Below are 259,483 nucleotides of genomic sequence, written 5' to 3' on the forward strand. Positions count from 1 at the left end.
TTAAAGCTCAACATTCAGAAAACGAAGATCATGGCATCTGGTCCCATCACTTCATGGCAAATAGATGGGGAAACAGTGGAAACAGTGTCAGACTTTATTTTGGGGGGCTCCAAAATCACTGCAGATGGTGATTGTAGCCATGGAATTAAAAGATGCTTACTCCTTGGAAGGAAAGTTATGACCAACCTAGATAGCATATTGAAAAGCAGAGACATTACTTTGCCAACAAAGGTCCATCTGGTCAAGGCTATGGTTTTTCCTGTGGTCATGTATGGATGTGAGAGTTGGACTGTGAAGAAAGCTGAGCACCGAAGAATTGATGCTTTTGAACTGTGGTGTTGGAGAAGACTCTTGAGAGTCCCTTGGACTGCAAGAAGATCCAACCAATCCATTCTAAACGAGATCAGTCCTGGGTGTTCTTTGGAAGGACTGATGCTAAAGCTGAAGCTCCAGTACTTTGGCCACCTCATGCAAAGAGTTGACTCATTGGAAAAGACTCTGATGCTGGGAGGGATTGGGGGCAGGAAGAGAAGGGGACGACAGAGGATGAGATGTCTGGATGGTATCACCGACTTGATGGACATGAGTTTGGGTGAACTCTGGGAGTTGGTGATGGACAGGGAGGCCTGGCGTGCTGCAATTCATGGGGTTGCAAAGCGTCGGACATGTCTGAGTGACTGAATTGAACTGAACTGAACTGAATCCTTAGCCAACGTTAACGACAGAGTTTTAATCTGTTGCACCTGTTACTTCCAGAGCACGTCCCTCTTCTTTGTTTATTTTGGCTTCCTCTTTTGCAAGTCTCTTCAGTGTCTAATTTCTGCCCTGACACAAGGGGGCAAAGGTGGTCACTTATTTAGGCTCACTTGTTCAGTTGTTTTGTGGGGAGGGAGAACAATGAAAACAAATATCCCTGGTATGTGTGGGGAGTGCTCACAGAGTATAGACCACACTGGGTTTTCTCCAGCTCACAACATGTGCTTTCCTGGTCTACACCACTCAGGCTCCAGGGTGCTCTGCAGGGGTTCCATCCAAACCAGGCCCTGCATTTCATGTATTTCCCCAGATCTAAGCTTCTCAGTTTCAGGTTCTTGGGTAGTCCACAAGGGCATAGACTAGGTTGGGAGTGTATTTTGTGTCCTTCCCAGGTCTGAGCAGCTCAAGCGACCAGATGCTTGGCAAGTGCACTGTCCCAGGTGTGCTGTGTGTCTCCTCTGGGGAGCTGATCTCAGGCGGTGACCTTCCTGGCACATGTCAACCATCCAGGATCCCAGGAAGATGTGGTTAGTGACTGGGAGCCTGCTCAAAGTTTGATGGAGGATGCCAGGCTCTGGGGCCAAGATTTCCCCTTGCCTTCTGGCTTTGGCTGTTGCATGCCGGCCTCTCTATGCAGCCAGCTAGCTCTCCTTTGATATTTGCTCAGTCCTTTGTTCTATGAGCAGGCCAGGCCTTTCATGGGAAAGTTCTTTCTTTTTTTTCCCTCTTTCTCTCAATCCCACAGTATGGGTTGCTATCTCACATTAACTCCTTCAGATTGTCCTCAGGGCATTTGGGCCTGGTACTTTACCCTAAGCACCAATAATGCAGCCCACTCCTCCCTGTTCAGGCCCTGCTCTCGGTGGCAGACTTAAGCATCTGGGCTACTTCTCTGCTGGCACTTGCTGTTAGGTGCATATTCTGTGGGTTTTTTTTTTTTTTTTCTCCTCCCAGTTACATTGCCCTCTGAGATTCCCAACTCCCCACAGACCCGTCTGTGAGAGGGTTTCTTACTGTTTGGAAATTTCTCCTTCATGACTCCCTTCCCAGGATGGGTCCGTCCCTCACTCTTTTGTCTCTCTTTTTGTTGTTATATTTTGTCCTACCTCCTTTCAAAGAGAATGGGCTGCCTTTCTGGGTGCCTGGTGTCCTCCGCCAGCATACAGATATTGTTTTGTGGAAGTTGTTCAGTATTCAAATGATCTTTTGATGAATTTGTGAGGGAGAAAGTGGTCTCCCAGTCCTATTCCTCTGCCATCTTGGGACCACCCCCAGACTCCACTTCTCAGAATAGATGGAAAACAGATTTCCAACTCAGGATTGATTTAAATTTAATAATCATGAATGCCTTAAGAAATGTACCTAACTTTCGTAGGTAATAATGACCTATAAAAAGCTGTCAACAGGGAAACAGTATGACTCCATTTGTGCTTAAAGCAAAATAAATGAATGATAAATGAAAGAAAGAATGAATGAAACTGTATCATCTCATTTGTGATCTGAAGAATCATTTGAAGAAAGAGTAAGACAGAGATAGGAATGTTAAGAAATATAAACAAAATTGCAATGGAAAAGTGGAACTGTTTAGGGTTCTGTCAGAGAGGTTGAATGAATGTTTTTAAGAATTGTATTTTTCCTACTACTAGGAAATTTGATTAAAGATTGATTGAAGAGTGAAAGTCAATTCAGATTTTGCATATTAATAAACCTAAATTTTAAATCCTGTATTTTAGTTTAGGAAACTGAGAAAAAGAGAAGTTAAATCAGTTTTGTTTGTTTGTTTGTTTTTCCTGATAACATCTAACAAACAAAGCAAAAACTGGACTCAGAAAATCTGGCTTCAGCTTCTTAGAATGTAAATACTGTATTTTAGTGAATTTCAAGCAGTGACATAATTTAATTCCCAAATAATAAATAATTCTGTTTCAGTTATGCTAGCACGAGAAAACTGAACAATCTAGGCGAAAATATTCAGTTAGCACTTAAAAAACACTTAAGAACAGCTAAGATTTCAAATTTGATGTCAAATACATGAAAATAAATGTTACATGTATATGTATGTGACAAAGAGAGAGAAAGAATGGCTAAACATACATGAAAAAACAATTGTCATGAAATAGGTAGATAATAAAGATCAAATGAAAGGGAATGACTAAGATTAAAATGAAAATTAGAAGAATCAAAAAGAACAAAAGCCACTGCACAAGTTGACAGGACAGAAATTCAATAAAGATGATATCAAACTTTTTGAACAAAATGGTTTTCAAGAAAGAGAACATTAAATCTGGAAATAAAAAGGACTTTGATAACATCAGTGAATAGAGATTCAGCAAATTCAAGGATGTATGCAGTAGGCAGGAGTCTAATTGGCCCCCCCAACTTAATGACTCTTATTATCAGGTTATATTATACAATAGAGATAATTTTTTTAAAATAGAGGTTATCTGAGTGGCCCTAACCTAATCCTCTGAGCCCTTTCAAAAGAAGATTGTTTTCTCCAATTGGTTGCAGAGGGAAAGTCAAAATGTTTCAAAACACAAAAATGATTTAGTTCTCTGTTATGTTGTTATTGGTTTTGAAGATGGAGAGTATGCTAGTCACTTATAAGAAATGAGATTAGCCCCTGGTTTATGGGGGCTTCAGTCCTGTAGCCATGAAAAAATGTATCCTTCCAATGATATGAATAGGCTGGAATGAGACCCTTCCTTAGTCAAACATGGAGATGAGAACACAACTGGCCAACACCCTGATTTCAGCCATATTAAGATCCTGAGCAGAGAACACAACAGAATTGTGACCAAATAAGTGGGTGTTTTTAAAGCCACTAAATTTGTAGTAATTTGTTGTAGAACAATTTAAAAGCAAATACAATGTAGAAACTAGAATACATTGGAAAAGAAGTAACACAAAGCTTAGTGAAATATAGATAGTCATGTTTTTATTCTCATGTGTCTGTGTGTATTCAGTCATTCAGTCATGTCTGACTCCTTGAGACCCTGTTGACTCTAGCCCATATGCATGCATGCATGCCAAGTTGCTTCCTGTGTGTGCTAAATCACTTCAGTTTTGTCCAACTTTGTGTAAACCCATGGACTGTAACCTGCCAGGCTCCTTTGTCCATGGGATTCTCTAGGCAGGAATATTGGAGTGGATCACCATGTCCTTCTCCAGGGGATCTTCCCAACTCAAGGATCAAACTCATGTCTCTTACATGTTCTACATTGGGAGGCAGGTTCTTTACCACTAGTGCCATCTGGGAAGCCCATAACCCATATACCTGTTTCTGAAATATTTTAGTTTCCTGCGGTAAGCTTGAATCTCTATAAACTTCCATCTTAAAACTGTTTTTGTTGTCTCCCAAAGAAAATTCTAAAATAAACAATCTAACCTTTCACATAAAGTAACTAGAGAAAGAACAAACAAAACCCAAAGTTAGTAGAAAGAAAGAAATCATAATGATCACAAAAGAAATAAATGAGAGACTAAAAAAAATTAGAAAAGATCAGTGAAACTAAAACCTGGTTACATAAAAAGATAAACAAAATTGATAAATCTTTAATTAGGGTCATCAAAAATAATAGGAGGGACCAAATCAATAAAATCAGAAATCAAAATGGAGAAATTACAACTGACACCATAGATACACAACCATAAGATGCTACTATGAAAACCTATATGCCAATAAAATGGACAACCTAGAAGAAGTAGACAAATTCTTAGAGGTACAATCTCCCAAAACTGAACCAGAAAGAAACAAAACAGTAATGAAATTAAATCAGTAATAAAAATCTCCCAACAAAGAGAACTCTAGACCAGATGGCGTCACAGGTGAATTCTACTAAACCAAACACTTACAGAGCTGTTAACAGCTGTCCTTCTTCAGTTCAGTTCAGTTCAGTCCAGTTGCTCAGTCATGTCTGACTTTTTGCGACCCCATTAATTGCAGGCTGCCAGGCCTCCCTATCCATCACCAACTCCCGGAGTCCACCCGAAATCAAGTTCATTGAGTCAGTGATGCCATCCAACCATCTCATCCTATGTCGTCCCCTTCTTCTCCTGCCCTCAATCTTTTCCAGCATCAGGGTCTTTTCCAATGAGTCAGCTCTTGGCATCAGATGGCCAAAGTATTGGAGTTTCAACTTCAACATCAGTCCTTCCAATGAACACCCAGGACTGATCTCCTTCAGAATGGACTGGTTGGATCTCCTTGCAGTCCAAGGGACTCTCAAGAGTCTTCTCCAACACCACAGTTCAAAAGCATCAATTCTTCGGCGTTTAGCTTTCTTCACAGTCCAACTCTCACATCCATACATGACCACTGGAAAAAACATAGCCTTGACTAGATGGACCTTTGTTGACAAAGTGATGTCTCAGCTTTTGAATATGCTGTCTAGGTTGGTCATAACTTTCCTTCCAAGGAGTAAGCGTCTTTTTATTTCATGGCTGCAATCACCATCTGCAGTGATTTTGGAGCCCAGAAAAGTACAGTCAGCCACAGTTTCCAATTTCCCCATCTATTTGCCATGAAGTGATGGGACCGGATGCCATGATCTTCGTTTTCTGAATGTTAAGCTTTAAGCTGATTTTTTCACTCTCCTTTTTCACTTTCATCAAGAGGCCCTTTAGTTCTTCTTCACTTTCTGCCATAAGGCTGGTGTCATCTGCATATCTGAGGTTATTTATATTTTTTCCAGCAAACTTGATTCCAGCTTGTGCTTCTTCCAGACCAGCGTTTCTTATGATGTGGTCTGCATACGAGTTAAATAAGCAGGGTGACAATATACAGCCTTGAGGTACTCCTTTTCCTATTTGGAACCAGTCTGTTGTTCTATGTCCAGTTCTAAGTGTTGCTTCCAGACCTGCATACAGGTTTCTCAAGAGGCAGGTCTGGTGGTCTGACATTCCCATCTCTTTCAGAATTTTCCACAGTTTATTGTGATCTACACAGTCAAAGGCTTTGGAATAGTCAATAGAGCAGAAATAGATGTTTTTTTTTTTTTTTTTTTCTGAAACTCTCTTGCTTTTTCAATGATCCAGCAGATGTTGGCAATTTGATATCTGGTTCCTCTGCTTTTTCTAAAACCAGCTTGAACATCTGGAAGTTCACAGTTCATGTATTGCTGAAGCCTGGCTTGGAGAATTTTGAGCATTACTTTACTATTGTGCAAAATGAGTACAATTGTGAAGGAGTTTGAGCATTCTTTGGCATTGCCTTTCTTTGGGATTGGAATGAAAACTGATCTTTTCCAGTCCTGTGGCCACTGTTGCATTTTCCCAAATTTGCTGACATTGAGTGCAGCACTTTCACAGCATCATCTTTCAGGATTTGAAATAGCTCAACTGGAATTTCATCCCCTCCACTAGCTTTGTTCACAGTGATGCTTCCTAAGGCCCACTTCATATTCCAGGATGTCTGGCTTCAGGTGAGTGATATCACCATTGTGATTATCTTGGTCATGAAGATCTTTTTTGTACAGTTTTTCTGTGTATTCTTGTCACCTCTTCTTAATATCTTCTGCTTCTGTTGCTGCTGCTAAGTCACTTCAGTCGTTTCCGATGCTATGTGACCCCATATACGGCAGCCCACCAGGCTCCCCCATCCCTGGGATTCTCCAGGCACTTGGAGTGGGTTGCCACTGCCTTCTCCAATGCATGAAAGTGAAAAGTGAAAGTGAAGTCGCTGACTCTTAGCAACCCCATGGACTGCAGCCTACCAGGCTCCTCCATCCATGGGATTTTCCAGGCAAGAGTACTGGAGTGGGGTGCCACTGCCTCCTCCAATCTGCTTCTGTTAGGTCCCTACAATTTCTGTCTTTTATTGAGCCCATCTTTGCATGAAATGTTCCCTTGTCCTTCTTAAGCTGTCCTGCCAAGAGCCACCCATGAGTCCCGGGAACTGCCATGGGATGTCCCACCCATCACAAAGGTCATGCAGAGAGGATCTGACATGCAAAGGTGAATCAGAACCTGAGAGGCCCCCCTGGACCTGCCTGAACATCTAACCTAAAACCAAAATCTGTCTGTTTTACTATTTCACGACTTTCACCAACTCTTCTGACATTAAGGAGGGGCTATCCCCAACCACCTTTCTCTGTAAGAAAATCAACCTAAAACTCTAGTTAATAGGTCTTCTGGACTTAATAGGAGTGTTTCAATTAAAACCCCTCTGATGACTTTCTAGCTTGCCTGACAGGTTTGTTCAGATTCACAGCCTGCCAACCACGAGAGGCACGGGAAGCTTAAGATATTCTAACAGTGCAGAGCTTTTCAGAGAGTTAAAATTGTTAGAATAGAACTAGTAGAGGATTTCTTTGTTGAGCTAATGCTTGCTGCCAAGTTTCCATATCCCTTACCTACTATGTCCCTGGGAGTGTATTGATTAATATAGTTGGTATATAGAAATGTAAGTAGTAGCTTTAATGTTTGTGACATTGGACCCTTGAGTTGATTCCTTTCTTGTTATAGCCCACCACACTTTTGCCCTATAGGAATGCAACTTTATCTAATGTTTTCAGAGGGTGGCACCTGACTTTAGAATAATCACCTTTGGAGGAAAATAAGTTTTCTGAAGAAAGGGTTATAAGATGTTAACAGGCCTCCTGGCCAGAAGATGATGTAAATCACCTAAAGCTTTTACATATGATAAGTTTGCAGAAAGAAAGCCTGGCTTCGATAAGGATCAAGGACTGCTGACCTTGCATGATTCTACACCCCCCCGCCCCTCCCCCCCATTATCCTCTATGCACAACTTAAAGTATAAAAACTACTTTGGAAAATAAAGTGTGGGTCTTGCTCATCAAGCTTGGTCTCCCCATGTCATTCTTTCTCTTTCCTTTTCCTTTTCAGGCTGATCCCCTGGAGCACAGGGTCCCTCTGCGTTCACTTTCTTGCCTGGGCTTCTAAGACCCACTCGAGAAGGTTCCTAAGGTGAGGCACCTTCTGCAATTCAAGAGGGTGCCTGCGGCTTACGTGAACAGAGCAAGTCCCGTGCTGGGGCTTTATTGGCTTTCTGCATAAGTCAAGGAATATCAGCCTCTTTCTCTCCTCTATTTTCTTAACTGCAAAATTCTTTCCATATCTCTTTCTCTATTTCTATCCTTTTCGCCAACGCCGTCCTCCCGAGGGAATCACTGGATCCAGCCACGGCTGGTTCCCGGTACTATCCCAAATAAATTGCTTCCCCCATGACTCAAGTGGTAAAGAATCTGCCTGCAAAACAGGAGACAACAGGAGATGTAGGTTCAATCCCTGGGTTGGGAAGATCTCCTAAAGGCGGAAGTGGCAACCTGCTCCAGTAATCCTTCCTGGAAAAATCCGATGGACTGAGGAGTCTGGCAGGCTACAATCAATGGGGTCACAAAAAGTTGGACATTGAGCATGTATGCACAGATTCATTTCAAAGAGAAATACTAAATTTCTATTGAGTGTCAATATGCTAAATACAATAACCTTTGCAAATAGAGGCACAGTTTACTCTGGAGCTAATGAAGTTTAAGTTCAGTTTCTTTTATTTGCACATAATTTTGCTAAACCTGCAAAGGTTCTTGACAGTGTGTTTATAAAGCGACAAGGTCTTATTAAATTTTCAAAACCAAGCTATTTGAACTGTAATCAGTTAAGACCTCTGTCGCATTCCAATTTGACTTATCCTCCATCATGTTTCTTCTGTATATGTTTTTAAAGTGGCCTTGGGAATTTTGTGATCCAAAGGAGAAATTGAGTTTGTGATACATTTAGTTTGGGTTTAATGAGAAAACCTTTTTTTTTTTTTAAGTGAAAAAACTTTATACAATTCAAACCCACTTGGTACAGTGGGTTATTGCTGGCTGTTCTAGTGTAAAAATGGCTTCAGTGTATATTCTTACCACTCACAGTGACAGTCCATCATTATCTTCAAGGCCACAGATCGGATTATAATATCAGCATGTCCAACAGCATCCTTGAAATACGTGGATAATGGAGGAAAAACAAGGTTTGAGAAGCGATAGGAGCTAATTTGACAATTCTTCCAGTAATTATATGTATACAATTGCTAGTATTAGATTCATATTAATACCTACTTTAAACAGAAATTCCCTTTTCTCAGAAATATATTTGATAATGTCTTTTCTCAGAAATACTCTTGAAATAGTTGTATGTTATCACTGACTCAATGAACATGATTTTAAGTAAGCTCTGGGAGTTGGTGATGGACAGGGTGGCCTGGTGTGCTGCAGTCCATGGGGTCAAAAAGATTTGGACATGGCTGAGCAACTGAACTGATCCTTGATAATGCATTTTTTGACAATTAGAAATGCATTATACCATCTTTAATTTAATTTTATTTTTTTGGCTTGGGCATTGCACAAACAGATATTTTAGAATTTTAAGAAGCATAGAATAAACCAATACATTACCACAAATAGTAAGCATATATCTTTGTAAAATCACATGCATTATACAATATATTCCAACAAAAATAATAGAAAATAAATTCCAATCAACTACATAAAAAGAGAGACTGGTTGTCATTCTTTTCTCTGTAGAAAGTATGACAAAATCATTGTCATAAAGAATATGGTCAAAAACTATGCTGCCAATAACATTGGAATCAAAAGTATTATAATTGACTATCAGGCAGAAAATAAATAAAAATATGTTTTCTGGATATTTTGATATTTATGTTACTTGTCAGTTTTTAAATGTGTAAGCTATTATTTTTTTATATGGATATTTTTTCATATCTATTTTTGCAGTTATGATTTTGTATTGTTTTTCTTAAAGAGACTTCACAAAATTGTATAAATTGTGTGCCCTGAAAAATGGAATCTAGTTCTATTTGTAAATATTTAAAGAAAAATTATAAATATATATACATGTTTATATATAATATATATACTTGGACAGTCATTTTGGAAAATAATTTTGAAGCATATAGAAGTAAAACTAATTTTAGGAACTGTTGCTATGGTATGATATAAAATGATATGGCATTATATATGATAAACATGCATGTCTGTGAGTGATAACAGTTTCCCAATGCCTCTTTAATTCCCCCAGCAAGCCAGCCTACCATTTCATTATTGATATAGCCTGGGTGGAGGGAAGAACATACCAGTCCACAAAGACTGACAGCCTCAGGTAATGTGCTTGGCATGTCATTGGTTTGGCAGGAGTGACGTCAACATGTGATGGTCTATGTCCTTCCTACCATCTGTATACAGATGAACTGTACCAAGCTCCCTGCTCTACTTCATCAGAAACACTGCCCCTAAAACATAGCTGATGCTTTATAAAAGAAATCTAAAATTGAAGATTGACTATTTTAATCTGATTTTTCATTATTATTATTATTTTAAAGGTAATCAATTGGTATTACCCACAACTATTTTACTCTGTAGCCATCTATGTAAGTTTATAATATGATAAACTAAATAATTTTTATTCAGATTTTACTTTAAAAGAACATTTACAATCATTAAAGTACATATCAGTTAAAATTTAGATGATTAGGGAAATTGTGTAGTTTTAAAAAAGTCAGTAAAATTACAGTAGTTATACTAAGATGAAACAGGCACTTGAAATTAACATGAAATTATCTCATCTTAAACTGCAAATAATATGTGACATAGAGTAGAAAAGGAATTTTTAAGGGAGAAAAGCTGAAAGGTTCACACGTAAATCATAGTGGTAGCCAGGAACTATATAACAGTTAATGGTGTGGAAATGGAAACAAGATACCCACACATCCTGGGCCCCATAAGGGTCACACAATGTAAGGGTTTCTTATGTGAGCCAATAAAAACTTTCTGTCTGCATCACTATGTGATACTTTCATTTAAGGCCAGTTAAGAAACTTTTGAGAGCATTAGGCCTTTGGTCTTTCAACTTCCACCCCTCTTCTTTGCTATGAATTAATTTGGCCTTTAGTGACTGTTTTGCCTACAGATTTTCAATTTTGTAGTTTTCATTTTTGTGTTTTTAAAATTGATATTTATTGTTAATGCTTTTTTTCCAGAGCTTTGGTAGAATGATGCCTGCAGTGTCTGAAATGTGTCTTTAGACAAAGGAATAAACAAACGCTGTTACAAACCCTCACATATTCTAACAAATTCCCCTTCAAAATGGGGAACTTTTTATCCACTAATAAGTGTCTTTAGAACTATTGATTTCTTTATTAGCAATCATACAAAAATATTTTCAAATCATTTCTGACGATGATAACACTGAAATTTCTTCTGCAGTGAATATTAATAGTATTTATTCTGAGCATCAGGCATTAATCCATCAGAAAAAAATACTCTTCTATTTGACACTTTTTGGAACTATTTTTGATAAAGAACTGGAAAGCAGATTTCAATGACAATCCTATACCAACCCTCAGGGCTTGACAAGATGACTTAATAGGTGTTATGAAACCTCTGTTTCTATGATTGATTGATTAATTTTCTTCATGTAAAATGTTATTACTATCCTATTTGCCTTGCTTTATTTGCCTTATCTCTTTTGAGAAATAACAGGTATGTTAGAAAGAAATGAAAGCAATCAAACATCAAAATTATGTTCTTTGTTACCCATCGTGACTAAAGAATTTACAGGGCTCTGAATCTCACAGATATGGCAACACTTGAAGAGATTTAATTATAAGATTTTTCATATCAAATATATGTATGTAGTGAATATATATGTATCAGATTTGAGCCAACTGAATGCATTGTAGTGCTCATGTTGGTATATGAGACCAAAGCTAACAGTTAATCAAGGAAGAAATACAGGATGTTTATAGGAAACTGTATAGAATTTTATCAATTTCTTGCCATATTTTGGTCCATAAGGTTAGCAGTAGGCTATTGGAATTTACTCAGAAATTAGAAAAATTAAATCATTTTTCTACACGTAAAAATTTTATAATATTTGTGAAAATTTAGGCTCTCCATGTTTTAAGCAGATGGCTCTAATATCTGCCTCACTGAAATCAGCCATAAAACTACCAGGTCTTTATTCTGCACCCAGAAGACTCAACTGTGTGGTGGGTTCCACCACTAAGGCCTAGCCAGAATTGCTAAATGGAGAATATGTGACAACGATGAGTAAAACAGGCAACTATGAAGCAGAAAATTTATCCGAAGATGCTTCATTACTCTCTGTTATATTTTGAAAGTAAATATTTTGTACTTCTCATTAAATTATATATCAAACATTCTGACAATGAAATCATGAGTGAACTTGTATGTTACAACAAGCAGATCTTCCTTAAGTTGCTGCTGTTAAGATATTTTCCTCAAAATGGTGTACTTGTTTGTAGAAGTACAGAGTATACACTTTCTGCAAGGGCATCCACTTTTAAGTAATAAGGACAAATTTACACCAGTCATTTTAGTCCATTGCTCTTATTATACATTTATTTGTATTCCTCTATTATTCTTAAGAGAAAAACCACAAATTCCAAACTAGCAATATCTTATTATTGTTTTTCACACTTACAGAATAATATTTTATACAAAAAGATGATCTACTGTTACTAGAAAATACTTATTCAAATTTGGGGTAGTAGCAAGCATCACTCTTTGACCTTCCATTATCATTTCTCTCTGTTTATTGACAATTATTTTTATTTCATTAAAAGTAACAAATATAACACTAAGGTACAAAAATAACACTTCAGAAAAAATAGAAATGATCTTTTTAAAGGAAGTCATTATTTTCCATGTATCATTTGCCAATGTGAGGCACAATTAACATAGTAGCATTAGATATTCTTCAGGGTGAAGAGAGTCCTTGGTGTATTGAACTTTGTACATTCTACTATAATGAACAAAATTCATACTAATGCAGTAGAGATGCCATATATAAATATCTTAGCAGAATTTAAATTATTTCATTGCTTGTGGATCTTCTCTCATGCCAGTAAGATTAAATCTAAAATTATTTTGTTTACCTGGATTTATTTCTGGCAATTTGGACTATGTTGACTTGTATACAGAAAAAAATTTATAACCTTGTTGCTTGCCAATGAAGGATTTAACATATTGTTAATAAAATATATTTTGGGTCTTTATGCTTTACAAATCTTCTAACAGGGAAACGGCAAATTGCTTATTATGAGACTGTAATTGGAGTTCTGAGGAAATGTTCTACATTTTCTCCTTGTTAGCTAAGTGAAATTAATCATATATTTAAGCATGTTAAGCAGTTTCCTTGTTTGTATAATATAAAAAAATACCATGTAAAAGTCCCTGCTGTATTAAAGTTAATTGCATTTTGTATATCTACATATGCACAATTATATATATGCACATACACAATTTCATATACACGTATGTGTACATTACACACATGAAGTATATATTACATACTTAAGTGTATATACTTACACAGGCGCATGTAATTTTACAACAGCCTATCACCCACTACTAAATAATATATTCACTTTCTTTATAAATGCTGTTCATATATTATGCTTTGGGATAATAAGAATAATAAGAAATTCTTATTTAAAATCTAAAGAAAGTTATCTATAACAACATTGGATTGTAACTGTAAGAGTTTGATACATTGGAAGAGTCTACTGAAAACCCTAAGCTTGTTCTGTTGTTTGGAGGAGATGCTAGAGGATCTTAGTGTTTGATCTAAAGGGTTGACTCTTTCTCCTCCTGAATTTCCCTAAAGCAAAAGTAACAGCTTTAACCACCCACTACTTAATTTAGAATACTTGAAAAGGATATGTGTTACTGTTGTTGTTTAGTCGCTCAGTTGTATTCAACTCTTTTGTGACTCCACTGACTATAGCCCACTAGGCTCCTCTGTCCATGGGATTTCCCAGGCAAGAACACTGGAGTGGGTTGCCATTTCCTCCTCCAGGGGATCTTCCTGATCCAGAGATCAAGCCCCCTGTGTCTCCTGCATTCTTTACTGCTGAGCCACCAGGGAAGCCCCAAAGGACATATATTCAACCTAAAACACAATCTTCACAATCCTGTAAGGTGGGCTATGGTCCCAGGAGCTAGAACTCCTGTAGGAAGTGGAGATTTCATCAACAATTCCTCCTTCCTGCCAGCATTGCACACTCCTATTTCAAAAGTGCACCTATGGAAAGGAACCCCATTGGGAAGACCACCTATCCACTATTGTCCCGTACTTTACAATTCTTTGACATAATCTTTTTTTTTTTTTAATTTATGTAAACCAAATATCTTTTTTGAAAGCCTGCTGTGTGCTTGGCAATGTACTCAGGTACAAGGAATTAAGAGAAGAATTCCTACTCTACTGGGTTACAATGTACCAGGAGAGAGAAGAAATCAGTCATTAATAGGTAGATAAGTAAAACTCTATGACAGAAAACAAAGCCTGAGATAGAAAACATTGGAGGAAAGAGGGATGCTGAGACAGAAGTGGGTGAGGGCAATCAGATATTTTTAGATCTTTCATTTCTTTTCTACAGAACTGAAAGCTTTCAACTCAAAAAGGCTTAGTCATTCACTCATTGGTCAATTCAAGTATGAGACAGAATTGTTTTACCATATGCTAATAGGTAGGGAGAGGCGTGTCTCCCCAGCTATTGACTGGGCTTCAGGGGAAGTCTGAGATGTTCTCCTGCTGCAACCTCTTGAACTCATGAGAACAAAGGACAGGACAGGTCACAGGGTGTCTTGATTGTCAGAGATACAAGGGTCAGGAAGTGGTCCTAAATGTTGGCTGCATATTAGAATCACTGACATTTTTTTTTTTTCAAGTACCAGAACATAGTCCAGGAAAATTATACAGGGATCTCTTAGGGCTTCCTTGGTGGCTCAGATGGTAAAGAATCTGCCTGCAATGCAGGAGACCCAGGTTCAATCCCTGGGTCAGGAAAATCCCCTGGAGAAGGGAATGGCTACCACTTCATTATTCTTGCCTAGAGAATTCCATGGAAAGAGGAGCCTGGCATGCTGCAGTCTATGGGGGTCACAAAGAGTCAGACATGACTAGGCAACTAACATTTCATTTCATTTTTCTTGGGGTGGAATCTAGGATTCAGTATTTTCAAAAGCCTCAGTTATTGAGTGAGGAAAAGGCTGAGAACCACAGGATGAAGGAACAAGTTCTTTTTAACAATTACTATTTTTTATTAAGGAATCTACCAAATATTTATTTGAACAGAAAATTGGTGGATTTCCATCCATCCACTACAAAATTCTCTACTTAACTAGATAGAACAGAGGTTGGGCCTCATGCCTTAATAATGTTAAATGACAAATCGTGTATGCTTGTGTGTATATGTGTGCTTGTGTGTGTGTGCCCCTAAAAATTTTTGTGAGATTTGTAATTTAATTAATATATTTGGAATAGTCAGATCAAAGCTCATTTTTTTAATTTTATTTTATTTTTAAACTTTACATAATTGTATTAGTTTTGCCAAATATCAAAATGAATCCATCACAGGTATACATGTGCTCCCCATCCTGAACCCTCCTCCCTCCTCCCTCCCCATACCATCCCTCTGGGTCGTCCACCCAAAGCTCATTTTTGCAGCAAAATATTTCAAGAGGTAGCTGTACTGTAATGATGGTTGTTTATATGCTGCTAAGTCACTTCAGTAGTGTCCAACTCTGTGCGACCCTATAGATGGCAGCCCACCAAGCTCCACTGTCCCTGGGATTCCCCAGGCAAGAACACTGGAGTGGGTTGCCATTTCCTTCTCCAATGCATGAAAGTGAAAAGTGAAAGTGAAGTCGCTCAGTCGTGTCCGACTCTCAGTGACCCCATGGACTGCAGCCTACCAGGCTCCTCCGTCCATGGGATTTTCCAGGCAAGAGTACTGGAGTGGGGTGCCTTTGCCTTCTTCAACTAGACATCTGGTCCTGTGCAAATGCTGGAGACCACGAATCAAACCAACCAGGAAGAGAAGTGGCTGACATCATGGTAGGATGCTCCCTCCCAAGAGGACTAAGAACATTTCTCTCCACTCCTCCTTCCCTCTCTGACACTCCTTTTCCCAACTGCTATCCCAGGAAGGCCTCTCTGGGTCTTCCTACTCACATTCCGTGAACCTTCCTCCAGCCTGAAAAGAGAATGCTATTGTTATCACACAACAGGGTCTGACACGCATCTGAAGATCCTGTAGTTCCGTCAGTCATAAACTCTGCCCTAATGCCCAGAGTGACAGTTTCTCTGGACCAAACTCAGCCTTGTCTCTATCATATCAAGACCCTGGGTCTATTTCTCCACCTCTGGTTGGCAACCTTCAAGCCGAGGGAATACTGCATCTAGGTGCTGGGCAGAGAAAGGGACACCAGCACAAAACCACCCGTGCAGATCCTGGCATTTCCCCTCCTGAGCCTCAGACTAAGCCACAGTTAGCAGAAGGCATTCGTGATTAAAAAATACCTTCCCTTGGCAGCTCTCCACTGCCCTGGCTAGGAGAAGGTGCAAGAGGCTGTGGTCAGGGACCGCTCCTAAACTCTTCAAGACATTGCAGATGCTGCTGCTAAAGCAAGAGCTGCCCAACAAAACCCTGACTGGCCAGAGTTGTTCTCGACTCCAGAAAACTGCACAATTACCTTTAGCTGAGCATTGAGGTGTCCACTCTGGCCAACACTGCTTGCTGCGTCTGGATTAACAGGCCTGGGGAAGTGGAAACTCGGCTCCCTGAGGTCACTGAACAAGGTTTTTATATAAATGATGGTAAATATAAAGGACTTTTATTACTTCCAAAATTTTGGACAAAAAAGAATCTTCTTTGGAGAAGCATTGAAGATGCTTCAATGTTTATTTAACTCCTTCTGAATTATATCCTGAATTGAACACAATATTTTCTATTATGTCTAAAACATATTTGATTGTATTGAATACTATAGTATTTTCAAGAAAATGTATTTGTTGCATCTTCTTGGAATGTAAAGGGCTTATTTCACAAATGTCCAAGCAAAATACTGTCACTGAAGAGGAATGCCCCTCTGATGCCCAAGGAGAAGGAAGAGGTCAGGGCTGATTGCTGTTCATTCTTATTTCCTCTGACACATGCTAGTTTAGTCATTATATTATATGTTATGAATGGCTTCATTTATATTTGTCTGTTACAATTACCCTTTATTGCTTTGGGAAGAGAACAATATCCAATGAATTTGGCAAATGTCAAATTTTTGCTGTTATGACCAGAGCTCCCTTTAAAGTTTATGCTATTCTTTTCAGTTTTTTTATATAGGGCATATGTTCTAAATCAGAGAATTTTAATCCATGATGATTTGAAATATTGTATATAGTTACAAATATCATACTAAGGGCCTACAGTTATTCTGAATACTAATTCAGTAGATTAGATGTCTTTTGAAATGCAGTTGCACAGTTTCAGCTCTTTTTAGAAGACTGTAAGCCCTTATTTTCATACAATATTGCCTGATATGTGAGTGATAATGGTGTCAGACCATCTTTTTTCTGAATATATATGAAATATTTTATACATTTCCTGACAAGAAAAAAAGGGAAATACATTATTGAGGAAGGGAAATCAATGAAACTGAGGTGTCCTGATTCAGGAATAGTCTTCAATGTCAACAAATTTGCTATTTTCTTCAGTAACACCTGGGTTAGGAAGATCCCCTGGAGAAGGGAAAGGCTACCCATTCCAGTATTCTGACCTGGAGAACTCCATGGACTGTAGAGTCCATGGGGTCACGAGAGTGGAACACAACTGAGTGACTTTCACTTTCACTTTTCATTTTCAGTGACAACAACAACAAAAAAAACTCAACTGAAGACCTCTACACAAAGATGAGACTAAGTCAATGAGCATTATATGGTACTTCAGTTTTGAGAAACAACTTAAAGTTCTTGAAAAGCTTTTATAGATATTTGGTCTTTGAATAATACTTTCATGCTCAGTTGCTTCAGTCACATCCAACTCTTTGTGACCCTATGGACTGTAGCCCACCAAGCTCTTCTTTCCATGGAATTCTCCAGGCAAGAATACTGGAGTGGGTTGCTATGCCCTCATCCAGGGGACCTCCCCAACCCAGGGGTTGAACCCATGTCTCTTGCATCCCCTGTATTAGAAGACAGGTTCTTTACCACTAGCGCCACTTAGGAAACCCTTGAATAACATGTGTGTGTGTGTATGTGTGTGTGTGTGTGTGTGTGTCTGTTGCTCAGTTGTGTCCGACTCTTTTCGACCCCAAGGACTATAGCTCACCAGCCTCTTTTGTCCGTGGAATTCTCCAGGCAAGAATACTGGAGTGGGTAGCCGTTCCTGTCTTCAGAGGATCTTCCCAACTCAATGATTGAACCTAGGTCTCCTGCATTGCAGACAGATACTGTCTGAGCCACTAGGGAACTCCCTGAATAATACACGTATGCATGTGTGTGAAGTCACTTCAGTTGTGTCTGACTCTGTAACCCAATGGACTGTAGCTTGCCAGGCTCCTCTGTCCATGAGATTCCCCAGGCAAGAATACTGGAGTGGGTTGCCATGCCCTCCTCCAGGAAATCTTCCCAACCCAGGGAGCAAACTCTTGTCTACAGCATCTACCTGCATTGCCAGGTGGGTTATTTACCACTAGTGCCACCTGATAAACCACTGAATAACACATGCTTCAGTCTAAATTCATACTCAGCACTAATGAGATGTATAAACTTTGACAAGTATTTGAGTTCTCAGTCTTTGTTTCCTCATTTGGACAATGGATCAACCTTTCAGTCTTATTTTGAGACTCTGATAGAGACCTGACATATAGGTAGGACAAAGTGAACACTAGTTCCCTTCCCCACTTGCTTTTTCAGTCCTCTGACTCTTGGTAAGAAAATAACTGGAGGATTTTGCAGTGGCTTCCTCACTCTGCATTGCTGCTGTCAGTGAGGCAAAGCTGTGTAAATCTCTGGTCATTAGCATCTATTTCTGGTTCTCTGAATCCACAGACTATCTTAGAATTGCTTTAACCACCTGCCTGATGTACCGTATCCCCATATCCCTTCTGTTCACTTTCTTTTCTCTGCCTCCTTAGCCTTATACAGTAAGAGAAATGAGGAGAACAGAAAAGCAAGATTTCTAGTTTATAAAGAGGGGTCCATTCTTCTCAAGTGATGCTCAGATTCACCATCCTCCAGCCTCATAGGGACTGAGAGATTCAGACTCTATTCAGTTTTGTCTTTGGAAAAATTTAGAGGACAGACATTCTCTAATGAATAAAGCCGAGCTGTGTACTAAAAAGATAGCAAATCATTCTTCTCCAGAGGTAGTTAACATTTGAAAACAATTTATTTGGCAACATTACTGTATATAATCATAAACCAAGTCAAACAAGATGAGCATATGCACGTTGTTGAACTGACTCAGGGAATGGCTTTTCTAGCAGTAACACACCTGTGTCACAACATAATTTTCAGGTAAATAGCTCTTTTACTGCTAATTAAAATTGAGTTTGAGATACTGTTCTGAAGCTCCAGTCAAGAAACCCAGCTAGTTGTACACCCATGACTGAAGAGTCATGTTCCTAGAGCTGAGAGGGTCATTTTATCATGTTTTGTTGATCTCACTCTTGCTGAAGATGAGGACAGGCCCTGAAACTATTGCCTTGATCTTCAGCAGATATGGGGTATTGGATATCACAGTGAGAGTCTCAGCATGCACTCAGTCCCTTTACCCAACTTTTCCATAACGAGAAATCCATTCCTTAGCATGCCAACTGTAGACAGTGAAAAATTTGCTCCACTCTGCTTTCTATTACATACAATTCTTGGGATTTTTTTTTTTGGGTGTGTGTGCCGAGAAGAAAGCAGTTATTAAGGTTTCATTTTACCTTTGATCTAAAGTCCTGATTGCTCTGTCCTTTAAGGATTTGAGTAAGACGTTTAAGAAGCAGTGCAAAAAATAAATAAATAAGATAAACCAACAGACTTTTAAACACTACTGGTTTGAAATCAGTTGGCACTTAAATCTGCTCCACAGAGAAACATTATCCTTATCAAAGCAATGCTAGAATAGAGCTGAATCAAGTGTAGCATTAATTAACTCCTGCCCTTTGTGATTTTCTTCATGGACAAAAAGGACATATCAATGTTACAGGAAAGAAAGGGGAAAAAATCAAGGAAACATCCCCAAGTATAGATATTCCAGCTCTTTGTTTTGCAGATAAATGATCTGAGTTAATCAGTAAGAATACATTGGCTTCCATAAGTTATACTGCTTGGTTAATAAGTAATAGACCTGGGATTAGAATTCATGACTCCTATTTTATTTGCAATCAAGTTTCATACACTGACCTGTCCTAATTTAGAAATAACAGAGGGATACAAATTTTCTTTTGGTTTAGATTTTGGTGATATTTTCAGGCATGCACTTGAGTATAATAAAAATCAAAACAAATTACGTAGTAAATTAATTGAAAAATAAAAGAAAATGTGTAAGTTTCTCCTAAAGAGAAAAGAGGATAATTTACTCAAACACATAGAATCCACGCCATGTATACTTTGAGAGTCTCTGCTTTTCCTTCACAAATTCTACAAATACAGGATTCTTCAAAAAATAGTTGCACTTGGAAAAGTGTTACTTGGTTAGACAGGAGACCCATGCTACTAAAATTGGATGTTATGGTTACTAATGTACCATGGTTGATCCCCATGTATTTCCTTTTATCTATATTATTATATAACAAAACAGCTTTAAATACTTGTGGTCTTAAAAATTGTAGGTCATAAATTGTAACTTCAGTCCTCACAATCTCTAAAGTTTGTATTTTAATAGGGTCATGCTGTTATAAGGAAAACAAAAACATTGAATTTTTTCTGGGGGAAGGCTACCCTCTTGTGGCTTAAAATGGTACTACACCTGCCTACCTTGTTTTCAGATCTGGATTTCTACAAAGGGGATTGGAATAGACTTCAGAGCTAAATATTACCTTAAAATATTCTTTAAATTCTGTTAATCTAAAAAAGTAGCATTATTTTAAAGGTTCAAACAAGAGTCTTGGGTATTAGATAACATTTTATTACTAATATTTTGAGATTTTAGGCTTAAGAATGGAAACATTAATTATTTGATATTTAAAGATATCAAACATGTTCACAAGCATATTAGTAATTGATTTTTAATTTTAAAGCAATAACTTATTTTTCATGAAACTTTAAAATTTATGCCTCACACTAGCAGCCTCACAACAACCAAGAATACCTAATGATAACAATTACTTATTCAACTACTAAGTGCTCAAAACGTCACAAATTAAACCACAGATTTTATGTTGTGTGAAAATATCACATAAAGCCACGTATTTCTCCGTTCAATTCCTGTGAAATTTGTCAAACTTGAGTTACTTTATTACATATAAATGGAGGATAAGTAGTTAGGAAACTTCTCAGTACCAGCTTAAAACTTATTAAAATTTGAAATTTGGAGGTTATTTACTTAGTTCATTTAGTTCAGCCTCTCAGTAGTGTCTGACTCTCTGTGATCCCATAGACTGCAGCACGCCAGGATTCCATGTCCATCAGCAACTCCCAAAGCTTATTCAAATTCATGTCCATCGAGTCGGTGATATCATCCAACCATCTCATCCTCTGTTATCCAGTCTTCAATCTTTCCCACCATCATGGTCTCTTCAATGAGTCAATTCTTCACATCAGGTGGCCGAAGTATTGGAGTTTCAGCTTCAGCATCGGTCCTTCCAATGAACAATCAGGACTGATTTCCTTTAGGAAGGACTGGTTGGATCTCCTTGCAGTCCAAGAGACTCTCAGTCTTCTCCAACACCACAGTTCAAAAGCTTCAATACTTCAGTGCTCATCTTTCTTTATAGTCCAGCTCTCACATCCATACATGACTATTGAAAAAAAAAACAAAACAAAAAAACAAAAGCATAGCTTTGACTAGATGGGCCTTTGTTGGCAAAGTAATGCCTCTGCTTTTTAGTATGCTGTCTAGATTGGTCATGACTTTTCTTCCAAGGAGCAAGTGCTTTTAATTTCATGGTTGCAGTCACTATCTGCAGTGATTTTGGAGTCCCCTAAAATAAAGTCTCACTATTTCCATTGTTTTCTCATCTATTTGCCATGAAGGGATGGAACCGGATGCCATGATCTTAGTTTTCTGAATGTTGAGCTTTAAGTCAACTTTTTCACTCTCGTCTTTCACTTTCATAAAAAATCTCTTTAGTTCTACTTCATTTTCTGCCATAAGGGTAATGTCATCTGCATATCTGAGGTTATTGATATTTCTCCCAGCAATCTTGATTCCAGCTTGTGCTTCAAGCCGACCTGGCATTTCACATGATGTACTCTGCATATGAGTTAAATAAGCAGGGTGAAAATATACAACCTTGACATACTGCTTTCCCAATTTGGAACCAGTCCATTGTTCCATGTCCAATTCTAACTGTTGCTTCCTGACCTGCATACAGATTTCTCAAGAGGCAAGTCAGGTGATCTGGTATGCCCATCTCTTTCAGAGTTTTCCACAGTTTGTTGTGATCCACACAGTCAAAGGCTTTGGCATAGTCAATAAAGAACAAGTAGATGTTTTTCTGGAACTCTCTTGCTTTTTTAATGATCCAACAGATGTGGCCAAATTGATCTTTGGTTCTTCTGCCTTTTCTAAATTCAGCTTGAACATCTAGAAGTTCATGTACTGTTGAAGCCTGGCTTGGAGAATTTTGAGCATTAATTTACTAGTGTGTGAGATGAGTGCAATTGTGCGGTAGTTTGAACATTCTTTGGCATTGCCTTTCTTTGGAATTGGAATAAAAAACTGTGGCCACTGCTGAGTTTTCCAAATTTATTGGCATATTGAGTTCAGCACTTACATAGCATCATCTTTTAGGATTTAAAATAGCTTAACTGGAATTCCATCACCTCCACTAGTTTCATTTGTAGTGATGCTTCCTGAGGACCATTTGACTTCACATTCCAGTATGTCTGGTTTTAGGTGATGATCACACCATCAAGGTTACCTGGGTCATGAACATCTTTTTTGTATAGTTCTTCTGTGTATTCTTGCTACTTCTTCTTAATATCTTCTGCCTCTGTTAGGTCCATATCATTTCTGTCCTTTATTGTGCCCATTGTTGCATGAAATATTCCCTTGATATCTCTAGTTTTCTTGAAGTGCTTTCTAGTTATTCCCATTCTTTTTTTTTTACTGTATTTCTTTGCATTGATCACTGAGGACAGCTTTCTTATCTCTCCTTGCTATTCTTTGGAATTCTGTATTTAAATGGGTATATCTTTCCTTTGCTCCTTTGCCTTTTCACCTTTTCTTTTCTCAGCTATTTTTAAAGCCTCCTCAGACAATCATTTTCCTTTTTTGCATTCTTTTTCTTGGGGATGGTCTTGATCACTGACTTTTGTACAATATCATGAACCTTCGCCCATAGTTTTTCAGGCACTCTGTCTATCAGATATAACCCTTTTGATCTATTTCTCACTTTCACTGTATAATTGTAAGGGATTTGATTTAGGTCATATCTGAAGGGTCTAGTGATTTTCCCTACTTTCTTCAATATATGTCTAAATTTGGCAAAAAGGAGTTCCTGATCTAAGCCACAGTCATCTCCCAGTCTTGTTTTTGCTGACTGTATACAGCTTCTCCATCTTTGGCTGCAAAGAATATCATCAGTCTGATTTCTGTATTGACCATCTGGTGATGTCCATGTGTAGAGTCTTCTCTTTTGTTGTTGGAAGAGCTGTTTGCTATGACCAGTGTGTTCTCTTGGCAAAACTCTGTAAGCCTTTCACCTGCTTCGTTGTGTAATCCAAGGCCAAATTTGCCTGTTACTCCAGGTGTTTCTTGACTTCTTACTTTTGCATTCCAGTCCCCTACAATGAAAAGGACATCTTTTTTGGATGTCAGTTCTAGAAGGTCTTGTAGGTCTTCATAAAACCATTCAATGTCGGTTTCCTCAGCATTACTGGTCAGGGCATAGACTTGAATTACTGTGATATGGAATGGTTTTTCTTTGAAACAAACAGAGATCATTCTGTCATTTTTGAGATTGCATCCAAGTACTGCATTTAGAACTCTTTTGTTGAGCTTGATGGCTACTCCATTTCTTCTAAGGGATTCTTGCCCGCAGTAGTAGATATAATGGTCATCTGAGTTAAATTCAACCATTCTAGTCCGTTTTAATTCTCTGATTCCTAAAATGTTGATGTTCAGTCTTGCCGTTTCCTGTTTGACCACTTCCAGTTTGCCTTGATTCATGGACCTAATGTTCTAAATTCCTATGCAATATTATTCTTTATAGCATCAGATTTTACTTCCATCACCAGTCGCATCCACAACTAGGTGTTGTTTTTGCTTTGCCTCCATCTCTTCATTCTTTCTAGTTATTTCTCCACTAATCTCCAGTAGCACATTGGGCACCTACTGACCTGGGGAGTTCATCTTTCAGTGTCCTATCTTTTTGCCTTTTCATACTGTTCATGGGGTTCTCAAGGCAAGAATACTGAAGTGGTCTGCCATTCCTGTCTCCAGTGGACCACATTTTGTCAGAAATCTCCACTATGACCTGTCCATCTTCGTTTACCCTACATGGCATGGCTCATAGTTTCACTGAGTTAGACAAAGCTGTGGTCCATGTGATCAGATTGATTAGTTTTCTGTGAATCTGGTTTTCATTATCTCTGCCCTCTGATGGAGAAAGATAAAAGGCTTCTGAAAGCTTCCTGATGGGAAAGACTGACTGAGGGGGAAACTGGGTCTTGTTCTGATGGGCGGGGCCATACTCAGCAAAACTTTAATCCAATTTTCTGTTGATGGGTGGAAAATTTCTGTGTTCCTTCCCTGTTTGACCTGAGGCTAAACTATGGTAGAGGTAATGAAGATAATGGAGACCTTCTTCAAAAGGTCCCATGTGTGCCCTGCTGCACTCAGTGCCCCCAACCCTGAAGCAGGCCACCGCTGACCCTCACCTCCCCCAGAGATTCCTGGACTGTCACGGGCAAGTGTGTGTCGGTCTCTTGTGGGGTCACTGCTACCTTCTCCTGGGTCCTGGTGCACACAAGGTTTTATTTGTGCCCTCCAAGAGTCTGTTTCCCCAGTCCTGTGTAAGTTCTGGTGGCTCTATGGTGGGGTTTTTGGCGACCTCCTCCAAGAGAGCTTATGCCATACCCAGGTCTACTGCACCCAAAGCCCCTGCCCCTGCACCAGTCCATTGCTGACCTGTACCTCTGCAGGAGACACTCAAACACAGTTCTGGCTCAGTCTCTGTGGGTTCTCAGGGTCCTGATGTGCAGAAGTTTGTTTGAGCCCTCCAAGCATCTCTGGATGGTATGGGTTGAAATGCTAATTGGCTGAAGTCAATTATCTCAAAGATGAAAAAAATACTATGATCTTGCAGTCTGTTCAGGACTGTGAACATGGGACAGCCCTGTGTACCTACCCACTAGCCATAACGGTGCCATGGCTTCCTGTGGTTTACCTGCTTCTCATGAGGACATTCCCTCCATGCATTTACACTGTGTAGAAAATTAACATTGAAGTAGTATAATCAGAATGGAAAGTACATAGGAATGCCTTTGAATGCTAAAAGATGCTCTAAAATTTTATCATTATTCTTACCTGGTAGCTTATTGTTTGGAAATAGTCACACCATTTGCTCACATCCATGTGAGGGGTGTATTTACTTGATCATAGACATTAAGCTTAAAATTGTGAGTGACATTGGGCAACTGGATGCCACCCCCACGAGACTGGACATGAGCTTGAAATGTGCTTGTGAGTGTTTGCTCACTTGCTCCTCTCTCATGATAGTCATATAACCTATGTAGCCTCACCTGCTTCTCCCAGGGAGATGAGAGGCATGTGGAGCAAAGCCTGTCTCTTCTGAACAAGCCCAACCCAGATCCTTTGACTCCCAACTGCCACAGATTTCTGGTTTAGGAAAAAACTTACTATTGCACGCTGCTGAGATTTTGTTGCTTTTCTGTTGCATTGCATGCTGTTGTCAAGTTTAATAGACACAACTTCATTTTTCTATATAGAAATATCTGATTTATAGTCATATAGAGGCTGTAGCCTGCCAGACTCCTCTGTTGATCGAATTCTCCAGGCAGAAATACTGGAGTGGTAGCTGTTCCCTTCTCCAGGGGATCTTCCTAACCCAGGGATCAAACCCAGGTCCCCTGCATTGCAGGCGGATTCTTTACATCTGAGCTACCAGGGAAGCCCCATATAGAGGCAGTGCCTACATAATTGTTCCACCATTTTATTCTTTGACATCTTTATGAAACCCACTCTTTCAATCCTTGTGTGAATGTACAGATATTTAATCCTTGAAATCAAGTAAATGTCACCTCAGAGGGCAGTTTCTGACTACCCTGTCTATAGAATATCTCTAATCAAATATCACTTTGTTTAATCAACTTGTTTATTTTCTTCATAACCATATGATTTTAAATTTCAGTTTTCTTATTCATTAATTTATTTGTTAAGCTCCAAATATAAATTTTATGAAGGTAAAATCCTATCTTTTTTATTCCTGCTGTCTCCAGTTTCTACATCATATAATTCTCTCCTTAAATACTTTTGAATGAACAAATGGATGATTCATTCAGCCTATTAGTATATCAATCAGTTTCATTACCTGATCTGGTTGACTCCCACTTTAAACATCACTTAAAAAATAAGTCCTCATTAGCTTTAATTACCTCCATAACTGTTCTTTCATTTCACCTGTGTGTCAGCTGTCAAGGAGCCCGTAGTTGAGTTGATAATAAATTATTCTCATGCTCTGAATCAGGCATATATACTCATATATAATAAAATAGATATTCACATGTATCTGGTTTCTCCTTCTTATTATATTAAGCAAATAAGGTGAGAACTTTCCTTAAGATTTATGTCAAGTCTACATCCTGAAAATCAGATGTCCAAAACTATCCGCTTCCATTTCCTGGGTATAAGTTGGATCACATGTAGCAATCATATAAAATGTTTTTAGGTAAACAATTTTCAAATCTGTAAGTAATGTTTATGAACCCAGGAACTGAAAATATTTAATGAAGTAAAATGCAGGACAGCAGCCCAACCCAGCAAGACCCAGTACATCCCCCTACATGAAGTAGAAATGGAAAAGGAAGGACAGGAGAAAGGAGTAAAGGGATGAGATAAAAATAGAGGAAGAGAAAAGGGAAGAGAGGGGAAGGAGGAAGCAATGTGCCATGAATTTTGGTAAATCATTTCTGTTACATTTTAGATTTCAACCCATATCTTGCTCAGATGACAATATAACATGAGTCAGGCCTTGAAATACAGGTAGAATATTGATAAGTGTATATGAGTGAGAAGATGCATGTGTGAATAAACAGAAGGTGTATTTGGGAATTGATTGATGTGTTACCTTGAATGGAAAGGCAGGACCACATCTCATCTTATCAGATACCCAAATGTAATCCACAGAAGCCTTTGAAATATGTATTTGTGTTAGTTACTGGCTGAAGAGAATACTCCCCACAGTTCATGTGCTGAAGTCCTAACCTCCAGTACCTAAGAATGGAACTATATTTTGAGATAGGACCTTTCAAGAAGTAACTGAGTAAAATGAGGTCATTTGGGTGCTCTCCAGTCCAGTATGAGTTAAAGAAGAGGCAGAGGGAAAGCATCTGAAGATAGCAGGGAAAGATGACCAACTAAAGTCAAGGAGAGAGGCCTCAGAAGAAACCAATCTGCCAATACCCTCATGTTAGACTCTGGAATTGTGAGAAAATATATTTCTTTTTTTTAAGCCACTCAGTTTTATTTTCCTACTCTGCATTCATCATTCAGAAGCAAGGGTTTTGCTGTTGTTTTTGTTGTTGTTTCTGAATCAAAGAAAAGATCACATCACCCTGTGTTTGTCTGGTGGTTCTCATGGCAAACAACGAAATCCAAACATCTTATCTTGAGTGCTAAGGCACTACTGAAGTGGCTGTTAGGATTTCTCCTTACTTCATCCACTTTCTATTCCTTCCAACACATTCTGGACACACTGAATAATTTCCCCTTGTTTTTCAAATACTACATGTCTTTTCTTTTTCCTTAAGTGCAGTGCACTAAATTTGTATTTGGTTGGGCCTTTTCTCCCCAGGCTTTTATAGGCACTTTTTCATTATTAAATTCTCATTGTATTAGCCACATTGTGAATTCTTGTTTAAGCTAAAAAAACAATCTGTCTCTATCTTCTGGTTACTATCCACCATGCTGTCCTATTTTAGTTTCTTCATGTTTATTTTTTTTTCCTGGGATATCCTCTTTGAAGACAAGGATTGTTATCTGTTCCATTTTCTGATTTATCATCAGTGTTTAAAGCTATGCTGTCCCAAACTATAACTGCTTTTGAGGCCCTAAAAAAGAGGTTAATATTTATTAGGATGTGTTGTTAGTGTACAATACACACCAAATTTTGAATATTTTGTGCGAAAGCATGTCAAATGTCAATAACTTTATACTAAATCAGATATTATAATGAAATATTATGGGAATATTTATTTAAATAAAATATACTAATATACTTATTTTTACCTGCTTCATTTTACTTGACCATGGCTAATAAAAAGTTAAAATTATTTATGTTGCTTATAATTGTGGCTCAGATATTTACTTTTTAAAATAAAAGTATTGATTGACATACAAAAAGCTGTACAAAATTAATGTATATAATTTAATGAGTGTAGAGATGTGTGCATCCATGAAATGATCACCAAAATCTATGCTATGAATATAAGCAATATCTCCAAAAGTTTGCTTCCACTCTCTTTGGTTATTATTATTATGTGTGTGTGATAAGAATACTTAATATAATATTTACCCTCTTAGCAAATGTTTATACAATACAGCATTATTAACTATAGGCACTAATCTGTACAGTAGATCCCTGGGATTTATTCATAGATATATCTATACTACATTTTCTTTATCCATTCATCCAAAGATAGACATTTTAGTCACTTTCATCTCTTGGCTATTGTGGATAATGCTGCACTGAACAGGAGATTGCAGGTATCTCTTTGAAGTCTTGATTTAATTTCTTATGACCATATACCTGGAAGGAAGATTGCTGGATTATATGGCTGCTGTATTTTTAATTTTCAGAAGAACTTCTACAATGTTTTCCATTGTGGCTATACCAAAGTACATTCCCACTCATAGTGTACAGTGTTTTTTTCTTTTTATCTTCACATCCTCATCGACACTTTTCTTTTGTTCTTTTAGTAATAGCCACCCTAACTGGTGTGAGATGCATTTCTCTGATGATTAGTGATGCTGAGTTTGTTGGTATTCTGTATGTCTTCTTTGGAGAAATGTCTATTCAGTTCCTTTGTCCATTTTTTACTGGGTTTATTGTTATTATTTTTTGCTATTGTGTGGTAGCAGTTATATATATATATATATATATATATATATATATATATACATGCTGCTGCTGCTGCTAAGTGGCTTCAGTCGTGTCCAACTCTGTGCGACCCCATAGACAGTAGCCCACCAGGCTCCCCTGTCCCTGGGATTCTCCAGAGAAGAATACTGGAGTGGGTTGCCATTTCCTTCTCCAATGCATGAAAGTGAAAAGTGAAAGTGAAGTCGCTCAGTCGTGTCCGGCTCTTCGCGACCCCATGGACTGCAGCCAGGCTTCTCCATCCATGGGATTTTCCAGGCAAGAGTACTGGAGTGGGGTGCCATTGCCTTCTCTCTATACATATATATATATATATATATATATATATATATATATATATATATATTAACTTTTCCTTAGATATGGTTTATAAATATTTTCTCCAGTTCAATAGGTTGCCTATTTAGTTTTTTTTTTTTTTTTTTTTTCGTTGATGGTTTCCATTGTGATAAAAGCTTTTTAGTTCAATGTAGTCCCACTTAACCAATTTTGGCTTTTGTTCCCTGTGCTTTTGGTATCAAAGAAATGATTGCTGCTGCTAAGTCGCTTCAGTGGTGTCCGACTCTGCGACCCCAGAGATGGCAGCCCACCAGGCTCCCCTGTCCCTGGGATTCTCCAAGCAAGAACACTGCAGTGGGTTGCCATTTCCTTCTCCAATGCATGAAAGTGAAAAGTGAAAGTGAAGTCGCTCAGTCGTGTCTGACTCCTAGCGACCCCATGGACTGCAGCCTACTAGGCTCCTCTGTCCATGGGATTTTCCAGACAAGAGTACTGGAGTGGGGTGCCATTGCCTTCTCTCTATACATACCTACATACCTACATATATATAATTTTAACTGTTCCTTAGATATGGTTTATAAATATTTTCTCCAGTTCACCAACCAGCTTTAAAATCAGGACAAAATAGGTTGCCTATTTAGTTATTTTGAGTTGATGGTTTCCATTGTGATAAAAGCTTTTTAGTTCAATGTAGTCCCACTTAACCAATTTTGGCTTTTGTTCCCTGTGCTTTTGGTATCATATCTAAGAAATGATTAGAAAGATACATTTTAAGAAGCTATTTCTCTGTTCCACTCTAAGAGTTTTATGATTTCAGGGCTTATGTTTAAATTTTTATTGAATTGGAGGTTTTATTTTTTGTCCAATAAAGGTCCAATTTCATTCTTTTGCATGTGCCCATCTGGTTTTCTCAGCTACTTTTATGAAAAAGACTATCTTTTCCCCATTGTGTATTTTTGGGGAATTTTCAAAGATCAGTTGACCATATATGCATAGATTTATACCTAGGCTATTTCTTTCATTGTTCTATAAATCTATTTTCATTCTAGTACCATACTGCTTTGGTTACTGAGGCATTGTAATGTATTATGAAAACAGGAAGTGTGATACCTCCAGTATTGTTCTTTCTCCAGAGTGCTTTGGCTATTTGGGGTTTTGGGGGTTTCATGTGAATTTTAGGATTTTTTTTTATATTTTGTAAAAAAAAATTCTAGTGAAATTTTGATTAGATTGCATTGAATTTGGTGATCATTTTTGTAGTGTGGGTATTTTAACAATACTAATTCTTTCAATCCATGAACATGGCATGCCTTCTCATTTATTTGTTTATAATTTAATTTCTTTTATCAGCATGATTTTCAGTGTAGAAGTCTTTTATATATTTAGTTAATTTTATTTTATTTTTTAATTTAAATTTATTTATTTTAATTGGAGGCTAATTACTTTACAATATTGTATTGGTTTTGCCATACATCAACATGAATCTGCCATGGGTGTACACGTGTTCCCCATCTTGAACCCTCCTCCCACTTCCCTCCCCATACCACCCCTCTGGGTCATCCCAGTGCACCAGCCCCAAGAATCCTGTATCCTGGGTCGTCTTTCTGATGCTGTTATAAAAGAGACAGTATTCTTAAATTCCTGTTCAAATAATTCATAGTTGGTATATAGAAATGCAACTATATTTTGATTTTGTATCTTGCAACTATACTTAAGTAATGTTTTAGTACTAACAGGTGTTTTTGTTTGTTTTGTTTGTAAAACCTTTAGAGTTTTCTCTAAATAAGATTATTTTAGCCATAAACAGAGATAATTTTACTTCTTCTCCAATTGGTATACATTCTATCAATTTTTCTTGCCTAATTTCTCTGGCTCAGACTTCCAGTACTTAGTTGAATAGAAGTGACAAGAATGGGCATCTATGACTTACAGATCCAAAAGTTTTCAGTTTTTTTTCCAGTGACTATGATGTGAGATATAGGCTTTCCATATATGGCCTTTACTCTGTTGAGGTAATCTCCTTTTATAACTAATTTGTTGAACTTGTATCATAAAAGGGTGTTGAATATTGTCAAACATTGTTTTGACATTTTTTGAGATGACAATGTTATATTTTTCTTTCAATATGATAACATGGTGTGTCAGTTTTTGGTTTGCACATGTTAAAACTTTAGAATTCCAGAGGTAACTTCCACTTGGTCATGGTGTATGATACTTTTCAGTTCAGTTGCTCATTCATGTCCAACTCCTTGCAACACCATGGATTGCAGACACAAGGCTTCCCGGTCCATCACCAATTCCCAGGGCTTTCTCAAACTCATGTCCATCTAGTTAGTGATGCCATCCAACCATCTCATCCTCTGTTATTCCCTTCTCCTCCTGCATTAAATTTTTCCCAGCATCAGGGTCTTTTCACATCTGGTGGCCAAAATATTGGAGTTTCAGCTTCAACATCAGTCCTTCCAATGAATATTCAGCACTGATTTCCTTTAGGATTGACTGGTTGGATCTCCTTGCACTCCAAGGGACTCTCAAGAGTCTTCTTCAACACCACAGTTCAATACTTCAGTGCTCAGATTTCTTTATATTCCAACTCTCACATCCATACATGATCACTGGAAAAACCATAGTTTTGACTAGATGGAACTTTGTTGGCAAAGTCATGTCTCTGCTTTTTAATATGGTGTCTAGTTTGATCATAGGTTTTATTCCAAGGAGCAAATGTCTTTTAATTTCATGGCTTCAGTCACTGTCTGCAGTGATTTGGGAAACCAAAATAACAAAGTCTTTCACTGCTTCCATTGCTTCCCCTTCTATTTGCTGTGAAGTGATGGAACCAGATGTCATGATTTTAGTTTTCCGAATGTTGAGCTTTAAGCCAACATTTTCACTCTCCTCTTTCACTTTCATCAAAAATCTCTTTAGCTCTACTTCACTTTCTGCTATAAGGGTGGTGTCATCTGCATAACTGAAGTTATTGATATTTCTCCCAGCAATCTTGATTCTAGCTTGTGCTTCAAGCTGACCTGGCATTTCACATAATGTGCTCTGCATATAAGTTAACTAAGCAGGGTGACAATATACAGAATTGACATATTCTTTTCCCTGTTTGGAAGTGTCCCAAGTCCAGTTCTAAGTGCTACTCCTTGACCTGCATACAGATTTCTCAGGAAGCAGGTCAGGTGGCATGGTATTCCCATCTCTTTCAGAATTTTCCATAGTTTGCTGTGATCCACACAGTCAAAAGCTTTGGCATAGTCAATAAAGAACAAGTAGATGTTTTTCTGGAACTCTCTTGCTTTATTGAAGATCCAACAGATGTGGGAAATATGATCTCTAGTTCCTCTGCTTTTTCGAAATCCAGCTTGAACATCTGGAATTCATGGTTCATGTACTGTTGAAACCTGGCTTGGAAAATTTTGAGCATTACTTTGCTAGCATGTGAGATGAGTGTAATTGTGAGGTAGTTTGAACATTTTATAGTGTTGCCTTTATTTTAGATTAGAATGAAAACTGACCTTTTCCAGTCCTGTGGCCACTGCTGAACTTTCCAAATTTGCTGATATATTGAGTGCAGCACTTTCACAGCATCATCTTTTAGGATTTGAAATAGCTCAACTGGAACTCCATCACCTCCACTAGCTTCATTTGTAGTGATGCTTCCTAAGGACTATTTGACTTCACATTGCAGGATGTCCCAGTGAATGATCACATCATCAAGGTTATCTGGGTCATAAGATCTTTTTTGTATAGTTCTTCTGTGTATTCTTGTCAACTCTTCTTAATATCTTTTACTTCTGTTAGGTTCATATCATTTTTGTCCTTTATTGTGCCCATCTTTGCATAAAATATTCCCTTGATATCTCATTTTATTGAAGAGATATCTATTGTTTCCTTTTCTATTGTTTTCCTCTATTTCTTTGCATTGATCACTGAAGAAAGCTTTCTTATCTTTCCTTGCTATTCTTTGGAACTCTGGATTCAAATGGGTATATCTTTCCATTTCTCCTTTACCTTTTGCATCTTTTCTTTTCTCAGCTATTTGTAAGGCCTCCCCAGACAACCATTTTCCTTTTTTGCATTCCTTTTTTGGGGAATGGTTTTCATCACTACCTCTTTTACAATGTCATGAACCTTCATCCATAGTTTTTCAGGCACTCTGTCTATCAGATCTAGTCCCTTTAATCTATTTCTCACTTCCATTGTATAATCACAAGGGATTTGATTTAGGTCATAACTGAATGGTCTAGTGATTTTCCCTACTTTATTCAATTTATGTCTGAATTTGGCAAGAAGGAGTTCATGATCTGAGCCACAGTCAGCTCTTGGTCTTGTTTTTGCTGACTGTATAGAGCTTCTTCTTCTTCTTTGGTTGCGAAGAATATAATCAATCTGATGTTAGTATTGACCATCTGGTGATGTCCATGTGTAGAGTTTTCTCTTGTGTTGTTGAAAGAGGGTGTTTGCTATTTCCAGTGCATTCTCTTGGCAAAACTCTGCAAGTCTTTGACCTGCTTTATTTTGTACTCCAAGGCCAAATTTTCCTGTTAATCCAGGTATTTCTTGACTTCCTACTTTTTCATTCCAGTCCCCTATAATTAAAAGGACATCTTTTTTTGGGTCTTAGTTCTTGAAGGTCTTGTAGGTCTTCATAGAACCGTTCAGGCTCAGCTTCTTCAGTATTACTCATTGGGGTATAGACCTGGATTACTCTGATATGGAATGTTTTTTTTCTTAGAAACGAACAGAGATCTTTCTGTCATTTTTGAGATTAAATCCAAGTACAGCATTTTGGACTCTTTTATTATAATGGCTACTCCATTTCTTCTAAAGGATTCTTGCCCACAGTAGTAGCTATAATGGTCATCTGATAAATCTGAGTTAAATTCACATATTCCAGTTCATTTTAGTTCACTGATCCTTTTAATGTACTTTTAAATATTGTTTGCTAATATTTCATTAAGAATTTGCATCTATACTCATCATAAATAGTGACCTGTAGTTTTCTTTCCTGTAAGTGTCTACTTTAGGGTTTTTTATTAGGATGATGCCAGCTATCTTCACAAGTTTTTCATGAAGGCATTTTTTAACTCTACAGATGAGGAAACAGAAGAAATCAGATTATTTATGTGGAGTTGAAATAATTGCTTAATTGAAAAAAATGAAAATAATAGCTGGTGAGATAAGGAACACATTTTAATACTGATAATATCTAGGTAAGCAGGTCAAAATTAGTTATTTTTAAAATGTATACTTCTGGCATTTTTCGATGTTTTCTGCAAAGAGCATATACTTATTAATGATATGTATGTGTTTATATACATGAAACAAAGTGATAACTAAATAAGTAATATTAGGAGCAGGAATACAACAGCTTAAGAAGAAAACAATGCCTATAAAATTGTGGGATATTCTCCAAACTAGTCTCCTTTATTCTAGCTTCAATATTGTTAATCAATACAAATAATGATAATTAGTATTTATCTTATCTTTATTATACACATATTAAAATTTTCACTCTTATCTGAAACCAATATTCTTCCTTGTTGCTTGTTATCCTGTTACAGTTCTCATACACTTATCTTATGTTACTTCCTTAGAGTTAACACTGTTTAGGATTTTGTTCTCTCACTTTAAATGAGAACAGCTAAGACCAAAAAAAAAAAAAAAAAAGAAAGAAAGAAAGAAAAAAAGAAACACCCCTGGCATCTGCAATTACATGGAGCAGCTTTAATTTCCTTTCTTTTCTCTCTCATTTTTAAAGTAAGTATGTGTGGTTTGTTCCCTAAGACATTCTATGCTGCTGCTGCTAAGTCGCTTCAGTCGTGTCCGACTCTGTGCGACCCCACAGACTGCAGCCCACCAGGCTTCCCTGTCCCTGGGATTCTCCAGGCAAGAACGCTGGAGTGGGTTGCCATTTCCTTCTCTAATGCATGAAAGTGAAAAGTGAAAGTGAAGTCATTCAGTCGTGTCCGGCTCTTAGCGACCCCATGGACTACAGCCTACCAGGCTCCTCCGTCCATGGGATTTTCCAGGCAAGAATACTGGAGTGGGGTGCCATTGCCTTCTCCGAAGACATTCTATAGCTTGATAGAATTAGTCCTGTTTTGAAAGAAAGGAACCTCTTAGCAATAAATGGAATGATTATTATCAGATAAAGGACATCAGGTGGCATACCAGAAAATGCATTTAACAACTCTTTTGCCATATGCTGAAATTATGCTTTAAAAGTTTCTTCTTATATTGGACTTTCATCAATGCTGAGATTATATCAATCTCAATTAAAAATAATTATTTGTTTGAATTACCTTGATTTTTCATCTTTTCAAAATCAGTTCAAACAGAGTTCTCTCTGCTGCTTCCCTTAAATGTACACATACTTATGGGTGTGTAAATTAGGGCTTCTTTTGCATTTTCATTCATCTGTGAAGTAAAATACCTATATTAAATAAAAAATAACAGATTATCAATAACTGGCTTTGAGATCCCATTCATTCCTCCTTCCTTAGTTTCTTCATTCCTATTAATAAATACACAAGTATTTATTTCCATATATATACTTTAATATATACAAACATTGTATTTATATATATATATATGTGTAGAGAACTTTTCTTGAGGTAAAACTTTCATGCTGCCACTGAGTCGCTTCAGTCGTGTCTGACTCTGTGAGACCCCAGAGACGGCAGCCCACCAGGCTCCCCTGTCCCTGGGATTCTCCAGGCAAGAACACTGGAGTGGGTTGCCATTTCCTTCTCCAATGCATGAAAGTGAAAAGTGAAAGTGAAGTCGCTCAGTTGTGTCTGACTCCTAGCGACCCCATGGACTGCAGCCTACTAGGCTCCTCTGTCCATGGGATTTTCCAGGCAAGAGTACTGGAGTGGGATGCCATTGCCTTCTCTGAAAACTTTCATAAGTGGTGTTATTTAAAAAGTAAATATAATCTTAATCAAGCAAGTTGATTCTACCTATATCAAATATCTTCTCAGTATTAGTCACCATTTTCTTCCTTTACTGAGTAAAAGAATGACCTGCTGCAGCTTGCAACACATCAGTTTCCTCTCATGGAACTTATTAGAATGAATCTTCCCATTTCCTTATGTCCAATCAGTCTGTTCATTGTCTGAGAGCTCACCTGATGACTAAAGATGTCAGTTGTTTCTCCCCAGGTTTTTCCAATAGCTTTGTGCTTTATTCCAGCTGCTGGTTTGCATTTGAAAACTAAATCAGCCTCAATATTTTTCATATTCTTTTTCATTTTGAGTTTTATGATAATGAGACTTTGGCTAAAGAAACCTCCATTCAGAGCATTCAAACAGATTTTAGCACCTGTTAGCAGGTATATATATATATATATAAAGTGCATCATTTAACTTTTACCATTCTTTTGAATTTGCTTATCTAAATGAAAGCCATTTTCTCCATCAAAAGTGCTCGAGAAAAAGAAGGCAATTCTTGTACATTTTATTTCTATTTTATTGTTGGATCTTCCATGAATTTTTAGTTTCTTTTCTGTAAATCTCAGTCTTTCCATCTATAAAATGGGGAGGGAGGATAGGAGAGCAGTGTTTTGTTGAGTTATATAATAGACATTTCCAGAATAGCAAAAAGAAAAACTCACAAATCTGTTCATTTTCAGAGTTGCAAATAACAAAAAATTTGGATTCTAAGGAACAATGTGCAAGCCCAGTTTAGAACTTAGTTACTAGGGGGCACAGGACATTGCATTTTTCAGATTCTTGGATTTGTTTTTAACTTTTTGCTGGGAGGGGTTTACTTGTTTTACAATGTTTCAGTTATTTCAGTTCAGTCCCTCAGTCACGTCCAGCTGTTTGCAATCCCATGGACTCCAGCATGCCAGGACTCCCTGTCCATCAACAACTCCCGGAGTTTAGTCAAATTCATGTATACCTAGTCGGTGATGCCATCCAACCATCTCATCCCTTGTCATCCCCTTCTCCTTCTGCCTTAAATCTTTCCCAGCATCAGGGTCTTTTCAAATGAGTCAATTCTTTACATCAGGTGGACAAAGTATTAGATTCAACTTCAGCATCAGTCCTTCCAATGAATATTCAGGATTGATTTCCTTTAGCTTGGACTGGTTGGATCTCCTTACAGTCTAGGGGACTCTCAAGAGTCTTCTCCAACATCACAGTTCAAAAGCATCAATTCTTCATGCTCAGCTTTCTTTATAGTCCACATCTCAAATCCACATTTGACTACTGGAAAAACCATAGTTTTGACTAGACAGACATTTGTTGACAAAGTAATGTTTCTGCTTTTTAATATGCTGTCTAGGTTGGTCATGATTTTTCTTCCAAGGAGCAAGTTTCTTTTAATTTCATGGCTGCAGTCACCAGTTCAGTTCAGCCGCTCAGTCATGCCTGACACTTTGCGACCCCATGAAATGCAGCACGCCAGGCCTCCCTGTCCATTACCAACTCCCGGAGTTCACCCAAACTCATGTCCATCACGTCAGTGATGCCATCCAGCCATCTCATCGTCTGTTGTCCCCTTCTCCTCCTGCTCCTAATCCCTCCCAGCATCAGAGTCTTTTCCAATGAGTCAACTCTTTGCATGAGGTGGCCAAAATATTTGAGTTTCAGCTTTAGCATCAGTCCTTCCAAAGAACACCCAGGACTTATCTCCTTTAGAGTGGAGTGATGTGATCTCCTTGCAGCCAAGGGACTCTCAGGAGTCTTCTCCAACACCACAGTTCAAAAGCATCAATTCTTCGGAGCTCAGCTTTCTTCACAGTCCAACTCTCACATCCATACATGACCACTGGAAAAACCATAGCCTTGACTAGATGGACCTTTGTTGGCAAAGTAATGTCTCTGCTTTTCAATATGCTATCTAGGTTGGTCATAACTTTCCTTTCAAGGAGAAAGCCTTTAATTTCATGGCTGCAGACACCATCTTCAGTGATTGTGGAGCCCAAAAAATAAAGTCTGACACTGTTTCTACTGTTTCCCCATCTATTTCCCATGAAGTGATGGGACCAGATGCCATGATCTTCGTTTTCTGAATGTTGAGCTTTAAGCCAACTTTTTCACTCTCCACTTTCACTTTCATCAAGAGGCTTTTTAGTTCCTCTTCACTTTCTGCCATAAGGGTGGTGTCATCTGCATATCTGAGGTTATTGACATTTCTCCCAGCAATCTTGATTCCAGCTTGTGCTTATTCCAGCCCAGTGTTTCTCATGATGTACTCTGCATGCAAGTTAAATAAACAGGGTGACAATATACAGCCTTGGGGTACCTCTTTTCCTATTTGGAACCAGTCTGTTGTTCCATGTCCAGTTCTAACTGTTGCTTCCTGACCTGCATATAGGTTTCTCAAGGGGCAGGTCAGGTGATCTGGTATTCCCATCTCTTTCAGAATTTTCCACAGTCTGTTGTGATCCACACAGTCAAAGGCTTTGCCATAGTCAATAAAGCATAAGTAGATGTTTTTCTGGAACTCTCTTGCTTTATTGAAGATCCAACAGATGTGGGAAATATGATCTTTGGTTCCTCTGGCTTTTCTAAATCCAGTTTGAACATCTGGAAGTTCATGGTTCATGTACTGTTGAAGCCTGGCTTTGAGAATTTTGAACAATACTTTGCTAGCATGTGAGATGAGTGCAATTGTGAGGTAGTTTGAGGCTTCTTTGGCATTGTCTTTCTTTGAGATTGGAATGAAAACTGACCTTTTCCAGTCCTGTGGCCACTGTTGAGTTTTCCAAATTTCCTGGCATATTACAATATTTAGTTTCTGCTATACAACATCATTAATCAGCCATAAGTATACATATGTCCCCTCCCTCTTGAGCCTCCCTCCCTATCTTCTCCATCCCACCCATCCAGGTCCCCACAGAACACTGAACTGAATTCCCTGTTCTATACAGCTTCTTTCAACTAGCTCTCTATTTCACACATGGTAGTGCATATGTCAGTGCTGCTCTTTCCGTTCTTCCCACCCTCTCCATCCCCCTTTGTGTTCACAAGGTCATTCTCTACGTTGGCATCTCTAATCTTGCTCTGCAAATAGGTTCATCAGTATCGTTTTTCTAGATTTTGTACATATGTGTTAATATCCAATATTTTTTGCTCTCTTTCTGACTTCAGTCAGTTTATCCACATCACTACAAATGACTCAGGGTTGTTTCTTTTTATGGCTGAGTAATATTGCATTGTATATACATACCACATTTATAGCTAAGGTTCTATATGTCTATGTGAGTAACTTGTTTTTAAAAGCTATTCATTTAGAAAAATCCATGGCATATTATTGTTATTAATCCTAAAAGAACCCCCAAATAAAATTTTAATAATGTTACTATGTCAGTCTTGTCTGGCTCTTTGAGACCCCTGGGCTGTAGCCCACCAGGTCCCTCTGTCCATAGAATTTTCCAGGCAAGAACACTGGAGTAGGCTTCCATTTCCTTTTCTAGGCGATTTTTCCAACCTAGAGATGACCTCCCATCTTGTGCCTCTCCTGCACTGGCAGGTGGATTCTTTACCACTAGTGCCACCAGGGAAACTCCTATTCCCCAATATACTGACCGTAAATTATATAATTTTTTCTATCCAATTGGATAGTAGAGGAGAAATTAACTGATATTTAATGTTTTATGGGAAGAGGAGAGTCTATAGAGCATATGCTAGTGGGCTGATTTTGTCCTCACAGATCACAATTTAGTCTTTGAAGACAAGTAATAGAAAGATATGGTGTAGAAGAGGTATTAGTGGCATAAATGTAAAGTCTTTCCAACATAGAGAATATATGATTACAGGCCAAAAGATTTCATTTCTCATTATTAAAAGTCCAATAGAAGACACTTCTTATACTTTTTCCATTAGGCTTTTTAAAATGATTATTCAAAGGCTAGACTTTGTGTTTGGCATGTTAATAATGAAAGAAAAGTGAAATACAGACTTTGCCTTCCAGGAATTTATCAAGCACTTTGGTAGGGGGTAAGATGAATAAAAGCTTTTAATGCAAAAAAAACCCTGTTTTACCCCTTCAGATATATTTAAATCCAATATAAATGATGAAAAGTGTTTTTTTGTATGTACTCTTCAACAGAAACACACATACAAATTCTAGCTGCAGTTGTGTGTGTATAGCAATGTGTGTGTGTCTGTGTGTGTGTAGGATCATAATGAATATAGAGTTAAAATCTTAATATAAAATTGTGTTGGGTTAGGCTTGTACAGTATTTACTAAATCTATAGGTTTACTTCATTTTAGTTTATAAAAAGTCTCTGTCCCTAGTGAAAATTCAGATGACAGTTAAACTCTAGTAATCTGGCTTGCTCTGAGAGTTATATTTTATTTTTCTGCAAACTTACAATTAGGGTATGTATTATGAACCTGTAAGAAGGCACAAAATGTTTATGAGTGTGAACAGAGGAATATATGAACAACAGAATTAAAAAAAATATGTGTAATGAATTCCATGGTGTCTCGTGCTTTAATAGGTGGATTCCTTACTACTGTGCCACCTGGGAAGCCTAAGTTGTGTGTATTTTACCACAATAAAAAGTCTAGGTCTGAGATTTTTAGTAACGTCATTGCATTGATACCATTTCAAGATCCGGGCTACTTGCAGGTTTACTCAGAGTTCCTCCAACAAAGGGTAATCCATGGAGCCTGAAAAAGAACTACATGGTAAAATAATAATGTGGGCCACAAATATTCCATTTAGTTATCTCTAAAGGGTCATCTGTCAGGTATCTCATAGGTTACTGTACACTACTTCTAATCTAAAACTAATGCTGGTGCTTTGAATCCAAACTACCTTTGCAATATTTTATACTATTCATGGGGTTTTCATGGCAAGAACGCTGGAGTGGTTTGCCATTCCCTCCTCCAGTGAACCATTTGTTAGAACTCTCTACTCTGACCCATCTGTCTTGGGTGACCCTGCATAGCATGGCTCATAGCTTCACTGAATTACACAAGCCCCTTCACCATGACAAGGCAGTGATCCATGAAGGGGCCATGTATCACGAATTCATTGGACATGAACTTGGGCAAACTCTGGGAGATGGTGAGAGACATGGAGGCCTGTCATGTTCCAGTCCATGGGATCACAAAGAGTTGGATACTACTTAGCAACTGAACAATAACCATTGCAATCCACTTACTGGTCAAAATGGATACTCACTGAATTTAGGTGATGAGTGGATTTTTTTCCCAAGACTGTAGTACAGTGGAACTAGTGGTCCACAGACCTATCCTGTTTCCATTTTCCCAGTTTCTTCATATGTAGTTAGAACAATTATACTCAGCAAATGAGGAATATCTACTTTGTGGCCTGTTATTTGAAGTAAGGGTTGTATAGTAGGAATAAATATTGAAAAGCTTTGGAGTTCACTTGTTAATAAAAGTAGTCAGCCAAATGCAAAATTGCATCCCTTGTGATTTTTCAGTGATGACTGCCATCCTCAAAAGTTTGAAAATGCAAGGGTGAGGATTCTCATTACACTCTCATTTAAATTACCTTTTCAGTAAGACACATGGATCTTGGAAGAAGATAGTAGATTGGTGTACATTATACCAGGAGATATCTCCCACTGTAGCTGTTGCTCCAGATGCGATCAGTACAGCTCCTGTTATAGCTCCCGTACAGGTACCTGTTATTCAGCTATTGTAATTGTTGATAAATTTTGTGTGATAGATCATTATAATAATGGCCCCTAATAAATCACCCTTCTCTTATCCATTACCTTGTTTAATCCTTTCATTTGTTAACTCTGGTCTTTACCATTGTGACTTGCTTAGGGCAATGAGATAGTAACAAAAATGACTCAAGAGCTTGACAAATGCTTGTGTGTTAGGGTTTACCCTCTCTTGCTTGTTGCTTTTGGAAATTAGTCACAATGCAAAGATGCTTTAGTTAGCTTACTGGAGACATGTAGCCCAGACAAAGGCCAGAATCAATTTTCATACACAGGTATAAACTTAACAAAGCTATATGAAATAATGATTTTCAGAAATTGAAAAAAAAAAAAGGTAATGCAGTACTGTGATCATAGATAGAATCAAGCTAGGTGAACCCCTATGATCTCATAAATTTCCAGTTTCTCACAAGACAAAGACACCTTCTCACACTGCAAAGCAGGGTCAGAGTTTTCAAAGCAAGGTTGGTTTTGTGTTTCTCTTCAGTGGTAAGACAGAGACTGAAACTCCTGTAGAATTCTAGTAGGGTAGAGTGCTATACAGGATATGACTATCAGGAGAAGAGTTCAAGACAGTTTTATAAGTTTCTCTGATTTGATTTTTAATAAATTTTAGTCTAAGAAAGTGGAGTATACAATTTCATGAAGTCAGAAACAGAATAATTTTCAAGGAAAAAACAGGAAGCCATATGCTGAAACATGTGACCTAACACAAGGCTCAGGAAAGTAGTAGATAGAATAATTATTAAAGCTCTCACAGGGCTGGGGATAAATGGCAACCCACTCCAGTGTTCTTGCCTGGAGAATCCCAGGGACAGGGGAGACTGGTGGGCTGCTGTCTATGGGGTCACACAGAGTCGGACACGACTGAAGTGACTTAGCAGCAGTAGTAAGATTTACTTACCTCTTGATAAGATCTACTTTGGGCCTGTTATAACAAACTAGAAAAATAATCTTAGAAATGAATAAACTAAATACAGGAAATTTATCTGAACAAAAGAGCAAAACCACACATGATTTAAAGGACTCTATCAAAATTGAACGTGACAGTTCAAAATCTGAAGAGTATAACCTAAAATAAAGAAAATAAAGAGACAACAAACAAGCGAGTATCAGGGAAATCCATAAGAACAACAACAACAAAAATTCCATTTAAATCAACACAGATGAGAAGAGAGGATGAAAATAAAGGGATATTATATGCTTAAAATGTTTAAGAAGTCAGAGGAAATACATGACTAATGAAGATAAAAATGGAAGATATATAAAACACAAAACAGAATTTATAGAGATTAAAAATATGATATCTTTAAATTACAAGCATGTTAGAATTATAGAGACTATAGAATAAAAGACTATAGAAATAAAAAAAATGAAAATATAGAGACAAATACAGAAAACAAGCAGCTGCAAACTGTGAAACAATATTATTCAGACTAGCAATCAAAATTTCCAAAGAAGAGGAAAGTGTAGGAGATAAAATATATATTTGATGAAATTATAGCCAAATAATTTCAGAACTTTATAAAAAATTTAAACCTACATATCCAACAAGGTCAATAAAACCATTCAGAATAAATATAAAGAAAACTACATCAAAGTACATAGAAATAAAATCTTAATAATACACAAGATAAGGAGAAAATCTTAAAAACAGGAAAAGTCACTAAGCATTAAGTACTTAAGATTAAAGGTAAGAATGACTGCACAATTTATATCAGAATTCTATAAGTCAGAGGACAAAAGAAAGATATATTTTTAACTTATGGAAGTAAAATATTTAATCTAGGATTTTTTTAACCAGCAAAAATCATTTTCAATATTGAATGTGAAATAAGGACTTTTTCAGACAAATGCCAGCTGAAAGAATTAATCACCTGCAAAGTGAAACTGCAAGACATATGAAAGGAAGTACTTCAGGCAGAGAAAAATGACACCACATATTAATTTAAATCTATGTGAGTGAATAATGAGTGCTGATAATGGGAAATATGTGGATATATTTTTTCTAATTTTTTACACTTAAAATAATAAATGACCAAATATAAAAGCAATGTATCATGAGGTTTATAATATATATGGATATGATATATAAGACAAAAATAGTGCAAAGGATGGAAGGGAATATAAAAATGTCCCACTGTATGATTCTTTTACTATATATGAATTAATATAATATATTTTAAAAGTAGACTTTAATAAGTTAAATATATTATAAAACCTAGAAATACCTTTAAATTTTTTAAAAAGTATATAAATAATACACAAATAGTGAAGATGAAATCATTCCAAAAATTCAACAGAAGTCCAGAAAAGAGGGGGAAAAAATCCACAAACAAAGATGGGAATGATAGAAACCAAATAACAAGATAGATTTAAAACCATAAATCTATGGACTATTACATTAAATAATACTTTTCTAAACTTTACAGTTAAAGGGACAGATTGTGAGATATGATATAAATCAAGACACAACTATAAACTGTTGACAGAAAAGAAACTTAGAAATATAAAAATACACATTAAAAATAAATGTGAGTTTCAGCTTCTAGTGAAAATGGAGTTACAGAAAATGGATCTACCCTTCCTCATAAAACAGGTCAAAAAACAATATGGAACAAATGAAATAACGGAACTCAAGAAACTGGACAGCAGGAGAATGTCCCTAAATGATGAGAAAGAATGAATAAGCTGTATGATTGCTATTTACCTCCTGGGGAATGCTTCTAATTCATGATCCAGAATGGAGGAAACAATGCAGACTGTCTTTTTGACTTGAGTGGGGTTGGACTGGAATTCTGTGGAAGACAGAATGGCAAGAGTATTTTACTGCTGGGCTGTGGTGAAAGTCCTGCCTTTTCCCATTAAACCTGCTCTGACACCTCCTCAGTGCAGGGAGGAGCACCTTGTTACTACTGGGTGGAAGAGGAATTGCAGGCAAACTATATATTTTTTACTGACCCTGGGAGAAAGGAATGCCTTGTCACTTGCCAGTGGGGATAAATATTTCCTCTCTTTACCTTGTTTCTTTTACATCACCATAAGTGCTCAGTCACTTAGTCGTATCTGACTCTTTGCGACCCCATGGACTCTAGCCTGCCAGGCTCCTCTGTCCTTGGGATTTTTTCCAGGCAAGAATACGGAGTGGGTTGCCATTTCCTACTCCAGGGCAGGGCCTCCTATTTAGCGCTTTAAATGTCTTTAACAGAAGACACCACTGCAGGTGTCATTATGCCTCTATGGGTCCTTGAGTCCCTGGAGTGGGTGAGGACAGACCCACAGCCCAGGGGTTCCATGATTTATGTCATTGGACCTGAGACTCAGATCCCCTCATAGAGACCAGGCCAGAGCCACTAACTGAGCCCAAAGAAGGGATGGGGTCCTGATGAGAATCTGGGTTGGCCAGTGGTCATGGTGCATGGACAGAGAAAGTGGGGGTGATGAAGATGGAGGAGAAAAGCCCTTGGACCCAGAAAACACCAGCAACACCTGATGAACCTTAACCAGTGGCAGAACTCTATGAGGAGGCTGGAGAGCAGAGGGCTCCCAGGCTGGATTGAGACCACCTAAGCTCAGGGAAGGCAGGCCTGGGTGGCATCAGGACTTGGCAGAATGGAAGGTTATAGAGGGTCACGAAGAAGGGCTCCCCTAGGAACAGAGCTGTGTCTCAAAGCCAAGGAAACACAAAGCTTGAAAAGTTGTGTTCCCAACACAGGGAACTTGTCATTTTCACAGGCGGTAGAGTCCGCCATATTCTTTTAGGCATTTCCTGGGACTCTGCTATTCATTCTCCATCCGCGCACAAGCCCGTGGGCAGAACGGAGACCTCCATCATCTCCCTGGGGTGGTCTATTCTCCCTCGCTGCCTGGGGGAGGGGCAGGCAGGATTCAGAGAACGCCTGGATCTTCAGGGTCTGTCCCAAGCAGCCTTAAGCTACAAATTGCTTCTTCTCTTTAGCATCTTCTTGGAATTTTCGCCATCACCAACTTCACTTTCTTGTTGGCTCAGCGTTTTGCTGCTGAGCGATCCTGATGGGGCCCCCTGAGGTAGAGTCATTGTCCTTCGGACCCCCAGTGTCCCCTCTGTCTCTGGGTGCTGGCTTTTTCGTTTTGGTCCTCAGGGGCTTCTCTGACAGCCCATGATTATTGGAAAATAGTTTGCTTTCGGCAAGGGGCACCTGGGCCAATGCTGCCAGCTCTGAGGTGAAGTTCTATTCAGCTTCCTGTAGCTGGGTCTCAAGCTGGCCTTCTGCTTCTGTGTCCTAGCGGGTCTGCTGGTCGTGTCCAACTCTCTGTGACACCATGGACTGTAGCCTACCAGGCTCCTCTGCCCATGGGATAGTCTAGGCAAGAGTACTGGAGTGGGTTGCTGTTTGCTTCTTGAGGGGATCTTCCCAATCCTGGGATGGAACCCAGGTCTCCTGCATTGCAGGCAGAAACTTTACAGTCTTGAGCCACCAGAGAAGTCCTTACATCACCATAACAGGTTCTTATGAGGCTGTAAGAATGTCTCCCACTTGACCTTAGCTGGAGTAAGTAGCGATGGGACCAGTTTTGACTGAAATTGTGTGGGTACATTCTAGAAGACTTACATCTATTAGGCTGATTATGGATCTTTACCAGAGAGCACTATCTTTTTTGTTCTTTGTTGTTATAGTTTTTTTTTTTTTTGCATGCACAACCTTGTCTAACTCAATGAAACTAATCTATGCCACGTGGGGCCAACAAAAATGGGTGGGTCATGGTGGAAGGTCTGACAGAATGTGGTCCACTGGAGAAGGGAATGGCAAACCACTTCAGTATTCTTGCTGTGAGAACTCCATGAACAGTATGAAAAGGAAAAATGATAGGATACTGAAAGAGGAACTCCCCAGGTCGGTAGGTGCCCAATATGCTACTGGAGATCAGTGGAGAAATAACTCCAGGAAGAATGAAGGGATGGAGCCAAAGCAAAAACAATACCCAGTTGTGGATGTGACTGGTGATAGAGGCAAGATCTGATGTGGTAAAGAGCAATACTGCATAGGAACCAGGAATGTTAGGCCCATGAATCAAGGCAAATTGGAAGTGGTCAAATAGGAGATGGCAAGACTAAATGTTGACATTTTAGGAATCAGGGACTGGAATGGGTGAACTTAACTCAGTTCAGTGCAGTTCAGTTCAGTCACTCAGTCATGTCCGACTCTTTGCAACCCCATGAATAGCAGCACGCCTGGCCTCCCTGCCATCACCATCTCCTGGCATTCACTCAAACTCACGTCCATTGTGTTGGTGATGCCCTCCAGCCATCTCATCCTCTGTCGTCCCCTTTTCCTCCTGTCCCTAATCCCTCCCAGCATCAGAGTCTTTTCCAGTGAGTTAACTCTTCGCATGAGGTGGCCAAAGTTCTGGATTTTCAGGTTTAGCATCATTCCTTCCAAAGAAATCCCAGGGCTGATCTCCTTTAGCATGGACTGGTTGGATCTCCTCGCAGTCCAAGGGACTCTCAAGAGTCTTCTCCAACACCACAATTCAAAAGCATCAATTCTTGGGCGCTCAGCTTTCTTCACAGTCCAACTCTCAGATCCATACATGACCACTAGAAAAACCATAGCCTTGACTAGACGGACCTTTGTTGGCAAAGTAATGTCTTTGCTTTTTAATATGCTATCTAGGTTGGTCATAACTTTCCTTGCAAGGAGTAAGCGTCTTTTAATTTCATGGCTGCAATCACCATCTGCAGTGATTTTGGAGCCCCAAAAATTAAAGTCTGATACTATTTCCACTGGTTCTCCATCTATTTCCCATGAAGTGATGGGACCAGATGCCATGATCTTCGTTTTCTGAATATTGAGCTTTAAGCCAACTCTCCACTTTCACTTTCATTAAGAGGCTTTCTAGTTCCTCTTCACTTTCTGCCATAAGGGTGGTGTCATCTGCATATCTGAGGCTATTGATATTTTCCCAGAAATCAGATGATCATTATATCTACTACTGTGGGCAGGAATCCCTTACAAGAAATGGAGGAGCTATCATGGTCAATAAAAGTGTCCAAATTGGAGTACTTGGATGCAATCTCAAAAACGACAGAATGATCTCTGTTAGTTTCCAAGGAAAACCATTCAATATCACAGAAATTCAAGCCTATGCCCCAACCAGTAACACTGAAGAAGCTGAAGTTGAATTGTTCTATGAAGACCTACAAGACCTTTTAGAACTAACACTCCAAAAATATGTCCTTTTCATTATAGAGGAATGGAATACAAAACTAGGAAGTCAAGAAACATCTGGGGTAACATGCAAATTTGGCCTTGGAATATGGAATGAAGCAGGGCAAAGGCTAATAGAGTTTTTCCAAGAGAACACACTGGTTATAGTAAACACCCTCTTCCATCAACACAAGAGCAGACTCTACACATGGACATCACCAGATGGTCAATGCCGAAATAAGATTGATTATATTCTTTGTAGCCAAAGATGAAGAAGCCCTATTCAGTCAGGAAAAACAAGACCAGGAGCTGACTGTGGCTCAGATCATGAACTCCTTATTACCAAATTCAGACTTAAATTGAAGAAAGCAGGGAAAACCACTAGACCATTCAGGTATGACCTAAATCAAATACCTTATGATTATACAGTGGAAGTGAGAAATAGATTTAAGGGCCTAGATCTGAGAGATAGAGTGCCTGATGAACTATGGATGGAGGTTCATGACATTGTACAGGAGACAGAGATCAAGAGCATCCCCATGGAAAAGAAATGAAAACAAAGCAAAATGGCTGTCTGGGGTGGCCTTACAAATAGCTGTGAAATGAAGAGAAGTGAAAAGCAAAGAGGAAAAGGAAAGATATAAGCATCTGAATGCAGAGTTCCAAAGAATAGCAAGGAGAGATAAAAAGCCTTCCTCAGTGATCAGTGCAAACATATAGAGGAAAACAACAGACTGGGAAAGACTAGAGATCTCTTCAAGAAAATTAGATACCAAGGGAATATTTCATGCAAAGGTGGGCTCGATAAAGGACAGAAATGGTATGGACCTAAGAGAAGCAGAAGATATTAAGAAGAGATGGCAAGAATACACAGAAGGACTGTACAAAAAAGAGCTTCACAATCCAGATAATCACGATGGTGTGATCACTGACCTAGAGCCAGACATCCTGGAATGTGAAGCCAAGTGGGCCTTAGGAAGCATCACTACGAACAAAGCTAGTGGAGGTGATGGAATTCCAGTGGAGCTATTTCAAATCCTGAAAGATGATGCTGTGAAAATGCTGCACTCAATGGGCCAGCAATTTGGAAAACTCAGCAGTGGCCACAGGACTGGAAAAGGTCAGTTTTCCTTCCAATCCCAAAGAAAGGCAATTTCAAAGAATGTTCAAACTACTGCACAATTGCAGTCATCTCACATGCTAGCAAAGTAATGCTCAAAATTCTGCAAGTCAGGCTTGAGCAGTACGTGAACCATGAACTTCCAGATATTCAAGCTGGTTTTAGAAAAGGCAGAGGAACCAGAGATCAAGTTGGCAACATCTGCTGGATCATGGAAAAAGCAAGAGAGTTCCAGAAAAAACATCTATTTCTGCTTTATTGACTATGCCAAAGTCTTTGTGTGGATCACAATAAACTGTTGAAAATTTTGAAAGAGACTGGAATACCAGACCACCTGACCTGCCTCTTGAGAAACCTATATTCAGGTCAGGAAGCAACAGATAGAACTGGACATAGAACACCAGACTGGTTCCAAATAGGAAAAGGAGTACCTCAAGGCTGTATATTGTCATCCTGCTTACTTAACTTGTATGCAGAGTACATCATGAGAAACGGTGGGCTGGAAGAAGCACACATTGGAATCAAGATTGCCAGGAGAAATCTCAATAACCTCAGATATGCAGATGACACCACTCTTATGGCAGAAAGTGAAGAGGAACTAAAAAGCCTCTTGATGAAAATGAAAGAGGAGAGTGAAAAAGTTGGCTTAAGGCTCAACATTCAGAAAAAGAAGATCCTGGCATGGTCCCATCACTTCATGGCAAATAGATGGGGAAACAGTGGAAACAGTGGCAGACTTTAATTTTTTGGTCTCCAAGATCACTGCAAATGGTGACTGCAGCCATGAAATTAAAAGATGCTTACTCCTTGGAAGGAAAGTTATAACCAACCTAGATAGCATATTGAAAAGCAGAGACATTACTTTGCCAGCAAGGGTCCATCTAGTCAAGGCTATGGTTTTTTCCAGTGGTCATGTATGGATGTGAGAGTTGGACTGTGAAGAAAGCTGAGCGCTGAAGAATTGATGCTTTTGAACTGTGGTGTTGGAGAAGACTCTTGAGAGTCCCTTGGACTGCAAGAAGATCCAACCAGTCCATTCTAAAGGAGATTAGTCCTGGGTGTTCTTTGGAAGGAAAAACTCCAGTGCTTTGGCCACCACCTGTGGAGACTTGACTCATTGGAAAAGACCCTGATGCTGGGAGGGATTGGGGGAGGAGGAGAAAGGGACTACAGAGGATGAGATGATCGGATGGCATCACCAACTCGATGGACATGAGTTTGGGTAAACTCTGGGAATTGGTGATGGACAGGGAAGCCTGGTGTGCTACAATTCATGGGGTGGCAAAGAGTCAGACACTACTAAGTGACTTAACTGAACTGAACTGATCTGAACTGCACCTATTACATTTCTTGATATCCAGCTTCTTCAGTTCCAAATCTAAGACATGAGAAGAAATACTCCATCTTGCATAGTCTTCTATTTGTTTTATATGTAATATTCATGGTTTTTAGTTGTGTTTACTGGAAGCAATAAGGGAAAGTCAACTACTCTGTCTTCCCAGAACAGCAGTCTATTTTATAATAGTGTGATAATAAAATAATATGAGTGAGCCTACACAAACATTTGACCACATGTCCTCCTCAGAAATTTTTCCTATTCCACAATAAGTTTTAGAAGAGCTGTTTTGTAATATTTTAAACTCAAATCTGGTGAATTATGCCTGTTGGGTGATTTAAAGCTGTGCATATAACAAGGGATAGATATAGAATTCCCTCTAAGAATTCAGTGATATTTGCAATAAAGCTATGACTTGTGGCATTAAATCTGCTTGATCTATATGTTTTTAAAGTTTTAGATTTAATAATTAAAAAAGATGACTTAGAAATAGTTTTGAATCTGAAAGTATTGTGGGAGAAAGGAGTAGATTAAGTACACTTTGTTTGAGTTTCAGTACTGTCTCCATTTTTCTTAGCTCTGTGAAAAGTGAAAATGAAAGTCTTTCAATCATAGTCTGAACTGAACAACTCTGAAAGAGTTGTGGGATACCACAACTCTTTGGTATCCCATGGACTATAAAATTCATGGAATTCCCCAGGCCAGAATACTGGAGTGGGTAGTCTTTCCCTTCTCCATGGGATTTTCCCAACCCAGGGATCAAACCCAGATCTCCAGCATTGCAGGCAGATTCTTTACCAGATGAGCCACAAGGGAAACCCAGTTCTGTGAAGTGAAAACAATTATTAAACCTTTCAATTCCATTTCTACATCTCTAAAAGAACAATTATGTTTTCCATTGTTACCTCACAGGTATTATTTTATCCCTAATTTAAAATTTTATAAAAACCATTACTCATCAACAAAATAATTCGAATATTTCCTATTAAAACCACATATTTCTGAGATAATATTGGTCTAAGTTGGGTCATTTACATTTTTCAGAAAGAAAAAATATGATGCACATGCAAGCTACCTGATCAATAAGATTTAAATCTTAAGACACCAAATAAACCTAATGATAATAATAACATAAATTTAGATATTCACAGTTCTTGAGGTTCTCATGGCAAGTATACTGGGGTGTACCAGTATACACCCCAGAATGGGAATGTTGCCATTCCCTCCTCCAGTGGATCATGTTTTGTCAGAACTCTCCACTATGACCTGTCTATCTTGGGTGGCCCTACATGGCATGGCTCACAGCTTTATTGAGTTATGCAAGCCCCTTTGCCATGACAGGGAAGTGATCCATGAAGGGATTAGATTCAAGGGATTAGAACTTGTAAACAGTGTGCCTGAGGAACTATGGACAGAGGTCCATAAAATTGTCCAGGAAGCAGAGAACAAAACCAACCCCCAAAAAAAGAAAAGTGAGAAGGCAAAGTTGTTATCTGAGGAGGACTTACAAATACCTAAATAGAGAAGAGAAGGAAAAAGCAAAGGAGAAAGGGGAAGATATATCCTGCTATATGCAGGTTTCCAAAGAACAGCACAGAGATACAAGAAGGCCTTCTTCAACAAACAGTGTATAAAACTAGAAGAAAACAACAGAAGGGGAAAGACTAGAGATCTCTTCAGGAAAATTGAAGACATCAAGGGAACATTCTGCCCAAGAGGGAGGGAAAGTTGCTCAATTGATCATGTCCAACACTTGGTGATCCCATGAACTATACAGTTCATGGAATTCTCCAGGCCAGAATACTGGAGTGAGTAGCCGTTTCCTTCTCCAGGGGATGTTCCCAACCCAGAGATTGGACTCAGGTCTCCCACATTGCAGGCGGATTCTTTACCAGCTAGGCCACAAGGGAGGCCCATTCTGCCCAAAGATGGGAACAATAAAGGCAATAAACAGTAGAGACCTAGTAGTTGTTGAAGTGATCAAGAAAAGCTGAAAAGAATACATGGAAGAATTGTACCAAAAAAGATCCAAATGAACCATATCTCTACCATGGTGTGGTCAGCCACCCAGAGCCAGACATTCTGGAAAGTGTAGTAAAGTGGACCTTAGGAAGCACTGCTGTTAATAAAGCTAGTGGATGTAACAGAATTCTAGTAGATATACTCAAAACCCTAAAGGATGATGCCTTCAAAGTGTTGCATTCAATATTTCAGCAAATTTGGAAGACTCAGCAGCAGCCAAAGGATTGGAAAAGGTCAGTCTTCATCCCAATTCCCAAGAAGGTTAGTACTAAAGAATGTGCTAATCATCAGACAGTTGCATTCATCTCCCAAGCCTCTAAGGTCATGCTTAAAAATCTTGCATGCTAAGCTTCAGCATTATGTGAACCAAGAACTTCCAGATATCTGAGCTGGGTTTAGAAAAGGAAGAGGAACCAGATATCATATTGTCAACATCCGCTGGATCATGGAGAAACCTAGGGTATTCCAGAAAAACATTTACCTCTGTTTCATCAACTATGCCGAAGCCTTTGACTGTGTGGTTCATAATAAACTTTGGAAAGCTCTGAAAGAAAGGGGAATACGAGACCATCTTACCTGTCTCCTGAGAAACCTGTATGTGGGTCAAGAAGCAACAGTTAGAGCCCTGTATGGAACAACTGATTGGTTCAAGATTAAGAAAGGAGTACAACAGGGCTGTTAGCTGTTACTCTGCTTATTTAAACTATGCGCTAAGCACATTATGAGAAATGCCAGACTGGATGAGTTACAAGCTGGAATCAAGATAGGTGGGAGAAACATCAACCACCTCAGATATGCAGATAATACCACTCTTAATAGCAGAAAGCAAAGAGGAACTAAAGAACATCTTGATGAGAGTAAAGGAGAAGAGTGAAAGAGCTGGCTTAAAACTAAATATTAAAAAATTATATTACAAATATTAAAAAACTAAGATCATGGCATCTGACTCCATTACTTTGTGGCAAATAAAGGGGGAAAAGGTGGAAATAGTGACAGATTTCCTCTTCTTGGTTTCTAAAATCACTGGATGGTGACTGCAGCCATTAATCTTAAGACATCTGCTGCTTGGCAGGAAAGCTATGACAAACCTAGACAGTGTGTTGAAAAGAAGAGATATTACTCTGCTGACAAATATCCATATAGTCAAGGTTATGGTCATCCCAGTGGTCACTTATGGTTGTGAGAGTTGGACTGTAAATAAGGCAGAGCACTGGAGACCTGATGCCTTCAAACTGTGGTGCTGGAGAAGACTCTTAGGAGTCCCTTGGACAGTAAAGAGAACAAACCAGACAATGTTAAGGGAAATCAACCCTGAATAGCCAATGGAAGGAATGATGCTGAAGCTCCAGTGTTTTGGTCATCTGAATGGAACAACTGACTCATTGGAAAAGTCCCTGATGATGGGGAAGATTGCGGGCAGAAGGAGAAGAGGACATCAGAGGATGAGATGACTGGATGGCATCACTGATGCAATGGACATGAACCTGGACAAACTTCAGGAGATGGTGAGGGACAGGGAGGCCTGGCATGCTGTAGTCATGAGGTCTCAAAGAGTTGGACATGACTGGGTGACTGAACAACAGTAACAGAGATTCATAAAGTTCGGTGAAGAACAATCAGGATAAAAGCAAGGAAAGCAAAACCTGCAAACTTTCTAAAGAAATAGCTACAATGTGATTTTAGGAGTTATGTATAAATGTAGCTCAGTTGGTAAAAAATGTGCCTGCAATGCAGAAGAGCTGGATTCGATTCCTGGGTTGGAAAGATCCCCTGGAGAAGGAAAGGGCAACCAACTCCAATATTCTTGTCTAGAGAATCCCCTGGATGGAGGAACCTGGAGGGCTATAGTCCATGGGGTCACAAGAGTTGGACATGACTTAGTGACTAAATTACCACTACATATGTATATATAATATAAACTCTGAATGTCTTGGCTCTCCTGCAGAAATCAATTTAAAATTCTGTAGAAATACCTTACAAAACAACAACAACAACAACAGCAAAGTATCTACTCAAATGCTCTGGAGCATAAACAAGGCCATGTAGATTTTTAAGATCAGCTCCCAAATAGAAGAGAAGACAATCAACATGATTTGTTGTTGTTCTTCAGTTGCCAGTTCCTGTCTCTTTGTGACCCCATGGACCGCAGTGCACCAAGCTTCCCTATCCTTTACTATCTCCCGGAGTTTGCTCAAACTCATGTTCAGTGAGTCAATGATGCCATCCAACCATCTCGTCCTCCGTCTTCCCCTTCATTTCCTGCTTTCAGTTTTTCTCAACATTAGGGTCTTTTCTAATGAGTTGATGCTGTGCATCAGTTGGCCAATGTACTGGAGCTTCAGCTTCAGCATCAATCCTTCCAATGAATATTTAGGGTTGATTTCCTTTACGATTGACTGGTTTGATCTCCTTGATGTCCAAGGGACTTTGAAGAGTCTTTTCCAGTGCCACAGTTCAAAAGCATCAATTCTTTATTACTCAGCCTTCTTTGTGGTCTAACTCTTACATCCGTGCATGACTACTGGAAAAACCATAGCTTTGACCAGAGGGACCTTTGTTGGCAAAGTGATGTCTCTGCTTTTTAATATGCTGTCTAGGTTTGTCATAGCTTTCCTTCCAAGGAGCAAGGGTCTTTTAATTTCATGGCTGAAGTCACTGTCTGCACTGATTTTTGAGACCAAGCCAGCCTCCTCTGTCCATGGAATTTTCCAGGCAAGAATACTGGAGTGGCTTGCCATTTCCGGCTCCAGAGGGTCTTCATGACCCAGGGATCCAACCTGTGTTTCTTCTTGCATCTCCTGCATTGCCAAGTGTATTCTTTACCATTTCACCACCTGGGAAGCCCTAGATAGGTTTGCAAGGATGTATTGTACAGCACAGGGAATATAAACAATATTTTTTTAATAACTATAAATGTAGTATAAGCTTGTAAAATTGTATAAAAGAGAATAAAGTGAATTAAAGACATTTTCAGACAAAACTTAATGCCACCAGAATGTAATACAAGAAATTATTTTTAAAAATGTAGTATTTTAGGTTGAAAGGAAATTACACTAGAGGGTTTTCAGGAAGAAATGAAGAGCGCCAGAAATGCTAACATTTTCATTAATGTAAAAGATTGTGTTTTCTTATTGTCTTTAAAGTACACATGTGGTTTAAAGCAACATTATAACATTATCTTACAAAGAATATTATACATTTTGAGATTATGTTATTAAGGCTGGGAAATGTTCCAACATGGTTCAATGTTTCTACATTTTACATATAGCAGTACAATATTGAAACATAAGTTTAATACTGTGAGAACATGTATAATTACAGTAATAATTGTTATTTGTCTTGAGTTAGATAATTAAATTTATGTGATCAAAAAGAATGAGATTGGAACAAATTATGTGATACATCTGCATATGTCAGTGGTAGAAATGGCAAAACTGAGAAAGGTTTGAGAGGGTAACAGGCAGGAAGGCCAGGGGTCTCCAAATGGAGGAAATACCCTGCAAGTGTCAGACATTTTTTATCTCTCTTAAGCGGCAGGAGGAAACAAACTAGCAATATTTTTTCCTTCTCTATACAAATTTAAAGGGAGGTTTCTCTTAAAATACTGTGTTGCCATAATGACACCTGGTTTCCCCTGAAGTTAGCTATTCTTGAGCCTAGAGATAACCAATGCCTTTTTCTTATGGAAATGTTCGTCTTAAGCTATGCTAATGTACTATGCCTTTACCCCAAACTCTGTCTCCAAGTTGGTTCTGCCTCTTGGCCCAGAACCTACTTGACAAACCAGTATGGATATTGTTCCCCTAATCTATGTAAATGAAACTATTTGTATGCTGGTCTGCCCTTCTTCAAGATTCAAGTTAATCGTTTTATGGCCCAGGATAAGCCATTTGGTGCCAAGATTATCCCAAAATGCATCTGATGGGTGAGGGGCCTGGTGCCATTCTGAATTTTAAGACATTCCTTTCTTTCATTAACAGACTGCTAGTGACTATATAACATCCAGCTGAAGACTAGCAGGGGGGTACTCTTTCTGTCCCCTTCTGATGCCTATATCAGAAGCTTTCTCTATCTCCTTTATACTTTAATAAAACTTTATTACACAAAAGCTCTGAGCGATCAAGCCTCGTCTCTGGCCCCGGATTGAATTCTTCTCCTCCGGGGGCCAAGAATCCCGGTGTATTCCGTGATACAACAACAACCTTTCAGGTTTTCAAGAGAATACCCACAAAATGAAATCCCTTTATAGGCAGAATTGCCAAATAACAGACCATATAAGATTATGTTGAAAAGCTGTGTAAAATTCCTGGACTCCAGTATACCAGATGCTTTAGTACTGTCTGAGGCTTTGTGACCCCATGGACTGTAATCCACCAGGCCCCTCTGTCCATAGGATTATCCAGGCAAGAACACTGGGGTAGGTTGCCATGCTCTTCTCAGGGTATCTCAGGGGTTGACCCCCATCTCCTGCATTGCAGGTAGATTCTTTATACTGAGCCACCTGGGAGGCCTAAAAATATATCAGGGCATCTCATCAAATAAATAAACCAATAAGAAAGCCTACTTAAATAGCATCACACTAAATCCATAGAAACCTAGTTCATGCACATTCTTTTGTGCATTAAGATCCATGTAAATTAAATTGCCTGAAACATTTTATGATCTACCTACTTTCTCTACATTTGCTTACAGAGGATCATATCAATTATAACTCTGTGATGAATATATGAAATATATCAGATCAGATCAGATCAGTTGCTCAGTCGTGTCTGACTCTTTGCGACCCCATGAATACCAGCACGCCAGGCCTCCCTGTCCATCACAAACTCCCGGAGTTCACTCAGACTCACGTCCATCGAGTCAGTAATGCCATCCAGCCATCTCATCCTCTGTCGTCCCCTTCTCCTCTTGCCCCCAATCCCTCCCAGCATCAGAATCTTTTCCAATGAGTCAACTCTTCACATGAGGAATTAGATATAAGTCTTTGTGATAAACAAAGCTATGCAAAAGATATATGGACACTTCTAATAATCACAGAATATTGTAGAAAATATAAATATATATAGAATAAACACATATGTGTGTGGATACATATAGTTGGGTGTTAGTTCTAAAGGCCTTGTAGGCCTTCATAGAACCATTCAACTTCAGCTCCTTCAGCATTACTGGTTGGGGCATAGGCTTGGATTACCATGATATTGAATGGTTTGCCTTGGAAACTAACAGAGATCATTCTGTCGTTTTTGAGATTGCATCCACATACTGCATTTCGGACTCTTTTGTTGATCATGATGGCTACTCCATTTCTTCTAAGGGATTCCTGCCCACAGTAGTAGATATAATGGTCATCGGAGTTAAATTTACCCATTCTGGTTCATTTTAGTTCGCTGATCCCTAGAATGTCGACGTTCACTCTTGATCTCTTGTTCATCTCTTGCCATCACTTCCAATTTGCCTTGATTCATGGACGTGACATTCCAGGTTCCTATGCAATATTGCCCTTTACAGCAGCAGACCTTGCTTCTATCACCAGTCACATCCACAACTGGGTATTGTTTTTGCTTTGGCTCCATCCCTTCATTCTTTCTGGAGTTATTTCTCCACTGATCTCCAGTAGCATATTGAACACCTACCAACCTGGGGAGTTCCCCTTCCAGTATCCAATCATTTTGCCTTTTCATACTGTTCCTGGGGTTCTCAAAGCAAGAAAACTGAAGTGGTCTGCCATTCCCTTCTACAGTGGACCACATTCTATCAGACCTCTCCACCATGACACTCCTGTCTTAGGTGGCTCCACATGGCATGGCTTAGTTTCATTGAGTTAGACAAGATCCGTGTGATCAGATTGGCTAGTTTTCTGTGATTATGGTTTCAGTGTGTCTGCTCTCTGATGCCCTCTCATAACACGTACTGTCTTACTTGGGTTTCTTTTACTTTGATCATTACAGGGGACTGGAATGCAAAAGTAGGAAGTCAAGGAACACCTGGAGCAACAGGCAAATTTGGCCTTGGAGTACGGAATGAAGCAGGGCAAAGGCCAATAGAGTTTTGCCAAGGCAACACACTGGTCATAGCAAATACCCTCTTCCAACAACACAAGACTGTACACATGGACATCAGCAGATGGTCAACACAGAAATCAGATTGATTATATTCTTTGCAGCCAAAGATGGAGAAGCTCTATACAGTCAGCAAAATGAAGACGAGGAGCTGACTATGGCTCAGATCATTAACTCCTTATTGCCAAATTCAGACTTAAATTGAAGAAAGTGGGGAAAACCACTAGACCATTCAGGTATGACCTAAATCAAATCCCTCATGATTATACAAAGTAAGTGAGAAATAGATTTAAGGGACTAGATATGATAGACAGAGTGCCTGATGAACGATGGACGGAGGTTCATGACATTGTAGGGGAGACAGGAATCAAGACCATCCCCATGGAAAAGAAATGCAAAAAAAGCAAAATGGCTGTCTGGAGAGGCCTTACAAATAGCTTTGAAAAGAACAGAAGTGAAAAGCAAAGGAGAAAAGGAAAATATAGGCATCTGAATGCAGAGTTCCAAAGAATAACAAGGACAGATAAGAAAGCCTTCTGCAGCGATCAATGCAAAGAAATAGAGGAAAAATAACAGAATAGGAAAGACTAGAGATCTCTCCAAGAAAATTAGAGATACCAAGGGAATATTTCATGCAAGGATGGGCTCAATAAAGGACAAAAATGGTATGGACCTAACAGAAGCAGAAGACATTAAGAAGAGATGGCAAGAATACACAGAAGAACTGTACAAAAAAGATCTTCACTACCCAGATAATCACGATGGTGTGATCACTGACTTAGAGCCAGACATCCTGGAATGTGAAGTCAAGTGGGCCTTAGAAAGCATCACTACGAACAAAGCTAGTGGAGGTGATGGAATTCCAGTTGAGCTATTTCAAATCCTGAAAGATGATGCTGTGAAAGTGCTGCACTCAACAGGCCAGCAAATTTGCAAAACTCAGCAGTGGCCACAGGACTGGAAAAGGTCAGTTTTCATTCCAATCCAAAAGAAAGGCAATGCCAAAGAATCCTCAAACTACTGCACCATTACACTCATCTCACATGCCAGTAAAGTAATGCTCAAAGATCTCCAAGGCAGGCTTCAACAATACATGAACCATGAACTTCCAGATGTTCAAGCTGGTTTTAGAAAAAGCAGAGGAACCCGAGATAAAATTTCCAACATCTGCTGCATCATGGAAAAAGCAAGAGAGTTCCAGAAAAACCTCTATTTCAGGTTTATTGACTGTGCTAAAGCCTTGATTGTGTGGATCACAATAAACTGTTGAAAATTGTGAAAGAGACTGGAATACCAGACCACCTGAGCTGCATCTTGAGAAATTTTTATGCAGATCAGGAAGCAACAGTTAGGACTGGACATGGAACAACAGACTGGTTCCAAATAGGAAAAGGAGTACCTCAAGGCTGTGTATTGTCACCCTGCTTATTTAACTCATATGCAGAGTACATCATGTGAAATGCCAGGTCGGCTTGAACACAAGCTGGAATCAAGATTGCTGGGAGAAATATCAATAACCTCAGATATGCAGATGACACCACCCTTATGGCAGAAAGTGAAGAGGAACTAAAAAGCCTCTTGATGAAAGTGAAAGAGGAGAGTGAAAAAGTTGGCTTAAAGCTCAATATTCAGAAAACTAAGGTTATGGCATCTGGTCCCATCACTTCATGGCAGATAGATGGGGAAACAGTAGAAGCAATGTCAGACTTTATTTTTTTGGGCTTCAAAATCACTGCATATGGTGACTGCAGCCATGAAATTAAAAGATGTTTACTCCTTGAAAGGAAAGTTATGACCAACCTAGATAGCATATTCAAAAGCAGAGACATTACTTTGGCAACAAAGGTCCATCTAGTCAAGGCTATGTTTTCTCCAGTGGTTGTGTATGGATGTGAGAGTTGGACTGTGAAGAAAGCTGAGTGCCAAAGAATTGATGCTTTTGAACTGTGGTGTTGGAGAAGATTCTTGAGAGTCCCTTGGACTGCAAGGAGATCCAACCAGTCTATCCTAAAGGAGATCCATCCTGGGTTTTCATTAGAAAGACTGATGCTAAAGCTGAAACTCAAATACTTTGGCCACATCATGCGAGGAGTTGACTCATTGGAAAAGACCCTGATGCTGGGAGGGATTGGGAGCAGGAGGAGAAGGGGACGACAGAGGATGAGGTGGCTGGATGGCATCACTGACTCTTTGGACATGAGTTTGGGTGAACTCCAGGATTGGTGATGGACAGGGAGGCCTGGCCTGCTGCGGTTCATGGGGTTGCAAAGAGTTGGACACAACTGAGCAACTGAACTGGACTGAACTGAACTGATACATATAGTTACACATAGTTAACATGTATATGAAAATATATTAGACTATGTAAAACAGTTAACACAAATAGATATTTTATTATAATATATACATATTATAAGAAATATCAGTCAGTCAGTTCAGTCCCTCAGTTGTGTCAGATTCTTTGCAACCCCATGAATCGAAGCATGCCAGGCCTCCCTGTCCATTACCAACTCCCAGAGTTCGCTCAGACTCACGTCCATCGAGTCAGTGATGACATCCAGCCATCTCATCCCCTGCCATCCCCTCTCCTCTTTCCCCTAATCCCTCCCAGCATCAGAGTCTTTTCCAATGAGTCAACACTTCGCATGAGGTGGCCAAAGTACTGAAACTTCAGCTTTAGCATCATTCCTTCCAAAGAAATCCCAGGGCTGATCTCCTTCAGAATAGACTGGTTCAATCTCCTTGCAGTCCAAGGGACTCTCAAGAATCTTCTCCAACACCACAGTTCAAAAGCATCAATTCTTTGGTTCTCAGATTTCTTCACAGTCCAACTCTCACATCCATACATGACCACTGGAAAAACCATAGCCTTGACTGGACGTACCTTTGTTGGCAAAGTAATGTCTCTGGTTTTCAATATGCTGTCTAGGTTGGTCATAACTTTCCTTCCAAGGAGTAAGCATCTTTTAATTTCATGGCTGCAATCACCATCTGCAGTGATTCAGATCAAATCAGTCGCTCAGTCGTGTCCGACTCTTTGCAACCCCATGAACCGCAGCACACCAGGTGTCCCTGTCCATCATCAACTCCAGGAGTTCACTCAGACTCACGTCCATCGAGTCAGTGATGCCATATAGCCATCTCATCCTCTGTCGTCCCCTTCTCCTCCAGCCTCTAATCCCTACCAGCATCAGAGTCTTTTCCAATGAGTCAACTGTTTGCATGATGTGACCAAAGTACTGGAGTTTCAGCTTTAGCATCATTCCTTCCAAAGAAATCCCAGGACTGATCTCCTTCAGAATGGACTGGTTGGATCTCCTTGCAGCCCAAGGGAGTCTCAAGAGTCTTCTCCAACACCACAGTTCAAAAGCATCAATTCTTGGGTGCTCAGCCTTCTTCACAGTCCAACTCTCACATCCATACATGGCCACAGGAAAAACCATAGCCTTGACTAGACGAACCTTTGTTGGCAAAGTAATATCTCTGCTTTTGAATATGCTATCTAGGTTGGTCATAACTTTCCTTCCAAGGAGTAAGCGTCTTTTAATTTCCTGGCTGCAGTCACTATCTGTAGTGATTTTGGAGCCCAGAAAAATAAAGTCTGATACAGTTTCCACTGCTTCCCCATCTATTTCCCATGAAGTGATGGGACCAGATGTCATGATCTTCTTTTTCTGAATGTTGAGTTTTAAGCCAACTTTTTCACTCTCCACTTTCACTTTCATCAAGAGGCTGTTTATTTTCTCCTCACTTTCTGCCATAAGGGTGGTGTCATCTGCATATCTGAGGTTATTGATATTATATTAAATGTATATGTATATTTTCTTATATATGTAATTATTATAATATGTACATTATACATAATGTGTGCAAGTATATAAAGTATACTATAGTATGCATATGTATATAAATAGTATGCATATATAGTATGTATATGTATATAAATATATATTGATTTACTATAATATGTATACAAATATATATTTACTATAATATGTACATATTATATATAGTTTATATTTACTATTATATGTACATATTGTAGTAAATGTAAAGTATATGTAATATGTAATACATATATTTAGTGTTTGAGTCTGGTGAGGCAGAGAACATTCACATTCACAACCGCATCCCATTCACATTTAAATAAGGCCGATGTTGCAGATGCTAAGGTTAGGAGGGCACACTAATCAACGCAGCTGCCATGTTTTACTCTAATTTCCACTGCTGTTGCTCTTTTATAAGGAGTCCACATGCGGTAAGAAAGAAATAGATGATTTCAAATCTACTAATTATTATGATGATGTTATTAATTTAGACGAAGATAATAATAAGACGGTGTTTGTGAAGAAAGACTTCATTATGGAATTAATTGCTTTGATTAGGGTCAACACAGGAGAAAGGATTTGCATACCATTTAAGAAACAATTATTTTGATGGCTATTCAGGAGCCAAAGACATGCAAATTTAAAAGAAGCATTTTATAATTTCTCCTTTTACATTCAGATGCTAAGTTCTCTGATAAATCTCACTTGTTCAACAGAAAATTAAAATCACTGAATTGAAGAAGATCCTGTTAATGATGTATTATTGATGTATTCTGTAAATGTTCAAATTATTCTTGGCTTCAATTTTGAATTTATTTCAAGGAAACAAAAAATGGCATTACAAAGTCAATTTTAATCTTAGTGTTGATATTGTGGTTGTTTTCCCCTAATAGATATCCATAGAAGTAAATTATAGTTATCTTTATGAATTTACTGTTACTCTTTTTATTCTCATAGTTCTTGACTTGAAGACACATATGGAACAAGGAATGTCTCTGTGTTTAACACCTGCTTCCAATTCATTGACTAAAAATGCAACTTAATTCTTTTGTTTTGCTGTTACTCAGTATTTTTATTGCATTTTCCCCTTTGTTGAGTATTTCAACTCAATTTGAAAGGAAGCATGTCTCAGATATAATCTCATATAAAAATATATTCTTCATGAGAAATGAAAAATACCAGAAATTTTGGAATGAAAGTGTATGTATGCTGTCACGTCTTGACTCTTTGCAGCCCTATAGACTGCAGTCCACCAGGCTTCTCTGTACCCAGAACTTTTCCAGTCAAGAATCCTGGAGCATTTTGCCATTTCTACTCCAGGGTGTGTGTAAGTAATCTAATTTTGTTTTCCCTTTCCTCATTCTCGTGTATCCTCTTGGTTGCTTTCACTACAGTGGCCCTTTCAAGTAATTGACCAGAACCGAACTGAGTCCCATTTGACCATTAAGCTTTAGAGAGAGTCATGAGGCTACAATAAACATTAAGACATGTTGCTAGGGGAAACACTGACTGAAATTGCCCATCCTGGCCAGGCACCATAATGATCATTTATAAATATTTTATGATGGGAGGGCCCGGTAAGGAACATAGAACTAACAAGCTACCACCAGCCAGAAGAATTCAGGAAAGGTTAAAAGGAGATGAGGATGAAAATTGAGAGTGAGCGGGGGGGAAGTAAGAGAGAATCATTAAGTGGAATTATGAGATACTCCATTTCAACATTTTTTTCTTACATCAGTTACTTCCATGAAGTGTAGAGAAAGCTTCATTTTACACTGTAGTAGTAGTATTATATTCAAAGTTTTTCTTCTTTGTGTCTGCAGGAGGATCATAGCCTTGTCTAATATAAACTCAAATCTAGCTTCTTTTTATCATATCTTAACCTGATATTGTTATTGTACAGTTTATGTGAGGCTTCTAAACTAGGTTGTCAATAGTTTTCCATTTAAGGGATCCCATAATACATGAAGTTCAAATCACGATTCCTCTCACACTAGCCAGAGAGTCTTTGATGTTAGCCATGCTCAATTTGTATCAAATTACATTTGGCCCTTGAACAACAAAGGTTTGAACTTTGTGGATACACTTACACCTGGATTTTTCTCAAGAGTAAATACAGTAGTACATGACCTGTAGTTGATTGAATCTGCAGATGTAGAACCATGGATATTGAAGGGTGTAGTGTGGGACTTGGGTATAGAAGTGTCCTGGAAGTGTGTAATTTCCTCAGTTCTGTCTCGTCACAACAAAAATTTGAACTGACAGACGTTCAAGCCTCTGGCATGTCACAGCTCTCAAACAGACCGAACAGATCGTGTCTCAGCTCTCGGACAGACTGTGTTACAGCTCTTGGAAAGATCAGTGTTACAGCTCTGTGTTACAGCTCAGTTTTATTTAGAAAATAAAGGAATATACATCCTTGAGGCACGAGGGCATGCTGACCCAAAAGACACGAAGAGAGAGTGAGAGAGAGAGTGAGCACACACGAGAGAGATCCCTGGCCCTCTGGGTCCTCTTTTTACACTTACTCTTTTCCTCCCCCTGAGCCTGCCCTACGTAAATTGGGCTAGCCAAGAGTACTGTTTGTTCTACCTGAGATCCTCACTCCAGTCCTCAGACCTTTCTTTGTTCTGTTCTCCAGGGCTTTTCCCTTCCTTTTCTTTTAGCCATTGTCATCCTGTACTCCTTTTTCCTATTCTAACTACCTAACAGAAGGATTTGGGTATATGCAGGGATTTCTGCAACCAATCCCTTGTGGAGATTGAGGGATGACTAAGTTTCACTATTTGGTCTCTGCCTTTCTGGGATGAGATGTAATGTTGTGTGACAAATGCAGATTATTGATTCAGACAATATGGATTTAAATTCTATCTTCATCCCTTAATTGTTGTGACTTCGAGCAAGTTCCTTAATCTCTCTGATTTATTTTCCTTATATATTAAGTTGGAACTGTTTGGAAGGAATTCTGATGTAACAATTAAACCTAAAATTTATTTTTTATATGTGTACTGTGAAATTTGAAAGGTATAGTCTATAAAAAGAGATCAATGTAACATAAATGCTGATAAAAGTTTGATATGCAAATAATATAGAAATATGAGAGGGTTATAGGAACAGAGAACCAACTCATTGGAAAAGAGCCTGATGCTGGGAAAGATTGAGGGCAAGAGGAGATGGAGGTGACAGAAGATGAGATGGTTGGATAGCATCACTGACTCAATGGACATGAGTTTTAGCAAACTCCAGGAGTTAGTGAAGCACAAGTAAACCTGGCATGCTGCAGTGCATGGTATTTCAAAGAGTTGGACATGACTTAATGACTGAACAACAACAACAATTGGAACTGAGGGGCTTCCCAGGTGGCTCAGTGGGTAAATAATCTGTCTGCATTGCAGGAAATGCAGGAGGCGTGGGTTTGATACTTGGGTGGGGGAAATACCCTAGAGGAGGGCATGATGATCCACTTGAGTATTCTTGCCCAGAGAATCCCATGGACAGAGTAACCTGGTGGGCTACAGTCCATGGGATCACATAGAGAAGGACGTGACTGATGTGACTGAGCACTCAGGCACACGTAGAAATGGAGAGTCAGATATAAAAATAAAATAAAAGTATGTGAATGCAAGCTAAAATATGTAAGCTATGTTGAAAGTTTTATATTTAGAGGGAAAAGATACAATGTGTAAAAAGTTAATGGAGTTCAACTATGCAGTTTTTAGAATGTTGAATACTGCAGGGCAATGTCATGTGTGATAATAGAAAATATACACATGAAGGTTTCCGTCTGTCTGCCCTCTGATGCCCTCTCTCAGTGCCTACCATCTTGCTTGGGTTTCTCTTACCTTGGACATGGGGTATCTCTTCATGGCTGTTCCAGCAAAACTTTCCTCCTTGGAAGGAAAGTTATGACCAACCTAGGCAGCTATTGAAAATCAGAGATATTACTTTATCAACAAAGGTCCATCTAGTCAAGGCTATGGTTTTTCCAGTGGTTATGTATGGATGTGAGAGTTGGACTATAAAGAAAGCTGAGCACTGAAGAATTGATGCTTTTTAATTGGGGTGTTGGGGAAGACTCTTGAGAGTCCCTTGGACTGCAAGGAGATCCGGCCAGTCCATCCTAAAGGAGACCAGTCTTGGGTGTTCATTGGAAGGACTGATGTTGAAGCTAAAACTCCAATACTTTGGCCACCTGATGCAAAGAATTGACTCATTTGAAAGGACACTGATGCTGGGAAAGGTTGAAGGCAGGAGGAGAAGGCGATGACAGAGGATGAGATGGTTGGATGGCATCACCAACTCAGTGAACATGAGTTTGGGTGGAATCTGGGAGTTGATGATGGACAGGGAGGCCTGGTATGTTGTGGTTCATGGGGTTGCAAAGAGTTGGACACGACTGAGCGAATGAACTGAACTGAACTAACACATGAAGTTTTGGGCAAACATACTCAGTGGATAAGTAATAGCAAGGGAAGAAGTAATTATCTGGTTTGGTAAGAATTAAAGGAAGCACTAGAGAATCTGCATATGCCAAAAGTTCCTTGGGGAGTTAAAGCCACAATCTCACCCAAAGGAATGTGAGTCTTTTGGACTGGCCATTTTAATCCAGAAGTCTAAAGTCCTAATTGGGCTGAATAAAGAGCTTCATATCAACTACATGGGAAGGTTGAAAGAAGGATGGAGAATATTTATTCATTTTTCAGGTTGCCAAAGTAATGTTTACACTAGGAAAATTAATAATGAAGTGTTTGGAGTACTAGCTTTGGAAGGTTTCACTATATCACTACTAATATGGCTTTTTTTTTTTTTTTTTTTTCTGCCTTATCATACTGGGGATAACAGGGGATGAAATGGTGGATGGCATCACCAACTCGAAGGACATGAATTTGGGCAAGTTTTGGGAGTTGGTGATGGACAGGGAAGCCTGGCCTGCTGCAGTTCATGGGGTCTCAAAGAGTCAAACACGACTAAGTGACTGAACTGACTGAATATTGTATTTGACCTTTGTTGTATTGTTTGACTATATTTTATTGACTGTCTATGTTTGTCTATGTATTGTCTTCAGTGTATTGTGTAATTGCATTGTCCAGAGTCCTATGCCAATCATTGTAAAGATCTTAGTAGGATGAAGTGTTGAATACAAAGAACATTTATCAATAAATTAAAAATCTATGAAAATGAGTATTTTAATGAAAAAAAAATCCTAAAAGGAAAATAAATGGTTAATGAACTCATAATAGCACATTCAAAAGAAATATAATTTGAATAATAATGAGATGCTTATTTCAATCTACCAAATAACAAGTGCCATTTTTACTACTTAGGAAGGGTGGAAATGGTGGGATTTTGAGGCAGAATAGCAAGATAATCTGAATTAATTAATTAATTTTGAATTCAATTATATCCACTAGAAGTGGAGTACCGATTAAACTAATTGGCACTGAAAAATTAATACTTTGAATCCCCTTAAAATCTTAGCTTTAAACAAATACTAAAAAAAGTAAATTTCTTTAAAATGTCACAAACAAAATTATTGGATTTACAAAGGGGTTTTCAAAATCCTAGTCTCTTATGTGTGAGATCCATGAGATTTCAGTTGCTTTCAGCCCCTCCCCTATCCTAAAAAGTACATGCCTTTTAACTCTCAGAATTTAACAGTGTCTGGCACATACAAGTCACCAAGTAAGTATTGCTTGAGGAAATAAATTAGTGATTTTTCAGTTAACTTCCTTTGATTAGAATTTGAACAAAATTAATGCAGATTGTTTACCTTAAAAGTTTCCCTCAGGAATCAGATACAAATATTTATTTGCATTTAACATTTAAGATAAAAATTAATGTTTCATATACAAGGGTACATTAGAAATTAATATTTTATATATAGGAATAAGATTCAATATTAAATTTTAATATTTAATTTTATAAATAATATAAAAGACGATAATATTAAGTAAATAAAGCAAATAACATAAACAATTTTAATATTATGTACAGAAAGATGAAAATAGAAATGTATCTTTTTAAAAACAACAACTGAGTACAAACCCCAAATGTCATCTAGACTATGATGTATACTGTGAAAATATTTGTAACTTAATTTTTGGGATTGCAATAGATAACCTTTTCATTCACTGAATATATATCTGAGAATCTGCTCTCTGCCAAAAAGTCTACTAGGCATTGTATCTCTATTGTGATCCAACAAGTCTTCCCATTCACCCCTTCCCATTCAAAGGCTAAGAGAGTGCTCACAAATAGGTGTTGATATTTTGGGGGGATATATATGGCGATGGCACCCCACTCCAGTACTCTTGCCTGGAAAATCCCATGGATGGAGGAGCCTGGTAGGCTGCAGTCCATGGGGTCGCTAAGAGTCGGACACGACTGAGCGACTTCACTTTCACTTTTCACTTTCCTGCTTTGGAGAAGGAAATGGCAACCCACTCCAGTGTTCTTGCCTGGAGAATCCCAGGGACAGGGGAGCCTGGTGGGCTGCCGTCTATGGGGTTGCACAGAGTCGGACAGGACTGAAGCGACTTAGCAGCAGCAGCAGCAGCAGCAGCAGCAGCAGCAGCATATGGCTCAGATAGGAAAGAATCTGCCTGCAATGTAGAGTCCTGGGTTTGATCCTTGGATTGGGAAGATCTCTTGGAGGAGGGCATGGCAACCCACTCCAGTATTCTTGCCTGGGGAATCCCATGGACAGAGGAGTCTGGCAGGCTACAGTCCATGGGGTTGCACAAAGTTAGACACAACTGAGTGACTAAGTACTTATATCTAGGAGCGGAATTTCTATGTCTGATGATAACTCAATAGTCTTCTGTGGAATTGATAGGCTGTTTTTTGTTTGTTTTTGCAAAGGGGCTATATCACTTTACATTCCCAACAGCAATGTGGAAGGATTCCAATTTTTTAATATCCTAATAGTTATTATGTTACTTTTGATTCTAGCCATCCTAGTGAATATGAAATCTTACCTCCTTGTGGTTTTGATTTACATTTTCTTGGTGGCTGATTACATAGATTATCTTTTTATGTGCTTATTAGTCATTTCTATAACATCCTTGGATAAGAAAGAATATTCAGATGATTTTCCCATCTTAAAAATTAGGATATTTTTCCTTTGATGATTGAGTTGTGTGAGATTTATATATTTAAGATATAAATCTCTTATCATATACATGACTTATAAATATTTTCTCCCATTCTGACGTTGTTTTTTCATTTTTTTAAAAAAAGACTTTGTACTTTTTGACGGTGTCCTTTGAAGCATAAAAATTTTACTTTACATGAAATTTACCTTAGCTGTTTTTTCCTTTTTTGTTCTTTGGTGTCACATTTGAGAATTATTTGCCAAATCTGAGGTTATTAAGATTTACACCTATGGGCTTCTCTGATAGCTCAGTTGGTAAAGAATCCACCTGCAATGCAGGAGACCTGGGTTTGATTCCTGAGTTGGGACGATCCCATGGAGAAGGCATAGGCTACCCTCTGCAGTATTCTTGGGCTTCCCTCGTGGCTAAGCTGGTAAAGAATCCACCTGCAATGTGGGAGACCTGTCCCTGGGTTGGGAAGATCCCCTGGAGAAGGGAAAGGCTACCCACTCCAGTATTCTGGCCTAGAAAATTCCATGGACTGTATAGTCCATGGGGTTTCAAAGAGTCGGACATGACTGAGTGACTTTCATTCACACTTTTTCTAAGAGCTTTATAATTTTAGTTCTTACAGTAAGCTCTTTGATTCATTTTTAGCTAATTTTTGTATGGGACATGAGATAAGGGTCTGAATTCATTCTTTTGCATATGGCTGTTTAGTTACCCTAGCCCCTTTTGTGAGAAAGACTATTCTTTTCCTCGTTGAAAGGTCTTGGAACCCTTGTCAAAAACCAGTTGACTATAGGTGTATGGGTTTTTTTCTGGACTTGCAATTCTATTCCTTTGGTTCATATGCATATCCTGTGCCACAAACTCTTGATTACTATTACTTTATAGTAGTTTTGAAATTGGGAAGCAAGCGTCCTACTCTATCGTTCTTTTTCAGAATTGTTTTGGCTATTCAATGTGCTTTGCAATTTCATATGAAGTTTTCTTTTAAATCTTTTGGCACACCTCATGGCATGCAGGATTCTAACTCCATGACTGGGACCCCTGCATTGATAGTATAGAATTTCACTACTAGACTGCCAGGGGAGGCCTATGATATAAATTTTAGCATAAACTTGTCAATTTCAGTAGAGAAGTCAACTGGGATTCTGACAGGTATTGCTTTGAATCTATAGTTCAGTTTGGGGATTATGGCCATTTTCACAACATAAATTTTCTCTTATTGAAAATGGCATGATTTTCTATTTATTTAGATTTTATTTGATTTTTTCAACAATGTTTTATAGTTTTCACATTATAAGTTTTGCACATTTTTGTTAAATTTATCCCCAAATATTTTATTCTTGTTGATGCTACTGTGATTATATTTGTTTTCTTAATTTCATTTTAAATAATTAATTTCAAGTGTATACAAATATAATTGATTTCTGTCCAGAGATCTTGTAGGCTGCAATCTTGCTGAACTTGCTTACTAGTTCTTATAGTTTTTTAGTTGATTCCATAGTTTGTTTTTTTATATATATATAAAGTTATGTCATTTGCTAATATTGCTTATTTTACTTCATCTTTCCCAATATGAATATCCTTTTTCCTCTGTCAGTCTCTCCCTCCTTTCCTTCCTTTATTCCTTCTTTCCTCTCATCCTTCCTTTTCTCTCCTACTCTCTCTCTCTCTTTAATTCCCCTGCCTAGAACCACTAGAACAAAGTTGATAGAAGTGGTAAGTAGACATCCTTGTCTGATTGCTCATCTTAGGAGAAGGTGTTTACTCTTTCACTATTGAGTGAGATAATAGCTGGGGCGGGCTTACATTGCTGTCCAGTGCTCAGTCATGTCCAACTCTGGGACGCTGTGGACTGCAGCACACCAGGCTTCCCTGTTCTTCACTGTCTTTGGAGTTGGCTCAAACTCATGTCCATTGAGTCAGAGATGCCATCTGACCATCTTGTCCTCTGTTGCTCCCTTTACCTCCTGCCCTCAATCTTTCCAAGCATCAAGGTCTTTTCCAATGAGACAGTTCTTCACATCAGGTGGCCACAGAATTGTAACTTTGGCTTCAACATCAGGCCTTCTAATGATTGTTCAGGGTAGATTACCTTTAGGATTGACTGGTTTGATCTCCTTGCTGTCCAAAAGACTCTCAAGAGCCTTTTCCTGCACCAAAGTTTGAAAGCATCAATTATCTGGGGCTCAGCCTTCTTTATGGCCCAACTCTAATATCCATACGTGCCTATTGGAAAAACAAAACAAAACAAAACAAAACATGGCTTTGACTATACAGATTTTTGTTGGCAAAGTGATGTCTCTTATCAGGTTGAGGATGTTCATTTTTATTCCTAATTTTTTGAGTATTTTCATCATGAAAGTATGTTACAAGCCTTTACTTTTATGATCCTCCAAGGGATATCTCATACTGGTCTTTTGCTGCTGATGTGGCCATCATACTGGCTTCTTTCCAACCAAAAGTTAAGCGTTTACTGAGGCTATGTCATGGTATTGCTGCCTCAGCATTCATTTTGTTTGGTCAAATGGCCTAAAAGAACTTTAAAGTAACAACAAACCCCCTCATGCAAGTGCTTGCCCTAGTCACATCACAGAGTCACAAGCAAATATAAGTTCCTGATATGACTTTCCAACAGCCTTTGTGATTAATAGGCTTTCCTGCCACCCACTGCCTTTTCCTTGTGTGCCTTTTATATAAGACACATTTGGACCTTAACAAAACCATGCTTTTTTTTTTTTTTTGTATGAATTGACCAATTCGACCTTTGCCCAACACTCTGCCCACAGACTTTAATAAAGATGTGTGCCCGAGGTCTTGTCTTTCCCTGTCTGCACTCTGCCTTCAGCTCCCTGTGTGACCCCTAAGCCTACACTTTACAGGTCCTCCAGGACCTGTAAAGGATAAATTTGTCTATTTCAATTTCCTCTGTGGTCAGCTATTGCACCTCAGCTCATTACCTGGTGTCCTGTGTTCCACTAACCAAGTGTTAATCTCACAGTTATAACACCAAGGCTCTTTTGCTCTCTCAGGTAGTTGTAGACATACTGAACCTGCTTGCAGTACCTGCTTAGGTGAGGATTTGGCACTAGTGTGCAGATTCATGCAATCCACTCTATTTACACAAGGCTCAATCTTCACAGTACTGACTGCTTACATTCTGTTGTAAAGTGAGAGGAGATGTGTCTACTCCTTTGGGGCTTATGTTGTTGTAGGAATCCTACAGAACTCAGTGAGAAAACTCCTTTAGTTAGCTGAAATTTTTTCTTTTTCCTCTAAGATATATTCTGCTACTGGGTCAAGCATCGAATACTCTGCTTTCCTTTGATTTTCAGGCTTTTAAATCACCTACACCTTAATATCACCTCATCAGATCATATTGAGATGAATTATTTCTAAAAAGCTGCCTCTCCAAAGCTTCTTTCATTTTGACTTCATAATCCAGTGCCACACTTTTGCTCTCAGCCTTATCATTGCACCATATATTATTGTTTTTCTTTATTTATATTCCCCAATCTAAGTCTCTGAATATAATTAGATGATTGTGATGGTTTAAATCTCTCTGCTTCTTGCAGTCAACATATTACATTACATATTGCAATGCTTACATTATTTTCCTGTTTAAAAACATTTATACCTAATACCCATAAGATAGTATTTGAACTAAGTATATACATTACTAGAATCAGACAGAGTACTTCAAAGCAGAAAACTGACAAAGAAAGCATCTACTGGTAGGCAAAAGTCCAGCCTATGGTTGAGTAAACAATATGAGATGGGAGGGTTCTACATGAACACAATCTTATCAGCTCTCCTCCTGATGTGTTTACTTCCCCACAAGAATGCTGTATGTCATGTCTCCAGCAGGATGACCCATTGCAGATCACCCCTCTTGCCCATAAGGTTGGGAACTGGGTGTTCAGTGCATCTAGTGTGTGCAGGGAGAGAAAGGTAAACAGAGAAGGGTGCAGTGGGTTGGAAATAGAGGATCAGGAGAAGGAAAAGATGAGATTCCAAATAGACTTTCTTCTAAAGGGATTAGATAATCAAAAAAAATGGAATATTGAACTTGTAGATGAAGGATACTTAGCTGAGCTACCATGGGGAACACAGAAATATCAGACTCTCTCAGATAAGCAGAACACCCAAGTCTGATAACCTTTCATTAGTCTCTTAGGAGGAGAGAGCATGTAGGTATCAGGGGAAAAGCACAAATAAAATATTCCTCCACTCCTTTATACATTGGTAACAAAGTTATGACCAACCTAGACAGCATATTAAAAAGCAGAGACATTACTTTGCCAACAAAGGTCCATCTAGCCAAGGCTATGGCTTTTCCAGTAGTCATGTATGGACGTGAGAGTTGGACTATAAAGAAAGCTGAGTGCAGAAGAATTGATGCTTTTTAACTGTGGTGTTGAAGACTCTTGAGAGACCCTTGGGCTGCAAGGTGATCCAACCAGTCCATTCTAAAGGTGATAAGTCCTGGGTGTTCATTGGAAGGACTGATGTTGAAGTTGAAACTCCAATACTTTGGCCACCTGATGTGAAGAGCTGACTCATTAGAAAAGACCCTGATGCTGGGAAAGATTGAGGGCAGGAGGAGAAGGGGACAACGGAGGATAAGATGGTTGTTTGGCATCACCGACTCAGTGGACATGAGTTTGGGTAAACTCTGGGAGTTGCTGATGAACAGGGAGGCCTGGAGAGCTGTGGTTCATGGGGTCACAAAGAATTGGACATGATTGAGCGACTGGACTGAACTGAACTGAACAGAGTATCTAAAGGTGATGTTTTTTAGTAGAATTTATATTTTTGTTAAAGACATTATAATTTTAAGTTCTCTAATAGAGGGCAATTATTATCTAGGAATTAGGTCTTTATTCTATCCATATGAATATCACAATACATTTTTTAAAAGATTAAGTTAATGAAGAAGTTGGCATCTTTCAATTTTATCAGGTTATTCAAGGGATTATATATGTGAAAATAAGTTTTACCTAGGGTCCTGTTGAATTTTACATTTTTTAATTATTGTTCCTGATATAAATATTCAAGTTTCAAATGTTATATTTCTTCTTCCTCTCTGTTAATTCTACAAGGAAGAATTATTTTAAAACACACTGTAACTCCATAGGCCAGAAACATGATACTTATTTCATAGGGTTCTTATTGTTCTCTAATTTTATTTTAAAATGAGTAAAAACAGGTGAACACAGCAAGGGATTTCTTTGCTTGAATGCTACTACAAAGCATCAGATACTTCATCTTTAATTATTCAATTTAGATTTGTATTCTGTTAGTTTGAGGAAGAAAGTCCAGCAGCAGTTCCCATAAAAACCACCATTCCAGGTGGTTATCAGTTATCAGGTACAATTACAGCTTCAGTTAGGTATGTCTCAACTTGCTAAGGAATTGGAAAGCAATACTAAGACCAAACCAAGAGATATTTATCATAAATAAGAGAATTAGTTAGAATAGAAAATTATTGTTATATAGAAGATTATTATTAATATAGATTAAACTTATTCATGTCCACTTAAGACACAGCAAAGGAACCATATTTTAAAGCCATCTGGATAAATGAAGAGGCATACTTGGGAAATTCCACATGGTGGTCAATTAAAATAATATATTCAAAAAATAAAGATTTTTAAATAGTTACTCTCATATCCTGATAGTGGGCACAGTGAGCACTGAACTAACGTTTGTTTGCAACAGATTCTGAGAAGTAGATTAATACGTACAAGTGAGTCTAGCAATTTTTCATTATAATAAAAGAGTTTGGTAGTGTCACTTACCAGATAAACTGAGAAAAAGAAAGTCATTTGCCCTGTTACATGAGGCATTTCCTATATTCTAAGTTGCTTCTTAACTGCATTCAAATATGCAAACAAGACTTTGAAACAGTAAGTTTATCCTCCACTGTTAAAAGCAAAATAAGACAGAGAGAACATATTTTGAAAATTAAAATAAGTGAAGACAAATTTTCTAAGAACTAAGGAAAAATCATGTTTATCATTAATAGTTTTCTTCTTACTAGGTTTAATGTATTTTGTGTTTGTGCACTTTATATTAATACTGGAGAAACTGTTTTCCAGCATATTTTATTTCCTTGGACAGATGTATGAAAATATACTTTTTCACACAATGCATTCAGATCACTATATACCACAAAATTGTGCGTGTGTGCTAAGTCGCTTCAGTCGTGTCTGACTCTTTGTGACCCTATGGACTGTAGCCTGCCAGGCTCATCTGTCCATAGGATTTTCCAGGCAAGTGGGTTACCATGCCCTCCTCCAGGGGATCTTCCTAATCCAGGGATTGAACCTGCATCTCTTATGTCTCCTGCATTGGTAGGCAGGTTCTTTGCCACTAGCGCCACCTGGGAAGCCCCACTACAAAATAGTCCATGGAGCTATAAACTAGCTTTCTCTGATAATCGTTAATACTCTGCTTTGTGAAATCATGCGTTTAAGGAAAATGATAAGCAGCAGTAAGTCTCTTCAATCTTTTACCTTCTGAGCCACCAGGGAAGCCAGGTCTCTTCAGTTCCTGATTGTACAATTTCCAGCATTGCATATAGTTATAATTTGAGTCTGAAAATTACTCAGAGATGAGTGGATACAATACTTCATTTGTTTACACTGTGTATCAGATGATTTAATTGACACATAAAGGTTTGAGTATGCATGAAGTATAAAATCTTGAAAAAATTATCTTAAGACTGTAGAGAAATGTGCATAACAATGGTGACAATAGGTTTTAACTTATATTAAATAAATAGATGGCTTCTTAATGACTGAAGAGAAGTGATAATGAGAAATTTAGTAAAAGAAGCATATTTATTTTTATCAAAACTATTTTTATAATTTTTCATTTAGTAATCTATAGCAAGAAAATATGAATAAATATATAAGCAAAAATTAATATACTTGGATATACTGTGTAGATCATGTTGTATCAAAAATTTAGAACCAACCAAAAGTTTAATGATAGAGCAATTATAAAAAATAAATATAAATTTACATGATATGGTATTAGTAGTCCTTGTTTGATTAATTTTTAACAAATGATACAATGGTTCTGATAATTATAGACAATTGACAAAAATCAATATATACTATCTAACAAGATAGTGTATATTATCTATCAAGAATTTTGTGAGTTATATATACATATGAAAGTAAAATACTACAAAAATATCATCATGATAACATTGTTCTTTAAATAGTGGGATTATTTACTTTTGCTGTACTTTCCAAATCGTCTACAGTGAGATATAGTATGTTTTATAACGAAGCAAGAAGAAAGATAAAAATTTTTCCAAAAATGTTGATATAATGACATCTATGAGAAATATCTAATTTTAATGTGAGAAAATTAGGAAGTAAAACAAAATAAATCCCATTCCACCTTTACCATTGCCTCATGTTATTATATGTGGATAAAACTAATGTGATCAGAAATATATTTATCTTTTACTGAATGTAAAGGACATAAGATTCTAAAATAGTGTAAAATTATTATTGAAATTATTTTATCCTGCAATTTCATAAAACTAATTATCATGTTATATTTACTTTTATTTCTTTGTGTTTGTTTATTTTTAGGAATTGAGATCCCACTAAATTCCTAAGATCATCTTTGCCTTTTTACATTTTGAAAATGTGGTCTCTGGGTGAAGGATAATTTCCCATTATTTCTCTATTTGTCTTTTAAGAGTTTGCTTGCTAAATTCTTAGAGTTTTTACTCAATTTAGGTAGAAATTGGGCTTAAAGACAAGAATCCAGCATTATCTTTAGTGAAAAGATTTAGCAAATATACTTACGCCAGCATGGATTAACAAGTTACCTACATATACATTCCAGAAGAAAAGAAACTCAGCTAATAACTGCAATTACTTCATTGAGATATAATACCACAGATATTTCTGTACAGTATTCAATAGAAATAGACAAGGTTAATCAATTACTTTGATTATAACAATATGTTGAAATAGCAGTCTAATATCAAGATAATAAAAACCAATAAACTGATCAATAGACAAATTTTCTATCAAGATTTTGAAGTACTTCTGTCAGACTTTCTGCTCCAGTAGTCTCTTGATGAACCTAACATGTTTAATGACTGTGAAATTGTATTTCTACTGAGACAATGCACATCTGGAATAACAGCATGCAATTCAGCTGCCTCCTGAGTACCACGCCATTGAGTACAAGACTTCAAATAGAGTCCTCACAGTGAAAATGAAGCTTATTCTTTGACATGCTAATGTCTGTCTTGGCTGGGTCTCATTTTAGACTTGCCAGTATAGCAGATGACTTCAAAGTGTCAAGGGGGTACTTTAAAGTTACTGTAGCATTTACTTATTTTGAGGATTACACACTCTTACTATTAGATGAACAGTTTGGACCTTCTCTGTCTCACTTTCACCTTATCATCTTTAATTAGTGCAAAACCCATGAGTACCAGCCTGTGAGATCAAATGGAAATGCCTGTTTGATGATCCAAATGCCTTAAGAGGCAAACGGAAGAGCAGCTGTTTTGTTTAAAATCAAGGAAAACAGAGGTACCATGGAAGAAAAGTGTATGAAAACTTAATCATCTCCCATTGCTAAATGGCCTTGTCATAGTTATAAGATATGAAGGGTAATAACTGGAAATGTTTTCTACTGAGAGTTCTTGCTCTACAAAGATCCCTCCCCTCTTAGTCCTGGTATTTGGAGCTTAGTTCAGACACGCAAATTATCCCTTGAGCTACTATGTGGCACTGTCAGCCTAAAGAATGTTCTGTGAGTGCAATTTCCCAGTTTGAGCTTGAGTTCTCACCCATGGAGGAAAAACTCTGAAGCCTGGAAGAGTGAAATTATGAGAGTTTGAAAGTTTGAAGTTCTATGACATTAAATGAGAGTTGATTCTCATAAAACTTCTTATGTCTTATACTCAAACTAATTACACTAAAATAAAATAAATCATTGGTATTAGCCTTTCAAAAATGCTAGAAATATATAGCATAAAATGTTCAGTTTGGGGTTGGACTGCATTTCTGGACATAAGGAAACAAAACTTTAATATTTGCTTTGTTTAGTCATAGGATCTATAACTGGTGCTGGAGAGGACTCTTAAGAGTCCTTTGGACAGCAAGGGGATCAAACCAGTCAATCCTAAAGGAAATCAACCCTGAATATTCATCGGAAAGACTGTGCTGAAGCTGAAGCTCCAATACTTTGGCCACATTATGCGAACAGCCGACTCATTTGAAAAGACCCTTATGCTGGGAAAGATTGAGGGTCAGAGGAGAAGTAGGCCTCAGAGGATGGGGTGGTTGGATGGTATCACTGACACAATGGACATGAATTTGAACAAACTCTGGGAGAGAGTGAAGGACAAGGAAGTCTAGCATTCTGCAGCCCATGGAATCACAAAGAATCAGACACAATTTAACCACTGGAACAATAACAACAAGGATCTATAAAATAAGATATTTTATCAAAACCATCATAGCATGACTAGAAATATATATATTAACCAAAGCATTATCAATTAGTAGAGACAGACATAAGGTTTTTAATTTGTTTCATGCATGCTATCTGGAGAACCATATCAAAGTAAGGTAAAACTGAAGGAAATAAGAAATGCATAAAGTTGTTCCAGTGTTTAGTTGTGTAGAGCTCAGGACTTATAAGTATTATTTACACCATATAACACTGATACTTAGTTTATATCATTAGATAACATAATCCTTCATGCCATTGGTATGTTAAATTGAATTGACTCAACAGCTGAGAGAAATGATACTACAGTTAAAAATTTCTCTTCTGGCAGGAGCCTTATCTCTAATATAGTCCTCAATGGTATTATAGGTATTTCTTCCCTCTTTGAGCCCCAGAGAATAGACATATCTAATATTACCTCATACCCTTTTAGAAACAGAATGCCAAGTAATGCACTGTTTCTGAACAGATCTATAGATTTTCATGTGCTTAAAACAAGGGCTATTAGTTTTAGTGCTCTTGAATAAAATGATTAAGCATAACTATTGGCATGCATTTCGTGAGGAAGCAGGTAACAAGCAGTGCGGTAATCTTGATAAGGCACCAGACACATTAGAGAGTGGCTGTTTTCCTCTGAGCTCGATGCAAGGGCAATGCAAGAGCTTCTGCTGAGAATGCAGTCCATTAAAGAGTGATGACCTAATTCACATTCATTCAGTAATTGGGTCAGGATGCAGTAACTTTTTATAAAATCATACCCTTTTTTTATCTAAAAGAGCAAAGATGCCATTATGTACATTCTTCTTATTTTGCTTAAAGCCTAAAATGTCTCTTCTCAACACCCCCCCATTTTAGTTGTGGTAAAACAAAGCTTAGAGAATAAATAGCATGCTTGTGATCATATTTTAGGTTATGGCATTGAAATTACACGTTATATATTCCTGTCCATAGGATTCTCCAGGCAAGAATGGGTTGACATACCCTCCTCCAGGGGATTTTCTTGACCCAGGGATCAAACCTCCCTCTCTTAAGTTTCCTGCATTGGCAGGCGGGTTCTTTACCACTAGAACACCTGGGAAGCCCCAATATGTATTCCTACAGACATGTTTAAACCATTAATGTCACAGCCTCTGGAATTAGATTGTCATGACTCAATTTCTAGATCTCCTAATATCTATATCTGTAATTTTCAAAATGTTAATTAAGGTGTGTGTGTTTGCCTTCATTTTTTCACTTAGGAATTGGAAACAAAAATAGAATATATATTTATTTTATATCTATATATCTCCTCATTTTTCCTGAGGATTAAATGAACTGATGCATATTAACTTGTGTTTTTATGTGTGTGTGTGCGCATTTGTACATATGGGGAATGTTATTGGGTGACATCTTACAGATGTGATATTTCCTTCCATTGTAAACTGTGGTCCATAGGCCAAATCTGGCCCACCAGCTGTATTTGTAAATAACTTTATTGTTTGTGCCTTCTTTCATGTCATAACAGCAGACTTGAATAGTTGTACCTGAGACCTGCAAAATTACAAATATTAACTATCAGGCCATTTCCAGAAAAGACTGAAGACCTCTTGCTCAGAACAAGGGAAAAGTATTATTTTACACAACAACATTAACATCATCATCACAAAGGAATTTAACATTGATATAATATTGACTAGCATTTTCAGATTATTTCATTGTCTGCAATGTATTTTTCTACCTATTTTCCCATGCTCTTTTAAAACCCATTCTTTCAATTCCCAGTAGTCAGTTCTCTGATTCAAAAGGCTTATGACAGTATGTAGTCACTCAGAATGGGCCTTCCTTTGATAAGGAGTGACTTTGTCACATCATTTAGGGATCTGCTACTTTATTTCCACATGACCTCCAATTGATACCCTGCTCCTGGTGGTCCTTACTTTTATGAAACTGAAGTTTGGAATTTCCTCTATTTATGTTATTAGCAAGGGTTTTGCTAATCTGTAATAGTAGATATGGATTTAAGTAGTTGGCATTAACATAGAAAATCCAAAGGCTCCATTTTTCTCTTTATTCTGTTCCTTATCCTTTTGTGTCTTCATATAATTGCCATCGTGATCATCACCTTTATCCTCATCATCTCCAACCAATGCTTTGTAGTGAGTACAACAACTGATACTACAGAGATACTTCTGGAATAGATGAGAATCTACTTGGAGGGGCTGTTTGCAAACAGAATAGTTCAAATAAAATTGGGATGAACTTACATATTTTGATCCTTCTGCCTATTTACCTTATTTTCTTTCCTGGTTTTTTTCCTTGTAATGTGTTTCCCTTATATTCCTAGATAGTGACCATTTTTTCCCTGTTTTTTTTTTTTGTTTGTTTTTTTTTAAACTAGAGAGGAAAATCATTGATTAATTTAGATTTGGAAGAAATCTTAGAGATTTAACCTAAAGATTTATATTTAATGGCTCCCTAAAAGGGAAAATGCTCTGAGCTTCAGTAATAGCTCTTCCTTTCTTAATATACAATTCAATAATACATATTAATGTTCTCATTCAAGTTCCAGAAAGGTTTTATTAAGGAAAATTACCCACAGAATTATGGTTCCTTCATGCAATCTCATATCAGGTTTTTCCTATGCTACACACAAATACAAAACTGAGATTATTGATAGGGCCAGGATATTCTCAGTCCATCTACTTGTGAGAAATTAACTTCTTTATCCAATGCTGATTCATCCCAAGCAGCTTGGAATTCTCAAGTGAATAATCTCACAGTTACTTTACAAATATATCTTCCTAGCTGCAACTGCCTCATACTGTGTTTTTAATTTCCTTCACAGGTTAACTTGGTGATGTTGCCAGTTGCTTTATACTTAAGAATGACATCTATGCTGCTGATGTTAGGCAAAGATATTACTATGTGCTAAAATGTCAGTTTTGCCATCAGTGCCTTCCAATATCAAAATTAAGAGCTTTTGCTGCCTTTAAAATAAATACTATCCAGAAGGCTATAATGGTTTTACTTTTGATTTTTCAACCTTATGATGGTGCAAAAGTGATATACATTCAGTAGAAGTCATATTTGGAATTTTGAATTTTGGTCTTTGCCCAAGCTAAAGACATGCAGTGATGCTGTGTCATGATGCTGGGCAGTGGCGGTGAGCTGCAGGTCCCAGTCAGCCATGCAGTGTGAACAGTGGATACACCTGCAACCATTCTGTACAAACAACTTTTCTGCTTTTCATATACAGTATTTGATAAAGTACATGAGATATTTAATACTTAGTATAAAATTGGCTTTGTATTAGATGATTTTGCTTACTTATAACTTAATGTAAATGTTCTGAGAACATTTATGGTAGACGAAGCTAGGCTATGATGTTTGGTAGGTCAGGTGTATTAAATGGATTTTTGACTTAATGATATTTTCAATTTAGGATGGGTTTATGATCATAATCCCATCATAAAACAAGGAAGATCTGTCATCTTTCTTAGTTTGCTGAAATAGTGATGTAGTTCTTTCAATAGAAATAGCCATATAAGAGGCCTTTTAATTTATCTCATATTTTTCTTCTGCAGTCTCTATGCCCTTGATATTAGATGTCAGTTCATGGATATGTGATTATTCATTTACAAGTATTATTTAGTTAAACATAATATTCTTTCACTATTTATTGATATTTGCAATAGTGAAACCACAGAATAATATAACACAGGCATACCTCAGAGATATTTCAGGTATAGTTTTAGACCTTAATGGTAGAGTGAATAATGCAATAAAGTGAATCACACTGGTGGCTCAGACAGTAAAGAATCCACTTGCACTGTGGGGGACCTGGATTCAATCCCTGGGTTGGAAAGATACCCTGAAGTAGGGCATGGCCACCCACTCCAGTATTCTTGCCTGGAGAATCTCCATGGACAGAGGAGCAAGGGGGCACAGTTCATGGGATCACAAACTCAGACACAACTGAGTGACTCAGAACACCACAGATCAGATCAGATCAGTCGCTTAGTCGTGTCCGACTCTTTGTGACCCCACAGCACAGTGCAAAAAAAGAGTTATGTTTACACCATACTGTAGTTCATTGTCTTATGTCTAAAAAGGCAATCTACATACATTAATTAAGAAATACTTTATTGTTAAAAATCATTAACTATTATATGAGCCTTCAGTAGTCATAATCTTTTCACAATAGTAACATCAAAGATCACTGAACACAGATCCCCATAACAAAATTGATAATAATAAAAAAGTTTGAAATATTGCTGGAATTACCAAAACATGACATAGATACACTAAGTGAGCAATGCTGTTAGAAAAAATTGTGTCAATAGACTTGTTTGATGCAAGGTTGCCACAAACTTTCAATTTGTAAAAAGTGATATGTTCAAAGCGCAAATAAAACAAGATATGCCTATATATATGTGGAAGGCTAAACTCTTGTCGAGGTCATCAAGGTCTTTTGGGGAAATTATATTTAAGAATTTGAGATGTGGAAGAAGGATGAGATTTAGGCAGGTCAAAAGAGTACAGTGAGAAAAGTATGTTTTTCAGAAAGAAGAAACAGCTCTGGTGAGAGCAATTTGAGAAACCAGAAGATATACAGGATTACTCAAGACAGTCCATTTAGGATGGTGTAGAGAAATTGTGTAGAGGCAGAAATGATTGCAGGGGTCAAATTTTGGAAGATCCAATAAGCTGTATTAAGGAATTTATATTTTTCCTCAAATGAAATAAACTGCTAAATGGTTTGGGTTTGTCAATAATGTTATTTGATTTGTGTGTAAAAGAAAATTGCACTGAGAGAGAGAGGATAGAGAGACATAGAGAGAGAAGGCTAAGACTGCCATTTGCAACAACATGGATGGACCCTGAGGGCATTATATTAAATAAGTCAGACAGAGGAGGACAAATACCACATGATACCATTTATACATATAATTAAAAAAAAATCTGAACTTATAAAACAGTGTGGAATGGCAATTACCAAGGGCTAGTGGGTGAGGGAATTTGAAAGATGTTGTTTAAGGGTGTGCTTTACTAAATTGCCTCAGTTGTGTCTGATTCTGTGTGACCCTGGGGACTGTAGCCTGCCAGACTCTTCTGTCCATGGGATTCTCCAAGCAAGAACACTAGAGTGGGTTGCCATGCCCTACACCGGGGGTTCTTCCCTACCCAGGGATCGAACCCATGTCTCTTACATCTCTTGTATTGCCAGGCAGGTTCTTTACAACTGGCACCATCTTGGAAGCCATTGTTTAAGGGCACAAATTTGCAACTAATAAAAAAGTCCTAGAGGTCTAATTCTGCTTCTGCTGCTGCTGCTAAGTCGATTCAGTCATGTCTGACTCTGTGCGACCCCATAGACGGCAGCCCACCAGGCTCCCACGTCCGTGGGATTCTCCAGTCAAGAACACTGGAGTGGGTTGCCATTTCCTTCTCCAATGCTTGAAAATGAAAAGTGAAAATGAAGTCGCTCAGTCATGTCGGACTCTTAGCAACTCCATGGACTGCAGCCTACCAGGCTTCTCTATCCATGGGATTTTCCAGGCAAGAAGGTCTAATGCACCAGTGATTATGGTCAACAGTGCTGTATTATGAACTTTAACATAACACACAAAAATGATAATTATGTGATATAATAAAGATGTTAGCTAATGCTACCATGGTAATTATAATGAAATATATAAATGTGTGAAATCATGTCCCACACCTGAAACTTACAAAATATCATATATTAATTATATCCAATAAGATACAGAATGAAACATAAAAAAATAAAAATAAATAAATAGCTATGGCTTTACAGTAAAGAGTAGACTGTAGAGAAGAACTTCTGACAGCAGGAATACAAATCAGCAGTTGTTTCTGCTTCTATGTCAGAGGTGAACCTGGCCTGAAACAGAGGTATTGTGATGGTCACAGAACTGAATTAAAGAGACATTAAAAATGTTGAACCAGTTATGTTAAATGGTTAAATGTTGTAAAACAAGAAGATATAGGAATAACAAATGATTTTTTTAGTTTTATGTTTGAGAAAGTAGGTTGGACATTGTTTCCATGTGATTTGATGATCCTAGGGGATAAGTCATAGGTTTTGGAGTGAGCTGGAAATCAGCATAACAGGCAGTGATACACAGACAGAGGATGTTTAGAACAGAAAAAAAAAAAAAAAAAAGCCTAGGTTAGAGGTCTTACATTGACAAAAATTAAAGATTCTACAGAGAAGAGAGTTTCATTTTTTTCTTTTTTTTAGTTCTTAATTTTAGTAATTTATTTTTTATTTTTTTGATGACTCTTGCCTCTTACACTCAGGTAAGTATGAGAAGAGAGTTTCAAAACAAAAAGAGAATGAGGACCCAGAGAGATGGGATAAAAATGAGAGAATGACTAGGTTATGAAAACCATCTGCATATAATGATGGGAAAGGTACAAGATATGATGCTTCACATGGGGAACACAATTTAAAATGGAAGAGAATTAAGGAAATGGAAGTGGGTTTCCAAGCAGTGTTCAAGGCCTAGCTGAGATAAATGGAGATTATAAATGTAATGTCGACTCAATCTATATTTGTTTCTCTATAAAACATTTTAGTAAAGTAAAAATCTTAGACTTCCCTGATGCCTCTGTGGTAAAGAATCTGCCTGCCAATTCAAAAGACACAGGTTTGATCCAGGATGATCCCACATGCTGCAGAGCAACTAAGTCCATGCACCACTACTGAACCTAGGTTCTAGAGCCCAGAAGCCACAACTTTTGAGGCCTTGTGCCACAGCTACTGAGTTCCCCCTGTGGCTCAGATGGTAAAGAATCTGCCTGCAATGCAGGAGATGGGGGTTTGATCCCTGGGTCTGGAAAATCCCCTGGAGAAGGTAATGGCAACCCACTCCAGTATTCTTGCCTGGGAAATTCCATGAACAGAGGGTGGGCCACAGTCCATGGGGTCTCAGAGAGTCAGGCATGACTGAGCAACTTGCATACGGATGTATGGCCACACTACTGAAGCCCACACTCATACAGCCCATGCTCCACAACAAGAGAAGCCACCACAAAGAGAAGCCTATACAACAAAACTAGAGAGTAGTCCCCACTGACTGTAACTAGAGAAAAAAAACAGTGAAGCAACAAAGACCCAGCACAACCAAAAACAAGCAATGAAAAAATGTACAAGCAATGAAAAAATGGGCATATAGCAAATGAAAGTGCTTTAAGTATTACAGGCCTGGGTTCAAATTTGAGAACTGCTGCTTATTATTAGGTTGTTTCCTTGGGCAAGTGGCTTAATTTCTCTAAACCTAATTTTCTTATGATTCCTACATCACATTCAATTTCATGAGTATTACATTACATCCTGATTCAGAGTGATGAGCTCTTGGTAACTGCTTGGTGCTTTTATATGTTCAAAATATAAATCTGGGGTCCATGTTATTTAAATCTTGCATGGCCTTACATTTTAAGAACACCATTCAACAAAATAATTTTAAAAGAAGTTTAATACTTTCACCCACCTTAAAAATTACCCTATAAAGCCCACAGTAATACATTTTTAAAGTAATTTTAAAACTTTATTTTCTCATCAATATTATTTCACCTTCAATGTGCTTTGTAACATCTAATATTTTATGCAGAAAGAGCCAGATTATCTCTGACAACTCTGATTAGCAGGGCAGTTCCTTCATAGAAATGCATTACTTGCCTCACTTTCTGTAATAATGCTTTATTTCTCGCTTACTCTATAGCTTTGCTCCATGTGTCTTTCCATTCTAAGGCTCAGGCTGAGGAACAGTCTTACATAGGAGCTCATTTTTTTTTTTGCAAAATTAAAGAGCAAAATCATTGCTGGAAGTGTGTGAATATAGTTAAACTTTCTGCTTAGAACTTATACTCACATGTTATTGACCAAAACAAGGCACATGGCTAAATCTGATAGTTGGGTGAGAAGATACTCTTCCCTTTGGAAAACACAAATTGCATGGCAATGGGTAGACATGCATAATCATCTTACAAGGAAATAAATAATTGAGAACAGTTAAATAATCAACCACAATAGGCAGCAAAATTTATATGTGGTTTAGTCAGCATTCTCATCCGTCTTCAAATAATCAATTTCAGGTAAACAAAGGTAAAATCACCTTATGCTGGAGGGATGTGAAATGGGAAGGGAAGAACTTGGGGACACTCATGTTAATAAATTTTGATCCTGATATATTATTACTAAAATAAGAGCAACTAGTGAGCAATGTAGGAATCTAGGACATTTTTAAATCAGAAAGTTTACATTTGAAATTTTAGAAGTTGTAAACTTTCTAGGTAGTAATAATGTTTAAGGTAAAAGTGTGCAAATATGTGGCTAAAATGGGATGTTGTTATTGTTCAGTCACTAAGTTGTGCCCAACTATTTGCAATCCAATGGACTGAGGCACTCTAGGCTTCCCTGTCCTTCACTATCTCCTAGAGTTTGCTCAAATTCACGTCCATTGAGTCAGTGATGTTATCCAACCATTTCATCCTCTGTTGCCTACTTCTCCACCCTCAATCTTTCCCAGACTCAAGGTTTTTTCCAGTGGGAAAAAAACCTTGGCCACCTTCGCATCAGGTGGCCAAAGTATTGGAGCTTCAGCTTCAGCATAGTCCTTCCAATGAATATTTAGGATTGATTTCCTTTAGGATTGACTATTGTTTTTCTTTGCAGTCCAAGGGACTCTCAGGAGTCTTTCCAGCACCAGAATTTGAAAGGATCAAGATTACTAAGGTTGAGGAGGTGAAGAACTTCCAAGGCTAAATTGTTGAGTGAATTTGTAAAATGCTAGCAGGGTACAGAGTAGATAGGAAGACTATAACCCAGATGTAAAAGTTTTAATTGACTGAAGGGACTGATACATGGCAGTGACAAGGAGAAACGGAACTGGTACATAAGGATCACAGACTTAACTGGTACTGGAGAGAGAAGTATCTGGAAATATTATTGACCAACATTATCATCCATGAGTCTTTAATGTCTTCCAAAAGTTGGATGAGGTGGTTAAAACTAGCAGAAAGTGTGGCTTAACATTTCAGTGAGCAGGCTGCTATAATTTCCTACTATGTTCTGGTCTTGTTGTTTAGTCTCTCAGTCATGTTCCACTCTTTTGAGACCCCCCCCCCCCCATGGGACTTTCTGGGCAATACTACAGGAGCTGGTTGCCATTTCTTCCTCCAGGGGATCTTCCCAATCTAGGATTCTATCCCAAATCTCTGAGTATCTTGCATTGCAGGCAGATTCTTTATCACTGAGCCACCAGGGAAGCCCATATACTCTGGTTTGCTGCTGCTGCTGCTAAGTCGCTTCAGTCGTGTCCAACTCTGTGCGACCCCATAGACGGCAGCCCACCAGGCTTCCCCGTCCCTGGGATTCTCCAGGCAAGAATACTGGAGTGGGTTGCCATTTCCTTCTCCAATGCATGAAAAGTGAAAAGTGGAAGTGAAGTCGCTCAGTCGTGTCCGACTCTAGCGACCCCATGGACTGCAGCCTACCAGGCTCCTCCGGCCGTGGGATTTTCTAGGCAAAAGTACTGGAGTGGGGTGCCATTGCCTTCTCCGATACTCTGGTTTAGGTGCACTCTAAGGGCTTCCCAGTTGGCTCCGTATTAAAGAATCTGCCTGCAAATGCAGTAGATGCAGGTGACGTGACTTCGATCCCAATAGGAGTGAATTTGAAATTAGATCTGAATTTAAGCATTGCTTATCCATGTCATGAAATCTAAGGAACAGATGATTTCTTACTCTTTCCAGGTCTACAATGCCCTTAGCATCAAGCCCTTACTTAATTTTATACTGCTTTGATTAACTTTCTCTGCAAAGTTCTTACATTTTTAAAGAACTTTTGGCTATGGATCTTCAATTGAATGAGATCCTGATATAGTTTCTTATCTATTTATGATGGATGATTTTCAGTTCCACTATCTTCCAAAAGTAAGGAAAAGAAGAGTATTAAGTTTCTGCTGCTCTGTATTTGAAACACCTTACGATTAGCTTGCTGTAGTGGCTTGGAGGATAAAGCGTCTGCCCACAATGTGGGAGACCTGGGTTCGATCCCTGGGTAGGGAAGATCCCCTGAAGAAGGAAATGGCAACCCACTCCAGTACTCTCGCCTGGAAAATCCCATGGACGGAGGAGCCTGATAGGCTATAGTCCATGGGGTCGCAAAGAGTCGGACAGGACTGAGCGACTTCACTTCACCTCACTTCAAGCTTTATGCAGTTCTATTCATCCTTTAGCAATCAAACTTTATTATTTCACCAAATAACAATGATAGAGTTTGAATCTGGACTATGTTGAATTAGAATTCATGAAAATATCTATCATTATAACAAAACAAATTTTTAATACTAGTGTATTAGCATCCAATATGTTCTAGGATTCATTGAACTTTTAAGTCATGAAAACTTTATACCATAAATTAGTAGCAATAAAATCTTTCTTCCTAAGAGGAAAATTTATTGCCATATGTCAGTGAGAAAAAGAGAAAGATATGCTGATAAGAAAAGGTTAAAATGCACTATGAATTAAAGCAAAAAATATTAACAAATTTGAATGACATTGAATTTGATTTCTCTATTCTAATAAAATGCTATGCAGAATAATACAAAGGGAAAAAGTTTTGTCAGATTCAAGTATAATGAAAAAAACTAACAGAAATGAATGTATTATTTAAAATTGATCAACATTTACACGTATACTATGCCATATTGATGTTAAGGAAAAAGTCGAAGGAGTACTTGTTTCTTTTGTGTGATAACAGATGTTAATATCAATGGGAAAAATAAGCACACCTCCTACAGAATCAATACCATAGGGAAATTTTTCTCTTGGAACTTCGTATTTGTGTAATAATTATATAAATGTACAACCTTGAATACACATGCACAAATGGGGACATAGAAACACAGTTACTTTGGAAAATATAACTTCAAGCAATATGCCAAGCCTAATGGAAAACCCGTTTAAGGTAATCATCAGACGTATGTGACTGAAAGTTTTCTTTCCTGATCCAATTCTATATTTTCATGACCTATAACAAAACTGTATGCATTAGAGCACTACTCACAATCAACACTGAAAGTAGATTTTTTTTTTTTATGAAGGTTTTCATATTTTCAGAGTTACCTTTAAAGTTTGTAAATTCATTGCTCGTGTTTGAAAACTATTTTGACAGGCTTGGTCTTTTATTTAATATCATTAAAAAATTAAAGCTCTTCATTGGCATTGAGGTGACCATCAGGGTGCTGTATATTACATAGCTCTATATTAGCTGAAATAACTTTAATTTATAGATTTTTTTTAAAAAGTTGAAACATGATTTTCATGGCAATTTTTGATAGATGTTTTAGACAAGTCCATTTTTTCTTTATTCTTTATTTCCAGTTGTTCAGGCTTCCTTTTACACCACTACACGATGGGAAACTGTTCCTTTGATTTGCAAAGAATACACACTGATGAATACTACTATGCCATACATTATGCAAAGCCAAGCTCCCTGAAATATCCCTGTAATGTGTTATTGTTCTCCTTGACAAAGAAGTAAAACTAATGATGAATGCTTGTTGATTTTCACAATATTTAGCAAGGTCTTGGACTTTTTTTTTTAAACTGTGTCTGATCTTAGATTTTCTTTGTTATCACAAAAGTTGTTTTTTAAATTTCTCCATATTTAATGGAATAACCAAGTAAATAGTTTTAATTTGTACCAAGATTATATTTTACCTACTACTGTCAGTATGGTGGCCAATAGTATGTAATCTTTGAGACTTTGTGGTCTTTTAAGGTCTGTACATTTGCCCTCTGTGTCCTATATATGATATAGTTCTTTAAGATACATGGGCTTAATTTTAAAGTTTAATGGATGCATTTATTTGGTAATTATATGACACTGAATCAGGCAATTCTTATTAATGCTAAAGCAGTTTTTTTTTTTAATATCTGCATTTCTTAAATATACCATGAAAATAAATTCAATGAAATGCCCATATTACCCCAAATACTTCTGGAAAAATCTGGCCAAATAAAGTTAGGTATTATATTTGTTTAAGGGTTTCATTTTTGTTTTTATTGTTCATAAAATATTGCTTGGGACCCTTCAGGATTGTTGTTTTACAAAACATATTCAATGAAGTATTCCTTTATTCTCCTCTTGTTAGCCATAATGCTTGTACTTCTTGTTTCCTTTATAAATGAATATTATTACTGTAACTCATGTTTCAATAGAGATTTCTCAGTGCCTAGTAATAGCAGAGGGAAAAATACACAATAAAATGAATACTAATCTAAGCTATCTTCCATTTAATTTTTTCTCTCAAATGTAATGGGCATATTTGTTAGTTAGTCCGTCCCATACACTAGCTGCATACAGCTAAGCCTATATTTTTTATAGATAAGCTGATTTCAGTACTAGTGATGTCAAAGAAGTTCTAAATATTATTAACAATATTTGAAAGTCAAATGTTTACATTGACTTCACTATGAGGAAAAAAGTATTTAGGTAAATGAATGAATACTATGAAGAAAAAAGAATTTAGGTAAATGAGTGAATACTCTTTTAGAATCAAATTCTCTGTGAAACCAGAGACAAACCAGACTTCTATTTATGCTCTGTTCTCTTGGCAAGTTGTTCTTAATATAAGACAATAATAGAAAAATCATTTGTCTTTGAGTAAATTGGAAAATATGAGATATTTAGAATTAATTGGTAGCTCTTTCTCATTTTGATACCTAACATATTTACAGGTGATTTACTGATTAATTCAACCTGGTTTGAGGTAGTTGTAGTTTTCTATAAACAACCATAAACTAAAGATAAAAGTAGCTCTAGATAAAATTTAGTTAGTGATTTTTACTTTTCTTTTACTTTTTAAAGATTTCCTATAACATTAAGAGAAAAACTAATTATAATTCTATAAATTAGTTGTCAGATTTGCTTCTGGGATGTGATAGGAGTAGTCAAGTGAAGCAAACTTACTAGTAGATTTATCCTAATGATTGCATATTAAACTTTCAATTTTCACATACAACAAAACATAGAGCTGTAATCCATTTGATTCTAGTAGAGTGTATTTTTTTTTTGTATCAGATATATGATCTGTTTAGGTGATAAAATTAAAGTAGACTTGACTCAAAGTATTTGGGAACTCACTCAACATTTTTCTTTTATTTTGATGCTGTGAATAACTTACTAAACAATTCTGGCCAATTTGTAATTCATACAGTGTTCATCTTGGAAAATTCATCAGATCTCATAATCAGTTACTTTCTTTTTGTACAGAAGTGATAGAGAGGCATAGCTAGATGTTTAATGTACAGTATCAGACACCAAACTATGGCTAACACACTAAAGAACAGGATTCCTTAGGAAGGTCAACATGAATGAAACTAATGTTTCTTGACTACTGCCAGGACGTTCATTTATGTTGTCATGCACTAGGTCATTAGGGTCAATTACTGAATCCACTTTTTGAAGGTAGAAAAAGTGATTAAGCTCAGAGAAATCAGACAATTTTCCAAGGCTGATTATTAGTGGTAAGAATTCCAATCTAGGCCTCCCTGATTCCAATCTTCTGCTCATTCTACTACAACAAATGTCTTCACTTATTTCCCTGTCACTATGAGATATTCACTGTTATTACAAAGTAGTTCTATAGTCCCTGAGGCTTGTTCTGACAGCCCTATCATTTTAAACTTCCTAGCTTGAATGTGTTTTAGATCTAAAACTTTTTATTAGCTTCAGAAGATTCCTGACATTTATTTTATAGAAAATTTCTAGCAGGAAAGGCTTCCATCTCTTGCATAATGTAGAATTACAGAAATTTTCTGATCAGACAGGCTACATGACAAAGAACAAGATTATAGATGCATTGAAAATGGCAATCTGTTCAGAAACTCCACACCTGAGTTTAAGACACTAGGCTAGTTGTTCTTCAGAGAAAAGCAGTACTTACATGTGAAAGAACATTTGCATGCCAACTATATTTAGAGACAACACTAGATGCATTTCAAGAATCAATTTCAAAATTTGGAATTGTACAGTATTTTTTATAAAAGAGTTGATTTCCCATAACTTAATAAAAAAGCTAAGCCTATGTAGGGGAAGAAAAAGCTTTTCCTCTAATGCTCCTTGTTTTCCTTCTGGGGACCTGATATTTATACTGACAAAAGACAGATTAACAATTTATTGTTAATTTATTAACAGAATTTGTTAACACACGCAGAGCATGTATATACAGGAGAAACTCAGCGATAACTCAGAGGTGTTTAGAATTTGGATTTATATGGCATCTTAACAAAGAACAATGCAGCCCGTGATAAAGTGAAAAGGCAAAGAAAAAGATTAAGCCTTTAAGGTAGCAATCTGAGGGGGCAAACATATGGGGAAAACTAACGGAAGATAGGAGTTGCTTTAGTAAGATTTGTTATGTATAGTCCTCTCAGTGCAAGTCCTCTTATCCAAACTGATAAGAGTCTCCTGTTTTTAGGCAAATGGAGGAAAGGTAGAGAGCTTTTTAGGGTGTCCTGTTTCTCATTAGTCTTTAGTTCAAAATAACCATTGTGCCTAAGTGGCTTATTTGGGTGAGGTGAAAAAGCAGTCTTAAAACTCAATATTATAAAAACTAAGATCATGGCTTCCAGTCCCTTCATTTCATGGCAGATAGAAGGGGGAAAAGCAAAAACAGTGACAGATTTTATTTTCTTGGGCTCCAAAATCACTGCTGACAGTGACTAAAGCCATGGGATTAAAAGCTGCTTGCTCCTTGAAAGGAAAGCTGTGACTGAGTATTAAACCTAGGCAGAGACATCACTTTGCTGACAAAGGTTCAGATAGTCAAAGCTATGGGTTTTCCAGTAGTTATGTTGGATATGAGACACAGACCAAAAAGAAGGCTAAGTACCAAAGAACGGATGCTTTTGAATTGTGATGGAGAAGACTCTTCAGAGTCCCTTGGACTCCAGGAAGATCAAACCAGTCAATCCTAAAGGAAATCAGTCCTGACTATTCATTGGAAGGACTGATGCTGAAACTGAAGATCCTATACTTTGGCCCCCTGGTATGAAGTGCCAACTCATTGGAAAAGACTCAGATGCTGGAAAGATTGAAAGCAAAAGGACAAGGAACAACAGAGGATGAGATGGTTATATAGCATAACCAACTCAATGGACATGAAGCTGAGCAAACTCCAGGAGATACTGAAGGACAGGGAAGCCTGGTGTGCTGCAATTCATGGGGTTGCAAAGAGTCGGACATGACATGGTGACTGAATGACAATAATATTCTCATGTCCTATACCTACAACTTTAAGTAGGTCACAGGGCTTTGATAATTGTTAGACCATTTGTGTAATTTGTTCCCAAAACAGAACAAAATAAAAATAATTAATGAGTCACTAACAACTCTTTTGATTGAGTTTTCTAGTTTTTTTTTTTTTTTTCAAAAGAAATGCCATGGCATATGGTGCTTCCTCAGTGGCTCAAATGGCAAAGAATCCACCTGCAATGCAGGAGACACAAGACATACAGGATCAATCTGTGTGTCAGGATGATACCCTGGAGGAGGAAATGACAACCCTCTCCAGTGTACTTTCTTGGAAAATCCCATGAACAGAGGAACCTGGCAGGCTACAGTCCATAGGGTTGCAAAGAGTCAGACACAACTAATGCAACTTAGCATGCACACACAACAAATGGTTTATAGTTGCAAATATCTTTATTCTCAGTATAGGATATACACATTTCATTATCATTTACTTCTGTATATTGGCAGTCTTGGAAAAGAAATGAGTAAAATATTAATATTTTAACAATAAAGACACAAAATAAACACTATATAATGATGGAAATAGCATGTAAAATTAATCATCTTGGCTAGTTTTATTTAACCACATACTAGCAGACTACCAGCACAAACATGGGTCAACTAATTTGCTGCTAGGAATATAGTAATACATAATAGTAATACAGTAATACTACTATTAATAGAGTGACAGACTTTATTTTTTTTGGCGGGGAAGGTTGGCGGGGGGGGCTCCAAAATCACTGCAGATGGTGACTGCAGCCATGAAATTAAAAGACGCTTACTCCTTGGAAGAAAAGTTATGACCAACCTAGCAAGCATATTAAAAAGCAGAGACATTACTATGCCAGCAAAGTTTTGTCTAGTCAAGGCTATGGTTTTTCCAGTAGTCATGTATGGATGTGAGAGTTGGACTATAAAGAAAGCTGAGTGCCAAAGAATTGATGTTTCTGAACTGTGGTGTTGGAGAAGACTCTTGAGAGTCCTTGGACTGCAAGGAGATTGAATCAGTCCATCCTAAAGGAAATCAGTCCTGAATATTCACTGGAAGGACTGATTCTGAAGCTGAAACTCCAATACTTTGGTCACCTAATGCAAAAAGGTGACTCATTTGAAATGTCCCTGATGTTGAGAAAGATTAAAGGTGGGAGGAGAAGGGGATGACAGAGGCTGAGATGGTTGGATGGCATCACCCACTCAATGGACATGAGTTTGAGTAAATTCCGGAAGTTGGTGATATGCAGGGATGCCCGGCGTGCTGCAGTCCATGAGGCTGCAAACAGTTGGACAAGACTCAGCGACTGAACTGAATATAAATCTATTTCAAAAAATGTAAAATCTATTTCAAAACTTTCACTCAAAAGACAAAAGAATCAAAGTACAAACAGTGTTTTTCTATGGCTTCATAAGTATGTCTCATTTAGAGGCAGAACTAAGCCTGGAAACTAGGCTCCTGATTTTTGCTCTGAGGTTCTTTCCACTAATCAACAAGTGGTTATTATCCTTACAACAAACACTAAACACAGTGTTTAAACCTTTTTAGACAGTTTTCTAAATGCTTCAGATCTATTAACTCATTTAAGTCTCACAATAACCCTGTAAAGTAGGTATGCATAAATTAATTATTTCTCTTTTTACACATGAAGATTACAAGGACAAATAATTAAAGAGTAGAGAGATTAAACTTCCCGAGATTACTTGGCTGGTACTTGTCTGATCTGTTATTTAAATCTAAACTGTCTCCAGAGTATTTTCTCTTAAATTTTCTCTTATTCTTCACTGTTTTCATCATTTTCATAGCATGTTCTAATCTGATTTTTTTACTGTCATACAAAATGTTAGATAATAAGTCATTCAAAATACCACTGAGTACATCATAAGTAGATAATTTAACCAAAAATTATGACCATTATTTAGTGTATTTCATGAAACACTTTTTACTAGACTTTTTTTAAACAGGTAACTATTGTTCAAGACTATAACAGAGGTGTTAATCCTCAAAATGGTAATTTAAAATATTTTAGTATTCACTTGACTAAATTTAAAATGTTAGTATTCATACATTATCACATATTTTAATTACATTTTATCTGATATTCTATTCTATTTGATATTTATGCATCTCCAGGCCAGGGGAATTATGATTTCAGACATGTGGCTGCATTAAAAGTTGTTCTTAAGAATATGAATGTATAAGGTAAATGATGAAAAATTCTTTCTGTATTTACTGAATTATTAGTAAAATTGCTTAGGCCAACAAAATCTTTGTTTAATCACAGGGCATAACCCATTGTCAATAAAAAGTGAGTAGTTTAATGACAGAACTAGTAAAGAAATGGGATATCAAGAGCAGAAAGTTACCCTAGGAAGATGATTTTATAAAATATCCCGCCTAAAGAAATTATTACATATTGATATTTATGAATGTTTTCAAATTTTATATGTGACAAATGAGGGAGTGAATATTCGATAGTCTCATTTAGCGGATAAGAAATTTTGCAGTAAATGTACCTTTACTATGTTAAAGGAGACTGATTTCAGATTATTTTAGTAGTGTATATTTGAGTGTATCCTATCACCAGGTAACAGAAAACAGTAGAGAGTTCAGAGTTTTGACATGTAAATTCAAATTGAGAAAATGGATATTTTATAATGGATATTTTAAGCATACAGGTAAATGTAGTTCATAAACTGGAGGTATCATTAACTGCTGTATTGATATCTTTTTAACTTAAGGATAATCATGGCAATGACTATTTTTAAAATTATGTCTTGTATATCCTAGAATGCCATATCTGTATAAATAAAGAAACAGATAGATAAATACATAGATATTTCCTATAAATAAAGCATTAAACTATATATATATATTTGAATAAAAGCTGTTTTATTATTTTTACAGAAAAGTTAATAACATAATTTTGCAATTTTGTTTCTATTTGTTAGTGATGTTTAATTGCAAGGTTTTTAAGGTTTTAATGACTCTTTTGGGGACTTAAACTACTGTCCCCTTTTCCTGGGTCATGGTAATTATCCTCTGGGAAAATAAACTGAAAAAAATGCTGACCAAATGCCAGTTCTAATTGTTGGGGTGTGCATCTACCATGCAATTTTTCTAATTTATCATGAAGATGCAAATGGACTTCAGAATTGATTTTATTTTTGATTAAACCCTTTATGCAAATTATTATGCAAATTAATGCCCTTGAGTTCAAGACAATTTGTCAATACAGTACCACTGAAACAGGCAAAAGAGGCATAGCATATTGAAGGCAATCTACAGAGGTATTATGAATATGGCCACTGGCAGCTATCTGTTAGATTTATCTTATGCATAGAGCCAATCAGAAATTTAAAGGCTAAAAATAATAGTAAAATAGAGACTAAGATTATTATCCAGGAAATCTCAGCTGAGTAAAAACACAATTATTTTTGGAAATGTATTTTTAGTCTTTCTTTTCTAAATTGACTTGCTTGATGATTTGATTGATTAAACATACTAGATAACTGGTTCATCTGTATTAACTTGAAGAATATATATATTAGATATATGAAGAATATATATCAGAGTAACTTAATAGGAATCAGTTTACCATTTTTAAGTTAGCATCTCAAAATAATTCAAAATTATGAACAGACAAGTTAGTAGTTCCTTTAAATCTTCATAATTCTTCAAATGAGATTATCTGATAGGATAAGGGTAGAATTGCAAATAAGGAAAATAGAAAGAGTTGGGACAATTACCTGAAATAATTTAGGTTAAAATACTTTGTAAACTTATAGCAATAAAACTCTTAGTTTTGACAGATTGTCTTATTTTTAAGTCTCACTGAGCTGCCTTATTCTGGTGTACCAATAAAAAAAGAAAGCAATTTAGAAACACACATTTGACTTTTAATAAATTTCTTTAACTTGTGTATTTGTTAATCTGAATTGATATTCTCTGCTCTCTCTTCTAATATTAAAAGATACATATCAGGTAAGCCAATCAATATTTTAACAATATCCTCTGTGCTAGTTACACCATGGTAGTAGTCTAATATCCTATATAACACAATTAATTTGAATTCATTAATCTTTAATAGCAACTATGAAAGAAATATTTAATGTCACAAACTCAATTAATGTAGAAAGGCTTTGCAGCTTTAAAATATATGAGACTCAACGGGGTTTATTTTGATCCTACTCTAAACTTAAGCTATGAATAAGCTCTCACAAAATTGCTGTTCTTAAACATATAACAGTGAATACCCCAAGTTTAAAATCATTGTTCTTTTCTTCAAGGTTTTGTATATTAAAGATACACTTTACTTAAACATACTCTCAAAACACTGGAGTAGGAAATGGCAACCCACTCCAGCATTCTTGCCTGGAAAATTCCCTGAGCAGAGGGGCCTGAAGGACTATAGTCCATAAAACCACAAAGATTCAGACATGACTGAACTACTGAGTGTGCATTCTCAAAGCATATATTTAGCAAAACATTCATGTTCAAAACATTCCATATAGAAACTTAAAATATAATTTTTTCTCTTTATGCTATCCAACTCATTCCCAAAGAGCTTTTACTCCCTGGTTTATGTAATATGTTCAAGTTCATAAAATCAAAACATACTGATACTCAGTAAACTCTCAATGAATCTATAAGTTTATTCAGTTTTTATTGTTTATGAATAAAATTTGATATGAATTATTTTGCTCTAATGTATTGATTAGATTCCAAAGTATGAAAGGTTAAAAAATATGTAAATGAAATAGATGTATAGGCTGAAACTACACTTCTCTCCAACTATGCTTAAAATATAAATTTAACATTAAAACGTGATGGAAAAGTAAGTTTTAGTTTCATATCATCACAGAATTCTTGCTATTGAATTTTTAAGACTTTTAGGGTTTTAACTTAGTTTTTGAAACCACCTTCTGACCAAAATTGGGCAAGAACATCAGCAACAATTTCCTATCATTTCTACACAGTTATTTAAATAAGTAGATTAATTTCATAAATTAAGCAAAGTTGAAATATATTTATCATGTTCCTTCTAAAATATTGTTACTTTGTCACCCTTTGTCAAACCTGAAAATGTATATTTAGGTTATTTCCATCCTTGTGATCATGCTTATGTTATTTTGGGGATTTGATTTTTTGGCTTTGATGTATGTTATTTTGGAGATTTGCTTTATTTGCTTTATTTTTTGGGATTTCCCTGGTGGCTCAGACTGTAAAGAATCTTCCTACAATGCAGGAGACGGAGGTTCAATCCCAGGGCTGGGAAGATCCCCTGAAAAAGGTAGTGGCAACCCACTCTAGTATTCTTGTCTGGAAAACCCCATGGACAAAGGAACCTGGTGGGTTACAGTCCAAGGAGTTGCAAAGAGTCAGACACGACTGAACGACTAACACTTAGAGCATTTCTGGTTTCAGTAAAATAGTTGGAATGGAAACCAGACTGTGTTCTGCTAAAGGAAAATGCAAACTGAAGAAGTGGAGTCAACTTTGAAGCCTATTTTCAATCAGTGTGCCATTTGAGATTTTGCATATTCACTGTGTTCATCACTGAAGTCATCATCTTTCTCTTAAAACTCACACCTCTTGTGTTCTCTGTATTATATTCACCTAGGCCAAAGAAACGAGTTCATTCTACACTGTAGCCTCTCTCTGTCTTCTCATATTTGGCCAATCCAAAAAAAAAATAATAACTTCATAAATATATCTGAATTTCAATAAAATTTCCATAAAAAAATATTCCAGTTTTCTGAGGTAACCTTGGATAGCTAACTTTTGTCATCCCGGCTACCCCAGTATTAGTGACCCTCTTCACTTCCTTTCCAATCCACTGGTCACAAACACACACACACACACACATACAAAATGATATAAAACATACTTACACAAAATGATACACTATGTACATACACTGTTTAATTTCTTGAATGATTTAGGTTTTCTCAAGCCTCCATGCTTAAATGATCTCTCCAAATTCTGGCAAATTCTGGAAGATTTGAAGCTTTCATCAAGTGCTATGTTCCTGTGGAAGGTTTTATAATCAACTTAGGCCAAATTTTGAGCCCATCTCTTCTTTGGAGACAGCAGAGAATAATGCTAATATAGATGACACAACTAAGAGTTGAACAGGAACATTTACAGTAATCCAGTCTGGTAAATTTTTTGTTATTTCCTTCCTTGTTTTTTGTACAGTTCTTCTGTGTATTCTTGCCATCTCTTCTTAATATCTTCTGCTTCTGTTAGGTCCATACCATTTCTGTCCTTTATCGAGCCCATCTTTGCATGAAATGTTCCTTTGGTATCTCTGATTTTCTTGAAGAGATCCCTAGTCTTTCCCATTCTGTTGTTTTCCTCTATTTCTTTGCATTGATCGCTGAAGAAGCATTGATTCTTATCTCTTCTTGCTATTCTTTGGAACTCTGCATTCAGATGCTTATATCTTTCCTTTTTTCCTTTGCTTTTCGCTTCTCTTCTTTTCACAACTATTTGTAAGTCCTCCCCAGACAGCCATTTTGCTTTTTTGCATTTCTTTTCCATGGGGATGGTCTTGATTCCTGTCTCCTGTACAATGTCACGAACCTCATTCCATAGTTCATCAGGCACTCTATCGATCAGATCTAGGCTCTTAAATCACTTCTACTGTATAAGCATAAGGGATTTGATATAGGTCATACCTGAATGGTCTAGTGGTTTTCCCTACTTTCTTCAATTTAAGTCTGAATTTGGCAATAAGGAGTTCATGGTGTGAGTCACAGTCAGCTCCTGGTCTTGATTTTGCTAACTGTATAGAGCTTCTCCATCTTTGGTTGCAAAGAATATAATCAATCTGATTTCGGTGTTGACCATCTGGTGATGTCCATGTATAGCGTCTTCTCTTGTGTTGTTGGAAGAGGGTGTTTTTTATGACCAGTTCATTTTTTTGGCAAAACTCTATTAGTCTTTGCCCTGCTTCATTCCATATTCCAAGGCCAAATTTGCCTGTTACTCCAGGTGTTTCTTGATGGTGTGATTACTGACCTGGAGCCAGACATCCTGGAATATGAAGTCAAGTGGGCCTTAGAAAGCATCACTATGAACAAAGCTAGTGGAGGTGATGGAATTCCAGTTGAGCTATTCCAAATCCTGAAAAATGATGCTGTGAAAGTGCTGCACTCAATATGTCAGCCAATTTGGAAAACTCAGCAGTGGCCACAGGACTGTAAAAGGTCAGTTTTCATTCCAATCCCAAAGAAAGGCAATGCCAAAGAATGCTCAAACTACCGCACAATTGCACTCATCTCACACACTAGTAAAGTAATGCTTAAAATTCTCCAGGCAGCCTTCAGCAATATATGAACCATGAACTTGCTGATGTTCAAGCTGGTTTTAGAAAAGGCAGAGGAACCAGAGATCAAATTGCCATCATCCACTGGATCATGGAAAAAGCAAGAGAGTTCCAGAAAAACATCTATTTCTGCTTTATTGACTATTACAAAGCCTTTGACTGTGTGGATCACAATAAACTGTGGAAAATTCTGAAAGAGATGGGAATACCAGACCACCTGATCTGCCTCTTGAGAAATTTGTATGCAGGTCAGAAAGCAACAGTTAGAACTGGATATGGAACAACAGACTGGTTCCAAATAGGTAAAGGAATACGCCAAGGCTGCACATTGTCACCCTGCTTATTTAACTTATATGCAGAGTCCATCATGAGAAAGGCTGGACTGGGAGAAACACAAGCTGGAATCAAGATTGCCGGGAGAAATATCAATAACCTCAGATATGCAGATGACACCACCCTTACGGCAGAAAGTGAAGAGGAACTAAAAAGCCTCTTGATGAAGGTGAAAGTGGAGAGTGAAAATGTTGGCTTAAAGCTCAGCATTCAGAAAACGAAATTCATAGCATCCGGTCCCATCACTTCATGGGAAATAGATGGGGAAACAGTGGAAACAGTGTCAGACTTTATTTTTCTGGGCTCCAAAATCACTGCAGATGGTGACTGCAGCCATGAAATTAAAAGACGCTTACTCCTTGGAAGGAAAGTTATGACCAACCTAGATAGCATATTCAAAAGCAGAGACATTACTTTGCCAACAAAGGTTCATCTAGTCAAGGCTATGGTTTTTCCTGTGGTCATGTATGGATGTCAGAGTTGGACTGTGAAGAAGGCTGAGCGCCAAAGAATTGATTCTTTTGAACGGTGGTGTTGGAGAAGACTCTTGAGAGTCACTTGGACTGCAAGGAGATTCAACCAGTCCATTCTAAAGGAGATCAGCCCTGGGATTTCTTTGGAAGGAATGATGCCAAAGCTCAAACTCCAGTACTTTGGCCACCTCATGCGAAGAGTTGACTCATTGGAAAAGACTCTGATGCTGGGAGGGATTGGGGGCAAGAGGAGAAGGGGACGACAGAGGATGAGATGGCTGGATGGCATCACTGTCTCGATGGACATGAGTCTGAGTGAACTCCGGGAGTTGGTGATGGACAGGGAGGCCTTGCGTGCTGTGATTCATGGGGTTGCGAAGAGTCGGACACGACTGAGCGACTGATCTGATCTTATCTGATCCTTGTTTTTAACTACGTAACCAAGTTAGTCTGGAAATATGAAAAAGCGAGAATGAAATTCAGGCTTTAGGTGAGGGGGGCTATTTTAGAATAGGAACAATGGAAATTACATAACAGAGTTGAGTTGAATGGAGTTAAGTGAGATGATTTTTGAGTAACAGTGTTGCTCAGTGGTAAAGAATCCATTTGCTAATGCAGGAGGCACAAGAGATGCAGGTTTGATCCCTAAGTTGGGAAGATCTCCTGGAGAAGGAAATGGCAACCCACTTCAGTATTCTTGCCTGGAAAATCCCATGGACAGAGTAGCCTGGCAGTCTATAGTCCATGGGGTCACAAAGAGTCGGACATACCATGCCACTGAGTGCTTAATAATGGTTGGAAATAAAAATGGTGTGTCTGTCTTCAGAAGTGAGTTTAGTACCTTCACCTGTCAGTCTGAGGGTGGTGAAAAGGGAAACAAATTAAGAATTAATCCAGAGGTAAGATTAGTCAAAGTTCAGTGAGAATTTAAGAATGATTTAAATAGTATCATAAAAATGAATCAAGAGAATCTAAACTGAGTTAGGTGGCAAAGATAATATGTAAAAATAAACTGTAAAAAGCTCAAGGCTTGGCAATTTCAAGAAGCAGCAGAAACAACTGAATATAAATTCTAGTGGCAAAGTAAATTTTTTCAGAATTTCTAACAAGTGTGTCACATATATATTTGGTAGTATAATAACCCTTATTAACATTTTGGGACAAGCATAATAGATGCATTCTTAAACGTCTATACTTTTTGCCTCTGCAACCAGCAAAATACTGATCAATTTACATTGTTCTTACAAAGTTACAGAGATTAGGATAATATATAATTGAAAGGATTTGTTAAGCCTTCATCTAGTACTATAAATGCTGCAACATTCTGAGTTTCTTTTAAATAAAATATTTATTTTTAAATACAGAATTCTACACATTTTTAAAACATATATTTGATGCCTAAATTAGCATTACACTGTGGTTCCATAATCATGGAGTTTAAATGATAATTTATGTAATAAATTAATATTTCATTAAGAATAAAATTCAAAACAAGGTAAATAAAATTATTTAATATAGAGTAGCAAATTGGTGTCTTTTGCTAGTATAATTTAACAAGTTAAGAACTTTGGAGAATGCCTCCTGCATTTTTAATTAATACAATTTAGGAAAATTAAAAGAAAGATTTTGAAATTCTAGGATTATCCCTCTAGGAAAACCTGTCATTTTGAAAAATTATCAGATGCAAAATGAAATGATTTAAATTCAATGGACTGATGTATTTCTAATCTAGCTTTTTAAAATGCAAATGAGCTTAAACTAGCATTGGCCTTTCAAAAATGCATTAAAAATCTTGTAAGTTTAAGACATATTTTTTTCTTCTAATTTTGGACTTTTCCCTTGAGACGACATTGACTTTGGTACTTACAAGAGTTCTTTCTGTTATATTGACAATAAAAATTCAAAGCAGCAAACATTTATAGAAGTCATGATGAGGATATTTGAGCTACATGAAAGTACCTCTGACTTCACTAATAAATTTACAGGAGCACTATGAAGTAAATTTCTAAAAGAAATAAAGTTTCTTTAGAATATAGGGTACAGTTGTTCAAATTTTTTTTTTCTACATGAGTGAAATAAATTATTTGAAGTTTAATTTATAAAATAGATCCTCTGGGTTACTTAAGAAACCTCAACTCTCTTAGTAGATTGTTGTCTCAATAGCCCTGAAACTAATTGAATATTTTCATTTATTTCCTGTCTTTGTTCTAGTGGTTTTAGAATTTGTATCTCTTAGTAACTACCTTTCCACATTTATTTGTGTTAATGACTGTATTATTTTTTTCAAATGAATTCTTCATATAGACTAAAGGTCATAAATTATATTTTGTTTACCAAAATATGTTTTAGAAAACTTTCTTTTTCAGTAGAAATTTCAGATTCACAGCAAAATTGAGAGGAAATTGCAAAGATTTCAAATTTACTCTTTGTCCTCACACATGCATGGCCTTTTGCATTATCAACATCTCTTACTAGAATGGTACTTTTTTTTTTTTTTTTTTACCAAAGATGAGTCTACATTGATATATCATAATTACACAAAGTCCATAATTTACCTTAGGGTTCATTCTTGGTGTTATATAGTCTATAGATTGGGACAAATGAATAATGACATACTGTAATTAAAATATCATGCAGAGTATCTTTGCTTCCTTAAAATCCTGCATGCTTTACCTATTTATCTCTTTCTTCACCTACATGCTTAGCAGGGATGGATCTTTTCATTGTCTCCATAGCTGTACATTTTCCAGAATGTTATACAGTTCAAATCACATAGTTTTTAGCCTTTAAAATTGTCACTTAGTAATATGCACTTGATTCTTGGATGTCTTTTCATGGATCGATAGCTCATTTCTTTTTAGTGATATATAATATTGTCTTGATATACCACAGTTTATCAGTTCATGTATTGGAAGACATTTTGGTTGCTTCCAAGTTTTGGCAATTATGAAAAAAGCTACTATAAACTTCCATGTGCAAGTTTCTGAGTAGACCTAAGTTTTCAACTTCTCTGGGTAAATACCGAGTGCCAAAATTGCTGAATCACGTGGTAAGAATTTGTTTAGTTGAAGAAATTGCCAAACTGTCTTTCAAAGTGGCCATACCATTTTGTATACCCACCAGTGATGGATGGGAAATCTTGTTTGTCCATATCCTTGCCAGCATTGAGAGTTGGTGGTTTCATACATGCAGTACCAAAGTGACATTGTATAGAATGCATATTTAGGTAGCTGAAGAAAGTTATTACCAAAAAGTAATGATTATCTCTATCAGGTAGAGCAAGTTTTGAGATCTGTCAGGGACAGAGGAAAAAAACATGGAATTCTGATAATATTTTATATTGTAACCTGAAAAGTTGTCACATGAGTATTTGCTTTAACATAATTTAACCTGCATATTCGTGTTTTATTTCCTTTTTTGTATGTCTGTTCATTGAAACAACTAAGTGTTAAAAAAACCAAAGAAATAGAGTCACAAAGAATTTGGGAATGTACAATTCCCATAAAAATAACATAGACATGTGGTGGAATCAAAACAACTTTCACTGATCATAACCAGTTCAGTAATTTTGTTAGAGTGTCAACTCTGGATATCAAATCATTAGGTAAGACAATATTGCTTTTAGTTATTTTACAGCCTATTTTTGTTTGATCAAAGACTTTTGAATGTCAAAGAACTTATGGATGGCAATTTAATTTAATTAGATTAGAATCATAAAAGTACAGTTGGCATTTAAGTGATACATCTTATTAAACTTTATTAAACAAACTTCTTAAAATGGAAATTTAAAATATGCAAATTAAATAGTTCAAATTACTCTAATTTTTAACCATCTGTTTTTCTGTTTGCCAAATAAAAGAAAGGAAAAAGTAAATAATAAATGATGACATATTACCAAGGAAAAATGATTGCATTGTAAAATATTTATTAACTTTATTTTTCACTTGGTTAAAGAATAAGATACTAAACTTAATTTGACCTAGAAACTAAACATGTAAACATATAATAGTCCCAGCAGCCCTAATTAGTTGGAGACACTTAACTTTTACCATCTAACCTTCAAATCATCTCTTTGAATTTACTCTTTGCTTCTAAATCTCACTGTTTTCCCAAGAGTTTCATGTGTCTCATTTCATACTGCTAATGAAACAACTCAATCAACAAGCCAGGTTTGTACGTGAGCAGATTTAGGCTTAGGTGGAATTAAAAAACAAGCACTCCTATATACATTTTTATTTTCTTTTTTAAAACTACAAAACATTTTATCATCTTTTAGTAATCTATCAAAATTTGCCTTTTAACATGATATTTTCTTTACAGGTATTTTTCCTTTGAAAAAATAAATCTTCAGGAAAACAATGTTAATCTGATACATTAACTTTTCTTGTTTTATAATATAAAAAGTATTATAACATTATGTATAGCTATAATAGACTTTTGTAACTGTCATTGTCTTTCTTTTCTCTTATCATGTTTCATTACATATCTCTATTCAGATTTACTCACTATATTAAGATACACATGTACACATGCATAGACTTCCCTTGTGGCTCAGAAGGTAGAGAATCCACATTCAATACAGAAGACCTGGGTTCTATCCCTGGGTTGGGAAGATCCCCTAGAGAAGGATACCCCAATAAGCCACACAATTCAAAATAAAATAATACTAAACTGAAATAAAGTGTGAGGAAGTCAAATATTGCTATAGAACATATGAATGTTTTCTAGAGGTATCACATAGGAAATACTTTTCAATAGAAATTCTGTTTCCTAACATAGAGAACAGACTTGTGAAAACAGTAGGGGAAGGCAAGGGTGGGACAAATTGAGAAAGTAACATTGGAAACTATACATTATCATCAGTAAAAGAGATAACCAGAGAGAATTTGCTATATAATTCAGGGACCTAAAATCCAGTGATCTGTGACAACCTGGAGGAATGGGATGGGGTAGCAGGCAGGAGGGAAGATCAAGAAGGAGGTCTGTGCTTAGTCACTCAGTCCTGTCTGACTCTTTGTGACCCCATGGACTGTAGCCTGCCAGGCTCCTCTGTCCATGGGATTCTCAAGGCAAGAATACTGGAGTGGGTTGTAATTCTCTTCTCCAGAGGATCTTCCTGACCCAAGGATCGGACCCTGGTCTCCTGCATTGTGAGCAGATTCTTTACCTTATGAGCTACAGGGAAGTCATATACCTGTGGCTGAATGTTGATATATGGCAGAAACCAACACAACGTTGTAAAGCAGTCAGCTTCCAATTAAAATAAGTAAATTTAAAAGCAAGAAATGCTTCTTCACCTGCTTTGATAGAGAAAGAATAAGAAAGGAAACTAAAATAATCTCAATAAGCTCAACATTTCAATGCCCAAACAACCTTGCTATTGAAATACTACCTCAATCACCCTCACAACCACCAGTGAGATTAACTCTGAAAAAAATATTCACATTTCATATTACTTGGGAAGCCTCAAACATCATGAATTTTAATAGTATGACCAAAATAAATCATCTGAAATTTACCCCTCAAAGTATTCATATGCCTTCACAGGGCAGGACCTACGAGCTTCTGTGTCATTCAACAAAGACCATCATGAATTATAGTGCTATGAGACAGCTTATTGGACTAGAATCTGGTCCAAAGGAGAACAGAGTGCAACAGTTTGACAGGAAATAATTAATGGCAGAACAGATGGGTTTATAACTACAACTTAAGGTACCTCTGGGGTTTGCAACAAATATTCTTTGTATGGTGACTCATGTACAGATGAATACATATTTTTTGGAGGACAAGATTTGGTTGTAAGAAAAAAATGGGAAAACAAAATTAGGAAAGTGATACTAATGAAATCTTGTTTTCCCTAAAGGCTTGTAAGGTCTTTTGATGCCCAGGTTATATATTAAATAGTTTAAAATAGTGAATCAAGATAATGCAAATCACATGATAAATTATTTCTGAAGTGAGTAAATCCTGTTTGTGTCCTAGAATTCATAGCTATATATAATATTTTGAAATTTAATAGTGCAAAGAGTTACTACCCTAATCACACATGTATGCAAATAAAACACAAATGTTCCCTTTAACCCTGTCTCTGAAGTTGCGGAATACATTTTATAACATGAGCCAACATAGAACTATAAAGGTAAGTAATAATTTTAAGTAAACTCAGAGTTTATTTTATTATTGCAATTTATATTATTGTGACAAAGAGTTCAAACATGATCTATTAATTGCTATATATGCAACAAATATTAGGTATCTCTAACCTTAAATGAGAATCAAGGAGAAAGTGTGATTTGTGACTTGTTAAGCAATATGAGCCAGATGGTGGGACTAAACATTTCCTCTTGGGTGTTCAATGTGATATCAAGGAATAGAAAAGCAAAGTCTGTGTCTCACAAAGAAAAAGCAAGGTTGAGTATATCCACAGAAGAGTAGATTCAGCCTACTTAAGAGACCTCTGATTACGCATTTGTACTGAATGATACATTAAAACATTCACAATTAAATCAGTCTTCAGGCTGGAGAAATACACACACACACAGACAAACACACACACACACATTGGCACAATAAATTTGAAAACAGAAATAGAAACAGTGCAGGTAACAGGGAGTAAATTTCTCTCAAGTGGTTTAGCTCAGCCCTTTGAAGTGACAAACTGAAATTTTTTCTAACTCACCACTAAAGACATTTTTTACTTCAAACTAGATGGTGATTGCAGCCATAAATTAAAAGATGCTTACTCCTTGGAAGGAAAGTTATGACCAACCTATCCAGCATTTTGAAAAGCAGAGACATTACTATGTCAACAAAGGTCTGTCTAGTAAAGGCTATGGTTTTTCCAGTAGTCATGTATAGATGTGAGGGTTGGACTATAAAGAAAGCTGAGTGCCAAAGAATTGATGCTTTTGAACTGTGGTGTTGGAGAAGACTCTTGAGAGTCCCTTGGACTGCAAGGAGATCCAACCAGTCCATCCTAAAGGAGATCAGTCCTGGGTGTTTATTGGAAGGACTGATGTTGAAGCTGAAACTCCAATCCTTTGGCTACCGGATGCAAAGAGCTGACTCATTTGAAAAGATCCTGATACTGGAGAAAATTGAGGGCAGGAAGAGAAGGGGATGACAGAGGATGAGATGTTTGGGTGGCATCATCGACTCAATGGACATGAGTTCGGGTAAACTCTGGGAGTTGGTGATGGACAGAGAGGCCTGGCGTGCTGCGGTTCATGGGGTCACAAAGAGTCAGACACGACTGAGTGACTGAACTGACGATGTTTGTAGGGTATTTAAAAGAGAAGCTACTGCCTAAATTTGAGTCTTGATATTTTTGGACCCATTTTTGTCTGGTATTTTCTGAAAGGCAATCATTTGGCAATCCTTTAGTTTACTGCTTTCACTTAGAAATGCTGAATATGCATACTGTCTGAACAGGCTTGGTACTGGGAGTCATTATCTAGTTCAGTATATAATTTTCCTCAACAATTTTCTTTGCTAAAAACTAATTTGGGATTTCTTATCCTATATTTTAATGATACAAAAGTAGATGTATATTTAGGCATTCAGGAAAAAAATTTCCACAGAAATGAGCTTCTGTTATCTCATTATTTTGCCTTTGTCACTCATACAAAAGTCACTGACTCCTACATTGCTGAGTCATAGCTATCCCAGAAACCATCTTAAATAGCCAGATTCCTTTCCCCCAATGAGATGCAAAGAAAGAGTACAGGTTGAAGATTCATTCTTTATCTTTCCAAGTTAGCTTGTTATGTACATACAAAGGAATAAACTGTGCTTAGAGTTTTTGAATGAATGAAAATTTAGTCTATGAAAAATTTTCTGTTTGTAGGGGAAAAATATAATGTATTAGTTATAATCTATACCACCCCACTCCAAAGGTTGTTATTAGATAAAAGATGTTTTATCTAAGATCATAAAAGCCATTTCTCACTTAATGTGAGTCATGAGAACTGAAGTGGTGAAACACAAAAGAGGATTTTTTTTTCCCCTTGTGGACTTGATAGAGAAGCAAATAAACCCACATTTCAAATATCTGAAAGGAGTAAGACTGGAGCTAGGTAGTGGGCTTATGCATGTGGGGAGGAATTCATTTAGTAGATGCTGCAGTGTGCCTCCAGAGAAGGCGATGGCACTCCACTCCAATACTCTTGCCTGGAAAATCCCATGGATAGAGGAGCCTGGTAGGCTGCAGTCCATGGGGTCTCGAAGACTGGGACACGACTGAGTGACTTCACTTTCACTTTTCACTTTCATGCATTGGAGAAGGAAATGGCAACCCATTCCAGTGTTCTCGCCTGGAGAATCCCAGGGACAGGGGAGCCTGGTGGGCTGCTATCTATGGGGTCGCACAGAGTCTGACAGGACTGAATCGACTTAGCAGCAGCAGCAGCAGCAGCAGCAGTGTGCCTCAGATCACTGCTTTAGGCACTGTTTTCCTCCACTGCCATGGGGTTTGACTGTTGAATTTTTCCTGGGTTACTTCTTCCAGCTTAAAAGAGTGCCTCCACTTAAGGTCGTGCTATTCTTTAACAATGACCTGACTAGATGTACAAAATCTTTTTCTCTTTGCTTCAGTTCAGGACAACTGTACAGTGACATCCCTGTTCAAGAATTAATTTTGGATCAGCTGAGACCTTTATTGGGGCTGAATTGCAGTTCAATTCTGTTTTTTGCTCAGTTTCTTCTCTTATTTGGAAAGTACTCCCTAGTATATTCCCTGCAAAATAGTCTCCATCTCTGAGTCAGTTTCCTAGGAACTCTAACATAGAGCTCAGGATGATGAACAAGAAAAGTCCATTCCAGGGTAGCCAAAGGAAAAGTTTGGTTTAAAAAGATTTTTCAGTTTGAGTCTTGACCTAAATTGATTTGGCTACAAACCCATCCCCGCTTACCAAACAAAACCTTTAATAAAATAACATCTTTGAAATAAATTTCTTTACATTGTAAAATGCTTATAATTGCTGATTCCAGTATTGTCTGGAGAGAAACTTGATTTCCAAAAAAAAGATAGTCATATAGGGTTCTATAATTTTCACAAACCAGTCTATTGCCAATACTAGCATTATAATTAGCCCATGGTCTGGATGAAGCATGTAGTTAAATCATCTCTTAAACACATTTGATAAAGATATTCAATCATCCATTTATTAATATGATTGAGTGACTACTAGGAAAAAAGAAGTGGGAAGTACTTGGCCTATGACAGTTGATAATTTAGTAAGATAGAGAATATTTTTGCACAAATACTATAAGACAGATATTGACAAATGTTCTGAAACATGCAAATAAACAATAATGGAGTCAAAGAAAGAATCACTTCCTTCCAGCTTGGAATCTAAGGGGATCTTATGGTTTCATAAAAGTGATATTAAAGAAGATTGGAGGGAGAAGGATGTCTAATTGTCTGAATGTTTTGATAAAAGTTTCCTTATTAATTTGAAATTAATTAACAAAAATATGAGAGAATGAAGAGCTGGTATGGAAGGAAAGATGATTGTTATTAAATTTGTCATAGGAACTGACATTAAAGATGACAGTTAGAGTTGGAACAGCATAGAATGCACTATTTTCCTGGCATGGGGAAACCCAATAAGGCAACTGCTAGAAACCCAAAGAAAATAGTTGCTATTGTTCCTCAGGGAAGATGGCATGGTATTCCCATCTCTTTATGAGTTTGCCACAATTTGTTGTGATCCACACAAAGGCTTTAGTGTAAACAATGATACAAAGGTAGATATTTTTCTGGGGTTCTTTGCTTTCTCTGTGATCCAGAGCATGTTGGCAATTCAATCTCTGGTTCCTCTGCCGTTTCTAAATCCAGCTTGAACATCTGAAAGTTCTCGGTTCACATAATGCTGAAGCCAAGCTTGAAGGATTTTGAGCATAACCTTACTAGTAAGGGAGATTAGTGCAATTGCCTGGTAGTCTGAACACCTTTTAGTTTCCTTTTTGGGAATTGGGATGAAGATTGACCTTTTCCAGTCCTGTGACCACTGCTGGGTTTTCCAAATTTGCTGAAATATTGAGTGCAGCACTTTAATTGCATCATCTTTTAGGATTTTAAATAGTTCTGCTGGAATTCCAACTCCTCCACTAGCTTTATTGGCAGCAGCACTTCTGGCCCACTTCACACTCCAGAATGTCTGTCTCTGGGTGAGTGATCACACTATCGTGGTTATCTGGGTCATTAAGATCTTTCTTGTACAATTCTGTGTATTCCTGTCATCTCTCCTTGATCGATTCTGCTTGTATTGGTTCTTTACCCTTTCTGTCCTTTATTGTGCCCGTCTCTGAATGAAATGTTCCTTGATATCTCCAATTCAACTGAAGAAGCATTTCTAGTCTTTCCCCTTCTGATGTTTTCTTCTATTTCTTTGCATTGTCCATTGAAGACGACCTTCTAATCTCTCCTTGCTATTCTTTGGAACTCTGTATTCAGTTGAGTATACCTTTCCCTTTCTCCCTTGCTTTTCACTTCTCTTCTTTCCTCAGTTATTTGTAAAGCTTTCTCAGACAATCCCTTTGTCTACTTTCATTTTTTGCCCCCTTTGGGATGGTTTTGTTTGCTGCATCCCATACAATATTATGAATCTCTGTCCATAGTTCTTTAGGCACCCTGTTTACTAGACCTGATCCCTTGAATCTATTTGTCACATCCACTGTATAATCATAGAGGATTTGATTTAGGTCATACCTAACTGACCTAGCGGTTTCCCCCACTTTCTTTAGTTTAAACCTGAATTTTGATATAAGAGCTGATGCTTTGAGCCAGTCAGATCCAGGTCTAGTTTTTGCTGACTGTATACAGTGTCTTCATCTGCTACAAAGAATGCAATCAATCTTATTTTGATATTGACTATTCGGTGATGTTCATGTGTAAAATCATCTTCTGTGTTTGCTGCAAAAGGGTGTTTCCTAAATAGTATCTTCTCCTTAATTTCTTTTTCTTTTTAATTTAAATTGGTTTATTTTAATTGGTGGCTAATTACTTTACAATATTGTATTGGTTTTGCCATACGTCAACATGAATCCGTCACAGAGTATAGGTCTTCCCAATCCTGAACCCCCCTCCCACCTCCCTCCCTGTACCATCCCTCTGGGTTGTCCCAGTGCATCAGCCCCAGGCATCCTTTATCCTGCATTGAACCTGGACTGGCGATTTGTTTCCTATATGATATTATACATGTTTCAATGCCATTGTCCCAAATCATCCCACCCTCTCCCTCTCCCACAGAGTCCAAAAGACTGTTCTATACATCTGTCTCTTTTGCTGTCTCGCATACAGGGTTACCGTTACCATCTTTCTAAATTCCATACATATGCGTTAGTATACTGTATTTGTGTTTTTCTTTCTGGCTTACTTCACTCTGTATAATAGGCTCCAGTTTCATCCACCTCATTAGAACTGATTGAAATATATTCTTTTTAATGGCTGAGTAATACTTCATTGTGTATATGTACAACAGCTTTCTTATCCATTCATCTGCTGATGGAGATCTAGGTTACTTCCATGTCCTGGCTATTATAAACAGTGCTGCAATGAACATTGGGGTACATGTGTCTCTTTCAATTCTGGTTTCCTCGGTGTTTATGCCCAGCAGTCGGATTGCTGGGTCATAAGGCAGTTCTATTTCCAGTTTTTTAATGAATCTGCACACTGTTCTCCATAGTGGCTATACTAGTTTGTCTTCCCACCAATAGTGTAAGAGGGTTCCCTTTTCTCCACACCCTCTCCAGAATTTATTGCTTGTAGACTTTTGCATCACAGCCATTCTGACTGGCATGAAATGGTACCTCATAAAGGTTTTGATTTGCATTTCTCTGATAATGGGTGATGTTGAGAATCTTTTCATGTGTTTGTTAGCCATCTGTATGTCTTCTTTGGAGAAATGTCTATTTAGTTCTTTGGCCCATTTTTTGATTGGGTCATTTATTTTTCTGGAGTTGAGCTGTAGGAGTTGCTTGTATATTTTTGAGATTAGTTGTTTGTCAGTTGCTTAATTTGCTCCCATTCTGAAGGCTGTCTTTTCACTTTGCTTGTAGTTTCCTTTGTTGTGCAGGAGCTTTTAATTTTAATTAGGCCCCATTTGTTTATTTTTGCTTTTATTTCCAATATTCTGGGAGGTGGGTCATAGAGGATCCTGCTGTGATGTATGTCGCAGAGTGTTTTGCCTATGTTCTCTTCTAGGAGTTTTATAGTTTCTGGTCTTATGTTTAGATCTTTAATCCATTTTGAGTTTATTTTTGTGTATGGTGTTAGTAAGTGTTCTAGTTTCATCTTTTACAAGTGGTTGACCAGTTTTCCCAGCACCACTTGTTAAAGAGATTGTCTTTAATCCATTGTATATTCTTTCCTCCTTTGTCAAAGATAAGGTGTCCATAGGTGCGTGGATTTATCTCTGGGCTTTCTATTTTGTTCCATTGATCTATATTTCTGTCTTTGTGCCAGTACCATACTTTCTTGATGACTGTGGCTTTGTAGTAGAGCCTGAAGTCAGGCAGGTTGATTCCTCCAGTTCCATTCTTCTTTCTCAAGATTGCTTTGGCTTTTCGAGGTTTTTCTGTATTTCCATAGAAATTTTGAAATTATTTGTTCTAGCTCTGTGAACAATATCATTGGTAGCTTGATAGGGATTGCATTGAATCTATAGATCTTTGGATAGTATACATATTTTCACTATATTGATTCTTCCGATCCATGAACATGGTATATTTCTCCATCTATTAGTGTCCTCTTTTATTTCTTTCAGCAGTTTTACAGTTTTCTATATATAAGTCTTTAGTTTCGTTAGGTAGATATATTCCTAAGTATTTTATTCTTTATTCATTGCAATGGTGAATGGGATTGTTTCCTTAATTTCTCTTTCTATTTTCTCATTATTAGTGTATAGGAATGCAAGGGATTTCTGTATGTTGATTTTATATCCTGCAACTTTACTATATTAATTGATTAGCTCTAGTAATTTTCTGGTGGAGTCTTTAGGGTTTTCTATGTAGAGAATCATGTCATCTGCAAACAGTGAGAGTTTTACTTCTTCTTTTCCAACTTGGATTCCTTTTCTTTTTCTGCTCTGATTGATGTGGCCAAAACTTCCAAAACCAAGTTGAATAGTAGTGGTGAAATGGGCACCCTTGTCTTGTTCCTGACTTTAAGGGAAATGCTTTCAATTTTTCAGTATTGAGGATAATGTTTGCTGTGGGTTTGTCATATATAGCTTTTATTATGTTGAGGTATGTTCCTTCTATTCCTGCTTTCTGGAGAGTTTTTATCATAAATGGATGTTGAAATTTGTCAAAGGCTTTCTCTGCATCTATTATAATGAGATAATTATATGGCTTTTATTTTTCAATTTGTTAATGTGGTGTATCACATTGATTGATTTGTGGATATTGAAGAATCCTTGCATCCCTGGGATAAAGCCCACTTGGTCATGGTGTATGATCTTTTTAATGTGTTGTTGGATTCTGATTGCTAGAATTTTGTTAAGGATTTTTGCTCTATGTTCATCAGTGATATTGGCCTGTAGTTTTCTTTTTCTGTGGGATCTTTGTCTGGTTTTGCTATTAGGGTGATGGTGGCCTCATAGAATGAGTTTGGAAGTATACCTTCCTCTGCAATTTTCTGGAAGAGTTTGAGCAGGATAGGTGTTAGCTCTTCTCTAAATTTTTGGTAGAATTCAGCTGTGAAGCCGTCTGGACCTGGGCTTTTGTTTGCTGGAAGATTTCTGATTACAGTTTCAATTACCATGCTTGTGATGGGTCTGTTAAGTTTTTCTATTTCTTCCTGGTCAAGTTTTGGAAAGTTGTACTTTTCTAAGAATTTGTTCATTTCTTCCACGTTGTCCATTTTATTGGCATATAATTGCTGATAGTATTCTCTTATGATCCTTTGTATTTCTGTGTTGTCTGTTGTGATCTCTCTATTTTCATTTCTAATTTTATTGATTTGATTTTTCTCCCTTTGTTTCTTGATGAGTCTGGCTAATGGTTTGTCAATTTTATTTATCCTTTCAAAGAACCAGATTTTGGCTTTGTTGACTTTTGCTATGGTCTCTTTTTTTTCTTTTGCATTTATTTCTGCCCTAATTTTTAAGATTTCTTTCCTTCTACTAACCCTGATGTTCTTCATTTCTTCCTTTTCTAGTTGCTTTAGGTGTAGAGTTAGGTTATTTATTTGACTTTTTTATTGTTTCTTGAGATATGCCTGTATTGCTATGAACTTTCCCCTTAGCACTGCTTTTACAGTGTCCCACAGGTTTTGGGTTGTTGTGTTTTCATTTTCTTTCATTTCTATGCATATTTTGATTTCTGTTTTGATTTCTTCTGTGATTTGTTGGTTATTCAGCAGTGTGTTGTTCAGCCTCTATATGTTGGAATTTTTAATAGTTTTTCTCCTGTAATTGAGATCTAATCTTACTGCATTGTGGTCAGAAAAGATGCTTGGAATGATTTCAATTTTTTTGAATTTGCCAAGGCTAGATTTATGGCCCAGGATGTGACCTATCCTGGAGAAGGTTCCGTGTGCACTTGAGAAAAAGGTGAAGTTCACTGTTTTGGGGTGAAATGTCCTATAGATATCAATTAGGTCTAACTGGTCTATTGTATCATTTAAAGTTTGTGTTTTCTTGTTCATTTTCTGTTTAGTTGATTTATCTATAGGTGTGAGTGGGGTATTAAAGTCTCCCACTATTATTGTATTATTGTTAATTTCCCCTTTCATACTTATTAGCATTTGTCTTACATATTGTGGTGCTCCTATGTTGGGTGCATATATATTTATAATTGTTATATCTTCTTCTTGGATTGATCCTTTGATCATTATGTAGTGTCCTTCTTTGTCTCTTTTCACAGCCTTTGTTTTAAAGTCTTTTTTATCTGATATGAGTATTGCTACTCCTGCTTTCTTTTGGTCTCTATTTGCATGGAAAATCTTTTTCCAGCCTTTCACTTTCAGTCTATATGTGTCCCTTGTTTTGAGGTGGGTTTCTTGAAGACAATATATATATAGGGGTCTTGTTTTTGTATCCATTCAGGCAGTCTTTGTCTTTTGTTTGGGGCATTCAACCCATTTACATTTAAGATAATTATTGATAAGCATGATCCTGTTGCCATTTATTTTATTGTTTTGGGTTCGAGTTTATACACCCTTTCTGTGTTTCCTGTCTAGAGAAGATCCTTTAGCATTTGTTGGAGAGCTGGTTTGGTAGTGCTGAATTCTTTCAGCTTTTGCTTGTCTGTAAAGCTTTTGATTTCTCCTTCATATTTGAATGAGATCCTTGCTGGGTACAGTAATCTGGGCTGTAGGTTATTTTCTTTCATTGCTTTAAGTATGTCCTGCCATTCCCTCCTGGCCTGAAGAGTTTCTATTGAAAGATCAGCTGTTATCCTTATGGCAATCCCCTTGTGTGTCATTTGTTGTTTTTCCCTTGCTGCTTTTAATATTTGTTCTTTGTGTTTGATCTTTGTTAATTTGATTAATGTGTGTCTTGGGAAGTTTTGCCTTGGGTTTGTCCTGTTTGGAACTCTCTGGGTTTCTTGGACTTGGGTGATTATTTCCTTCCTCATTTTAGGGAAGTTTTCAACTATTATCTCCCTGAGTATTTTCTCATGCCCTTTCTTTTTGTCTTCTTCTTCTGGGACTTCTATGATTCAAATGTTGGGGCATTTAACATTGTCCCAGAGGTCTCTAACATTGTTCTCATTTCTTTTAATTTTTTTTTCTTTTTTCCTCTGTTTCATTTATTTCTACCATTCTATCTACTACCTCACTAATCCTATCTTCTGCCTCCATTATTCTACTTTTTGTTGCCTCCAGAGTGCTTTTGATCTCATTTATTGCATTATTCATTATATATTGACTCTATTTTTATTTCTTCTAAGTCATTGTTAAACTTTTCTTGCATCTTCTCAATCCTTGTCTCCAGGCTATTTATCTATGATTCCATTTTGATTTCAAGATTTTGGATCATTTTCACTATCATTATTCAGAATTCTTTATCAGTTAGATTCGCTATCTCTTCCTCTTTTTTTTGGTTTGGTGGGCATTTATCCTGTTCCCTTACCTGCTGGGTATTCCTCTGTCTCTTCGTCTTGTTTATATTGCTGTTTGGGTGGCCTTTTTGTATTCTGGCAGTTTCTGGAGTTCTCTTTATTGTGGCATTTCCTCGCCGTGGGTGGGGTTGTACCGGTGGCTTGTCAAAGTTTCTTGTTTAAGGAAGCTTGTGTCAGTGCTCTGGTAGGAGGAGCTGGATTTCTTCTCTCTGGACTGCAATGAAGTGTCCAGTAATGAGTTGCTGCTAAGTCATTTCAGTCGTGTCTGACTCTGTGCGACCCCATTGATGGCAGCCCACCAGGCTCCCCTGTCCCTGGGATTCTCCAGGCAAGAATACTGGAGTGGGATGCCATTTCCTTCTCCAATGCATGAAAGTGAAAAGTGAAAGTGAAGTCGCTCAGTCATGTCCAACTCCTAGTGACCCCACGGACTGCAGCCTACCAGGCTCGTCCGTCATGGGATTTTCCAGGCAAGAGTACTGGAGTAGGTTGCCATTGCCTTCTCTAGTAGTGAGTTATGAGATGTCAGTGGGTTTGGAGTAACTTTGGGCAGCCTGTATATTGAAGCCCAGGGCTGTGTTCCTGTGTTGCTGGATAATTTGCATGGTATGTCTTGCTCTGGAACTTGTTGGCCCTTGGCTGCTGCTTGGTTTCAGTGTAGGTATGGAGGCATTTGATGAACTCCTATCAACTAATGTTCCCTGGAGTCAGGAGTTCTCTGATGTTCTCAGGATTTGAACTTAAACCTCCTGCTTATTGTTTTCAGTCTTATTTTTACAGTAGTCTCACGACTTCTCCTTCTATACAGCACCATTGATAAAACATCTAAAGATGTTAAAGATGAAAAGTTTCTCCACAGTAAGGGACACCCAGAGAGGTTCACAGAATTACATGGAGAAGAGAAGAGGGAGGAGGGAGTTAGAGGTGACCCGAATGAGATGAGGTGGAAGCAAAACAGGAGAGTGCAAGCTAGCCAGTAATCACTTACTTATGTGTGCTCCACAGTCTGGACCACTCAGAGATGTTCACGAAGTTATACAAAGAAGAGAAGAGGGAGGAAGGAGACAGAAGTGGCCAGGAGGATAAAAGGGGGGAATCAAAAGGAGAGAGACAGATTCAGCTAGTAGTCAGTTCCCTAAGTGTTCTCCACCATCTGGAACACACAGAGATTCACAGAGTTGGGTAGAGAAGAGAAGGGGTAGGGAGGAGACAGGGGCCACCTGGTGGAGAAAAAGGAGAGTCCAAAGGGGGAGAGAGCAGTCAATCCAGTAATCTCGCTCCCAAGTAAAAATGGGTACTGAAGATTGGGTTCTTAAAGATACAAAATTGATAACAAATACCAAAAAGCAAAGATTAAAAATCTAGAGTAGAGGTTGGATTTTAAAAAATACAATATTAAAGAAAAGAAGAAGAAGAAAAAAAATATAGTCACAAAAATTATAAATAAATAAATATATATATATATGAAGTTTGCTTTAAAAAATAGGGTCTTTTTTTTTTAAAGTAATAGTAGGGTATAAAAGTGAAAAATAAAGGAGTAATAGAGGACTTAAAATTTAAAAAAAATAAAAAAAAGAATGATCATAAAAATAGTAAAAATACATCTAGGACTTTCTCTGGTGTTATTGTGGGCAGTGTGGGGTCAGTTCATTTTCAGATAGTTCCTTGGTCTGGCTTATATTTCTCAAGATCTATAGGCCTCTTTCTATATCAGATCAGATCAGATCAGATCAGTCACGGTACTAACTACAGGGTTTTAATCTATTGCACCTGTCACTTCCAAGGTGGTTCCCTCTGTTTTAGCTTCTTGTGTTTGCTGGTCTCTTCAGTGTCTGATTTCCACCCTGACACAAGGGGGGCGGTGGTGGACACTTTTTTTTAGGTTCACTTGTTCAGTCACTCTGAGTAGGGAGGGACGCTGCAAACAATAACACGTGCTCACAGTGTCTCAGCCACACTCGGCCTGCCCCCACTCATGGCGCATGTGCCCTCCCTGCCCACACTGCTCAGGCTCTAGGTTGCTCCGCCAGGAACCGTCTGAGGCCGGCCCTGGGCTGCATGCACTTCCCAGGTCTAATCCGCTCAGGTTCAGGCACTCGGGTAGTCCTTAGAGGTGCAGACTCCTTTAGGCCTACATTTTGTGCCCTTCCCAGGTCCGAGCAGCTCAGGTGATGAGGTGTTTGGTGAGTGCAGTTGCTGCGATTTATCGCCTCCCCCATCCCTGCCACTCAGTTTTCTGGGTGTACAACTGGCGCATCTTCTCAGGCGGATGTTGACTATCCAGAACCCCAAGAAGTCTTAGTTAGCAAAGAAGCCTGCTTGCATTTTGGTAGATAATTTCTCTCTGGGGCTGCAATTGCCCGCTTCCGGCTCTGGCTGCCTGTCACCAGAGGGGGATGGTCTGCAGCAGGCTAGTTCTGTTCAGTCCTTTGTACTGTGCACGGTCCTGGCAATGTCTTAGGTTAGAGATTTTCCTATGGTAGGTATCCTACAGTCTGGTTTGCTAGCCCAAGTTAGTTTGCTCTGATTGCCATAGGGGCATTCAGGCCCAGTCCTTCCTCTACGCAATGCAGCTGGCGCCTCCCTGCCCAGTACCCCTTTGCTAGTGGCAGAAGCAGCCCTCTGCACTGCTTCTCCGCTGGGGGAGTTAACGTTGGGCTGGTAATCTGTGGGTTTTAATTATTTATTTATTTTTCCTCCCTGTTATGTTGCCCTCTGTGCTTCCAAGGCTCGCCATAGACTCAGCAGTGAGAGTGTTTCCTGGTGTTTGGAAACTTCTTTCTTTTAAGACTCCCTTCCTGGGATGGAGCTCCTTCCCTTCCTCTTTTGTCTCTTCTTTTGTCTTTTATATTTTTTCCTACCTCCTTTCGAAGATAATGGGCTGCTTTTCTGGGTGCCTGATGCCCTCTGCCGGCATTCAGAAGTTGTTCTGTGGAATTTACTCAGCGTTTAAATGTTCTTTTGATGAATTTGTGGGGGAGAAAGTGGTCTCCCCTTCCTATTCCTCCGCTATCTTAGGACTGCCCCCCTTCGCCTTAATTTCTGCTGTTGTCATCCCCCCCATCTTTTTTTCTTTATTTTTTTAAACTGTATTTGTGAAAACCTGTGTCCCAGGCATCAACTATTAATAAATAATGCATAGTCATAGTCATAAGGGAAGCAATTGCTGGCACTCCTCTCTGGTATGGCTGGAAGCTTTGGTGAAGGAGGCAGAATATCAGTTTGTCATTAAGACTTCCAAAATTTAGGTACTCCCTGCTCCTATTATCCCACACACTAGATCCTAAAGGGGTGAAGACCATTTGTGTACATCAGCATGGATTAAGGACTCTTGGAGAAGGCAATGGCAACCCACTCGAGTACTCTTGCCTGGAAAATCCCATGGATGGAGGAGCCTGGTAGGCTGCAGTCCATGGGGTCATGAAGAGTCGGACACGGACACGACTGAGTGACTTCACTTTCACTTTTCACTTTCATGCATTGGAGAAGAAAATGGCAACCCACTCCAGTGTTCTTGCCTGGAGAATCCCAGGGACGGGGGAGCCTGGTGGGCTGCTGTCTATGGGGTCGCACAGAGTCGGACACGACTGAAGTGACTTAGCAGCAAGCATGATATTAGAACCAATTGTTTCTGCACATTTCATTTTTTCTCTTCTATACCTGACTCCCCAAATACTTTGTTTCTAATTTTTATGTAAAAGTCAAATCATTTACATGAAATGTATCCTATTTATGCTTAATTACAATTGCCTTGTAATAAATATAACCTGTGTCAGATTATCATTGTTCTACATCCTGCTTATTTTCAATATTACCATGTATTAATGAACTTTCATTTTTATATAATTCCTTGCTTATTTATCAAAGTAATTTGCCAATACACATATACCATACACTTATAATCTAAATTAATAGAAAATACAGAAACTTAATTTACAGTTGCATGAGTATAAAAATGTGATCATTGATAAAACATTTCAAGAATTAGTACACATCATAATTCATGCATTTAAAATATCAGGACTGAATTAGAACATACATATTCTATTCTCCTTAATGGTTTATAAGACCCTGATACAGAAATCCATTCAAAGTAAGAATGAAAGCAGCCATTATGAAACTAAGAACAGTAGTAGTTTAATAGCTCACAATAATGTCTCTTTGGAACAAGGCAATTAACTGTTGCATCCAATGAAAACAGCCATGGGAATTTAGGTAGGTGAAGTGTAATTAACTAAATTAGAAGTAATGAAAATGCTACACTTTAACTGTAGCAAGATTGTATAGAGACTTGATATACTATAGTGGTTTGTGGTCCATTTGAACTCCTATGTACAATTAAAAGACATTTCCTCTAAAAAAAGACCAAGGGATTTTTACCAGGGAAAATTGCCACTGCTTGCCAGCTCTTTCCTAATGAACTTTAAAACGCCTATATTGTACATGTGCCAATTGGCCCCGTTTTGTCTGCAGGCAGGTGGTTGATGCCATGCTCTTCTCACTGCTATCTGGGTGATAATAGTTTTGCTATGGAAAATCTCTGTGGCCTTCCAATCAAGTCTCAGACACAAACTCTTGCAGTTAGTAAGTATCTAATAAGTACAAAGGAAATGACATTAAAGGTCAGTGATAGATATGATATTAAATTATAGTCATAGGATTTAGTAAAATAAACTTTTATTGTCTATTGATAATAAGACAAAATTATCACTTAGATTATGGCCTTTAAATTTATTTTAAAAGGAAATCCATGATAAATATGCATCTATTTATGCAAATGGTATTTTATAAAGGGTGGACTCAAAAATTTTCATATATTTATTGGGTTTTTATTGAGAATAATTTTCCTTTAGTTTTTATCCATCACTTTTTCAAAAATACACATCATGAAATCAATATAGGCAGGAGTGTTTCAGCCATCCGATCATCCTCCACCCAAAACATTAAAAACATGTATTAGAAACTAAATTTGAATGAATTAATATCACCCAAATTTTGAGCTGTCTTCTCAAATCTCTACTGTGCATTGCAATCATATGACTATATCCAGCCAGAGTGTATTCTTACAGAGGCTGTTTGTAGATAAATTGAACAAAAGGCCATGAGATCATAATTAAAGGAATTATATTAGTTCTGTTTCTTTCTTAACTAAAATAATAGATTTTTTTTGCTCAAAACATATAAAGCATAAGAAGAAATAAAACAAAAAAAACACTGGGCTTTCCTAGTGGCTCAACAGGAAAGAATTTGCCTTCCAGTGCAGGGGACACAGGTTGGATCTCTGATCCAGAACAATCCCACATGCCATGGGACAACTTAGTCCATGCACTTCAACTACTGAGCCTGTGCTCTGGGGCTCTGGAACCACAACTACTAAGCCTGCAGCTGCTGAAGCTCACATGCCCTAGAGCCTGTGTAAGAGAAGCCACCACAATGAGAAGCCCATGCACTGCAACCAGAGAAAAGCCCACACAGCAATGAGGACCCAGCACAGACAAAAATAAATTTTTAAAAGAATATATTATTTTTTCCATAAATATATATTTTTATTTTCATTTAAAGGATATTATATATATATAATATATTAATGCATTGTATTTATTCATTTAGCAAATCTTCAATATACTTTAATTGTGTCAGAAATTATAATTTCAAAATACAGCTATGCCTATGTATGGAAAAACTACTTTTCAAGAAAAAGATTGACTGCTCCCAGCTGTTTAGCTGAAAAATATTTTTGCTCGTGGTGTTTTTGTTAAAGTGGTCATCATTTATCTCCTCCCATTTGAGTATTAAATTCTGAGATAAGAAATGTTTTATGTTTTGCCTCAGTGTTTTAATAGTGTTTGAAAAGTGACATTTGGCATTCAATAAAAAAGAAAAAAGAATGCTCACCTTATAATTCAAAATTATATTCTAAATTGCTAAAAATTATGTGACCAATTCATATTTCATTTCCTAACTACATTTGAATGTTTTATTTCTCTTAATATTGTAATCATTATAAAATCTTGATTTTTTTTTACATCAGTAGAAACATTAATTGGAGCCTTCGTACAATTAGTCACGTTATATATTTTGCTATAAGATTACTAACAAAAATGAGAAAATATTAATCAAACTTTTAAATTTGAAATAAAATCAGATTCAAAGATTGCTTTCAAGTAATTATTTTAAAGACCTTATTTTTAATAAAAATAATATTTAAAATCATAGATCTGTAAGAATTTGTGTGAGTTAGATACAAACTTTCAGAGAAAGATGACTCATTTGTTCATAAAAGGACAAATAGATGTTAATAGAGTTCTCACCTTCAGTATCAAAAGGTAAAAAAGAATACACAAATATTTATAAAATATGAGGAAAACCAACTGTAGCCTTAGATTTTTTTATCTGGTTAAATTTATGAGAGAAAACAACATTTTGCATCAAGCAAAGTTTTCAGAAAATGTCACCCATAATGTTTTCTCTAAACGATAAATATATTTACTTATTGAAGTACCAAACGCAAAAAAAAAAAAAAAAGTTTTAGTTCTAAATAAATGTTAATTTATGTGCACACATAAAGCTATGCATATATATTCTCTGAATACAAAAGGCACTGCATCAATGTAATACCAAAATGACTGAGAAGTATTGTCAGTCTCTTTGAGCCTATTAAATCCTATGAAATTCGTAAGCAGCAGAACCCCAAGGATTACAGAATCAACATTCACTCTTTCCCTCCAAAAACTATACTCTGGCACATAAATTCCAGCTGCTATGGTCTAAACTACATAAGGTGTTGAGAAGCACATTGGTGCTTCCCAAAGTACATCTGCCTTCATTGTGCTTTTAGAACCTGAAAACGTGCACCTGGAAAATTAAAGACAAGAGAGTCTTTCAAATTTACTTGGACTTATCTCTACAAACTCAAACATATTCCACGCATTCTAAATTCTAGAATTTAATGTTATTATTTAGTCTCTCAGTCATGTCCGATTCTTTGCAACTCCATGAACTGCAGCATGCCAGGCTTCTCTGTCCTTGACGATCTCCCAGTGTTTGCTCAAACTCATATCCATTGAGTCAGTGATGCCATTCAACCATCTATTCCTCTGTCGTCCCCCTCTCCTGCCTTCAATCTTTCCCAGTATCAGGGTCTTTTCTAATGAGTTGCCTCTTCGAATCCAGTGGCCAAAGTATTGGAGCTTCAGCATCAGTCATTCCAATGAATATTCAGGGTTGATTTCCTTTAGGATTGACTGATTTGATCTCCTGGCTGTCCAAGGGACTCTCAAGAGTCTTCTTCAGCACCACAGTTTCAAAGCATCAGTTCTTCAAAATTCAGCCTTCTTTACGGCCCCACTGTCACATCAGTATAATTCAACAGAAAGTTCTAATTTGAATTTGGTCTGTTCTACTTAATTCCCTTGTTATTCTGTAAATTCAAGGAGATTTTTTTCATAAATGATCATGCATATGATGCAGTTTTATTTATTCACTATTCTACATCTGTCTCACACCTTCTGCCCCTTTTTACATAGTGAAAAAGCAAGAAAAAATTAAGTTTCTATCAAAATAAGTTTATGCTGCAATTATAATTAATTATTCATGATGCTCAATATATAAGTTATTGCCTCAAGTAATGTTTTGTTTTTGAAATGACTGAGTAAAAAATGAGAATATTTGAGAGTTTTTATGAGTCAAACTCTACCAGAAGCTTGGAAAATTTAATATAATCAAATAGTCAAGTACCTAACAGTTTAAAACATAATCAAGAAAATATAATCTAAATCCTAAAATAGAGACTTAATCATTTATATTGACAATAAATAAACTGTTTTAAGACATAAATATAAAATGCACATAAACCCCTTATAAAATTAAACAAAAAGAGTACGTGGTTAAAATAAATATTTTGGAAAATATTCATCTTTTTAAAAATCACTAAAATAATGAATTCTGTTTCCAATAACATTTACTGAAAAAATTTAGAAGTGTAGATCTGGACATAAAGGTTTCAGTTTTAAGTAATTTCAGGAAGGATATTATACTAATGCATTAGATCTTGAAAACACATTGCCAACTCTAATCTTTTATAGCATGTTATCCTGCACATGAAGTTCTAAATAAGTATTTGTTAATATTTACTTTAAAAATGGGAGGGTATTAATTAAAATTTGCAAATATGAAAAGGATTCTAGGGTTTTCTACACCATCACTTTGTTTGGGTGATATAATGAGAAATTAGAATGGTTTATTCTTGCAAATTAAAACTATGAGCATGAAAAAAATGTAAATATAATGTGCATAATGCAAGTATATATATTTACCTCTAAAATCCCCATCACTTGGAAATGTATCACTTAAATTATTCATATCTATAAAAATTCAGAACATGGAGCCATGGTACATGATTAAGAGAATAAATGACTCTTCTTTGATATTTTTAACATAACTTTAAGATTAAAATATTTTATGTGTTGAAATAAATAGTTCTCATTGCATACATTATTAACATACATTTTAAAGATAAAAAAATCACCATGTTTTTTGGAATAAAATAATCAGATATTATTTGTTCTTGTATTCTAAAAGTAATAGAGTTACTGCAGAAAGTGGGTTTTATAAAGTTTGTAGATTATTAAAATCCTGCTCAGTTGATCACTCTGAAAGTGATCATGAAGCAATCATCTTAAATGTAAATCCAGCAGGGGTTATGGTAATTTCTAAGGATGACACATTAATAAAAACTTGATGCAGTTTGCATTATAAACTAATGTAAAATGTTGTATATTTGTGTTTTGTTACTTTACTGCTGTGCATATTTTAAATATCTATTATATAAAACTAAAACTTTTCTGAGTGTTTTATACAAGATTATACAATATTTAATATCACCTGGGCTTCCCAGGTGGTACAGTGGTAAAGAATCTGCCTGCAATGTAGGAGAACCAGGTTCAATCCCTGGGTTAGAAAATTCCCTGGAGGAGAAAATGTCAACCCAGTCCAGTATTCTTGCCTGGGAAATCCCATGGACAGAAGAGCCTGGTGGGCTATAGTTCATGGGGTCACAAAGAGTTGGACACAACGGAGCATGAGCATGCTTTTATTTTTTGACTTCCCTGGTGGCTCAGATGGTAAAGCATCTGCCTACAATGCAGGAGACCCAGGTTTGATCCCTAGGTCAGCAAGATCCCCTGGAGAAGGAAATGGCAACCCACTCCAGTACTCTTACCTGGAGAATCCCATGGACACAGTCCACAGGGTTGCAAAGAGTCGGACACCACCGAGAGACTTCACTTTCACTTTTATACAATATCTAAAAAGTCAAAGCTGAAGAAGGAACAATAAAAGTGTGAGATTTGAGATTTTATGAAAAGAATTAAAATTACAAAAGTGATATTTAGCTGTGCAGCTTTCACAGAGTGGGTTTGGAGAAGTGATTGATTCAATAAAATATGATATTTGGAGGGTGAGCAGATATGGGAGTTATCAGAAAGAACTGACATGGAAAGAATACCTATTGATATGGAATGAAGAATCAACAGGGCTTTGGGTAACTCAAAAATGAGAAATAAACTTGAGATGATCTCTAAGGTTTTATATGACAGATGGTAATGTGTCTGTGATAATGATGCAAATTATAGACAGGGTAATTGATAACAGGATTTCAGTTAAATGGGGGAAATGGTTTTTGTTTTAGACATTAATCAGCTATTCAAGTTTGAGCTTAAATATTTTACATAGACATAAACACTTTGGATACTCTTGCTGTTTTAGTATATAGTATAAAAAATTCATTTTGGAGTTCTAAAAATGAGATATGGAAAAAACATATAGAAATTGTAGAATACTAAGTCATAAAGACTTGGATTTTTTAAGTGACTGTAGAAAGTATTTACTTAGGTCTTTCATTTAACAGAAAGATGGAGGATCAATGAGTTTAAGTAATGTTTCTTAAATCTATACAGAGAGAAATTTTGAGAACTGGTATTGCAATAAAAACCGAGCGTACTTTAAATTCAGAGCTGTTGCTTTACTATCATGCTGGCTTCCAATCAGTGTGAATGCAGTGTCCTGGCTGAATTGGATTCAGTCTTATGTAATTTAGATTTCAGAAAGAACATGGCAATAATTATAGGTATTTTATATAATACAGGTGTCTTGTGATTTATCATAAAGCACTAAATTAGACATTTGGTACAGCTTAAAAAATTGGCATTTTTAAGCTCAAGTTATCAAGTTTGAGGGCAATGAATAAATAAATTTCTAACCATATAAGCATACCCATTTTAATAATTTGAGATAAAATCAATTTGATTTAGAAAATATGTTTTTTAGTTACAAATTGTTCTAATAGCCCATTTTCCACTATTCAGCCAGTCATTTTTGTAACTTGAGGGTGAGGCCAGAACTATCAGCTTTTAGTAAAATTATGAACTAGAGTATTTCATTTATAGCATTATATACATACCATGGTAGGAAAACAAAATTATAGTTCAAGTAGAAAATATTTTATTTATCAGGATGATTAGTATACATCTATTAAAATCTATTCCTAATTAAGCTATTACTTCTAGAAACCATAAGCATATGGAAAAATATACAACAGAAATGGTTTACTACCAAGATAAATAAGACTTGCCCATAACATGTTCAATACTCCATCCAGTATGGTACAGAAAAGTAATAGTAAAGTAACTGCCAATTTCCAATAGGCTATATTATCATTTGGTTAAAGTGTACAGAGCTTCAGTTATAGAAGGTAAATAAATCCTGGAAATCTATACAGCACAGTGCTTATAGCGAACAAAACTGTGTTGTAGAATCACAGCTCCGGGCATTGGGGGAGCCCGAGCCGGCTGAGCCGGGGGAATCCGTGCGGGCGCCTTTCCTCCCGGTCCCATCCTCGCCGCGCTCCCGTACCCCTGAAGTTCTGCAGCGCCTGGAAAGGAGGCGAGGGAGAAGGGAGCGTGAGAGGGGAGGGAGCAAAAAGCTTTAAAAAAAAAAAAAACAAAAAAAACTGTGTTGTATACTTAAAGTTTGCTAAGAAGGTGGATCTTAGTATGTTAAGTGCTTACCATATACATGTAATAATAATAATAAAGCATATGGGAAACAACTATAAGAGGTGACAAAATATTTATAGATTTGATGATGGTGATGTTCTTATAGTGTATATTTATCTGCAAACTCATCAAGTTGTAAAGATAAGCGCAGATTTTTCCGTTTATTTGAAATTCTAACACAGGCAAATAGATAATCTCTTGTGGGAGACGCAGGACTTGGAATTATTGGGGGCTTCCCTGGCAGCTCAGCTGGTAAAGAATCGCCCTGCAATGTGGGAGACCTGGTTTGATTTCTGGGTGGGCAAGATCCCCTGGAGAAGGGATAGGCTACCCTATTCATGAGCTTCCCTGGTGGCTGAGATAGTAAAGAATCTATGCCTGCAATGCGGGACCTGAGTTTGACCCTGGGTTGGGAAGATTCCTTGGAGGGGCCATGGGAACCCACTCCAGTATTCTTGCCTGTAGAATCCCCATGGACAGAGGAGTCTGGCAGGATACAGTCTATGAGGTTGCAAAGAGTTGGAAATGGCTGAGCGACTAAGCACAGCATGAGGAAACGTTCGGCAGTGACTCTGCTCTTCTATATCTTTATGTAATTTTGACTTAACAGTTCTTGCATCGGGCAAAACTTAACTATTTATAAACAAGATTTTTAAATTTTAGTTACTTTTATATTCTCTTTCTCAATAAATAAATAAATAACAAAAACTTAAGTAACAAACAATTTTTTGGATAGGCATGCCAAAATATTTAGAGGTTGTATGTCAAGGTCTGTAACTTTTCTTGAATCACAATAAAATTTTAAGATTGGTTGATTGATGGTTATAGGGACTAATTGATGGATAAATATGATTTGAAGCAAATACTGTAAAATACTAATTTTAGAACCTTTGAGGTGACCATATGTGTGTTACCTGTAGTTTTTCCCAATTTTCTAAATGTTTGAAATATTTTATTTTATAAATTTCTAAAAAAAACGGATACTGAGATGAGACTATAGTCACTGGGATGTCTAAAATTAAAAATATGGGCAATCTATGGGGCAATTTGCATTCTTGGAGACTACTTATGAGTACATAAGTTGATATTACAACAGTGGAAGACTCTTATAGTTGGTAACAAAATTAAATATATGTGATATGTTATGGACATAACAATTTCACTCTTAGGTGAACACAAGAAATTCTCAAAAGTAATTAAAATATTGTTTATAGCAAGATTATTCATATAGCTCCAAATGTGAAGCAATCTAAATTTCTGTGTGTATACACACACAAACACACACACATATATATATTAGTCTCTTCATTTAAAACACTGTTAAGCATCAATGGGATAGAATGGACTATAACTATACAAAAAAACTTGACAAATCACTAATGTTAACATAATGTTTACTAAAAAGAGCCAGATATGAAAACTTAAGCAATTGTATGGTTCCATTCATTTGAAGTTCAAAACGAGTGAGAACAAGTCTATCACTTTAGAAATCAGTTGTTACTACTTTTAGAGAGGAGTGAGGGTATAATCTTAGAGGAGGTAATGGCAACCCACTCCAGTATGCTGCAACTGCTGCGAAGTCACTTCAGTCATGTCCGACTCTGTGTGACCCCCATAGACGGTGGCCCACCGGGCTCCCCCATCCCTGGGATTCTCCAGGCAAGAACACTGGAGTGGGTTGCCATTTCCTTCTCCAATGCATGAAAGTGAAAAGTGAAAGTGAAGTCTCTCAGTCGTGTCCGACTCTAGCGACCCCATGGACTGCAGCCTACCAGGCTCCTCCGTCCATTGGATTTTCTAGGCAAAAGTACTGGAGTGGGGCCGCTCCAGTATACTTACCTGGAAAATCCCACGGACGGAGGAGCCTGGCAGGCTACAGTCCAAGGCATTGTAAAGACACGGATACAACTGAGTGAGCATGCATGAGGGTATAAGTGGATAAAGCATGAAACATACTTGTGAGCTACTTTTTTATTTCTTGATATTCACAGAAGTTATACAATACAGGTATGTTTATTTTACGGTAATTCCTCAAGATGAATTACTTTTACATATATGACTTTGTATATATTATATTTCAATGAGTGATATTTGATATTTTATCCAGCAACCTAATAGAAAATTATACTTCTAAGCTCCACATTATACAAGTACTTTAGATATTTTACATGAGTATGTCTAATAGAACAAGAGTACACAAAATTCTTTCCTGAATATTTAGCAACCATTTGGACACATATGTGAATTAAGAGAATTTGGTAACAAAATGGGGGCTTTTTTTTTTTTCTCAAAAATTTTAAAATTGACTGAATATAATAGAAAAGGAGAAAGGTATTCAGCAATGTTACTTGGAGTAAAAAACAGTCAACAGGAATGAAAAGTGCAGATAAACAGTAAAGAACTGATTGAGGCAATCTGAGAAGGCTCTGTAATAACAACACACTAGAATCTATCAATACATGACTAGACCAATAACTCAGATAGAATACAGGAATAAATTGGAAAAATGGTAATCACACAAACAGTGGGATTGTTCCAGAGAAACAGTGCAGTAAATTTTGCCACAAAAGGGTAGAGAAATACAACCATCTTTGCTGAAAAGACTTGAAGCTGATAGAAAATATATCAATTTGAGTGTGTTCTGGAAGCTAGCATTGAGAGTCATGGCTATGTTAAGACAATAATAATAGCTGTGTGTCAGTTGTTTCTCAAGATTGTCCTTAAAGTTCAGTCCTGTTAATTCCATATCACAGATGTGGAGACTGAAGCCTAGATAACTGAAGCCTTAGTTGTACCCCTAAAGTGAGCATGCCACTCTTTCACCATGGGTCTCTCACCAACTGTGCTGTATAGTTTCACTTATTCCTATATTCTATTAAACTTTGAAAACAGAGTATGTTTTTATGTTTTTGTTTCACAGAGAGTTACGCTGTGGCTGCCCAAATTGTAAAGCTAAATCAGGAAATTGCTCTTTTCCACAAGCTTGTAAGAAAGAAGAAAGGATAAGGAGCAGCCCTTTTTATATTACCTCCTCATGACAAAAATTTAAAAAAATCAGCAACAAATAAATTGGTACAAGAAAGAATCATCACATTTAAGCTGCCTGAAGCTTAATATATTACATTTATGTCAAATTCATCTACTTTTCTGATCATTTTTTATTCAGACCTGATTCCCATGGTTAATTTTTAAAGGTATTTTCTCTCTTTGGAGACTCAAAGTTTGTTTTCTTTTACAAATAACAGACATTGTTATAATATTAATGTTACACTACTGCCATCTTGTGAGTCCTCAGGGTTTCTGCTATTTCTTGGAAAAGGCTTTTGCCAAATTGCCAAAAGCAGACTGACTCTAGAGATCGACAAATTACTTTTGATGATATATTACAAGTTGCAATTGAATAGTACTTTGCAACCAAAAGTATGCTTAATTAGAAGGGGCTTAAATAATTTCTATATGAATTTCACATGAAATCACTCTTAGCTACTTGCCTTAGTTTACATAATTTATTTGTATATATAAATACATAAATTAGCCTAAATTAATATACATTAGATAAGACTTATTTATGGATAATCCCAATTTTGAAGAGTAAACCTTAAAAAGGAAATTAAATAATAGTTGTTTCTTTCTTTCTTTTTTTTTTTTTAGTGGCCTTATAAATTTATAAATGGTTGGCTACAATGAAGAGTTTTGATAACTGGTGATGTATTGATGGATAGTGTCAGCATTTTAGGTACCTTGAAGAGTGTGACTCTTTGCTATTCCATTTTGGAAATCTGTTTTATTTACAGATAATTTTTAAAGTTTTCAAGTCATAGTTATTAAGAAACGATAATCTAGTATTGTACCCTTGCCTACATCTGCCTTTTGCATCTTACATTTAGATTGTATTTTTATATAATATTCTCATTATATATTAAGATAAAATAAACTAGAAAAATTATTAACTCAAAAATTTATTAAACTTTTTAAATTAATAAATTTAAATAAACTATTTAAATACATATTTAAATTAATAAATTTATTAAACAAAATTTAAGAAAATAAGCTAGATCTAAAATACATTTGTCTCATAAAGAAAATTTTTTTTTTTTCAGAAGAACATCTAGAGGAATCAAATCAGAGTGAAAAACATGTTTCCAGGGCAGATTACTATAAATCCAGTATTGAATCAAATCACTTTAGAGTGAAAAGCAAAGCCAAATCGATTGTTGGCTATTTTAACTAAGTGATTTAGAACAAGAGAGAATGTAAGACTTAACTGCTACTACCACTGGAGAAACTGAGAAAACTAAATGCTATTAATATAGTTTCTTCTGTAAAAGAGTACACCAATTGACCTCACTATCAAAGAGTGATTATCAATGTTATGCCTAAGTGCAAAATTATTACAATGCATCTTTCTTTTCTATATGTAGGTTCTTGTATTCAGTTAGCTAAAATTTCTTTCACTTTCTTTTTCATTAGATAATAAATAATGATGAGTGTAGATTTCTGACTCATTGAAATATCTTACAATGCAGAGCTCCTGGCAAGAAGTTAATACATAAATTTAAAGACAGTTTCTTTTTTTCTATATCTCACAGAAATGTATAAAACTGGTTAATTTGTAATTGGTAATACAAAAACTAACATGAAAAGACTAGAGTTTCACCTTGAAACACCAAATAAACAAACGCTTAAAAAAAAGTATCACCACATATGACTAGTGCTAAATAAAATGTACATGCTAATTAAGGTAGGAAAAATCCACTTTCTACATGTAGATTACAGATGGATGTTTTTGATTCTATACATCATATCATTTTCATTATATTTCAAATAAATCCCTTTTCAGTTAACTACAGCTCAAACTGAATTCTGTCATTTTTAACTGTAGCCTAACTGATCATAAAATACTTTTACTTATAAACATTCTTGTTTCTTACATGTTTTTCTAATATCTGCTATCATTAACAGACTATTTATAAGATAGCCACATAATCAAATAGCTTTTTTGATAGACTCAACCTAACCTAATCACTATTCCTCAGGTTGCTACTGGTTTATTTTCTCTAATTTAAACAATCTCCAAGGAATCCCATTTACCTATGCAAATAACTTCAAGTAAATAGACACTTCTCTAGCCATTGGATCCATTTCTCACTATGTGGAAACCTCCCAATTGGTGATTTGACCTCTAAAATTATACTGAGGGATCAGAAAAATACATGGAAGGGATAGCTTATAGAAGATGGTATTACTCTCATTAGAGCCTTTGAAGCTATCTGAAAACATCTGAATTGGGCAAAAATACTTCTTATAGTAAATTGCAGAACCTATTACTTTCCTATGATTGAGCAGGCCAATAAGTTTAAACTATGCTCCACTGCTTGCTACCTTCTTCGAATAAAATTTTATCTTATTTTTGTGAGGGGCTTGAAATTAATTCCAGTAATATGTGAGGCTCATCAGTTTCTATTTACAACTCTCCAATATTTAAGTCTGTGATGGACATCAATGTACTGAATATCCTACAGAGATTCACAATCTCATTTACATGTTGATTCAACCTGGACTGACATTTGTGATAATGACCTGAAGACCTTTATACTCTTTACAAAACTCCCCAATAAAAGACTGGCAGTTGTTTGTTTCGAAGGCTGTACTTTACTGTGTTTTAACTATTGCTGTACATTATTGCTTTCTAAATCACTTGAGGGAATATATGTTGGACATGCCATGGTTCTTTATCAAAAGCTGAAAGAAAAAAATGTTCATTAAAATTATCTTAAACATTGTAAAGATGGATCTGTAATATCATTTACTACCATCACTATTGTAATATTCTTAAAAATTATTTACAGGCTCTGTAACTACTTAAATCTCTTTGAAAAGAGGTAATTCCTTTGTCACCTTTTAATTTGGTATACTGTGGGGAAGTACCACAATGGTCATGAAGCTAATTGCTTAAAATAGCCATACATAAAAACAGTTCTTTATACCTAATGTACTCTGACTTTTGAAAGATTTTCTATAATGTGATTTTAGTACTAATTACATAGGTCAATAAAGATGCTGGGCTTGCATTTTTGGATACAATTAGTGCAGCAGTGCTAAAAAGCTAGGGAAAATAGCAAAATTCTGTTTCTAACATAGGCAATTTAAGTGATTAAAAATAAGCCTTAATTAGAGCATCAATATAGTGTTACTGCTCAGGTCTTAGCAGAGAAATAGGAAACAGAGACATAGAATTGTTGAACCATCTAGATCGTATTACTAAAATTTTTTGCCTATAGCTCTTCATTTGAATTTATATCTTCAGGGAGTAAAATCCTCAATTAAAGATAAAATAGAATATGCTAGCAGCAATAACATATAAAGCATAAATAGAAAATTTAGACACTCTGTTAAACTCAAAGTTAAGAATTCACTGCAAAGGATTTTGGAGACATCAAATGCTATCAGAACACTCTACACTGAAAGTCAATACCAACTTGCATAAGGGTGTCATTGGTACTGCAAGACATGTCCTTTTGAAGTTGTACTGGCATTTTATACTACAACTTAAGAATATCAAACAGTATTATAACCAGAACATGTGTTATCAAAAAGTTCACATTCTGTTTCTGCCTGAGCACTGAATGTTCCTAGCTAAATGCTGCAACCCTTGAATGCACCACTTCCTTGGGAATTGACAGTTATTAAAAGCCTATTCTTTGGTTCTATTGAATTTTTGACCAATTGGAACATCCTCTATTATTATATCCTCCCATTTCCTCAACAACCATTTTTGTTTATTGTTAATACAGCTACTCGAGGTTTCTCTTGATTGGTGTTTGCATAGAACAATTTTTCATCTTTTTACTTTTAATTTATCTGGGTCTTTATATTGAACCTGGATCTCTAATGTCACAAAGGACACTAGCTTAGCAAAACAGACATTGGTCTTAGTCCTAGAGTAGGGTCCTACTGTTGAAACAACTCCTATGAAAGACAAACAAGATGGGGAAACAGGGACTTTAACTTTCAGAGTTTTCTACTGCTACTCTGTCAGGGAGGAGAAAGCAAGAGAGGAAAAATTCCTTTATTTCTCTTCTTAAAAAAGATTTGAGTTTCTAGCATCTTAATGTAGGAATCTGTATGTGTTTTTTGATGGAACCATTATTAGACTCATAAACTGATTTTTCTACATAAAATTCTATAACCTTATCTTTTAATAAAAAAAATTTAACTCATCAGTTTCTGATTTCAATTGGAGTTTTTTACTCTATTTACCCTTACAATATTAAGGCAATCAGAGAAGGCAATGGCACCCCACTCCAGTACTCTTGCCTGAAAAATCCCATGGACGGAGGAGCCTGGTAGGCTGCAGTCCATGGGGTCGCTGAGGGTCGGACACGACTGAGTGACTTCACTTTCACTTTTCACTTTCATGCATTGGAGAAGGAAATGGCAACCCACTCCAGTGTTCTTGCCTGGAGAATCCCAGGGATGAGGGAGCCTGGTGGGCTGCCGTCTATGGGGTCGCACAGAGTCGGACACGACTGAAGTGACAGCGGCAGCATATTAAGGCAATAATGTTTGCCTAGCATTTTGTTATATATATTTTTTATTCCATATGTTTTTGTTCCTTTTTTCCCTTTGAACCAGTCATGTATTATCTAATATTCCATTTTTCTTCTTTTACATTAAATGTATTTAATGTTTTAGATATTTATATTCACTTTATTTGTACATATTTGTTTATTGATCACATCATAGATTAGAATTTTATCCTGAATTTGTCACAGTCTACCTTGGCTTGACATTATTATACTTCTTCAACTATAATATAATATAAACATTTAAAAAAAATACTCTTCCATTTTATGCTATTCTTTTTCTTTGTTCTTGTCATCTACTTCTTCATATTTTATATTATTTGTTATCATTTTTCTTCTATAGAGTCAATTTCTTTTTAAAGAAATATTTAAAATGAAATTTATATTTAATCACATATTTCCCATTTACAGTGATTTTTTTTCCTTTATGTAGTTCCAAGTGTCTGTTTATATTCTTAAATTCCCTTCAGCTTAAAAACTTTTCATTAACATTTTTGATAGTGTAAATCTGCCATTGATTAATTTTATTCACCTTTTTATAGTTAAAATGTCTTTATTTTATCATTTTTTAAAGAGACTTACTGCATTCAAAAATCAGATTGAAAGTTATTTTTTTCCTTTCTTCATCATTTCTGAGATGCAAAGAAGTTCAGTATCCACTACTCTATCATATCTACATTTTTGATACAGATTTCAAGAATTATCTCCTAAGTGACCTCTCTGAATGTTCTCTGTGACATTTCAGGACATACTAATCCTTATGAGAATTGGAATATTTCAAAATGCAGATTAAAAGATGTCATTCTCATATTTAGGCTCATTCAGTAGCATACTATGACCTTCAATATAAAATTCAAATACTTTATTATTCCACTTTTCTCATGTTTTCACAAAGCATATATTCAAATGACATTAGTCAATCAAAAAACAAAACTTGCTAGTCCAATTAAGGGGTATAAAGCAATAAAACAAAGGATTGAGGAGCCATTTCTACACTTTCTCAGGAGAACCTAAGGTAGATAGAATGATCAGCCCAGGTATTCCTTATGAGATGAGTCTTTGCTGAAAATAAATAAGTAAATAGCCAGGAGAGATACAGGAAAAGAGCACACCAGAAGGGCTCAAAAGGACACAGTTGGAAAAGAGAATTTCAAAATGGGGGGCGGGGGGGAATTATACACTAAACTTAAGTAATGGAAAGGCAAATTGAGAGGAAGGCATTGATCTTAAAACTGTCTTGTTCCTGACTTCCTGGTGGTGCAGTGGATAAGAATCCACTGCCAATGCAAGAGACATGAGTTTGATCCTTGGTCTGGGAAGAGTCCACATGCCATGGATCAGCTGAGCCAAGGTGCTGCCTGAAACCCACTTGCCTAAAGCATGGGCTTGCAACAAGAGAACTACAAGCCACTACAGTGAGAAGCCTGAACACCACAATGAAGGGTAGCCCCGGCTCACTGCGACTTGAGAAAGTTCTCAAAAAAAAAAAAAAAAAAAAATGAAAACACAGTGCAGCTGAAAATAAATAAATAAGAACAAAAATTTTAAACTATCTGGCTTTGTAATTGGTTAGACTTTTGAGCTGTTAAGGCCATAAATAAATCTAGAGAGTTCCTGTAGCATGGTTAAGTAGGTAAACAGTAGAGCCAATCAAAAATGAGAAAACAATAAAATGGCATTTTTAGAAGTTTAATAAGATTAACTTTTATTATGTTTTCCAAGTCTTGAGGGGACTGTCATACAGCATTTGAAAAATCTAAGAGAAATATATATATATATATATATATATATATAATATATGTAACAAAGATTTGAGCAACAGATACAATTTAGACAGTGCACAAGCATGTAGAGATGCAGATTTTTCAAAGTTGAATACATTAAGAAGAGAAAGGGTCTAAGAGCTGAATCATGAAAAATTTACACCATTATTTACTTGGATGTTGGAGTACAAAGAGTCAGGCTCCTCTGTCCGTGGATTCTCTGGGCAAGTGTACTGAAATGTGTACCCCTTCCCTTCTCCAGGGGATTTCCCCAACCCAGGGATCGAACCCAGGTTTCCTGCATTGCAGGCAAATTCTTTGCCATCTGAGCCACCAGAGAAGCCCCCACAGAGAAGGACTCACAATTGAATAACTGCTATAGGCTAAATGTGTTCTCTGAAAATACATGCTAAATCTTAATGCCTAATGTGTTTGGAATTTGGTTCTTTGAGAGGTGATTAGATTATGAGGGTGGAGCCCTCAGGAATGGGATTAATACTCTTATAAAAACCTACAAGGACCTATTGTATAGCACAGAAAACTCTGCTCAATATTATGTAACAACCTAACTTGGAAAATAATTTGAAAAAGAATCAGTTCAGTTCAGTTCAGTCACTCAGTTGTGTACGTGGCTTCCCTGACTCGGCTCTTTTCTCCTTTCCTAGTCACTGAAACCTACCCCATGCAAGATTAGGATACTGTCACTGACTTGATCCTGAGGAAGTGCTGGTCCCTAGAATATCAAAAAGGAAAAAATCAGAGGAGGAGAAACTTCTTTTTCTTTATCAGTATCAATGACTTTCTCACATCTCAATGTGAGATTCTGTATCACAGTAGAAGTAACATTAGGAATCGAACCTATACCCCATACTAACTGAGGAAACCAGAATTGAAAGAGACACGTATACCTCAATGTTCATCGCAGCACTGTTTATAATAGCCAGGACACGGAAGCAACCTAGATGTCCATCAGCAGATGAATGGATAAGAAAGCTGTGGTACATATACACAATGGAGTATTACTCAGCCATTAAAAAGAATACATTTGAATCAGTTGTAATGAGATGGATGAAACTGGAGCCTATTATATAGAGTGAAGTAAGCCAGAAAGAAAAACACCAATACAGTATACTAACACATATGTATGGAATTTAGAAAGATTGTAACAATAACCCTGTATGCAAGACAGCAAAAGAGACACTGATGTATAGAACAATCTTTTGGACTCTGTGGGAGAGGGAGAGGTTGGGGTGATTTGGGAGAATGTCATTGAAACATGTATAATATCATATATGAAACGAGTCGCCAGCCCAGGTTCGATGTACGATACTGGATGCATGGGGCTGGTGCACTGGGATGACCCAGAGGGATGGTACAGGGAGCAAGGAGGGAGGAGGGTTCAGGATGGGGAACACGTGTATACCTGTGGCAGATTCATGTTGATATATGGCAAAACCAATATAATATTGTAAAGTTAAAAAAAAAAAAAAAAGAAACAGAGTGGTTGCCAGGGGTAGTGGGTGGAGCATAATAAGGATCCTGAGAGGTCATAGAATTGAATGTAAAATATGGTGACTGTATGGCATAATAGAAAATTTCTAAGAGAATGGAAGTTAAATGTTCTCCCAAAAAAATAAATAAATAAGTAAATATGTAAGGTAATAGGATTTGAAAATTAAGCAGATGGGGAAAATGCCTTCACTATGTAAACATATTTCAAATCACTGCAATGTATACATTAAATGCCTTACAATTTAAAATATCAATTATACCTCAATAAAGCTGAAGAAAAAAGAAAAAAAATTCAAATATCAGCACAATACACAATAGAGATAATTATTTTTACATGTTCAAAAGCCATAAGATATTCTCACTGTACTAATATTTTAAAGATGGGTTTTTATGTGTGTATGGTGGTTTCAGTTCAGTTCAGTTGCTCATGAAATACAGCATGCCTTTTTGACACCATGAACTGTAGCACGCTAGGCCTCCCTGTCCATCACCAACTGCCAGAGTCTTCCCAAGCTCATGTCCATTGAGTCGGTGATGCCATCCAACCATCTCATCCTCTCTCATCCCCTTCTCCTCCTGCCCTCAATCTTTCCAAGCATCAGGGTCTTTTCAAATGAGTCAGCTCTTCACATCAGGTGGCCAAAGTACTGAAGTTTCAGCTTCAAGATCAGTCCTTCCAATGAACACCCAGGATTGATCTCCTTTAGGATGGACTGGTTGGATATCCTTGCAGTCCAAGGGACTCCCAAGAGTCTTCTCCAACACCACAGTTCAAAAGCATCAATTCTTTGGTGCTTAGCTTTCTTTATAGTCCAACTCTCACATCCATAAATGACTACTGGAAAGACGATAGCCTAGACTAGACGGACCTTTGTTGACAAAGTAATGTCTCTGCTTTTTAATATGCTGTTTAGGTTTGTCATAACTTTCCTTCCAAGGAGCAAGTGTCTTAATTTCATGGCTACAATCACCATCTGCAGTGATTTTGGAGCCCCCCAAAATAAAGTCAGCCACTGATTCCACAATTTCCCCATCTATTTGCCATGAAGTAATGGGACTGGATGCCATGGTCTCAGTTTTCTGAATGTTGAGCTTTAAGCCAACTTTTTCACTCTCCTCTTTCACTTTCATCAAGGGGCTCTTTAGCTCTTCTTCACTTTCTGCCATAAGGGTAGTGTCATCTGCATAGCTGTGGTTATAGATATTTCTCCCAGCAGTCTTGATTCCAGCTTATGCTTCTTCCAGCCCAGTGTTTCTCATGATGTACTTTGCATATAAGTTAAATAAGTAGGGTGACAATATTCAGCCTTGACGTACTCCTTTTCCTTTTTGGAAACAGTCTGTTGTTCCATGTCCCGTTCTAACTGTTTCTTCCTGACCTGCATACAGGTTTCTCAAGAAGCAGGTCAGGTGGTCTGGTATTCCCATCTCTTTCAGGATTTTCCACAGTTTATTGTGATCCACACAGTCAAAGGCTTTGGAATAGTCAATAAAGCAGAAGTGGATATTTTTTGGAGTTCTGTTGCTGTTTTGATGATCCAGTGGATGTTGACAATTTGATCTCTGTTTTCCCTTCCTGTTGTAAATCTAGCTTGAACATCCGGAAGCTCATGGTTTACGTATTGCTGAAGCCTGGCTTGGAGAATTTTGAGCATTGATTTACTAGCGTGTGAGATGAGTGCAATTGTGTGGTAGTTGGAGTGTTCTTGCTCATTGCCTTTCTTTGGGATTGGAATGAAAACTGACCTTTTCCAGTCCTGTGGCCACTGCTGAGTTTTGCAAATTTGCTGGCCTGTTGAGTGCAGCACTTTCACAGCATCATCTTTCAGGATTTGAAATAGCTCAACTGGAATTCCATCACCTCCACTAGCTTTGTTCATAGTGTTACTTCCTAAGGCCCACTTGACTTCACATTCCAGGATGTCTGGCTCTAGGTGACTGTGAGTGACCACACCATCATGATTATCTGAGTCGTAAAGATCTTTTTTGTACAGTCCTTCTATGTATTCTTGCCACCTCTTCTTAATATCTTCTGCTTCTGTTAGGTCCCTACTATTTCTGTCCTTTATTGAGCCCATCTTTGCATGGAATGTTCTCTTGATATCTCTAAGTTTCTTGAAGTGATCTCCAGTCATTCCCATTCTATTGTTTTCATCTATTTCTTTGCATTGCTCGCTGAGGAAGGCTTTCTTATCTCTCGTTGCTATTCTTTGGAACTCTGCATTCAAATGGATTTATCTTTCTTTTTCTCCTTTGCTTTTCACTTCTTCTTTTTTCACAGCTATTTTTAAGGCCTCCTCAGACAACCATTTTGCTTTTTTGCATTTCTTTTTCTTGAGGATGGTCTTGATTCCTGTCTGCTGTACAGTGTCATGAACCTCCATCCATAGTTCATCAGGCACTCTATCTATCAGATCTAGGCCCTTAAATCTATTTCTCACTTCCACTATATAGTCATAAGGGATTTGATTTAGGTCATACCTGAATAGTCTAGTGGTTTTCCCCACTTTCTTCAATTTAAGTCTGAGTATGGTGGTTTAGTTCCTAAGTTGTGTCCGACTCTTGCAACCCCATGGACTGCAGCCCACCAGGCTTTTCTGTCCATGGGATTTCCCAGGCAAGAATACTGGAGTGGGTTGCCACTTACTTCTCCAGGGGATCTTCCTGACCCAGGGATCAAACCCATGTCTCCTGCATTGCAGGCAGATTCTTTACCAACTGAGCCATTGAGGAAGCTGTGTATAATAACATATAAATTTATATTCCCTGATTCATTTACATATACATAAATATACACACTACATAAATTATTTACTATTGTATATAAGTATATACACACATGCAAATGTCTGTATATACATGTATAAAATATAAACAATTTCATATACATTTACACATATGCATATATACTTGGCTTATCTATTATTTATTATCTTACAGTTGTAGAGGTCAGTAGTCTAAAATGAGTAAGCAGTGTGATATCCTTTCTAGACCCACTGGAGAGACTCTATTATATTTATTTCCTTTTCTAGCTTCTCAAGGCTACATGTATTCCTTTGCTTGTGGCCTCACATCATTCTGACTTCTAGTTTCTTCATCACATCTCTGATTCTCATGTTTACTTCCTATAAGGACACTTGTGAATATATTAGCCTCAGCCAGATAATTCAGAATAACCTTCTCATCTCATGATCATTAATGTAATAACATTTTCAAAGTATCTTTTGCTACATATCATACACTTAGGTTTCAGGTGTTAGGATGTGGAATTTTTGATGGAGGTGCATTTTGTTTTGGCTTACCACCCAGATTCAGTAGTAAATAATATTAAAAGTTGTATACTTGTGTATATATTTTCAGCACTTTTTAGTTATTTTTGTCTAATCCATTTGAGTTATTATATTAGTCATCAAGCCAGACCCTTACATATATCTGAAGATATTAAGAAATGCCATATAAAAGCAATCTTCAAATACATTTTATTGTTTAAAAAGCCCATTTTTTCTTTTTCTCTATGACTATTTGATTGTTTATTTTCAAAATTCATTATGTTAATATTGATAAAGCCCTTCGAATGTACTATTTCATTATCTGAATAGACTCATTTTCTTCTAGGTGGTGTGTAAAGCCTCATTGCACAGTAATAGGAATTTAAGCAGAACTCCTCAATTAAACCTCCAGGATCCCAGGAATGTTCTTATCTTAACTTTCAGATGTTATTATCTGCATATGTGCTGATTGGCTCAAGATTATTTTAAAGGTGAAAAGATATTCATTATGAAACCACAGGTTAAGAGGACAGCCATCAGCATGCTACTAAAATAATTTGAAGTGATTTTTACATCTATGTGAATCACCTTTAATGATATAATATACCAAAGTAGCTTGGTCTTCAGGCCTTTATTAGAAACTTTCTTTTCCCTGAAATTATTTTTTTTTTTTTACTTTCTATGACTTTGTCCTTTATATTTTGCAAAGGTTAGGCCACTCTTTGGCTCAATAATGCAATTTCACATATTTAGCACCACAGTACCTTCTTCCGAGTATTTGTTTTTGACTGACTAAGTCTGATATATGAACATAATTCCATACTAAGCTGAAAGTCAAATTCTGGGCATCTTAGTTAACCAGTTCAAACCTGGAAATATGGACAAAAAAGCACAATAAAAGGCAAGGATTAAATATCTTTTAGAAAGAAGAAATAAAATGTCAGAGATGATACAATGTTTCATCAGAAAGAAAGAAAAAAAAAAAAAAACATTTATAGGATCAATTTTTTCCCAAATGCAATGTTTTGCTTTTTCTTTTACCAGAAGTATATAAGCATTAAGTTCATGTTCAAATATTAACAGGTGTTTGAAAAGAAGACAATAATATTCTAAGATGTTATGAATCCTACTTATTATGATTCATAAAGAAAATATGTAGTAAACATGCTCAAATGATATGTCATTAGAATTTAGAATATCTGTCTGTGATGTGTGTGTGTGCTCAGTCTCTTAGGCCTGTCTGACTAATTGTGACCCCATGAACTGTAGCCTGCCAGGCTCCTCTGTTCATGGAATTTTCCAGATGTGAGTACTGGAGTGGGTTGCCATTTCCTACTCTAGGGGATCTTACCAACATAGGGATAGAACCCAGGTTCTCTGGCATCTCCTGCATTGGCAGGTGGATTCTTTCCTACTGTACCACCTGGGAAGCCTGATGATAACTTTCCAGCCTCTGTTACGCCACAGACTACTGTTTGACTATACAAATGGCAGTGAATTATCCTTCTACCAGACTGTGAAGTTTTTGAAGGGAGGAACCTTTTGAAGGGAGGTATAACTTTTTTTTATCTACAGTGTATAACAAATATCTAGTATAAATTTGATAACTTAAAATATTAAATGAATAAATAAAAGTTATGAACTATTGATATTATACCAAGAAAAGAGAGATACATATAATACATTTTAGAAAATAATATAGTAATTATTTTTTCTAGTTCTGATGGTTAAAGAAATTTTGTCTTCTAAAAATATATACATTTATCTTCTATTACTGGAAAGGGTAATTAAGGCCATGGTTTCTCTCCATTTTAGATATAAACATTTATCTGGAATATGTGTTTCCAAACCTGGATTTTCACAAGGGATGCTTACTGCAGAGATTCAAATACAGCAGGTATGTGACTGATCCACACATACCAATTGTTTTAATTTTCACAGGTGATTCTGGTGAGGCTGTTTCAGACTTAAGTTACATTTGTTTCTATACAGTTTTTTCTATAAACTGAAAATGAATCATTTTTACCAGATCCACGTTATTTGTAAGAGGTGTTTACAACCTGTATTAAGGAGCCACATCCATAACTGAGTAGTCTTTACATTAAAGTATCTTTATATGAATAATTGGGGAAATTCTATTTCTTGCTTACATCTTTTTTAGTGAAATTATCCTTGAAATTCAAACTATTGACAAGCTGTTATTTTGTGTTAACCATGATACCAATAGAAAATTGTACCAGGTTAAAGAATAATGGATGAAGTCTGCCAGAATCCATAATTTCTCATCACTTTCACAAACATTATTTATATTGAATACTTAATTCAATATATTGAATATTTAATTTGAAGCAAGTGTTATATTCTTCCCTCAGTTCAGTTGCTCAGTCGTATCCGACTCCGTGACCCCATGAACCGCAGCACACCAGGCCTCCCTGTCCATCACAAACTCCCAGAGTTCACTGAGACTCACGTCCATCGAGTCAGTGATGCCATCCAGCTATCTCATCCTCTGTCGTCCCCTTCTCCTCCTGCCCCCAGTCCCTCCCAGCATCAGAGTCTTTTCCAATGAGTCAGCTCTTCGCATGAGGTGGCCAAAATACTGGAGTTTCAGCTTCAGCATCATTCCTTCCAAAGAAATCCCAGGGCTGATCTCCTTCAGAATGGACTGGTTGGATCTCCTTGCAGTCCAAGGGACTCTCAATAGTCTTCTCCAACACCACAGTTCAAAAGCATCAATTCTTCTGCACTCAGCTTTCTTCTCAGTCCAACTCTCACATCCATACATGACCACTGGAAAAACTATAGCCTTGACTAGCCAGACCTTTGTTGGCAAAGTAATGTCTCTGCTTTTCAATATGCTATCTAGGTTGGTCATAACTTTTCTTCCAAGGAGTAAGTGTCTTTTAATTTCCCTAGTATCACACTAAAGAAAATTATTCATACACAGAATTTCACATACAAATAGTGTAGTGACAATAGGTTTGTTTATTCTACACACTCTTAGAGTATACTTAATGTTAGTGAATTCCTGTAAAGTAGAAGAATGAATAGATTATTAAGAAAGTGGGCAACAGAGGATGAAATTGTTGGATAGCATCATCAACTCAATGGACATGAGTTTGAGCAACCACCAGGAGATAGTGAAGGACAGGAAAGCTTAGTGTGCTGCAGTCCATGTGGTCACAAAGAGTCAGACACAACTGAATGACTAAACAGCAAATTTCAGTTGATACAGAAAAAGCATTTAATAAAATTGAACACAAGTGTAATTCCACTGCAGATTTTGCTTGTAAAAGTCCTCTCTGGAATATTTTTATGTTATTCACAAAAGAATCAATGTCATGGTCATTTCTTAAATCCCTAAAATTAAGCAGGAGTTTATAAAAGCTGACACTTTATTTTTCTTCTCTTTACCTATCATTTCAGTACCAAACTCAACTATTTTTTCTTTGATATGATTTTTGTCTCTATTTCTTTTTCTTAGCTTGCAGTCACCATACATTTCAGTGTTTATTGCTTTACAATTTTATTACTGTAACAAATTTCTAAATGTTCCTAAGTTGGTCCTCTCTACATCACACTCTACACTTCTTTTGTCTCTTAGTTCTTCTATAAACATTGTGCCTATTTAATCACATTCTTCATTGCTTAAACATTTAACATTTATTATTGTGTGCCTAGGACTATGTACAGAGAACTTGACATGCCCAGTGCCTTCATTCAAGGAGCCTATACCCGAGTAAGATGGTAGGTGTTGCAAGAGGGCATCAGAGGGCAAACACACTGAAACCATACTCACAGAAAACTAGTCAATCTAATCACACTAGGACCACAGACTTGTCTAACTCAGTGAAACTAAGCCATGCCCGTGGGGCAACCCAAGATGGGCGGGTCATGGTGGAGAGATCTGACAGAATGTGGTCCACTGGAGAAGGGAAAGGCAAACCACTTCAGTATTCTTGCCTTGAGAACCCCATGAACAGTAGGAAAAGGCAAAATGATAGGATACTGAAAGAGAAACTCCCCACGTCAGTAGGTGCCCAATATGCTACTGGAGATCAGTGGAGAAATAACTCCAGAAAGAATGAAGGGATGGCGACAAAGCAAAAATAATACCCAGCTGTGGATGTGACTGGTGATAGAAGCAAGGTCTGATGCTGTAAAGAGCAATATTGCATGGGAACCTGGAATGTCAGGTCCATGAATCAAGGCAAATTGGAAGTGGTCAAATAAGAGATGGCAAGAGTGAATGTCGACATTCTAGGAATCAGCAAACTGAAATTGACTGGAATGGGTGAATTTAACTCAGATGACCATTATATCTAATACTGCGGGCAGGAATCCCTCAGAAGAAATGGAGTAGCCATCATGGTCAACAAAAGAGTCTGAAATGCAGTACTTGGATGTAATCTCAAAAACGACAGAATGATCTCTGTTCGTTTCCAAGGCAAACCATTCAATATCACAGTAATCCAAGTCTATGCCCCAACCAGTAATGCTGAAGAAGCTGAAGTTGAATGGTTCTATGAAGACCTACAAGACCTTTTAGAACTAACGCCCGAAAAGATGTTCTTTTCATTATAGAGGAATGGAATACAAAACTAGGAAGTCAAGAAACACCTGCAGTAACAGGCAAATTTGGCCTTGGAATACGGAATGAAGCAGGGCAAAGACCAGTTGCCAAGAGAAACACTGGTCATAACAAACACCTTCTTCCAACAACACAAGAGAAGACGCTATACATGGACATCACCGGATGGTCAACACTGAAATCAGATTGATTATATTCTTTGCAGCCAAAGATAGAGAAGCTCTATACAGTCAGCAAAAACAAGACCAGGGGCTGACTGTGGCTCAGACCATGAACTCCTTATTGCCAAATTCAGATTTAAATTGAAGAAAGTAGGGAAAACCACTAGACCATTCAGGTATGACCTAAATCAAATCCCTTATGATTATACAGTGGAAGTGAGAAATAGATATAAGGGCCTAGATCTGATAGATAGAGTGCCTGATGAACTATGGAATGAGGTTCATGACATTGTACAGAAGACAAGGATCAAGACCATTCCCATGGAAAAGAAATGCAAAGTGGCTGTCTGGGGGAGGCCTTACAAATAGCTGTGAAAAGAAGAGAAGTGAAAAGCAAAAGGGAAAAGGAAAGATATAAACATCTGAATGCAGAGTTCCAAAGAATAGCAAGAAGAGAAAAGAAAGCCTTCTTCAGCAATCAATGCAAAGAAATAGAAGAAAACAACAGAATGGGAAAGACTAGGGATCTCTTCAAGAAAATCAGAGATACCAAAGGAACATTTCATGCAAAGATGGGCTTGATAAAGGACAAAAATGGTATGAACCTAACAGAAGCAGAAAATATTAAGAAGAGATGGCAAGAATACGCAGAACTGTACAAAAAAGATCTTCATGACCCAGATAATCACGATGGTGTATCACTCACCTAGGGTCAGACATCCTGGAATGTGAAGTCAAGTGGGCCTTAGAAAGCGTCACTATGAACAAAGCTAGTGGAGGTGATGGAATTCCAGTTGAGCTATTACAAATCCTGAAAGATGATGCTGTGAAAGTGCTGCACTCAATATGCCAGCAAATTTGGAAAACTCAGCAGTGGCCACAGGACTGGAAAAGGTCAGTTTTCTTTCCAATCCCAAAGAAAGGCAATGCCAAAGAATGCTTAAACTACTGCACAGTTGCACTCATCTCACACGCTAGTAAAGTCATGCTCAAAATTCTCCAAGCCAGGCTTCAGCAATATGTGAACTGTGAATTTCCTGATGTTCAAACTGGTTTTAGAAAATGCAGAGGAACCAGAGGTCAAATTGCCAACATCCCCTGGATCATGGAAAAAGCAAGAGAGTTCCAGAAAAGCATCTATTTCTGCTTTATTGACTATGCCAAAGCCTTTGACTGTGTGGATCACAATAAACTGTGGAAAATTCTGAAAGAGATGGGAATACCAGGCCATCTGATCTGCCTCTTGAGTAATTTGTATGCATGTTAGGAAGCAACAGTTAGAACTGGACATGGAACAACAGACTGGTTCCAAATAGGAAAAGGAGCACATCAAGGCTGTATATTGTCACCCTGTTTATTTAACTTATATGCAGTGTACATCATGAGAAACACTCAACTGGAAGAAACATAAGCTGGAATCAAGATTGCCGGGAGAAATATCAATAATCTCAGATATGCAGATGACACCACCCTTATGGAAGAAAGTGAAGAGGAACTAAAAAGCCTCTTGATGAAGGTGAAAGTGGAGAGTGAAATAGTTGGTTTAAAGCTCAACATTCAGAAAACGAAGATCATGGCATCTGGTCCCATGACTTCATGGGAAATAGATAGGGAAACAGTGGAAACAGTGTCAGACTTTATTTTTCTGGGCTCCAAAATCACTACAGATGGTGGCTGCAGTCATGAAATTAAAAGACGCTTACTCCTTGAAAAGAAAGTTATGACCAACCTAGATAGCATATTCAAAAGCAGAGACATTACTTTGCCAACAAAGGTTCATCTAGTCAAGGCTATTGTTTTTCCTGTGGTCGTGTATGGATGTGAGAGTTGGACTGTGAAAAAGGCTGAGCGCCGAAGAATTGATGCTGTGGTGTTGGAGGAGACTCTTGAGAGTCCCTTGGACTGCAAGGAGATCCAATCAGTCCATTCTGAAGGAGATCATCCCTGAGATTTCTTTGGAAGGAATTATGCTGAAGCTGAAACTCCAGTAGTTTGGCCACCTGATGCAAAGAGTTGACTCATTGGAAAAGACTCTGATGCTGGGAAGGATTGGGGGCAATAGGAGAAGGGGACAACAGAGGATGAGATGGATGGATGGCATCACTGACTCGATGGACGTGAGTCTGAGTGAACTCCGGGAGTTGGTGATGGACAGGGAGGCCTGGCGTGCTGCGATTCATAGGGTCACAAAGAGTCGGACACGACTGAGCAACTGATCTGATCTGATCTGATCTGATCTTTTCAAATAGAAGCCAGGTAATTAAGTAGTCACAGTAAAATATTATGCCTATTTTGAAAGTTAGCGTCTTCAAAATATTCTCACCATGAATAGTAAGTAACTTTTACATTGAAATTTGGAAGCCATTCCTATGCAGTCACATCATAAATATATGGATCCAGCCCTTTGATTAATTCGATTCTCTCATGGTACTGCAAGTATTGTGTTGGTCCTGTCTTTTTGCCTTCTCATTTGTCACCACACTCCCTTGGAATGTACTCTTGACTGTGGTCCACTTTTCTGAAGATAAATCCTTTCTAGACCATTTCTTTCATTGTTCTTCTATTTTCCCAGATCTTGCAGGTGGATTCTTTACCAACTGAGCTACCAGGGAAGCCCCTATAGCCGCTGTAGTTATGTCTTATATTATTCAGCTGTCACTTCATGAATAGTGGTGCCTAAGAAAAACATACATTCTATTTGGGAAAATTCTTCATTCTGTGCCATTTACCTAAGATAAAATCTGGAATTTAAACATTCATTAAAATTAAATTCATAACCCCACACATTCTGAAATATCTTTTTTAAAATAAAAAGTGTAAATTTATAGTTATTAATGATTGCTCACTGATCTCTAAGAAAAATTTTACTAAATTTTGCCTTTTGATATTTCATTCAATCATATTCAGCTGTGTCTTAGGTTTTGAGTGATGACTATGTTGTAATGAATTATTTCTTTACACATTCATTATAAAGTATTCTTTGGTATAATATAAACTTATAATAATGCATATATATGGAATTTAGAAAGATGGTAACAATAACCCTGTGTACAAAACAGCAAAAGAGACACTGATGTATGGAACAGTCTTATGAACTCTATGGGAGAGGGAGAGGGTGGGAAGATTTGGGAGAATGGCATTGAAACATGTAAAATATCATGTATGAAACGAGATGCCAGTCCAGGTTCGATGCATGATACTGGATGCTTGGGGCTAGTGCACTGGGACGACCCAGAGGGATGGTATGGGGAGGGAGGAGGGAGGGGGGTTCAGGATGGGGAACACATGTATACCTGTGGTGGATTCATTTTGATATTTGGCAAAACTAATACAATTATGTAAAGTTTAAAAATAAAATAAAATTTTAAAAAATTGATGCTTTCAACCATTTTCTGTAGCACTCTACTTCATTGCTTGCCTTGCCTCTTTATTTTAATTTTTTTCTTTTTCTTCTCAGAATTAATTTGAACTCAGTTACACCTAATGTATTTACTTCAGCAACTATCTATTTGTAATAGGTTTAATATACTTTCTTATTTTGGGGTAATATCTTTCTCCATTTAACATTTCAATTCATACAGAAGAAAACAATTTTCTAAAAATATATAATACCTCATATTGTTTAACAAAATTAGTTCACTAAAGCTCAGTAGCTATCTTTATAAGCAGTGAGTAGTTAAATATATTCTATAGTTAAAAATATTTCCAGTCATTTTTTGTCAGCATAGCAATTGCCTACTGTTGAGCTTGCCACCTGCTATGCTAGAGCACACAATGGTTAATGAATTATGAGGATGCCTTGTCTCAGTGAGAGGGCAGACTTCAGTGTGTTGAATATTGTCCTCCAAAATTCATTTCTACTACTTGAAACCTCAGAATGTGATTCAATTTAAAATAAAGCCTTTGTATTATCATAATATGTAATTAATATAAAGATCAAGATAATAAAATTCTGATTTAGTATGAATCCTAAATGCAATGAAAATGTCCTTTTAGGAGATAAAAAAGGACACATCAAGACACACATTAATAACATAGAGGGGAAAAAAGAAAACAATGGGAAATTGGAGGCAGAGAATGTAGAGGTACATCTACCAGCCGAGGAACCTCAAGGATGGCCACAGGAAAGAAAAAAGTACAGTAACCAGTTTCTTTCTTAGATACTCCAGAAGGAACCAACCTGAGGACATTTTGATTTCAGACTTCTGGTCTCCTGAATTGTGATAGAATTAAATCTTCATGTTTTAAGACATTCTGCTTGTGGTTATTCATTATAGATGCTCTAAGAAACTAATACAGATGCCTAGTGAGGTTTATGGACACAAATTCAATGTGAAGGAAAACAAAGTATTGTTAAGTATGGAGAAAAAGCATCAGATATAACATCAATAGTAGTAATAGTAAATAATACTTGTTAATGCCTTATGTGTGTGTATGCTTAGTTGTTCAGTCATGTCAGACTCTTTGTGACCCCATGGACTGTAGCCTGCCAGGCTCCTCTGTCCATGGGGATTCTCCAGGCAAGAATACTGGAGTGGGTTGTTATGCCCTCCTCCAGGGGTCTTCCCAACCTAGGGATCAAACCCAGGTCTCCTGCATTGAAGATGGATTCTTCACTGTCCGAGCCACCAGGGAAGCCCATTAATGCCTTAGTAGTAAGGTCATTTACTTTTCCTCTAAACCCTCACATATTCAGAGCCTAGAGATGGAGTACATACAGCTCCCCATTGCTTTTCCAAAGTGTTTTCTCCTCCATCTTAATATTACCACACCTTGTCATCTGCAATGTCTCATTATTGTTGTCTTCTACACCTATCTTAAGAGGTTCCCTGGTGGTAAAGAATCTGCCTGCAATGCAGAAGATGTGTGTTAGATTCCTGGGTCAGGAAGATTCCCTTGGAGAAGGGAATGGCTACCCATTCCAGTATTCTTGCCTGGAAAATCCCATGTGCACAGGAGACTGGCAGGCTTCAGTCCATGGGGTTGCAAGAGAGTTGGGCATGACTCAGTGACTAAACAACAACATGAATCTTAATTTTGTACCTTATTCTCAGATAATTCTCACAATTTTTCCCTTTCTTCTTTCTACATTCACATCCTTCACCATTTTTGGTGGCTTTAGCATCTCTACTGGGTGGTCAGACACTCATTTCTAATTTAATTTTCTTAATCATATCACAGTTATCCTCTATTATGATTATATTCTTGATGGTCAAATCATTGCCAATGGCTTCCCTGGTGGACAGATGATAAAGAATCTGCCTGCAATGTGGGAGACCTGGGTTCGATCCCTGGGTTGTGAAGATCCCCTGGAGAAGGTGATGGCTACTCACCTCAGTATCCTGCCCTGGGGAATTCCATGGACAGAGAAGACTGGTAGGCTACAGTCCATGCAGTCACAAAGAGTTGGACATGACTGAGCAACTTTCAGTTTCATTGTCAAATAGTAGCACTATAAAATTCTAATTTTCTGATACTTTAATCTCCTAATTAGTCATATACACAAATACTATTGTTAGGTAAGAAATTAGGCATGATCAGGCATTCAATTAATGCTTTGAATTGGGTGGCATTCCTTCGCATGAAATGCTTTTTTCTTGATATCTACAAATTTCCTGTGAAAGATCTTAATTCTGTTTTCATTTCTATCTATATGCAGAGTCCACTTACACCCAAAATACAACATCTAACCAGTGTCTTTCTCGAGTGCTAGATATTATTTAACTTGTGTTAAAAACAGTGTTGACTCATCAAAACTAGATTCTTTCTTTTATTTTTTGATCATAATCATCCTAACAGGTGTGAGCTGATGTATCATTGCAGTTTTGATTTAAATTTTCCTATTTGTAATGGGATGAGATGGCTGGATGTAATAGGATGAAATGGCTGGATAGCATCACCAATGCAATGGGCATGAACTTGAGCAAACTCCAGGAGACGATGTGGGACAGGGAGGCCTGGCATGCTGCAGTCCATGGGGTCGCAGAGTCGGACACAACTGGGCAACTGAAAAAACAACATTTGTAATGTTGAGCACATTCTTATATAATTTGTTGTCTATTTGTGTGTTTTCTTTGGAAAAAGATCTATTCATGTATTTCGCCCAGTTTTTAATTGGTTTGCTTACTTTTTGCTATTGAGCTGTATAAGTTCCTTAAATATTTTGGATAATAACCCTTATCAGATATATGGTTTGCAAATATTTTCTCCCAATCTATAGACCGTGTTTCATTTTACTGTTTTTTTTCCCTCTGTTGTGCAGAAGCTATTTTGTTTGATATAGTCTTTCTTGTTTGTTTTGCATTTATTGCCTAAACTTTGGTATTGTATTCACAAAATCACTGCCAAGACCATTACACAAAGTTAAATAAACCAGATACAAAAAGGAAACAAAAGCCTGTATGATCTCACTTATATGTGGAACCTAAAAACTTGAATCATAGAAGCAGAGAGTAGAATCTGTTACCAGGGGTAAGGAGGTAGGGAAAATAGGGAAATGTTTGTCAGAGAGTACAAAGCTGCATTTCTATGGGATGAGTAAGTCTACAGATTTAATGTATAATGTGGTGACTGTAGTTAATATTGCTGTACAGAATGCTGGATATGTTCTAAGTGAGTGGATTTCAGGTGCTCTTATTATATAAAGTGAGGAGATGGATATGTTAATTAGCTTGACTGTGTAAATGTGAAGTAAACTTTCACTATATGTATATTAAATGACCTTAGTGTATGTGTGTGTATGTATATATATATATATAAAATCTTTATTGAAATTTAAGTTAAAAAACTATCTTCTAGACTTCTAAAACCTCATTCTTCTTTGTTTCTATCATACAATATCCAGTTAATCAAGATAGAAATATAGTAATTTTTGTTACTTTACCATTTACCTCAACAAATTACTTTAAAATATTTTCAATTTCTTTCTTCTGGGAAAAGAATGATTGCCACAGGATTATTTCAACAGTCTCCTAGCTGATCTTTTCATTTGGCTTTCAGTGTTGGTTCCTATCCAACATATTCTCTGCTAGAGTCAAATCAAATCTCCTATTGTGCAAATCTGTTATCCTAGAGAGAACAGGAAACAAACAGCACTGCCAGAATTTTTGAGGAAAAATGTGGACAGGAAAAAAAGTGATTAAAGAAAAAAACCAGGAAATTACAGCTGGGATTGCTAATAACACTAAGCAAGATATAACCTGAAGAAGTATCTATTGTTCTTGTTTTGTTTTCTTGTGCATACATCTTAGGCAGTTCACAAAAATATGTTTCTCATATAGAGGATATTTTAAACAATTTTTACACTCTAACCTTGGATAACATTGCTTTAGAAGTATTTACATTTTCTCAAATTAATGCATCTCTAATTTTTAAAAAAGTGACTATAATTTCCATGGTTGTTTTATTTTTTAACACATTAAACTATTACTATATAGTCTATGTATAAAGGTAATTTTTTTAAACATTTTTAAAGGTAACATTTATAGTATTTAATGATGTGTATACAATATCTTCTCATGTAATAGATTAAATTGTGCAATTTTTACAGAATATTAGTTTTGACTTGAAAGATTTTAAAACAGAACTTAGCTGTACCCTACCTGTCAAAGATGTAATGATAATAATATAATTATTTAAATAAGAAAAATAATATGGAGTCCACAAATCTCAGCATGAGTTAGATTTTCAGTGAAGAGATTATTTTCCCAATAATAATGTGGCTGCATGTTTACAACATTCATAGGTGGATCTAAAATACAATGAACATATCATAGTTATTAAATCAGATTAACTCCTCTTATCAAAAATCATGATATTTATTAAGACAAATGTTTATAAATAACTTATTATGACATCTGACTATGCATAAAACAGTAAGATATATCACTGAAATAAGATATATGTATATTTATGTATATATTTAAATAAGTTTATTTCATTCTTGTCAGTGTTTATTTCAGTGTTGTTCAGAGGATCTTTAAAAAATAGAATATTCTCATTGCTTAAAGAAATAATTTGTGTTGTTGAATCATATACATTGTCGATTATATGTAAATGTTTTGTTATTATTTGTTTTCCTAAACTAATTGTTCTGATGAAAATTGTCTATATTGTGAAGTAGCTTATCCATTTATTCTGTTTTATTTACAAACTTAATGCAAGAGTATTTGATGATAGAGTGCTGACAAACTAGCTTTACAAGTGGGCCATAATTAAAATCTGCTCTAGATGCTGTGTAGTTAGTCCTTCTTGGCTCTATCCATTAGTATCACTTAATGTTTATTTGGCTTATTACTTAACCTGCTGTGCTTTGGTTTTCCCATCTGAAAAATAAGATGAATGCGGTCTATTTCAAAGATCTGTAATGAGGATGAATACATTCATATACAACATACTTCTTTAGAACACTGCCTTAAGTAATATTTATTAAGTGAATATTCTTATTACTGGGCTTGGTCAACATATGATGGAGGTTGATTTACCGAGTTTCCACAGGAAAAAATAAATCATGTACAGTATTCTCATTTTAAACCTAGCTCAGCAGAAGGTTTAATCTTTTCAGATTAAGCCCTTAGAAATACAACTTATTCCAGTTTCTATTATCCTGACATACTACAAATTGTCACAGAGTAAGGAATACTGGTTCTAAAGCTTTGGATTATTTGTAGTTGTACTTCTTTTAAAACTAGTGTTGTTATTGTTTCAGAGAATTTGTTTCCCTGAATAAGCATGCAGTATTTGAAAACATTATCATATGGATTGTCCTTATAACTTTATTGAGAATTAGGGGAAAGCCACTATGTTGATTTGGAAAATAATATTTTTAAAAGGTCTAGAATTTTAGTTATTACCACTGTCATTGTATTTAGGCCATTTATTAAAATAATTTCTCAGATTTTATTCAATCAGTTCAGTCGCTCAGTTGTGTCCGACTCTTTGCAACCCCACGGACTACAGCACTCCAGGCCTCCCTGTCCATCACCAACTTCTGGAGTTTACCCAAACTCATGTCCATTGAGTCGGTGATGCCATCCAACCATCTCATCCTCTATCATCCACTTCTCCTCCCACTTTCAATCTTTCCCGACATCAGGGTCTTTTCAAATGAATCAGTTCTTCGCATCAGATGGCCAAAGTATTGGAGTTTCAGCTTCAACATCAGTCCTTCTCATGAATATTCAGGACTGGTTTCGTTTAGGATGGGCTGGTTGGATCTCCTTGCAGTCCAAGGGACTCTCAAGAGTCTTCTCCAACACCTCAGTTCAAAAGCATCAATTCTTTGGCACTCAGTTTTCTTTACAGTCCAACTCTCGAATCCATACATGACCACTGGAAAAACCATAGCCTTGACTAAACGGACCTTTGTTGACAAAGTGATGTCTCTGCTTTTTAATATGCTGTCTAGGTTGGTCATAACTTTTCTTCCAAGGAGTAAATGTCTTTTAATTTCATCGCTGCAGTCACCATCTGCAGTGATTTTGGAGCCGAAAAAAATAAAGTCTGTCACTGTTTCCACTGTTTCCCCATTTATTGGCCCATGGAGTGATGGGACCAGATGCCATGATCTTAGTTTTCTGAATGTTGAATTTTAACCTAACTTTTTCACTCTCCTCTTTCACTGTCATTAAGAGGCTCTTTAGTTCCTCTATGCTTTCTTCCATAAAAGTGGTCCACTGGAGAAGGGAAAGGCAAATCACTTCAGTATTCTTGCCTTGAGAACCCCATGAACAGAATGAAAAGGCAAAAAGATAGGACACTGAAAGATGAACTCCCCAGGTCGGTAGGTGCCCAATATGCTACTGGAGGTCAGTGGAGAAATAACTCCAGAACGAATGAAGAGACGGAGCCAAATCAAAAACAACACCCAGTTGTGGATGTGACTGGTGATAGAAGCAAATTCTGAGCTGCAAAGAGCAATATTGCATAGGAACCTGGAATGTTAGGTCCATAAATCAAGGCAAATTGGAAGTGGTCAAACAGGAGATGGCAAGAGGGAACATCAACATTTTAGGAATCAGCGAATTAAAGTGGACTGGAAAAGGGTGAATTTAACTTAGATGACTATCATATCTACTAGTATGGGCAAGAATCCCTTAGAAGAAGTGGAGTAGCCATCACAGTCAACAAAACAGTCCAAAATGCAGTACTTGGATGCAATCTCAAAAACGACAGAATGATCTCTGTTTCCAAGGCAAACCATTCAATATCACAGTAATCCAAGTCTATGCCCTGACCAGGCATGCTGAACAAGCTGAAGTTGAATGGTTCAAGGAAGATCTACAAGACCATCTAGAACTAACACCCCCAAAAGATGTTCTTTTCATTATAGGGGACCAGAATGCAAAAGGAGGAAATCAAGAAACACCTGGTGTAACAGGCAAATTTTATTCAATACAAAAACAAGCAAAAAAAGTATAGTAATTCTAGTCCTTACCTACCACTTTCAATACATTAAGAACTTCAACAATCACTATTAATAAACATCTAAATAGGAGGAGGGAGGGGGGGTTCAGGATGGGGAACACATGTATACCCGTGGTGGATTCATTTTGATGTTTGGCAGAACTAATACAATTATGTAAAGTTTGAGAATAGAATAAATTAATTTAAAAAAAAAAGAAAAAAGAAAAAAAATAAACATCTAAATACAGATATTCAGTATTTTTAAAATTTTGGTATTTTGCTTGTTGTGGTCTGAATATTTGTGCCCCCTCCACCCCCAAATGCATACATTTAAATCTTAACCTTTAAAAATTATGGTATGGGGAGGTAGGATTTAAGGACATGCTTATGTCAATTCCATTAGAGCCCTCATGAATGGGATTAATGTATTATAAAAGAGATGACAGAAAGAACCCTAGCATCTCACACTCTCTGAGACTCAGCAGAGATACACCCATCTGTGAATCAGGAAGCCATTTCCTGAATCTGTTGGTGCCACAACCTTGGATTTCTTTTTTTCCAGAACAATGAGAAATAGATGTCTGCTGTTTAAAAGCCCCTGTGTCTGCTGGTGGTAGTTTTTAACAGCAACCCAAATGGACTAAGACATTCCTAAATATTATGATACATTTGAATCTACAAGAGTAGGCAACAGAGTTGAATCCACAAGTGTGACTCTCATTTTTCAGGATTATGAGTTATAAGTCAAGGATTTTTGTGTGGTCAAATAGAGGGGCCAAATATTGATTTGGGGAGTAATCTCAATTTTGTACAAGGAGAAGAAGGGAAATTTATCAGGCAGTTAACTAGATCGTTACACTTGTGTAATTTAATCTTCATAACAGTTCTGATTAATATTATCAATGCTATGATAAATAAAATAAAACAACAAAAAAATGAGTTTTGCAGTCAAGTAACTTGTCTCGCTGCTATGTGAATTTCTATATTTTACAAATTATTTTCTTAAATACAGCCCATTTATATACATGTATTTAATTTATATATTTGTCATATTGTATTTTACTTGAATTGTCAAACTCTGAGGCTTGATATTTTTTTAACTCACTTGAGGCATAATTATTAAATGTCTCCCTTGTGAAGGACCACACATTAAATCCATTAAATAATGGTTTAATTATTACCCTTATATCAAAGAGCAGAACTATGAAAATGTGAGATGCAGATGGATCAGTGTTGCTTTATGAAGAGAGTTACTATAAAGTTTTCTGTTGATGGTATGTTCCTAATAAGTAGAAATGATTCATAGCAAGAGCACTTGGGCAGTTAGAATGGCAAGTATGTGGAATAACAGTATACTGTTATTGAGGGAGCAGGTAGAACAGAAAAGTGTGGACATGAAGTATCAAAGATGATAATCTATTCAATTTACATAAATAAACTCATTCAGTGAAGTAAACCTTTATATGTACGTGTACATATATGTATATCAGGATAAGAGAAAACCAGACATCTAATTCATATGCTTAAAGTAAATACCACTTCATGAATCACTGCCTTGTTGTGGCGAAGGGGTTTGCATAACTCAATGAAGCTATGAGCCCTGTTGTGCCTGGCCACACAAGAATGGTGGGGGACAGGGAGGTCAGGCGGGCTACAGTCCATGGGGTCTCAAAGAGTTGGACAAGACTGAGCGTCTGAACAAAACAAAAACATGTACATGTATACCATTTTAGATATGAAGTGAAAATATTTCCCTTTTGTATTCAATAGAATTCAAATCAGTTCAGTTCAGTTCAGTCACTCAGTCTTGTCCGAATCTTTGCGACCCCATGAATCACAGCACACCAGGCCTCTCTGTCCATCACAAACTCCCAAAGTTTACCCAAACTCATGTCCATCGAGTTGGTGATGCCATCCAGCCATCTCATCCTCTGTTGTCCCCTTCTCTTCCTGCCCCCAATCCCTCTCAGCATCAGGGTCTTTTCCAATGAGTCAACTCTTCACATGAGGTGGCCAAAGTATTGGAGTTTGAGCTTCAGCATCAGTCCTTCCAAGGAAAACCCAGGACTTATCTCCTTTAGGATGGACTGGTTAGATCTCCTTGCAGTCCAAGGGACTCTTAAGAGTCTTCTCCAACACCACAGTTCAAAAGCATCAATTCTTCGGCACTCAGCTTTCTTCACAGCCCAACTCTCACATCCATACATGACCACTGGAAAAACCATAGCCTTGACTAGATGGACCTTTGTTGGCAAAGTGATGTCTCTGCTTTTGAATATGCTATCTAGGTTGGTCATAACTTTCCTTCCAAGGAGTAAGCGTCCTTTAGTTTCATGGCTGCAATCACCATATGCAGTGATTTTGGAGCCCCCAAAAATAAAGTCTGACACTGTTTCCACTGTTTCCCCTTCTATTTCCCGTGAAGTGATGGGGCCGGATGCCATGATCTTCGTTTTCTGAATGTTGAGCTTTAAGCTAAGTTTTTCACTCTCCTCTTTCATTTTCATCAAGAGGCTGTTTAGTTCCTCTTCACTTTCTGCCATAAGGGTGGTGTCATCTGTATATCTGAGGTTATTGATATTTCTCCTGGAAATCTTGATTCCAGCTTGTGCTTCTTCCAGCCCAGCATTTCTCATGATGGACTCTGCATATAAGTTAAATAAGCAGGGTAACAATATGCAGCCTTGATGTACTTCCGCGCAGCAGCTGAGACGGACGAGAGGAGCTACCCCACGCCCAAGGTCAGGGGAAGCAACCGAGAGTGCCAGGCTGCTACCACACAGAAGCGGAGGAGAGGAGTTATCCCACATCCGAGGTAAAGGGTGGCAGCTGAGAGGAGCTACCCCCCGTCCAAGGAGCTATTCCATTTTTAAGGTCAGGAGGGGTGACCTCATCCAAAGTAAGGAGCAGCAGCTGCACTTTTCTGGAGCAGCTGTGAAGAGATATCCAACGTCCAAGGTAAGAGAAACCCAGGTAAGACGGTAGGTATTGCGAGAGGGCATCAGAGGGCAGACAGACTGAAACCATAATCACAGAAAACTAGCCAATCTGATCACATGGACCACAGCCTTGTCTAACTCAATGAAACCCAGCCATGCTGTTTGGGGCCACCCAGGACAGATGGTTCATGGTGGAAGGGTATGACAGAATGTGGTCCACTGGAGAAGGGAATGGCAAACCACTTCAGTATTCTTGCCTTGAGAACCCCATGAACAATATGAAAAGGCAAAATGATGGGATACTGAAAGAGGAACTCCCCAGGTTGGTAGGAGCCCAATATGCTAGTGGAGATCAGTGGAGAAATAACTCCAGAAAGAATGAATGGATGGAGCCAAAGCAAAAACAATACCCAGTTGTGGATGGGACTGGTGATAGAAGCAAGGCCCAATGCTGTAAAGAGCAATATTGCATAGGAACCTGGAATGTTAGGTCCATGAATCAAGGCAAATTGGAAGTGGTCAAACAGGAGATGGCAAGAGTGAACGTCGACATTCTAGGAATCAGCGAACTGAAATGGACTGGAATGGGTGAATTTAACTCAGATGACCATTGTATCTACTACTGCGGGTAGGAATCCCTCAGAAGAAATGGAGTGGCCATCATGGTCAACAAAAGAGTCCGAAATGCAGTACTTGTATGTAATCTCAAAAACGACAGAATGATCTCTGTTCGTTTCCAAGAATTCAAATAGATTCAACCAAAAAACAAAACAAAACAGATTTTTTTAAATTTTTTTAAATTTTATTTTATTTTTAAACTTTACATAATTGTGTTAGTTTTGCCAAATATATTCCCTGCAGCCTAGTAGTTAGAAAACAGATTTTAACATAAGTAAAAAATAACTTTTTCAACTGGGTAGAAAGAAGGAAAATCCTACCTTTGACCACCAGAGGGTAGTATTATAATACTATAACTTTTCAAATGAGCCTAGCATCAGAAAAACATTCTCAGCAGATTAAGTCACAAATAATTGTATTTTTCTTTCTGAAAATTAAAAAATGAAACAATTTTTTTAATGAAACAATTTTAACTTCGTGTAATTCATACATTCCCTCATAAGTCATACATTTTTCATATGTTGCCCCACAATATTATTAAATTTAAAAAATAAAAAATTTGCAAATAAATATAGATATACACATAGAAAAAGATCTATTATATCATGGGAATTGTTTCCAGATATCCTAAATAACCTTTTCAGGAAAAACAGTTGAAATGTTAGATAAAATATAAAAATCATAAATGTACTGCGGTGCTAATGTCTGTCATAGTAAGTATTGATTTTGGCCAAAAATTAAAAGGAAGAAATTAATAGATAAGAAAATGCAAAATTTACTTTAACTCTGAGGATTCATTATAAGCTCTGGAGGTCTTAATTTTCACATTACTAGCTTGTTGAGTGTGTGTATTTTTTTTTTATCATGAATAGGTGATGAATTTTGTCAAAATTGTCCTCTCTCTGTGTCTATTGAATGATTAAATATTCTTTGTTCTATTAATATGGTGTTTTTGTATTAATGTATTTTCAAATCCTAAACCAACACTGCATTACTGAAAAAAATCTTCTTGGTCATGGAGTATGATACTTTTGATATATATCTGGATTCAGTTTGCTGTTATTTTGTGAACTTTTTTTTTGTCTGTAATCGTGAGATTTTTCTCTGCAGTTTCCTTTCTATATCTACAACATAATTATGGTGGGGCTTCCCAGGTGGTGCTAGTGGTAAAGAACCCGCCTGCCAATGCAGGAATCATAAGACACGGGTTCGATCCCTGGGTTGGAAAAATCTCCTGGAAGAGGGTATAGCAACCCACTTCAGTATTCTTGTCTGGAGACTCCCATGGACAGAGGAGCCTGGCAAGCTACAGTCCTAGTTTTAAAATTTTTCAGAAATTTATTTTCTTTTGTTTATATGTATGTTTACATTTATTCGGATTCATTATTTGATTTACTGTTTGTTGTTTGAGGAGTTGTTATTTAGTTGCTAAGTCATATCTAACTCTTTTTGCCACCCAATGGACTGTAGCCTGAGAGGTTTCTCTGTCAATGGGATTTCCCAGGCAAGAGCACTGAAATCATTTGCCATTTCCTTCTCCAAGAGATTTTCCTGACCCAGGGAGCGAGCATGTCTCTTGCATTGGAAGAGAATTCTTTACCTCTGAACCACCAGGGACACTTTTGTACTATTTGTCACATATTTTTACCTAAGTTGAGTCTCAGATAGACTATCATGAGAGTGTCCTAACATTTTTTCTTACTTTTAGCCACAAGCCATTCTTGTTTATCTCTGCAGAACTTTGAAGAGTAAACTTTCTAAGATTGTTGATCCTTGCTAAGTCTCTAAGAATTTTAAAATATTTCAGTTGAATAGTATGTAAAGCTAGTTTAAATTTGACAGAAGTTTTAATGGTTTAAACAACACCTCTTCTCCAGTTTCATCTTCTATTATTTCCAAGTTTTATTTCGTATGTAGTTCTTTATTTCATGTTATATTCTCTCATTCTAGAACTACTCTCCCTCAATACATATATTCCTGAAATCCAATTCTTTAGGCTTGCATTTTTTGTTTGCAGAGCAAACAACATATAATTTCACAAAACCAAAAGGGAAAATCCTCACAGTAATAAGCTTATAAAATCCATTTTCTTTTAAAACTTAGTTTTCAATACATTAATTATAGCCTTAAAACAATCCATTAAAGTTAGACGTTCTAGGACATCATCAACAAGAAAACCTAAAGCACACAAAAAAGTAACATAAAAAGCCAACTTTAAAGACCTGTTTGGCGCAGGAGAGGCCAGCGGCAGAGAGGAGATACCCCACATTCAAGGTCAGGAGCCGCGGACCTGAGGACATACCCCATGTCCAAGGTAAGGAGCAGCAGGTGTGCTTAGTTGGAGCAGCCATGAAGAGATACCTCACGTTCAAGGTCAGAGAAACCCAAGTAAAATGGTAGATGCTGAGAGAGGGCAGCAGAGGGCAGACAGACTGAAACAAGAGTCACAGAAAACTAGCCAATCTGATCACATGGACCACAACCTTATCTAACTCAATGAAACTAGGTCACGCCGCGTGGGGCCATCTAGATGGATGAGTCATGGTGGAGAGGTCTGACAGAATGTGGTCCACTGGAGAAGGGAATGGGAAACCACTTCAGTATTCTTGCCTTGAGAACCCCATGAACAATATGATAAGGCAGAAAGATAGGACACTGAAAGATGAAATCCCCAGGTTGGTAGGTGCCCAATATGCTACTGGAAATCAGTGGAAAAATAACTTCAGAAAGAAAAAAAGGAAGGAGACAAAGCAAAAACAACACCCAGTTTTGGATGGGACTGGTGATAAAAGAAAGGTCCGATGCTGTAAAGAGCAATATTGCATAGGAACCTGGAATGTTAGGTCCATGAGTCAAGGCAAATTGGAAGTGGTCAAACAGGAAACGGCAAGAGTGAACATCGACATTCAAGGAATCAGTGAACTGAAATAGACTGGAATAGGTGAATTTAACTCAGATGACCATTATATCTACTAGTGTGGGCAAGAATCTCTTAGAAGAAATGGAGTAGCTATCATGGTCAACAAAAGAGTCCAAAATGCAGTACTTGGATGCAATCTCAAAAATGACAGAATGATCTCTGTTTGTTTCCTGGGCAAACCATTCAGTATCATGGTAATCCAAGTCTATATTCTGAGAATTCTGAAGAAGCTGAAGTTGAATGGTTGTATGAAGACCTATAAGACCTTTTAGAACTAACACCCAAAAGAGATTTCATTTTCATTATAGGAGACTGGAATGCAAAAGTAGGAAGACAAGAAACACCTGGGTTAACAGGGAAATTTTGCCTTAGAGTACAGAATGAAGCATGGCAAGGGCTAATAGAGTTTTGTCAAGAGAACACACTGGTCATAGCAAACCCCCTATTCCAACAATACAAGAGAAGACTCTACACATAGGCATCACCAGATGGTCAACACCAAAATCAAACTGATTATATTCTTTTCAGCCAAAGATGGAGAAGCTCTATACAGTCAGCAAAACAAGACCTGGATTGGACTGTGGCTCAGATCATGAACTCCTCATTGCCAAATTCAGACTTATATTGACAAAAGTATAAAAAAAACACTAGACTATTCAGGTATGACCTAAATCAAATTCCTTATGTTTATATAGTGGAAATGAGAAATAGATTTAAGGGTCTAGATCTGATAGAGTGCCTGATGAACTATGGGCAGAGGTTCATGACATTGTACAGGAGACAGGACTCAAGATCATCCCCAAGAAAAAGAAATGCAAAAAAGCAAAATGGCTGTATAAGGAGGCCTTACAAATAGCTATGAAAAGAAAACAAGTGAAAAGCAAAGGAGAAAAAGAAAGATATAAGCATCTGAATGCAGAGTTCCAAAGAATAGCAAGGACAGATAAGAAATCCTTCCTCAGCGATCAATACAAAAAAATAGAAGAAAACAATAAAATGGGAAAGACTAGAGATCTCTTCAAGAAAATTAGAGATACCAAGGGAACATTTCATGCAAAGATGGGCTCCATAATGGACAGAAATGGTAGGGACATAATAGAAGCAGAAGATATGAAGAAGAGGTGACAAGAATACACGGAAGAACTGTTCAAAAAAGATCTTTACAACCCAGTTAATCACGATGATGTGATCATTCACCTAGAGCCAGACATCCTGGAATGTGAAGCCAAGTGGGCCTTAGGAAGCATCAATACAAAGCTAGTGGAGGTGATGGAATTACAGTTGAGCTATTTCAAATCCTGAAAAATGATGCTGTGAAGGTGCTGCACTCAATATGCCAGCAAATTTGGAAAACTCAGCAGTGACCACAGGACTGGAAAAGGTCAGTTTTCATTCCAATCCCAAAGAAAGGCAATGCCAAAGAATGCTCAAACTACCGCACAATTGCATACATCTCACATGCTAATAAAGCAATGCTCAAAATTCTCCAAGGCAGGTTTTAGCAATACATGAACTATGAACTTCCAGATGTTCAAGCTGGATTTACAACAAGCAGAGGAACCAGAGATCAAATTGCCAATATCCGTTGGATTATCTAAAAAGCAAGAGAGTTCCAGAATAACATCTACTTCGGCTTTATTGACTACGTCAAAACCTTTGACTTTGTGGATCACAACAAACTGTGGATTTTGTTCAAGAGATGGGAATACTAGATCATCTGACCTGCCTCTTGAGTAACCTGTATGCAGGTCAGGAAGCAACAGTTAGAACTGGACATGGAACAACAGACTGGTTCCAAATAGGAAAAGGAGTACATCAAGGCTGTATATTGTCATTCTGCTTATTTAAATATATGCAGAATACATCATGAGAAACACTGGGCTGGATGAAGCAGAAGCTGGAATCAAGATTGCCTGGAGAAATATCAACAAACTCAGATGTGCAGATGACCCCACCCTTATGGCAGAAAGTGAAGAGGAACTAAAAAGCCTCTTGATGAAAATGAAACAGGAGAGTGAAACAGTTGGCTTAAAGCTCAACATTCAGAAAACAAAGACCATGGCATCTGGTCCCATCACTTCATGGTAAATAGATGGGGAAACAGTGGAAACTGGCTAACTTTATTTTGGGGGGCTCCAACATCACTGCAGATGGTGCTTGCAGCCATGATATTAAAAGACCCTTTCTCCTTGGAAGGAAAGTTATGACCAACCTAGACAGCATATTCAAAAGCAGAAACATTACTTTGCCAACAAAGGGCCATCTAATCAAGGCTATGATTTTTCCAGTAGTCATGAATGGATGTGAGTATTGGACTATAAAGAAAGCTGAGCAGAAGAATTGATGCGTTTGAACTGTGGTGTTAGAGAAATCTTTTGAGATTCCCTTGGATTGCAAGATCCAGCCAGTCAATTCTAATGGAAATCAGTCCTGGGTGTTCATTGGAAGGGCTGATATTGAAGCTGAAACTCCAATACTTCGGCCACCTGATGTGAAAAGCTGACTTATTTGAAAAGACCCTGATGCTGGGAAAGATTGAGGGCAGGAGGAGAAGGGGTTGACAGAGGATGAGATGGTTGGATGGCATCACCGACTCAATGTACATGAGCTTGAGTAGGCTCTGGGAGTTGGTGATGGACAGGGAGGCCTGGCATGCTGCAGTTCATGGAGTCACAAAGAGTTGGACAGAACTGAGCAGTTGAAATGAACTGAAAACCTGTAACTATTGCACCTGAAATGAATGTTGTAAGGCAGAACAATTCAAGTGAGAATGAGGTTGAATAAGAACAGATTAAGAGTATGAAGTGAATAGGAAATGCTTTGGAAAAACATATTTGTAGTTAACTGAAACAGGGTGAAATAGCATTCCTAAGAAGAGATCAAAGACCTAGAGAATAATGTTCAGGTACATTTTGATATTTTGCATCGATGTAACAGAAAACATAGGAGTTCTAAAATGAGAGTCCTTAATATTATTGTTTCCATACAATGCAGAATAATTGTCCTTAACACTTCTAGTGCATCTCTTAGTTTCATTAGCCAGCCTCAATTATTTGCCACTGAAATATTATTTACAAAAGTCTAGAAGTCATTGACTTAATTTATAACAGTCCAGAACTATTATTGTTGTTAGGTTTGTTTTTGTGCATTTCAGACCTGTGTTTTCAGGGAGCTTGTAATTTGTCCTAGAGCAATGATTTCTTTTCCTTAGAGAAAACTTGTGAAATGTATGCAGGTTGTAGTCCAATTGTGTCTTGTGGGATCTTACCAAAGTGGAACTTGTTTCTATCTTCCACTTTCCTTTATTTACCAAAGGATTCTTTACATATGCTGCTGTCATCTTTGTTTATATTTAAGTAGTAGTTGTAAGGTCACTTGAATTAAAAACCACAATGTCAGGTCTGTAATTACCAGGCCCAGTTCTATGGAATAATCAATACCCTAAACATTACTTAGAGCATTATCTTCTTCCTTTCTCAGCTCCACTGGGGCTGTTTGACATTTGGCTCAGCTTATTCCATCTTGCAATTAATGGCCCCTCAAGCCATCAAAGAAAAGATAAAATGATACAGAAATTTGTTTGATATGTGTTAAAATAAAGTAGTTTCATGTGCTTTTTATTTGTTTTATAAAAAGCTACCGTGTTCTCTTATGGATGAGCACATTCTGTTCTATCTCTCTGGGTTTGCAAAGCATGCAAAGTGAAGTCACTCAGTCATGTTGAACGCTTTGTGACCCCATGGACTGTAGCTTGCCAGGCTCCTCTGTCAATGGAATTCTCCAGGCAAGAATATTTGAGTGGGTAGCCATTGCCTTCTCCAGAGGATCTTCCTGACTCAGAAATCGAACTGGGGTCTCCTGCATTGTAGGCGGATTCTTTATCTCTAGACTTACACATGGTGAATCTTGTCACAAGAAAAGTACATTTTCTTCAGCTGGCTACTCCAACTTCCAGCTAGTCATTTGATTTTCCAACAGTTCGCCCCATATAGTCATTTTATTAGGGTTTCTACCCACGTGGGCAAGAGTTTTCTTGGGTCAAAAGTTTTAAGCTGAAATCAGGTACACTTTCCTAATCCAGACTGTATCTCTGACCTTAAATTTTTCACCACTTTGATCTGTTGCCATGAATCAATATTACAGCTTCTCATCTATAGATTGCTCAGGCTTACATACATGCATCAGCACAGCAAACACATGTAAATGCTCTCCAAGAAAATCAAAATGAGTTTCCCTTCTGAAAAATTGCAACTCTTAAATTACTCCTTATCACCACTCTCAAAGTGAGTAATTTGTTTACTTATTTAATTTTAATTTTATATTTTCCACTATAATCTTACAAACATGGTAAATATGTTATAATCACATTAGAAAAATACATGATGATAAGACATGTAAATGCTTAGAGTCATTGTTACTTATAGATGTGTTCTAAAATATTCTTAAGTTCTCTTCAGTTCAGTCAGTTCAGTTCAGTCACTCAGTCGTGTCCAACTCTTTGAGACCCCATGAATCGCAGCACACCAGGCCTCCATGTCCATCACCAACTCCCAGAGTTTACTCAAACTCATGTCCATTGAGTCGGTAATGCCATCCAGCCATCTCATACTCTGTTGCCCCCTTCTCTTCCTGCCCCCAATCCCTCCCAGCATCAGGGTCTTTTCCAATGAGTCAACTCTTCGCATGAGGTGACCAAAGTATTGGAGTTTCAGCTTCAGCATCAGTCCTTCCAATGAACAGCAAGGGCTGATCTCCTTTAGAATGGACTGGTTGGATCTCTTTGCAGTCCAAGGGACTCTCAAGAGTCTTCTACAACACCACAGTTCAAAAGCATCAATTCTTCAGCGCTTAGCTTTCTTCACAGTCCGACTCTCACATCCATACATGACTACTGGAAAAACCATAGCCTTGACTAGACAGACCTTTGTTGGCAAAGTAATGTCTCTGCTTTTTAATATGCTGTCTAGGTTGGTCATAACTTTCCTTCCAAGGAGTAAGTGTCTAATTTCATGGCTGCAATCACCATCTGCAGTGATTTTGGAGCCCCAAAAAATAATGACTCAAAGCCTTATTTATCTCTGGGTTCCCAATAGTGCCTAGCAATGTGACTTTTATGTTTATAACTTTCAGCAACATTATTTAGGAATAAATAAAATCCTTTGTTATATCTTAAATAATTTATTTTGTGAGAAAATTTTGTCCATCACTTAATTTCTACTACAGAGTAAAGAAAGCATCTTATTTCTTACTTAAAATATTCAGCTAACTGAAGGGGAGTTTCAAAATTGTCAAAGCAGTTTTGAAAGTCTGATATGCAAATGGGTATATAATAATGACTAAAACAATATGTTTATGCCAATTATTTATAAATAGTGTACAAATGCAGTTGCTTACTCACTATGGACTTGTCAAGTTACTTAAGTTTCTGAATAGTTTAAGCATTAGTTCTCTATTTGTAGTGTTTAAATAGTGTTAATGACTCCATCATAGTATTTTTTGCCAGAATTTAGTGAAATGCGCGTGTAAATAGTTTTTATATTATTTGTTGCATTGCAAATGCTCTATGATATGTTGGCATGTATTATTAACATTTAATATATTTGTTAATAAGATTTGAAGGTAACTGGTACAATCTCACTCTATTTCTTTATTATCATAATATTATTGATTGGGTTGCTTTCTGTGGCTAGAATGAAAAGTGAAAGTGAAAGTCTTTCCTTGTTGTCTGACTCTTTGTGACCCCGTGGACTATACAGCTCATGGAATTCTCTGGGCCAGAATACTGGAGTGGGTAGCCATTCCTTTCTCCAGGGTATCTTCCCAATGCAGGGATTGAACACAGATCTCCCACATTGCAGGCAGATTCTTTACTAGCTGAATCATGGAAAACTGCAACTCAAATTTGTTTCCACCAAGAAAAAAATCTATTGTCTCACACAACAGTATAGGGATCTGTTTATCTTCAAGGATTGCTAAAATCTAGGTCTCAAATTGGAGAAGGCAATGGCAACCCACTCCAGTACTCTTGCCTGGAAAATCCCATGGATGGAGGAGCCTGGTAGGCTGCAGTCCATGGGGTCGCTGGAGTTGGACACGCCTGAGTGACTTCACTTTCACTTTTCACTTTTAAGCATTGGAGAAGGAAATGGCAACCCACTCCAATATTGTTGCCTGGAGAATCCCAGGGACAGGGGAGCCAGTGGGCTGCAATCTATGGGGTTGCATAGAGTCGGACATGACTGAAGCAACTTAGCAGCAGCAGCAGGTCTCCAATAGTATCATCAGGACTAAAATGATCTCCCATCACTTCTTTGCTCCTCTTCTTCAGTATTTGGTCAATTCTTGATACAAGCATGGGCACTGGGCACTTTGAGTCAAATCTTCACATTCTTCTTCACACTAAGGTTTAAAGGGAACAGAACAAGGACACTTTTTCCAGCTTTTCACGGGATGGGAAGAGGGGAATATGCATTGCAACATGTTTTGAGTGGCTCCCACTGAATCAAGGGACTTTTTTTTTTTTTTTTTCTTTAAACAATTTATAAGGTCGGGGGGGGGGGGTTTCACAAACCAACTGAAACACAGCAGGACCATGATTTTTTTCTTTTTTTCCCCATGAAGTTGAAGTATAGGGTCTTCCTTAAACTTTCAGCTACAAGAACAGGCTAAATAAATGTCAAAATAAATTTTCAAAGAAATACTCAAAATGCATTCTGAATACCTCATCACATAACACCTACACAAAAAGTATTTAAATATTTCAAATTGCTAAGCATATATAATATGTAAAATGAAGAAAATTGGTTATCATAATATTATTTTACTTTAAAATATTAAAATATTGATTAAAAAACCAAATTGTGCATGCTGTTGTTCAGTCGCTAAGTCATTTCCAACTCCTTGTGACCCCCATGGACTGTGGCAAGCCAGGCTCCTCAATCCTTCACTATCTCCTGAAGTTTGCTCAAATTTATGTCCATTGTGTCATTGATGCTGTTTAACCATCTCATCCTCTGCCGTCCCCTTCTTCTTTTGCCTAATCTTTCCCAGCATCAGTCGAGTCTTCCATTCAGGAAGCCAAAAAATTAGAGCTTAAGCTTCAGCATCAGTGCTTCCAATGAATATCCAGTGTTGATTTCTTTTTTTTTTTTTTTTTTCATTGATAATTGCTTTACAGAATTTTTTTGTTTTCGGTCAAACCTCAACATGAATCTGCCATAGGTATACATATATCCCCTCCCTTTTGAATCTCTCTCCCCATTCCACCCCTCTAGGTTGATACAGAACCCCTGTTTGAGTTTCCTGAGCCATACAGAAAATTCCTGTAGGCTATCTATTTTACATATGGTAATGTAAGTTTCTATGTTACTCTTTCCAGACATCTCACCCTCTCCTCCACTCTCCCCATGTCCATAAGTCTATTCTCTATGTCTGAATAATTTATTTACAGGACAGCAATGGAGATTCAGGGTTGATTTCTTTAGGATTGATTGGTTGGATGTCCTGGCAGTCAAAGGGACTCTCAAAAGTCTTACCTAGCATCACAATTCGAAAGCATCAGTTCTTTGGCACTCAGCCTTCTTTATTGTCCAACTCTCACATCTGCACATGACTATTTGAAAACCATAGCTTTGTCTATGTGGACCTTTGGTTGGTAAAGTAATATCTCTGATTTTTAATACACTGTCTAGGTTTGTCATAGCTTTCCTTCCAAGGAGCTAGCATCTTTTAATTTCATGGTGCAGTCAATGTCCATAGAGATTTTGGAGCCCAAGAAATAAAATCTCTCACTGCCTCCACTTTTCCCCTTCTATTTGCCATGAAGCAATAGGACCAGATGCTATGATCTTTGTTTTTTGAATGTTGAGTTTTAAGCCAGCTTTTTCACTCTCCTATTTCACCCTCAAAAGAAGGCTTTTTATTTCTGCTTCGTTTTCTACCATTAGAGTGGCATCTGCATTTCTGAGGTTGATATTTCTCCCACAATCTTGATTCTGATTTATCCAGCCCAGCATTTCACATGATGTACTCTGCATGTAAGTTAAATAAGCAGGGTGACAATATTCAGCCTTGTAGAACTGCTTTCTTAATTTTGAACCAATCAATTGTTCCATGTCCAGTTGTTATTGTTGCTTCTTGATCCTCATACAGCTTTCTCAGTTGATCTAGTATTCCCAACTCTAAGAATTTTCAGTTTGTTGTGACCCACACAGTCAAAGACTTTAGTGTAGTCAATGAAGAGAAGTAAATATTTTACTGGAACTCTCTGTTCTCCATGATCCAATGACTGTTGACAATTTGATCTCTGGTTCCTCTGCCTTTTCTAAATCCAGCTTGAACATCTGGAAGTTCTCTGTTCACATACAACTGAAGGCTAGCTTGAAGTGTTTTTAGCATAACATTGCTAGCATGTGAAATGTGTGCAACTGTCCAGTAGATTGAATATTCTTTGGCATTGACCTTTTTTGGGATTGGAATGAAAATTGACCATTTCCAAGTTTTCCAAATTTGCTGCCATATTGAGTGCAACACTTTAACAGCATCATCTTTTAAGATTTGAAATAGTTCAGGTGGAACACCATCATCTCCATTAGCTTTTGTTATGAAATTCTTATTATGATGCACCTGATTCACACTCTAGGATGTCCATCTCCAGGTTAGTTATCCACATCATGGTGTTTATCCAGGCCATTAAGACATTTTTTGTATAGTTCCTCTGTGTATTCTTGCCACATCTTCTTAATATCTTCTGCTTCTGTTAGGTCCTTACTGTTTCTGTCCTTTATTTTACTCATTTTTTTTTGTTTGTTTGTTTGAAAAGTTCTCTTGGTATCTCCAATTTTCTTTCTTTTTTTTTGTAAATTAATTTATTTTAATTGTAGCTAATTACCATACTGTAGTGGTTTTTGTCATACACTGACATGAATCAGCCATGATTATACCTGTGTCCTTCATCCTGAACCTCCCTCCCACATCTCTCCCCATTCCATCCCTCAGGGTCATCCCAGTACACCGGCCCTGAAAACCCTGTCTCATGCATCGAACCTGGACTGGCAATCTATTTCACATATGGTAATATACATGTTTCAATGTTATCTCTCAAATTATCCCATCCTCGGCTTCCCCCACAGAGTCCAAAAGTCTGTTTTTATATTTGTGTCTCTTTTGCTGTTTCACATATAGGGTCATCATTACCATCTTTCTAAATTCCATATATATGCATTAATATACAGTATTGGTGTTTTCTTTCTGACTTACTTCACTCTATATAATAGGCTCCAGTGTCATGCACCTCATTAGAACTGATTCAAATTCATTCTTTTTAATAGCTGAGTAAAATTCCATTGTGTATATGTACCACAGTTTTCTTATCCATTCACCTGACAATTTTCTTTAAGAGTCTTCTCTAGTCTTTCTTATTCTATTGTTCTCCTCTATTTCTTAGCATTATTAATTTAAGAAGGCCTTCTTATCTCTCCTCGTTATTCTCTGGAACTCTGCATTCAGTTGGGTATCTTTCCCTTTCTCCCTTGCCTATTGTTTCTCTTCTTTCTTTGGCTATTTGCAAATCCTCCTCAGACTGTTTTGCCTTCTTGTATTTCTTTTTCTTTTGGATGCTTTTGGTCATTGCCTTCTGTTATGATACCATGTTTGAAAGAAAGCAAGACATACACTGACTAAAGAATTCCATATATGGTGCAGAGTGGAACATGGTTATTCCATGAGGTGGTGAAAAACCTAATGAAAGCACATATTATAATCAAAATGTAAAGTTTGGATTTTATTTTGGCAATCGGAAATATCAAACAGAAATTTATCATGAGATTTCTCTGATGTAAATATGACATATATTTTTCTTATTCACTGAGAGAAACAAGTCATGGGAATGGATATTTTGCAGACTGTTTTAATTCTTGGACACATGAACTCAGATATAATCAAGCTTGAATCATTGCTCATTGATTAAAATATATGGAGAGAATATTTTTAAGGGTTTACAAATTACTGAAAAAATAAGTGGAAAAATTTGCCTAGGTAGTCAAGATCACTGAATTAAAATAGCTTCATTGACATTCTTAAAGTAAAAAACTGAAAAATTTATTGAGGTCCATAAAGAAACTTTGATTATAGAAAAATTAAAGTAGCTGATATGGAAGATACTTTGTGAGGGATATAAAAGCTTTTTAAGAGTAGTTTTAATTCTAATAAATTTTTAATCTTTAAGCCAACTTAAGAATCTAACATTCTGTAAAAATGCAACACCATATTCAGAAGTATGAATTACCAAGGAGTCTATCAACAGTGGCTGAAGTTCATCTTTAAGCATCAAAATAGAGTTGTATAAAGAAATGAAGAAAGAAGATTTCTCTGGAGATGATTTATATTAATATGAGTCTATGGCCTCCTTAATACATCTCATTTCATGATGGGGATGTATCTCCTTCCAATCAAACCAAGGGGAAGTATATTAATCTAAGGTATGTCCTGGAAAGCTTTATATCTAATCCCAAATTTTAAAGGGGCTTCCCTAGTGGGAAATGGCAACTCACTCCAGTACTCTTGCTTGGAAAATCCCATGGATGGAGGAGCCTGGTAAGCTACAGTTCAGTTGAGTTCAGTTCAGTCGCTCAGTCATGTCCAACTCTTTGAGATCCCATGAATTGCAGCACACCAGGCCTCCCTGTCCATCACCAACTCCCGGAGTTCACTCAGACTCATGTCCATCAAGTCGGTGATGCCATCCAGCCATCTCATCCTCTGTCGTCCCCTTCTCCTCCTGCCCCCAAGCCCTCCCAGCATCAGAGTCTTTTCCAATGAGTCATCTCTATGCATGAGGTGGCCAAAATACTGGAGTTTCAGTTTTAGCATCATTCCTTCCAAAGAAATCCCAGGGCTGATCTCCTTTAGAATGGACTGGTTGGATCTCTTTGCAGTCCAAGGGACTCTCAAGAGTCTTCTCCAACACCACAGTTCAAAAGCATCAATTCTTCGGCACTCAGCTTTCTTCTCAGTCCAACTCTCACATCCATACATGACCACTGGAAAAACCATAGCCTTGACTAGACAGACCTTTGTTGGCAAAATAATGTCTCTGCTTTTGAATATGCTGTCTAGGTTGGTCACAACTTTCCTTCCAAGGAGTAAGCATCTTTTAATTTCATGGCTGCAATCACCATCTGCAGTGATTTTGCAGCCCCCCAAAATAAATTCTGCCACTGTTTCCACTGTTTCCCCATCTATTTCCCATGAAGTGATGGGACCAGAGGCCATGATCTTAGTTTTCTGAATGTTGAGCTTTAAGCTAACTTTTTCACTCTCTTCTTTCACTTTCATCAAGAGGCTTTTTAGTTCCTTGGCTACAGTTCACAGGGTCGAAAAAAGTCAGACACAACTGAGTGACTTCACTTTCTTTCCCTTTCCCTGGTGGCTCAGACAGTAAAGTATCTGCCTACAATGTGGGAGACTCAGGATCAATCCCTGGGTTGGGAAGATCCCCTGGAGAAGGGAATGGCAACCCACTCCAGTTTTATTGCCTGGAAAATTCCATGGACAGAGGAGCCTGGTGGACTATAGTCCACAGCATTGAAAGAGTCAGACATGACTGAGGGACTAACACTTTAAACTTGGTTTCCCTGTTGGCTCAGAGGTTAAAGCATCTGCCTGGAATGCAGGAGACCCGGGTTCGATCCCTGGGTCAGGAAGATCCCCTAGAGAAGGAAATGGCAACCCACTCCATTACTCTTGCCTGGAGAATCCCAAGGAGGGAGGAGCCTGATAGGCTACAGCCCATGGGGTCGCAAAGAGTCAGACATGACTGAGTGAATTCAATTCAAAATACAATTCATTTAAAGAAAGGGCTTAAAATGATTAAAAGTGAGACTGTGTCTTAGCTGCCTAGCCTGACACTTGGAGACCTGTATTTCCATTGAAAATTGGGTGAGGATGCAGCTTTCTTTTTTTTTTTTTTTCTATTATATATAAATTTATTTTGAAAATAAAATTTACAATGTAGTACTATGATCCAGAAATATCAGCAGTTCTAAAGCTGGACAGAGAAGAAAAAAGTTTAATCCTTTTTTCCCTCTGCCCCACCCTGTCTCACCATCTATTTGGTTTTTTTTTTATTATTATTATTAATTATTTTTTTCTAAATTTTTAAAAGAAAATCCATCCTGAACCCGCCTCCCTCCTCCTTCCCCATACCATCCCTCTGGGTCGTCCCAGTGCACCAGTCCCAAGCATCCAGCATCGTGCATTGAACCTGGACTGGCATCTCGTTTCATACATGACATTTCACATGTTTCAATGCCATTCTCCCAAATCTTCCCACCCTCTCCCTCTCCCACAGAGTCCATAAGCCTGTTCTATACATCAGTGTCTCTTTTGCTGTCTCATATACAGGGTTATCGTTACCATCTTTCTAAATTCCATATATATGCGTTAGTATACTGTATTGGTGTTTGTCCTTCTGGCTTACTTCACTCTGTATAATAGGCTCCAGTTTCATCCACCTCATTAGAACTGATTCAAATGTATTCTTTTTAATGGCTGAGTAATACTCCATTGTGTATATGTACCACAGCTTTCTTATCCATTCATCTGCTGATGGACATCTAGGTTGCTTCCATGTCCTGGCTATTATAAACAGTGCTGCGATGAACATTGGGGTACACGTGTCTCTTTCCCTTCTGGTTTCCTCAGTGTGTATGCCCAGCAGTGGGATTGCTGGATCATAAGGCAGCTTTCTTAAGTTCATTTTCTTCTTAGAAATTCAACCTGTCCAGAAGGGCTTCCCATCAGGAGGTGACTGGAAATCAACTATTAGATTCAAAAGCTGAGGGGGATGTTTAAATAAGTCAACTCAAAGGCAGAATTACCTACATCAAAAAAACTACCTCCAGAAGAGCCAGAGGGAGTCACTCAGGAGAGTTCATGAAATTACTCTAAAGGGATAAGAATTAATGTTGTCTGCCTCATCCAGAAAGCAATCATGCAGGGTTACAGAAAACTGTGCACTAGATCAGTATGTGGTACTGAGTATCAACATGTTAAAAAAAAAAAAAAGTGCACTGAACATTTAACTTATGGAAATGAGGCTATTTTTGGCAACCAAAATATCATAGAACTAAAAAATTGTAGGTCCTCTAAATAGTAGGGGGAAAAAATGGCTCTCAGAGTGGCTTTGAAGTGACAATGAGTCAAGATTTGAATTGATTTTTCTAATTTCCCCATTTTGTCTCATTTATTTCTCTCTCTCTCTCCCCATTTGTGTGTGTATATATGTATATGTGTATATATATATATATATATATACATATGTATATACACATATATATTTGTGTTCTCATTCACTAGTATATTTTCATAGCCCATGCCAAAACGTGCCTTAGCGCCATCCTTACTGAAGTAAATTCAAGTAAATAAATTGTCATGAATTAAACAACTGCACCAAAATATTGAATATGTGAGGTAGGCAGAATGATTCAGACTTGATCTTGACAATACTAGGCTATAGTTACTGGTGATGCCAAGGTTAAAGTGATCCTCTGAGGCAATATGCAGGATAAATTAAATGCAGAGAACAAGTTGGAAGAATACTGTTTGAGAGGTTCTTAAATCTATCAATGTAATAAACACATTAAAATTATAATGTAGACAAATATTTTTGAAATAATAAAATATCATGAGATGGGATGTAGAAGAAATGGAAATTGAAAGAATGCCTCAAATCTTTAAATCTAAGAAAAATTTTATTTATTTATTTATTTATTTTATTTTACAATATTGTATTGGTTTTGCCATACATTGACATGAATCCACCATGGGTGTACATGTGTTCCCCATCATGAACCCCCCTCCCACCTCCCACCCCATCCCATCCCTCTGGGTCATCCCAGTGCACCAGCCCTGAACACCCTGTATCTTGCATCAAACCTGGACTTAAGCCTAAGAAATCTGAGCAAAGTATGTTTATAATAACAGAAGAACTGATAAAAGCAGTTCAAATGATGAGATAAATAAAAATTCCAATTTAAAATTAAAATCCTTGTTGTGTATTCCTTTTAAAGTGTTTACTCTTTTTAATTCTGCCCAATGACTATATTATGTTAAGCGTATAGAAAAATATGTCTTGAAATTGATAGAGAAAGAACAGTAGGCTCTTAACTTTTTATGTAATTTTCTTGTCTTTGTTGTACTCTGCTGATTATTTGCTTTGGTGCTTGTAGTCAATGAACATTCTGCATATAACATCTGGATTCAAGTTGCATTATCAAATTCTTAACCTATCACTGGATATCAGAACATATATTTTAAATTACACTTTATTTAGTGATAACTTTTTATAATAAATTGTATGCATTTTAAAAATTTAGAATCTAATGAGTTTCAACTTAAATATATCAAATCACAGAATCACAATTACAGTCAAGGTACAGAATGTTTCCATCACCTCCCACAGTGCCCTTGTGCCTCTTTATAATATTGACTCTCCCTCTGCTGTTAGCTCCACACAATCACTTATGTGATGTTTACTGATGTTAGTTTGCAGTTCCTTAAACTCTATAAAAATAGAGTCATGAGTTATATAGACATTTTTTTTTCTGGCATCTTTTGCTCCAGATGATATTTAATACATGTCATTGCATGGATTATCAGTTGTTGTGTTATTGCTTTGTTCTTTTTAAGTTACTAAGTGGTATTTCACTGTGGGGTTCCCCAGTAGCTCAGTGGTAAAGAATCCTTTGCAATGCAGGAGCCACAGGAGATGCAGGTTCGATCCCTGGGTCAAGAAGATCCCCTGGAGGAGGACATGGCAACCCACTCCAGTATTCTTGCCTGGAGAATCCCATGGACAGAGGATTCTGGTGGGTTATAGTCCTTGGGGTTGCAGAGTTGGACATGACTGAGCACACACATGAGATGCTTTCACCTATTTTGGCTGAGTGCACAGGAAAGGAATAACTGTGGTGCATTTTAGGTAAATTTTTAATTTTATAAGAATATGCCAGATCTTTTCCCAAGATAGTTGTATTGTTTTACATATTCAACAGCACTGTATGTGAGTGCATTTTTCTACATTTTTGCTATTTTGTCCTCTTAATTTTCATTTGTTTGATAAGTAATGATGTTGAGCCCTTTGTTACATGGTTATTGGCCACTTACTTGTATTTTCCTATAAAGTATTTGTTCAAAATTTTGCCAATTATTAAATTCTATTTGTATTAAGTTTTAAGAGTCTCTTTTGTACTGTATATAATTCATTATCAGATAGATGAATTGAAAATAATTTTTACCATTCTGGGGCTTATATGTTACTTTCTCAACATTTCTTTTGAAGAGAAAAGTGTTTTTAAATTTCATGAATGAAATTTTTCAGGTTTTTCTTTCATTTTTAAATAACATATGCTCCCCATAAAGCAAAGTTTTACCTATGGTGATATCAAGAGGTTGTACTATGCTATCTTACATGAGTTTTACATTTTTAACTTTTACATTTATATCTATTATTCATTTGGTTTAACTTTGTGATTGTTGTGAAGTAATGGTAAACGTTTTAAAAAATATAGGTATCACTTTTTTCAGCATCATTTATTTAAAAATATTTACTGAAAAACTCAGAAATTGAAATACATGGAGACTTCAGGGCTTTTGTTATTTCTCAATTCTTCCTCCACTGCAAAGAAAATAACATATAAGTCAGCCTACTGAGCTGATTTTTCTTACCTTTTCTGATGAGAGTTTTTTGACCAGTTGGTCGCAGTGGGCTGGTCTTCCTAACAGCATGCTATTGTCCACCTTGGAATTTCCATCTGTAAGCTGAGAAAAAGTTTTTGGTCAATAGCGAGCAGTTCATAGACTATTGAGTATTGAATCCAAAGTCAGCCCTAGAGGAAAACAGGTTACCTGCACTTGAATGCAGTTAATACCTCCTTGTGTTCCTTCAGTAGCATGTTTCTGCATGAACCATTCTCATTTTATTATGGAGCTCTTCTGGGCACTGCCTTCCTTATTAGAGTGTTTCTTCATCATTATGATGATATAGATATTTCAGGTTTCAAGATTATTTTGTTGTATATATCATAGGGAGAGTTCCAAATAATACCCAATAGTAAGTCCCAACAATTGTTTCTCAAACTATGTGAACTATGGTGGCATATCTGTATTTTTTCTGCTCTGATATTCCTAATGTAACATTAGGCTTTCATTGTAAAATCCAGTCGGTATAAGTGTGAGCTGTATATACTTCCAAAATTAGATTTGAGTGAGGATCATACAGACTAAAAAGATATTGATTTAGTCACTGCTTTTTCCAATTTATATGTACTGTGCTATAGTTCAACCACATTCAAATATACTTTTTGGCATCAGTGGGGGTGAGGGATTGGGGAGTGGGGTGTATTATGAATAGGAGCTAGCAGTATGCTCACATGTAGGATGTACATTCTCTAAAATACAAATAACATGACCAGGCTCTGCACCTCTTGCTTAGTTCCAGGTGTTGGCAATGATAGCACTTTACTTTTAGTTGCCTACAAAAATCATGCTTGACTTCTGCCTAAGTTGTTTTTTAAAATGTCACCATTTGGACAAGCTTTGGACTTCTGTTGGATTTATTAACCTGTCTATATTGGTCTTTTGTGTCACTACCATGTTTCAGTCATTCTTAGCTAGCTCTTCAGTTTCTGATATTATCATGATATCATCACTGTAGTGTATTATTACAATCAGAGCTTGCATAGAGATCAAATCCAAATCCCTCTTAACTAAATTGTCATAGTAAGGTCATGAAATCAAATAACCCTCTGGCAATACAATAAATGTGAATTGAATTTTTCTCATATGAAAGCAAACCTGTTGCCTCTCTTCCTAAATTGGTAGTGAGACAAAAACAGTTACAAGATCTCTGGTCTTTTCTGTGATGGCTTAGTCACTAAATTGTGTCCAACTCTTGCAGCCCCATGGACTGTAACCTGCCAGGCTCCTCTGTCCATAGGATTCTCCAGGAAAGTATACTGGAATTGGTTGCCATTTCCTTCTCCAGGGGATCTTCCCGACCCAGGAATCAAATCCTGGTCTCCAGTCTTTTCTAGCTTGCTGCAATTTTTGCACAATTGAAACTGCATCCATGACTGCTGGTATTGTAGATGGTATGTGCTCAAGAGCTGAGCTGGGCTGGGAGAGAAAGTAGAGCTCTGTGGACATCTGTCACAGTAACCAAGTATTATTTTATTTTTTCACAGTAACCAATTAAAGCAACATGCCCAAAGTAATAAACTTTTAATAATTGATTGTGATGGTATTACCAAGATTCTAAAACCCCAAAAGGCACCAATTCTGTCTTCCATTTTCATTCAGAACAGCACATCGTTTGAGGGCCAGGTGGATAAGCACAGATACACAGTCCATTTCAGTGTTGAAAGAGCCCTGGACTAAAGGCCCTGATAGTCTTATGGAGTCTAGAGTGAGGAAAGGGGAGGGGCAAGAGTGGAAAAGCACTGGGTAGTGAGTCAGGGTGGAAAATGTGTCTTCAGGTTTTCCCCACCTGTCCCTCCATAAGAAGGTCTCTAGATAAAGAGACCTAGGAATGAAGTTATTGTCAGGGCTGGGGATATAAATAAGTGAAGATCATGACTGGCCAAAGAGGCCTGAGTCTGTGAATGCAACTCCCTTCAAAGACTGGGATGGAGGGAGGAGCTAAGATGGCGGAGGAGTAGGACGGGGAGAACACTTTCTCCCCCACAAATTCATCAAAAGAACATTTAAACGCCGAGTAAATTCCACAAAACAACTTCTGAAAGCCGGCAGAGGACATCAGGCACCCAGAAAAGCAACCCAAGTCTTCGAAAGGAGGTAGGGAAAAATATAAAAGACAAAAAAAGGGACAAAAGAGGGAGGGACGGAGTTCCGTTCTGGGAAGGGAGTTTTAAAAAGAGAGAAGTTTCCAAACACCAGGAAACCTTCTCACTGCCGAATCTGTGCCGAGCCTTGGAAGCACAGAGGGCAACATAACAGGGAGGAAAAATAAATAATTAAAACCCGCACGTTGCGAGCCCTACGGTAACTCCCCCAGTGGAGAAGCAGCGCAGACACCTGCACACGCCATTAGCAAGCGGGGGCTGGGCAGGGAGGCGCGGCGCGGGCTGCATCGCAAGAATCTGGCCTGAATACCCCGAGCACTATCTGAGCGAAATAATTTGGGCTAGCAAACCAGACTGTGGGATATCTACCACGCAAAAAGCCAGCCCTAACCTATGACACCGCCAGGCCCACGCACGGAATAAAGGACTGAACAGAGATAGCCGGCGGCAGACCAACCCCCTCCGGTGATAGGCAGCTAGAGCCGGAAGGGGACAATCGCAGCCCCAGAGAGACATTATCTATAAAACTGTAAGCAGGCTTCTTTGCTAACTAAAACTTCTTGGGGGTCTGGGCGGTCAACATCTGCCTGAGAAAGTGTGCCGGTGCACAACTAGATAACCGAGTGGCAGGGAGGCGATAAGTCGCACCAATCGCACGCGCAAAACACCTCATCACCTGAGCTGCTCGGATCTGGGAAGGGCACAAAACGCAGGCCCAACTGAGAGTCTGCGCCTCTGAGGACTACCCGAGTGCCTGAACCTGAGCGGCTTGGACCCGGGAAGTACAGGCAGCCCAGGGTGGGCCACGGATGGTTTGCGACGGAGCAACCTAGAGCCTGAGCAGCGTGGGCAGAGAGGCTACACGCGCCGTGAACTGGGGGCAGACACAGTGTGGCTGAGGCACTGCAAGCACATGCCAGTGTTATTTGTTTGCAGCATCCCTCCCTACCTCCCCTCAGTGCGACTGAACAAAGAGAAGAAATACAGCTCCACTCACCAGAACACCGACACAAGCTTCCCTAACCAAGAAACCTTGACAAGCCACCTGTACAAACCCACACAGAGCGAGGAAATGCCACAATAAAGAGAACTCCACAAACTGCCAGAATACAGAAAGGACACCCCAAGCTCAGCAATTTAAACAAGATGAAGAGACAGAGGAATACCCAGCAGACAAAGGAACAGGATAAAAGCCCACCAAACCAAACAGAAGAGGAAGAGATAGGGAATCTACCTGATAAAGAATTCCAAATAATGATAGTAAAATTGATCCAAAATCTTGAAATCAAAATGGAATCACAGATAAATAGCTTGGAGACAAAGATTGAGAAGATGGAAGAAAGGTTTAACAAGGACCTAGAGGAAATAAAAGAGAGTCAATATAAAATGAATAATGCAATAAATGAAATTAAAAACACTCTGGAGGCAACAAATAGTAGAATAACAGAGGCAGAAGATAGGATTAGTGAATTAGAAGATAGAATGGTAGAAATAAATGAATCAGAGAGGATAAAAGAAAAACGAATTAAAAGAAATGAGGACAAACTCCGAGACCTCCAGGACAATATTAAACGCTACAACATTCGAATCATAGGGGTCCCAGAAGAAGAAGACAAAAAGAAAGACCATGAGAAAATACTTGAGGAGATAATAGTTGAAAACTTCCCTAAAATGGGGAAGGAAATAATCACTCAAGTCCAAGAAACCCAGAGAGTCCCAAACAGGATAAACCCAAGGCAAAACACCCCAAGACACATATTAATCAAATTAACAAAGATCAAACACAAAGAACAAATGTTAAAAGCAGCAAGGGAAAAACAACAAATAACACACAAGGGAATTCCCATTAGGATAATAGCTGATCTTTCAATAGAAACTCTTCCAGCCAGGAGGGAATGGCAAGACATACTTAAAGTGATGAAAGAAAATAACCTACAGCTCAGATTATTGTACCCAGCAAGGATCTCATTCAAATATGAAGGAGAAATCAAAAGCTTCTCAGACAAGCAAAAGCTGAGAGAATTCAGCACCACCAAACCAGCTCTCCAACAAATGCTAAAGGACATTCTCTAGACAGGAAACACAAAAACAGTGTATAAACTCGAACCCAAAACAATAAAGTAAATGGCAACGGGATCATACTTATCAGTAATTACCTTAAATGTAAATGGGTTGAATGCCCCTACCAAAAGACAAAGACTGGCTGAATGGATACAAAAACAAGACTCCTACATATGTTGTCTACAAGAGACCCACCTCAAAACAGGGGACACATACAGGCTGAAAGTGAAGGGCTGGAAAAAGATTTTCCATGCAAATAGGGACCAAAAGAAAGCAGGAGTAGCAATACTTATATCAGATAAAATAGACTTTAAAACAAAGGCTGTGATAAGAGACAAAGATGGTCACTACCTAATGATCAAAGGATCAATCCAAGAAGAAGATATAACAATTATAAATATATATGCACCCAACACGGGAGCGCCGCAATATGTAAGACAAATGCTAACAAGTATGAAAGGAGAAATTAACAATAACATAATAATAGTGGGAGACTTTAATACCCCACTCACACCTATGGATAGATCAACTAAACAGAAAATTAACAAGGAAACACAAACGTTAAATGATACAATAGACCAGTTAGACCTAATTGATATCTATAGGACATTTCACCCCAAAACAATGAATTTCACCTTTTTCTCAAGTGCACATGGAACCTTCTCCAGGATAGATCACATCCTGGTCCATAAAGCTAGCCTTGGTAAATTCAAAAAAATAGAAATCATTCCAAGCATCTTTTCTGACCACAATGCAGTAAGATTAGATCTCAATTACAGGAGAAAAACTATTAAAAATTCCAACATATGGAGGCTGAACAACACGCTGCTGAATAACCAACAAATCACAGAAGAAATCAAAAAATAAATCAAAATTTGCATAGAAACTAATGAAAATGAAAACACAACAACTCAAAACCTGTGGGACACTTTAAATGCAGTTCTAAGGGGAAAGTTCATAGCAATACAGGCATACCTAAAGAAACAAGAAAAAAGTCAAATAAATAACCTAACTCTACACCTAAAGCAACTAGAAAAGGAAGAAATGAAGAACCCCAGGGTTAGTAGAAGGAAAGAGATCTTAAAAATTAGGGCAGAAATAAATGCAAAAGAAACAAAAGAGACCATAGCAAAAATCAACAAAGCCAAAAGCTGGTTCTTTGAAAGGATAAATAAAATTGACAAACCATTAGCCAGACTCATCAAGAAACAAAGGGAGAACAATCAAATCAATAAAATTAGAAATGAAAATGGAGAGATCACAACAGACAACAGAAATACAAAGGATCATAAGAGACTATCAACAATTATATGCCAATAAAATGGACAACGTGGAAGAAATGGACAAATTCTTAGAAAAGTACAACTTTCCAAAACTGGAACAGGAAGAAATAGAAAATCTTAACAGACCCATCACAAGCACAGAAATTGAAACTGTAATCAAAAATCTTCCAGCAAACAAAAGCCCAGGTCCAGACGGCTTCACAGCTGAATTCTACCAAAAATTTAGAGAAGAGCTAACACCTATCCTGCTCAAACTCTTCCAGAAAATTGCAGAGGAAGGTAAACTTCCAAACTCATTCTTTGAGGCCACCATCACCCTAATACCAAAACTTGACAAAGATCCCACAAAAAAAGAAAACTACAGGCCAATATCACTGATGAACATAGATGCAAAAATCCTTAACAAAATTCTAGCAATCAGAATCCAACAATACATTAAAAAGATCTTACACCATGACCAAGTGGGCTTTATCCCAGGGATGCAAGGATTCTTCAATATCCGCAAATCAATCAATGTTATACACCACATTAACAAATTGAAAAACAAAAACCATATGATTATCTCAATAGATGCAGAGAAAGCCTTTGACAAAATTCAACATCCATTTATGATAAGAACTCTCCAGAAAGCAGGAATAGAAGGAACATAACTCAACATAATAAAAGCTATATATGACAAACCCACAGCAAACATTATCCTCAATGGTGAAAAATTGAAAGCATTTCCTCTAAAGTCAGGAACAAGACAAGGGTGCTCACTTTCACCACTACTATTCAACATAGTTTTGGAAGTTTTGGCCATAGCAATCAGAGCAGAAAAAGAAATAAAAGGAATCCAAATTGGAAAAGAAGAAGTAAAACTCTCACTGTTTGCAGATGACATGATCTTTTACATAGAAAACCCTAAAGACTCCACCAGAAAATTACTAGAACTAATCAATGAATATAGTAAAGTTGCAGGATATAAAATCAACACACAGAAATCCCTTGCATTCCTATACACTAATAATGAGAAAACTGAAAGAGAAATTAAGGAAACAATTCCATTCACCATTGCAACGGAAAGAATAAAATACTTAGGAATATATCTACCTAAAGAAACTAAAGACCTATATATAGAAAACTATAAAACACTGGTGAAAGAAATCAAAGAGGACACTAATAGATGGAGAAATATACCATGTTCATGGATTGGAAGAATCAGTATAGTGAAAATGAGTATACTACCAAAAGCAATTTATAGATTCAATGCAATCCCTATCAAGCTACCAATGGTATTCTTCACAGAGCTAGAACAAATAATTTCATAATTTGTATGGAAATACAAAAAACCTTGAATAGCCAAAGCTATCTTGAGAAGAATGGAACTGGAGGAATCAACCTACCTGACTTCAGGCTCTATTACAAAGCCACAGTTATCAAGACAGTATGGTACTGACACAAAGACAGAAATATTGATCAATGGAACAAAATAGAAAGCCCAGAGATAAATCCATGCACATATGGACACCTTATCTTTGACAAAGGAGGAAAGAATATACAATGGATTAAAGACAATCTCTTTAACAAGTGGTGCTGGGAAAACTGGTCAACCACTTGTAAAAGAATGAAACTAGAACACTTTCTAACACCATACACAAAAATAAACTCAAAATGGATTAAAGATCTCAACATAAGACCAGAAACTATAAAACTCCTAGAGGAGAACATAGGCAAAACACTCTTCGACATATGTCACAGCAGGATCCTCTATGACCCACCTCCCAGAATATTGGAAATAAAAGCAAAAATAAACAAATGGGACCTAATTTAACTTAAAAGCTTCTGCACAACAAAGGAAACTATTAGCAAGGTGAAAAGGCAGCCTTCAGAATGGGAGAAAATAATAGCAAATGAAGCAATGGACAAACAACTAATCTCAAAAATATATAAGCAACTCCTACAGCTCAACTCCAGAAAAATAAATGACCCAATCAAAAAATAGGCCAAAGAACTAAATAGACATTTCTCCAAAGAAGACATACAGATGGCTAACAAACACATGAAAAGATGCTCAACATCACTCATTATCAGAGAAATGCAAATCAAAACCACTATGAGGTACCATTTCACGCCAGTCAGAATGGCTGCAATCCAAAAGTCTACAAGCAATAAATGCTGGAGAGGGTGTGGAGAAAAGGGAACTCTCTTACACTGTTGGTGGGAATGCAAACTAGTACAGCCACTATGGAGAACAGTGTGCAGATTCCTTAAAAAACTGGAAATAGAACTGCCTTATGATCCAGCAATCCCACTGCTGGGCATACACACTGAGGAAACCAGAAGGAAAAGAGACATGTGTACCCCAATGTTCATTGCAGCACTGTTTATAATAGCCAGGACATGGAAGCAACCTAGATGTCCATCAGCAGATGAATGGATAAGAAAGCTGTGGTACATATACACAATGGAGTATTACTCAGCCATTAAAAAGAATACATTTGAATCAGTTCTAATGAGATGGATAAAACTGGAACCTATTATACAGAGTGAAGTAAGCCAGAAAGAAAAACACCAATACAGTATACTAACACATATATATGGAATTTAGAAAGATGGTAACAATAACCCTGTGTATGAGACAGCAAAAGACACCTATGTATAGATCAGTCTTATGGACTCTGTGGGAGAGGGAGAGGGTGGGAAGATTTGGGAGAATAGCATTGAAACATGTATAATATCATGTATGAAACAAGTTGCCAGTCCAGGTTCGATGCATGATACTGGATGCTTGGGGCTGGTGCACTGGAACGACCCAGAAAGAGGGTAGGGGAGGGAGGAGGGAGGTGGGTTCAGGATGGGGAATGCGGGTATACTTGTGGTGGATTCATTTCGATATTTGGCAAAACTAATACAATATTGTAAAGTTTAAAAATAAAATAAAATTTAAAGAAAAAGAAAAAAAAAAAAAAAAGAAAATCCCATCGTGGAAAAGAAACTAAAAAAAAAAAAAAGACTGGGATGGACTGGCTGTGCACTGTTTGGTATGGAGAGGGAAGGTTTCCTCCAGAAGGCCTGCCAGGTAAACTCCTTGTACTTGTTTATGGTCAAGCCTGAAGAATCACATATAGGCATTTAAGCAGGAGTGGGACTCTTCTAGTATCTATAGTCTACTCTCAGATAAGTATGAGCTGTCCAACTTTTTCATGTGCCACTGGGGTGACTGTACAGAGAATTGGTAACTATCACTCCAATTTCTAACACATCATTAATTAAAATGGCAGTCTGCTTTCTTAAAGAAGGTGTTATCATTTCAATTTAACAACCTGAATGAGTGTGTTCATTTTTATAGGTTCGTATTTAGCATGTGCAATTAATATGATGCTTGTGGAAGGGCAGTACATGCCTTCTCTTTACACTTGTTTGCGGATGTATTCCCCAAGCAGGCATAATACCATTTCAATATCATGTTCAGTTAAAGGAGATGCAACCACTTCACATAAAGTCTGTTCAAACATCCAGTTTTCATCCAAACTTCCTCCCTAATTCCAACAACTGTCACATCCCATAAGTGAGTGAGTGAGTGAGTGAGTGAAGTCACTCAGTCAGTCGTGTCTGACTCTTTGTGACCCCATGGACTGTAGCCTACCAGGCTCCTCTGTCCATGGGATTTTCCAGGCAAGAATAGTGGAGTGGGTTGCTATTTCCTTCTCACATCCCATATGCTTCCAATTTAAATATAATCCCTGTTAGGTCTTCAACAACTGGTTTTGGGATCAGTATATTGGACTCCTGTCACAATATTACATGGGACTATTAGTCTGTTCAGGCTGCATTAACAGAATACCACAGTGTGGAAGACTTACAAACAGTAGATATTTATTTCTCATAGTCTGAGATGTGGAAGTCTGAGCCCAGGGTATAAATTTGGTTAGGTTCTGATGAAGGCCCTCTTCCAAGTTGCAAACTGCTAGCATCTTGCTTTATCCTCACAGGATAGAAGGGCCAGGGCTCTCTCCAGGACCTCTTTTATAAGGGCACTAATCCCACTCATGAGAGCTCTGTCCTTGTGATTCAATCACATCCTCACACCTCCTAATATTATCACATCATGCCTTAGGTTTTCAACATATGATTTTGGGAAGAGCAAATAAACTACAGAAATAATCATTCAGCATCCAACTCAAATTCCTTTTCCTCTGTGTACATTTTTGTAAAATCCTTCAGATTACAGTAAGTCATTGTTATTTTGTGTATTGAAAAAAATACATATTTTCACATCTGTATCCTAATATTCAATAATATAATTAGCTCTCTTATTATACTAGCACATCTTCCAAAGCATGTATGATGATTTGTATAGTTTTGCTATCCTGATGCATAACCTAGTGCATGGTGCATGGGAATTTGTTAAATGAAAAACTTGAGTATATTAATGAAAGCATAAATGATAGAAACAATGAATGATTGAATAAATAGTTGTCTGACTCTGAATATCTTAATATAGCTAACATTAAAATAATAAAAAAACATTTCCATTAGTTTTGCTTACGTAGTATTATATATTTAACTCTACCTGACTGTGTGAGCTTGGCCAATTTTGTTTCTTCAATTCCTAACATTAGAGTCTTAGAATTTAGAAATAAATTCTAAATGGACTTCCCTGGTGGCTCAGACAGTAAAGCATCTGCCTACAATGCAGGAGACCCAAGTTCAATCCCTGGGTCAGGAAGATCTCCTGGAGAAGCAAATGGCCATCCACTCCAGTATTCTTGCCTGCAAATTCCCATGGATGGAGGAGCCTGGTAGAGCTAGAGTCCATGGGGTCGCAAAGAGTCAGATATGACTGAGGGACTTCACTTTCCTTATCAATTGTTTTCTAGTTAAGAAAAAGCACACAGAGATAATAATAATTTACCCTTGATGCATAGTTAATAAGTGTAAAAACTGAATCCTTACTTTATGTCAATGTACTTTATTTTGTAACATTTTACTTCAGCTCTCATATTTTATTGATGAGGAAACCACAACACAGAGAAGTCCAATAATTTGCCCTAGATCACAAAGGTCATTAGTAGTAAAGCAAACTAATTACTGCTAGAAATTAGAATACTATCTCTAAATACAAACCAGTATCTTTTACAGGCATATCTTGTTTTATTATATTATCTTTTGCTTTATTGACCTTTGTGTGCTAACTTTGTGTCTCTGTGTCATATTTTGGTAATTTTTAAAATAATTTCAAACTTTTTCACTCTTATTTGTTATGGTGATCTGTGATCTATAAGGTTACTACTGCAAATCGCTGAAGGCTCAGATGATGGCTAATGTTTTTTAGCAATAAAGTTTTTTTTTTTTTTTAATTTATTTAAGGTACTTGCATTTTTTTAGACATGATATTATTACACACTTAACAGAATACAGTATAGTGTAAACATAATTTTTTTAAGTACCAGGACATCAAAAACCTCATGTGAGTCACTTTATTGTGAGATTCCTTTTATTAAGATGGTCTGGAAGTGAACCTTCAATATCTCAGCAGTACCCTGCACTCTGATAAACTATATCAGGTTAGGCGGGTTAATAATTTATTTCAAAACATAAATCAAATAAGTTCATGGAAACTTGATAACACTGAATATTATCTTAGATTTAATGTATTTAGAAAATTATAGCACTGTTATATTTCTCCAATAACTTTTATTTCACTGATATTTGAAGCATTAGTAAGTCCTATGATTTTTCTTGAGAATATAGTGCTTATTTGATTTATGAGACTAAATGTGTACATTTTCCTCAGAATATAAATAAAAAGGCAAGTGATAAGTTTGTTCCCTAGTTTAAATTTAAATTTTTACCTATATAAACTCATGAGAACTCATTTTATTTTTATAGTGGAAATGTTATACACAGTGCTTTAAATCCTTCACTTTTTATTCACCTAGCTAACAATATTAATGAATTTCATGTATCTATTTGCAAGTATTTGATAAATATCTTTGATCAATTTACTCAGGCTTACATAAGTTGTATGCTCTGATTCATCCATTTCCCTGTGATTTCACTTTATTGTTCAGCATATGATATATAGAACAAAACCTCCAATTTATGCTCTCCTATTTGGTTTTTATGCTACAAATTACCTTTCATGACATATAAAACATCTTGTAACCTTTGCAAGTTTTACTTGTGTTGAAAATGTATCATTATTCTCCCAGAAGGTACTTTATGCTTACCCTATCAGATTGTTTTAACTGTTCCTCTGTGCACTTTCTATCCTATTAAACATAACTCATGGCCTTCTCTACACAATGATGACAAAATAATTTTTAAGCCCATACACAATAAAGCATATTTTACCTATCATTTTGATTTTAAATGATTTCTAAAAGTTTGAGAAGCTATTTTCAAGAAAATATTTCCACAAAGCAACCTTGAAAAAATATGAAACAAATTTATAAAACCAGAACTGTCTACACACTCTTATCATTCCAACAAGAAAAATGGTTTTAATTTAGAGTCTATTCTTTTCTGGTTCTTCTTCATAGCCATAATTACATTTTATATAATTATCAAACTATATGTATTCTGAAGAAAATAAAATAAAGTATAAAATAGTTTGGAAACCAATTTTCATGTGATGGTTATACAAAGTATTTTTCATTTATCAATTCAGCAGATTTTAATATAAAAGGAAAAACTCTGTGACTAGCATGACCAGCACATGTAATGCCTATAAGAAGCAAAGTGGAATTGAAAATAACATGAAAAAGTCAGTAACTTTCCTGACATAATTGTGGTCGTGACTATTCTTGACATAAAATATTATGTACTATCACCAAAAATGAATACATATAATAACCAGACATCTGTGCCTATTTAAAGTTAATAGAAATTGACATTAGTAAAATTTAAAATTCAGTTTTCAATCATACAAACTATGTTTTAAGTGTTCAATAGTTTAGTTAGTGACTATCATTGGAGGGCACAGATTATGTAACACTTCCATTAAAAACTCTGCTGGACAGAGCTGCTGCTCAATATAAGATCTTGTGCAGACCTTTACATGTGTGAATAATTAATTATTTTAAGCAATTTCTGTGAATATAAAGATTCTGAATATAGCTCTTTTTAACTTTTTAATTCCCCAGGTAAGCACACACACACACACAAACACACAAACACAAAATTGACTTGAATACAGTGATCTCCCTACTATTTTAAGAACATGCCACTTCTACTTCAAAATCAATGAATGTGCCATTTGCACTGTGTTTGACTACTTCAGAGTAACTTGTAAGTTAAACAGAAAACTATTCACACCAAAAAGACAGCATCAAAAATGTGCCATGAGAAAATACCATTAGCAAATTGTTGAATTACTGAGAGATAGAAAATTATTTTTCCTATCTCTTGATTTCCAAAAGGAAAGATTTTTCCCTTAGTTCACATTCTTCCACTTTTTAAACTGCTTTATTCATTACACTTCTGCCAAATAGACTGATTAAGTTGGAAAGGTAGACATGACTCTTTCTTGCTCTAATTCTTCTTGGGAATGGTATCTAGAAGGGAGCAGGAGAACTAGTTTTTTGTTGTTGTTGTTTTGTTTTGTTTTGTTTTTTAGAAATAGTCTTTTCCATTGCCCTTAATGCCATCTTTCTTTTGGTTTGTACATATCTTTTTCTCATTAGTTAATCCCAAGCTTTGGTTGCAGGGTTAGCCAATCAATATTTAGCCTCTAAATATTATTTTTTCTTGGTCTATCCTAAGACCAATATTCCTTTAGGTGACAAAAAATGTCTTCTAAACAATATCCTATAACTTTTTTTTTTTTAAAGGACAGAGGAAGAAGTATATTCTAATATGTGTGTAGAAATTCAAAGGATCTAGAACAGCTAAATAATTTTGGAAAAGAATAAAGTTGGAAGACTTAAACTCCATGCTTTCAAATTGTTGTTTAGGACTGACACAACTATAAAAATATAGATCAGTGGGAAGAAAGACCAGAAATAGACCCATATATATGCATTCAACCAATTTTTTTGAAAATAAGGTACTGAGTTTACTCAATGATGAAAGGATAGATTTTTCAATAAATGAAAAAGGAAAGACAAAACCAAGCAAACAAAAAAAAATAAACTTAGACCAGTATTTATCAAAGATCTTTTTTATTATTATCCTCCTTCTAATTATAAGTAGCTTGTTAGCTTGTTTAGTCTTCAAACTTTGAGAAATTGAGTATTATCTTTTTCTAACCCTGTAACTTGAAGCTCCAATAAATACTTAGGCCAACTGTGATGCAAACAATCAACTCATTGGAAAATACCTTGGTGCTGGGAAGTATTGAAGGCAGAAGGACAAAGGGTGACAGAGAATGAGAGGGTTGGATGGCATCACTGATTCAATGGACATTATCTTCTTAAAACTGCAGAGATAGTGTAGGACAGGGAGGCCTGGTGTGCTGCAGTCTGTGGGGTTGCGAAGAGTCAGACACAACTCGGTGGCTTGACTTAGTGGCTGAAAAACAACAACCTTGCAACTAAACAGGAAGCTCAGAGATTGATAAAATTGTATTTTGCTGTTGTTCAGTCACTCTGTTGCATTCAACTCTTTGTAGCCCCATGGACTCAGCATGCCGGGCTTCCGTGTCCTTCACCATTTCCCAGAGATCGCTGAAACCCATGTCCATTGAGTCAGTGAAGCCATCCAACCATCTCCTCCTCTGTTGTCCCCTTCTCCTTCAATCTTTCCCAATATCAGGGTCTTTTCTAATGAGTCAGCTCTTTGCATCAGGTGGCCAAAGTATTGGAACTTCAGCTTGAGCATCAGTCCTTCCAGATTATTTCTCCTATAGGAAAACTATTGGATTCTATTAAAATGCCCCCTGGAAAAAATCTGAAATTAAAAGAATCTGAGAATAAATACACCAACCAGTATTGCTGAAAAGCTGAAGTTTAATGGTTCTATGAAGACTTACAAGACCTTCTAGAACTAACACCCCAAAAAAGATGTCAGTTTCATTGTAGGAAACTGGAATGCAAAAGTAGGAAGTGAAGAGATACCTGTGCTGCTGCTGCTGCTAAGTTGCTTCAGTCGTGTCCGACTCTGTGCGACCCCAGAGATGGCAGCCCACCAGGCTCCCCCATCCCTGGAATTCTCCAGGCAAGATCACTGGAGTGGGTTGTCATTTCCTTCTTCAATGCATGAAAGTGAAAAGTAAAAGTGAAGTTGTTCAGTTGTGTCTGACTCTTAGCGACCCCATGGACTGCAGCCCACCAGGCTCCTCCATCCATGGTATTCTCCAGGCAAGAGTACTGGAGTGGGGTGCCATTGCCTCCTCCAAGATACCTGTAGTAACAAGAAAATTTGGCCTTGGAGTACAAAATGAAGCAGAGCAAAGGCTAATAGAGTTTTGCCGAGAATTTGTTGGTCAGAGCAAACACCTTCTTCCAACAACACAAGAGAAGACTCTACACATGGACATCACCAGATGGTCAATATCAAAATCAGATTGCTTATATTTTTTGCAGCCAAAGATGGAGAAGCTCTATACAGTCAGCAAAAACAAGGCCAGGAGCTGACTATGGCTAAGATCATAAACTCCTCATTGCCAAACTCAGACTTAAATTGAAGAAAGTAGGGAAAACCACTAGACCATTCAGGTATGACCTAAACTGAACCCCTTACAATTATACTGTGGAAGTGACAAATAGATTAAAGGGATTAGATCTGATAGACAGAGTGCCTGATGAACTAACCACGGAGGTTCATGACATTGTGCAGGAGACAATGATAAAAACCATCCCAGGTTTGATGCAGGATACAGGAAGCTTGGGGCTGGTGCACTGGGATGACCCAGAGGGATGGTATGGGGAGGTGGGAGGGGGTTTCAGGATGGGGAACATGTGTACACCCATGGCAGATGCATGTTGATGTATGGCAAAACCAATACAATATTGTAAAGTTAAAAAATAAATAAAAATAAAAAAATAAAATTTAAAAAAAAAGAAAAAAAAAAAATCCCCAAGAAAAACAAATGCAATGGTTGTCTGAGGAGGCCTTACAAATAGCTGAGAAAAAAAGAGAAGCAAAAGGCAAAGGAGAAAAGGAAAGATATACCCATTTGAATACAGAGTTCCAAGGAATAGCAAGGAGAGATAAGAAAAACTTCCTCAGTGATCAATGCAAAGAAATAGAGGAAAAGAACAGAATGGGAAAGACTAGAGATCTCTTCAAGAAAATTAGAGATACCAAGGGAACATTTCATGCAAAGATGGGCTCGATAAAGGACAGAAATGGTATGGAGCTAACAGAAAATATTAGATATCTTCTAACAGAAGCAGAGATATTAAGAAATGGCAAGAATACATAGAAGAACTATACAAAAAAGATCTTCACGACCAAAATAACCACAGTGGTCACTCACCCAGAGCCAGACATCCTGGAACGTGAAATCGAGTGGGCCTTAGGAAGCAACACAATAAACATAGCTAGTGGAGGTGATGGAATTCCAGTTGAACTATTTCAATCCTAAAAGATGAGTCTGTGAAAGTGCTGCACCAAATATGCCAGCAAAATTGGAAAACTCAGCAGTGTCCACAGGACTGAAAAATGTCAGTTTTCATCGCAATCCCTAAGAAAGGCAATGTGAAAGAATGTTCAAACTACCACACATTTGCACTCATCTTACGTGTTAGCAAAGTACTGCTGAGAATTCTCACCCAGGCTTCAATAGCACATGACCCATGAACTTACAGATGTTCAAGCTGGATTTAGAAAAGGCAGAGGAACCAGAGATCAAATAGAAAAACACCGATACAGTATACTAATGCATATATATGGAATTTAGAAAGATGGTAACAATAACCCTGTGTATGAGACAGCAAAAGAGACACTGATGTATAGATCAGTCTTATGGACTCTGTGGGAGAGGGAGAGGGTGGGGAGATTTGGGAAAATGGCATTGAAACATGTATAATATCATGTATGAAGCGAGTCGCCAGTCCAGGTTCGATACACAATACTGGATGCTTGGGGCTGGTGCACTGGGATGACCCAGAGGGAGGGTATGGGGAGGGAGGAGGGTTCAGGATGGGGAACACAGGTATACCTGTGGCAGATTAATTTCGATATTTGGCAAAACTAATACAATATTGTAAAGTTTAAAAATAAAATAAAATTTAAAAATAAATAAATAAAACAGAAAAAAAAAAAAAGCAAGAGAGGATCTACTTTTGCTTTATTGACTACACTAAAGAATTTTGACTGTGTCGATCACAAGAAACTATGGAAAATTCTTAAAGAGATGGGAATACCAGACCACCTTACCTTTCTCCTGAGAAATCAGTATGCAGATTAAGAAGCAACAGTTAGAACTGGACATGGAACAACAGACTGGTTCCAAATCGGGAAAGGAGAACATCAAGGCTGTATATTGTCACCCTGCTTATTTAACCTGTATGCAGAGTACATCATGTGAAATATTGGGCTGGATGAAGCACAAGCTGGAATCAAGATTGCCAGGAGAAATATCAATAACCTCAGATATACAGATGCACCACCCTTATTACAGAAAGTGAAGAAGAACTAAAGAGCCTCTTGATGAAAGAAAGTGAAAGAGGAGAGTGAAAAATTTGGCTTAAAACTCAACATTCAAAAAGCTAAGATCATGGCATCTGGCCCCAACATTTCATGGAAAATAGATGGGAAAACAATGGAAACAATGAGAGACTTTATTTTTGGGAGCTCCAAAATCACTGCAGATGGTGATTGCAGCCATGAAGTTAAAAGACACCTGGCTCCCTGGAAGAAAAGCTATGATCGACCCTGATAGCATATTAAAAAGCATAGACATTACTTTGCCAACAATTTCTGACTAGTCAAAGCTATGTTTTTTCTAGCAGTCATGTATGGATGTTAGAGTTGGACTATAAAGAAAGCTGATCACAGAAGAATTGATGTTTTTGAACTGTGGTGTTGAAGACTCTTGAGAGTCCCTTGGGCTGCAAGGAGATCCAACCAGTCAATCCTAAAGGGAATCAGTCCTGAATGTTCATTGGAAGGGCTGATGCTGAAGCTGAAACTCCAATATTTTGGCCATCTGATGCGAAGAACAGACTCATTGAAAAAGGCTCTGATGCTGGGAAAGATTGAAGGCAGAAGGAGAAGAAAATGAGGAGGAGAAGGGCATGACAAAGGATGAGATGGTTGGATGGGATCACTGCCACAATGTACATGAGTTTGAGCAAGCTCTGGTAGTTGGTGATGGACAGGCAAGTCTGTCGGGCTGCAGTCCTTGAGGTTCCAAAGAGTTGGACATTTCTGAGTTACTGAACTGAACTGGGAAGAAATTATAAATAGTTTCCAGGAGATTGCAAGTTGCTATGAATCATTCAATCTTTCAACATGTTTTCTCATATAATTTTAAAATTGTTTGGGTCTATAACAGAAGCAACCATAGACTTGGAGAACAAATTACAAGCCAGAACAAAGGATTATCTGACACTGAACTGACATCACAATATTTTTTTTAATTTTTGTGTTTGATATATATTTTTTTAATATTGTAATTTCAAGAATCTAATCTCTATTCTAGGTTTTTAATTTTTGCATTTGCATATTTGTTATTAATTTTATACCTTTAAGAGTCTAATTTTTAGTATCCATTTTCACTTAGGGATTTGATTACTGGCTTGTTTGCTCTCATTCCCTTTTGATCCTCCCTTTTCTCCTCCTGGTCACCTCAATCTCCCACCTCCCTCTTCTCTATATAACTCCTGGCTGTGAAGCGTGGTTTTGCTAGTAACCTATGGCTTTTGTCTTCTGTGCTGTGTGGACAGAGAAGTCTTGGTGCTACTGTAAGAGGGGGACCAAAATCCAGAGGCAGGAGGCTCAACTCCAAAACTTTGGACCATCATAGAACTCCTGACCCCAAAGGAACATTTATAGACAAAAGCCAACCCAAAAGCCTCCATACCTACACTGAGAGGAACCTTCACCAAAGAACCAACAAGCTCCAGTACAAGACACCACACATTCATCCTCCAGAAAAACAGGAATGCAACCCTGAATGTTAAAAGACAGGCTGCTCAAAGCCATACCAAACCCATAGACACCCCCAAACTCATTACTGGACATTGCATTGCACTCCAGAGAGATAAGATCCATCTCCATCCACCAGAACACAGACACAAGCTCCTGCAACCAGGAAACCTTGACAAGCCACTGGTCCAAGCCCACCCATGAGGAGCAGACTTCATAATTAAGAGGAACTAAAGCCCTCCAGCCTGCAGAGAAGAGACCCCAAACAGCAAATTAAACAAAATGAAAATGCAAGGAAATATCCAGCAGGTGAAGAAACATGATAAAAACCCAACAAACCAAACCAAAGAGAGGGATATAGGGAGTCTACCTGAAAAATAATTCTGAATAATGATAATAAAGATGATCCAAAATCTTGAAAACAAAATGGAGTTACAGATAAATAAACCAGAGACACAGATTGAGAAGATATATTAAATGTTTAACAAGGATCTAAAAGAAATAAAGAATAGTTAATCAGTAATGAACCATGCAATGAGATTAGAACAGAAGCCTGTGGTCTAAGGCAATCAAATACTATTATTTCATGAAGATTGTTAGAATTCTAGACTCAAAGCTTCCTAATGCAGCTCCTTGGTATATAATTACTGAAAGGAAATTGTGTGCATGCTCAGTTGCTCAGTCGTGCCCAACTCTTTGTGAACCCATAGATTGTAGCCTGCCAGTCTCCTCTGTCCTTGAGATTTTCCTAGCAAGAATACTGGAGTGGGTTGCCATTTCCTCCTCCAGGGGAACTTACTGACCCAGGGATCAAATTCATGTCTCCCGTATTTCCTACCTTGTCAGGCTGATTGTTTATCTATCACTCTGCCACCTGGGAAACCCATAAGGAAATTAGCGACTAATATATTACTGAGTACGGGAAAAGGATGCTATTAAGGAAAAGCATAAAAAATTTTAAGCAATATTGAAAAAAGTTGAGGAAGGAGATTAGTTTGGTAGAGCTTATTGATAAAATGGAAATGGCATATTCAAGAATATTTGACAGGTGGGATTTAAGCAGTATGTCACATATATGGGCTTCCCTGGTGAGTTAGTGGTAAAAAATTTACCTGCAATGCTGGAGACCAAGGTTCTATTCCTGGTTCAGAAGATTCCCTGGAAAAGAGAGAGGCTACCCATCCAGCATTCTTGCCCAGAGAATCCCATGGACAGAGGAGCCTGGTGGGCTACTGTCCATGGGGTTGCAAAGAGTCGGACATAAATGAGTGACTAACACACACATACACACACACACTCACACACATACAGATCACATATATGCCCAGGCTGCCTAACTGTATGTGAAGTCACACATAGAGTGCTCCAGTGGTCAGCCCACCTTCTTTGCAGTATGTGTAGTCTTAATACTACAAATTTCTCCCAATAAAGTCAAAGCATTCTACTTAGTTCATTGATGGTAGTTCCTAAAATAAAAGTGCTGAATAGTGATGAAATCTGCAAGTGAGAAAACTCTGGTGGAAAAAATGAAAGCAAATCTACACAATGGGTAGAGTTAAAAGTTGCAGGTATACTTAGGAATTAGGCCCCTGCTTAAGGAACATATTCAGATATTGACATTCCATTGGGCAGAATCTAATGGCCTTATGGTATGTTCTGTAAAACGTGCCCTAGATTATTATTTAAAAAATCATGTAGGATAATCAGTTAAGGAAATCTCTGTGGAAATTTAGAGAAGGGGGCAAGTATACTGTTGTCATTCAGCCAATAACTCATATATGACTCTGTGTCTTCATGGACTGCAGCATGCCAGGCTCCTCTGTCCTCCACTATCTCCTGGAGTTTGCTCAAATTCACAAGTATATGCCTACCATAAAGATTAAATTGCTGTCTTATAAGAAGGTTTGGATGCTAATTAAAGTGCTTTATACCAGATTTCTAAAATTAACCAAAATGGTTCTTAAAATGACAAACACGGGCATACAGAGAGACCAAATGGAAATCCATTCTTATTTGTAACTGGAGAAACCACTAATATAGTAAGGAACTGTACTCAATATCCACAGAAGGGAAATACTTGAAGATGGCTTCAGCAGAATTCTTTTGAATAGTAGTTAACAAGCAGATGACTTAGAAGTCTTTACCTAAGAATGTTCTAGCAAGTCTCTATAGGTTATTCTGTTTAAATTGCTTATGGTAAATTAACCTGAATTTATGGAATGCAGCTAGCTGGAGAATGGAGTTATACACATAGATTCTCTTTCTCTGCATGCCTTATGAAGTATAAAAACCAGGAAACTCCAAACCAAATGACTTTTTCATAGCAAATGTGCTGAACACATAGCACACTTTCATTTCTCTGAAAACAAAGCATATTTTAATGTAGTAAAATATATATTTCTTTTACCTCCTTTTTTATTTTTTGAAAGATACATCTTATTGCTTGAATGTCTTCTAGAGATGGAAGCTCTTATATCTGCACTTGAGTTTTGCTTGTATATTTTGCTAATAATTAGTAACATTTATTTTTGGGTAGCATATATAATTGTGTGTCTGCTTTTTAAATCAATTCTTAGTGGTACTATTGCATACTTTCTACGTGAAGCATCTGAAACTTCAAAATTAAGGTATTGCATATTACCTTCCACCTTATTCAAAATGCACATGTTTTAAAGTCTATAATTCATTTTGAGTTATTTTATGTGAAAGGCATAATCTGTGAGGTCTCTGGGTTTAGAATTTCAAAAACTATCTGTTGAAAAAAATCCTTTCTTCTTTAAATTGCATTTGTGCCTTGGTCAAGAACAGGTGACTAACATATTTTAAAATAATGTTTGATAGATTTAATTTGTGAAATCAACTGGGTTTGGAATTTTCATGGAAAGAACTTTGAGAAACATTTCTATTCACTTTAAAATATGTAACTATTTTTACTTTTTCAAATCAGTTTGGCAATTTGTTCTTGTCAAGGAATTTGTTATTTCAACATTATTCATAAGCTTAGCATAAAGTTATTTATAATATCCTTCATTATTATTTTAAAATCTGTGATACTTGTACAGTTTTTATTTAAAAAATTTTTAAGTCTTCCCTTTTTTAAGATCAGTCTAACTAGGAATTTGTCTAAAATTGATGTTTGGCTTTCCTGCTTTTCTCTACTTGTATTTTTCTTTATTGATGTATTTTCTTATTCTTTAGTTATTTTCCCCATTAAATGAATAGTAGAACTTAATTTATTAGTTAGGAGATTTCATCATTTACTTACACCATTCTCTTATTAAGTTTATATAACTATATGTTTCATTCTAAAAACTTTTAAAATTACTACTCATAACTTTTGATATATTTTTAAAATTATAATTCAGCTCTCTGCCATACTGCCATCATGCTCCATTATGGACATACATCATGTGCAATCATCAAGCTGGTCAGAGTCACCAAGTTACTGGACAGGACCAGTTCACAGGGACAATGCATGCAGATGCATGTGAAATTCATGGATGATATAAGCTGCTCCATCATCTGCAACGTGAAGGGGATATGCACAAAGGTGATGGAAATATCTGAACATTTTCTAACCATCTTAAAGTTATTGGGTTCCAATCTGATACAGTTACACTTGGTGCCTTGCAGGCCACAGTTCATGGGGTCGCAAAAGTGTTGGACACGACTTAGCAACTAAACAACAACAACAAACAGTATGTTTATACCATCTTAGCAGGGCACTAAATCCTATATCCTAGATGAGTGCTCCAACAAACCAAAAACAACATATTGTTGGAGAGCAAATTTTGATGACATTTCTATATGCCACGCAGCTTCTGTCATAGCTCAGTCGGTAAAGCTATAGTCCATGGGGTTGCAAGAGTCGGACACGACTTAGCAACTAAACCACTACTACATGCCACATGTCAGCTTTTCTCTTGGTTATTTTTTCAAAGATGTTTTCACAGATAACACACTTGGAAGCTAGAAATAGTGTCTTCTTCCAGGGTCAGAAGGTATATTTGTTTCCTGATAAGAATAGTAAAGATAACATCACTTTCTTGAGGGAGGATGGACATATGTGCTAAAAGTCCTTTTATAAAATGGAGACTTATCTAAACTCACTGGTCTCAGCTATGACACATACACATACTGACCATACGTGTCAGTATATACCTAGACCTGCTCTGCATTGTCCACTCCCACAAGATTTGAGTGCAAGGAGTACAAGGGCAAACAATTCTCATCCTGCCTCATGTGCAGTGAGGTTTCTTTGAAGTCCACAGATTCTTTCATTTCCTTATAGGTCAAATTTTTGTAAATATGGCAAACCAAACTGGAAGCTGCAGTAGTCACTACTACTTTGAGACTTCTTGACTAATTGACAGAAAACTAATTCTGTTTGTTTATAATCTTTTGAAAATTACCTTAGTGGACAAACTATGTGGCTTGAAAATAATGCATGTTTACCATTGTTGGCTATCAGTTCAGTCGCTCAGTTGTGTCCGACTCTTTGTGAACCCATGAATCACAGCACTCCAGGCCTCCTTGTCCATCACCAACTCCCTGAGTTCACTCAAACTCATGTCCATCAAGTCGGTGATGCCATCTAGCCATCTCATCCTCTATCGTCCCCTTCTCCTCCTGATCCCAATCCCTCTGCGCATCAAGGTCTTTTCCAATGAGTCAACTCTTCCCATGTGGTGGCCAAAGTATTGGAGTTTCAGCTTCAGCATAAGTCCTTCCAATGAACACCCAGGACTGATCTTCTTTAGGATGGACTGGTTGGATTTCTTTGCAGTCCAAGGGACTCTCAAGAGTCTTCTCCAACACCACAGTTCAAAAGCATCAATTCTTCGGTGCTCAGCTTTCTTCACAGTCCAACTCTCACATCCATACATGACCACTGGAAAAACCATAGCCTTGACTAGATGGACCTTTGTTGGCAAAGTAATGTCTCTGCTTTTCAATATACTATCTAGGTTGGTCATAACTTTCCTTCTGAGGAGTAAGAGTCTTTTAATTTCATGGCTGCAATTTCACCATCTGCAATGATTTTGGAGCCCCCAAAAATAAAGTCTGACACTGTTACCACTGTTTCCCCATCTATTTCCCATGAAATGATGGGACCAGACGCCATGATCTTAGTTTTCTGAATGTTGAGCTTTAAGCCAACTTTTTCACTGTCCTCTTTCACTTTCATCGAGAGGCTTTTTAGTTCCTCTTCACTTTCTTCCATAAGGGTGGTGTCATCTGCATATCTGAGGTTATTGATATTTCTCCCAGCAATCTTGATTCCAGCTTGTGCTTCTTCCAGCCCAGCATTTCTCATTATGTACTCTGCATGTAAGTTAAATAAGCAGGCTGACAATACACAGCCTTGATGTACTCCTTTTCCTATTTGGAACCAGTCTGTTGTTCCATGTCCAGTTCTAACTGTTGCTTCCTGACCTGCATACAGGTTTCTCAAGAGGCAGGTCAGGTGTTCTGGTATTCCCATCTCTTTCAGAATTTTCCACAGTTTGTTGTGATCCACACAGTCAAAGGCTTTGACTAGCCAATAAAGAAGAAATAGAGGTTTTTCTGGAACTCTTGTTTTTTTGATGACCCAGTGGATGTTGGCAATTTGATCTCTGGTTCCTCTGCCTTTTCTAAAACCAGCTTGAACATCTGGAAGTTCATGGTTCACGTATTGCTGAAACCTGGCTTGGAGAATTTTGAGCATTAGTTTACTAGCGTGTGAGATGAGTGCAATTGTGTGGTAGTTTGCGTATTCTTTGGCATTGCCTTTCTTTGGGATTGGAATGAAAACTGACTTTTCCCAGTCCTGTGGCCACTGCTGAGTTTTCCAAATTTGCTGGCATACTGAGTGCAGCACTTTCACAGCATCATCTTTCAGGATTTGAAATAGCTCAACTGGAATTGGTTATAGTGTTATATAAATATTATTTAGGTACATATTTCATTATATTTTCTATCAATTCCTGGGAAAGAGCTGTTAAAACTTTAAGTGTGATTCTGATTTATCTGTTTCTCTTAATTCTAACAGGTTTTACTCCATTTATTTTGTGCTATGGGAGTAGTTGACGAAGAGTAAAATTAACAATTATCATCTTGAAAGTAGAGGCATGACTGATTTATATTGGAATTAAAACAATCTCCAACTTATAGTATAACTCATTAACACCAGGATTCAGTATTCAATCTTTTTGCAAGCTTAAGTTGTGTATTTCCCTCTTGTACAACTACATTTTCAGTGGACTCAGCCATTACAGTTCAAATTCTTTCCTTAATAGGAATTTGATAAGCTGAATTTAATGTCAACAAATTACTGAAATTGTTTCTTATATGGCATGAGTGTTGGAGAAAACAAATGTGAAAGGTTTTGGTGTCAATTACACAAGGTAATTTGATGCCAAATTCACAGGGCAAAATTATTTTCCTATGTTACATTAAAAAAATCCCATAAAATAAGTAACAAATGAACATAATTTTTACTTTATTTAGAATTAATTTTATTTATTAATGTCTTTTTTGTTATAAATTTATTTATTTTAATTGGAGGCTAATTACTTTACAATATTGTATTGGTTTTGCCATACATCAACATGAATCTGCCATGAGTATATACGTGTTCCCCATCCTGAACCCCTCTCTGTCCTCCCTCCCCGTACCATCCCTCTGGGTAGTCCCAGTGCACCAGCCCTAGGCAACCAGTATCATGCATAGAACCTAGACCGGTGATTTGTTTCATATATGGTATTATACATGTTTCAATGCCATTCTCCCAAATCACCCCACCCTCTCCCTCTCCCACAGAGTCCAGAAGACTGTTCTATACACCTGTGTCTCTTTTGCTGTCTTGCATACAGGGTTATTGTTACCATCTTTCTAAATTCCATATATATGCATTAGTATACTGTATTGGTGTTTCTCTTTCTGGCTTACTTCACTCTGTATAATAGGCTCCAGTTTCATCCACCTCATTAGAACTGATTCAAATGTATTCTTTTTAATGGCTGAGTAATACTCCATTGTGTATGTACCACAGCTTTCTTATAGAATTAATTTTAGAAAGCATGTTTCTCCCCAAGTGTTAAAGGTCTTTTCTTTAATTATGTATGTGGATTTTACAGTTATAATGAACTAAAGTTTCAACACAAGTATTCTAAAACATCATTGATGATACCTATTACTGTTACAGGTCTGTATGCCAATTAAAATAAATAATAAAGAGGTGATGTAAAGCAACCCATTATTCTTAAAGTCAAAACTACCTTTGGTATTTACACTGTCTTTTTTATTTATTTAAAGACTTCTAATTTAAAAACATTAGTAAATTTCAGTATCCATAATTAATGTGTTTTGGGGATAACAGTACTATTTACTTATCATCATCCTCAAACTCTATCTTGAATCTCTACGCTTAAATTCAAAAGTATGATGTCTTGCTTTTAAAGTATTGATGATATCTTTATTTCATCTTGTTTTTTCCTATTCCACTTAAATTTAAATTTTCCTTAGCTATATACATATAAATTCCTTGTTACTTAATTTGAAGGAGTAATTGAATCAACAGAAAATCCTTTTAATAATACTGCTGAAATTCATTTTTATTGGGAAACTTGAGGTGGGATTTGGACTGTGAGGTCAGTGCTGCAAGCCCATTTATCATGACATTTAATAAGTAATCATTAGAGGCCTACTATGAACTAGACTTAGTAGTCATTAAAAACATATTTTTTTCTACTATATTCATCCAGTTACCCAACAAATAATTGGCAAGAATTTGCCATGTGTTGGTACTGTTCTCAGAACTGGGTTTATAGGAGTAAATAAAATAGATGAAACGTCTGTTCTTATAAAGCATAAATTCTAGTGGAATAGAGATAGCTAGGCTGATAGATTGATATAGGTAGATAGATAGATAGGTAAGATAGATAAATAGATACATATAGATACTGATGAGATCTATGAAGAAAACTTAAGGCAGAATATTGGAAAGTGGCTGTGTATTTATTTATATGGTGTCATCAAGGATGGCTTTTTAAAGAAGGTTCAGATATTTTTCTATGACCATAAAGAAAGTTATAGAAATCTTTGAAGAAGTACATGGAGATAAACAGGCCAAAGGTAAAAAGCTCTGAGACAAATACAAGAAGGTAACAAGGGCTAGACTCTTGCGAATGAGGTAGCAAGTGATATCCAACATCAGTTCAGTTCAGTTATGTCCAGCTCTTTGTGACCCCATGGACTGCAGCATGCCAGGCTCCTCTTCCATCACCAACTCTCAGAGCTTGCTCACATTCATGTCCTTTGAGTCGGTGATGCCATCCAACCATCTCATCCTCTGTTGTCCCCGTCTTTGTCAGCAAAGTAATGTCTCTGCTTTTTAATATGCTGTCTAGGTTTTTAATATGCTGACTATTCAACATCAGGAACTCTTATTCTTTGGCCTGTAATCAAATTTCTCCAAATTCCAATGCAATTCTTCCTCAAATTTAGAGCTACAGGACCCCTAGAATTCTGCCCCCAGTGGCTGGCTATTTTCTTATTAACTGGGACTGTTTTCAATGTATTCTCACGTCTGTGAGAATTATTAACAAGAACAACTGAAAGTGTTGACTATGTGTTTTAAATGTAGCCAAACTTTGCTCTTTATGGTCAAACACCAGCTATACCCTTGTTTAACCTCATTCATTATTGTTGCAAGAATGTAAACATTCTATAGCTTTTGCCTCACTATCTTTTATTTTTCTCCTAATATCATGTTGATTTTTAAGTTTCCTGATTATATTGACATTATATTCTATTGCTAATAACCTAACACAGAACATCTCCAATTATACATAGCTTTGGGCTTCCCAGGTGGCACAGTGGTAAACAATCTGTCTGCCAATGCAGGAACTGCAGGAGACACAGGTTCCACCCCTGGATTGGGAAGATCTGGAGGAGGAAATGGCAACCCACTCTAGTATTCTAGTATTCTTGTCTGGAGAATCCTTTGGACAGAGGAACCTGGTGGGCTGTAGTCCATGGCATTGCAAAGAGTTGGACGTGACTGAGTGACTGAGCACACACATAATTACTTCTTTATAATTCACACAAATTCCATGGCTCTGAATTAAGTGGGCCTCCTGGTTTAGGACAAACCAAGTTGATCTACCAAGTAAGACAGAATTTCACAAACTTTAGCATCGAATCATAGAAATAAAACCTCATGAGAGCTCTTCTACACTATCATTTTTATTTCATTCTTTTCAACACACGTTTATTGATCTTCCATTCTGTGACAAAGAACTTTGGTCAATTAACTTATTTAGGTTTCAGTAGTTGCTAAAATTTATCATGAACTTATTGTTAAGACTGACACAAAATTCCTATACAATATTATTTTAAATGTGTTAATAAAATCTAGAGGCCATTTTGATTTAATACCCACAATCATCCATTTTTTAAAAAGTATTAACAAATCCTTTATCTATCTGTTTTAAATTTCTTTTTTCTCCTGAATTAATAATATGTACTCCATTTTCTCCAAATACTAAAGCAAAAACTACTATTAGTTGAAATTTTAATATTTGAATATTTTTTGTTTCTAGTGGCTGCTAATTTTTTAGGTATATTGATCTTTCCCATTGTTATCCTAAAAGTTATTATTAATATACAGTTGATAAACACATCATGTAATACAAGTCATGACAAAATTTACTAAACCTAAAATGGTAACATAGTCATAATCATAACACCTTTTCTTTCTTTTCAAGTTATTTTTTCTAGGAAGCCTACAATTAGATAACTAAAACACATACTTAAGAAACTAAAATTAGATGACAATGATCATATAAAATTGAAAAATGTATCTTAGCATTTTATTATGAACTATAAAAATTCTATACATTTTTTGTCCAATATAAAATGCCCTAGTACTGAAGAAAATAATGAACATCTAGCTATTGTTATACACATAAGAGTGACTTTACTTCATGCTTTGAGTTATACATGAGACAAAATTTGGTAGCATATCAATCTCTGAAAGGGATCCATTTGCAATAATTAGGTGAAGTCACTTTCCTAAAGTTCAAGGAATGATTTTTGAATTTGGTAGCACTTGCATTATTCCTATCGGAGAAGGCAATGGCACCCCACTCCAGTACCCTTGCCTGGAAAATCCCATGGATGGAGGAGCCTGGTGGGCTGCAGTCCATGAGGTCGCTAAGAGTCGGACACGACTGAGCGACTTCACTTTCACTTTTCACTTTCCTGCATTGGAGAAGGAAATGGCTACCCACTCCAGTGTTCTTGCCTGGAGAATCCCAGGGACGGGGGAGCCTGGTGGGCTGCCGTCTATGGGGTCGCGCAGAGTCAGACACGACTGAAGAGACTTAGCAACAGCAGCAGCATTATTCCTATAGATAAAAAATATATTCTGTTGCTAAACGTGCAATTTAAATCACATTATGAAAATTACCTACAAAAAGAAAGATAAATATTAGATCACTGGTAAATATGGGAACTGCAAAATTTAAATCAACAGTACTTTAAACTTCATTATTTACAGGGAGTCACTAAACTTTCCCATTTAAGTAAGCAAAACCTAATAAGCACATGTTAAGGATGAAGAAATGGGTTTCCCAGATGGTGCAGTGGTAAAGAAGCTGCCTGCTAATTCAGGAGATGTAAGAGACATAATTTCAATCCCTGGGTTGGGAAGATCACCTAGAGTGAAAAGTGTGAGTGTGAAAGTCGCTCAGCCATGTCTGACTCTTTGTGACACATGGAACTCTCCAGGCCAGAATACTGGAGTGGGTTCCCTTCTCCAGGGGATCTTCCCAACCCAAGGATTGAACTCAGGCCGCCCACATTGCAGATTCTTTACCAGATGAGCCATAAGGGAATCCCCTGGAGTAAGAAATGACAATCAATTACATCAGTATTCTTGCCTGGAAAATTCCATGGACAGAGGAGCCTGGAAGTCTATAGCCCATGATGTGGCAAAAGTCTGACACAAATACTCCTAGAAGTAGTTGAAAACTGACAAAGAATAAGATGTTTATCTAAAAATTTAAAAAAATGATTTGAAATATTCAATTAAGTTACGCAAACCTACAGAAAAAAGTTTTCATCAGTCTGAATAGAAGAAATGCAAAGCACTAATTCAGGACATATGTAAGTCATTTTAACCTGAGATATCACCCTGCTTGCTGCTGCTGCTGCTGCTAAGTCGCTTCAGTCGTGTCCAACTCTGTGTGACCCCATAGTTGGCTCCTCTGTCCCTGGGATTCTCCAGGCAAGAACACTGGAGTGGGTTGCCATTTCTTTCTCCAATGTATGAAAGTGAAAAGTTAAAGTGAAGTCACTCAGTCGTGTCCAATTCTTAGCGACCCTGTGGATTGCAACCTATCAGGCTGCTCCATCCATGGGATTTTCCAGGCAAGAGTACTGGAGTGGGGTGCCATTGTCTTCTCAGATAACCCTGCTTAGATATAATTAAATACGGAATTTGCTTTTTTTTCTCCTTTAAATCAAGCATGAATGCTGATGAAAAAGTCTGGAGAGAACTTACTTTCTGTGTTATTGAGAATGGTGAAGATGAAATAGTCTTCAAAATTTTTATTTTCCAGCATACTTTTTTAACATATTTAGAATATTATGGTTTTAAGATGGAATGAGTAGATAGGCAGATAGATGTTAGCTAGATTGAAAAATAGGTGTCAAATCTGTTGGTTGGATGAAATAGAGTATGACTACATTTAATATTTCTTATTGATATAATATATTCAAGACAGTAATTTGGATGAAAGAGGTGAGCTGCTTAATAAAAATCTGTCATTTTTCATTCTAATGAAAGTAAACAATGAACTAAATTTATGTTTGTCATACTTTTTTGGAAATCAGGTTATATTTTTGTGGGCTGGACCTTTAGAATATCTGGTATGTCATATTGATGGAAATATAAATCCAAATTTTAATCTCATGTAATTCTCCTCTGCCACATAATAGAGAAGATTTTATCTTCACTTTGCATTTGAGCATAGGCAAAACTAGAAACTTACTGAAGTTCACGTACTAATAGATTGACCAACCAACAAATCTTAGATTGTCAATGTGCTGCTGTATGCTTTTCACAAGAGAAATTAATATTAATATATTATGATCTACACTAATATTTAAAAGCTGAAGCAAAACAACAACAAAAAATATGCCCAACTGACTTAATGTAAGTAATCATGGCTGGGAAAATAAGTAAAAAGATAAGACAGTTCTCAGCTGTTTTTAAAAAATATATAGATGTCAAATGGCATTTGGAAATAGCCATCAAAGGGCAACATTTTCCTTAGGTGTTGCCAAGGTGTTCTTTTTCAGCTAGTCCACCATTCTATTAATAAGCTGAATGGTAAGTACAGGTATTTGAGTTGCCAAGGTCCACCACTAATAGAATTTTGTTGTCCCTAATATCCTCAGCAGTGAGTCTAGTTTTTATTTCATTAAGATGTTGCAATCAATCACTTATGCAGTTCTAGTAAACAGATTTGCCAAGCCTATTATTTTGAAAAGTATTTTTAAAATTCTTGATTTTTTTTTTAATCAAAGATCTAGAACGACTATTTCCAGACTAATGCTAATCCAAATCATTTGTTGCAGACATTAGCTTGGTGTTTCTGATTTTAAACTGCTTTGAAAATCATTCACTCACATGAACCATAATGTTAATATGGGTTTTTTTGAGAATTACTGACTAAAATAAGTAGTGTTATACCATCTTGCTAAATTTCATTCAGTTGGCCAGTGAAATAGCATAGATTGAATTATTCATCCTTAACTAACTTTTAATTACAGTTCCTTTTCAAGAGTTGACTAAATTTTAATATACATGATCCAGGACAGTTATCATTCCTTGTATTGCTGATAAGAATATTGGTAATTATATGTATAGCTTATGAACTAGAAACTGATAAAACAAAGTGGTGAAAAATAAAACAAAATTTCTATGACTTATTTTTGCCAGCCAGTGTTAAAGGAAGAATATTTGTTTTGACATAGAGCAAGACTAGAGGATTTCATTGCTGCCTCAGGCCACTAGGAATAACAATGGCTGATACTGGGCCATAGTCTTGGTATATGAATTTTCTCTTTTCTCTATTTAGCTCCTCCCTTCTTTTTCTTCTTTCCTTTTATCCCCATGACTGTGTAGTTCTCTAGGTGACATATATTAGTAAATATATATACCTTCTGTCTTCTTTAAGAAGAATAAGTATTATACCATATACCCCTTTGAAAAAATATCTTCTAAAATAAAGTGGGTTTATTTCACTTAACAACAAAATTCTAACAATGTGTCTTATGTGCAAGACCATTTCACATAAATTTTCTATTTGTCTTCTCTGACACTGTTAGACCAGCTTTCATTTTTAGAATAACTTTCAGTGGATTTTATATTTATTCAGTGCACTTATTTTAACCCTAATTCTTCCTAGATTCTCTGCTTTTTCTCAATTGCTGTGAGAGATGAGTCTTATGTTCTACTCCAGTACTTTAATTCCAGCTTCAAGGTCAACTGCCTTCAAGATAATTATGTTTTATTATCAAAGCACTATATAAAACTCAACAAACTGCAAATCACATTTTTGTTTTCTAATTTGTAAAACCTTTTCGGTCTGAAGTTTCAAAACTACATTGAATGTGAGGGCAATTTGGCTCCATTCTCTTTTATTCAATGTGGATTAAGTCTAGACTCATGAGCCTGCCATATTATCCAGTCACACTCCACAGCAGTCCCCTACAGAAGAGTATTTCCTTCCAAACTCCCCCCAGTATTGTCATTGCCACAACCCTACCTTAGCTCTATCAATCAATATGCAATAGCACAGCACTTGTCTTAAGGAGTATCTGCATGAATGCAGATTCTCTCTTTTCTCAAACTTCATAATTTGTGTTTGACCCAACTTCCTATTGCACTGACTTCCAGATTTGAATTTCATTTACTTACACTCCTTTGCTCTGGGGTTTTTATTTTTGGGAAAAAGTGTACCATGCCGACTTCCCCTATAATATTAATAAGGACACAAAGTTAAATGGTAAATATATGTTTATTATCTTCATTTTTATGTTTTCAGGGTAATAAAAGATGAAATTAAAAAAATGAAACTTTGTATTTGTTTAAGCACAAAATATATATTAGGTAATGTCCCAAAATTTGGTGACTATATCTTTTCTTCAAAAATGATAGTGGATAGGAAAAATATTTGCTTCTGTGGGTAACTTACTGCATGGGTCTGCCAAGTGATAAATCAAAATGTAGGGTTACTTTGGAAACAAGGCTATTGGAAATGATTTTATATTGTCCAGCCTTATGTAAGCTACCTTGTTTAAGTAGATGTCCCTAGTATAATTTGTGGTGAGATGTTAGAGAAGGAGTAATGTGCATCTCCATGCTTTCATGGCTGCATGTCCTTGGTATCTGTAGGCCATGTCATGAGTAATGTGGTATCTGAAAGGAATGACTATCTATCCTTGTGGTAGGTACCAATGGGATAAAATTTTTACCTATTGAAAATAGGTAAAAATTAAAAGGTAAAAATATTTTATTACTTATTTTATTACCTTGGACTGCAAAGACATAAAACCAGTTAATCCTAAAGGAAATCAGTCCTAAAATAGGTTAAAAAAAAAAGGTAAAAAATCAATAGGTAAAATTTTTGCTTATTCATTGAAATACTGTCACTCATGAGCAATAGTCACTTATTCTATTTCTCCACTTAAGTCCTTGAAAAGATCTTCAAAATGAATATAAGAAACAGAGGGATAACTTAAATAAAGGCCAATAAATCATATCTTGGAAACTAACACCATTTTGTTGTTGTTGTTGCATCTAAGGTCAAGATGGCAAATGAAAATATTGAGACGATAACAAGATCTGATCTTTTTCTATATATTTTTTTTACTGTCTATTTATTCAAACTATGCATTCATTTTATAAGTGAATATTCACTGCATGGATCACAACAAACTGGAAATTCTTAAAAGATGGGAGTACCAGACCACCTTACCTGCTTCCCGAGAAACTTGTATGCAGATCAAGAAGCAACAGTTAGAACTAGACGTGGAAAAATGGACTGGTTTCAAATTGGGAAAGAAGTACATTAAGGCTGTATATTGTCACCCTGCTTATTTAATTTATATGCTGAGTACATCATGTGAAATGTCAAACTGGGTGAAGCACAAGCTGGAATCAAGATTGTTGGGAGAAATATCAATAATCTCAGATATGCAGATGACACTACCCTTATGGCAGAAAGTGAAGAAGAACTGCAGAGCCTCTTGATGAAAGTGAAAGAGGAGAGTGAAAAAGTTGGCTTAAACCTCAACATTCAAAAACTAAGATCATGTCTTCCGGTCCCTTCACTTCATGGCAAATAGATGAGGAAACAATGGAAACAGTGACAGATTTTATTTACTTGGGCTCCAAAATCAGTGTGGATGGTGACTGCAGCCACGACAGTAAAAGACGCTTATTCCTTAGAAGGAAAGCTATGACAAACCTAGATGGCATATAAAAGCAGAGTCGTTACTTTGCCAACAAAGTTTCATCTAGTCAAAGCTATGGTTTTCCCATAGTAGTCATGTATGGATGAGAGAGTCAGACCATAAAGAAAGTTGAGCACCAAAGAACTGATGCTTTTGAACTGTGGTGTTGGAAAAGACTCTTGAGAGTCCCTTGGACTGCAAGGAGATCCAACCAGTCCATCCTAAAAGAAATCAGTCTTGAATATTCATTGGAAGGACTGATGCTGAAGCTGAAGCTCCAATACTTTGGCCACCTGATGAAAAGAACTGACTCATTGGAAAAGACTCTGATGCTGAGAAAGATTGAAGGCAGGAGGAGAAGGGGACAACAGAGGATGAGATGATTGATGGCACCACTGACACGATGGACATGAGTTTGAGCAAGCTCTGGGAGTTGGTGATGGACAGGGAAGCCTGGTGTGCTGCAGTCTATGGGTGGCAAAGAGTCGAACATGACTGAGTGATCTGAACAGAAATGATTTATTGACTGTTTTTAAGTGTTAAGTATTTTGTGGGAATTTGTTACTAAATGGTACCCTGCTATGGATTGGATGTATGTATCCGTTTAACATTCATATACTGAAGCTCTCAACCCAGCTTGATGGTCTTGGAGGTGAGGGCTTTGGGAAGAAACTATATCATGAGAGTGAAGCCTGCATGAGTTGAATTAGTGCCCTTATAAGAAGAGACACTCTAGAGATGATCTCTTTCTCTTGGTCATGTGAGGATACAGCAAGAAGGCAGCCATCTGTCAACCAAGCAGAGGACTCTCATCAGATGCCAAATGGCTGAAAGTTTGATCATGGACACTCTAGCCTCTAGAACTGAGAGAGATAAATGCTTGATTTTCAAGCCACTGGTTCATGATATTTTTTTTTATAGCAGCCCTAGCATGATAAGACACATTCTTTGTTTTTGTGGATGATGTGATTTTTAGACTTCATCAATAATATTTGAATATATGATTTAATAATACTTCTAAATGGGCTTCCCTGATGGCTTAGTGGTAATCCACCTGCAATGCAAGAGACATATCCATTATCTCAGTAGCTTCCCAGGGGGCACTAGTGGTAAAGAACTCACCTGCCAATACAGGAGATGTAAGTTTTATCCCTGGTCTGGAAGATACCCTGGAGTAGGAAATGGCAACCCACTTCAGTAGTCTTCCTGGAAAATTCCATGTACAGAGGAACCTAGTGGGCTACAGTCCATGGGATGGCAAAGAACCAGACAAGACTGAGTGCCTAAGCATGCAATACTTCTAAATACAAACTAGTATGAATTCTATAAAAAGATAAGGAGCTTGGTTCACATTGGAAATTACACATATTGTAAAATAATTTTTTGCCAGTGATATTGCTTAAAAGTCCATCATTCCTATCCCTTTTCAGGACCTTGCTGGTTATGACAGAGAGAGCAATCACGCTATAGGACTGGAACAGATAAGAAATAGCTAAAGTCCTTTGGGCATAAATATTAGCTTTACCATCTTTGGCTTGCTCATTTTAAGTAAAGAACCCTTTACTACTTTTTTAAAAATTGATAATTTCTTGGATGCGTGAAAGAGCTAATAATTAAAACTGTACTTCAGCACAGTGTTCATTAGCTTAAACAAGAGATAAAGGCAAATATGCTTCCTGTAGCTGTTTCATTTTTACCACTAAAATAGTTCAATGTGATTCCTGATTTGATGAGTTAATGTTTAATTCAGTATATTTCTGATAAGAGTTCATTGATTTTTATGATGAAATCATGGCATTTAGACAGATATAGGAAGAGGATCTGCAAAGACCAGATAAGAGGAAGGTGAACTAAAAAAAAAAAAAAAAAAAAAGACACAGTAAAAGAGGAACAATGTGAAAAAAAGACCAAATTTAAAACACTATAGAAAATTACAAAATGGAAACAAAGAAAAAAAGTAAATGTGAACAAGAAAAAAAGGAGAAATTGAATAGAAACAAAGACAAAAGAGACAAGGAAATTAGCTTGTAGTTTTGTTTTTTTTTTTTTTCTTTCAACTCTCAAGATTCAGGTTTCTAAAAAGCAAGCTCTATTTGTCTTTTTTAATGACTCAGAGCTTCTACTCTTCATTTTACTTAGGATTAAACACACATACACACAGAGCAGAGTGCTATATGGTTTAGAAGTTTTCATTATAATTTCTGTTTCATGGAATTGGGAGAAACACATAAGATATAAGCAGTAAAAATTAATTTTTAGACAAAATAGTGAAAGAAATCTGATTATATTCACTTATGACCTTGAATACTGCATTAGTATGAGATTTATTTATCATAGAAAGATTTCAAATTCCTTCTCTTACTTCCAATTTTAACTAGAGAATTTCTTCTTACATATAAAACAATTGGATGGGAAATAAAATATATTTACCCTTCTCATCAACCTTTAAATATATATATTTTCTATACATAAACCAAGAATTGTTTTCACTATAAGAAAATGATGAAAATTGGTATGCACAAGTAAAACTCTAAAACCCGTACAATTATTATTTAGCATAAATATGCATTCATTTTTTAAAGCAGCATTTCTGAAATTTCCAAAGGAGTAGAAATTTCTGGCCTGTTGCACTATAAACAATATCTATAGTTCAACAGGCCAAGAATAGTTCCTTTTGCCATTAGTTAGAGAGAAAAACCTCACAATTTATAATTCATGAGACATTAGGTAGAGTTCCGAGGAGTAATTTTCCTCTATATTGGGGGAATTTTAGTTCCAGATTAAACACTGCTCTATACTCTACTAAGAAACTTAAAGTAAAAGATCCAAAAAGATCTTAAATGGATCCAAAATTAAAGCTTAATAATATTTTAGGGAGTACAAAATATCTAGTATCCATCAAAGTAAAATTTAGAAACATCTGGTATTCTATTAAAAATTACCAGTTATACAAAAAAGCAGAAAAACTTGATCCACAATCAACCAGTTTAAACCATCCAGAGATAATAGGGATTATATAAATAGCAACAAAAACATTAAAACAATAATTATGACTGTATTCCACATGCTTAAGAAGCTTAGTACATGTTAAATACAGACAAGGAAGATATAAAAAGACATAAATAGGACTACTGCAGATGAAAACTACAATGTCTGAGAATACTGAATGGAGTTCACAGCAGATTAGAAATTGCTGAAGAATAGATTAGCAAATTTTGGTTTTCATGAATTTTAACATCTACATAGCAAAAGAAACTATACAAAATAAAATAGAAAAAGGCCTCTGACAAAACTGAATTATATATTAATATCAGATATTTAAAAGATCTCCAAATATTTGAAAACTATAAAACAAAAAAACAAAATAAACCAAGTTGAAAATATAAAAAGGAAGTTAGGAAATGAAAACAAAAGATCAATATTAGTGAGAGGCAGTTAGATAGAGATATAATGTTAAATACCTATTTCAGAAGGAGAAAAACTCTAAGTCAAAGATCTCAGGTTACATCTAATAAACCGGACAAAAAGAGCAAGTGAAATCTATAGTGAGGAAGAGAAAGGAAAGAGTAAAGATCAGAATGGAAATCAACAAAATAAAAAATAGAAAAAGGATAGAAAAAGAAACCAAAATAGTTCAATAACACTGATAAACCTCTAGACAAAGTGATTAGGAAAAAAAATAGAGAAGAAAAAAACAAATTAGAAAATGAGACATGTTTTATCAAAAGAGATATTAAAAGTATAGTAAGAAAATATTAGAAACAAATCAATGACAAGATTCAATAACAAATTAAATAGATCAATTCCAAGAAAAATGCACATGACTAAATTCCACTTAACAATAAATTGATATCTTCACTTCTGTTTAAAATAAAATGGTTTGTTGTGTGTGTGTACATATATATATATATATATTCCCACAAAGGAAATTTCAAGTGGCTTTATTTGTAAATTTTATCAGATATTTAAAGATAAATTAAGACTAATTAACTTAATGCCAAAAACAAAATCAAAGTTATTGCAAGTCAATAAGAGTATTACTGGCCGATACATCTCCTAAGCATAGATGCAATAACTGTTTTAAAAGAATAAATAAACACAGCGATTTTTAAAAAGGAGATTGCTGCCGCTGCTGCTGCTAAGCCGCTTCAGTCATGTCCGACTCTGTGCGACCCTAGAGACGGCAGCCCACCAGGTTCTCCCTGGGATTCTCCAGGCAAGGCAAGAACACTTGAGTGGGTTGCCATTTCCTTCTCCAATGCAGGAAAGTGAAAAGTGAAAGTGAAGTCGCTCAGTCGTGTCCGACTCTTAGCGACCCCATGGACTGCAGCCTACCAGGCTCCTCCATCCATGGGATTTTCCAGGCAAGAGTACTGGAGTGGGTTGCCATTGCCTTCTCCAAAAGGAGATTATACCATTACAAGTGGAATGTATCTGAAGTCTGCTAGGTCAGTTTAGTGTTTGTAAATCAATGTAATGAATGCACCATATTGAAACACTAAAGTGAATACACACAAATATGATTACTTTGATAGATCGTGTCTATCAGGTGAACAGACATGCAATTTGTGTTACACCAACAGTACAGTAATACAGAACAATAAACTAGAATGAACTAGATACATGTAACAACATAAATGGGTGAATGCTAAAATAATTCTGGTGAATTAAAGTCAGACAAAATATGTATATATACTATAGTTTTATGCACATGACATTCTAGAGAAAAGCATATCAGTTGTTTTCTAGGGATGAATGCATGTGGCAGACAGGTATAAGGCAAGAGGGAGAAGAAATAATTATTACAACAGGGCATGAGGAAACTTTTGGGACATAATAGGTCCGCTATCTTCATTGTGGTCATGGTTCATATATGGAAACTTATCAAATTTTTCACTTTAAGTATTTTCAATATTGTTGTTGTTTTAGTCACTAAAACATGTCTGACTCTTTGCAGTCCCATGGACTGCAGCCCACCAGGCTCCTTTGTCCATGGAAAATTTTCCAGACAAGAATATTGGAGTGGGTTGCCATTTCCTACTCCAGGGTTTTTCCAACTCTGGGATCAAAATCACATTTCCTGAATTGGTAGGTGGATTCTTTGCCAATGAGCTACTTGGGAAGCCCATTTTCAATGTATTATATACATCAATTGGGCTTCCCTGATGGCTCAGCTTGAAAAGAATCCCCCTGCAATGTGGGAGACCTGGGTTTGATCCCTGGGTTGGGAAGATCCCCTGGAGAAGCAAATGGATACCTACTCCAGTATTCTTGCCTGGAGAATTCCATAGACTCTATAGTCCATGGGGTTACAAACAGTCCGACACGACTGAGCAGCTTTCACTTATACATCAATTACATATCAATAATTTGATTTAAGAAAGTAGATGTTATCTTGTGAACAGTCCCTTGTAAAAAAGCCATTGAGAAAGCACAAATGAAATGGCTATGGTGATACTTGAAAGGATGAGTTTCTCAGATAACTCTGCAATAATTATTCTTTTTCAGCTAACAATAGCAATGGTAAGTTAAATATCAAAAGATTTATAAAGTGTAAATGGATTAGACATGCAAGGTATTTTAATTCCTTTTATTCACCCCATCATCTATTACTATTTGTAAGTTATATGTCTTTTACTTCTGTGAATAAAGTTGTTAACAACAAAAAATGTTCTATTGTCTTAAAGATTGTGTTACTATAAATGAGACAGAGAATAGAAAGAAAATAGATGATGCTAAGTAGACAGATACAAAGATGTATAGGTAGGTAGCAGTAGATGTGTATGTGTATGAGTCTGGGGTTGGGGGTGGTATGGACAAGGGTGAGGGGACTGATGATTTAGACAGAGTGGTCAAGAGAAGACTTTCTCAAGAATGTGAATTACTGGAAAGTCACAGACCAGTGTGCCTGGAAATTCCCTCTTTGTATTTGGAATATCCACACTATACAATGGAGCCTTACCTAAATTTTGGGCCTAGCTGTATGAAAATAAGGGTTTTTTTTGTTTGTTTTGTTTTGTAAGTAACAAATGCAGTGTTGTTCTAATAATACTCTAATCAAATATACACAGTTAAACAGAAAAAAATAAATAAATAAAAAAAATAAAAAAATAAAAAAAATAAAAAACTCTCACTCTAATAGAGATAAGTAAAATCTCTAGATATCTTTATGTCATCTCAGGTCAGATTTTTATCCCATATGATTTCAGGTTCAGTTCAGTTCAGTTGCTTACTCATGTCCGACTCTTTGTGACCTCATGAATTGCAGCATGCCAGGCCTCCCTGTCCATCACCAACTCCCGGAGTTCACTCAAACTCACGTCCGAGTCGGTGATGCCATCCAGCCATCTCATCCTCTGTTGTCCCCTTCTCCTCCTGCCCCCAATCCCTCTCAGCATCAGAGTCTATTCCAATGAGTCAACTCTTCCCATGGCCAAAGTAATAGAATTTCAGCTTCAGCATCAGTCCTTCCAATGAACAGCAAGGGCTGATCTCCTTTAGAATGGACTGGTTGGATCTCTTTGCAGTCCAAGGGACTCTCAAGAGTCTTCTACAACACCACAGTTCAAAAGCATCAATTCTTTGGTGCTCAGCTTTCTTCACAGTCCAACTATCACATCCATACATGACCACTGGAAAAACCATAGCCTTGACTAGATGGACCTTTGTTGGCAAAATAATGTCTCTGCTTTTTAATATGCTGTCTAGGTTGGTCATAAATTTCCTTCCAAGGAGTAAGTGTCTTTTAATTTCATGGCTGCAATCACCATCTGTAGTGATTTTGGAGCCTCAAAAATAGTCTGACACTGTTTCCGCTGTTTCCCCATCTATTTCCTATGAAGTGATGGGACCAGATGCTAAGATCGTCGTTTTCTGAAAGTTGAGCTTTAAGCCAACTTTTTCACTCTCCTCTTTCACTTTCATCAAGAGGCTTTTGAGTTCCTCTTTACTTTCTGCCATAAGGGTGGTGTCATCTGCATATCTGAGGTTATTGATATTTCTCTTGGCAATCTTGATTTCAGCTTGTGTTTCTTCCAGCCCAGCGTTTCTCATGATGTACTCTGCATATAAGTTAAATAAGCAGGGTGACAATATACAGCCTTGACGTACTCCTTTTCCTATTTGGAACCAGTCTGTTGTTCCATGTCCAGTTCTAACTGTTGCTTCCTGACTTGCATATGGGTTTCTCAAGAGGCTGGTCAGGTGGTCTGGTATTCCCATCTCTTTCAGAATTTTCCACAGTTTATTGTGATCCACACAGTCAAAGGCTCTGGCATAGTCATTAAAGCAGAAATAAACGTTTTTATGGAACTTTCTTGCTTTTTCCATTATCCAGCGGATGTTGGCAATTTGATCTCTGGTTCCTCTGCCTTTTCTAAAACCAGCTTGAACATCTGGAAGTTCGTGGTTCATGTATTGCTGAAGTCTGGCTTGGAGAATTTTGAGCATTTCTTTACTAGCGTGTGAGATGAGTGCAATTGTGTGATAGTTTGAGCATTCTTTGGCATTGCCTTTCTTTGGGATTGGAATGAAAACTGACCTTTTCCAGGCCTGTGGCCACTGCTGAGTTTTCCAGATTTGTTGGCATATTGAGTGTAGCACTTTCACAGCATCATCTTTTAGGATTTGAAATAGCTCAACTGGAATTCCATCACCTCCACTAGTTTTGTTCATAGTGATGCTTTCATGTTAGGCCAAGTATTTCACCAAATAAGTTATGGAAAAACTTGTATCCATAATGTCTTCCTGAGCAGAGTTTGGAAACAATAGAATACCTTTCTGTCTCTCAATTAGCTGCTTCTGATGGTATAATACAGAGTAGTCACAAAGGGAGAGGAAAGGTTGTGTGTAAGGGACAGGGGAATAAAATGTCTGGGAAATTAAGTCTATCTAACACATTAAATAAGTGTTGTAGGAAAGAGTTATGGTTTGGAGCAAGACAACTTAAGTTTTAAACTTGACTTTAATATTAATAAAGCATGAGACCTTAAACAATTGACCTAAACTATCTAGAATTCAGCTTAACCACTTGAAATACGGCATGAATATAATACTGTTAAGAAAGATTATCAAAACTTGGAAATAAAGCTAAAAGATGAGTGGTTATACAGGAGCATAGGCCCACTTGAGTACTAATTATTTAGAAAACATACTTTGTTCATTCCCTGCTTACTGTTTATTAAAGGTCTCTTAATTAGTGACCTTACATGTTATTTTTAGACTTTGGGCTGGTAGAGATGTAAATTATTTCTGTCCAGTGGAAAATATAACTTCAAAGTTTATGGCTTATTATCTTGTAGAGTATTAAGCACATTAACCACTTTTGTAGCTAGCCTATGACTCTCATTATAATATTATTTTATTAAAATGTTTATAAATGCCCAGATCTTTAAATGCATTTGAAACAGGTTTCAGTTCAGTTCAGTAACTCAGTCGTGTCTGACTCTTTGCGACCCCGTGAATCGCAGCATGCCAGGTCTCCCTGTCCATCACCAACTCCCGGAGTTCACTCAGACTCACATCCATCGAGTCAGTGATGCCATCCAGCCATCTCATCCTCTGTCATCCCCTTCTCCTCCTGCCCCCAGTCCCTCCCAGCATCAGAGTCTTTTCCAATGAGTCAACTCTTCACATGAGGTGGCCAAAGTACTGGAGTTTCAGCTTTAGCATCATTCCCTCCAGAGAAATCCAAGGGCTAATCTCCTTCAGTATGGACTGGTTGGATCTCCTTGCAGGCCAAGGGACTCTCAAGAGTCTTCTCCAACACCACAGTTCAAAAGCATCAATTCTTTGGTGCTCAGCTTTCTTCACAGTCCAACTCTCACATCCATACATGACCACTGGAAAAACCATAACCTTGACTAGACAGACCTTTGTTGGCAAAGTAATGTCTCTGCTTTTTTATTTTTTTTTTTATTTTTTAACTTTACATTATTGTATTGGTTTTGCCATATATCAACATGAATGTGCCACAGGTATACATGTGTTCCCCATCCTGAACCCTCCTCCCTCCTCCCTCCCCATACCATCCCTCTGGGTCGTCCCAGCGCACCAGCCCCAAGTATCCAGTATCCTGCATCGAACCTGAACTGGCGACTCGTTTCATATATGATATTATATATGTTTCAATGCCATTCTCCCAAATCATCCCACCCTCTCCCTCTCCCACAGAGTCCAAAAGACTGTTCTATACATCAGTATCTCTTTTGCTGTCTCGTATCCTGGGTTATTGTTACCATCTTTCTAAATTCCATATATATGCGTTAGTATACTATAGTGGTGTTTTTCTTTCTGGCTTACTTCACTCTGTATAATAGGCTCCAGTTTCATCCACCTCATTAGATCTGCTTTTCAATATGCTATCTAGGTTGGTTATAACTTTTCTTCCAAGGAGTAAGTGTCTTTTAATTTCATGGCTGCAGTCACCGTCTGCAGTGATTTTGGAGTTCCCAAAAATAAAGTCTGACACTGTTTCCACTGTTTCCTCATCTATTTCCCATGAAGTGATGGGACCAGATGCCATGATCTTAGTTTTCTGAATGTTGAGCTTTAAGCCAACCTTTTCACTCTCCTCTTTCACTTTCATCAACAGGCTTTTTAGTTCCTCTTCACTTTTTGCCATAAGGGTGGTGTCATCTGCGTATCTGAGGTTATTGATATTTCTCCTGGCCATCTTGATTCCAGTTTGTGCTTCTTCTAGTCTAGCGTTTCTCATGATGTACTCTGCATATAAGTTAAATAAGCAGGGTGACAATATACAGCCTTGACGTACTCCTTTTCCTATTTGGAACCAGCCTGTTGTTCCATGTCCAGTTTTATTAATTTCAGTATGAGTGACTTTACTAAAATATTTTATGTGTATAAAATTTATACTTGTATAAGGGTCATATTTTTAACATTTTGAAATCATACTTTAACAATACTAACATTGTAAGGTTGGTTTGAGAATTAAGTGAGATGATCTAGGAAAATAGTAGGCACTCAGTATCCTGGTATATGTTAGATTGCTTTATTATCATTATTATTATTTTAGAAATTATTATATTATTATCTTTAGAAATTATCTTGTTCATCTGGTATATAGCAATGTAATTGTTGCTCAGATGCATCTGTGAAGCATGTTATTAAAGTAAGATATAACTATTTGTAAATCTCACATCCCAGCAGAAATGCTATAGATGTTATATACACTTTCCAGGGGAGAAAGTGGTGATCCTCCCTTCAGAGAAAAAGGGAACTCAGGAATTGATTTAATTTTGTCCAGTTAGAAATTTCATATAGCTTCAACCATGAAGAATGCTGTCAAGTTTCATCAATTTCTTGAGAGCATTTCACAACCCTTTTTATATCTAGAAAGATCTTAGGACATGAAGCAGCAAAACATACATTGATTTTTTTTTTATTTTGTAGGCACTTTTTAGGGCTTCCCTGGTAGCGCTAGTGGTAAATAACTTGTCTGCCAATGCAGGGAATGTAAGAGAAGCAGATTCCATCCCTGGGTCAGTAAGATCCCCTGGAGAAGGGCATGATAATCCACTTCAGTATTCTTGCCTGGAGAATCCTGTGGACAGAGGAACTTTTTTTTTTTTTTTTTTTGTGGTAGTGGGCTATGGTACATCAGCTCACAAAGGGTAGGACACAACCTAAGCAATTTAGTACAGCACAGGAACTTTTTAATAACATTTTATGATTTCAGCTTTTATTTAATCTGAATAACAACCTTCTGTGGAAACTAATGACATCTTCATTTTATAGATGAAAACTCTAAGGCTCAAGGAGTTTGAATTGTTTTCTTAATATCATAAAACCTGTTTGTTTCAGAAACTGTATTTTAATTATTTGTCAACATACAAAGCTTTTTATTTTTCTTTTCAATAATACTGTACAATTTTTGGAAGGCACAACAATACCTAAAGGCTTTCTTTGTATTTTTTAGTAGCAATTTTTGTGTTAAACAATTAGAAATCATGCTTTACTTGAACTCCTATAAATACTTTCCTGCATCAAGACCAAAATCTTTATCCCCTTTGACAGAAGTATCTTTTCATTTCTCCATTCGACCAGTATCTCACACCTCAATCAGATAAGCACTAACTACAACATACATGATCTTAATCTGTTTAAGGTATATATTCTTTCCTTTCCTTTTACTGATTATGACTATATCTCATCAAAAAACCCAATGAATGCTTATAGATTATATGGATAGAACCATGGATTTCCTGATTACACTAAAAGGAATTGTGTGTTAGTTACTCAGTTGTGCCCAGCTCGTTGTGATCCCATGGACTGTATCCCACAAGGCTCCTCTGTCCATGGAATTCTCCTGGCAAGAGTACTGGTTGCCATTCCCTTCTCCAGGGGATCTTCCCCACCTATGGATAGAGCCCTGGTCTCCAGATTCTTTACCATCTGAGCTACCAGGGAAGCCCATTAGGCATTCAGAAAACAATAAAATTCAAAATGTATTTTTAAATAGCTTTGAAGTATGATTTTTTTTTCTAAGAGAAATGCTAAAAATAGAATACATATACACAGTTTTGTTTTCTGCTCTTTCAGTCATCTAAATTACATGTTTGTTATATGCCATATTTATGTTCCCATAGAAACTAACATGTTTATATATCCCCATTGTATGTATGTGTGAGTGTGTGTGTGCACGTGCACAGACACACACACACACATGTGCACATGAGAATCCATACTCAGTCATGTCTGACTCTTTGTGACCCCATGGACTGTAGCCCACCAGGCTCCCCTGCCCATGGAAAATTTTCCAGGCAAGAAAATGGGAGTGGGTTACCATTTCCTACTCTAGGGGATCTTCCTGACCCAGTAATTGAACCCATGTCTCCTGAATTGGCAGGCGGATCCTTTACTACTGCACCATCTGGCAAGCCTATATATATATATACATATTCCCATAGAAACTAATATTTATTCCCAATTTGTCACCCTGGGAATTCCGATTGTTTTGTGTTTTGCCATTAGGATGTTCTCATTAAACATAAAGCATAAAACACACACATTAAACATTAAGCATAAAACACATTAAACATTCAGGAATGCACAATAGCCTACAATAAAATTAAAAACAATTACTTCATACTCTACAGAACTTGTATTCAAGTAAAACGTAAACTGTCAAGGCCAGTGCATCACTGAAATTCTGTCTCATTGCAATCACATCTGGTTGTCTTTCAGATGTCTGTTTGGACACATCAGTGGTGCCATGGTTTGACAAGAACATGGCCATGACAGGGATGCAGCCCTCCAAGCAGGGAGACCAATTCTGTCTTCTATTTGTTACTTACAAGCTGTTAAAACTTAATTTTATTGTATGCTTGTTAAATTATATTATTTTTCAGAATTTCTCTTTCAGAAAACATAGATAATAATAATGCAGAAGGTAACTGTGAAAAAATGTTAGTTGCTCAGTCATGTCCTACTCTGTGCAATGCCATGGACTGTAGCCCACCAGGCTCCTCTGTCCATGGGATTCTCCAGGCAAGAATACTGGAATGGGCTGCCATTTCCTTCTCCAGGGAAACTTCTGACCCAGTTTCCTGCATTATAGGCAGATTCTTTACCAACTGTGCTGCCAGGTAATTATGAGCTTTAAGTAAATCCACACATGAGGCAGTTAACTAAAATTTATATAATTTATATTCATATTTTATACAGTTTAGTAGCTGTTTTTTGCTTTCTATCAGAACTCATGGATAATACATGTTGGGACCACTGATTGTCATATTAAACCATGTTTTCATTCTTGTCAGGTTTGTAATCAGAGAACACTTTTGTGAAATGCATAATTCAAACTTGAGATGGTATAGAATTTATAGAATGGCCATAGTTCATACAGCAACCTTTCTCTCTTCTCCTCTAGACAGCAACATATGCAAGACACCTCCAGAGTACTCACTTCATTCTTAGTTTTCTAATCCACTGTCTGAAGGAGGACGTGAGTTATTGGTTTTGTTATCATGAGATAACCCTGGAGTTGCATTTGAACTACTGAAGACTACAGTAGTTAGTAACTGTCACTGTGTAAATGCAGATAATGCCTACCTACTTTTAAAGATAGCCTTGTATTTAAGCCTACCACAGTTCTTTAAATTGGCAATACTCAAATGTGAGCCATAAACATCAACTCAGAATTGCACATGCAATTTAGGAGAGCTTAAACTATCACTGCTTTGCTTTTATTATAGACTGCCAAATGATTCAGTGTTTTGGTTTTAGTCCTACTATTTAATTTTCACTTTTGAATAATGCTGGCATGAGAAATAAAATTTCTATGGGTTTATCATAAGACAGAAAGCAAAATACTTGAAAGTTTGAATTCTACAATTAGACTATTTGGCTTAAATCCCATATTTTCTTCATATTGGCTCTATGATCTTTGGCAAACTACTTAGCCTTCAGAGAATCTCAACTTATAAAATAGGGATAGTAAACTTAGTCACTTTGTAAGTTATGTTTTCTGAGAATAAATGAGTTAACATATGAAAATTATATATAACAGTGCCTAAAATAGTAGGTGTTTAATAAATGTATGGGCTTCCCTGGTGGCTCAGCTGTTAAAGTTCCCACCTGCTGATGCATGAGATGCAAGACACTCAGCTTTGACCCCTGGGTCAGTAAGATCCCCTGGAGAAAGGCATGGCAACCCACTTTTGTATTCTTGTCTGGAAAATTCCATGGACAGAGGATCCTGGCGGGCTATAGCTTATGGGATTGCAAAGATGCATATACACAAACAACATCCATCAAAAAGAAGTCACACATTGAAAAAAGTATGGGTTAGCTATCTTGCTTCACTGTGGAACCTGAGAATAAGCTATCCCACTAGGGGACCAGGTGGAGAGAAGGAGATATTTGTTATGGTGACATAGTTCACGCTCTAGGCTCAAGTCATATATGAATTTTTAATCCATGTGATCCAATACATTCTTTTATTTGACAAATTAGCATGAGTAAGATGTCTATTATGCAACAAAAGATGATTTGACTAATATTGTAACTGAATAAGATTCAGGCTTCTATTCTAATGCCCTGTTGAATACAATCAAGTGTTTATATGGAAAAACTAAAAGAAAAATTACCTGGTTGCTATGCCTCAGAAACTGAAAAGTTCACACAAACACATGATTGCATTGAATGATGGTACCTGAAAAAATGAAACTGAAAGATCCAAAGAGGGTATTGATTGGAGCATTTATGGGATAATTCTCTTGTAAAAAAGTTTAATAAAAGATAATTAAAATTTAAAAAATTAAAATATGCTGTAAGAACCTAATAAATTGGACTATTATAATATAGACTATTTGGGTCCTAGTCTTGAAATATCAGTTTGTATGAAGTCCATTCTAAAGGAGATCAGCCCTGGGTGTTCTTTGGAAGGAATGATGCTAAAGCTGAAACTCCAGTATTTTGGCCACCTCATGCGAAGAGTTGACTCATTGGAAAAGATTCTGATGCTGGAAGGGATTGGGGGCAGGAGGAGAAGGGGACAACAGAGGATGAGATGACTGGATGGCATCACTGACTCGATGGACGTGAGTTTGAGTGAACTCCAGGAGTTGGTGATGGACAGGGAGGCCTGGCATGCTGCAATTCATGGGGTCCCAAAAAGTCGGACACGACTGAGTGACTGAACTGACTGATGAGGTATGAAAGCTTTTTAAACTTTCTTTCTTTCTTCCTTTATTTCTTCATTGATTTTATAAGCATATTAATAAGTATCTTGCTTATCTCATGAGCTAAGAGTAATATGCATGAAATCAGCTAACAAGTTTGAAATTTTACTATTTTATGTAATATTAAAGTGAAATAATGGAAATAATCTTCAATGGTAAAGTTTTTAAATGTACTTTGCCATATTTTCTAATATAAAAAGTAAGAAGTAACTTAATTTTAACCAGTAACCCTATCAATCATTAGTTGTGTATACACTATATTCCAGACATTGTACTATACACTATACTTATCTGTGTTCTCAGTCACTTCAGTCATGTCTGACTCTTTGTGACCTTATGGACTGTGGCCCACTAGGCTCCTCTGTCCATGGGATTCTCCAGGCAGGAATACCAGAGTGGGTCACCATGCCCTTCTCGATGGAATCTTACAACCCAGGGGTCGAACTGGCAACTCCTGCATTGCAGGCAGATTCTTTACTACTGATTCACCAGGGAAGCCCTTTTATATTAATGCTTTCCCATTTAATCTCTAATGTCAAAATACAATGTTTATGTTATGTAATCAACAATGAGGAATATTTTTATTTCAATCATAAAATCAATGTACAGATCAGTAGTATTTACATTTTGCTAATAAGGAAACCAAGGCCTAGAAAGTTAAGTACTACTTTTTCACCCAAAAGTAGTAATCAATAACACTTGACATCCAAGTTCAGTTGCATAGTGTTTTAGGCCAGAACTGAAGTTATTAATAGGATAATGTGCTATTTTTCCACTCTAGCTTTACAATTCCTTTTGGGGTCTTAAGTAAACTAGAGAAATATTAACAAAAACATCAAGTCAGTTGTTTTTCATACCATTCCTGAAATGCCAAGAGCTGATGCAAAGAGTCCTTGAACATGGATCAGGATGAGAACCTTTAGCCTCCAGAAGAACGAATACACTAAATGTACATTGGAATGTGAAAAACTATTCCGGCAAATACATGCTCTAGAGTTCTTAATGGGGAGTTAAATGACAGGAAGCAGAAAGTAGACATGAATAAACAGCTGACTGAAATTTATAGGGCCATAAACATAAAAAGTAATACTAGTCTTATACCTGGAAAGTGAAAGGTGTCTGACTTAAAACAGAAACAACAAGAAATTAGTGAATATAGTCTGAGACAATTGCTCTGTGTAAACAAGAGGGTGTTTGTTTTTCAACATTAAGAATTGGAAGCTCTGAGCAGCATGAGTGTATTCGACAAGTTTCAAAATTCAAGTAGACTGATTTTATGCTTTACCTGTTTTAAGTTTTATGAGAGGCAAAATATAGCCTTTTGTCCTTTTATGATTATAATCCACTTGTAACATGCTTTGTATTATTGTTATAATTCATGTTTTGTAAGATTTCATTACCAATTTTAATACTCCCAAAATGTGTTTTTAAGTACATTTTACCATACGGAGACAATGTGTCTGTGAAGCTGTAGAGAAGAGGACAACTAGTCTTTTTTAAGCAACTAATATGTACAAGTCACTGGGAATTTTGCAGTGAATTTATCTGTCAATACTATCTTCTCAGTCATGTCTGACTCTTTGTGATCCCATGGACTGTAGCCTACCAGGCTCCTCTGTCCATGGAATTTTACAGGCAAGAATATTGAAGTGGATAGCCATTCCCTTCTCCAGGGGATCTTCCAGACCCAGGGATTGAATCCATGTCTCCTGAATGGCAGGCAGGTTCTTTACCATCTGAGCCAACAGGGAAACTGGCTATTCCCCGAAGGAGCTTATAAATTTAAGAATAGGGATACAAAGATATTTTTGTTTGAATAAAAATATAACATATTCAGCTGTTGATAAGATTGTGCATGTACATTCAGTCGTGTCTGACTCTTTGTGACCCCATGGAGTGTTGACCACCAGATTCCTATGTCCATGAGAGTCTCCAGGCAAGAATACTGGAGTTGGTTGCCATTTCCTTCTCCAGTGGGTCTTTCTGACCCAGGAATTAAACCTGTGTCTCCTGAATTGCAGACTGATTCTTTACTGCTTGAGCCATCGGGGAAGCCCTGATAAGTTTATGTATAGGCAATGATTTGTCATTTCCATTTGAACAGAGAAGAAAGGAGAATTTTTTGTGAATATTTGTGGGGAAATGTTCCAGTCAGAAGGTATAACATTCAAAGGGCAATTTGGGAGTGAGATTGACAGAACACTATGGAATGAATATTGTGTTCCCTCAATTCATATGTTAAATCCTGATTGCCCATATGATGATATTGGGAAATAAGGTCTTTGAGGGGGTGATTAAGTCATGAGGGTAGATGCCTCAGGAAGAGGACAAATGCTTTTATAGAAGAGATCCCAGAGAGTTCCCTTATGAGGGCATAGCAAAAGGTGAGCTCTCACCAGAGACAGAATCTACCTACACCTTGATCTTGGATTTACCAGCCAGCAGAACAGTGAGAAATAAATGCTTGTTGTATAAGCCACCAGATCTATGGTATTCTGTTATAACAACCTGAACTGGCCACTACCCAAAGGACATTAAGAAGACTGCTTGGGCTGGATTGTAGTAAATGAGAAAGACTCTGGCAGGATACAAGTTCAGAAATGGAAGCAAGATAGATCATATTGACGTTGCCTATTTGATTCATAAATTTGGATGATATTATAGTGAATGGCCAAATATTGATGTGAGCTTTACCATTTATGAATTAGCATATGATGTGGGATGAGTGGGTTGTTTGGACTAGAAGTAGAAAACTTGTAGGTAAGGAAGAGTTAGGGGGTTGGTACAGAATTTTGGTCAAGAGATAATGATATGGTGGAAAGTTGCTGAATAATACCGTGCTGACACTCTGTGATGACCTAGATGGATGGGATTATATATGTAATTGTTACTGGTTTGCATTGCTGTATGGATGGCAGAAAGCGACACAAAATTGTAAAGCCATTTTATGCCAATTAAACAATTAAAAAACAAATTAAAGATGACTCAGAATAAACTTATGAAGATAAGCTTGGAGATAGAGATGATAAAACAGAATGGATTTCATGATGGACTGGTTGTGAAGCCTAAGCCAGAGATTGAATGATGAACATAATTATTAGATAAAGTTTGAGGTAAGTATAATTAGAAGGGAAAATATGAATAATTGTGTTTTGGAAATTTAAGTTTGATACATCTATGAGTTAACAAATAAATGTTGAAAAGGTAGTTGGAAATAAGATTCTAGAACTCAGATCTAGACTGGAAATAAATTTGAGAATCACAGGTAGTGATATAGTGTGGCAAATGTGACAACAGATGCATTGCCAGGTTATTAACATGTCTGGCAAATGCAGGCATGTTTTACAGAGGAATTTACTTTGAAAATTAGGTTTTTAAGAGAAAACAGTATTTTATATTTATTGAGCATTTATTTCCTATCAGGCTCTCAGTTCAGTTCAGTTCAGTCACTCAGTCATGTCCGACTCTTTGCGACCCCATGAACCCACAGCATGCCAGGCCTCCCTGTCCATCACCAACTCCCAGAGTTTACCCAAACTCATGTCCAGTGAGTCGGTGATGCCATCTAACCATCTCATTCTCTGTCGTTCCCTTCTCCTCTTGCCTTCAATCTTTCCCAACATCAGAGTCTTTTCAAATGAGTCAGCTCTTTGCATCCCGTGGTCAAAATATTGGAGTTTCAGCTTCAACAACAGTCCTTCCAATAAACATCCAGGACCGATCTCCTTCAGGATGGACTGGTTGGATCTCCTTGCAGTCCAAGGTACTCTCAAGAGTCTACTCCAACACCACAGTTCAAAAGCATCAATTCTTCAGTGCTCAGCTTTCTTTATAGTCCAACTCTCACATCCACACATGACTACTGGAAAAATCAGTAGTTTTGGGAAAACCATCTAGCCTTGACTAGATGGATCTTTGTTGACAAAGTAATGTCTCTACTTTTTAATATCCTGTCTAGGTTGGTCATAAATTTCCTTCCAAGAAGTAAGCATCTTTTAATTTCATGGCTGCAATCATCATCTGCAGTGATTTTGGAGCCCCCCAAAATAGTCTGACACTGTTTCCACTGTTTCCCCATCTATTTGCTGTGAAGTGAGGGGACCAGATGCCAGGATCTTAGTTTTCTGAATGTTGAGGTTTAAGCCAACATTTTCACTTTCCTCTTTCACTTTCATCAAGAGGGTCTTTAGTTCTTCTTCACTTTCTGCCATCAGGCCCTATACATATACTATTTCTGGCTCAACAACATAAATATTAGGGGATTTCCTGGTGGTGCAGTGGTAAAAAATATGCCTGTCAATGCAGGAGACACAGGTTCTATCCCTGGGTGGGGAAGATCCTCTGGAGGAGGAAATGGCAGTCCACTTCAGTATTCTTGCCTGAGAAATCCCACAGATAGAGGAACCTGGAAGACTACAGTTCATAGTGTCAAAAAGAGTTGAATATGACATAGTGACTGAACAACAACAACCTGAACATTATGAGGAAACTGAGATACAGTGGAATTATGGCACTGAAGCCATGCAAACCCAAGAACTATGGTTGGAACCCACTTTGTTTTTGAGTTGATAAAATTATCCCTTTACTTTCTACCACACACACTTTGGATTTTTTCCAACAGAGGAGAGAACAATGTCAAGCAGAGTGAGCAATACAACAATGTAGGAGATAAAATGGTGTTTCACTGAAGAACAGTGCTCTCTGTGAGCTGAATGGAGTATGTGTAGGGTTGGACCTAGGTGTCTAGGTTGGGGAATTAAGTAGAAGTTAGTTGATGAAAGACCTAGCTTGATTTGTCTAGGATTTTGGCCTTGATCCTATGGAAAAACAAGGGTCATTCCCTCGTAGCTCAGTCTGTAAAGAATCTGCCTGCAATTCAGGAGACCCAAGTTAGATTCCTGAGTGGGAAAGAAACCCTAGCAAACGAAATGGCAACCTACTCCAGTGTTCTTGCTTGAATAATCCCATGGACAGAGGAGCCTAGCAGGCTACAGTCCATGGGGTCACAAGAGTAGGACATGACTTAGCAACTAAATCACCATCAATGAAGTTTCCAATATGGGGAATGGTACTATGAAGCTAGGATTTCAGGAAGATTGAGTATGTCGGTAGCACAGAGATAGAGCAACCTATTCAATCCATTTATTTCATCTATCACTTAATTAGAATAACTATGTTTTTTATTTTATTTTTTATTTATTTTTAATATAAATTTATTTTTAATATAAATTTATTTTGATTGGAAGTTAATTACTTTACACTATTGTATTGGTTTTGCCATACATCAACATGAATCCACCACAGGTAGAAGAGTCAAAAATTTACCATTATTCCAGCAAACAAAAGCCCAGGTCCAGACGGCTTCACAGCTGAATTCTACCAGAAATTTAGAGAAGAGCTAACACCTATCCTACTCAAAATCTTCCAGAAAATTGCAGAGGAAGGTAAACTTCCAACCTCATTCTATGAGGTCACCATCACCCTAATATCAAAACCTGACAAAGATGCCACAAAAAAAGAAAACTACAGGCCAATATCACTGATGAATATAGATGCAAAAATCCTTAACAAAATTCTAGCAATCAGAATCCAACAACACATTAAAAAGATCTTACACCATGACCAAGTGAGCTTTATCCCAGGGATGCAAGGATTCTTCAATGTCCACAAATCAATCAATGTAATACACCACATTAACAAATTGAAAAATAAAAACCATATGATTATTTCAATACATGCAGAGAAAGCCTTTGACAAAATTCAACATCCATTTATGATAAAAACTCTCCAGAAAGCAGGACTAGAAGAAACATACCTCAAGATAATAAAAGCTATATATGACAAACCCACAGCAAACATTATCCTCAATGGTGAAAAATTGAAAGTATTTCCTCTAGAGTCAGGAACAAGACAAGGGTGCCCACTTTCACCATTACTATTCAACATAGTTTTGGAAGTTTTGGCCACAGCAATCAGAGCAGAAAAAGAAATAAAAGGAATCAAATTGGAAAAGAAGAAATAAAACTCTCACTGTTTGCAGATGACATGATCCTCTACATAGAAAACCCTAAAGACTCCATCAGAAAATTACTAGAGCTAATCAATGAATATAGTAAAGTTGCAGGATATAAAATCAACACACAGAAGTCCCTTGCATTCCTATACATTAATAATGAGAAAATAGAAAGAGAAATTAAAGAAACAATTCCATTCACCATTGCAACGGAAAGAATAAAGTACTTAGGAATATATCTACCTAAAGAAACTAAAGACCTATATATAGAAAACTATAAAACACTGGTGAAAGAAATCAAAGAGGACACTAATAGATGGAGAAATATACCATGTTCATGGATTGGAAGAATCAATATAGTGAAAATGAGTATACTACCCGAAGCAATTTACAGATTCAATGCAATCCCTATCAAACTACCAATGGTATTCTTCACAGAGCTAGAACAAATAATTTCAAAATATGTATGGAATAGCAAAAAACCTCAAATAGCCAAAGCTATCTCGAGAAGAATGGAACTGGAGGAATCAACCTGCCTGACTTCAGGCTCTACTACAAAGCCACAGTCATCAATACAGTATGGTACTGGCACAAAGACAGAAATATAGATCAATGGAACAAAACAGAAAGCCCAGAGATAAGTTCAGGTACATATGGACACTTTATCTTTGACAAAGGAGGAAAGAATATACAATGGAGAAAAAACAATCTCTTTAACAAGTGGTGCTGGGAAAACTGGTCAACCACTTGTAAAAGAATGAAACTAGAGCACTTTCTAACACCATACACAAAAATAAACTCAAAATGGATTAAAGATCTAAATGTAAGACCAGAAACTATAAAACTCCTAGAGGAGAACATAGGCCAAACACTCTCCGACATACATCACAGCAGGATCCTCTATGACCCACCTCCCAGAATATTGGAAATAAAAGCAAAAATAAACAAATGGGACCTAATTAAACTTAAAGTTTCTGCACAACAAAGGAAATTATAAGCAAGGTGAAAAAGCCTTCAGAATGGGAGAAAATAATAGCAAATGAAGCAACTGACAAACAACTAATCTCAAAAATATACAAGCAACTGCTACAGCTCAATTCCAGAAAAATAAATGACCCAATCAAAAAATGGGCCAAAGATCTAAATAGATATTTCTCCAAAGAAGACATACAGATGGCTAACAAACACATGAAAAGATGTTCAACATCACTCATTATCAGAGAAATGCAAGTCAAAACCACTATGAGGTACCATTTCATGCCAGTCAAAATGTCTGCGATCCAAAAGTCTACAAGCAATAAATGCTGGAGAGGGTGTGGAGAAAAAGGAACCCTCTTACACTGTTGGTGGGAATGCAAACTAGTAGAGCCACTATGGAGAACAGTCTGGAGATTCCTTAAAAAAAGTGGAAATAGAAGTGCCTTATGATCCAGCAATTCCACTGCTGGGCATACGCACTGAGGAAACCAGAATTGAAAGAGACACGTGTACCCCAATGTTCATCACAGCACTGTTTATAATAGCCAGGACATGGAAGCAACCTAGATGTCCATCAGCAGATGAATGGATAAGAAAGCAGTGGTACATATACACAATGGAGTATTACTCAGTCATTAAAAAGAATACATTTGAATCAGTTCTAATGAGGTGGATGAAACTGGAGCCTAGTATACAGAAGTAAGCCAGAAAGAAAAACACCAATACAGTATACTAATGCATATATATGGAATTTAGAAAAATGGTAACAATAACCCTGTATATGAGACAGCAAAAGAGACACTGATGTATAGAACAGTCTTTTGGACTCTGTGGGAGAGGGAGAGGGTGGGATGATTTTGGAGAATGGCGTTGAAACATGTATAATATCATATATGAAATGAGTCACCAGTCCAGGTTCGATGCATGATACTGGATGCTTGGGGCTGGTGCACTGGGATGACCCAGAGGGATGGTATGGGGAGGGAGGAGGGAGGAGGGTTCAGGATGGGGAATACGTGTATGCCTGTGGTGGATTCATTTGATATATGGCAAAACCAATACAATATTGTAAAGTTAAAAAATTAAATTAAATTTTAAAAAATTCACCATTATTTGTTGATGCCAATTAATGGAAATTTCCAAGAAGCGTACCCTAAAAGTTTCTTGGAATGTAGCTTCTTCAGTTTTTTATCCTCATTCTGAACAAAATAAATTCCAAAGGCCTATAAGGTTTACCATATACTTCAAGAACTGTCATCTCTGATCCTGTCATTACAACCTATCATAATTATAAAACATTGATGAGATATTGAAATCAAATCAGACAAATTTCCCAAATCTTATATTTGTGGAATGAAAATATACAGCTTTTGTCTACCCTCTATACACATTGTACTAATATAGATGACTTCATTGAATTTATATATGAATAAACTATATAGATGTTGTGATATTTTACAATACACTTTAAAAAACCTCTTAGAGCAATGATCACAAGCCATGTACACACTAACATGTGTACTAATAATTTGCAGTGGGAATATGGATGAATAAACCATTTCTTACACCTGAGGAGCTGGCATCACAATTGACTACTTATTTTCACACTCTGAAAATGATACTTTATTTCTTAGTAAAATTGTCTTAGGAGACAGATGAGAAAGTTTAATGATTCAGATAAAGAGAGAGCTCTCTTTAATATTTCTCTATACACTGGATTTAATTGTTTTTGAGGATCTTAAAACTATATCACTCCCTCAAAATGGTTGAAAATGCCAAGTACAAGTAAATACATTATTTTCTTATTCATTTCTTGACAAGTTCTTATTACCTGACAAATTAATTCAAATCCCTTTGTCTAAATGAATAAACATAATTCTCACATTCCCACTTGTTTTATTTATGATGTGGACTTCCCTGGTGGATCAGTGGTAAACAACAATCTAACTGCTAATGCAATGGGCATGGTTTCGATCCCTGGGTCAGGAAGATACCCTGGAGAAGGAAATGCCAACCCACTCTAATATTCTTGCCTGGAGAATTCCATGGACAGAGGAGCCTGGCAGGCCCCAGTACAGGTGTGGCAGAGTCAGACATGACTGAGTGACTATCACTCACTAGTGATTATAAAACGGCACACAAACACACACCTACACAGCTCAAAGAAGACATGTTATATAATATATCAGGGTATTTTTAACTATTATAATTATTTTCTGGAGTTTCAGCTTCAGCATCATTCCTTCCAAAGAACACCCAGGACTGATCTCCTTTAGAATGGACTGGTTGGATCTCCTTGCAGTCCAAGGGACTCTCAAGAGTCTTCTCCAACACCACAGTTCAAAAGCATCAATTCTTCAGTGCTCAGCTTTCTTTATAGTCCAACTCTCACATCCATACATGACTACTGGAAAAACCATAGTCTTGACTAGATGGACCTTCATTGGCAAAGTAATGTCTCTGCTTTTGAATATGCCATCTAGGTTGGTCATAACTTTCCTTCCAAGGAGTAGCATCTTTTAATTTCATGGCTGCAATCACCATTTACAGTGACTTTGGCCACCTCATGCAAAGAGTTGACTCATTGGAAAAGACTCTGATGATATGGGAAGGATTGGGGGCAAGAGGAGAAGGGGATGACAGAGGATGAGATGGCTGGGTGGCATCACTGACTTGATGGATGTGAGTTTGAGTGAACTCTGGGAGTTGGTGATGGACAAGGAGGCCTGGTGTGCTGCAATTCATGGTGTCGCAAAGAGTCGGACACGACTGAACGACTGAACTGAACTGAACTGAATTATTTTCTCATAGATTACGGCAGGTGAGAATCTGTAAAAATAATTGTATAGCTACTGTTGGTATGGATAAATAATCTTTTATTTCGCTTTGTTGCTGTTTGTCCACAGGGTGTCAGGCTTACACTAGTAACTTGAAAATACTGGCAGTAAACCAAAATGACTTTCACATCTATTTCTGTGTTTTCCAATAGAAATATACCTAATTAATTGATAATAATAATAAAAGGTATGGTTTTTAATGGAAATAAGTTCAGTTCAGTCACTCAGTCGTGTCCAGCTCTTTGTGACCCCATGAATCACAGCACACCAGGCCTCCGTGTCCATCACTAACTCCTGGAATTTACCCAAATTCATGTCCATGGAGTCGGTGATGCCATCCAGCCATCTCATCCTCTGTCGTCCCCTTCTCCTCCTGCCCCCAATCCCTCCCAGCATCAGGGTCTTTTCCAATGAGTCAGCTCTTCATGTGAGGTGGCCAAATTATTGGAGTTTCAGCTTTAGCATCAGTCCTTCCAATGAACACCCAGGAATGATCTTTAGAATGGGCTGGTTGGATCTCCTTGCAGTCCAAGGGACTCTCAAGAGTCTTCTCCAACACCACAGTTCAAAAGCATCAATTCTTTGGTGCTCAGCTTTCTTCACAGTCAAACTCTGACATCCATACATGACCACAGGAAAAACCATAGCTTTAACTAGATGGACCTTTTTTGGCAAAGTACTATCTCTGCTTTTCAATATACTATCTAGGTTGGTCATAACTTTTCTTCCAAGGAGTAAGCATCTTTTAATTTAATGGCTGCAATTACCATCGGCAGTGATTTTGGTGCCCCCAAAAATAAAGTCTGACACTGTTTCCACTGTTTCTCCATCTATTTCCCATGAAGTGATGGGACCAGATGCCATGATCTTCGTTTTCTGAATGTTGAGCTTTAAGCCGACTTTTTCACTATCTTCTTTCACTTTCATAAAGAGGCTTTTTAGTTCCTCTTCACTTTCTGCCATAAGGGTGGTGTCATCTGGTTATCTGAGGTTATTGATATTTCTCCCAGCAATCTTGATTCCAGCTTGTGCTTCTTCCAGCCCAGCGTTTCTCATGTATTCTGCATATAAATAGTAAACCATGAAGTGGAGTATAAAAGGTATTCAAAATGAAAACTGCAAATTGATTTACAAATGTGGTGTCTCCAAACCATATTCTAACATTCAGTTTTTTTTTTTCTTTTATAACAGTTAATGTATAGAAATTTACCTATTTTCTGCATTGATAAAACTGGGCTTGAAAAGCATCATCAATTTTATAACAATGAAAGTCCATGAGGTGAGAGAACTAGTGAGTGTTCTCCATTTTCATGGTCATCAACATAGTACAGAAGGTTAAGTAGAACCACTCTAGATTGCCTCCTGTTGCTGCCCTGCCAGTCACTGATCTGAAAGAATTCAGAATGGTTATAAGCGTCTCTCAAATAAAAGTCTTGGAAACTGTGGAGACAGATCACAAAGGCTTAGAAACTTCAAGGTTCTATTTACCATTTGGCTTTAATTACTTTTCTCGTTTTGTGAAATAACTGAAATGTCTCAAGTGACATTTCACTAAGACAGTTTTTCTGCCCGGTTAGAGAGGAGAATGACAGGTAGCTGAAAGAAGTCTGCAGTGTTCTAAGAAATACTGCAAAATCTTCAGGTCTGTTTTATTATTGAAAAGGGAATACTACTCAAAAAGGATAAATGGAAGAGACCGTGGTGGGAGCAGTATTAAAGTAAGGCAATATGACAAGAATGTGGAATAGGCTGTACACCTATTTTTGCCTGCTGCTGCTGCTGCTGTCGCTTCAGTCGTATCCGACTCTGTGCGACCCCATGGACAGCAGCCCACCATGTTCCCCTGTCTATTTTGGCCTAGAGAATAATTTTTCCACTTAGGTTTCCCCTGCTTCTAAAGTAATTTGTTTCAAGTGGTATAGATGTGAAAAAAACCTGGATATCCAGAGGGTCAAAAACATTATAGAGAAAAGATCCTTTCTTTAAGAATACTAAAAGTACTTAAAAGATCAATATATGCCTTTTCTTATTGCCTGTATTTTTATCTTGATCAATTTCACTCTTTTCCTAATTTACTATTCTTTTTTTTCTTTTTTAGTTTTTACCTGTTTTCTAATCCTTCCAGTTTTTTAAAAGAATCCGTTTTTTCCCCAGAAATGAGAAATTTCCTTTAATTTATTTGGCCACATATATTTACTAAGTTTTTGTCATTTTGTGTTTATAATTTTAACTTTTAAAATAAAGGACCATTTGAGAAGAAACAGTATTACATGCTCCCACATATACACAAACTCATATACATTTGTATATGTGTGTATATATTAGATGAAAGGTGAAGCATTCATGAGCTCATTTATCTGCTTTTTGTGTGAGAATAAATAACTTACTGAGACAAAGTTATGCCCTTCGGGAAGCTACCACAGCTTTCAGCCTATTCAGCTGAATTCAGTGTTCCAAGCAAGTGATTCTGTTCTAAATACAAAAAACTATCATTGCTACAGATAAAACTTAAATTTTTGTTTCAAGCATAAATTATTAAAGTGTTACGCTGACAAAAGAAATAAGTCTTACCTAGTAACACATTTCTGTTCTGATGTTATTCTTTTATTTTCTGCTTGGTTAGAATTTCTGCCACAGAGATATTTATACAATGATGCAAAAGTCTAAACTCATATTTTACAATACAGACTGAAATGCTATAAAGCTCAGAATATGTAGACAAGTACATCTTAATTTCTTTATTATATTGTTTGTTAATGTGAGAATGGTTAGTAACATGCTCTGTAGCAGTTATATGCTATGTTTTATTGCCTTTGGATGTCAATTATTTGTAATCCACTGGTTTTTGTATCATTTTACTGATGTTCTTATTGGATTATTTTAAAGGCATTTCATTTCTCTAGGCTTGGAGGTTTTGGAGGTGTCCAAATTTCCCTGTGGTTGCAAGATTTGGATTTGTTACAAATGACTTAGATGTTTTTAAATAGCTTAAAGAGCATTAGTTGTAAAGCACTCCTAACAAGCCAGAATGACATGGACTAGGACACTAGCTTGCTAATTCACCTTGAGCTCCGATATATTACTTTTTCTCTCTAGGCATATAGATACAGAAGATACAAATTCTTATTAAGGAGAGCACTGAAAAGAGCTACAGTGGGATAGTTGCTTATAGGACAATAACAACGCAGAAACTGCAATAACAGCAAAAAAAACACAAAATTTTGACTTAGAGTTCCAGAAAAACATACAGGTGTGTGAATGTTAGTGGTCAGAATATAGGTGAATCATTTTGAAGAAAAAGAAGTATGCAGAAAAGAAATCCAGGAGAAAAACCACTAAAAAAAATTAGCCTTATCAATATCAAGTAAGTCATGGAAACAGGATGATATTAGTAACTGAGTGATATGAGAAAATTACTAAAGATCCTAATCCTGTGAAATTCTTCTTAATTATTGATAGATCCTCAGTAATGCCATCAAGGGATGAATGGATATATAAAACTTGAAGAACGTGTCGTATACATGCTGTAATCACACAGTAGGCACTGAAACTCACCTATTCATAAACGCAGAGACTTCTACATCTAACAGAGAGCCTGTAAAGTATAGTTTGGGCCAAGGCAGAAAAGAAGGGGAGATGACCTCAATGGAAGTAGGTTACCTTTATTCAGGCAAGGAGGGGCGACAGTCGGCCGAACGACCAGGCTGAGCACAAGAGGGAACAGGGAGGCTTCATATTTAAAGGGAGGTTTGTGAAAGTGATAAGAGAAACGTTAGTCAAGTGGAATGTTTTGGGTATTCTTTAGTTGAGATGACATTTTTATCTGGGCAGGGAGTGATAAGTCTCTGGCAGATGTAGGGGGTGGATGGTTTCTGGACAGGGGCTGATAAGTCTCAGATAGATACAACCGGCCTGAAGCACGATGGCGGAACCTAAAGTTCGGCTTTGTTTTCTCTGAAGTTAGATGATTCAGCAAGGGCCTTCGAGACTGCTGTTTTCTTTTTTTTTTTTAATTTTATTTTATTTTTAAACTTTACAATATTGTATTAGTTTTGCCAAATATGTTTTCTTTTCTAGGCCCAAAGACTCCTTCAGAGACCACTCTGAAGCAGCTACTCTATAGCCTGAACAAACACTCTGGCAGACCTTGAGTGTAGTCTTTACTTCATTCTTCTGAATGGAATCTACTTTTCTTCTGCAAAACAAATTCTTCATTCTACTAGGGAATAAATGGCAATTTTACCAAGAGCTGATTCTATACTCATAAAATTCTAGTTTGAAGATATCTATTCATTCATTTATCTATCCATTCCATAGATACTGAAAACACTATGTTGAGCAGAGTTCCAGATCCTCAGGATACAGCCTGAAACAGAGAGACCTGTTTCTTGTTCTCTACATTTGTTTATTTACTTATTTTGCTTATGGTTACCAAGGAGCAAGAGGAGGGTGGGATGAGTTGGAAGACTGGAGCTGACATATCTATACACCACTATGTATAAAGGAGATAACTGATGTTATATAGCACAGGGAACTCTACTCTGTGCTCTGTAATAGCCTAAATGGGAAGAAAATATATGAAAGAGTGGCTATATGTATATGTACAACTGACTCACTTTGCTATCCAGCAGAAACTAACACAATATTGTAAAGTAAATATACCCTAATAAAATTAATAAAATTTTTATGATATAATTAACAGGTGTATAACATAGTGATTCACAATTTTTCAAGGTTATATATTCCATTTATAGTTATTAAAAATATTGCTTATATTCCTGTTTTATATCACATATCTTTGTAACTTATTTTATATTTAACAGTTTGTACCTCTTAATTCAGCTTCCCAGGTGGCTCAGTGGTAAAGAATAAGCCTGCAATGCAAGAGACATTGGTTTGTTTCCTCAGTCAGGAAGTTGCCCTGGAGAAGGAAATGGCAACCTGCTCCAGTATTCTTGCCTAGGAAGTCCCATGGACAAAAACATCCATGGGGTCACAGAGAGTCAGACACAACTTCGCCACTGAGCAACAATAACAAACCCCGTATAAGCAGAAACTTTGTTCTGCTCATCCCCATGATCTAACTGCTGCTGCTGCTGCTAAGTTGCTTCAGTCATATCCGACTCTGTGCAACCCACCAGGCTTCCCTGTCCCTGGGATTCTCCAGGCAAGAATACTGGAGTGGGTTGCCATTTCCTTCTCCAATGCATGAAAGTGAAGTCGCTCAGTCGTGTCCGACTCAGTGACCCCATGGACTGCAGCCTACCAGGCTTCTCCACCCATGGGATTTCCCAGGCAAGAGTACTGGAGTGGGGTGCCATGGCCTTCTCTATAGAATCCAACTAAGTGGTTTCATTTTGGAAGGGGGTGAATATATAAGAAGCCAAAGAGACAACTGGAAAGTAGATGCAAGAAGTTGGTTGTACATATGAGTTCCTGCATGGAAATACATTTTAAATGGAAGATATATTTCTATGTAAATTTTTGAAATAAAAATAAAATACTATAATTAGCTAAAGGATTTTCTGTGGTTACTTCCAGAAGGAAATTTAAAACAAGCAAAATGTATCTTTTCCTCTACCTGCTTAATGACCCACTGTCATTTACCAAACGTCATTTACCAAAAGTCTAAAACCAAAAGTAATCTTTTGGTTTTAGAAGGATCGTCATTTCCTCAGGGATGTCTTCTGTCACTCCTCAGTTAGCTTTCCATTCTTACTCTGTAGGTGAGATCTATGTTCTTACAGTGCATTGAGTTATTTTGCCACAGTGTTCTTACTATCATACTTACTATTATAATTAAGTTGTTACTTAATTATTTTTCTTACCCACAGTTTACAAGGCCTGCGAGAGTGGAGCTTTAGGATCTTGTTTACATCGGTATGTGCAGTGTTTAGAAGAATTATCAGCATACAATAATCTTTAATGAGTATTTTTTGAATGAATTACTGAATGATGGTTCAGTTCAGTTCAGTTCAGATCAGTCGCTCAGTTGTGTCCGACTCTTTTGCAAATAGGCAATTCTGATTGAATCCAATTCTTCAACCACTCCACAGTGACTTCTGTGAATCCTGAATTAGTTGAAGAAAAACAGGAGCCTGAAGATTTTTCTCATCTTAAATTCATTAAAGCTGACACACTATATCTCTTTGGTCCTTGCACTGTACCATTGTTCTAGGACAGTTTTTATTATTCTCCCTCTTCGAATCTCTAACAACTTGTTTTCTGTCTCCTCTCCCCACTATATGTCTTGCTTCCTATTTCACAGAGAAAATTAACCAAATTGGAAAGAATTTCTAGAAGCTATCACTGACCTGCATCTTTGCCCACTTTCTCAGCCATTTTTTCTGTTGTTTTTGTTTATCCCCTAGGAAATCAACTCCTCTCCTTGCCTGTCCTACTCCAACACCCCTTTTCTACTGAGAGATGAAGTTTCAATACTTCCCACCTTCTCCAAAATCAGAGAGTTTTGTTCTGAATTTGATCTTTCTCACCTATGCTGCTAATATTCTCTTTAGGAGGAAAAAGAAAAAAATCCTGCTTGGAGCATTCATCTTTCAGATATCATTCAATTTCCCTTTATAGCAGGGATTCTCAATACAGCATTCATGCAAGAAGTGTGGACAGAATTCAGGTGGTCACTCTTCAAGGATAAAAAAGCAAAATAATTCTTGATCATTAAGTGAGTGAAGCACAATGACCTTCTATTATGTATGTATCTTGATAATTCACCTCAAACAATAGTAGCTCTAACTGAACTACTACTGTAATATCACAAAATATCTTTCAGAGCCACCATCATTTTGAAATTGGGATATCAGACTTTTCTATACATTGCTTTTTAAAGGTTAAAAACTCTTACCTTAGAACAAGATTCTTTGAAGTGTTTGTTGATGTCACTGTTTTAAATTCCTTTTTTTTTTTTTTTCCTTTCTCCAACCCTGAGAACATTTTCAGTCAGGCTCTTGTCCATACTGATCTACAAAGTAGCTTTCTATAACCCCTGAAAATATACATTTGCTGAGTACAACAATCAAGGTTAAGTCTTCTCACTTTGGAAAGCATTTATCATCCTTCTGTCTCTTATCTTAGAGAGAGAGAGAGAGAGAGAGAGAGAGAGCAGGTCACACTCTCCTGCTTTCCTTCTACCCCATTGGCCCCTTATTTTTGAGTTTCCTTTGCAAGTCTATCTCCATAGACTTGGAATCCTACAGGTTTAGTAATTAGACATCTTTTTTACTTAATTGATAGTCTGTTGTATGATCTCATGTAGTTCCATGACTTTACATAAGCTAAATGATGGTGATTCCAAAATGTATAACTCTCCAGACCTCTTACCTGAACAACCGATTGTTATTTCAAACTGCCTCAACATCTATCTTGAATGTTTAAATGATATCTTCAAATAAGCCCGTCCAAAATTGAATCTGAATCTCTTTCCCCACTCCAACCTCAACCCTCAGCCTCCTGCTACATCATATTTATCTCAGTTATGACAACTCTAACTTTTTAGCTCTTTGGTTCAAAATCTGAGAGTCATCCTTCACTCTTTATTATTTCATGCCTTATAATCAGTGAAGCTTGGCAATTCTACATTGAAAATTTATCCTACATACAACCATGTATCATTTCCTAAGCAGCTATTATGCTGACCCAAGCCACAACTTTTTGTAGCTTACATTATTGTAATGGTCCACTAACGATCTCTGTTTTCATCCATGCTTCCCTCCAATATATTCCAAAGGCAGAAGTCTAACTAATCTTGTTACATAGACAGTCAAATCACATCTCTTCTTTGCTCTGAACTCTCCAATAGCTTTGCATCTCACTTGGGATCAAAGCAGAGAACAGTACATATTTTGATTACCCATTTACCTTTGATATCTTCTATTACACACTCCCTGGCTCATTCTGCACAAGCTGCACTGATCTTCTTGTTCTCCTCCAAATACATGGCAGTATCCTTTTCTCAGCATGTTTGGACTTTCTTCCTCTTATTTCTAGAAAACTATGATTCTAACTGTGTGACTTGCTTGCTCACTGTCAGGCTTTATTATATGTCTGCTTCTGAATAAGGTTTTCCCTTGCTACTTCAGTTATCCTTTGACAATTTTTATTTTCCTTTATCTATTTATTTATCATTGAGAAAATTATTGGCAATTACTATATTTTACTTATTATGTTTGCTGTCCTCACCCTTGCCTCTAGAATATAAGTTCTCTGAAACAACTTTGTCTATATACTCTGGGGCCTAGAACATTATTATCTGATAGAAATGGTAACTCATTTTGTAATGAGTGAATAAATGACCAAACATATCTTAGCCATACATGTTTTCATTTATCTGTTTTAATCACCTTGCTTTTAGATGATGTAATGTCAAACTGTAATAGCTTAATAAACACATGATGAATTAATGAAGTAATGCTATATTTTACTTGTCTCAAAAATTATTATTGTTTTACTTCTTAAAAGATTGCTATGTACATTTGATATGTTTCAGTATCTCTTCAGTGTAGTATGGTTATCTCATACCAGTCTTTATCTAATATTTCTAAACAAAATCATAACTTTTAATAAAAAATGCCTAAGGTATAAGAAAATATTTTCTAAATATTGTATTAGTTATACCAAGTTTCACATATTAAATCTTATTTTGAAGCCATCTTCTCATGGCTGTATGAGTTATTGTCATTCATATTGTTTTATTAGTTGAAGGAATAACTTAAAATATTCATTACCTTTAATATTTATTTTATTAAAGATAGAGATATTATTTAATCCTATTTTGATAAATTTCATAGAGTTTATAGAAACCCTTTCTATTTCTAAACAAAGATACCAGTACAACTAACTGCAAAATGCTCTTGAATATGCAGATGGTAACGCATGAATTAGTCTAAGTAACAGTATACATTATTGGTCTAATGGAAAATTTCATCCATAAAGTAAAAATTTTGTTCAAAATGGCATCTACTGAAGTATGTGTGAAAACTATAATTTCACTTTAGATTATTTTAAACTATTTTCAAGGTCTTTACAAATATTTTTGTCATTTAATGACTAATTATTTTTCTTCCTAAATGATGTTTTTTTGAAAACAAATGTTATTTCATCTATCTTATTTCACACCTAATGAAAAGGACATATTAACCACAGACTGATTTTGACCTTTGATATCATTTTATAGTACAATTCTTTAGAGCAATTATTGAATGGCATCTAACAAGTTTTTCCATCTATTTAATTGGACATAAAATGTCACCACTAGTTTCCAGCAAATAACACAAAATCATAATAATTCTATTTCAGACTTCTCTCATTACAAAATTTGAGCAGAATTAGAGTCTTATTATGTTAAATACTTAAATATTTGAAAAAACATTAAATGCTTTACGTCTGTAAAGTTTACTATAAACATTGCCCTATCTAATTGTACTAATTTGGAAATATCTCAAGGATATAATTCCCATATATCCCAAAACATCCACACACAGGAAAATTGGATCTGTACAGATAAATATGCATTATGGCATAAAACTTCAGTTTTATAATTCTCTAACGTCATTAAATAAGATATTTACCAATTTCCCTTCTCACACTAGGCATTCTGTAAAATATAAACATTCCTGAAATACTAATATTTATTTGGCCAGTAAGTTCATTCTGGATGTTACAAAAAGACTCAAATGAACTTTTTAGCCAACCCAATATGATTGGTTACAGACACTTTGTTATATAATACGTGTTAATGATTTCTTTAGTATCAGGTAAGAGTCAAGAAATGGACTAATTACATTACTGTAAAAAGATGAAAAGGGAGGTTGTAAAGAGACTACAAAAGGCAGACACTGACCTACAGAATGTTGCTGAAATTTTACCTCTGTTTAGGGAAAACTTGAAAGTAAGGCTCATCCCCAGATATTAGTGGTTATTCATTCTACAAAGCCAACATCACTCTGGTACCAAAGACAGAGAAGGATAGTACAAGAAAAGAAAACAACAGGTCAATATCTATTATGAATATATATCAAAGATTCTTAACAACATACGATCAAACTGAATTTAGCAACACATTAAAAGGATCATACACCATGATCCAGTGAGATTTATCCCTGGGATGCAAAGATGGTTCAACATAAGCAAATTAATAACTGTGATACATCACATCAATAGTAAAGGATAAAATCCTGTGATCTTCTCAGTACATACAGAAAAAACATTTGCCAAAATTCAATGTCATTTTATGACAAATTCTTCCATTATTCTTATAATTAAAAATGGTACAGCCATCTGGCAGGCAAAATATTAGAATTGTATACATGTTTTTTCCTATGGAAATAGAATATCAGAGGATGTTTCTTTGAGGAAACCTTTGGATGAGATATTTCTATTGTGATGGAACCCACCATAATCTCACTAATGTAGTCAGTCTGCAATCAGCTCTATCTTTAGTTAATATGAGCTTCACCATGATTAAAACTTGTGTCTCCATTTCATTATAAGAAGATGCACAGAAAGATTGAAAAGCATTAAATGGAAGCAGTTTCATCAGGGAGAGATTATTATAGAATTCAAAATAACGCTATTGAAATCTCAGCCAAAGCAAAACCATCCTAGAACTTCTGGTGACAAAATGTATCTTCTGGAGCTCTGTCTTCCTTTGAGATTGAGATGAAAAAAGATGCTGATGAATTTATGTGTTTAATAAAAACAGATATTGGATATTATTCAACATCTATGTTATAACAGATTATGTATGTAACTACACAATATTTTAGGAGATTTATTGAGGTGGTACTATATATTTTTTTCTAGATATGAGCAAATCCAATTAAAAGTTTTGATGACTAAATTAGGAACAATAAATGCTTAGTATATGTCAATGCATTATGGCAGATATTTACGTATATTTTCTTATTCAATTTTCAAAACAATGACATATCATTTTTCATTTAATATGAGAAAACTTTGGCTCAGAGATGTTCAATAACTTGCTCAAGATGATATAGCTAGAAATTGGCAGGTTATAAATTTGAACACAGGTGTTTCTGCTTTAATTACAAAATCAATACTTTTTACAACTTGACAACAAAATATAGTGCTTATGTTAAATCAAAATCAAATTATAGTTTAATTCTCTAGTAATGCTTTCATACATAATTGATATTATTGTACATACAGTTGGATGCTAAACTGTAAAGTCATATTTAGGATTTATAACCAGCATGTGTTTATGGGCATTTTCATAAGCATAAATCTTATGGATTATTGATAACATCGTAGTTGAAATGATCAGAAAATAGGAAATAATAATAGACTGTACTCTGAACTTCTTTTCTCTCCTTTTAAATAAAAATAATTCATTTAATTTTCTAGAGTTAAGAATCAATCTAGAATCAACCCTTTGAAAATCTTATTTATATATTAAATGCAGCTGTCTGTAACTATTTTCTCTAGAGTTTACAAATCCTATAGCTGTCATTCTACCATATACTACAGTTTCAAGGTGGAGCTGGAAACTCAGTCCTAACTCTGTTGTATTTGTATCGACACATACATTTGTTGCACTTGTTCAATGTTGATCTGATTATAAGTCTGCTCTTGTAGCTGTATTTTTATAGAGAGTTCATTTAAAGTTCAATTTTGTATAAATAACTTTAATGAAGTTTCTATGCGCCTAATATTTTTCCTTCCAAAGAGGATTTTTTATTTTTTTTTAATAAACAGGTTTTGCTTTATGGGTGAAATCAATTTCAGGACATTTTCTAGGTGTAGATTTTCTTTCATTTATTACCTGAACTTCATTTCTCTTAATGACATACATTTACTTCAAATACAACACAGAAGTTTCTAATAGTTGATCCAGACTTTTTTGTAAACCATCTCAAATATGGATTTTTAAAAATAAATTCAGAAGGCAATTGGTCTGGGAGGCCAATCTGATTCTAGGTAATTAAATGGCAAGAAATAGACGACATGGATCACCAGCTTTTCTACTTAAGGAGTGATGGTTAGCTGGATGGTTAAAGAAACAGGCGAGTGTCCATCCTCACCAGCCAAGCTGGCTTCCACACATGAATGACTATATGCTTTCTTACAAAGTCACTTAAGCTCTCTGCTTCTGAGTCATTCATCTGTAAAAGAGAAATACAGTTATCTTCCACTTTCCAAAAAAGCCGTGAAGAGTGTAATTAATTAGTATATTCAAACAGATTTAGGAACTTCAAATTAAATGTAGGTATGAAAAAATAATTTGGCTTTCACATAATTTCTTTAAGTATCTCAAACACAACAAAAGCAGTTGTTTCCAAGGAAATTAAATTGTATTATAGTTTAAGAAGTACATGAAACATTGGTAATATATATAATTTAATAACATAAATGACTAATACTTATGAGAAAGAGCTCTAGTTTATGCCATTTTCCCCCCACGCTTCCTTCCTTTCTTCCTTCCATGCATTCTTCCATCTTTCAAGGTAGCCAATATATATTACTGAAGTGTGTTCAAGTTCTATGAGTTCATCAGTATATTTTTTTCATTGTTTGCAGTCAGTCATTTTTTTGTGCTGGGCATTTATTACTCTAATTTCTAGCTACCTTTGCTCCAGTAACAATAGAACACCTCCAGTAAAAACCCATGTTATGGTAAAATCTAGCTTCTCTTCTTTGGAGAAACTCTTTTTCTCCCATTCTTTTATTGTGTTGGTAAAAGAGGAGCTGATATGTCCCCACATGATTTCATTTCTTCTTTCCTAGGATGGGGTATGATTCATAAGAACCTGCCCCCCAAAAGCCAGTCTTGGTATTTCATTAATTTTGCCCCCCAATATGTCAAGGCCTGCAAATATGTGAAGTAAATTAAAGTCCTAACTCATGATTGTTTTTAAGTGGAGCTTTTCAAAATAATCATTTCAGTTTGGATTTTTAAAGTTTTTGAGATACAGTTGACAGGTAACATTATATTAGTTTCAGTGTACAATATAATGATCAATTTCTGTATATATTATGAAATGATAACAGTAAGTCCAGTTAGCATCCATCATCATACATAGTTACATAATTATTTTTCTAGTCATGAGAGCTTTTAAATATTATTCTCTTAGCAACTTTCAAGTATATTATAAAGTATTATTAACTGCAGTCACCATGCTATGCATTACATTCTCTGACTTGCTTATTTCACAACTGAGAGTTTGTGTCTTTTGTCCCTTCCCCCAATTTGTCCATCTTCCATCCCCTACTACTTCAGTTTTAATAGTTAAATAGCAGGATTGTAATAGCTCAGTTTCCACCTCAGGTATGCAGATGACATTACCCTTATGGCAGAAAGTGAAAAGGAACTAAAGAGCCTCTTAATGAAAGGTAAAGTGGAGACTGAAGAAGTTGGCTTAAAACTCAACATTTAAAAATCTAAGATCATGGCATTTGGTCCCATCACTTCATGGCAAATAGATGGGGACACAATGGAAACAGTGACTGACTCAATTTTCTTGGGCTCCAATATCAATGAAGACAGTGATTACACCTGTGATATTAAAAGATGTTTGCTCTGGAAGAAAAGCTATGAGAAACCTAGACAGTGTATTAAAAAGCAGAGGCATTACTTTGCCAACAAAAGTCCATCTATGACTTCTGTGGCTTACAATAAAAAAATACAGCACTGGAAAATACACTATGACTCAGAGAAACAGGTCATGAAATAGAGTGAACATAAAGATATTTAAGACAAAAAAGTGTTTTCCTGTATATATTTTTTAATACTTGAGTATCTATATCTGACCATATGGGCTGATATGTACTAAGTGTTAATTAAGTAACTCACGACTAAGGCTTGGATTATCTGTAGCATTCATAATGGATGAAAGTATCTGAGGAAGGCAAACTGTACACTGACAATTTAGGTAAATGCACTCATTAATCCATCCACATGCCTAAGGTAAGATTAGATAAAAATGATAAGATACTTTGAACAAGATTTCATACACTTTTCCCCCCTTTGTTCTGAATACTGTATAGTCTATTCATGGTTCAGCTATTATAGGATTAGATATAAATCTTGTGTTTGATCAACTTTCTCCCTTTCAGACTATGCAGGTTTATTCTACTTCTCAAGGGTTTGACAGGAAAGGATTTAACATTCCTGAGGAGGCTAATTTTAATAAAAGGATACTTTTTGAAATGAGCACGCTTTCTACACATCAGCAAATGCATACTTCAGTTTATAGCTGCTTTGGCAGATTCTAAGTACAAATGTTACTTAATCCACCTCCTGTCACTTAAATGATGTTTTAAGCATTTGTCACCAGGAATGTATCCAAGAAAAAAGTTCAGTGGCTGGTGTGATGATAAAGTAACCAAGGTTCCAGAGCTCTTGTTCTGGTGATGTCAGCAATCATTGTTGAATATTCCTGACACTTTGATGTGATAAAATTTTCTCTTCTAATTACTAGCAAGTAAGGGCAAAGATGAAATAAAGTAAATATAGCTATTCTTGACATGTGCTACTCTCCGACCTCTGGGAAAATCTGAACTTGGTTGCTAGTATTTGTTATATCAGCTTATATCACAAGTGGGCATTTTAGACAAGAACTTAACATTACCAAAGAAATCAAAAGTTAGGAAATCAATATATCCCTTCCCATAATCTTTCACTACACTATCTCTCCACTAGCACTTTTGATAGAAAACCCACTCCAAGATGATTTTACATCTATTAAATACAGGTCTAGAGTTTGAATATCAACCTAGCTGCTGCCTTCCTCAAGTATTATTAATATTTATGTAAACATTTACACAGGCTTCCCAGGTGGCACAGTGTTAAATAATCCACCTGCCAATAGAGGAGACACAAGAGATACAGGTATGATCCCCAAGTTGTGAAGATCCCCTGGAGGATGAAATGGCAACCCACTCCAGTATTCCTGCCTGGAATTTTTCATGGACAGAGGAGCCTGGTGGGCAAAAGTTCATGGGATTGCAAAGAGTCAGACAGGACTGAGCACACACACAAAAGTTTACACAGGTCTAGCTGAGAATTACATATTCTGATATAAAACATCTTTACTTTCTTTGGTGACTGTTGTTAGCTGGATGCAAAAAATTACTATAAACTCAAAATATGTGGAAGAAGATTTCAGTCAAGATTATTTTTGCTGAGGCCAAATATCAGTAGGCTTCTATTTGAGATTCCTACTGGGCTTTTGATTGAAAGATTTTTTTCAGAGAAGAAAATAACCTTCCTTACTATCAACATTATTTATCTTCTTTTCTTTAATGAAGTAAATGACACTACTAGTCATTCACTCAGGTTAAACACATAAGATATTATTTAAAAAGATAAAAGTTATAAGTCATACAACCTGGAATCAACTAGAGTTCTCCCATTTTCTTCATCCACACATGTCACCCCTCATCAGCTAGCAAGACCATTAGCTATTTCAAAAATAATTTCCAAATATGTTCACACTGTTACATCACCACCAGAGTTCAAGGCAGCATCTTTATCTTTGTCTACTATTAATATATAATCTCACACATCTGTGTCTATGCAAAAGTAAATACTTTTGTCTTCTAACTTTATTAATAGCATTAACTTCATTAATAGCAAATGAAGCAACTGACAAAGAATTAATCTAAAAAATACACAAGCAGCTCATTTAGCTCAATTTCAGAAAAATAAATGACCCAATCAAAAAATGGGTCAAAGAACTAAATAGACATTTCTCCAAAGAAGACATACAGATGGCTAAGAAACACATGAAAAGACGCTCAACATCTCTCATTATCAGAGAAATGCAAATCAAAACCACAATGAGGTACCATCTCATGCCGGTCAGAATGGCTGCTATCAAAAAGTTCACAAACAATAAATGCTGTAGAGGGTGCTTAGAAAAGGAAACCCTCTTACACTGTTGGTGGGAATGCAAACTAGTACAACCACTATGGAGAACAGTGTGGAGATTCCTTAAAAAACTTGAAATAAAACTGCCATATGACCCAGCAGTCCCACTGCTGGGCAGAGACACGTGTACCCCAATGTTCATTGCAACACTATTTACAATAGCCAGGATATGGAAGCAACCTAAATGTCCATCAGCAGATGAATGGATAAGAAAGCTATGGTTCATATACACAATGGAATATTACTCAGCTATTAAGAAGAATGCATTTGAACCAGTGCTAATGAGGTGGATGAAACTAGAGCCTATTATTCAGAGTGAAGTAAGTCAGAAAGAAAAACACCAATACAGTATATGGAATTTAGAAAGATTGTAACGATGACCCTATATACGAGACAGCAAAAGAGACACAGATGTAAAGAACAGACTGTTGGACTCTGTTTGGAGTAGGCAAGGGTGGGATGATTTGAGAGAATAGCATTGGTGCATGAGATAGGGTGCTCAGGGATGGTGCACTGGGATGACCCTGAGGGATGGCATGGGGAAAGAGGTGAGAGTGGGGTTCAGGATGGGGAACACATGTACACCCATGGCTGATTCATGTCAATGTATGGCAAAAACCACTACAATATTGTAAAGTAATTAGCCTCCAATTAAAATAAATTAATTAATTTATAAAAAGTGAGAAAAAGGGCTACATATGTAGTCCTCATCCCATCTATGAGCTAATATTAAAAGACTGAAGGAAAGAACAGGAAAAAAAAAAGAATATGTACAGTTATTTTCTCCTTATACATGATTTCTAATCTACTGTTACTACCCATCTTGTTCCTCCCAACACAAATTAAAATTGTGATTGAAAAGGATACTTCAACCAACAATGAGAAAACACATAACTCAATTTAAAAATGAGTAAGTAGGTAAAATAGAAATTCTGTCTGAAAATATATACAAATGAGCAACAAGCACATGAAAATATACTTAACGTCATTGCTCATTGAAAGTTAAAGTGAAGTCACTCAGCCATGTTTGACTCTTTGCGACCCCATGGACTGTAGCCTACTAGGCTTCTCCATCCATGGGATTTCCCAGGCAAGAATACTGGAGTAGGTTCCCATTTCCTTCTCCAGGAGATCTTCCCAACCCAGGGATTGAACCCGGGTCTCCCTCATTGTAGGCAGACGCTTTACCGTCTGAGCCACCAGGGAAGTCAAGAATGCAAATCAAAACCACATGGAGTTACCATTTCATGCACACTATGATGGCTATACTCAGAAAGATATATAATAACAAATGTTGGCAAGTATGTTGAGAAACTGGAACACTCCTAAATTGATATTGGCAAAGTAAAATGCTGTAGTCACAATGGAAAACATTTTTTCCTCACAATGTCAATGTTTCCATGCTGTTGTTTTGTTCAGTCACCCAGCATGCCAGGCCTCCCTGTCCCCTACCATCTCCTAGAATTTTCCTAAGTTCATGCCTGTTACATTGGTATCCTCTGATATCCTGTTTTTTTTTTTTTTTTTCTGCCCTCAATCTTTCCCAGCATCAGGGACTTTTCCAATAAATTGGCAGTTTGCATCATGTGACCAAAATTCTGGAGCTTCAGCTTCAGCATCAACCCTTCAAATGAGTATTCAGGGTTGATTTCTTTTAAGACTGACTGGTTTGATCTCCTTGCTGTTGAAAGGACTCTCAGGAGTCTTCTCCAACACCATAGTTTTAAGGCATAAATTCTTTGGTGCTCTGCCTTCTTTACAGTCCAGCTCTTCCAACTGAATGTGACCACTGGGAAGACCATAGCCTTGACTGTAAGGACTTTTGTCCATAGAATGATGTTTCTGCTTTTGAACACACTGTCTAGATTTGTCATAGCTTTCCTGCCAAGAAGTAGTCTTCTGATTTCATGGCTGCAGTCACTATCTGCAGTAATTGTAGAGCCCAAGAAGAAGAAATCTGTCACTGCTTCCATGTTTTCCCCTTTCTATTTGCCATGAAGTAATGGGGCCAGATGTCATGATCTTAGCTTTTTTAATATTTAGTTTTAAGTCAACTTTTTCACTCTACTCCTTCTCTCTTATCAAGAACTTCTGTTGGTGGGAATGCAAACTAGTACAGCCACTATGGAGAACAGTGTGGAGATTCCTTAAAAAACTGGAAATAGAACTGCCATATGACCCAGCAATCCCACTGCTGGGCATACACACCAAGGAAAGCAGAATTGAAAGAGACATGTGTACCACAATGTTCATCGCAGCACTGTTTATAATAGCCAGGACATGGAAGCAACCTAGATGTCCATCAGCAGATGAATGGATAAGAAAGCTGTGGTACATATACACAGTGGAGTATTACTCAGCCATTAAAAAGAATACATTTGAATCAGTTCTAATGAGGTGGATGAAACTGGAGCCTATTATACAGAGTGAAGTAAGCCAGAAAGAAAAACACCAATACAGTATACTAACACATATATATGGAATTTAGAAAGATGGTAATGACAACCCTGTATGCGAGACAGCAAAAGAGACATAGATGTATAGAACAATCTTTTGGACTCTGTGGGAGAGAGAGGGGGGGGATGATTTGGGAGAATGGTATTAAAACATGCATAATATCATATAAGAAACGAATCGCCAGTCCAGGTTCGATACAGGATACAGGAAGCTTGGGGCTGGTGCAAGGGGATGACCCAGAGGGATGGTATAGGGAGGGAGGAGTGCGGGCAGGGGGCGGGGCGGTTTAGGATTGGGAACACATGTACACCCATGGCGGATGCATATTGATGTATGGCAAAACCAATACAATATTGTAAAGTAAAAAAAAAAAAAAAAGATAATAATAGAAAAAAAAACTTGATTTCCTCTTCACTTTCTGCCATTAGAATGATATCATCCACATATCTGACATTGCTGATGTTTCTCCCACCTATTTTGATTCAAGCTTGTAACTCATTCAGCCTAGTGTTTTTCATGATGTACTCAGCATATAGGTTAAACAAACAGGGTGACAGCAAACAGCCCTATCGTACTTCTTACTCAATCCTGAACAATCAGTTGTTCCATACAGGGTTTTAGTGGTTTCCAGGGGTTAAAGGGAAGGGGCAGTAGGCAGTGACTACTAATGGGTATGAAACTTTATTTGAGGTGATAAAAATCTTCTAAAATCAGATAGAAGTGATGTTTGTACAGCTTTGCAAATATACTAAAAACCACTGAATTTTACTCTAAAAGGATGAATTTTGTAGTATGTCAGTTATGTATCAATAATACTATAAGTAATATTTTTATTTTTAAAATCAAAATATAGAGTATAGTTGCTTTACAGTGCTGTGTTAGTTTCTACTGTACATCAAAATGAGATAGCCATACATAAACATTTATCCCCTCATTTTTGGATTTCCTTCCCATTCAAATTTCCACAGTGCTTTAAGTAGAGTTCTCAGTGCTATACAGTATGTTCTCATTAGTTATATATTTATACATAGTATTAATAGTATTAATTTTTAAGTAAAAATAAAACAAACAAAAAAACAAAGGATATAAGGTTCATTTTGTTGTTTTCAGTGTAACTAAATCAATCTGATAACTTAAATAAAAGCAAAAATTAAACCAATACACAAAATAACCTAAGATTTTTACTAAAATTATATAGTGAGCGAATGATTAAAAGGAAAAAAATGTGAACATTCCATTTACAAAATTATTATCAGAGCTAACTAGATTCCAAGGTTTCTACGTTATTCCTTTTTTTTATCTGGTAAATTAACTAACTTTATGGCAACCCTAAAGCCTGCAGCTCCCATTTATATTCCTAGG

The 259,483-nt window shown here is 36.8% G+C and overlaps 1 long non-coding RNA gene across 2 annotated transcripts; it reads right to left on the reverse strand.

Annotated features, from left to right (window-relative positions):
* Positions 1–129,358: 129,358 nt before the first annotated feature.
* LOC147370595 (uncharacterized) lies at positions 129,359–243,472 on the reverse strand. 2 transcript variants are annotated; one of them, XR_015166145.1, is made up of 4 exons: positions 243,421–243,472; positions 240,528–240,821; positions 181,219–181,311; positions 129,359–129,605 (listed from the first exon to the last, which is right to left on the reverse strand). It is a non-coding gene; the product is annotated as an uncharacterized LOC147370595 (long non-coding RNA). The 2 variants fall into 2 exon arrangements; XR_015166144.1 differs by having other exon boundaries at positions 243,316–243,472.
* Positions 243,473–259,483: the final 16,011 nt, after the last annotated feature.

Source organism: Bos grunniens, chromosome 6 (assembly GCF_055505025.1).
Source record: "Bos grunniens cultivar Pamir isolate PY7600 chromosome 6, Bosgru_T2T1.0, whole genome shotgun sequence".
Classification (NCBI taxonomy): domain Eukaryota; kingdom Metazoa; phylum Chordata; class Mammalia; order Artiodactyla; family Bovidae; genus Bos; species Bos grunniens.